General features: G+C 38.4%; 5 protein-coding genes and 2 pseudogenes across 29 annotated transcripts; 4 read left to right on the top strand and 3 right to left on the bottom strand.

Moving 5' to 3' along the window:
* Positions 1–12,981: 12,981 nt before the first annotated feature.
* On the top strand, positions 12,982–33,694 carry calcrlb (calcitonin receptor-like b). The gene is made up of 13 exons (XM_059571495.1): positions 12,982–13,106; positions 17,802–17,900; positions 18,187–18,334; positions 19,149–19,262; positions 19,366–19,478; positions 19,597–19,688; positions 19,782–19,908; positions 20,022–20,175; positions 20,279–20,339; positions 27,504–27,570; positions 28,563–28,775; positions 31,755–31,796; positions 31,907–33,694. The coding sequence occupies exons 2-13, from the start codon at positions 17,850–17,852 to the stop codon at positions 32,123–32,125; spliced, it is 1,401 nt and encodes a 466-aa protein (XP_059427478.1). The 5' UTR covers positions 12,982–13,106; positions 17,802–17,849; the 3' UTR covers positions 32,126–33,694.
* A 15,890-nt stretch (positions 33,695–49,584) lies between these two features.
* LOC132091068 (E3 ubiquitin-protein ligase Zswim2-like) lies at positions 49,585–60,107 on the top strand (annotated as a pseudogene).
* Positions 60,108–62,268: 2,161 nt separating this feature from the next.
* Positions 62,269–71,685, bottom strand: fam171b (family with sequence similarity 171 member B). The gene is made up of 8 exons (XM_059571494.1): positions 71,336–71,685; positions 69,674–69,907; positions 69,179–69,271; positions 68,834–68,989; positions 68,237–68,407; positions 65,169–65,282; positions 64,897–65,020; positions 62,269–64,729 (listed from the first exon to the last, which is right to left on the bottom strand). Exons 1-8 carry the CDS (start codon positions 71,508–71,510, stop codon positions 63,499–63,501), a joined length of 2,298 nt encoding a protein of 765 aa, XP_059427477.1. The 5' UTR covers positions 71,511–71,685; the 3' UTR covers positions 62,269–63,498.
* Positions 71,686–72,615: 930 nt separating this feature from the next.
* LOC132161436 (E3 ubiquitin-protein ligase MARCHF7-like) lies at positions 72,616–95,362 on the bottom strand. 3 transcript variants are annotated; one of them, XM_059571493.1, is made up of 11 exons: positions 95,338–95,362; positions 85,524–85,720; positions 83,544–83,693; positions 83,027–83,183; positions 82,731–82,910; positions 78,119–79,208; positions 76,238–76,407; positions 75,623–75,726; positions 74,037–74,138; positions 73,844–73,892; positions 72,616–73,392 (listed from the first exon to the last, which is right to left on the bottom strand). In XM_059571493.1, exons 2-11 carry the CDS (start codon positions 85,704–85,706, stop codon positions 73,295–73,297), a joined length of 2,283 nt encoding a protein of 760 aa, XP_059427476.1. In that variant the 5' UTR covers positions 85,707–85,720; positions 95,338–95,362; the 3' UTR covers positions 72,616–73,294. The 3 variants fall into 3 exon arrangements, with proteins under 3 accessions (XP_059427476.1, XP_059427475.1, XP_059427474.1); XM_059571492.1 differs by lacking the exon at positions 95,338–95,362 and adding an exon at positions 88,730–88,851; XM_059571491.1 differs by lacking the exon at positions 95,338–95,362 and adding an exon at positions 88,468–88,641.
* Positions 95,363–97,598: 2,236 nt separating this feature from the next.
* Positions 97,599–180,561, top strand: baz2ba (bromodomain adjacent to zinc finger domain, 2Ba). 21 transcript variants are annotated; one of them, XM_059571487.1, is made up of 38 exons: positions 97,599–97,789; positions 111,170–111,212; positions 142,096–142,263; positions 149,242–149,442; positions 150,386–150,541; positions 150,865–151,070; positions 151,214–151,423; positions 152,272–152,871; positions 155,060–155,672; positions 156,806–157,096; positions 159,061–159,121; positions 159,779–159,887; positions 160,153–160,254; positions 160,771–160,987; positions 161,075–161,167; positions 161,252–161,313; positions 161,464–161,529; positions 162,451–162,516; positions 163,879–163,923; positions 164,311–164,337; positions 166,823–166,888; positions 167,160–167,300; positions 168,430–168,681; positions 169,006–169,229; positions 170,097–170,171; positions 170,400–170,628; positions 170,742–170,804; positions 171,539–171,683; positions 171,781–172,547; positions 174,063–174,330; positions 174,502–174,657; positions 175,606–175,766; positions 175,853–176,049; positions 176,621–176,756; positions 176,855–177,001; positions 177,822–178,111; positions 178,202–178,345; positions 179,135–180,561. In XM_059571487.1, the coding sequence occupies exons 3-38, from the start codon at positions 142,098–142,100 to the stop codon at positions 179,289–179,291; spliced, it is 6,909 nt and encodes a 2,302-aa protein (XP_059427470.1). In that variant the 5' UTR covers positions 97,599–97,789; positions 111,170–111,212; positions 142,096–142,097; the 3' UTR covers positions 179,292–180,561. The 21 variants fall into 21 exon arrangements, with proteins under 21 accessions (XP_059427470.1, XP_059427453.1, XP_059427462.1 ...); XM_059571470.1 differs by having other exon boundaries at positions 175,853–176,154; XM_059571479.1 differs by having other exon boundaries at positions 164,311–164,343.
* Positions 180,562–181,295: 734 nt separating this feature from the next.
* LOC132161438 (WD repeat, SAM and U-box domain-containing protein 1-like) lies at positions 181,296–191,114 on the top strand (annotated as a pseudogene).
* A 1,856-nt stretch (positions 191,115–192,970) lies between these two features.
* On the bottom strand, positions 192,971–285,875 carry LOC132161435 (protein TANC1-like). 3 transcript variants are annotated; one of them, XM_059571488.1, is made up of 27 exons: positions 285,726–285,875; positions 269,816–269,914; positions 251,474–251,695; positions 246,730–246,822; positions 233,761–233,882; positions 230,953–231,163; positions 227,268–227,540; positions 221,806–221,931; positions 221,033–221,317; positions 220,642–220,775; positions 218,218–218,449; positions 216,336–216,502; positions 211,684–212,291; positions 208,657–208,765; positions 208,445–208,567; positions 204,327–204,563; positions 203,220–203,384; positions 202,760–202,841; positions 202,254–202,387; positions 202,046–202,169; positions 200,346–200,521; positions 200,121–200,253; positions 198,495–198,524; positions 198,319–198,410; positions 197,897–198,043; positions 197,065–197,165; positions 192,971–194,958 (listed from the first exon to the last, which is right to left on the bottom strand). In XM_059571488.1, the coding sequence occupies exons 2-27, from the start codon at positions 269,877–269,879 to the stop codon at positions 193,761–193,763; spliced, it is 5,388 nt and encodes a 1,795-aa protein (XP_059427471.1). In that variant the 5' UTR covers positions 269,880–269,914; positions 285,726–285,875; the 3' UTR covers positions 192,971–193,760. The 3 variants fall into 3 exon arrangements, with proteins under 3 accessions (XP_059427471.1, XP_059427472.1, XP_059427473.1); XM_059571489.1 differs by lacking the exon at positions 198,495–198,524; XM_059571490.1 differs by lacking the exon at positions 197,065–197,165 and having other exon boundaries at positions 194,785–194,958.
* Positions 285,876–288,358: the final 2,483 nt, after the last annotated feature.

Genomic DNA, 288,358 nt, shown 5'->3' with positions numbered 1-288,358 from the left:
TGGCATAATACATATTTATTTACCTGACTGAAAATAAATTGTTACATTTGACATTTGAGAATAGGGAAGTCCACACCATCAGGGGCGGAGCTACGGGTGGGCCTAGACAGCTTGCCCACCCAGTCAGATCGATAAAAAAAATTTCCTTTAGTTTTTTTTTTTTTAAATAAAATTTTAATGTTTAAGTTCTTTATTAATTACTTTAAATGTGAACTGTGTTGTAATGTTTCAGTTTAACTCTATAATAATAAATGACAATAGCAATATGCTAATTAGTAGCCCATTTTCAGTTCCCTTTCAGTCGGTCACTTTCGACGTCACGTTGGTGATGACTGATGAATTGGGATCTCGCCAGAGAGACCAATCCACTTTGAGTGTAACTAAATGAGCCAATGCACATTGGCATGCAATTAGTGCATCCAGCTGCCGCGGATCACAGCATGAGTATAAGAGGCAGCAGGTGCACAGAATTCATTTATGCTTTTGCTTCGGAGCCGAGTGGTAGTGCATCACTACCCAGGTAGCTCAGGTAGACCTGTTTGCATCTCCAGAAACCACCCACTGCCAGTGGTTCTACTCCCTAACCGAGACAACACTTGGCACGGATGCACTGGCACACAGCTGGCCCTGGGGCCTGTGCAAATAAGTGTTCCCCCCCAGTGAGCCTGGTTGCACAGACACTGTGCAAGATCAGGGAGGATGAGGAGCAGGTCTTGTTAGTGGCTCCATATTGGTCAAAAGGACCTGGTTCCCAGAACTCATGCTCCTCGCAACAGCCCATCCCTGGCCAATTTATCTGAGGAAGGGTCTGCTTTCTCAGAGACGGGGCATCCTTTGGTTACCACGTACAGACATGTGGAAACTCCATGTGTTGTCCTTGGATGGGATGCTGAGGTTATAATTGACCTACCTCAGGACATAGCTCTAACTATCGCTTCAGTGCATGCTCGGTCAACAAGAAAGGCCTATGAGCTGAAGTGAAACCTGTTCATCAAATGGTTGCAAATGGTTGCAGCAAGGGTTGGAGCGTAGGCTGTCCCTTTCCACCCTTAAGGTTTGTGGGTAGTGAATGCATGTGATGTCAGGCCAGAGAGTTGAACAAGGTCTTCCAGACTGCAGAAGCAGCACAGACACCCTCACTTGCTGCATCTGACCATGATCACCCTTGACTCTCACTTCCAGTTCCTGTCTGCATTTTGCAGACTGTTTTGTGATTGTAGCTCGGCTTTTCTGTTGAATCTTACTATCACTCTCTGTTGTCTAATGTGTTAAAATTTAAGCTTAATTCCCTCCATATATCCTACATTATCTATCAGTAATTTGACTAATCTGACCATTCGATTTAATTTTTTTAATTGCGAGTGCAGCATGCCTACAGCGCATTTGCATTCGCATCTATCTATCTATCATCTGACTTTTTCTATCTATCTATCTATCTATCTATCTATCTATCTATCTATCTATCTATCTATCTATCTATCTATCTATCTATCTATCTATCTATCTATCTATCTATCTATCTATCATCTGACTGTTTCTATCTATCTATCTATCTATCTATCTATCTATCTATCTATCTATCAACTGACTATCTATCTATCTATCTATCTATCTATCTATCTATCTATCTATCTATCTATCTATCTATCTATCAACTGACTTTATCTATCTATCTATCTATCTATCTATCTATCATCTGACTTTTTCTATCTATCTATCTATCTATCTATCTATCTATCTATCTATCTATCTATCTATCTATCTATCTATCTATCTATCTATCTATCTATCTATCATCAGACTATTTCTATCTATCTATCTATCTATCTATCTATCTATCTATCTATCTATCTATCTATCTATCTATCATCTGACTTTTTCTATCTATCTATCTATCTATCTATCTATCTATCTATCTATCTATCTATCTATCTATCTATCTATCTATCCTAGCAACATGCTAATAATGTTAGAAACATGCTAGTCACATGCTAATCATGCTATTGACATGCTAGTAACTTGCTAATCATGCTAGCGACATACTAGTCACTTAATGATCAGGCTAGTAACATGCTAATCATGCTAGCGACATGCTAGTAACTTGCTAATCATGCTAGAAACATGCTAGCGACATGCTAGCAACATGCTAATCATGCTAGGATCATGCTAGTAACTTGCATATCATGCTAGAAACATGTTAGCGGCATGCTAGTCACTTGCTAATCATGCTAAGAACATGCTTGTAACATGCTAATCATGCTTGAAACATGCTAGCAACATGCTAGTCACTTGCTAATCATGCTAGCAACATGCTAGCAACTTTGCTGATCATGCTAGCGACATGCTAGTCACTTGCTGATCATGCTAGTAACATGCTTATCATGCTAGCTACATGCTAGTCACTTGCTGATCATGCTAGTAAAATGCTTATCATGCTAGCTACATGCTAGTCACTTGCTGATCATGCTAGTAACATGCTAACCATGCTAGCGACATGCTAGTAACTTTTGCTAATCATGCTAGAAACATGCTAGCGACATGCTAGCAACATGCTAATCACGCTAGGATCATGCTAGTAACTTGCATATCATGCTAGAAACATGTTAGCGCATGCTAGTCACTTGCTAATCATGCTAAGAACATGCTTGTAACATGCTAATCATGCTTGAAACATGCTAGCAACATGCTAGTCACTTGCTAATCATGCTAGCATCATGCTAGCAACTTTGCTGATCATGCTAGCGTAATGCTAGTCACTTGCTGATCATGCTAGTAACATGCTTATCATGCTAGCTACATGCTAGTCACTTGCTGATCATGCTAGTAAAATGCTAACCATGCTAGCGAAATGCTAGTCACTTGCTAATCATGCTTGTAACATGCTAGTAACTTGATAATCATGTTAGCGACATGCTAGCCACTTGCTAATCATGCTCGGAACATGCTAGTCACTTGCTGATCATGCTACAAACATGGTCGCACCATGCCATAGAAACATGCTAGCGACATGTTAGTAACTTGGTAATCATGTTAGCGACATGCTAGTCACTTGCTAATTATACTAATGTCATGCTAGTATCATGTTAGTAATTTGGTAATCATGCTAGCAAAATGCTAGTCACATGCTAATCATATTAGGAACATGCTAGTCACATGCTAATCATTTTAGGAACATGCTAGTCACTTGCTAATCATGCTAGTGACATGCTAGTCACTTGTTGATGATGCTAGTAACATGTTAATCATGCTAGAAACATGCTAGCGACATGCTAGTCATTTGCTAATCATGCTAGATAAATGCTAGTAACATGCTAATCATGCTAGAAACATGCTAGCAACATGCTAGTCACTTGTTAATCATGCTAGAAAAATGCTAGTAACACGCTAATCATGCTAGTGACAATGCTTGTAACTTGCCATCAAACTTAAAACTTTTTAAACTTTTTCAAACTCTCTAATCAGGCAACAACTGCTAAAAACTTTCAGGCTAGGCTTTCTCAAGCCAACCTAAGGTTTGTCTTAACAAACTTTTTTGTCTAGTTTTATTCTGTTCCTTTCTTATTCCGAGGTCACAGTAGCAACCAGATCCAGTCTGTATCCAGGTCAGATGGTCACTGCAGTCACCCGGATCCAGCACTTATCTAGCCCAGATGATGGATCAGCACCAAGAGAGGACCTCTACTGCCCCGAATGTCAGCGGAGACCAGGACAACTAGGTGAGCCCCAGAGACAATTCCACAGTCAAGACCCTGTCTCCTAGATGGCCATCGGGACAACACCACAGAAAGCAGATCTACACAATCTGACTTTGCTGCAGCCTGGAATTGAACTGCTGCTTACATCTGATCAGAGGAGAACTAGCCCCGTCTTTACCTTAAAAATTAAATCTGGCATTCACTACCTAAAATCTATGATCCTATGGTGTGGACACTTATAGTTCTCTATATACTGTAGTTGGTGTTCTTGTTGTAAACTGTCTAAAATATAAGTTGCTCAATATTAACTTCTTGTTTATTGAATTGTTGTGTAAATGTCACTCCCAATTTGTGCTTGTCTGAATTTTAGCACGCTGTTGTTTGCGTGATATTGCGTAACTGTAACAGCTGTAATTTTATTCAGCTTCTTGGCGATTTAGGATGTAGCTGTCACAGTGTCTGGGTTGTGTTCCCTGGGTTCCCACTAGGTGTCCTCAGTTCCCACGGTGTTTATCATATTATCACTTCCTTTCTCCTTATTTGGTCACCTTCCTCCTTGTTTAGTTCATTGATTGTTCCCCACCTGTCTCCTGTTTCCCCATTATCCTTTTGTGTATTTATACCTGGTCTGTCTGAGTCTTAGTCACGGAGTCCTTGTTTAATGTGATGTTAATTCATGTCCGTCAATCTGTCTTGCCCGTGCCTTGTCTTCCTGTTCTGTTTATGTTTGGATGGATGTTTTGGTTTCGACCCCTGCCTGGACTGTTATTCTTTTGGATTAACCCTTTAATAAAGACTTACCTGCAATTGGTTCTATCTCCGTGGTTTCCTGTATCACCGAACGTGGACAGAGACCAAATAAGGAGACAGGAAGTGATAATATGATAAACACCGTGGGAACTGAGGACACCTAGTGGGAACCCAGGGAACACAACCCAGACACTGTGACAGTAGCATCAAATTCTCAAGACACCATAGTGTTTGTGGATCAGGTTTCATTCCCTGTGTGATAAAATCTATGGCACAGTCAATAAATAAGTTCTCTTATCATAATATAGGCCTCTCCTATAAAGTGGGGGAAATATGACGTCACTTTGTAGGTGGATCAGCTGTTAGCATCACACTGGTTCCCTCGACAAAAAGCCAACAGGATTTTTCCATTGGCTTGTGGATTATCGCTAGAAAATAAGCAGTGTGTTCAATCATAGTTCATGAAATTTATAAGTTTTGACTATAATGATATTATTGACAAAATAATATAACTTTTGTTATTTTGAAGCCTAATTAAAAGCGCCAGAACTTAAAAGCTAAACTAAGGCTATAAACCAACTACACCACCACAGTCGCTCACCTTCAAGTCGCCACCACCATGCTCCCGACAACGTTTTCAAACTTATTTTTAATATGTTCAGTGAAAAGGATTTACTCCTGTGGATGAATTTTAACCCATGCTACATTAACCTTTTCATATAAACTGGAATAAATACAAAACTAGAGCCAAACTGAAATTAGACCTTGTAATAAATTGTATAGTGAATAATTGAAATAATCATAACTAAAGAACACATGAAAGCACGTATTTCTGTACATTTCAAAACAGGGTGCATTAAATGTCAATAAATCCTTGATGAGTATTTTAATTAAAAACCTATCTTCACATACTATTCAATAAAATTCTAGTGCATTTATTCTATTAAATAACAGCAGAGTGAGCAAGTTTTTGGACATAGTAAGATTAAACTTATTTTAGTGAATAAGTGCCACATTTCAGCCATCATTTTGTTAGGGTGGGTAACGTTACACAAAATTTTATTTTATCCTTGCTTCTAAAAATCCTCAAACTTTCTGCTTTCTAGCACCTTCCTGTGGCCATAACATTACATTTTAACGTGGCTTTAAGCACTATGCTTCATTAAAGTTTCACTTTCACTGTGACTAAACAGTGAATATTGTGTTTACATGGAATAATCGTAATATGAGTTTACCTTATGGTACGACCCCAGAGTCTCCGTATCAGGAAAGTGATAAAACAAGCATCTTCCATCAGAACACTTGTGTTGCATTTCGGGGCAAAGAAAAAAAACATGAATTGAACAACAATATAAAATGCAGGAAACTATTAATTGGTTGTTCTACAGTTAATTGTACTATAAGTTATACTACGATTGTTAAATACTGTAAATTGATAAACTGTTTAGCGTGATGACTTTTAATGTGTCCGACAGCACCTGTAGTCCCATTGCACAACTTATAAGCAACTGTCTTTTTTAAAGAAACTTCAAGAAAAAAATCATGAGTGGGGTGTAACTGATGTATTTTATGTCACAGAATAAACTGTGAAAGTATCTCAAACTTATTTTAGGGAATTTAACCAAACTCCCATTAAAAAAAAAATTGACACTGGCGTGATGGAACCGCTTCCAGCTAAATCGCTTCTTGGCTTTTGCCAGGTTTTTGGCTACAGAGTGACATCATAGTTCCACCACTCTGTACCAAAATCTTTTTATACCATGTAAATCACAACTCTTTGTCATCACATTCTGGAAGTTATTAAAACGACTCTCTGCTGCTTGACAGATCGGCACTGTTGATTCTGTGTTTGTGGAGGCTTGATATGCTTTATTGATTCCGTTGGTGAGAGACTGACAACAACTGCTGTGTGTCTTTGTTAAGACAGCGATGGAGCATCAATAAGCGACGGGGACACTGGCATATGGTGGGAGGTGGCCTATGTTACTTCAGGCACAAACATGCTCACACAGTTGCACAACACAATATGCAAACACACATAGGGCCTGAGGAAGCAACAGACTTGTGCTTAAATCAAACTGTTCCTTACGTTGTGAAATTATTTATTCATTTTTGTTATCATTTTGAAGAAAAACTGAGAAATTCAAGTGAGTTTTTGTGAGTAATATTTTTGTGTTATCATTGTTATGATTTAGCTATAAATTGTTGTGTTCTGCGTGAACTTTCAGGTTAATGGCCAGCAACAACAAAGCAAGGGTATCTGCTTTTTTAATTGACAGTAATGAGGATAGTCTTGGAGGGAAAGATTAAATTTTAATGGTAGTTAAAGGGATAGTTCTCCCAAATTTCCCCCATGATTTACTCACTGTGGCGAGTGGGGCGGGGCCGAGGGACGTGGGAACAAGGAGTGAGGCCGGCAATGATTGGGCAAATCAGTGACACCTGCGGCCCACCGCCGGTCTCGAGTCACACGTAGGAGATGGAAGGATATAAAACTGGAGTGACGACAGTGAAGGACGAGAGAGGACCGGGCCTGGGCTTTTAGTTGTGTTTTGATTTTTATTTTGTGCACGTCAGTCGCGCTGTTTTGTCTTTATTTTGTATTATTAAAATGTTGTTTGATTGTCCGCCGGTTCCCGCCTCCTTCTTGCCGACGATTACGAAGGTTTAATTCATTACACTCACCTTACTCAAAAGTCATATGACTTTCATCTTTCAGACGAATACAATCAGAGTTATATAAAAAAAATACCCTGGCTCTTCCAAGCTTTATAATGGCAGTGAATGGCTGTTGATATTCAGTTGTCCAATAAAGTGCATCCATCCATAATAAAAAGTGCTCCACATGGCTCCCGTGGGTAATAAAGGTCTTCTGAAGTGAATTCATGCATTTGTGTAAAGAAAATATCCATATTTAAATCTTTATAAATCGTATTCTCTAGCTTTCATTATATGCACATTAATGAGTGGCATTCCAGCGGATGAAATAGGATGTTGGCATAGCGAAGTAAATCATATAAACCTAGGATAGCTTGAGTGTGAGTAAATCATCTGGTAATTTAAATTTGTGGGTGGACTATCCCTTTAATTTCAGTTCAGTCTTTGCATTGATTATTAAACAGTGACAGAACTCTGTTCTGATCAACTGGGACTCTAGGAATAAACATGTTACAAGGAAAGGATTTTTAGACCTATTTCATATATTAAAGCTTTGCTTTGAGATTTTTTGATTGTCATCTCTTAGTGAAACAGAAATATTGTGAGTTGTGATGTTTCCTGCCTGTGATTTTGTTCCATTGCCACAGGAAAGAATTTTGTCTCTTTTAAAGAAAGATGATTGACTTTATGATTGACACAGCTAGCTTCAGTCTCACTCCCTGAATACAAGAAACAAAAACCCCAAAATCAATAGAAAAGAAACGACTCATGAAAATCTCCTCATAAGTGCTATATTAATGAATTCTCATTACTTCAAAGAGAGTCACATGTTCTACTGCTGTTAAAGTCCAATTCAAATTGTTCCAATTTCTGTAATGTGTTACAATCCTATGGAAGAATAGGGTGACACACTCAAGAGGTTTTCAAATAGGTCTGGTACAAAGCCTTTGGAAAGAAAATCTGGAAGCTGATTCACTTGAAAAGTGTTATTATGAGACTACAATGTATTAGAGAAATGGATACAGAATGGAGAGGCAAAACGCATATCACAATAAAAGAACACATTTTTTAATTAATGTGGGGGCTCTCAATAATGGAGACGTTAAAGTTTGGATTCTTGTAAAATATGACTATATTACTTTATTAGAAGACATTACACTGTGTTTTTAATTGAACATGAAGTGGAGAGATAACATGGTGCCGAAATTGTAAATTGCATTATGTAAACAACAAGCAAAAATGTAAATGTATTAATATTACTGTGACTGCCCAACATATGCATTCTTAACATGACACAAGCTGAATAGAACATGACAATTTTGTAAATGCATAAACAACAGAAGTATGATTTATTTGGCTAACACATGCAGCAAATGTTGGGCCAAATACTGCATTAGGCTGCTGAATATGAAAAATCCACAGCCAGATGTTGGCATATGGCCAAAGATGAAGCCATTCAGGATTCAGTGGACTAAATGTAATAATTTAGGAATCTGCATTGAAAACTACATGTCAGTTGAGCTAATTTGAATATTAAGGGGACATATGGTGGTTTCAGTCCTACATCTGCATGCTTTGGCTTGTGTCTACCAAATGACAGATGAATTTTCAAATTACCCTGTGACGTCAACAACAAAAGGAAAGCATGTTCTTCTCCCATTTAAAAGCTGAAAACCCTATTTATTTTTACTGAAGAAGCTAAAAGAGTACTCTTATGTGAGGTGATGTGTACGTACATGCAGGAATGTGTGTGCCAATCTTTTTTTTCCATGTTTGGTAACATTGTGTCTCTGCATGAATGGAAATGATCATTGTTTATCATATATTGTGTCTGATTGAAGATCAGCAGAATCAAGCTGCAACATGTGGAGCACTTGTTATCCTCTCTGACAGATCTGCACGCCATGTTCCTCATATTATCAGATACGAGACTGAAAATATAGTGAAGGATAAGTGCTGTTACAGATTTTGCCCCAGTGAATAACTATAAGAATAGGTTTTATTTATCAGTTTCTGTATAGACACAAAGTATCGGCTTAAAAAAATTAAAAAATAAAAAAGTAATTGAAAATGTCCACTATCAATGCTCAGAGGAAAAAGTTTACTGAACATACACAGATCTTTTTGCAACAAAATAGCAAGCATGTTGACAAAATATATAATGTAAGCTTTCACAATGAAACGTGTCTTTAAAAGGGTATTATGGTCTTTTAATGGTAAAACGTGAAGCAAAATTATTAATGAGACAGCAGTATAACAAAATATTAAATCTTTATTTAGGCCAATGAATTAATAAAACATCTTTAAACATGCAACCATAAGGCATGAAGATATGAAGTTTTTATATATTATATATTGTTATACAAAGCTATCCCCAGTAGTTTGTCAACAACAATACTGCGAGTCTTTGGCTGACTGTTTAGCTCCCTCTAGTGATTTTACACATCAATAACATATATATGTATATGTATGTTGCTTTAAATGAAAAACTGAGATGTGGAATCATTATTTCCCTCTATTCCTCATGCACCATCTTTAGAAGATCCTATATGTGATATCTTATCTGAGATTTGCATATACTGTTTCCATGTACAAGCAGCTGCCTCAGACACTAAACCCGTAAAGAAATGGCTTACTCATTCTCATTAAAGTTTGACATGTGGGACAACAGCCGTGCTTGAATTTATCAGCAGAAGGATGATTTGCATTTCCTGTCCTTTTGGGAAAACAAAGCGGCTGTGGGAGTACCCACCTGTCAGTCAGGATGATTGACATTATCTCAATGAGCATTTTATAACGCTCTGACTGAATAATTTCACATCTTCCCAAAAAGGAAATGGAAAGATCAAGGGTAGACCCAGCGTCTCCCAGCCCCCTCAGTCCTTCCTACTCAAATAAAGCACTGTCACTGAAGAGACAATATTGTATTTTTTACTGTACATAACAAAAAGCATTAGAAAATAGGGAAATCATTCCTGTCAAATTCACTTTTCTTTATGATTCTCGGGAGAGTCACTGTTCATAACACTAACTTTGACAACATGTCTGTTTCCATCAGTATTTTTAGAAATACCTCCCATTTTATCTGTGTGTAATGGTTATCTTATTTTAGTGTTCCAGCCAGAGAAGCCACAGGATATTTATGACTGGGTCCTCATTTTGTGTGCTAATTTCTATAATTGAGGTGTCAATAAATGTTGGAATCCTATAAATGTTAATAGAAAGAACAAGGAATTGAAATGTGTAGTCACACACCTTTAATATCCAGGTTTTAATATTTGATGAATATTTTGCTGAAATAAATGAGAAGTACTTTACGTTTTGTCACTTGTCATTTCCATTCAGTTTCCACAGATGAATTATAATCCTTCAATGTTCTAAAAGCCTTCATTAAAATTCTGACATTGAATTTCTCATCAAGACAGACATAAAGTGCAGATCACAGGGCCAGCAATAGCAAAGGTAGTACAAGGACAGTGAAGGTCTAGATTAGATTAAAACGAGTAGTATCCAAACATTGCCATTTAACAGCAAATTAGCCTATTATTGTGGTAATTTTTTATACTTGTCAATATTTCATTTTGCGTTTCATTTTATGTAGGCCAGGGGCAGATTTAATGAATTGGGGGCCCCAGGCAAAATATATGAGGCCCTATACATTTGCACAAATTTCCTAGATCAACCTTGGGGTTACTTTTTTGTTGTGATGCTTGCTGCTGCACAATGGTGCCCCATAGTTGTGTCCAATGTTTCTACATTTTTCATGTATGTTATAATGGCTTTCTTTTATGTTGTAGACCATGAAATAGCAACTGGTTGAGATACAGGTTTTCACAAAAACTAAATAAATTCCAAAATCTAAAACCTAAATAAATTCTAAACCTCACAAATGAACTTTTAAACCAGGGGTGAGTCAGAAGTATAAATTATCAAATTCATTCAATTTCAAGGGTTATGTGGGGGGATTTTTGCATTGGTCTGAACAAAACCTACAGACTGGATTATTGAAAATGAAAATTCATTCTCTGCCAGTAGGAGGCGCTTTTGGAACATCAAACTTATAGAATGAGAAAAATGTGAAAAAATATAGCCTATATTGATGAGGAAAGTCCACTGATGAGTTACCAGTGCAAGACTGTGTGCAAATTCTGTCTAATTCTAAAAAAAAAAAAAAAAAAAAAAAAAAAAAAAATTTAATATTGAAATGGCATTTATACATTTACACAGGATTATATCAACCAAAAAGTAACTGCGTATGTGTCCTCTACTTGGTTCCTTCTCATAAATGAGTAAGCAGCATTGTTTCTCAATATTTAATTACAGCTTTTGATGCATGATATTTTCATCTCTTTCAAGCAGGATACATAAAAAGCATGTTCAATTCGGATGGTTGTCATGGTAATAAACACCGTAAACAGCAACTATTCGTGTGTCAGCGCTTAATGCACATTTCCTATATGAAAAGAATTTTAGGGGGCCCTTGGATTTTTGGGGCCCAAGGCAGTTGCCTACCTTTGCCTAATGGGTAAGTCTGCCCCTGATGTAGGCTATATGTTGTGAAATTGTGCAGTTACAACTCTGTGACAACACCACATTATACCATTTATCTTTTCTACTGAAGTCTATTGAATGTATGATAATTGTACTGAACTAAGGTAAATGATATTAAAGCACATTTTATTAGAAAGAGAGAGAGAGAGAGCAGGAAATTAATTTGTAGTAATATTTATACATACACACTGTGTGTATATCTGTCAATCTATCTTTTGACCTATCTGGCGAGTATGATTTCAATAAGTACAGCATGTTCCTGGATCAACATCCTTGTTGATCCTGGAACAACATTTCAATCAACCAATCAGAATTGAGATATAACTTTTCGGGAAATATCTGTTTTAGGCATGCAATCAGGGTTAGGTGCTATCTATCTATCTATCTATCTATCTATCTATCTATCTATCTATCTATCTATCTATCTATCTATCTATCTATCTATCTATCTATCTATCTATCTATCTATCTATCTATCTATCTATCTCTCTCTGGGTGTTTGTGTGTAATGAGAAAATTGCATCAGTTTTGGTCTATAAGAATTCCTATGGATCAGGCTGTGTATTGGTGCCTGTTCTCCTTAATTAATGCATCAGGGGACTGATTAACAGAAATTTTTATTAGATTTGATCACATTTTAGTAAGGCATTTCGAGATGTTAAATCATTTAACTAAAACTTTATTTTCATATTGCCTGAGGGGACTGTTGCATAATTTATTCGAATAGATCATATTAGTCACCTAGAGACACTTTTTACACCCTGTGCAGATGAGTTAGAAAGTTTGACCACCAATGGAAGCACTAGACAAAATACAATTAAAGTTTTATAGAGAATTTTGTATTTGCCACATTTTTATGACATTAGACTATTCAGTTTGACTCTATCTCCTTGTCCAGATACTGAGAGCTATTTTTGCATTTGGTTTCTTTCAGCATCCCTACTTAAACACGAGGAGGCGCTATTTCCACAAATCACACGACTAGTTCCATGCTACAAATATTATAACTGCAGTGTATGTAGTCTATTGTTTTTATCATTTAAAATGACTTTTATGTGTTTTCTTTGATTTTATAATATATTCTAAAAGATTTAGTCTAAAAACCTTTGACCTTCGTTTAAATTAAAGTGAACTAAAGCAGATACAGGATTGGATAACTTAATATAATTGCGTGATCTGTTTATTTATGTACGTATTCGTTCATCCTTTCGTTATTTGATTTTACATTAGACTAATCATTTAAATGTGTCAGCGAGGCTGGAGACGGGACAGAACCAGAACGCTTGTTTGCAGTGTAACGGGACACTCGGACGAACTGTGTGTGTGATGTCACAGGAAACCCGTTACACACTCCTTTGCTGCTTCAGGGGCCTCAACTCATCACCGAGCACATCTCCCAGTACACACTACACACTACGTACTGAGAACGGAGAACGGGACCGAGCTAACGAGGTAAGAGCGAGAATTTATGAATCTATGTCAACATGTAGATGTATTCTTGCGACGCGTATTTCTTGATCTTGGTTTCTAAATAAACTCACCGCGCACTTAAGTAAACTTTACTATAGGCATCCTGCTGTGTCATATTGCTCAGAAGAACTGAGATAGAAAACTTATTTCAGTCCATTTTCTTTTCTCAAATAATGAAATTCTATGAATTTTATTATTATGATGAAGTCGCTCTAAATTTGATGATTTATTAATTTTGCTTGTTATTCAAGAACCTTTAAAACTCGCAAGGTTCCTTTACCAACTTAGACTAAATCACTTTTTGTAGTAAAGACTGACAGTTATTGATCTCAGTTTGACTTAAATGTTTAAGCACAATCATCCGTGTTCAGAATGGTAACATTTGCAATAACATTGAAACATTACACAAAAATAAAATGGTGAGCGATAAAGTGATGTTATTGCTTAATATGTCATATATCTGCCAGTATTTGGCCACTTTAAGGTTAGAAGCATTAACTTGCAGAGTGAAGTGGTTGTTCTGCCCAGACAGACTTGTCAATGCATATTTTCTTTCTTTCTTTCTTAAACTATCATTAGCTTTAAAAAATTTGGAAAATATGTGTTTATTTACATATGGCAATAATTTGCTGCAATTAAATTATAATTGCCAGTATTACAGTCTGGTGACACCCTAGATGCCACTAAAAAGAAAAACCCTTATCAGCTGACCACTAATTAACAGTGATGTCTTTTAGTTGAACATTGAGGCTTGTAGCTGTGTTCTGGATAATGGAGTTGAACACTTAACACATTAAATAGTTTTAAAGAAGACGTGTTTTAAGAAAAGTCATGAAAGTCATTTAGATGGTTTGGAGGGTTCTCACCAATCATATTATTTTGAGTTGTATTAAAACTTGACATAGATTACAACTGTTACTTAAATACAAATGTCAACCGCTTACAGATTTCACATTACATTTTAAAGACTTGTTATTACTGTGTTAATATGAAAGACGTACACACAACCAAGACCTTTTTTTAAAAAAAGGCATGAGATTTCAGCTTTTGAAATTTCTGTAGTATGATTTCAGTATGATTTTCTCTGTGAGTTTGCATATTATTTGTGCTGGAAAGGAGGGAGGAAAAGAAAGGATGTGATGTGTGGCCAAGTAGACCCATGCTTGGATTTTGTGCTCCGCATTTCACCCATCCAAGTGCATACACACAGCAGTGAGAAGTGAACAAACACACACACACACACACACACTGTGAACACACACCCGGAGCAGCCGTGGAGCAGTTGAGGGTTAGGTGCCTTGCTCAAAGGTCTCACTTCAGTCGTGGTATTGAGGGTGCTATATAACCAGCTACGACTGCCTCCCTGCATACAACTTTATGCTGTGTCACTTTAAGTGAAGAGGGGAAAAATTTGGTGTTATATCCATGGGTGTTTCCTAAACGGACATGAGTTAAACTAACTGTCAGTGGGCTTCCTGATTTAATATCTGAAAAGTCGCTTTTTGCGACCAGACCCAGTAGAGAGAGAGTGACAGGAGAGAAAGGGAGGGAGGGAGGGTTTGGGTTTGAGAGAGAATTGTTTCTGGGAAAGTCACATCTATAAACAACTCCTTTAGCTTCACAGGAAGGGCAAAAAGCTATCATGTTTTAGCCCTCTGTTTCTCCACCAAATGCTGGGGTCATCCAATCATCCAAAACATCCAGGAAAACACTTTATTTTCACATTCCTATTAGAATGACGTCTAAGTGATTTATGCTCACCGCCAACACCTGAATGGCCAGATTTATAGCTGTTTTTCCTCTCTTTAAGTAGTTTTATGGAATGTTTTTGTATTTCTTTTATCACATCTCTTTTTAATGTAGATTTATTGTAAACGCAATCATCAAGAAAATGTTCAGCCGATTATGAAATGTCATTCATCAAAGCATACTTAGTACAGTACATTCATGCTGATAAATCATAGTTTCACATTGCCTTTCTTTTTTTTTTTAACATATCTTGAGTTACCCTTACTATAACTTCTGCATTTCTGTCTGAACTTTAGTTCTCAAAGTATTCAATATACAAAGACAGTATTGCTATCTTGGTATATCTTGGGCACCTGATCAATTACCGGTATGTGGATATGGTAGATACAAATTCATCTGTTCTGTGAAGTGGCATTCATTTTGCATAATGGATCATGCAATACAAACATTTTATTATGTAGTATCTCAGTAAATGGCTGTCTGTTGATCTCAAATGAGGTACTGAGAGTGGATTTGTCAGGGGTTGGAGCTTACAGGACTGGGTTCTTGTATTCATTTAAATGCTGATGTCCCAGAGACACGGTGATTTACATTGCTTAGAGGAATATGTTTTGCCAACTGGAACAGAATTGGCTGAACTACAAAACTATTGTAGACGTACTGGAGGAATGGTGACGGTAATGTAAAGGTTACAGCCAGAGCAGTTGATTCATTTTCAAACAGGTTTCCAGAACACTGTCTGACGGGACAAAGATCTGGCCCCAAACTCTTGTCATTGTTTGCACAAATGTTGCTGTGTTGAGTTGGCTGGGATGTTCAAATCAAGCAGTGTACCACAATGTTTACACTCTTCAGTAATGCATTCTTACAATGTCTCAGAGTTATCCCTATGTATTAGGAGAGAGTAACAAGGAAATTTACACAGATGTGTTGTATAAGAGCTGTTTTCAGTGGTCCTGGGGGCCAATGGCACAGCACAATTTGTATGTCTTTTATTTTTTTATTTTTTTTTACAGAATCTGACACTGGATACTGTAGAAAGACATTTATGGCATTCACTGAGCCTGCAACTACAACAGTTCTGGCTAGTGCAATATTCAGCGTTAGATAAACTTATATCTATTCATTCAGACAGAATAGTTTATGAAGTCTCTATGTCATTTTGCAGTGAAACTTCTGGAGGTGTTATTTGTAGCTTTTGTCAGAGATCTCATTCTGGACAGAAAATTAGGCATACAGTGACCCACCAAAATACTTCAGCAACATTAAAAATGTATGAAATCATTGCGTTTAGATTAGATTACATCAAATCAAGTGACATTTTAAACAAAATAGGTCAGAAAAAGAATGTTTGCTTTCAATGAAAAACTGATATACAGCTCAAAATTATTTCTTTATGTTTGGCTATCAAACTTAATGGAAACAGTTTATGAGGTTACTCTGCTTGGACACCAACTGCTCCATTTGAGGAGAATATACATTTTGATCAGTTGATAATAAAAATTGCTAAAATGGCTCAGACAAAGTGAAGTTAAAAGGAAGCTCTAGAATGAAGCTCATCATTTGTTTGCATGCGCCAAATGCTTTGATATTTAGTTTTTTAGTCCATGTGTAATCAATGAACAATTCATGCCATTGTGGTTTAATTCAGTGGGTGCCCAAATGTATTTATTTATTTATTTTTATGAGATCATAGGGTGGCTTCCATACCTACAGTACCTACTCTATCCCTATTAACCGTCTTTTTTCTCTTAAATATTCTGCATTATTTGAACTCTAATATCTGAAATAACAAAGAGAAATGAAAAAAGAAAATTATATTTTATGTAATTAGTCCCTGTTACCAAACAGAACATGCCTAATGCACTCATTCCTTCTCATGTGATTGAGTTTCATGTTTTTAAATGAGTTAGAGCAATGTGTACTGTATATGTAATACATTTATCATTATTTATAAAGCAAAATACTGGTATTATTACAGTAGTGCAAGATAAAAAAAAATCTTATACAGAAATTTATTCAAAAGTTGCCATTATTGCCATTTTGCATCGAGAAATATTTCCTGTCCAAATGGAAGTTATTAAAAAAAAAACACACGCTCGCTAATTCACTTTGTCTGGACTTCTGGTAAGCATGTTCATTTTTGAGACTAAAGACAAATCCAAATGGATAATTTTCCACATATGAGTCTAGTCATGTGGTTTCGTGTCCCCATCCAAGCAGGAAATGTTTGGAGGCTGAACAAAAGAATCACATGACGTTTCAGCCCCTCGGCCATGGCCATACCGACAGGTATTAATTTAAAAAGGAAATAACAACAGAATCAAGGCAGATGTTAAAGATGTTTTGGAATGCTCTGATAGTTCCACATGGAACACCATAAAAAGAATAAATCGGGGTTGTGTATAATCAAACTGTAGTCCAGGATGCCATAAATAATTAGCATGTTACAAGCAACTTTATTGTGTCTAAAACAGATCTTCCTATGCTTTGAAACTGATTTATGTTGTTATCTATCAAGCGAGCCAAAACAGCCACGGTGAACCGTGTAATGCATGTTTAATGGTGCCTTCTTGCCTTTTGTGGCGATTATCGGCGTCCTGATGGACTGAACTTTTGTGTAAAGCAGGCTTTGATTCTGCCCTCTTTTCCAACTTAACAACAGCTCTGTTACCGCACTCCTGGGAGCGACAGTAGGTCGACAGTTCACCTGGCTCCAATGACTTGTTTTCTTGGAACTGGGAATTTACTGTCAGTTTGACAAAAATAACCATTAGAAATCCTTTAGGGAAATCCCTAATTTCATGTTTTCATTGTAGCTCACCTAAATCCGTTTTTAGCTTAACAATGAACCTAAATCTATTAGCAAAGTGTCTGGTCATCGCTCAGTACTTTTGATGTAAAACAGATTACTCTGTTTGCTTTCAGCGGAAACATTCAGATCATTTGGAGACACAAAAACCGAACACTGGAACCATGTTTGGATGCTGGATTACCTCATTTCTCTTTCTGTCAGCAACCTCTGAGGTATTTGTTTGCCATAAACAATTTTAGACAAAAGTTCTACACAGATTTATATCATTTTATTGGGTTAACTTTTCTAGCTACTGTAGCTATTTATTGTAAAATAATTCATCATCAACTCAAGTGTAACTGATCCATGAAAAGTTTTGAAGTACTCAACAGTGTGCAATTATGCAATTCAGAGGTCCTGGACCGACAAATAAAGATTTGTTTTCTAAAGTTTGTGTATCTGCCATTTTTGACGTTCGTTATCTAATGTCAATCTTTTGTTTTTCATATTTTGGAATAGTTTTTTGTGGTGGCCCTCTCAGAGAACAACACTGGAGGTGTTGCACAAAAGAAAGACCATGAAATGGGCTTCGATCGTCACAATATTTTGACCGCCCAGTTTGAATGTTACCAGAAGATTATGAAAGACACTAATCACAACAGAACAGGTGAGAGAGGTTCATATTTCACTTGACTCTGAGTAATTGCAATAAACTACAACTCAGTTCATCTTTAACTTGGATGCTCTAACGAATATTAGGGGGCATAGACCGAATCGGATGATGTTTTGTCACATCTTCCTGGAACTTACAGGAAGGCTCTTAAGTAAACAGATGATTAATTGGAAACATTTTGTTGGGTGTGTCCTACAACATGCATTTATTCATCTACAGAAGCTCAATATCAGCTGTTTGGTCTGTGTTAACACACGTTACAAATGAAGGATGGTGATTAAAGATTGACAAGGGGAGACGGATGTTCTGTAACGGCTGTTAAAAGCTGCTTGGCAAAGACCCCCAAAACTGAGGATCCATTTGCAACTCACTAGAATGATACAACATTTATAGAGTGCACATTTTCTGGATATGGTTTCCATTCATTTTTGCCATAGGGAAAGAAAAAAAAAAAACACACAAACCAATGCAGCTAGCTATAAGGTGAATCACAGAATGAAGCAAAAAAGACTTGTGAGTGTGACGTGTGAGTGTGTGAATAAACATTACAGTTTACATTTATCGCAAAATATGTACAGTATATACTTTACCTATGGAGAAAATGAATGGAATATTTACTTCCGGAATCCAACTGCTGCATCTATATGCAGATTTATTGTTATTATTGATAAAAAATATCTTTACTGTCTGTTCAGCAGTCTTGTCCGAGTAGCCGTGTAGACACCAAATACTGAGACCTGTTTTACATGCACAGTTTAAAAAAGACTCAAGTTTTTATGTTATTAATAACTGCAAATAACTATTGCAGATGGCTCTAAGTGTAAACAGACCTGGGATGGATGGATGTGCTGGGATGATTTGGATGCAGGAGTCACTTCATTTCAGCACTGTCCAGGCTACTTTAATGATTTTGACACCTCAGGTGAGTGTCAGATTGTTAAATTTTATTTTTTTCTTGCTCATTGAATGAAGGTTGCTTAATACTTCATATAAAAGCCTGACTAATCCAAATTGTGTTTTATCAGAAATGGTAACGAAGATTTGTACTGATTCAGGCCACTGGTTCGTTCACCCAGAGAGTAACAGAACATGGACAAATTACACAGGCTGTAAGCATAAGTCTAATGATCACAAAAGGGTGAGATCTTATTTAGGACTAGTGGTCCATTCTATCTACACTTTGCATCACATAACTTTTGCATTTGTTCAAATGGTAAGTTTTGTATATCTATCCTCTTGTTTTCTTTCCTTGTCAGGCAGCATTTAATCTCTACTACTTGGCTTTGATTGGTCATGGATTGTCGCTGATATCTTTGTTTATTTCTCTGGGGATTTTTTTCTATTTTAAGTAAGTAATGTGGAAAAACCTTGTCACCATATCATATAAACGTACCTCCCTTTCCACCCAGTCTAATATAGTTTGCTGTTTTCTTCCACTCAGGAGCTTAAGTTGTCAAAGGATAACTCTGCACAAGAATCTGTTCTTCTCTTTTGTGCTGAACTCGGTTATAACCATCATCTTTTTCACTTGTGTTGCAAACAACCAAGAAGTAACACAAGCCAACCCAGTAAGTGCACAAAAAGAATAGTGGGCTCTCATGTCACGCACAATATGAATGGAATTTGTATTAAGAATGTGAACAGGGTCGTTTTGATTTGACATTGATGTTTTTTCTCCTAGGTGAGCTGTAAAGTATCCGTGTTCATCCACCATTATCTTCTGGGCTGTAACTACTTCTGGATGTTGTGTGAGGGCATCTACCTGCACACACTCATTGTGGTGGCAGTGTTTGCTGAGAAACAGCACCTCATGTGGTATTACCTCCTAGGATGGGGTATGTTTTTAATAGTGTCTTGCTAAAATGCACCATAATAAAGCAGCTTTCTGTTTTCTGCTCACAATTAATGATTTCATTCTTCTTTTCAAATGTTTTCTAGGCTTCCCGTTAATACCTGCATTCATCCATGCAATATCCCGAAGTTATTACTACAATGACAAGTGAGTTAAAACGAATAGGAATTTAAGAATTCTAAACCTGCTTAATGAATCGTACTCGGTTACTAAACGTAACCTCGGTTCTCTCTAGAAGAGCGAACGAGTACTGCGTCTTAGCTAAGACGCTACGGGAAAAGTCTCTTTTCACGAAATACTGAAGCAAAAAATTATCCTTAATTTTGTATTTTTGTAAAGCGCATTTGCAGCAGTACACAGCCATAGGCGAGACGGCTCGTTCGCTCATTGGCTTGTTCTGCGGCAACTGCACAGCCTATCGAGCGTGGGCTGATGCAACATCAGACCAATAAGGGCGCTTCGCGCCCTTCTTGCCACTTCCCGCCGAAACGGGTGTGGCCCAACCTATAAAAGGAGCTCGAAAAGGCTGACTCACCTGATTTATTTCATCGCCGAAGCGAACCAGAGTGAATCGTACGCACGGCAGAGAACGCAGTACTCGTTCGCTCTTCTAGAGAGAACCGAGGTTACGTTTAGTAACCGAGTACGTTCTCTTACGAGAGCTCTCTCGTACTGCGTCTTAGCTAAGACGCTACGGGAACCCGATGTAAAACGCCGTGCGCGCAGGGATCACACACCGATAAACCTGAAGCAACGCCCAGGATTTACAGTGCACAGTCACCTGAGGGACTCACAGAGAGTCCGGGACAGAAAAAAGGGGGAAAAACCCTCCGTCCCATATCTAGCAGCATCCGTAGATGCGGCAATATGACATCACACAGCCGAGGCAAGGCCTGACCAATGTGGCAATGCGGGTCTTACGCAATACTGCCCATATAACAGTCGGCAGCGCCTAGCGCTCATGAATTCAGAATTCCCCTCAGGGCCCTGATTCTTCTATACCGACAGCAGCCTTGCTTGCAAGGCGGGAACCTCCAGGTTATAGAACCTGATAAATGTAGACGGCGAGGCCCAACCCGCCGCCATACATATATCCTGCAAGGAGATCCCAGTAGACCACGCCCACGACGAGGCGACGCCTCTTGTGGAGTGTGCTCTGACGCCCAACGGGCACTGAAGGCCCCTGGAAGCGTAAGCTAACGCTATGGCGTCAACTATCCATCTGGATAGAGTCTGTCTCGAAACAGCCATTCCTTTGGAACGTCCACCGAACGAGACAAATAGCTGCTCCGTCTGCCGAGAGGCAGCAGAGCGAGACACATAAGCTCTTAAAACCCTGACAGGGCAAAGAAGACTCGAGTCTCCATCCTCCCCTGACACCGGCAGGGCAGACAGGGCAATAACCTGAGCCCGAAACGGTGTGTTGAGGGATTTCGGCACATAACCGTGCCTAGGTTTGAGTATGACCCTTGAGTCATTGGGCCCAAACTCCAAGCATGACTGGCTCACCGAGAGCGCGTGCAAATCACCCACACGCTTCACAGAAGCGAGAGCCAACAAGAATACTGTCTTGAACGACAGATGCTGAAGGCTAACCGATTGGATAGGCTCAAAAGGGGGACCCTTCAAGGCCTCCAAAACCGCCGCGAGGTCCCACATAGGGACTGACGGATGTCTGGGAGGATTCAGCCTCCTAGCTCCTCTGAGGAACCGGATGACTAAATCGTTCCTTCCTATTGACTGACCGGACGCCGTTTCAGAAAACGCCGCGATGGCCGCCACATAAACTTTGAGCGTGGATGGGGCTCTGCCCTTATCCAACAGCTCCTGTAGGAAGGAGAGGACCTCCGTCACCTCACAACTAAGGGGTGAATAACCTCGAGCTGTGCACCAGCTGGAGTACACCGACCACTTCGAGGCATACAGACGTCGTGTCGACGGAGCTCTAGCCTGAGTGATGGTATTTAGCACTCCCCCTGCGAGATCAGCGGGTAACCGTTGAGTGCCCATACATGGAGGGACCACAACTCCGGTCGAGGGTGCCAAATCGAGCCCCTGGCCTGCGAGAGGAGATCTCTCCTCAACGGTACCGGCCATGGGGCGACATCTGCTAATTGCATCAAATCTGGGAACCATGGATGGTTCTTCCAAAGAGGTGCCACAAGCAGTATTGAACATCTCGTTTCTCTCACCCGTTCTATCACCTGCGGAAGGAGGGAGACGGGAGGGAACGCATAAAGCGGGCAGCACGGCCATTTCCGTGACAGCGCGCTTTCGTTCCTGGAAAAGAATGTGGGGCAGTGAACGTTTCCGTGGGACGCAAAGAGGTCCACCTCCGCCATGCCAAATCTCTCCCACAACAGCCGAACTGTTTGCGGGTGTAGAGACCATTCTCCCGTAGGGACATTGCCTCTGGACAGCCTGTCTGGACCCAGATTCTGCAGTCCAGGCACATGCACCGCTCTCAGCGAGCGCACGTTGCGTTGAGCCCAAATCAGGAGGCGTTCCGTCAGCCTGTACAGGTTTCGGGACCCGAGACCGCCCTGGCGATTTATGTAGGACACCACGGACATGTTGTCCGAACGGACTACGACGTGGTGATCCTTGATATGGGGACAAAAGCGCGTCAGCGCATTCTCCACTGCCAGCATTTCCAGGCAGTTGATATGATGGAGCTTTTCCCATTCTGACCATAGGCCAAAGGACGGTCTGCCTTCGAGCAGCGCTCCCCATCCCGAAGTGGAGGCGTCCGTCGACACCATTTTCACACTCGGGGAAGTCCCCAGGCTTACACCTGATCGGTACCAGCCGTTCGCTGTCCAAGGTGCTAGAGCCGCAACACAGCTCTGATCGACCTTGAAATGCAGCCGGCCAGACGCCCACGCTCTGCGCGGCACCCGAGCCTTCAGCCAGAACTGCAGGGGGCGCATGCGGAGCAGGCCCAGCCGCAGAACCGGAGATGCTGAGGCCATGAAACCCAGCATCTTTTGACAGTGTTTGAGCGACACAGTCGCGCCACAGCGGAAAGAACTCGCTGCACGCTGAATGCCCATCGCGCGCTGTGGTGACAGCCGCGCCGTCATGGAACACGAGTTCAGAACTATACCCAGAAACAGGATCGTCTGACTGGGGTTCAGCGAACTCTTCACCCAATTGACACTGAGGCCGAGCTTCTCGAGGTGATCGAGTAAAACGGCTCTGTGGTCCATGAGCTCCGCTCATGATCGGGCCAGAACCAGCCAGTCGTCCAAATAATTCAGCACTCGTGTGCCTCTGAGTCTAAGAGGAGCGAGCGCTGCATCCATGCACCTCGTAAGCGTACGAGGAGCTACGGACAAGCCGAATGGCAGGACTGCAAACTGGTATGCCTGGCCCTCGAAGGCGAATCTCAAACATCGCCTGTGGTTTGACGCTATCTGTATTTGAAAATACGCGTCCTTCAGATCTATTGACATGAACCAGTCCCCTCTGCGAATCTGCGCGAGGAGCTTCCTGGTCGTGAACATTTTGAAACTGTGTTTCATCAATGCCCGTTCAGCTGTCTTAGATCCAGTATGGGCCGGAGACCCCCGTCTCTCTTGGGCACCAGAAAGTATCTGCTGTACAGCCCCCCCTCGCTTTGAGACACAGGCTCTACAGCCCCTTTGCTCAACAGTTTTGATATTTCGGCCCGAAGTATGTGTGCTACTTCTGTTTTGACCGTAGTTTCGACGCGCGCTGAAAAGCACGGTGGGCGTCGAGAAAACTGTAGCGAGTAGCCTCTCTTTATAATGCCTAGCACCCAATCCGAAACCCCTGGAAGCACTGACCATGCATCTGCATGAATGGCTAAGGGCTGGATGCGAAACGCGCTCTGTTGACTGGGCAACGGCGGCACTCGAGTGTGCTGCGCATCTGAGGCGGGGAGCGCGCTGATCACAGCGGGCAGATCGCTCTTCCTCGACCCCGTTCCGGCGCTTAACCGACTGGAGGGAGGCTGAGCGGGTCCCGTGGGACTCGATATATCTGCGAGTAACCGTGGGCTGCATGTGTGCACTTTTACCACTTTCAACTCGCTGTCTGCCTGTGCAGAATGTACGTGCACGGGTCTCATTTTTACAGAAGCCCCGCGCCGTATGTGACATAGTGTATGTGGGCACTGGGAAGTGGGCACGTTTACTATGCGGCGCGCTCGACCGATCTGTGTCGATCTTATGTGCGCTAGCCCTGTGTGCAGGGCTGTGCTTACATGTGGAGATGGGCACTGGGTATTTCGGGAAATATCTGGGTAGCCGTGATAACGGTTTTCGTGTGCAGGCAAGCGGGCAACCGTACAGGCTTGCGCATTGCAAACAACGCTGAAACAGTCACAATCTCTGGAAACTGAAACAGCGGCGCGCTTCGGTGACAGCCCGGCCGCAGCGGAACTCGTACACCGGCGCTTCGATGAAGCAGCCATCGTGTGTAGTGCCGACGCAGCGTCATGCAGCATGCGTAGATGGCTTTCCCAGGATGGCTTCGGGGCTCCCGGCCTCACCGTAATCCTCTGCCGCGGTCCCCGCGGCGCGGGGCGACGGCCAGTAGAGCGAGAACGGGGGTCTCGAGCTGCGTTGCTGAAGCTGTTGTGATAACGGCTTTTGTGTGCAGGCAAGCGGGCAACTGTGCAGGCTTGCGCATTGCAGAAAACGCTGAGACAGTCACAATTCCTGGAACTGAAACAGCGGCGCGCTTGGGTGAGAGCTCGGCCACAGCGGAACTCGTACACCTGCGCTTCGATGAAGCAGCCATCGTTAGTAGTGCCGACGCAGCGTCACACAGGAGGCTTTAGATGGCAACACCGCTTTTGCCGCCGTCCAGCAGAGGGCGGACAAAGGTGCGTCGCTATCGCCTGTTCCACCGGCGGAAGTGAGTGGTAGTTCCTGTTTTTAGCATCATCAGTGTGGAGAATGCTAGTGAGACAGACGAACGAGTTCGTGCTGAATATGGAGCGTTCCAAGCCTTCGCCACCTCTTCGTGAAGCTCAGGAAGAAATGAGGCGGGCTTTGAGAAGTACGCTCATCCGAAAGGGAAATACCATCCAGCCGGGAACGAGAGGGGGGGGCGCTGGTGCAAAGCACTCGCGGCCGAGACACATCGCGGCCAACACGAGCATTCGCCCCGGCTCCTTCTCGATGTCAGCTCGTCTGCTGGGCTTCTGAGCAGAAGGCGCGAGATCCTCGGAGCTCGCCCAGCCATCACTGCCCGAAGCCAGCAGAGAGCGCGTGTCCTCTTCCCCCGACGCGGCCCTGAGATCGACTTCCTCGGACGACGCGCCGGCAAACAGCGGGCGCTGCCCACCGGGAAGCGATGCAGGGGGGGGGGGCGGTGAAGCAGGGCGAACCGGCGAGCTCGGTTGAGCTGAAGACGGTTCCGGAATCCGCTGGAAGCGATGCTTTTACGGCGCCTCAGCGCAGCGGAGAATGCAGGCTCAGAGAAAAAGGCCAGGCGAGTCCTCAGAGTCACCATGGCAACAGCTCGCAGTGGGGGCATCCGCCGTCAGCGAGCGAGCGCTGCATGATCTTCACCCAGGCAGGAGACACAGATGACGTACCGGTCTCCCTCGCTGAGTGGGGCTCTGACGAGCCGCAGGAAGGCATCTTAAAAAAGACGCGAGCTCTTTTACGAGTGTGTGTCGCATGGCGAACACACACACACACATAAAGAACAGCTTGTATATAACAGGATTGAAAGGATATAGGCGCCGGATAGCGCAGCAGGAACGGCAATGGAAGGCGGCGATGCCAGCAGCTTCAGAATGGCTCGTCCTGCTGATGTGCTTTCTCAGACGGCGCTTGCTTCCTCCGTGATCCAGCGATGCGTGAGCTTCGCTGAAGAGATGAAAAATCAGGTGAGTCAGCCTTTTCGAGCTCCTTTTATAGGTTGGGCCACACCCGTTTCGGCGGGAAGTGGCAAGAAGGGCGCGAAGCGCCCTTATTGGTCTGATGTTGCATCAGCCCGCGCTCGATAGGCTGTGCAGTTGCCGCAGAACAAGCCAATGAGCGAACGAGCCGTCTCGCCTATGGCTGTGTACTGCTGCAAATGCGCTTTACAAAAATACAAAATTAAGGATAATTTTTTGCTTCAGTATTTCGTGAAAAGAGACTTTTCCCGTAGCGTCTTAGCTAAGACGCAGTACGAGAGAGCTCTCGTAAGAGAACTGGCTCTATAATGATTCCAGTAACATTTCTTTTGAGGAAGCTTCCCTTCTCTTCATAAGTGATCATACAGTAGTTATATACTGAGCAACAGTGCTGTTTTTATATTATTGTTAAAAAATGCTTATTTTTACAGTTTTAACCTTATGATTTTGAGAGGATATTTTAATGTTATATATTAATGTTAAATATATAGTGTGTATATGTACACTACAAACATTTTTGAATTATTAAGAAGTATTTTGGAAGGCATCTCTTCCTTTCATAAGGGCTGCATGTATTTGGTGAAAACAGTAAAAAAAAAAACTGTAATATTGTTCAGTATTATTATAATTTAAGTTAACAGTTTTCTATTTTAATATTTAAAAATGTAATTTATTTATATGATGGCAAAGCTGAAATTTCAGTAACCATTCATTCAGTCTTGATTTTAATATGCTGATTTAATGCTCAGGATTTATTGTTATTAATATTTTACTGCGATACACTACCATTCAAAGGTCTTTGGTAATTAAATGGATATTTTTTAAATTATATTTAAAAAAGAGAAATGCATTTTTGTTTCATCAAAGAAGCATTTAAGTTGATAAAAAAAGACAGTAAATACTTTTATAACGTTATTATACTCTTTTCAACATTGATAATGACTGTTTTTACTGTATTTTTTAATAAAGAAAGGCAGCCCTGGTGAGCATTAGAGATTTCTTTCATTCAACATTAAAAATGATGAATTATTCCAAACTTTTTACCCTTAGTGTATATTTCTTTATTTTTTTGTAAATTCTTTCTCTCGTGTTAAATTTAATTCCGACTGCACACACACACACACACATAAAAAAAAATCAAATTTCCTACGCTGTAGATTGTAGCTAATAAACACTGTTAGAGCATTGTAGTACCATGGAACCAATTTAAAAAACTGAATTAGTTCTCAATTTCGAAATTCAGTGTCAACCAAATTATGTTCAGTTCATCCCAGCTTCTGTCAGGACACTGGAATACAGTGACCAGGCAGAGTCTCTGCAGAACATCTTGTGAAATCATAGCAGTGATGTCACCCAACATTTAACAAAGTGTTCATGTGTGCATTGGTTCGGCTTTCCCTAAATCGAAACTTTTCTTACGCTTTTTTCCACAGCTGTTGGATAAGCTCAAACACTTCTCTGCTCTACATTATTCATGGTCCCATCTGTGCAGCCCTGTTGGTAAGTCTGTTTTTCTTTTTCTAGTTTTATTTTCTTCATTTTCTCAGACTTTATCTCTCTTGGATATGTTCTACCCACCTTTGGAAATGTATTTGTATGATCTTGATTTTAAAAAATCATCTTAAACTCTGGCAGTATTAATCAAAGTGCCGGGTTCTCTTTGTTGTTTGTGCTGAGGTCAGTTCTGATTAGGAATGAATTTCAATGCAGCCCATAAAAGCATGTAATGAACACATGTTCAGTATCAAATGAACCTTGGACTGTATTCTGCAGTGCTGCAATTGCCAGTTTAAAGCTGATTTTGTGTCATTATAAAAAGTAATTGCTGTTTACAAGAATAATAATACTTTCAGAATTGGTTGATGACAGATATCCAACCAGTACTCACAGGAAAACATAACCGTTTTACGAGGTGGCGATTTACTTTGTATGATGTGAATCATACAAAAATGTGTGATTTTTAGAAAAAATGTAAGGTCCCTAAAAAAAAAAAAATTAGGGTCCACCCCTACTGGGATCTAAGCCGATTGTAGGAAAATGTATGGATGAAATCATACAAATTCATATGAATTAGCCAAAAGCACCAAAATATGAAAAGGCCATGAGAATGTGTTGGAATATCCCAATCGCAATCTATTAACCGATTCTTAAACTATTTGGTCCACCACCAGTCTTGAATATATGGTTATATCCGTGGCTGTTTATATGACGATTTACAGGTATCTTGATAGCTTTGTACTGTATATCTGAATATGTATTTCCAGGTAACATAACATAGTCCAAATTTTAGAATTTACCATTAATCCATATTTGAATGTGCAGTGGGGTCCAAAATAATTTTTTTATGAAAACCTGAAAATAAAAAGAAAGTTTAACATTTCAAAAAATGTAGAAATAAATATGTGATGTAACAGTGTGTCTTTACTAGTTTTGGTTTAGAAGTAATGCAGTGCATTCCTTTCTTTTTTTCTTTCTCTGCTTGGTTTCCACAGGTTAACCTCTTCTTCCTTTTAAACATTGTGAGAGTGTTGATCACTAAGCTGAAGGTGACCCACCAGGCAGAATCCAGTCTGTACATGAGGGCCGTCAGGGCCACCTTAATCCTGGTACCTCTGCTGGGCATTCAGTACTTACTGCTGCCCTACAAACCCGACGGACAGTCCGAGATATTTATGCACACAATGAACATACTTATGCATTACCAGGTAAGTGTTGTTGACAACAGGAAAATAATAAAAGTGCAAATAAATAAATCAACTTGGACTATAAATATACATATTTGAAGCTTTAAACGTATAGTATGGAATTTTTGGCCACCAGGGGTCACTCAATCAAAATAATAACATAAGACGTACTTTGATGACGTCGGGAAAGAGCGTAGGCTCATGGGAGTTGTTGTTCATTGGAACACGCGCTCTGTCGCTCCCCACATTTTAACTGAGGCCGGCGACACACTGGATGCGTGGCGCAAGCGTCTCAGTTTTTAATTCGGCTCCCATGTTAATAGGTTAGAGCTTGCAGACTGCCTGCGTGAGACTCGCGTCTCAGGCGCGGCTCGAGCCGCACGGAAACCACGTGCATGCTAGAAATAGAACCGACGCCTATTTTTCACGCGACACGCAAGCGTGTTGGAAGCGTTTCCAGGCAAAATATAATAGGAAAATATGTTTATATGTAATTTTGTACACAAATACATATTAATTCATGACATTTTGATGTTTGAAAGTCAATAGGTAAGACATAAATTCAGATATAAATGTAATTTAAAAAATAAATAATTATCGATTTTCAAATATTGCACCTGTCAAACATAGTCTATTTTGCCGTCAATACTGTTGACGGTGTCCTTTATCAGTAGGCTTTATATTTATGTTCAACGTGAAGTATAGATATTGTTGTCATGAAGACAAGAGCCTGGTCTGTCAGCGGTCTCCCTCTATGTCACCTACAGCAGCAGCAGCGCGCCACGCTTCTGGCACGCAGTAGAGACGCCACGCAGCCAGTGTGTCACCGGCCTTAGTATTTTGACAATCACGTATATTTACGAACGGAGAGATATATGAATTATCAGACCCCTATCAAATTAATATTCCATCTAGCTAGTAGTAATATATGTTAAAAAAACACGGTTGCCTTTCGTTAATAATTATAATTATGTTTATACTATGATATCGAACAAGATGGTGAACTGCAATTGAAGCTACTTTATCCAGCTAGATATAGAACACATGTAGATTTACATTATACTCTACATGAGAGCTAGTCCGTCTGCGTTTTACACAAGACATCATCGTTTCACAAAATATACGGATAGATATAGTTAGCTGAATGGATGCATACCTGTTTATTAGAATGCAAGCATCTCTCTGTAGTTTCAGCTTGTCACGAAGCTCTCTCTATCTTGGAAATGCAACTCCTATATTTACCCGTGTCTCGTTTCTTCTCTTGTCCCAAAACCTTCTCAGGTAATTTTTTTCACCCGTACGTTTTCGCTTCACAGAACGTGCAGGCAAAGCATAATAATGATCCATAACTAAGTTATTGATTGAGGTATAAATACTAATATAAACAATATAAATATAAAATATAATAGTCAAGGCTAGCTACTACTTTTTCTTCTTCGTCTCGTCTTTGCTTCTGTTCACCTTTGTATTTGGCGGCTCCGCCGGGTTCCGCAGGAAGTAAGATAAACTAGAGGGGTCAAAGTTTATATGACGTCATAGACGGGCGACAAAGCGGAAATAAAGAAACGTGCCGTGTCTTCTAATTAAACTATAATTTTCTCCGGATTTGAAAGTTCGTGGAAACTGTCGGGATAATGTAAGTACACAACTAAAAAATATATATAACATAGATATAGTGATATCTGCTATTTTTAAAGCATAAAAATTACATATTGCGCCTTTAATTAATTAATGTTGAAATATGTAGTTAAATGTAACAATACAATAAGTTATTAAAACCTCATTTTTATATGCATCTTGTATTAAATTGCAAAGCTCAAAGACCTATTTTATCAACATTAAATGAAACCAACGGCTTTTTAATCACTTGGTGAATGAAAAAAGAGATACAATTTGTAAATATATTTTATAAAACAGATAGTTCCGGTCCTTGATTCTGATTGGTTGAGCCACATTCAAAGCTGTTGTAAACTACACTACAAACATACACCTTTGTTTACTTCTGTGTGTTGCTCAGTAACCACTTTGTTGGAACCAAAACTGTTTCTGAGGGACTACATTGTTTGGTGGAAGAATACTGTTTTTATTTACTCCGCTTGGCGTCGTGCCTAACAACCCCCCTTAGCTGTTATCCACCTTTTTCTTCAATGCAGAAGTAAACCTATGGGTGAGACTTCTGTTTCATTAGCCACTATAAGTAGAATAACAATGTGCAGTAAATGGTAAAACTGTTTGCACTACAAACCAGTGTATTCATAATTAAGATAATACATTAAAATAACATGATAAGACACACCAACTTTCAAAAATAGCTGGAAGAAGTGGACGCAGATGAGACCGGAAGCCAGACCCATAGAATTTACAAATGGCCGTGCCCATTTTTACAACAAGATAAAGATGGATAAATTCACTGTAAACCACGGTTTCTTGAGGCTTATTGCTTCAAAAAAAAAAAATTTAATTTATACATTTAAATTATAATAAAAAATATTTAAACATTGCAAATTATGTATTAATGATATATTAGTTACTATTAACAGAATTTTAAATGATTAATTAAACATCTCAGTTAAGTTTATTAAATTGTATTTAAATATTTAAATCTTATTGTATTTAAATGAGTGTTGTTAAATCAAATAATCATGATTAATTGCATCAAAATATATAAATAGCCACACACATAAATGTATATATTTGTGAAATATTTACATGTATATATGTATTCATAATTATATATGATTTATGTTATACATAAATATAAATTACATATATTCATTAATATATTATGTACACACATATATTATGTAAACACATACTTTTATTTTGGATGTGATTAATCGTGATAAATTGTGATTAATCACAATTAATCGATTTGACGGCACTCATTTAAATCTATTGTCTACATTTTTTGTTTATGTGAAAAGTGATTTATTTTTATTTTTTAACTAACACTTTCTTTCAGTAACTTTGAAGCTTATAAAGTAATCTTTTTTTACACAGGGCCTTTTGGTTGCCACTATATTTTGCTTTTTCAATAGCGAGGTAAGCAATTTCAATGCATTCATAATTGTTAATGTTTTCCTTTCGTGTAGATCAAAACATAAGGATATCTGTCATTATACTTACTATCTGTCTGTATTTTGTTTGTTTAGGTGCAAGGTGTATTACGAAGGCACTGGAACCAGTACCGCATCCAGTTTGGCAGCACAATTGCGAACACTGAGGCCCTGCGTTCTGCATCCTACACGGCCTCCTCCATGACGGAGGTCCATCGATGTTACAGCATCGACAGCCACATGGAGACTCTAAACGGAAAGAGTTTTCACAATCTGGAGACCACCATTCTCCGATCAGACAACCTGTACATGTGAGAGACTCTTCTCTTTGACCCTTGGGAGAACAGCCCCATGGAGAGGACCACTAACTGAGATGTGTATGAGAAGAGGCCTACTGGACATTCATCTGGTTACTTTGGACTACAGACACCCAGAAGACCTTCCTGTTCCGTAGAGCCCTTAGTTATCTCATGTTATCTGAATGGGAACTGGAGAAAATACTGTATTTTATATGGAATATTAAAGCCACCTGAATCTTTTCCATAATGATCCAGTGGAACACTTTGGAGAACGTCACACATTGTCAGTCTTTCATATTTCTTAATTGAAATGGAGGTGTTCAATGGGTGAAACAATGAACTGAGGATCATACCCTAATGAAACTTTTTCTTAATGGCACTGTGTTATTTTAGAGAATGTTGAGCCCCGCTGATGCATTGGATGATGGATTCCACATCTATGGATCTATGGAATATTCTGGCTCAAAGAACCTGTAGTGGAATAAACAATGAAAGAGGTGAAATCACTACAACGTGATTCCAGAAGATACTGATGACCTTGTCCTGCTCTTTTTGTTCATCCTGAACTCTATCTTGTTATCAGTTATGTGATTCGTAAGTGACCCTGGACCACAACACCAGTCTTAAGTCGCTGGTGTATATTTGTAGCAATAGCCAAAAGTACATTGTATGGGTCAAAATTATTGATTTTTCTTTTATGCCAAAAATCATTAGTATATTAAATAAAGATCATGTTCCATGAAGATATTTTGTAAATTTCCTACCATAAATATATCAAAACTTCATTTCTGATTAGTAATATGCATTGCTAAGAACTTCATTGGACAACTTCAAATGTGATTTTTGCAATATTTCGATTTTCTTGCACCCTCAGATTCCAGATATTCAAATAGCTGTATCTCGGCCGAATATTGTCCCATCCTAACAAACCATTTATTCAGCTTTCAGATTATGTATGAATCTCAATTTTCCAAAAATGTACACTTAAGATTGGTTTTGTGGTCCAATGTCACATTTTATGTGAAATTTTTATCCACATACAGGGCAATATTGACAATATATTCTATGTATGCGAAATGTTTTATTGTCTCTTAGGAGTACTGAGTTTTTATATATAAGTGTATATATATACTTTGATTAAAGAAACCAAAACAGAATACAGTTACTGTCTTCAGAAACTAGAGTCACTGTCAACATACATTCCCCTGCTATTCCCCAAAAAACTAGCAGATCATGGATAAATCAGATGAACCAGTCTGGACTAGCATGTTAATTCTTGCTAGTCTTTTCAGCAGGATTACCTTATTTACTTTTGAGTCATCGAAATGTCTGACTTAAACTAATTTATCTGTAGTTCATATAAATCTCAGTATAAGTGAATCTTGTTCCAAGGCAAGTTACATTAGTACACGGGGGTTTACAGTTTTTTGAGATCTACAGATCTACAAATAGAGATGAGATCTCTATCTGTGTCTCTATGTCTGGAACATACAGATGCGTTTGGCGCTTTTTTCATTGTTGTGTTTCTTAAAACATTTTATGTGCACATGCTGGATAAATAAACATTCATATTTTGAGATGTAAATGCATTTCTATGTTTGTGTCTTATGCATGTTTTCATTTGTATTAAGGAATGAATGTCGTTATTGGAATCAGTCTTTCCATGAACAACTTTTAACCTTTTAACCTTTAGATTATTATAATATTCTTCACAGCTAGAAAAACATGCTCCTTTTAAAGGTATAGCTTGCACAGATATCAAAATTCTGTCGTTGTTTACTCACCCTCAAGTCATTTTCAAACCTGCAAAAGTTTCTTTCTTCACAAACACAAAGGAAGATATTTCAAAGAATGTGGTATAAACAGAACAAACAGTTGGCCACAGTTATTGACGTTTTTTGGTTTTCAGCAGAAAAAAGAAACTCCTACAAGTTTTGAAACAACTTGAGGGTGAGTAAATGCTGAACTATCCCTTTAAGAACAGGTCATGGAAAGATTATTTAGGGAACTCAAAATGGTTCTTTGAAATAAATGTGAAAACACTATTTTTATATATCAAATTTTTTACGTTTAAAAAACTGACATTACAGATTAGTCATAATAACACCTTGTACAATTCAGACATACCACCAATTCATTTTGAAAAAAAAAAGACTTCTTTGCATGTGGTTTGGAAAAATACATTGGAAACATTGTCACAGTTTTCAGATTGATGTATAAGCACTTCAATAGCAAATACGAGTTTAAACGTGAAATTATTTGAAAAAAGTGAACAAGACGAGCATGATTATTCACGTGTTGCTGTAGTCAGTTACTATAACTGGAGAGATTTAGTCTCAAATTATTTCCTGTTTATCTGACAGTTAGCTCTGTTCCTGTTTATTCTCCAACTTCATATAATCATATTCACATTCATTTATAAGAGCCTATTCTTTGTGATAAAGCTGCATGTTAGTCATAAGGAACATATGCATTCAGTGTCACTGCAATGTGATCAAGTTATTATTAAAGTAACAAAGATGTGTTCCTGCAGTGAGAACATTTCCCACTGGAATACTGATGTTTTTAAATGTGTTCTGTTGAAGGCAGCAGATTACTAAAGATACTGTTGGAGGTCACTTCACAAAGGGATATGTTACGTGCTCCAGCAGGATGTGTAACTTCCTCACTAATACGCACATACAAGCATGCACACACACACTGTGGAAAAAAACTTGCAGAAGTAAACAGCGTGCAGCTGACATGTGTCTCTGCCTCTGGGAAAATACAGGAAGAAGACTCGGGATTTGGTGCTGCCACACACAATAAGGTCTGACTTTCTCTCTAAATGGGTGCGTGGCAAAAACGCATTATTATGTAAAATCTGCAGTTATCAACGTTCGCAGAGATTGATGTTCTGTGATTGTTTGCATTGGTTCCATATGTGGTGTTAGGGGCCCAAAGGGAAAAAACCTCCCTTGTCATCAGCTCTACTCCCAGCAGATGAATTGCATGCACAAGGACCTGCAGGAAATGCAGGCAATTGGCCTCAAGCAATTTTTCAACCCTCAAAAAAAAGTTAATATGTAAATGAATAATTTTAATTGAATTGTTGAAATCAAAGATAATCTTGGTTTGCATGCCCTAATGAAAAAAAAACATCCTAAGATGGTTTTCTGGTTTAAAAAGATCTCATACCCTGGCCAACCTGATCTGTATTGGTAGCCAATGAGCTCGCTGCTCAAAATTCATAAATACTTGGATAGTGCCTGTTGGAGCAGTAGCAGCGCACTTCAGAAACCCTCCACCTTCCCCAGCTCCACCTGTAAAGCCAATACCAAACACATTTACATTGTCATGTACATTACAATGCCAATCCCTCAGAGAGTTGTAACAGAAATTAGCATGTTGCTAGGCTAATATCACACACAAATGTTGGGTGACATTATTAAAGGAAACATTTTTTAACAGTACAGTCTCATCTACTATTGTTCAACACATTTTTGCAGGCAAAATCCAGTCATTTCAATAGGAAATCATGCAATTGGAAATTTCATGTGAAAGATTTACATAAGCAGAATTCCCAAAGGGCTCAGGTTGTTCACTCAGATTCACTGTTTTCACCAAAAGGAAGCTGCTTGGTTTGAAAGTGACTTCTGTGTGTGCTCCGCTTCATAAAACACTACATTATTGACAACAGACACTGAATCTTTTTGATCATGAATGGGATCACACCTTAGAATCTGCAACAACCTTTCTTTCAAGCATGACTAAATTGTTTCCTACAGTAGTTAAGTAGCTCTGGTGCAACAAGTCTCTTTCTTGTCTCATGTGCAAAATAATAACGTCATAATCCAAATAAAGATAGAAATAAACTAGCTGTTTGTAATCTAGTCCCTATCAGTACAGAGAAGCTGTTCTTTTCCATTCTTTAATCTAATATTTGGCAGAGAACATCACTTCCCTTTTCTATAATTGTACTGTGTGAACTTCTGCACTCATCCCACATTCACAGACGTCTCTGACTCTTTGAGAACACTCTGGTTTTACTGGGCCAACAGTCATAGACTTACAAGCCAACAGAAAACAAAGCGATTTCAATGATCTAAATTAATTTGTGAATTTGCTGTATACCAAGAGTCTACTTAGATTAAAAACAACAGTGAACAGCTCATATTCAAGTTGGCCAGTGGCTGAAATATTATTTGTGTTTATTGCTTGTTTGGCTAATGCTGACGTTATATTGTATCTGTTTACTAAGAGCTCATAAAAAATTATTTATTGATTTATTTTAATGTTCTTATTCTGTGAGACTTCCAGACATTATCATCCAAATACTAGAAAATATCTTTTTTATAGACAATCATTTTTTTTAGATTTTTTAAATTTTTTTATAGACAATCAAAACCACAGACAATCATTGTCATAGCAATCCAGCACGGTCTGGTTTTCCTATTTCCATTCAGTTTACTTGTTTCCTTCAATATGTGAGATGTTTTTTTTTATATATATATATAGTTTCACTGGAATTGTTCAAATATTTGTGGTATCATTTTTTCAGACCAACACTGTGAGTCCATTCTTCGTGGTCTGAGTAGGATCATACTGCATTCATAAAGAGTAGAATTAGTGACATATTCTGAAATTCCCTTTGTGCTTTTATTACTCATTATTTATGAAGGATTGAGTAATTGTGATTATAAAAGTGATATGACAAAAATAAACCACAGACTGGTAAGTTATTAAGCCAAAAGTTGCTGAAGATAGCAATCTTCCTCTGATTGTGTGTGCTTACTGGCAGTCTGCTCTGTTTTCAAAGAACACTGATTTCTAAGCACCCACTTCATTGTTTGCTCAGAGGATTTAAAAGTGGTCAAGTTTCCTGCTCTTCCTCAGTATTAATTAATTAATTTGTGGTCCGTGTGCTGAAGCGCATAGTGCATTTTCCATGAACCTTGAACAAGGTACATTACAGGCTTTCTTTTAGAACCTTGCTCATGTAAAGCAGCACATTCTGTTCAAGAAAAAAAAAAATACAAAGTCGCACCTGAAAATTTATTTTAGCCTATACTCAATAACAACATAAAGACTGCAGCATTGCGGGTTAAAAAGAGGATTTTAATTTCATTTACTAGATTGACAAAGTCAATATTTGATTTTATATGTATGATATATTGGAAACCGGGGCAATTTGTCACAAGGGCTTTATCCCAGTGAGTGAACAACCAAATAATACAAATGTATATATATGATTGAAAACCATCTTAAATTGGGACAAAATATGTGTTTGTCAAAGTTGTAATTTTGTAAAATGTTATATAGGCTATATTGTATAATGTTTTATATATATATATATATATATATATATATATATATATATATATATATATATATATATATGTTATAGACTTAATATATTTTAGCCAAATGAGTTCATACAATTATTTATTTATAAATACATAATTATTTCCAAAATTTTTTTTTTTTTTATATATATATGTATATATAAGACCAATTACACAAGCAGTTTTCAATGTTGTGTTTATAATTGTTGCATTAATTGTTTTGTGCTTTATTGATTAAATTAAATTGAAAAGCCTTTCATTGTGTCAATTTACCCCAGAGTGCGTGGAAATTTTTTTTGGGCATTAACAGTGGAAAAGTTCAATTGGCTTTTTTTCTTTTTCTTTTGACCCAGTCTCTTTATATAACAAAATCTGTGAACATCACGAACACCAATCGCAAACAACATACATTGATGCCAATGGACTGTACCAAACAACCACACATCTGGAAAACCCACTGCAGGAAAGGAATGGGATTCCAGCACTAAAGAACAATGAACTGAATTCCAAGACCAGGGACAGGCCACATCTGGCTCACGGATGAGGACAGCTCAAAGACTCCTGCTGGACTTGTCAGTTCCTGATGGACATTTCTAATTTCTTTCTTTCCAGGAATATTACTCCATTTACTGCAGGAGAATCCCTGAACAGATTCTACAGTTGGCTTCACATGCTGCTTGCAAAAAATGATGCCTTGGAACAGAGAAGAGTCTTACATAATGCCCAAAAATGGCTAAAAGTGGCTTCACAGTGATGTAAAATACATAAATTAATTAATTAAAATAGATTAATAAATCCATATTTCTAGACCATAAAACACAATGACCTAATTAACAAATTAATGAACTAAATCAGGAACAGTAAAAATGTACAATACATTTCTGAGAACAAAAACTTTTGAAAAAAACACAAAAAGGGACTGCATGCATGTTCTGCTCTTCAGCAGCACAGGAAATGGAATCTTCAGAGCAGGAAGTCCTTGTCCCAGTGAGCGAACGGGCCAGTTTAGGCACATGCTGTCAGAAGCCCATGATGCACCTCCCTTCAGCTCTGATGAAAGTGTCTTTTTCCTCTCCTTTAGTTCTCATTTTCTGCACTCACCCCTTTTTCTGTACTAGTCTCTCTCTCTTTGCTCTCTCATATGTATGCCCGTAGTGTCTTCTAGAGAGAGCACGTTTTCATCATTTGCAGTTTCCTGTGATTGTTCTCTACTGGGCTAGCAGAGCCCCACCAGGGCCATGGCGTTATCTGGGAAAAGGTGGAATGTTAAATCACAGCCTTTCCTGTCTGTCAGCGGGAACCCCAGCCAAACACCACAGCCATAGACAGGGCCGCCCATGAACTCTGACCTTCAAAATGAAGCCCAGGGGAAGAGGCTGGTGCGTTTGCATCGCAGACCGCAATAATCCACAGCTCTTAATAATTCTTCAACCAGGACAGAAGATGTAGAAAAGAGCCAATGGAATCATTTCTTGAGGGATTCGCAGATGCGCAATGGACCGCGCATCCTTTTTAGGTCAAACTGGTTGCGTTGTTCGCGGCAAACGCTGCGGTCATAAATAATATTAATTGTCTTCTTTTTTTTCTTTTTTTTTCAATTGGACATACAAACGCCATCTGGTGAGAGAGGAATTCTCTAGCGTTGTGTGCGGGCAGTTTACAAACAGCTGCAGCAATGGAAAGCGGCTGTAATACATTTACATGGGATTCTTTCGCGCACACACATTTATGATTGGTTAATATCAAGAACAACCACACCATCCAGTTTTTTTTTCCTGCAATTAACTGAAGCTTTACTCACTGTCTGAGAATTCCCCACACTGCCTTTGGAGGAGAGTAACATGCACAACCATCCTCCCATAACAGTTTGGTTTTTTCATACAAGTACAGTTAACATAATGCTGTCTGCTCTTTGTCTTTAGCACCGTTGTTCTTTCAAGACACTGGGTGGTAATAAGTCACCAAATTATGTAAGATTCAACAACCCTGACGCATTATTTGTTTTCGTCGGTTAAGAGAAGACAGATGTTTAGAACTGGCTTGCGTTCAGGACTCTTACAACACAACATATTCAATGTTTTGAGCTCTGCCAGCATCAAAACACACACAGCGCAAGGTAAACTCCTTGAAAGGGTGGGAATAAATCCTTCCCAGAGTCCTTCAGGGCATTCAGAGTCAGGAAGGATAAGGAGGGTAGCTGGGAAAGGTTGAGAAGCTACAGACACACACACTTGCACGCATACACTACACAAGCACACCGTAACATGATGAAGGAGCCTCCTGGCAGCATGTTGCCGTCACTGTGGGCGAGGCATGAGGAAGGTCACAGGCCTGGTGGGGTGGATTAGCCCGCACTGGAAGGCCTGTAAAGTCTACCCTGGGAATCAGGCGGAGATTGAACAGATTTAGCCGAGGCTATATTCACTTCCCCGGGAAACGAGAAATATTTACCTCCCTGTAGGGCAGTTGGGGGTGGGGTAGAGAGGGGTCTGGGTGGGGTTTTCACTGGAGACAGACTCCCTGACCCACAGACTAGCGTGTATGCTGAAGTCGCCGCTATCTCGAGCAGGTCGTCATTCTCCCAGATCCTTCAGGAATAATTATCTCCATCTCTCACTGCGCTTACCATATGTCGCTTCATGCTGCGCTTTTATGGTATCCCAGCAGTCATTGTTATTTGCAGGCCTTTTCAATGGACTACTTTGATTTATTTAACGAGAAACACTGGTTGAGCCGTATTGGACAAAAAAAGTGGAAAGTTCAGTCTCCCACGTTGCTGGGATTTTTCATTTCTGCACTGCACAATGATCTAAACTGTCCACATTACACAGAACACGAACCACTAATTTATTATTTAGCTTGGGCTTTATTCCACTGCAGTTTACAGTGCAGCATTTTACTAACCAACCTGAAACAAAGAAACACCCACCCACCTCTTTCTTCCAACACACAATCTCAAAAAAAAAAGTACAAAAGCTGTCACTGGGGCGGTACCTTTTCAAAAGGCACACCTTTGTACCTAAAGAGTCCATATTAGTACCTAAAGTGTACATATTAGTACCTAAAAGGTACCGCCCCAATGACAGCTTTTGTACCTTTTTTTCTGAGAGTGTAATTAAAGAGTTAGTTCCCAAAAACGGAAAATCACCCTTGTGTCATTTCAAATCCATAAGACTTTCGTTCATCTTCAAAACGCACATGAAGATATTTTAATGAAACCTGATTTCCATGCATCTCCCAAAACATTTGTGCTTCAAAAAAGTTAATAATGAGATTGTAAATTGCTCAGTTCTTATGGATTTATTTCACAATGTCTTTCAGAGTTTTCATTTGTATTTCAGAGTTGAACAACTAATAGATTTTGAACAGCATGAGGGGGTGAGTATTTTTTGGTGAATTATCTCTTTAAGAATTGAAGAGGGTGATAGAAAAACAGCTGCTTTTAACATTGATATTGTCATGTATTGAAATCCTATATTCTAATAAGTGTAATGCTTGTTGATTACATGAACATAAACAGTGCAATTGTCCGTCCAAAAGACTGAATTTAGACAATGCAACGGAATGAAAAAGTAACTGTAATTAAGCTGCATTTCATGCAGTAACTTTATTTTCCTTGTTGAAAAAAACAGCATATGATGGTCTGTGATGTATATTTTTCCCTTCAACCATTTTAGGTTTCTTTCTTTTTTTTCTTCTTTTTTTTGATGTACATAAAAAAACAGTGGTTTTTCCTTACATTTTTCATACATATCACAGAACTGTGGCACACTGTTCCCAACATTTTGTGTTTATGCATGAAGAGCCAAACTTGAGCTTGCCCTGGGTCGTGTCATTTACATTCCTGCCAAATTTAACTGCATTCAAGGTACACTTCTCTTCATGCATTCCTTGGAATCAAACCCATGATCTTGGCATAGCTAGCGCCATGCTGTATTGTTTGAGCTACAGGGTCCTGTTCCCCTTCTCTGTCCCTGCACCCAGCTAACAGGGAACATTCTTATTTGGTCTTTAATAATGTTTCAAAACATTACCACAAAAACATTATTGATTCAGTGTTCATTTGTTCATGGAACATTTTAATGAAAAACTTTTATTTGGACATGAATCTAATGTTTTCTTTTAAATGTTACTACGTGTTTCAGAATATTCAGAGTACAATCAAAAGTAATGTTTTCATATTTTTTGCAAAATGATAAAATGTATAAAAACATTTAAAAAATTAATGTTTTTAAAAGAATAAAAAAAAATGTTTTGAATGTTCAGACAACATTCAGAAATAATGTATTCATAATTTAATGGGAAATTTAGCTCTTTTTTTATCATATCTTTGTTAACTATGTACTCGATTCTTTTAGTTCTACATTTTTCTAAATAATAAAGGCAAAAAGCCAATAAACAAATAATACAAAAATTAAGATAAATTTTTTAATGGCAAAAATTTGATTCCATTGCAAGGGAACCCCGTCCTAAAATAAAAGACAGTTATATATATTTTCATGTATTTCATCCCTTTGCAATGTGTCAAAATATTAATGTTTTAAATTGTCATTTGTACTGATATTGTTTTTTTTTATTTTCTGCCCACAACCCACCCAAACATTTTCATTTCAAATTTATTTGTATGGCACTCAAATATATTAAAATTATATATAAAGCATTCAAAACTACACTTTTTTTCACAAAATTATAATGCATATTATTCTTTTTACTGACTTGCATAATATGTCTGACCATACTTTAAAGTAAAAAACATTTATTCGTTTTACATTTTTAAATAAGAAATGTGTATATGAATTGTGTATATGAATTAAAAAATAATTTTAATTAAAACAGTATCTTAACACATGAAATTTGTCAGACCTAATACAGACCAAAAAAATATTTGTTTGTTTTTTTAATTCTGTAAAGGTTTTTATTTTCTCCCAAGTTTTCTACAGACCCCCAAGCACTCCCTTGTTCCCCTCTAAACACCTGCCGCAGGCTATATCATATCAGTGTCTTGTGACAGAAGCCACAGGCAGCAGTGCCTCGGGCTGAAGGCTGGCTCGCGAGCCGTCTGTGTCACTGTGTGGTTGAGTGGGTGTGCGGCTGCTGAGTTTACGTGACCTGAGCAGCGCCTGTGCTCTGCTCCGGGACTGGGAGGATGGAAGCGGGCCAGATGACTTGGAGTGTCTGAGCCAGATGTCCAGATGTTCCCGCTTGTCTCTGGTCCTCCTCTCTCACCTCTTCAGATAAGACCAACCATCTGAAGTCAAGACATTGTAAGAAATGTTGCTCTGTGAATGGAGAGTTGATTCTGAATCAAAGGGATGATATGATTAAATGAAAACAATAAATTGAAGGATTAGTTGCCAAGCCTTTCTTAATGTACCATTTATTCAAGTCATTTTGACAAAGATGGACATCCAAAAAACTTTTTTTTTGTGAAGCATAAACTGGGGAAGTTCATTCTTGCGGAAATATTGTGGCCAGGAAACAATAGGAGCAGAAGAATAAAAAGATGAGCTGATAATTCACTCGCTGGCCTGTTCAGGGATGAAGAAGGTTCAAGACAAGTTCAGTTCAGTGGAAATTTCCACCTTGATTTAGTCCATATGGAGAATTCTCTTTCAAAGCTCAAGTGTAACAGGTATATTGATACAGCTGCTCTCTGTGATTCTATGGGCACGTATCTGCATTAGATCTTAGCTTCATTTGAAAGAGGCCAAAGAAAACAAAAACAGGCGATGAAAACTCTGAGCAGCGCTGTAGGGCAGAGCTGCTTCCTTTGATTCAATGATACTATCCTCTTGTGTTTGCTCTGGGCGAAATGGCACCTTGCAGCAGGCGTTTGTTCAAAAGCTTGTTCACACACTCCCCTGCTCTTGAGGGAGCACTCAGGAAGTATAAGCATTCCAGAAGGAAACCCACGACACACAAGCACTTGACGATCCATCAGCGTGCATCAAACATTAACACAAACAGCCATTTCTTTAGATCCCAGATAAAAATCTTGCACCATTGGTATTTTACCCAATTTTTTATTTATTTTTTGCCGCGAACTTGTAAAACATTAAAGAGCTTGTTTTTAATCACTTTTAACATTTTCTTACCATATTTTCTAAAACGGCTTAAAGTTTTGTTTTTTTTAAAGCAAGCTTTAAAGCAAGCTTTTAGATTACATTTTTATAAAAAGAATCAAGGCATGTGATCTACAACTGCTTTTCACTGAATTATCATAAATATCAGAATATTTATGCATTTTTTATTTATATGCACCAATATAATTGTAATAATTCAATAATTTTTTTGTATACCATTAGTCGTAATCCAAAGTAACCAATTTTTTTTTTTATGAAATATTTTTGTATCCCTGGAATACGTTTTCAAGCTCTAAAGCTTGTCTGCACCTCAGTCAACACGCTATCAACAAAACAAAGCATTATTGTGCACAGCGATCTCTGTGTTACTGGAGATATTCCAAAGATCGCTACACTGATCTGTTTTCATGTCCCTAATGTTAATGGTGCACTTTGCCAACATTTTTAAATAGACCAGGATTCTAAAAATGTGTGTGTGCCTGTACCAGAGCCCAGGAGAAAGCAAAGCAGAAACTGAGGTTTCTGTTGGTGCTAAATGGGGTGGTGACCCTGTAACATGTGCTGAATGAACCCTTACCCCTTTCTCTTCCTGTGCTGGTCCTTCCTCTAAAAAAACAGAGATCACACCATATAAGAAATGAAAGGTGAGGAGAAGAAAAATAAATAAACATAAAGCCCCAAAAGGTCACTTTTCTGGGTGTAACTGCCAGGGAGTCTATATACTGCTGTTTTATAGGATGAGCTGTATCCCCTTTCGTGTTGGTTTTGCCAGAACCGACTTATAAGAAATATTATCAGTATTCCACTTGACTGAGTATATCAAAAAGTGCAGGGAGCAGGGAGCTTCTCAGTCACACACATTTTCCATTTCCATCCTGTATTTTAAACACTTCTGTATAAAAATCGCGGCGAGCTCAGTGTTTGTGATCGGAGGGGGTGATATGGCTGTGCTGGGAGGGAAGCTCCATTATGACCCGCATGATTAAGAGGCATTGATTTACTGTTCACTTACAGCATGGCTGACACAAACAGGAATCAGTGATCACAGCTCTCTTCCTGACCCTCCTCTCTTAACTCTTTCAGTACTTTCTCTCATTATCAGTACGCTCTCTCTCTCTCTCTCTCTCTCTCTTGCTCTGTTGCTCTTGTCCTCTCTTTCCTGCTCACAACCTCCCACCATTCTAATAGTGGCATGATGAAGCTGCAGGCTTTAAATATGAAAACCCATTATAAAAAATATTCAGTTACAGTACATTTTTCAAAAATATGATTAAGCACACCATTAGTATTAAGCACAAGTGAAATAAGTGATCCATTTTAATAAATATTAAATGGAAATTATTTACATCAGTTTTGAAACAAACTGGCCTTCAGTTCTATCATGACCAAAATGTCCCTCTAAACAATTGTATCAAAGGTTAGTGTAAGTTTTTTTTTACAGTGTGAAGATGCTTCAGATGTAATATGATATACATATATGATATATAACAAACAGAAATCAAGGTAAACAGAAAATGTGAACATCATAATCTTATTAAATCATTTCCATAGTTTTAGCATATTATGCTAAATAAATAAAGGATTCTTAAAATCTTAGCTATGATATTAGCCATAGCAGGGTGAAGGAGTAATCCATTTTTAAATTTGAAATGTTTAAATGTAATTTCCACCGTAGAATGCTATTAAACACCATATATAGTGTGAGATGTTGTGGAAATGATTTGAAATGTTCATGAGTTTCAGAAAAGATAATTTCCGGGAAAAAAAAAGAAAAAAGATTTCCACTGTTATAAACCAGTAGTGATGTATGATGCAAGGCCAAAAAAAGTGATAATAACAGTGCTTTAATGATAGGTAACCAAAGGGTTGTTAGATGTCATGATATATGTAAGTTTCTAAGGCCTCTAAGATAACAACATAATAAAAAAATTGCTGAAATATCTACACAATCGGATTGATATTTGCTTGATATTTCTAAACAAGAACTTTTAATATCATTAAGTAAACTGAGGAATTACTTTTTGATATTGTTTGTAATATTTCAAGACAAACACTTGCTCGACTTACGTAGAGGGTTTAGGTTTACCTGATTGTCCATACATCAATATGTCAATGCACGGTTGGAGATTATTAGTACTGTATGTAGACAAATAAACTACTCTAGAAAGTGTGCTTTAAAGGGAGTATATTTTCTAAAACCCACCAGGGCCAAGAGTGTCCACAGTTTTAACACTTTTTACTCTGGGTTAGCAATACCACCCCCAATGATCAAATCATCCACTGTTACACCCAAGTCTCCAAGTAGACCCAGAAAGCTCTCAGATGCAGTCCATTTCAATATCATTTCAAATTTCCCAAGGGTGTCAGCAAGTTAAATATTCCAACTAATATTTAAACAAGTCATCTAACCACAAAGTGTCGATGTGCTTGTGTAAACCAGTGTTGGGAAAGTTTATTGAAATCATCCCGTGTCTGGCTCCTCAGAGGAAATAATGTGATGTCAACACTTTTTATGTATGCAAGCTACGTCAGAGGTGATGAAAAGACTGTACTTACAGTTTGGTAACAGGCAACTGATTCAGGGTTTGGCTGGTCTGCAGACAAATATCTTTCTCCAAAGACAGACATTGAAAAGCATGCTTTGTTTTATTGTAGTAAATGTTTCACGATAGATTATTTGGGGGTGGAGGGGGGGGATTATATATTTTTCCCTTTCTGCTGCTCTTCATGTCACAGCTCAGGAGAGTAAAGGGTTTAGACAGGTTTGCAAAGTCTGTGTAACAAAACCAGCCCAATTGCTACTCAATATAAATTGCTAATATCAAAATTGCTCCAAAACGGTGTTCTGTTGGTTAAAACCTCCTTCTCAGGGGTTTTACCTTGGTTGAAATCACGTTCTGTGGGGAAAGCTGTTTCATTTCAACCTGCAGATTAAAAACCAGTGTGTGGCAACAGTATCAAAACAGTATAAAATCATGGAGTTGGCAACAATGGGTTTAGGACTGTGTGTATTCTTGAGGTGCCATCAACCAATTAGAATTGTCATGATGTCAGAGTAATCACATGGCATTTGTGGTTCAGGTGATTGATTCAAAATGTCACCAAAATATCTTTGCCAGTGAGCAAAGATGTTTATGTACTTTACATTATCATGCTTACAAAAAATGTTTACATTCTGTAATTAGATTGATTACTATACATGACCAACCCATTTGAGATGATAATTCTTGGCATAGCAAAGAATTTTTCTGACAGGCTCTACAAAAACAGCATGTTTTTCAACTGGCTTTGCCATGCAAAAGACCAAAGGAGATCGACTGGTACATGCCAAAAACACTCTGTCCTGTAGCCATTGGGTATTTACAGCACAAATACCAAATGTAGGCGCCTCAATTTTCTGTTGTGCACACAAATTTAAGCTTCCCACGTCACGTTTAATTTACTATACAATAAATTCCATGTCACATAAATGAAAACACATGAAATCAGTGGACAGATGAAAGGACAAAGGGGTACATTGATTGAAATGGATGGGAATCTCACGGGCAATAAAAACAGGCGTTGTCACACTGAAATGCCTGAAGTGATATGTGCATTATGAAGCATACATGGGCCAACAGATGTTTTGATGATGTAATCCATTACAAACTACTTCACGTAGGGGTGGAATCTGCAGAGTGATTGGAGAGCAGTTTGTCATGCTCCAGAACAATGATGCATCAGCACTGTGCAGTTTGTTTTGTAAGATTTACTTTATGATTGTATACAGGCACTGCAAAATATATCACCCTGGAAATACAGTATGTTCATACGTGTTTGCAGTCCTAACAAAATTGCATGCAATATCTGTTTTTGTATACAATTACTGATAAACAAGGTTTTATTAACATAAATTATTAACTTATATTATAAGTTCGGGAGGAGCACGTGCAGATAATTAACACAGGTGGAGAGCACTCAGCAATCAATGGTAAGAGGTATTTATACAGCAGTCTCATCGCAATTCATTTGACAGTCTCACAGCATCCCCCCACCACCCCTTCTCCACACTTCTAGTCCTAAACCACTTACATAGGGGGGAGTACTCTGGGTTCGGGCCGAACTCTGAGCTCGGATCCCTCCCTCCGGACAGCACGCCAAATACGCATTAAACTTTACCCCCTCAATTGTATGTAAGTGTGAAATCGTGAAATGGGAGGATAATACATGGTTTGCTAGTATGTGTGTGGATGCAGCTTTAGTCTTACGTGTCACGTGAACGTGTCACGTGAATTGTCTTATGATTTATGATTGTGCAACAGAGCAGCAGCTTTTGTGCAATATCAGATCTTTTGTACCATATCAACACATATTGCACATGCAGAAGCTCACATAATAGACTGAATGTTCTGCACACAAATCATGACCTCCCACTGCAAGAGTCTAATCTGAACCAGTGGTGATGTGGGATGCAAGTCCAAGGAAGGCCATAGTGCTTCAAAAATGTGCAAGGCATCACTCTCACTATGAGCACTCAAAGGGTCTTTAGATGACAGTATAGTGTTCAGACAGTCACATAATTTAATGAGCATCATCTGTGTCTGGAACTGAAATTGAAATAGAAATAATCTGTTTGCTGTTTAAAAAGGGAGTTCACTGCATGATACTAATGATAAGAGTCATGTATTGAGGCCAGTTCCCACAGATCAAAACTTGACCAAAATACAGAGAGTGATTACTGTTATTATTACACAGATGTCTTGAATACTTGATTATCTCAACATTCTGCTGTCACAAGCAGTCAACTGGTATTTGTGACAAATAATACATTTTTATTAAGGCTCGAGTTTAGATTTTTTTGCAAAAAGGTCTATATTTTTTAAAGTTTTATTTTCATATGTTGTCACACCGAAATTGTAATTGGATATTTTATAAAACAAAACACTGTGGGAAATAAAACTAGTAAATGTTTTTTATAAATGTATTTTCATTTGTGACCCTGCAGCATCAAAGCTGAATATTTATTTATTAAAAATTCCCAATGATGTATGGTTTGTTGGGCTAGGACAATATTTGACTGAGAGACAACTATTTTAATATCTGGAATCTGAGGATATCAAAAAAAAAAAAATCTAAATATTTAGAAGATCACCTTTAAATTTGTCCAAATTAAGTTCTTAGCTATGTGTATTAATCAGAAATTAAGTTTTGTTATATTAACGGTAGGAAATTTAAAAAGTTTCTTCATGGAATATGATCTTCACTTAATATCCTAATAAATATCTAGAAAATCTCTTATTTTAACTCATAAAATTTATTTTTGGCTATTGTTACAAATATACCCATGCTAATTATGACTGGTTTTGTGGTCCAGGGTCAAGAAGCAGCTTTGAAGCGTGCACATTGTAACCGATCCACTTCTGCAGGTGAAAACCGTTTATATCCAGATATTCATAACAGTATCAAAAAAGAGCATCAAAATATGAGGACACTTTTTATGAGATTGACTACTGATGAATGGCAAGAAATGCCCCTGCAGTTATTGTATTAATCTGCAATTAACACCTTTACCTTTTCTATAGACTAGAATGATACTGAACATATTTAGCAACAGTTTAACATGTTTTTAATAATTTTTCAACATGACATCAATAGTTGTTATAAATTGCCTAAATAGTGTCCAGGAAAGGCCAGCCTTTTAACAATAAGCTTAGGAATAAGTTCTTTAATAGGCCTATGTACGTTTAACTCTCTCAACTGTCAAATGTTGATTAAACATCGTATTATTCTTTAAAATGTTTACTGAAAAAGAACACACGATGTTACGTGCAGTTAGGCGCAGGAGACAACAGAGACCCAATGCCGCCATCTAGCGGTGAGACGCATCTACTGTTTTTAAGCGTAGCTTGTTTATTATAGAAACACCAGATACAAAAGCAACACCTGATTCGAGACAGAATGTTTCAGAGCGACATCCAACGTGTTCATATAACAACAAACAGTTTTTATGAAACGTCTGGAGACGTACATAATTAACTAAAAAGTTTACAAAAAATATATGCGTATTTTTAAACGAAATTGGGTTTAAAATGTTCCGATAAACAACGTGGAGGAAAGCAGGTGAGTGATACGGTCAGCTCACATTACCATCGATCCCTGAATACCACCATTTTTATTCTCAAAAGAGTTTGCCCTACGTTTCACAAAGAGAAGGATCTTTGTAGTACACACATCTGCTGGTAAATAAATGCTTTGGGTTAAACTCTGGTTGGGTGTTTCTTCAACAATGGGCACAGTTTTTACCTTTTTTTTTACCTAGTTATTTTTAAATAAAAGTGTGGGTCTTGCCGTCTGGGGTAAGTTGAGAGTAGAACAATAAAATCAGTGACAGACATTTGAAAAGTGCATAAATAAATGATCTAGGCATTGTATAACAATTCAAAGTTTTAATGTTACCTTACCTGTTTTAATAAATAACCCCTGGGACAGGCAAGTGCACATAGTTAAAGAAACATATATACAGTTTGCATGTTGACATATCATTTATCTCATACCTTACTTCCCCACTATATTCTAGGATTTTAATCTAATGCATACATTTCGACTGCCTTGAGATCCTCAATGTAAGTACACAAACTTTTCTTTCTAAGGTGTAGGCATCATCAAACAATCCATTCCACTGTTACCTTGCAAGCAGATGCACATAAAGGCACATACCACCTATACATTAATGTTTGAGCGACAAGTGTCTTTCTGTTCATCTGTTCTGCTTCAGACTGTTTTCAGTACAGGCTTGTGGAGAGACAGACCCTACAGCTGTTACAAAGGCTTCATGTGACCAAAACTACGTCTCCTAATGACAGAAGGAGCTCAGAGCCATCATGTCCTGAGCCTAGTGAAGAAGACGGAAGCATCAGACAGAAAGACATTGAAAAAGATGTTATATGTCCAATCTGTTAAGAAGAACTTTTGCTGAAAAAATGGCCTGTAACCTATTGCAAGTAAGAAAACTTATTCAGAATTAATCTTATTCAGGAAATTAAATGAAAACTCTCTAATATATGTCTATAATATGTAAATATATGCAGAACTTAAAGATCACGTTTTTCGTGTTTTTTTGAAGCTTTGATTGTGTTTACAGTGTGCAGTATAACGTGTGTTCATGTTTCGCGTATTTTTCACACAATTCACTCATCTGTATACCGCTTTTTTCACTGTCATAAAAACGGGCTGATGACTTCCTTGTTCTATAAAGTCCCTCCTTCAGAAATATGTAACGAGTTCTGATTGTGCCAGCGGTTCCTGTGTTGTGATTCGACAGAAGCTTACCGCACATTGCCCTCCTGGAAACGCGATTGGGCTAGATTTGTCCTATTTTTGAGAAGCACGTGGGCAGGATTTGTTTTGAAAACATGGCAATACTGATCTGAACGCACGTGCTGGAGATGCAGCAAAATGTGCTGCACATAGTTTTACATGTGGATTATAATTTTCGGGAACCGAGTTAAACATAAATTGTAACCATTGATCTCTAAGTAGCTACAGCGTCCCTGGGAAGCCCAAACAAAGGTGATTGGACTCCGAGATGAAAATAACAGCGTTTCGACGACATGGCGACAAACACAAACGCAACTCTTCCTCTTCTCCGTCAGAGCGCAACAAGACCACGCCCCCTTTTTTATGTATTCATGTGGGCGGAGGTTAGTCAAAAAACTGTTTTAGTGACGTCATTACTGCAGGAAGCAGAGGGATGTAGTCCAAACTGGTCGTTTGTGGTAGGCGAATTCTGTTAAATAAAATATCTCGCTTGGCATTGAACTTTGAGCTTTAGAATTTTACAGATATTATTTATACTCTAATAAACAACATTACACACTAACTAAAGTTTAAAACATGGGATCACGAAGAATGGGACCTTTAATGATAAATATTGTATTAAAAAGCAATTGAATGTGTTCCATAGCTGAAACATTTGAAATCAATACATTTTTAAACATAGAAATGTATTAATTATGCCTTTTCTCCTTCTTTGAAATAATATGCATCATACTCACTCACCCAAGTTTCCAATTAAATTCAAAAAGCTATTATTGATACTCAGTGACATGAAATTGGTTGCATTGTAATTATGCATCATTTATCAGGTTCAGTTATGGAAACAACATCCACATTTCCTGCATGAAGGTATGGGCTGATCATCAGACAAAGAGGGACCCACGTGGCCTGCTTAAGTGTCCACTCTGTAGGGAGGACTTTTAAGCAGCTGATTGGACAGGTACGTCATTTCAAGGCATATTTAGTTCATTTTTCTTTCCTAACCTTTGTTTAAACTTAAAGGGGTCCTATTATTCTCTTGATTTTGTTTTGGTGGTGTACTAGAACAGGCTCCCATACTAGGTTTGAAAACATTATTACAACCATTTACAAGTGTATAAGTGCAAATAGCAGCATTTTTTAGTGATATGCTATTTACACTAAGTGCAAATAGCTATAGATTATATTTACACTATGTTAAAATTTTACTACTTATTGCAAATGGAGGCAATTATCTGCACCTCACTATTGTAGTACATTGTAAAACAGTATACAATATTAACTTATGTAAGTGTAAATTGAGTGTAAATTTTAAAGTGAAAAAGCATAATAGGACCCCTTTAAATCATCTCGGGTTTAAATGTGTTATCTTTGACAGGTGAAAAATTCAGGTGAACTGGTAACCTGCTATGAGAAGGACTGTCTCGACAAACATCTGGGTGTTATGTGCAACAGTTGCAGGGTTTGTCCAATTATTTTTTTATGTTTTATTTGATCAAAAATACAGTAAAAGCAGTTGTATTGTGGAATATTATTGCATTTTTTAATGATTTTCTACTTAATATATTTAAAACTGCACATTATTTCTGTCATGACAAAGCTGAATTTACAGTAGCCAGTACACCAGTGTCACAGGATCCTTCAGAAATCACTGCAAAATGCAGAAATTTATTTTGAAAACAGTTGAAAACAGTTAAAAAAATAAGCACTGCTTATTAGTCCTGTGAAAACTGTGATGCATTTTTACTGAATTCTTTGATGAATAGAATGTTCAAAATAATATAATTTATTTTAAACATAATTTGATATTTGTAACAAATTTGTAATTGTAAAACTCTTTGTTTTGGTCAGTTCTTCTTTGCTGAATAAAAGTATTTTTTAGATTAGATTAGATTCAACTTTATTGTCATTATGCAGAGTACTGTATAAGTACAGAGCTAATGAAATGCAGTTAGCATCTACATTTACATTTAATCATTAAGCAGATGCTTTTATCCAAAGCGACTTACAAATGAGAACAATAGAAGCAGTCAGGTCAACAAGAGAACAACTACAGTATACAAGTGCCATGACAAGTCTCAATTAGTCTAGTATAGAACACATAGCCAGGTTTTTTTTTTTTTATATATATAGATATATAAATGAAAAGACAAGAAAAGGAAAAGTGCTAGTGTTAGTTGGTTAAGTGCAGGCGAAAAAGATGAGTCTTTAAATGTTTCTTGAAAATGAGTAAAGACTCAGCTGTACGAATTGAGATTGGGAGGTCATTCCACCAGCTGGGTACAGTCCAGGAAAAGGTCAGTGAGAGTGATTTTGAACTTCTTTGGGATGGCACCACAAGGCGTCGTTCACTTGCAGAGCGCAAACTTCTGGAGGGTACATAAGATTTAACCAGTGAGTTTAGGTAAGTTGTTGCCGTGCCAGTGGTCGTCTTGTAGGCAAGCATCAGTACCTTGAATTTGATGCGAGCGGCTACTGGTAGCCAGTGTAACCTGATGAGGAGAGGAGTAACGTGAGCTTTTTTCGGCTCATTGAAGACAACCCTAGCTGCTGCATTCTGGATCAACTGCAGAGGCTTGACAGTACATGCAGGAAGGCCCGCCAGGAGAGCATTACAATAGTCCAGTCTGGAGAGAACAAGAGCTTGGACAAGAAGTTGGTTTGCATGGAGGAGGTGGTGGCGGCGGATTAAGAAGACAAGAGAAAGTCTTGAAGAGTGCCCGAGCGTCACAACAGTTGTTAATTTTGTTGTGGTAGTAGGATGTTTTAGCCATGAAGACATTTGCAGAGAAGGAAGAGAAGAGAGACTGATACACACTGAGGTCGGTAGAGTTTCTTGATTTCTCCCATTTCCTCTCTGCAGCCCTGAGTTTAGAGCGATGTTCACGGAGAACCTCGGACAGCCAGGGGGCAGATGGGGCGGTGCGTACTGGTCTAGACAACAGTGGGCAAAAGTTGTCCAAGCAAGATGTTAAAGTGGAGCAAAGAGTGTCCGTAGCGCTGTTCGTGTCCAGAGCAGAAAACTAAGAGAGTGCAGGAAGTGAGGATGAAGCCACAGAAGATAGGAAAGATGGAGAGAGTGAGCGTAGGTTCCGTCGAAAGGTGACCTGCGTTGGAGTGTGAGGAACTTCAGGAGTAAGTGCTAGGTTAGCAGTAATGAGGAAGTGGTCTGAGGTGTGCAGTGGAGCAACTGAAGAGTTGTCCACAGAGCAACAGCGCGTGTAGATGAGGTCCAGTTGGTTGCCTGATTTGTGAATCGCTGTAGTAGACACTAGCTTAAGATCAAATGAGGTGAGCAGAGTTTTGAAGTCAGTAGCCTGGGGCTTATCTAGGTGGATGTTGAAGTCACCAAGCAGTACCAGAGGAGTACCATCTTCAGGAAAGTTTGATAGCAGCACATCCAACTCCTCCAAGAAGTTTCCCAATTGACCTGGGGGACGACAAAATGACCACAAAGTGGATTTTAACAGGGTGGGTTACAGTAATGGCATGTGATTCAAATGAACCAGTACCTGTAGGTGATGGCTGAAGATCAAATTTCCATTCTTTTGATATAAGGAGACCCGTACCTCCACCCCTCCCAGTGGTACGAGGAGTGTGGGAACAAGTGAAATTAGTGGAGAGGGCTGCAGGGGTGGCAGTATCTTCAGGTTTGATCCAAGTCTCTGTCAGTGCCATGAGGTTGAGACCGGAATGAGTAGCAATAGAAGAAATGAAGTCTACTTTGTTAACTGCAGACTGGCAGTTCCAGAGACCAACTGGAATAGAGAGTGTAGTAGTAGAGGTCAGAGGCACAGGCCGTAGGTTTGTCAGACAGGCCTTCCTGCGACGTACATAGCGTGCTCTCCGAGTGTTAGTAGTGATAGTAGAGATCTGAAAGCACATAGTGATTACAAGTGTAAGAGATATTTGAGAACAAGGTATACAAAAAGTAAAGAAAGAGGAGAAAAGCAATACTCAAGTGCCCTGCCGGTGTCCTTGCATCTAATCAGAAGTGCAAGAATATAGTTTTATATACATATAAGTGCAGAGTAAGTGTAGCTATGATTTACAGAATGTACAATGAACAGCAGCAATGTAGGGTTATATCATATGTACATTATGAACAGCAGCAACTTAAGAACAGTGGTAATAAATAGAGTTGGATGAGTGTGCAATAGTATTGTTAAACAATGTATTCTATGCAAGTAATCAGTAGTGCAATAATATATTAGCCGCCTGCCGGATGGAAGGAAGGTAGTCCATGATTAGGGTGAGAGGCATCCTTGATGATGGTTTTTGCCCTGCCCAGGCAGTGCTTGTGATAAATGTTCTCAGTGGTTGTTAACTGTGTGCCGTTGATCCGTTGAGCAGTTTTTACTACCCACTGGAGTGCTTTTTGGTCAGACGCGGAGCAATTGCTGTATCATACTGAGATGCAGTTTGTGAGTATGCTCTCAATGGTACAGCGGTAGAATTCCACAAGGATCCTGGGACTCAGGTGAACTTTCTTAAGGCTTCGTAAGAAGTAAAGGCGCCAGTACTGCGCCTTTTAGACCAGGGTGGATTTGTTTAGGGACCAGGTGAGGTCATCAGAGATGTGGATGCCAGGGAATTTGAAACTCTACACATGCTCCACTACAGCACCGTTGATGTAGATGGGTGTGTGTGCATGACTCCTAGTCCACCTGAAGTCCACAAAGATCTCCTTTGTCTTCTGGGTGTTTAGTTCCAGAGTAGAGAAGAGGGCTCAGTACACAGCCCTGTGGAACACCGGTGTTCAGGGTGATGATGGAGGTTATATAACTTAACAGACTGAGGTCTGTTAGTAAGAATATCTAGAATCCAGTTGCAGATGGATGTGCTAATTCCAAAATGGCTGAACTTGGAGATCAGCTTGGAGGGGATCACAGTATTAGACTGAAATCAATGAACCGCTTTCTCATGTCTATTTTGACTGTCCAGGTGGGTGAGGGCAGAGTGAAGTGCCGTAGAGATGGCCTATTGCGGCAAAAGGCAAATTGGAATGGGTCTAGTGTAGCAGGGAGACAGGATTTTAAATGGGATGCAGTATTAGTATTGACTGCGCCCAAATGTTTGAACAGTAATCCATATATTCTGATTCTGACTAATGCTGTATTGGAGGGTCATATTCTATGTCTTAAATCTGGTGTTCAAAGGAAGCACAGACCGCAGTTTTTCCATCTGTGGGAAGACTGCTTTAGGAGAAGAGTCCACAACATTGCTTCATGGTTCGATTGGTGAGTTTTTAAGATTCACATGTGAGCAGGATACATGCTGTTCATAACTGCAAAATGTAGTTATTTATAGCATAAAATGTGGCACTATCAAACAATATAATTAACATTTGTTTCAGGGGGGTGGGGGCTGTTATTGGGACATATTACTCTATTTTATTCTACATTACAGCTCCAGCAGCTTGTCTGGTGTGACGTGTGATATCATCTCGAATTGTGTAATGAAGAGTTTGCTGATGGTGAGAGTTCGAAAAGAGTCCAGACCGCTTTATTCAGGTGTTCAGTGTACAATCTGCCTCTCAAGATTTCAACTGGGTCAGCATGTCAGAACCCTTCCCCGCAAACACAAGGTAACCTCAAGTTCAGCTCATTCAAGGGGTGTTGAATACTGATAATTCATATCTTTAATATCTTTTTTTAATCATTCATTTTCTTTCTTTCCTGAACCTGACCCAGTTCCATACTGGCTGTATTGATCCATTGCTCTGCAAGTCTAACTGTTGCCCACTGGACTGGTTATCTACAATCCTCTTATGTGGAATCCCAAAAGGGGCAGAAAAGACAGATCTCTGGACCATCTAGTGATGTTCTTAGCAAGCATACTGATGACCAGATCTCTGAATTCTTTCTACCAGGCATTGGTTTGTACGTAAAAAGAGGTGCTCCATATCGGTTGAGAATAAAGACATCTGAACCAGGTTATTCCAGTCCTTCCTCTGTGTATTCACTCAGTCAGGGTTTTCGGGATCTCTGCATCAGTAGTTCCCACATAGAACAATATACAACCCGAATTCCGGAAAAGTTGGGACGTTTTTTAAATTCTAATAAAATGAAAACTAAAAGACTTTCAAATCACATGAGCCAATATTTTATTCACAATAGAACATAGATAACATAGCAAATATTTAAACTGAGAAAGTTTACAATTTTATGCACAAAATGAGCTCATTTCAATTTTGATTTCTGCTACAGGTATCAAAATAGTTGGGACGGGGCATGTTTACCATGGTGTAGCATCTCCTTTTCTTTTCAAAACAGTTTGAAGACGTCTGGGCATTGAGGCTATGAGTTGCTGGAGTTTTGCTGTTGGAATTTGGTCCCATTCTTGCCTTATATAGATTTCCAGCTGCTGAAGAGTTCGGTGTCGTCTTTGACGTATTTTTCGTTTAATGATGCGCCAAATGTTCTCTATAGGTGAAAGATCTGGACTGCAGGCAGGCCAGGTTAGCACCCGGACTCTTCTACGACGAAGCCATGCTGCTGTTATAGCTGCAGTATGTGGTTTTGCATTGTCCTGCTGAAATAAACAAGGTCTTCCCTGAAATAGACGTTGTTTGGAGGGAAGCATATGTTGCTCTAAAACCTTTATATACCTTTCAGCATTCACAGAGCCTTCCAAAACATGCAAGCTGCCCATACCATATGCACTTATGCACCCCCATACCATCAGAGATGCTGGCTTTTGAACTGAACGCTGATAACATGCTGGAAGGTCTCCCTCCTCTTTAGCCCGGAGGACACGGCGTCCGTGATTTCCAACAAGAATGTCAAATTTGGACTCGTCTGACCATAAAACACTATTCCACTTTGAAATAGTTCATTTTAAATGAGCCTTGGCCCACAGGACACGACGGCGCTTCTGGACCATGTTCACATATGGCTTCCTCTTTGCATGATAGAGCTTTAGTTGGCATCTGCTGATGGCACGGCGGATTGTGTTTACCGACAGTGGTTTCTGAAAGTATTCCTGGGCCCATTTAGTAATGTCATTGACACAATCATGCCGATGAGTGATGCAGTGTCGTCTGAGAGCCCGAAGACCACGGGCATCCAATAAAGGTCTCCGGCCTTGTCCCTTATGCACAGAGATTTCTCCAGTTTCTCTGAATCTTTTGATGATGTTATGCACTGTAGATGATGAGATTTGCAAAGCCTTTGCAATTTGACGTTGAGGAACATTGTTTATAAAGTTTTCCACAATTTTTTTACGCAGTCTTTCACAGATTGGAGAGCCTCTGCCCATCTTTACTTCTGAGAGACTCTGCTTCTCTAAGACAAAGCTTTTATAGCTAATCATGTTACAGACCTGGTATCAATTAACCTAATTAATCACTAGATGTTCTCCCAGCTGAATCTTTTCAAAACTGCTTGCTTTTTTAGCCATTTATTGCCCCCGTGCCAACTTTTTTGAGACCTGTAGCAGGCATTAAATTTTAAATGAGCTAATTAAGTGGATAAAAGTGTAAAATTTCTCAGTTTAAACATTTGCTACATTATCTATGTTCTATTGTGAATAAAATATTGGCTCATGTGATTTGAAATTCCTTTAGTTTTCATTTTATTAAAATTAAAAAAACGTCCCAACTTTTCCGGAATTCGGGTTGTACCATAATGTCCAACATAAAGCAAAATTATACAAGAGCTTATCAATTGGGAAGGCAAAAGTTGCACAGAGGAGAGAGTCCTTCCCAAATAGGCCCTCAAAAGTTAGTCTAACTAGTTTGAACGTCCAGTCTAGGGATGCAACGATACCATTTTTTCAGAAACTATCCGATACTGAAAATTCTCAGTATCTGCCAATACCGATCAAATCTGATACCAGCACAGGTTTTTTTTTTTTTTAAAAAGCTCCGCTCTTGTTTGTCTCTCTTTTCGAGGAAAGTGGGACACCCATAAGCTTCCCATGGTTCAGGACCCTGTGCTGCTGAGGCACGGAGGAAAATGAGCTTGTGGGGATTGCAGATGGCTGATGAGTTGAAAAAGGGTCTTTCTCTTTCGTGCTCATTTGTCACAGGCGAGAGTGAGCTGCTGGACGACAATGCTATTTCTTTTACATCGTCTGATCCTGCGGCTAGTGCTCTGCTGGCTCAAAGCCAGATGAGCAGGAGATGTCAGATGAGGATTAAGAAGTCGAGACTGAGTCCTCCCAATCCTCCTGGCCTACGTATGATGAGCTGCTTGAGGTTATGGATCACGCCACGCCAAAGCTTGACTTGCCGTTGAAGCGAGCCAAGAAAGGGATGCCTTGAGGCCGCCTGGACAAGCAATTTCTTTAAAGCCTGGCCTTCCAGCTCAGGTGAGCCTTTCATTTCTTCCCGATCTCCATGTGGAGATTGAGAAGGCTTGGAAAATCCATTCTCATTTCGAATCAATAGATTCCAGCATACTAGTTATGCCAACATTGAGAGGATGTGTGAGAATGGTTATGAGAAGATTCCCCATTGAAGATGCCCTCCCTGCCGTCCAAACCTCTTCAGGATACATCTCGTTTGAATGGTAGGGCATATGCTGTCTGAGCCCGAACAACAAAGGGGTCTTGGCCCGTCTCAATCTAAGGATCAAAGGCGGGGTTTGAAGACTAGTGTCGCAACTCGTTGCCCCTCCCCGCCTGCGGGTAGGACTCAAAAGGGGACTGAGTCTAAGGGTGACAGGCAAGATTTGAGGGAGGTGATCCAGACTATGCGTTCTCAGCGGTCTCGTCTGGACCAGAGTAAAACCTGAGCCATCTACCTCCATATGAGAGTATTACATCTGCTCACATTTTCCTCCCCTTAATTCCCCTAAAAAGCTTAACTGAGGTTAGGTAGGAGCCCCCTGCACTTGCATTGCAGTCTCTTATGCTGGACCTATGAAGTTTTGGCTAGTTTCTATGTCTCATAGAACTACCTACTGATGGTCCGGACCCCAGTGCTCTTCGGACTTCACTTCCAGCCTATATCCATGAGCCTGAGTCATGTGCGGGAGCCATTATTGGTGAGTACAGTCCATTTCATCTACTCTACTGCTAGTTTTTGTGTATTCAGTATTAGCCCTTTTCTGCAGTGCTTCTCGGACCTGTTCTATTTTCTGACTTTTTAGGTTTGACCCCCCTGCTAAGTCAGGGCCTTCTGCTGTTGAACGATTATAGTGATGGTTTCACTCATTGGTTCTGCATCCAGGCTGGTGATAGCCCTCATCTTCGCCTTGGGCACGCAGCCTGGGCTTCTGGGGAAGACTCACAGCATCAGGTCCCCAGTATAACACTGCAACCTCAGGACCTGTGTGTCCTTCTCGCGGGCTAGTACTCTTCCAAGAACATGCATCTTGACATGCTCCCTATCCTCTGGCCAGGGTGCACTACTCATCTCTCACCCTGAGAGGTCTCCTAAAATTTGAGTCTTTCCTTAACCATCATGCACATTCTCTGAACTACAGCTCCTCTTGCTGAGGCATTGAGAAGAATAACACTCCATAGACGGTCAGGCCTGCAGGTCCTCCCTGTCACACTGCCCTTAAGGTCGAGCCAGTAATAGCCCCTCTGCGGAGTGGGCTTTGGTTACACAGTGTTCCCTGAGGTACGAGGGATTTTTGTTTCTGCGGAAACCCATCTTGTATGCTTCTGCTCTGAGGAGCAGTAACCTCTGTGCACATGAATGGTTATTGGGTCCTGATATTTCTTCAAATACTATCGGGTCTGATTATATAGGACCCACACTCTCTATCAAGATAGAGAGCATGAAACTGTGTCCAGTTGCACCAGTGGACTGTCTCTTATCGGGCCCTGCTGAGCTGAGAAGTGTTCCCCTCAATGTGAGGCTTAGCTATGAGTCTTTACCAGTATGTGCTGTAAGGGCCCGCCTCAAACCCGCATTTGCAACAGACTGAGTGTTAGGCCCATCTCTGTCACCTTCTTGGTCAGTTGCATTTCTTTTGGGACCCTGTTGTTTCCTGTTGAAATTTGTGATCCACTTCTAGCAGGATCCCATTTTTGATGTCCCATTTGCAATCTATCTGCTCCTCGGACATGGCTGTGTTTCCTTCACTGCATGATGGCCCCTTTTTAGCTCACTGGTCCTGGGCAGACTGGGTGAGTCCTCCTCTCGACCTGAAAGTTAGGTCCTCTGACCCTGGGCTGTTGAACGCTTCAACAAAGGGGTCTTGGCCCGTCTCAATCTAAGGATCAAAGGCGGGGTTTGAAGACTAGTGTCACAACTCGTTGCCCCTCCCCCGCCTGCGGGTAGGACTCAAAAGGGGACTGAGTCTAAGGGTGACAGGCAAGATTTGAGGGAGGTGATCCAGACTATGCGTTCTCAGCGGTCTCGTCTGGACCAGAGTAAAACCTGAGCCATCTACCTCCATATGAGAGTATTTCATCTGCTCACATTTTCCTCCCCTTAATTCCCCTAAAAAGCTTAACTGAGGTTAGGTAGGAGCCCCCTGCACTTGCATTGCAGTCTCTTATGCTGGACCTATGAAGTTTTGGCTAGTTTCTATGTCTCATAGAACAACCTACTGATGGTCCGGACCCCAGTGCTCTTCGGACTTCACTTCCAGCCTATATGCATGAGCCTGAGTCATGTGCTGGAGCCATTATTGGTGAGTACAGTCCATTTCATCTACTCTACTGCTAGTTTTTGTGTATTCAGTATTAGCCCTTTTCTGCAGTGCTTCTCGGACCTGTTCTATTATCTGCTCCTCGGACATGGCTGTGCTTCCTTCACTGCAGGATGGCCCCTTTTGAGCTCCCTGGTCCTGGGCAGACTGGGTGAGTCCTCCTCTCGACCTGAAAGTTAGGTCCTCTGACCCTGGGCTTTTGAACGCTTCGGTCGAGCTGGGTACCTCTCTCTCCTCGCTATGGGTTGAACACTCTACTCTTGTGCTCTGGGCAGTTACATCAGGTAGTTGGACTGCTTGCTGCTTTCCTGATAAGCTACCTCTATTTGGTTCAAGACAGGCAGTGCTCTCCTCACCTCTGAGGGTTGTCTTTGAGCCTGCCACTCCCAATTGAGCGTCTGTGGACTTCTCTCATCTAGTCCTCCACTCGTTTGAGCTCCATTGAGTAGCATGTGTTATGTGCTGTCAGCCTCGTTCCATTTCTCTGAGTTGGTTTAGGCCCTGGTGCTTGTCTTGGGCTCCACTCAACTTATGTATCTCTGTTGATACATTTCTGAGCACAGTGTTGCTACCAAAGATCTGTCAAGTCAGTTTTTTGAGCAGGTTAATTCGGAACTGGCGGTAGCCCATCTGGTTTAGTTTGGTTTTTAGACACCTGACCTGAGAAGGGAACGAGACTTCAGACGTAAGCTTCAGATGAAAAAGAGTATAATGTGTTTTCCTGGTGACGGGTGATGGTATAAGAGACTACTTTTATTATTGTCTTTTACATTTAAGTATTTAATATTTATTTAAATGGTTAAAAAGAATATGCTTTCATTAATTCTAAGTACATAAAACTCATGAGCATTTTTGTTTTTGGTCAAGTACCTTTATTAAATGTGCACAAAAAGGCAGATTACAAGCTGTACTTTAAAGCATCCAGGAATGGCTCGTGAGCCGTTTAAAACTGTGTTGAGAAATCATTCAAATATATTACAATTAATTAAATAATAAATGCTACAATATAACATAAATTATGTTAAAAACATTCAGCTGACACAGTGCAATCTCTCCTCTGTCATACTTCATTTAAAATGTCAAACTCAGTTAGCCATCTTAGTTCAAATTTGCTGCCTGACAACAAGAAGCGAGTGTTTTATTGTAACTGTCAATTAATTGTTACAATTAATTGTCCAAAATAATAAAGCTAAAAAAGCTCCAACACATTAAAAACACAAGTTGATAATGATTTGTTGTCAATTTGTGAAGAAATATTTTACACACAAAACACATTAGCGCAATAAACATCTTAATATGCTAGGTTTATGACCTGTACAGCTGTGCTTCCAGCACTGGCCTTGGTAAGGTAAACCATAACCTGAAGCATATCGTAGATGTTTTTGGGTACTACATTCTTACACATGAAAACATTGAATGATAAAAGCATCACAATGGACGGCATGCAAATGTGACTAGCAATAATACATTAAATAAGTACAGTGCATTAAAATGGCATATGACCTCAAAGGCCTTAGTTGCTCCCTCAGAAAACTCTTTGCAACACACTGGTGCTCTTTCTGAATGGGAGAATATATAGTGCTTAGCTTAACAGTGCTAATTTTTTTCCACAATTTATTTTAGAATTGTTTATAGCACTGTGTGGCAGTTCCTTGCGTTACATTTAAATGTTTGTAGAACTGAACTGACGAACAAAAACTGATTCCAAGCAAGTCAAGAGATCCAAATTGATAGCATTTTAACAGTTTTTAAGACTCACTAGAAGAGCATTGTGGGTACAAGCATTGTGCTCACAGGGCAACAAATGTTTAAAAATACTTCTATATATATACTTTTACAATGTACTTTTGAAGGTAAACAAATATGTTCTTTCAAAGAAAACATTGTACAGTGTAGTTGGGAAATTATGTACAAATTAACTGCTGACAAGACGCTGGATACAGCAAAGCCACATTTTGACTTTGAGCTACGGCAGGTAAGACAGGCATTTTTGTTTTCTTCATTCTTCCTGATGTTTATAAGGCAATTTGATCAAAACCATTTTCACCAAAAAGCTACGGCTCCACGCAGGTTATTCAATTAGTGTTTTGTTTGGGGTCTCTCCTCCCTTATGTGTCGAGATGTTTTTTTGTCAGGCTTCTTGTCTCGAACCTTTCGCAGTCTCCGTGGTGGAGGGGTAGATTTGGACTCACTAGAGGTGTCCCCCGCATCCCTGTCCTCCGGGATGTTGGGAATGGCAGCACTACTGCCTTCCAGGGTGTTCCTCAGGGATGTGTCTTCGGGACTCCCAATTTCACTGCTGCTCAGGTCCTGCTCTTGATTTCCACTTATTTTAGCCATGCTAGAGCTTGAAGGTTCCTCGCTTTTCCGCAGAGGCTGCTGCAGCTCGTTCATGTCCACACCAGAGTCCAAGCTTGTATCATTGCTGCTGCCTGGACGATGTCTTCCCTGAAGCTCAATCACAGAGTGACGAACCTGGGCTGCTGGTTTACCATCAAGAGACACAAACCAGGCCCGGGGTGGGTGAATGGACGGCTTACCCTTGGAGAGCTCCAGCAAGGTTTGCTCTGATATTCCCTGGAGTTCCCCCCGGAAAGGCCCCATTCCAGCTGCTTCGTTCAAAGTTCCTGGCACAGATACAGATTCCAGGAGATGACTGTAGCGGCCCCATAACCCTGGGTTTGTAGCAGGGCCTTGCACTCCTTCCAGAGCCTGCTGCTCATCGCTGTCCTGCTGGGGAACTTTAGGTAATGTCTGAGTGAAACTGTCTTTTAAGTTACGCTCCGTCTGAGCTCCATGCTCCATGCCATTCCGTGGGAAAGTGGCAGATCTACTTCCAGATGGGTCAGCTTGTCCCTGGGAAGTGAACAACTCTGGGGCTGGTACAATTGCCACTGACTGGTTATAGATGTGGAACAGCTTGTCTCTGAAAACAACATTCTCCGCACCATTCTGGCATGAGCCATTCTGTTCAGATTTTTCCTGTAGCTTTGCAACTTCTTCACTATTAACATATAGATTAGACACTGTGGCTCTGAAGCTTTCTAATCCCACAGCTCCAATATTCTCATACAGATTGCCCGCTGGCCGGCCAACATTTTCCACATAAATGTTGTAGTTGGCTTGGTGTCGTGGAGAGTCTGATGCATCATGGCCAATGCCTCTTGCAGCCAAAGAGAAGGACCGATCCCCATTATGAAAGAAAAGTCCTTGAGCCTCATCAGAGCTGGTGGAAGTGGTCTGGTTTTTCTTCAGAACAGTGAGCCTGGTGGAATTCCATCGCTTTCTTCCAGCCTCATAATTTAAATCTCTGTAAAACAAGATAGGAAAGGACATATTTTTTGCTACATATTTTTATAATTGCCATTGACATGAAAATAAGGTTAAGATTAAATATTCAAGTCATGCAATTCAGTCTTACTTATTGTTGTTAAGAAAGTCATACAATGATGTTTGTATGGCTGGATAAGCTCTTACCTGCAGTGAAATACAATAACAGATAAAAATCCAATGGCCATCACAAGAGTTCCTCCTAAGATACCCACAAGAAGGTATGTGTGATAGGAAATGAAATCCATTGAGCTTGCAAACACCATATAACCTAGATTTACACAAACATAAATCTGGTTAGAATGCTGCACATGACCATAAGAAGATATGGATTTCAGTGTTAAACTAAGTGAAATGCTTTTGGATTGATAAATAGTATGATGGGCGGATGAGTGATCTTAAATACAACTGATTCCTACCTGACGATGGTGGTGGTGCAGCAATCCAGTTACCAAGTTTAGGTGCTATGTAATTCCAGACTAGACCGTTTGTCTCCATCTGAACAGTGCCTATACCTTTATTTACCCAGGTACCTGTGATAAAATATATCATTAAGTGCTTCTTTTGGACACAATCACAAAGATCTCCTAAACTTGATATCCAGACAAGGCCAAAAGTTTTGGCAGTGACATAAATTTTGTGTATTGGAGTTGTGGTGTTCATTCACATTGTTTCTAGATTATTTTGTAGAGTGATCAGATGCATTTTAAATAATTGCTAAAAGTTTAATTGGCCAAAAAAATGAACTTTACACACACACAAAAATGTTTTCACTGTTTTTAGATCCTGACACCAAATTAACAGCTAACATTAATTGACTAATCAAATCAGCAGCACATGTGAAAGTGTGAATGAGTACTAGTCAGATAAAATCACTATCATACTAATTTGACAGTAAGAGCAGACTGACTGCTATAAAAGGAGGGAAGAAGTGCTTCCAGTCATTGTGTTCCTTGTTAGCAACTGTTAACTCCAAAGAAACACGTCATCACTTTGCATCAAAATGGCCTCACATGCAAGGAAATTGCTACAAAGTATATTGCACCTGAAAGAAAAATTTACCAGATCATTAAGAACTTCAAGGAGAGAGGTTTGACTGCAGTGGAGAAGTCTTCAGGACATCCCAGAGTTTCCAGCAAGCAGCAGGACCGTCTCCTCCGGAGGAGTCAGTTACGGAATCGTGTCACTCCCAGTGCAGAGCTTGCTAATGAAGGGCAGCAGATTGGTGTGAGAGCATCTGCACGCACTGTGAGGCCAAGGCTTTTGGACAACGGCCTGGTGTCAAGAAGGGCAGCAAAAAAGACACTTCTCTCCAAGATAAACGTGAAGGACAGACTGAAATTCTGGACAAGGATTGGACAGCAGAAGACTGGTGCAGTTATTTTCTCTGATGAAGCTCCCATCCGACTGTTTGGAACATCTGGAAAATTGATTGTTCAGAGAAGAAAAGGTGAACGCTACCATGAGTCCGGTGTTGTGCCAGCAGTGAAGCATCCTGAGACCTACCATGTATGGGGTTGCTTTTTAACCAAGGGTGTGGGCTCTCTCATAATTCTGCCCCAAAACACTGCCATGAATAAAGAATGGTATCAAAAATGTCCTGCAAGAGTGACTTCTTCCAACAATCCATGAGCAATTTGGTGATGATCTGTGCATTTTCCAGCATGATGGAGCACCATGTCACAAAGCAAGAGTGATGAAATAGTGTTAATTTCGTTTACAAGGACTATTCCCGAAAAATGTTTGTTGACGCTGTCACCGATGATCTGAATACACCAACAAACAAGCTGGAGTTTAGCAATCTAAATGAAAGTGTCACTTAGCCGGTCAGTGTTCTGTCATGAGATCTCTGCTAAATTGTTTGAGATTGTGATCGCTAAATAAATGCTCAATCACTAAATAAAAAACTCAATCGCTGTTGTTTTAATAGAGAAATTGACTACTGCAATTTGGAATTACTAGGAATTTTACTGTTATAACATTTTTCGTTTGTTTTAGCTGTTTTATATTATGTGGCAGAGAGATTGCATAAATCTTTGGTATTGATTCATATAATAACAAAACCTATAATAAATCAGTACACTAGATTAGGTAAAATACACGTGTGTCCACATTCTATTGACTTGTGCTTACTGGAGAAAGTGCAATACCTGAAATGCAAAAATTAATTTTTCAAATGACAACAATCATTACGATAATAGTTCAGAGAATTTTTTTTTTAATCAGCTTAACCATTATACAGAATGATGAAAATGTGACTAAGATTTAATTGACAAAAACCTGATTAAAATGCTCATACATTTAATTGAATAAACAAAAACAGGACAAGTTTTTCTAAATATAAAACTAAAATGTACATTTGAGAAAGACTAAAACTAAAATAAAAATGGCTGCCAAAATGAATACTGCTGTACGGTTAATTAATAATAATCTTATTGCTAAAATGTTAAGTTATCATTGAATAAAACTAGACTAAAATACTTTAAATTTTTTTGGACTAAATCTAGACTAAAATGTTGAAACTTTTAGTTGACTAAAACTTGACAAACTAAATAGGATAAGGTTGACTACATATGATAAAAACTTAACAGGGACATTTTAACACAGGACTAAGACTAAGTCTAAAAAATTAACACTATAAAGAAGTGGCTTATAGATCATTAAATTGAAATTTTGGATCCGAGGCCAGGCAACTCCCCAGATAGAGAACCTGTGGTCAGTCCTCAAAAGAAGAATGGACAAGCAGAAGCCCACAAATTGTGATCAACTCTGGGAACTAATAAAGAAAGAATGGATCGCCATCAGTCAGGATTTGGCCCAGAAGCTAATATTCAGCATGCCAGAGTGAATTGCAGCGGAAGAACAAGGGTCAGCACTGTAAATATTGACTTTTTATTTTTTTATTATTATTTTTTATTTTTTGCCAATCAAAGCCTTTAAAACTCATGATATGCTTAGCTTTTTTTCAGTATACCATTGAAACATTTGGAAAAATAATCTACATATACTGAAGCAGCAAACTTTGCAAGACACAAAATTTATGTCACTGCCAAAGCTTTTGGCCATGACCGTACATGGTATTGTGTAAAGCAGGAAGCTTCTACCTAAAGGTTTTTTTTTTTTGTTTTTTTTTCAATCGCTAGGACCCATTTCTCAATATTTAGGTCACTTTTTCAAAGCTCTTCACACTGTTCTTTAAGCTCGGCATAACAGTTAATTTTACATTCAGTATACACTAAAACTTCATTGATGTCTCAGATCAAGTAATTTTCCCTAACACTAAGATTGTCACCCAACAAACACACTTCCATTCAATGTCATTTATATGCCACTAACCCCCATTAGGGTCTATAAATTGTTTGTTAAGTTTTGCTTAAGGACTGTAATGATGTTAGTTCATACTTCAAGAAAAAAGTGGAAGAGCTGACAAGCTTCTACTGAATGGGTAAGTTTGTGGTCTTTAAATGCTGAAATTCTTTTCAATCACCTATGGTCATGTCGAAGGTCCACGCAGTCAGCGAGTCAGACGGTCGAATGTGGGTGTTGTAGGGAAGGGGTATTTTGAGCTGAATGGGTCCTTTGATGTCAACCTCTTTTCCATTAGACACTAACTGGGCACTGATCATAGCCAATGGGTTTAACTTGACATTCCTATAACCTGTAATTGGGGATACAATGATAACTGAGATTCATTTTACAATCTGCAGAAAAATACATTAGAAAACTGTGTGAAGGGATTTGGTCTAGAGGATCAATATTACGTGTACAATGTGCCATCATGTTAGCTCTTGTTTAAATATGCTTATCCTAGCAGCCTGATATTGCATAATCAATAACAAGTAATCTATAACATTAACCAGTCAATGCAGTATTGATTCTAAACAGTAATGGAGTTTGTAGCTTTCATTGACTAAAACTGCCCTACAATATACTCCCCTCACTTACAGATCATTCAGTGAAACACACAGGGTCAGCATTCACTCAACGATAAGATGTGAAAATGAATGACAGGACAACTGTTTAAATTTGCCTGCACCACCATGTATGCAAAAGATAATTTATCCTTTTTTTTAATTCATCTTACCTCCTTTACCACTCAGGTTTAGAGTAAAGAAATGTGAGTCTTTTTCTGTAGGCAGGGTTGGAACTGTCAGATAGGCTGACAACATGGAGATGGTAGTGTTCTCAGACAGTTTGAGGAGACTTTTGGGAAACTGTACACTTGGTTGAAATGACAGATCTGTAATGTGAAAATATATAGATAATACAACAGTAGTATTACATTCAGAGTAGGGCTCCATGCAACAGATGTATATAGGTACTGCATTAAATTATAGATTATAACATTTTTAAAACTGCTCAATTTAAAAATAGCAGTATGGATAATTGGATAAAATAATAAGTAATAGGGATGTTTTATCTGACATACCAGATGCTTTTCGAGTTATCAGCACAGTATCATCAAACAGCCAGATGTTCCCTTGAGTTTGAGGGCGCAGGGACATTGTAATAACAGAAAAAACTAGGAAATAGCATAAAAAGAAAAACACTCAGACCTCATTTCAGCAGCCAAGTTTCTCACAATAAATTGACATTAATTGATAATTTCTTTAGAGCTCTAGCTGGGTGTTATAAAACAAGCAAGGGCCAGGGTGAGGTCACATGGTTCACAGCTTTCTTGCTGCTTAGTCATCTTTTTCTCACTATTTATTTATTAATTTCACTGAGGTTTTTATTGAGCATAATTTGCTCAAATATGCAGATATTAAGAGGAAACTTAAAAATACAATAAAATAATACATATAATTATTACATGCCTATAAAATACATCATAACAAAAATCATAGCCTGATGTCATCAAATCATATAAAATACACAATATCCTAATAACATAACAAATAATAAACTGAGGTTATGAACTTACTGGGTATCTTGGTGGTTTTCCAAGGCAGCTGGGTGAGTACGTAACCCTCCATGCTGGCCACTAGAGTGAGGGTCAGGCCAAGGTGGTATGGGACAGTGACCGTGACCTCTCCATTCTCCAGAGTCTGGCTGGAGTGAATCTGGGATCCATTCAAAAACACACCCACCAGAGCTCCTTTCAGGAACCTCTGGCTAGATGCATCTTTAACCCAAATCTTCAGGGTCAGGAGCGACTCTGGAGACAGAGCTAATGTCAGGTTTTTGTGGAAATTAATAAATAAAAAAATATTCAGAAAAATGTATATTGTGCATAAAAATGAGCATAGGATATTCTGATTGCTTGAATTCTTAATTTTGCCTCGAGGCCTTGTACTATGATTCAAAGATAAGATTTTGTTTTTAATGAAACAAATTAAATGGAGTTTAAGGTTAACCACATGCACCAATGTTTATAAGTTCATTTAAGTAACTGAACTATAATTGCTCAACACATTAAAAACCAATGCAGCCAACACTGAAAAAAAAAAATTGGTTGGTGATGGTGACAGTAAAATCTTTGCCTTGAAATAGTAATGACCATTGGACCCACGGCTCAGGCAGAGCGACTTAAAAATAGATCAAAGTGCCATATGTCGGATGAGCACATCAGTGAAAAGCTGAGGCTTGAGAAACCTTCAAAATCATCTTAGAAATGTCTCTCAATACAAAAAAAAAAGCAAATCCCTCATTCTTTTCTCATGTGCAGATCCTCAAAACAACAATATAACCAGGATGACACAATGACAGACACTAGAAGTTATTTAAATAAAACAACGCAGCTAGTAGATTACTATTACATATAACCAGATTACTACAATACAACCATGGCCTGGCACTTAAAATGTGTAACAGGAAATTTGCTACTATAGCACACAGTAATACTGATGTTATGAAATTAGGTGTTACTTAGTGCTGTTCTAGACCCATCTGTGAATGGCAATGGAAGGTGCTTTCAAGCTGATTGCCCAGGGGTCGGCAGGAAATTTAGAGGGGGAAAAAAGTATAAAAATAATCTGAATTACTAACATTTATTTTGAATTAATCTATAATTTATTTTGATCTAGGTGTGCAATGTAAATGTAAACTGTATATATTTTTAAACGTTGTATTTGCATTATCACATCCTATTTTATTAATTGTTTTTTTCAAATGCATATATATAGGGTGTCCCCACATTTTAGTAATTTTGGGGTAATTGGCATCAAAAAGTTGGAAACCCCTGACATTAAAGACCTTCTCAGAGAGGTCTCGGATGATTGTAGCTCTAAATTAATCCCACCTTAAATGCATAATGACTCTGCACATTCAAGATAAACATCGTAATGTTGTTAAACCATATCACCTATTCACCTTTAAATAATGTAGGCATGGCTGTCTTAAATAAAGCCTGAAATAGGTGACTTCACTACAAATGGGCCTGTAGAAGCGCTCCGCAGGCTCCAAAAATAATAGACTCATAATGAACGCTATAGACCTATGTTATGAGACAGCAAGCACAGCGGTCAACAGCGCACCCCTGTCCTTTGTTGTCATGTTCCCCATCATTAAAAATCCGTGTTATTCGCAAGCACGCCGCATGCGGAGCTGATGCTGAGGATGAACCCAGTAGATGCTGGGTCGTTACCTGATGGCGGCACCGTCCTATCCCCCCGTCCCTTGAGCGGGGTCGTCTGTGTGATTCTGGCATTGTCCTCCTCCGACAGCGAGGCGAGCACCCCACCCTCAGCTCTCCTCACGTACCCATCCTCGCAGAAAATCAGTAGCGCGGCGAGGAGCACACAGCCCAAAAGATCTGACATGGCGTCTCAGACATAACTGCATTCAGTGACACGGAGAAGGAGAATGTTGTTGCCTTTCTGTCTTTAGGTGGCTGTGTATGTCACGGTCACATCATGCTTCTCGGGTGGACCGATGGATATCTGAGGTAGCTGTTGGGAGTCTGACGGGTGCGCGTGTTGCGTCATAGCTCACGCGATGGCAGCGATGCCATCTGCTGGCGCAAGGTTTTTTTCTCTTTGTTTAAGCGCACGCAATTACGCAGTGCTCTTTTCAGGCCTCTTTTCCAGAGTATCTTAGTTGGTTTATATAATATATTTTAAAATAGGAGCAAAATATAGGTCTCGAAAAAATAGTTGTCGTTAATACATAGCCTACACTCATGTTTGTTTTGCACACACACATTGGTGTGGACACTGCATAGACTTAAACTAATTTATCAGTTTAATGTTTTTGGTCACCTTAACTAACTCCTACTCTTAAACTTACCCATCACAGAAACTCGTGCTGAACATTAGATTAACAAAAACATCTTTTAACTGATTTATAAGCCTTTTTAACTAGTGAGGTAAAATGACCAGTAAAAATGTCCTGTGGGTTGTCAAAGTGAGGACATTTGTGACACTGGACCACAAAACCAGACACGTTTTTTTTTTTTTTTTTTTTTTTGAAAATCTGAGTAAACAAGCTTTCTATATGTATGGTTTGTTAGGATAGGACAACATTCGGCTGAGATACAACCATTTTAAAATCTGGAATCTGAGGGTGCAAACAAACAAAAAATGTTTTTGGATAAAACGATAATTTTGACCTATACAATGTATTGTTGGCCTATACAATGTATTGCTACAAATATACCCGTGCTACTCAAGACTGGTTTTGTGGTCCAGTCCAAAGTCACATTTGGTCCTCACAAGTGTAGTCAAAACAATTACTGCATGCACACACACCTCTAAAGCCACCAAACTGAAGAAATACCACAAATGGAAGTTAAGGAATTACGTAATGACAAAAATGAACAACATTTACTGTAAAAAAAAATATATATATATATAAAAGTCATTTCATAGCCACTTTCATGAATAGAATCATTGTTAGCTTTAACGAGACATCTGAAGGACAAAATAGATTTTTTTGAGGTACTGAAATACCTCCATTTTATTGTAATAATTCAAGCGAATTACACTTATAACGTACAACATACAAACAGACTGTGGAAAAGGTCTTCTGTAAAGAGAGTCTTGAAAGAAAAGTGACCACATTTTCTCACTCACCCATTCTCCAAAATAAAAAAAAAACAACAACAAGTGGATTAATAACATAAAACCAGGAAATTAAGGATCTTTTTTTTTAAATCATAATGATATTGAAAACAGACATCATCTCCTGTTTAAGCAGCTCTATAAATGAGTGGATGAACCTTCCTCAACTGCACCATGTTAGATTATGAATCTTCCAAGATCCTCTCTATCCCCAAACCAGCTTCAAGCATAGTTGAAGCACTCATGGTGGTCATCAGTTCACCAGATTTTTTTAACTGAATAAAGCTTTAGAGTGTTCACCAACCTGATGCAAAAAAAAAAAAAAAAAAAAAAAAAAAAAAAAAAAAAATCATAACAGGAACCAAACAGCTCCCATAAACTTTGTAATTATCTGCATATTGTGAAAGCCTTGTGATAGGCTAAGAACAGTGGTTACACTGCCAATCAGACATTGGCTAGTCACTTCAAGCAGGAGGATGCAGGTCAAGAACAGCAAGTGGGAGCAGACTGAGAAAGACTGTGCCCCCTTCATCCCTGCCAACACATTAAACCTCCTCCTCTTCATCATCATCCTCCAAGTCACAGAAGTCGATGGATGGTCTGCTGTTCTCCACCTCATCTTCATCAGATTCTGCGTATGAACCTTTGAGTCCAAACATAAAGATATGCAGAAACGTTAAAAACCAGAAGGGGAACAGGGAGAAAAAAAAAAAAAAAACCCAGATGTCACCTTATGGTGAAGAAATAAACATAAGCAAGCATTTTTAACACCAAGGAGACACTTTCTATGCATTCCACAGCCAATTATGACTCACTATGTTAGTCCAAGAAATAAAAAGATGTAAGAAATGTCATGCAAATAAATCTTAACATTTGCTTATACTTAACCTTTTTTTAAAAACTTTTTTTTAAACAAATGCAAATTTTTGCTCAAGTAATTCAAGCACCAGAACAAACATTAGGTTATCATCTATACTTACCTGTGCATTTAAAATAAGTTGATATCAAATCACATCAAGATTAATATACATTAACTGACAAGATTTAGGGGTTTTAATGATGCAGTACCAAAATAAATAGAATTCATAACATACTTTCAAGATTGTCCATGTGCTCGTGTAGAGTTCTCGCCAAGTTGAAAAACTGAGCGAGAGAGGGGAGAATGTTTTGAACGGTTTATAATGAACACTTTCATATTGAGTGACACCACACGAGTCAATGCACTGAACTTGGACATGAACTAAAGGACAATGAACCAAGCAAGAGGAAAGGATGTAGAAGTCTTACCCCAGCATCATTTACTGCACCCAGGACATCAGAAAACCTCTGCTCACACAGGTGCAGGAGCACCACCAGATACAGCCCACAGCTGATGAACTCATACTCTGACTGAGGAATCAAACACAAATATGAAACTAAAGATAACATTTAAAATATAAATTCATGTGACTGATAGATGTGACCTTAGTTGCTTAAAGTCTTTGAAAATGTTCCTTATTCTTCAGATTCAGTGTTGAGTCTGATCAACAGTGATGGGATTTTAAGCAAATACTAGTTCTGATGCATTGTTTTTCTATATGAATGTGCTAGACAGATGTGGAGCTCAAGTAAAAAAAAAAAAAAAAAAGTTTTAAAAAGAAAAAAAGAAAAACCTTTCTAGAATAGCAATTTCTCTCATTCCATGCCCCCGTGTCTCACATTTTTTTTTAATGCAAGAATGCGTTCTGTCAATGACTCTTAGTAAGTCCATTTACACCAAGACAAACGCTCAGGGTAACATAATTGAGAGTTTATATCATGCGATTATGAGAAGAAAAACAAAGCGCAAGATAAAAAGTCGCAATTAAAACTATGGTGACTTGTTGGTTTATAGTCTCAGCCTCAGATGTCACGTTGGCTAAACGTCTGATGCATATGGGACACAAAAGTGGAAACACTTCAGGAGTGTCGAAGTCATCAGATTGGTTGAACTCTACAGGATTTCCGTGAGACATGCGTGTTGCTTCCACCTGGAAACAAAGATACGGTGGAGCCAAACCCCCTCACGAAAGAAAGCCATTGTGTTTACAACTGGGATGATGAGCACTCATCAGGATCAACTAAACGCTGGATTTCCAAAAGAATGTGAAATATTGAAAGTTCGCGGCATAGAATCTTTAAAATATGTCCTGAGAGTTTTACACTGTCTGTTATTGTGGCAACATTTCCACAATGATGAACGAAACTAACTGTGATTGGCTGTTTGACATGTCGGCCAAACGGCCTCATAGGTGGGCCTTGGCCAATGAAAGCTACAATGGATTCCAGACCTTCAGTTACAGCTACTCGAGACTAGGTGGTTTATAAAAAGAGCATTTTGCCAAGCGACAGTACATAGCAGAGGAAGAATCCAACACGGATTCTTGTGCCTCTGAACTGCTGTAAACAGCATTGTTTGATAAAAGCCATAGCAAATACAAAAAGGTCTATTTGACTTCTTTTCTTTGTGAAAAGTGAGGGTAAGTGTCAGAAGTGCTGCTTTTTGGTGTGAACGGTCCTTAATTCCATGTAATAATTACATAATACAATACACACACACATAGTTAGATTATATATATCCTGTATAGGTGTTCCTGTAGCTCAATTGGGGGTTCGATTCCCCGGGAACACATGATAGGTAAAAACTGATAGCCTGAATGCACTGTAAGTTGCTTTGGATAAAAGAGTCTGCAAAATGCATAAATTTAATTTAAAATTTAATTATTTTTCTTCTGAGATTCTTTAAAAACCATAACCACACAAATTTGTGTGCAAGCAAGTATGTTCTGACCTTAAAAATAAAAGGGAAATCTAAACAATGTGCTTTATTGTATACATATTGGGTTGACACTTACCCTTTCATGAGATCTGTAGAGCTCATTGATGTCAAAGTTCTCAATGTTCAAGTGCAGTTTTTCCTTACAAAGTTCACAGGTAGTGATTGCTTCCAAGTTAGAACCTGTGTATGAAAGTGCACATGTACTCAATATGAATGAAAAATAGCTGCATTTATCTCATTAGCAAATGTAGCCCTCAAGTTATTCAACTCCAGTTTATCTGTACCTTTGTAATACCATGTTGCTCTTGGGAAATGGTAGAACTATAGTATTCTCAAAGTAAATACTTTGGTACATAATTATGCTAGTCATTCTGAGCTCTACAATGCACTGCCACAGCAGTATTCCATAATGGCCTGTAGCCTCCTTCCTCAATGTCAAAAGTTCTTCAGAAAAGTTCATAAGACAGTTAAGAAATGAGATTCTTCACAACTAGACATTTCTAAGTGCTTTTTAGCAGTCTGTTTTCACACTGTGTTATGCGTCAGTAGTCCTGAATTGCAGGAAATGAACCCCAAATCCTCCTTGTCAGATTGAAACTGAAAGCGGTTCCTTTCTCAGTGCACATCAAACAAATGAACATAATATATAAACACCTAATTTACTCCTGCCCTAAGGAAAAGACATCCATACCAGAGCTGATTTTGGAGTGGAGCCATTTCTTAATGCAGTCCTGGTGCACATATTGCAGGCTGCCGGTGCACTTGCAGGGTTCGATCAGAGGGTTGGAACTTGACTGCTCCCCCATCTGACAGATTCGGCACAGATCACCTTCCTCCTCATCAGAGTCCTCCAACAGCAGACTAAAAATAGAAAAAAGGTGTAGTTACAATCAGCAAATTAAAGTTATGAACATCGGTTCCTACTACACTAGGGGGTGCCCAATAATTCAGAATTTGGACCCATTTCTACTTGACCACAACTGAAGCAGCTAGCTCAGGATCTTTAGGATTACTAGAAACTTTCAAGCAGGTATGTAGGAGCAGGATGAAGCTAAACTTTAAACAGTTTTGGGTGAAATTTTAGTTTCAGTTCAAAGACCGTCAAACAGTTAGGATCCTCGAGTAGAGTTTCTTTTATATATTTGCACATAGCATTGCACATTTTTGGGCTTCAAAAAGTATTAATCCTATGAATTAAAAAAAAAAGATGACTGGGAACAAATGTATGAATAACTCTTTCGATCACGTTTAGATTTTTGTAACTCGCTGTATGAGGGCATCTCTGTTGCAGCCTTGCCTCAATTACAATCCGTTCCGAATGCGGAGGCGAGGCTCCTAAAAAGGGTAAAGAAATAGGATTTTATTTCGCCGGTAGTTGCAAACTTGCGCTGGCTCCATTTGTTTTAGAATTAATAAGATTTAAACTTTTGTATAGAAAATTATTAAACAACCAGGCACCCTTGTACCTCACAAACCTCTTGATACCTTTTAACCCCCCTAGAGCCATGCGCTCAGAAAACTAAACTTCTGGTAGTGCCAAGGACAATTAGTCATCAAAAAGGCGATAGGGCTTTTGCAGTAATGGCCCAGAGATAGTGGAAAATCTTTTTCAGTGTTTAAGAAACTGCTGACAGCTCACTTTGGGGTGGCAGCTTATGTTACTTAAATTATACAGTAGGTTATTTGTTATTGTTAGATTGGTCAATGTGTGTGTGATGTAGGGCTGTCACTTTTTATTCGATATTCAAATATGCATTCGAACATGACGTGAAATATCCGTAATCGAACTAGAAATAAAATATCAGTTTTTTAAAATACCATGTGCAGTGCATTTTTACCGTCTATGATTAGACCGTTTGTTTTTTTATTTTATTCTTTGCCATCTTATCCAGTAGAGGGCGCACTAGACGTATTGTAGCGTAGGCCCATAACCAAATCAAGCGAATAATAGCTAGTAGCCAGGCACGTCTGTGCGCTCCGAAAAGGTCTTCTCCACCGCGGGTAACATTGGATTAAGTGCGGCTCTCTTTTTATTTACAGATCAAGTTGATAGACTGGTGTTTCTTGCAAACAATATTAAGAACTGAATGAGGCTAGGCTATATGCCTTATCCCTGCTGCTGTTTAAGTTGTCACGGTATTGTGTGTGCCTGTTCTGAATCATTTTTTTTTTCGTTTTTCATTTAGCCTAATGTTGTGGGATATGCATAGTGGCACTTCATATAAGTTGATATTCTAAGTTGATAACTTGCGGTTTCAAACATTAAGTAAAAAAAATAATCCAGATAGTCATGTTTATGACTCACTGTTAATACATTTGTGATTGAATCTCCATTAGGCTTCGGTGATTTTTTATTTATTTTTTTATGCGCGGGGGTGGGGGATTGGACACGTAGATATTAGAATATATTGCATGATATTCAATATCCGTTCGAATTAGATTTTTTTTCAAAAGCGACAGCCCTAGTGTGATGGTGTTTTGGTTGTTTGCTTTTATGTAAAGCACTGTGGGTAACCCTTGGGGTTCTTTGAGTAATGCTATATAAAAAAATAAATAAACATAACCCTCTGACCTCTCCTGAATCTTTCGCAGTCTCTCTGGGTCTCTGGAGGGGGCAGGCTTGTCTTTCACCTGCTCATCAGTTTGACTCCTCCCATCTGCTCCCACTCCCACACCAATTATCATATTCTCAGGCATACGGAAGAGTGGGCTGGTCATCACCCTGCCCATGCCTTCGCTCCATCCTGCCAGACGGGCTCCGTCCTGCAGTAGCGACACAGAGAGACCCGAGGCTCCAGCAGAGGGTGCTGCTGTGGCACCCTCTGAGGACTCATCATCATTTTCATCATCATCTTCACAATCCGTTCCCTGGTCAGGTGTTTTATGACCATCACGGTCACCAAGAGGGAATTGGGGTGAACGATGAGGGTCCATGCGGGCGCTTTCATCACGCCCTTGCCTCCTGCGACGAGAGAACAGTGGGGTACAGCGGTTCCAGTTCAGCCAGGACAGGCCTGTCGGAGATCTGAGTGGTTCTTGTTCATGCTCTACTACATGAGCTCTTTCTTGGACGGGAGCGAGAGATGGTCCACGTCTGCGCAAGAATGAAAACGACTGAACAGGGTCAGAGTTCCTCAACTCTGCTTCCAAATTTCCTCTGCTGACTAAAGGAGGGACTTCAGAGGGTGGGGCTTCATCTGGACTGGAGTCATATGACCGAGAATCAGAGGCAGAGCTGACGGTAGAGTTTGACTCCTGACTGGAGCGTCGGGAGAAAAGCCGGGATAGTAGACGCCTGGTTGTTCGCCTGCCATCCGAGTCACCGCCATTCTGAGCAGGAAGTGGAGTGGGGGTGGGGCTAGAGGACGGTGGGCTGGAGTTACAGCCAGTAAGGGGCGTGTAAGGGGTGGAGGTCCAGGATGAGAGCTGGGATGAATCCGAGGCGGAGGTTCTGGTGGAACTAGAGCTGGAACGTGGTGTTTCAAGAGAGAACGGACCAGACTGGTAATCTGAGGTCAGCCTGTAGGAGCTGCGCTCCAGTGAAGGAAGGTAATCGGCTGAGATACGGTGACTAGATGAACCATTGTCTCTGTGGGATGAATACTGACCCTCTTTGGGTCGAGCACCTTGTGCATAGCTGGAGGTAACACGCTCCGAATGGTCTGCAGCACAAAAAGAAAGATAGCGTTACCATGATGGCCTACAATAATGCATTAGACCAGTGGTTTTGGACCAGAGACCATTACACCACAGTCTCTACTAATGAGCTGATCCGGTGTTAGATTAAAGGGATAATTCACCCAAAAATGAAAACTTAATGCTTATCTGCTTACCCCCAAGGCATCCAAGATGTAGGTAACTTTGTTTCTTCAGTACAACACAAACTGAGATTGCAGTGTATCACTCTTATAATGTACCATATTTTCCGGACTATAAGTCACACTTTTTTCATAGTTTGGCTGGTCCTACGACTTATAGTCAGGTGCGACCATAGACTGTATAAAAAAATGGACGTAGTGTCCGTGACGTCACCCGTAGACTACTGAAGAGAGTTTTTGGAAGCCTAAAGTGTGTAGAGCGGGCCTTCGCCATCTTGGCAGCGCGTCACTGCGCGACTCTCCCGGACAATCAAAAATGGGCAAAAAGGCGGGAGCTAGTTGCTGTAGCCACGCACACCTAGCGCGACGGCAGTGTCAGCAGCGGCAATCTCCCTTTCACTCAAGTGTCACGCCCTTAATTATGCAGAACTTTAAGTCTTAATATAATTTAAACGGATGAGTTATAAAAAAAAATTCACCCCCCTCACAGTTGTCATGAAGGGCAAAATGAGCTATTTAGACCAAAATCATTTTTTGAACCAGGCTGTAAACATGTTTTTTTCCTGCTGTAAAGTTGGCCTTTTAACATGGGGAGTCTATGGGACTGACTCCCTTTTGCAGCCAGCCTCAAGCGGCCAGTCGATGAATTGCAGTTTTAGTCACTTCCTTATTGGCCTCACGAGAGAGAGCGGGAGGTTGGCGCTCGGGTGCGACTCAAAATTAATTTGACATGAACCAAGAGAAAACATTACCGTCTACAGCCGCGAGAGGGCGCTCTATACTGCTCAGTGCAATTGTAGCCTACACTGAAAACATGGAGCACCCTCTCGCGGCTGTAGATGGTAATGTTTTCTCTTGGTTCTTGGTTCTAAATAAATGCGACTGATAGTCCAGTGTGACTTGTTTTTTTTCCTCGTCATGACGTATTTTTGGACTGATGCGACTTCTACTTGGGTGCGACTTATAGTCCGAAAAATACAGTAAAGTGGATAGGAATCACGGCTAAAACATACAATAAAAAAAAAAAAAAAAAAAAAAAAAAAACACATGCACAAAACCAAAAACCCTGCAGATCATGACAAAACATTGATGAGTAAAAGACAAAACAATCAATGTATCATTTTTTGTTGTCGTTTTCTTGTGTCTGTTTTAGCCATGATTCCAATCCACTTACTTTATAAGACTGATAGACTGCAATGGTTTCAGTTCTGCTGAAGAAACGGTCACCTACATCTTGGATGTCGTGGGGGTAAGCAGATAAACATCAACTTTTCTTTTTTGGGTGAACTATCCCTTTAAGGAGATTTTTAACTCCTCTCCAGGTACAGGGCTGAAAGCCACCGTAATAGGCTGAGTCCACATTAATTTGGATACATCCCAAAAAAAAAAAAAAAAAAAAAAAAAACACCATTTGTTTCAAGACGCCTCATATCACACTAGCATTTCTAAACAATTTCCAAAAAGTTGCTCGTTATAACAATGTACTATAATAATGTTAGAAGTGCCAAGATATCAGAAAAAAAAAAAAAAAGTGAATTCTGCAATAAGTTTGCAATAAAGCATTAACTTCACTTCATGTGTTCACTTCACTTTTTTTTTGTTTTACATAACGTAATATTACAATATGAACAAATTAATAAACTATAAAGTTCAAGCAAGCATTTTATTAAAGGGATAGTTCACCCAAAAATGAAAATTATGCCATTAATAACTCACCCTCATGTTGTTCCAAACCCGTAAGACCTCCATTTATCTTTGGAACACAGTTTAAGATATTTTAGATTTAGTCTGAGAGCTCTCAGTCCCTCCATTGAAACTGTGTTTACGGTACACTGTCCATGTCCAGAAAGGTAAGAAAAACATCAAAGTAGTCCTTGTGACATCAGAGGGTCAATTATAATTTTTGAAGCATCGAAAATACATTTTGGTCCAAAAATAGCAAAAACTACGACTTTATTCAGCATTGTCTTCTCTTCAGTGTCTGTTGTAAGAGAGCATTCAAAACGAAGCAGTTTGTCATATCCGGTTCACGAATGAATCATTCGATGTAACCGGATCTTTTTGAAACGGTTAGCATCTCCAATAAGCATTAATCCACAAATTACTTAAACTGTTAACTTTTTAATGTGGCTGACACTCCCTCTGAGTTAAAACAAACCAATATCTCGGAGTAATTCATGTACTCAAACAGTACACGGACTGAACTGATGTGAAGAGAGAACTGAAGATGAACACCGAGCCGAGCCAGATAATGACTCGTTCACGAGTCAAGAACCGGTTGCATCGGTTTTCGGATCACTAGTAGTTCTTTCTGACAGTTCGATTCAATAAACCGGATGAAGAAAACGGTTCACCGGTTCTGTTGCGCTCGATGTAATGGTTTCATTGGCGATGATTTCCCTTGGTTCAAGCCTTCGGTTTACCCGCGCTCATAACACTAGCACAGTATCAGTTCAGAATCAATCACCAAAAGAATCAGTTCGGTTCAGATGCTCTGTGTGTTGGTTTGCTTCAATCGGACACGTCTGAAAGAAACGGTTCTTGACTCATGAACGAGTCAGTCTATTGTTCGTTATCTGCCTCGGCTCGGTGTTCATCTTCAGTTCTCTGTTCACAGCAGTTCAGTCAGTGTACTGTTTGAGTACATGAATTACTCAGGGATATTGGTTTGTTTTAACTCCGAGGGAGTGTCAGCCACATTAAAAAAAAAAAGTTAACAGCTTAAGTCATTTGTGGATTAATGTGTATTGGAGACGCGAACCGTTTCAAACGATTCAGTTCGATTTGGTGAACTGGTTCAAAAAGATCCGGTTACATCGAATGATTCGTGCGCGAACCGGATATGACAAACTGCTTTGTTCTGAACTCTCTCACAACAGACACGAAAGAGAAGACAATGCTGAATAAAGTCATAGTTTTTGCTATTTTTGGACCAAAATGTATTTTCGATGCTTCAAAAAAAATCATAAATGACCCTCTGATGTCACATGGACTACTTTGATGTTTTTCTTACCTTTCTGGACATGGACAGTATACCGTACACACAGCTTCAATGGAGGGACTGAGAGCTCTCAGACTAAATCTAAAATATATTAAACGGTGTTCCAAAAATAAACGGAGGTCTCACGGGTTAGGAACAACATGAAGGTAAGTAATTATTGACAATTTTGCAAAATGGGGCGAACTAACCCTTTAACTTTTAATGCAATTCTTAGGCAATATACCAACATTTTTATAAAAATACTTTGAAAAAGTGTGTTGAAGATGTACAGTCATGCCTAGAACCAGTACAGAAAACGGACTACAACAGCAGGACTAGACTGGTAGTGGATGATTGTCTAAATGTGAATATGTGTGCGCACATACACCGTGAAGAGGTCAGCCCACTAGGCCGGTAACTAGAGTCCCCCAGTGAGGTCCGGCCTGAATCCCCTCTCTTCTCCAAATCTCTGCGGGCCCAAAGACCCTCTGATGGAGTTGTCAAAGATGAAGAGGATGAAGAGGATGATCTAGATAAGGGATTGATGGAGGATTTCCATGAAGAATCTAAACAAGATCAATGCGTTATTCCACCATATATCTATACAGGCACCCAATATTAACTATAGCAACAGCATTTTTACAATTAAATATTTTTGCCACTACTTGTTACTGTGACATACTTCCTAAAGTCGAGTAAGAGCTGGCAGGTTTAGATGTGGAAGGGGATGGAGAATACGCTGCTCTATTTGTGTAGGAAAGTTTTGCTCGTTTAGACTCGCTGTCTTGGGATGTGCCAAGAAGTCCACAGTAGGTTCCCGGTCTTCTCTCAGAGTCCATCTAAAATGCAAACACAGGCAGTCAGAGGTCATGCAGGTCTGTGTTGGATACTAAACGGACTCCAAGATTCATGGACTTCGTCCACGTTGCAAAGGGCCTCCAAATCAGATTTTTTGATAGTTACAGAAATATGAACGCATGTAAACATCACAACAAATGTCATCCTTAAAACACAATTATGTTGTGCTACTTTATAAAACTAGAAGAGAACTAGACATCCAATCTTATATCAATGCCGTAGCATTAGACATTTTCTCATGGTTTAAAAAATATGTTAAGCAATTAATGTAATAATTATTATTATTAATAAAACCCCATTATATAACTTGCATACACATAAAATTTATACACAATATTTACAAGTTTGACTCGATCCCCACTGGCAGATTCTGTACATTTTCGATCAAAGGAAGATGATGAAGACAGAGAGACAGGAGTAGAGTGCTTCCAGTTGGAGTGACGACTTTCAGTTGAATTGTAACCTCTTTGTGAGCTCAGCAGACGGGAGCTCTAGAACAGACAGGAAACATGAGAAATGAATAAAACCTCTGAACTTTAAAACACGTAACAGGAAGAGATGCAAGAATTATGGAGTCTTTCAACAGTTTGTTCTACATCATTAAAGAGAAACATGGGAAAATATTCAGACTTTAACAGCCAAGCACAAAGCCTCTGCAAATAGTTTTCTTCCTAAAGCATATGGGTGGTTTGCTTTGTTATCTTGAGAAATCCCCCATGGAAAACTATATACGGATGAGCTGATGGCGGCTAATGCGGTTTAATGTGCACTTCAACAATGACTAATGTAGTGATCTAGCAAAGTTCTTAGATGTGATCTTCAAAACACACTATGGGAGTCAAAAACAACTCTGGAAGTTTCAGTCATTTTATCTAGTGAGGCAGACCTTGATATGTTGACGGGATAAACTAGGGCCAGGACTCTAGTGTGCACTATAAAAAGCCCAGTGAACCAAAGCAGTGTAACATGAAGACCTTTCCAGAGCCCCAGCAGTGCTGTGGAATATGAGGTGCTAATTGAGACCGAACACTGATCTCCATAGTGCCAATCTCGTGCTTCGAGAATCTTCATGAAGTTTTACTGAATGAAGGGGTGGAGAAAACAAAATCAACTTACACAGTAATGAGAGGAAGAGAAAGAGAGAGGAAAGAAAAAAAAAAAACGTTTGTAAATATTTTGCTATATATTGGAGAGAGCCAAAAAAAAAAAACCTTAGAAACTATTAAATATATATTATTATATATTATCAATATTATTGATAAACCCCAGAGACCCAGTATAACAGAACTGCAAGGATTGCATAAAGCAATCAAACACCTAATTTTCACTAAATATGGGTAAAAACCACAAGCAAAAAATAAATAAATCAGCATCTTTTAAAAATGTTACCTTACTAAAGTCACACAGAATCTAATTCTTCTATTATATCATATACATGTCTATAAACAAAAAAACTAGCCAAATAGTAAATCTCAATCTGGGGGAAAAAAACAAAACAACAACCTTTTGGTGTGGGTTAAACGTTTTAAATATTACAAAAATGATATAACCTTTATAAAAACCGACAAATGTATAAAAACAGAAACAATAATACATAAGTGACTGTAAAATATGCATTTGAGTGCAAGAGCAGCATTCTGAGATTTGCTACTAGCTACTTTTTTGCTTGACCATCTGGCAATCCTGATATTGGGCAAAAAGCCAGCCTACACAATAATTGGTACAAAAATAATCAGAATTTTTTTCCAGGTGTTTTCTGACCATTTTGTCAAGCTCTCATTAATATTTTTTCATTCAAAACCACATTATAATTAATATATTCTTGTAATAAAAATTACAGTATTTGATTAAGCTCAAATAACAAATCTTTTATTATTTTTCATGATTGTATCATTACTGGCTGAAATTACATTTTTCTAATATATGCGTGTTTTAAATTATTGTGAGTAGACAACCCTATCTGCACATTATTGTATTTTGCAATGTTTTTCAAACTGTGTATCCAAATTTTGCCTTAAGTTTCTTTTAGAACTAATGGCTTCATACAGACACATAATCGATCCTTGGTTCTTAGGGATACACATCATTGCCCCACATGCTTTCATTTCTAAAAGAAAGAGTAAAAAAAAAGTTATTTTCTGCGGTAATCAATATTAAACCACAGATGTTGTCGACAGAACTACAAAACCTGTACTGAACCCGAAACACTCCTTTAACTGAAGATGCTGAAGATTTACTGATGGTAGTCCTCTACCGAGAGAGACTTAAGCTGCACTAGCTGTGGAGTGTGGACTACAGAAATTAATGCGTCACTGTAATACCTGATAGTCTGAGTCTAATTTGACAGACGCTTCTCTGCTAAAGCAATCTCTTCCCAAGACGCTCCCTCTGCCATAGAGCCGACTAGCACTGAGCGCTGAAGATGAGGAGGAGAGGGAGGATGGCGATGACAGTGAGGAAGAGCTGGAGACAGCAAACGGAAACCGCCGAGACTTCGAATCCATCTCTAAACTGCACCCTGAGAGACAGAAAGACACACGTTACATTCGCACACCCATGACAGCAGTCACAGCAAAATTCCATTTAAAAACAGGACTGCTAATGAGATGTTTCAGGCGTGTCTTTAGTCAAGCATTACAAGTTGCCTCCAGCAGTATGATGTTTTAGAGACACTGTTCACCAAAAGAATGAAAGATTGTCTCATGTACTCACCATCGCATTGTTCCAATTTATGACTTACTTCCTTACTGCTTCAGACGCCATTCATCATAATAACATGTTAAAGAACTATTAGCATATTATTAAAGGTTTATTTCATGCAGCAATGAACATTCGTTCATCATTTACTCACACGAATTATGCTCCCAAAGCCTGTAAGCCTTCTGTTCACCTTTGATATATTATTAAAATATATTTTTAATATTCTCTCAGCAGTTTTTGCCCAAACCTCTCAAAGTCCATGCAACCAAAATTTGTATGCTTCAAAAAAAGTAAACCATACAAATAGCTTACAGCACTTTAATATCTTTATTTGAGGAACAGATTTTAATTTAGGCTTTTATTTACATATATACACATTGATCAACACTTTGAGCACACGTCAGATATGGTAAACAATAAACAAGCTCAAACATTTTTGGTTTTCAAATGTGAAAACCAATCAAATTTGTTCTTGTGCATCACACAAGCAAGCTACTGTGGTTGAGCTTCAGTTTACTGTATTTGATGTGCATGAAGCAATGTCTAGAAGTAAAAAAAACTAAATTCTGTCTGTTCTTCAAAATGTTTGGGTCTTTTCATAAGACTTCCACCGCTCAATTAATTTGGATTAGTTCTACAATCTCTATGTACTTTATTAAGTGAGCATATTTTGGTTGCAGGCTTTAAAATGGATGGATAACAATTATGTATCCATTATAAATAATTTAATCATTTATATTCCAAAGTCTTATGGGTTTAATGACATGGTGGTGAGTAAATGACGGCATTTAAATTTTGGGGTGAATGATCCCATTTAAAGAAGCTTTATCCTCCTGCGTTTCGTAGAAGAAAAAGTCATGGGTCCACATCATGAGGGTGAGTAAAGGTCTACTTTTTTCAATGACTTAACCTTCAAAATACTACAAGTATAAATGAAATGGCAAAAATGTGAATCTGAACTTTTTTTAATGCCATCAAGAGTAGAGATACACTGAAGAAACACAAAAACAAAACAGGTTATCAGTCTACTGGCCTAGCGTCTTAAATGCCTGACATTACCAATAATAGGTAAACCTTGGCAAACAAAAGCCACTGGCACCGACACACAGACAATATGGACAACCTCAACCTGTCGGTTTTATATCATAACACACTTTCCTCCACTCAGTAAACATCTTCCTACAGCACCCTTCATCAAGCCCTCTAGAAATACCCACCCCTCTACAGCGGAGTATCAAAATAGCACCTTCCTGCAATGAAAGCTCTCTGCTGTATGTCAAGCTTTTTCCAAATCACATTTGCCAATGAGAACACTGCTAAACTTAACCTGAAGGCACCAAAGCACTGCTTCAGTCACGTGTCAAGACAGAAAAAGTGCAAGTGAGAGAGGGGCTATTGCCTGTACTTGAAATACATGCTAGTCTAGATACAGAATGTTGTTGAGAACACATACATACATATATACATATATATATATATATATAGCAGGCCTTAAAGTTTTTAGACACTTAAAGCAACAATTTTATTGCATCATAACATATATGAAGTGGCTTGCTCCATCTCTTGCACCATTTTAAACTTTCTTCTGAATATCTGTGCTGCTCTTTTCCATACAAGTGAGAAAAAAAAAAGCAGCACAAACTAACAACTTCTGCATTATTGCTCCAAAATATATGACAGCTTTGTTTGAGGATGAAACCAAAATATGCCATGGCCACTATTCACATGCATTTTATGAAAATGAAAGGTGAAGACAGGCTAGTGAACGGTTTGACACAAGAAAGAAACAAGGGTTTCGAAAGACGTGACTGAGGAAATAAGAGTGCCTTTTCTTTCAGGGTATTTTTCATAGCTAAACATTTGCAAAGGTACAAAAGGTGAATGACAAGCAAGCAGAATGCGAAATACATTAACATCAGGGCGTGTATGTAACAAGAAGCAGAACAAAAACACCTGTGTGAAACCCTGTGGCTTTGTTTGCCGATTATGCAACCAGTGCTGGAACATTTTGTTAAACCCAGGCTTGTAGACTCAACAAAAATCACACAAAACAGCACACTGATAAAATGAGACATTTTAAATTAATGCCTCTATGTAGCTTCCTAATCTTAAATGGGTTTAGCACATGTGCTCTTCCTTGATCCATGTGCATCTGTTAGTACTTCAAATATTTTAAGTGTAAAATGGTGCAAATTTTGACTATTTTGAAGTAGATTCGAGATTACATTTATGGTCCAAATTTTTGATAATAACAAATGACCTAATAAATGTCTCTCTGGCCTCCAGGCCACAACGTCGTTCAAGTCCTCCTTGTTGAACTTGACAGGACACAAACAGCAAAATTTCGATTGTAAACCACAGCTGATGCACGAGACGGGTGAAATGTCAGTGATTTGCATTAGCTCAGCATAGCTCTCGGGTTACAAGCACATTCAAAAACAAATGGCTCACAGAGGAAGTAAACACGCAGTATTTATCCTGTACAAAAGCTTTTGCTATAATAAATCAGACGGATTTAACTCAATGCATTCAAAAAAGGCCATGTTCATGACACGCGCCACTGACCCGTTAAACTAGACGCTCTAGGTTGCATGTGATCCCAGGAGTCAGTCGCATTAATAAACCAGCACTCTGCCAGATGTCTAGGCCTTGTTTTTTTTTTAACCAGGACACTTCGTTTCTACAACAAGAATAAAGTTCGCTGGGTAACAGAATGCAATTAAATCGTAAGCGTTTATATTAACACTTAGCAAATGCTACCCGTTAAAACGCAACCATTTCGGCGTGTTAAAATGCTCCGATCGGCATCACTTCCGTGCGAACTCACCTCTGATTTTCCGTCTCTCTGCTTTTAATATTAATGGCGTCCGTGTGTTGATATAGGGAGGATCACGTGGTACAAAGTGTAATCGGACACCCGCATGAAACGTGTGCGTTGCTCACGGCGGCTGATTGTCAGCTGCTCCAGCCAATGAATGACAGTGTTGCGAGATACGCCCCGCCCTCTTTTGGCTTTAACATTTACTATGCTGCAGGTAAAATACATAGATACTGTCCATGGTAAATTATAGGTTGATAAAATTAGGTGCCTCTCGAACATCTCCACTGGTTCTATCCAGCAAGTTAGCATTTACAGATGATGGCAAATATTGAAAGACTGACTAGCCTGAAACCGTTTACATTTATTTTTACGTTTTAGTTAACTCTTATCACGTTTTGGTTAATAAGGTGTATTCTTTTTATAATTTTTTAAATTACATCTAAACTTACATCAAAACGGATACTACATATATATATATATATATATATATATATATATATATATATGGGTCATTCCTGTTATACAGTGACTTTTATGTCCCAATGATTTAACCATATTTTTTCTAAAATGAGTCACATATTTATAAGATATGGCTTAAATTGTATATTTAGGTCTTCTTTATCACTTAAACAGGGATAATATAAATTATAAATACTATTTTTTTATTTTACACACCTTTTCATTGACATATGCATTCAATTTTATTATGTCCTCAGTGCAAAGTAATCAACTTTCACAAGAAATATAAACCATAAAATGATAAAATGCATAATAAAATGCAGGTGGCATACAAAGTCAGTAATGTGAAATAAGTTCTTGTAGTCTTGTAGCATTCAAATGTAAGTAAAAGTGAAATATCAACCCAGTAAATAAAACACTAAACTGAACAATTTGAACAAAATGGCATTGGTGATTTATTGTGGTTTTCATAGCTGCTTTTACGGCTATTTGTTTAATTCTCCAGTAGAGGGCGGCATAATGCATCTGATACAGTAATAACCGCACTGTCTCACTTGTGTTTGCTCACAGCCACATGGCATTTGTTCTATCACTGTGGTAATTAAAATATTGCGAAGTGTGATTATAAGACATTAATTTGAACAGCGCAAACAAAAAACGTTGCTTTACGAGTTACAATGTCTTAAAATACACTAACTATATTCATAAAGCTATTTGATTAACAACGGCAAACACTTTGTCATTATGCACACAAGCTTAGAAAGAAGAAAAAATCAATTTCTGAGTCTGGGAAGACTGATAGCTGATACAAAATGCGTTTTCAATAGCATCCATTTTTGGATTGAACAGTTAAATTAATTAAACAGCAGGCTTTTTCACTTTATTTCTTGGGAATATTCAATTAATTCTTTATAATTGGGTCATTGATCATAGCCAGAGATAAGCTACTTAAGAACTACTTTATTTAATAACTGGTTTACTTTACAGAAGTCCACCACTGTGTACTCAAATCCAGTTTTAAAAGAGCAGGATGAGAGGAAAGATCTTTAAAACAAATATAAAAGATCACTGCCACATGACCTGATGTACACATATGGAAGAGGGTTTTATTAGAGACAGATTTTACCCTGGCCTAACAGAGGAAGCGCTCTCGTTCACTCTTAATCCTTACATGGTGACAAAGGCCCTATAATGAAGAGGTCACCATAAGAACAAAGACGGAACACAAGCCCCACCCCCACCAGTGTTTGCCTTGTCTGTCTGCTGTCATGTTCCGCCTCCCACCAGTGGATGACTGGATTAAGGAAGGGTTCTGAGGTTTATGTTTGCAAAAGAGGAAGGGAGCACTGTACATTGGAGCCCGGCATTGAAATCTCATATTTTTTTCAGAGCAAGGACACAAGTTTCAACTCCCTGCTTGAGTTTTTGGTACTTTTAATCATAGCACAAAAGTTGAAAGGGGCTGATTCAGACTGCGTCATGCTTCTATATTAGGAAACGGAGTCTGCAGTCACCAAATAAAACGTTCACAGCTGAGTTTCTTTTTTTACTGATAAGAAAAAAACAACAGTGAAGCGATCGAAGTCAGCAGCTTCAGACAAGGCTGAAAGAATGTCTGGCCTCTTTCTCCACAGACATGTAATCACAAAGGAATGCCTGCAGACCGCTCTGCTTTTCCACCAGCCTCCGTTCGATCGTCTCTAGTCGCTTTCCCACGCCTTCCCCTGGTCTCCAACCTCTTGCTTTTTCTCCCTGGCCAAGGTTCACAGCACATGAACGCACCTCAGAGGGTCATGCTTTAACAAAAAACACAATGTCACTTCAGTCAGCAAAGCAATGCACAGACCCCAAAATAGAATCGGTCGTGAGAATAAGTTTGTCTGCCCTCCCATTCATGTGATTGTCGTTACTCACACACACTTCCCCAAACATCTGACAAGAGAGTCACTCTCTTCTGAGCATCTGTTTAGTGCATTTTCCATCTGAAATGTCAGTCTGTGAAATTAGCATGAGGTTTCAGCTACTTTTGTTTGCTTTACGTGATTGCAATTGGGATAATCAAGAAGTGTCGCAATCCAAAACGAGCAAAAACACATGGTGTAGTTTACTTTCGTTTTGAAGATCATGGACGTTAATCCAGCACAAGTGCATAATGTGGTGTGTTCCAGCTAATTGTCTCTTGATTAATGCAACATTTCTGCGTAAACATTCCTCCTTTTCCTTTTTTCTCTCTTTGTCGAGTGCCTGGGAGAGTATAGAGAGCGGACAGGAAAAAACTACCTGGTAGATGTTTATTATTTTCCAGTCCTCCAGGTGTATAGTGACTGCTGTGATTATCCGTGCTCCACCCAAAACCACCCTGTTGAGTGGGGATGGATGGCTCATGGGGGATAAAAACACACTCGAACACACACTCTTGCATGTTGCTGGGGTGTTGAGACGTAGCTATTATCATGGTGTTGCTGATGGCCTAGTTTCGATCAAACAAAAAGGAGGTTCCTCTGAATGTCTGACCCTGCTTGCCGCCTAGAGCACAGACAGCAGTGAGGCGGAATGACTAATTAAAGCAGACGCTGTTTTTGCATAAATCAAGGTTTGATTCGGACTGACAGTTGGCTTGAAAATTTAAATAGATTTCCTGAGAAGGGAAAGGGAGAACAAATGCAAGCGTTCAGTTGGCATTATGCAATTTGGCGTTAGACAGACAGGAAAGGGGAGGTCCGCAGGAAGGTGTTTTGAAATTAGATCATTAAAGAGTTTGTAGAAGGTGAAGAAGACTGGGGAATGCTTACAGCTTTGTCCCTTCGTTTGGGATTTTCAGATGTCTGTCTTTAAGGCGCACAACAAAAGCCAAGCTATCGTTTTTCAAGTGATCTATCGCCGCACTGCTCCTTTGCACATTCTGAATTGATTCAATAACATCCCTGTTTTCTATGCCCTTGGTACCGATGCTCGTGGCCATAAATAGCTTCCATATGACATTCATAACAGTGCATATATATATGCGCGATAAAGCACCATGCTAGCATCGTTCCATTGTTCCAGTTGAGCAGAATGTAATTGAGAACAGCGAGTCAAGGCCAGGGAGAATCATTTATGCACACTCCTTTAATTTCAGAATAATTCTTACAACTGTTGTTTAAGGCATCATTTTTTAAAGGGAATTTATGTAAAATATTTCCATTAGCGCCTTGCACTGAAGGCAGTATGATCATTTAAATAGTCACCCAAAAGGGTTATTAAATAATATTATCTTTACAAATGGAAGCGGGCACAGTCGCTGAAAGCTAATCTAGGGAAATTGATCAGCCGCACATGGTGTCCTCTGTTTTTCCTTCCTTCCATCCATGAAAATGTACCTCTGTCTTTTTTTTTTCCTCAGGATGGATGTTGCAGGGTTGCTTGACAGATCCTATTTTACCGATCTTGGTGAATGCTCAATCTTCCCCCCACCCTTTATTAATCCTCCTAATGTTTTCTCTCCTCCTCCGGCGGCTGATGCACTCTTTGATATATCATTTCTGAAGGGAGCGAGGGAAAATGTCAATTACGACTGTTAAATGTGAACATTTAACTACTGTATGGATGTTGGAACCGCTGCTGTAGTTTTATCAGAGGGCTGATGCGTAGAAGAGAACGAAAAGCGGATAATTTTCTCGGTTTATTGGTCGGGTTAAGTTGAACCCTGCTTCCAAAAAAGGGAGCTACTCTCAAATAAAATCTAAAAAGTACCATTTTCCCCTCCAAACAGTGCTTTAATGATAAAATGATGTATTTTCTCTCCTAAACGGAGGAATTAAAAGCTTCTTTGTGCTGTTCTCTCCAGCCTGACTCAGACCTGTTAGGAATGATTGCATCTCTATGAGAAGATACTCCATTTTAAAGCCATGACTGGATTCGTTTTTTTCCCTCACATTAATGACCCCTTACTGGAAATGAGTGTGTGTGGGGAAGAGAGAGATGGAGAGAGCGAGCGAGAGAACAAGGGCTGATGTCAGTGGTCTGTCACCCCTCATGTGGTTATCCCCCGTGGGTCTGCCACTCCATCACTTCCTATCTGTTTACCTCATCGCCGCCATATTAAGACTTTCCCCACATAGAAATGATGCACCTACAGTAAACAACGAAAAAAATTAGGTTAGCATCTGTTCGCATTCCTTTGCAGAAACATTACATCCATAGGTCAAAGGTCAGCGCATGTGCAGACATTATGATAATGATGCTATACGCACTAATAATCATGACTGGTGTGCAAAAGTAATAGAAAATATTTTTTGGCTGACACTGAAACTGCATTTTGCATTATTTATTTATTTTTTCATGATAAAAATATGTGGCTTCTTGTTTCCCTTTACAATGCAGGTTATTCTGTTGCAGCTGTCAACTGCACCTGTCACAAAAGTGATTATCTTGACATATTCGTTGTTCTGAGCGACTAATGCAGGGAATATTCCACATGGGATAGAGACAGGAAAAACCTTCTTCAATCCTAAATAAATTTTCCACCAATATATAGACTCTTGAGTTATTTTCTTAAGGAGATTGAAGCGTTTCATTTGAATCACACACTTACATCAGCAAGGTCAGACTAACATTCAACCAGTCAATTTAAACCACGTAATGTTGCAGTTTCTGATAAATTTACCAGCTAACTACAGAGTAATTTGTTTTCATTTTATATCCTAGTAATGAATGATGTAATAATCTGTAACCTGCTAAGCTCCACTGTAACATTAATGTTCATTTCAAAAGCTAAGATTACAGTTTTTATGTCTTCTAAATATAACTAAACACTTTCCCCGTGTTAAAACTGCTCTCTCTCTATATATATGCTTAATCATTGAGTAGGTAGAAGAGACAGCCTCTTCCCTTAGTTAAATATAAAAATGGTTTTCATTGCTGACTCACATACAGGTGTGTGTGTATATATCACACCAGACAGCCTGTATTTTAACTCGACTATGAACCATAATCAAGCAGCCCGCTCTCTCATTTGGAGTCGGATATATTAAGAATTTATGGCTGTATAAATTATGTAAACATTTAAAGGTCATCTTTTATTTATGGATACAAACAGCGGCGCTGACAGAGGAACAAACAGCTTGAATACCTAACAGAAACATTTCTGGTCGCATCGGTGTTCGAAGCGATTCTAGTCTAATTATCAGATTCTGACGTGAGCGTCAGTTCCTGCAAAGTCAGTCGGGAAAAAAATGCTCTTTACTCTTTTAAAACGGGCTAATAAGGCAAAGTGAATAAACTATTGTCTCTTTTGCACCGATTTGCTCTTTGCCTTGCGATTTTATGCAAGACTAAATGAGAGGATCGCAATTCAATTATTCCAGAAAGCAAAACCTTAAGGCCACCAAATTGCGTAAAGACACTATTTGAGTCTCTTGGAGAAAAATTTGTGTCATTGGGAATTAAACGCTTTTGTGGCGCAGGAAGGTTAGTGTTGTTAATGTTATTAGGGAATGTGGTGTTTGTTGATGATAGAGAGAAAGAGAGAGGGGTGTGAGAAAGAAAAGAGGAGGGAAAAAAATCAATAGCTGCAAGCACAGCTCCAACTCTAGATGGACATCTCCTCTGTCTTTATGCACCCTAATAGAAAAATAACAATTAAATCCAAATCACCACATTAATTTGGTATCCATCAGTCTTGGGGGAGATCATCTTTACCAGTTATTATTCGCTAGGTTATTATATCTTCCAATCAACCCTCTTAAGAAAAAAAAAAAAAAAAAACAGTCCAATGGAAGAGACAGGCTGTGTTCCCTCCACTTCCCCCCTCCCCCTGCAGGCTTGCATTGCACTCATTGTACTTGTGCTTATTATGTTTCAAATGACCGAGGTACGGCTGACATTCTGGCTGCATGCAGAGAGGCCCAGCCTTCGTTAATGACGCAGTTCATAGTCCTAAGAGCTTCAGCTCCTCAACCACCCACCCACGCCCCAACCCCCAACACACACACACACACACGAACACACTTGAACACACAGGCTCTAATGAAGAACCACCAACACAATTAGAAACCCCGGTGTGCCTCTGCTGGAAGAGGGGAGGAGGTTATACACATAGTCACTCAAAGGGAGGAATATTGCCATCATGTGTGCACACACACACACAAATATACACACAATTACGGTTTTCTTACTGTGGCCGGGGTGGTCTGATGATCACAGATAAACATGTACCATATGCACACATGTTCAGATGCACGTCTTGCACACCATCGTCTCATCTTGTCCTCCCACTCTCCGGAGCGCTGATCCCTGGAGGTCTGCCTGCCTGTCCGTGTCCCTCCATAAGCATCCCTTTTCACCAGGCTTCATCTCTACAGGTGAGGAGGGGGTCAGAAAGGATCAATGAACGCATGCATAAATTGGTAAATGAATGTGTGTGTCCTCTGTACACTCTGATGTTTCCAAAAAGACCAGTAGAGTGGTTCTCCTTTGAACAATTTCAAATTTAGTTTCATTACATGCACATTAAAATGACAGCAGCGGTATTCAGCAGTAAAGTCACAAACGGTCTGCAATTATAATCAGGATTAGCTCATCAGTTGTAGTTACATGACTATAACACTAGTACTTTCTGACAACAGTGAGATTTAATTATTAAAATGTAAATAATTTAAATAAATAAGTAATTTAAATAAATGTTAAACTGAAATAAGATAAAATCTTTTTTTTCGGGTAGTTGTCAAAAAAAACATTTCTCATTTTATTTTTTAGTTTAACTATGTACTTTAACAACTACAACTGAAATAAAAATGAATAAAAGCTAAATAAATGCATATAAAAAAACTAAACCTACAAAAAAAATCTCAGATGAATCTAAAAGGAAAATGTAAAACATAATTTAATCTAAATATTATAGTAAAAACAGGTTCTATTAAACCAAAATTACTCTACTTTTATTGTAGTGAAACTTACTAGGAGAAACCAAAACTAGCCACAAAAAAAACGTATATAGCAAATATATATTTAAATAAAACAATTATTATATTAAACATTTTTATTAAAATATTTTAATGAAAATTAAGCACGCACAAAAACATACATATTATATATTAGCATACATATCTTGTCTCAGTGAGAAAAGCAGCTTTCCACATCACACAAAGTAAAACCTCAACACACACAAGTCTCACATAATCTGAAGCGTGAAGCTAAACTCTGAAGAGTTGCCCCACTCTTGCTCCTCTCTCTCCCTCGTTCTACCCCCCTCTCCCACTAAGGAGTGGCAGTGTGTCCCTCCTCGCCCCCCTTGTTGTTGTTTTCTTGCTCAATGAAATAATCTCCCACCCCCTTCATCCCTCACCCCCCCGGCCCAGTCTAGGTCAGAGGGCCCCCCTCAGCCTGTTGCTGATTGTGAGTGCAGCGGCAGGGAGAAAAAGCACACAATTAGGCACAGATGGCTGTCTGCCTCGTGGTGCTCAACTCGGCTCCTGCTGCAAAGGGCCATTCTGCCGCCTCTCACTTTGCCCGCAAGTGTAATTTAAATGAGAGATCAATGAGCGTCATACTAAAAGTAACAGTTCCAATTATTCTGCCTTTTATTTTCTGTTCCTCCTGAGCGTCGCGGGGGCAGATCCTCTTTTTCTCTTTTCACCGTGAAACGACATCATGGCTCAAATGATGCCACTATCTTTTGGATTACGGAAATTTTGTTGTCAAATCGGAATGTTATCACCTTGTCTCACTCCCCTGATGATCTGAGGGGAAATAGGGTCAGATTAGCCGGGTTAATCCATAATCCCTGAATTTAGCTATTGAGGTAATTTGAGACAAATGCAATCAAGTTTGATCAACCAATCTTAGAATTAAATTTCCATTTCACTGGATGCCATATTATCAGATTTCCACTGCTATTGTACAGCATAATAAGTCTTCACATTCATTTGCAAGCACAATCTCATTAACACGTGCAGCCTTGTAACTTTTATACAGTACGTGTCAATTTTGATAACTGATCACAACTTGATAAAAAAAAAAGTTTTCAGGTGATTTAAAAACCATGCTCAGCCATGATGCAAATATGTCTTAATAATATTAATAAAGAACTGATTTAACTTCTTAAGTAGTCTTTAAGAGAGAGAGAGAGATGACATAAAATACAACCTAAAGGGTTAAAAACAACAACAACAGCCTTACAGCGTTTTCGGCTCTCCGTCATTGACAGATGTTTTGTAAACAGTAAACGACACTTTACGAAAAAAAAAAAAGAATACAGCGTGCAATGTGCATAATTCGGCCACCTACACACGTTTGCCTTTTCACGGCGAATAAAAGTTTTATCGTATTAGTATTGTCCGCTAACGTCTCTTTGATTCCTTGAAGTGAGGCAGAATAAACCTTGAAAGGACGCTCCTTCAATCTGCTATTCGTAACTAACACACACACACAAACACACGTAGTCACTCACTCACTCACTCACTCACACACACCGAGACTCAATTACTGCCCAATTCCCTTCTTCATCATCTCCTGCTACACCGGCCTCTTCCAAAAGCAAATCGAAAAAGGAAAACAAAGAGCAACGTTACCTGAAGTGATACTTCGAACCCAATCGAGGCGGAATTACGCGAAGTGTCAAAACTAAGGGGTAAGTTTTGAATTTATTGAGAGCTGGATCAGTTATTTCATTGGCGAATCAATGTTGTGTCGCGGGTTGGCTTGATTTCTTAGCGAGGGCAGCTAACTTGATAGTTTCTTTAGGTTGGCTACGCGTGTCCCTCGAGCGTAAAAAGAAACTTGTCGAAAGCATTTCAACGGCGTTGTCGGGAAAAGCCGATCGAGAGAAATATTCCGATGCGACCGCGAATGGCGCAAAAGTTTACGAGTGGACACAATGTTGCGCGCGGGGGTTGTGACTTCATAATAGGAATCTGCCTTTGTGCCCTCTCGCGTGCGCTTTAACTGCTACGTTTTTAAATGTAAACTGTCGGTAAACACTCGTTAATGTTTCCAAACATGTTTCAAAAGAGCAAGCGGTTCCCCGTCGTTCGTTTGGGTACGTAAAAATGTAATATTTGATCTTATAGGGCTTATTTGAAGAGGGCGATGCGGGAGAGTCACTTGGAGGAGCTGACGCTACCTTTGGTCTGTTTAATGTCCGTCTCTCAGATGATGGCAAAGGCTAACAGTTTTTCATTGAGACAACATGATAAAAGCATTTACTTTACAAATCCTTTTGATAAAAGCTGTTAAAAGCACACGGTTTGGTATTTTCGATGGGGAAATCGGCTGCTCGGTCGGAGCGGGTCGCTGGTGTAGAGTTGGAGCTTCGCGTTGCTCTTATCTTTGTTGCTTCCTTAAAGAGCAGCAGCTGCCGCCTGGCCGAGTTGTTGAAATTTATCCCTTTGTGTATATTACAATATCCTCCATTTTTTCTGCTCTCTAAACAACAAGCCTCACGCCATCTTGGTTAATTTGAACTGGCGGATCCGTGTGTTCTTAGGACTCGACCTGCACATGTCGTTCGTTACAGGCAGAAAGTTTAGAAATGTCTTATGTTGTGTCGGTGACGTCATGTGAAGTTTAAGTAAAATGTGATGTTTTGCCAAGAAAGCGTCGAATTTGTTATCTCGCTCGACTTTGGTGGAAAACTCTGCTTTTCGGTTAGTTTTGCTGTAGGAATGTCTCCGGATGAATAAATACAAACATTTTGATGTAGCCTACTCTTAAGAATCGTACGCGCTGTTTAATGATTCGGTGTTTACAGGTGGAATGAATGACATCAGCGTGTAATGATGTCATTTAGTGAGGTGAACTGTTTGTCTTTTCTTTGTCTAAAATTAAGATATTTTTTTTTTACATTTCATAATTCCCATGAAGCATTTCTTAAGAATGTGCTGTGATGATGAATCCGTGAACTATGGTTTCACATCCATTTAAGAGATTTTTTTTTCTCCCTCGAAAGACCAGAATCGGATTTTGATCCTTTCAGGCATAGGATATTTGAGTTTGTCACATGAATTTATGGCTCACAAGGTTATTAATTATGGTCTTACTTTACAGTCATTTCCTCATTTAAAAGACTTCAGATGTTTTAGTTATTATTATATTATTATAAGTCATTATGATATGCACGTTTTTATAGAGCCTTTGTGTTTTATTTGTGCATGTACACACACAGTGTGTAGCTAAAGATAGTTTTTCCTCAGTAAATTTGTAGTGGTTTGTGAATAAACAGTCCTCTCAACCTTCAAAAAAAAAGCAAATGTTACATATTTGAAAGTTTCTGTTGTGCAAGTCATGAACTTTTTACAATTAGTGGTCAGTCAAGCAAAACCCGCAGGCTCGCCATAGGCTGGTTAAATGGCTGGACTGTGTCTGCTTTGTATCAGTAGGGCTCTTTCTCATCTAGCCCAGTGCCCTAGTCATTATGCATGGAGCAGGCTGTTGTTTTTACAGAAAGCCTCAGATGGAGAAGTCAGTGTTTCCACCTCCCATCTCTTTGTCTGAGTATGTGCTTCTGCTAAAACCATGAGAGCAGGGGAGCAGATGTTTAGCCAAACATCCTGACGCGATGCTTTTCTCTTGTGGGAATGCCGCCTCTTCCTCCCTGTTCCCGATGCATCGCCTTGACAGCTGCTTGATTTCATGGAACCTCTAAGAAGCCATTAGCGGTATCAGTGAATTGAAATGGAGCAGTCTCACCCACTCTTTTCTTCCATTAGAAATGACTATTGTTGGATGTTTTTCCCCTTTCTTTGTGAGCATGTGTGTTTGTTTTTATTATAAGCACACAGAAGAGCTCTTATATACTTGTGCTGTTTTTCTCACCACGAATTAGGGAGAGCAAATCTGTCAGGACCTGTTTGTGCTGTTGGGGTTTAAAGGGATCTCACACTGTGCTCTCTCAAGCACACCCAGACCGCTGGATGTCTGTAGCTGCGAAGACAAAAAAAAAAAAGAACTTTGCTCGGGGTTAGAGTGTCAGCCACACGTTTCTGTCCATGATGTTTGTTGTTTTCCCTACAGGATATGGGTTAGGCTTGTGAGAAGATGTTCGTATGTAAGAATTAGTTTAATTTGGGATCTTTAGAAGGATCTTGTTTAAGCTCTGTTTGCATGTCTTTGTTGTGCGTACAACAACAAATGATTGCGGTGTAATGAGCTGATTACGAGAAAATGTGGGCTGTAAGAAATGGGTCTCGAGTGCAGAAGCTGTCGAATGCAAGTTTAGCTCAGGCAATCCCCAAATGTGCATGAATTTGGGTTTATAATCACACTTCCTCCAAAAACGGGCACTGATCAGTGTGGTTCATTTAAAGATGATTTGAATTTATTGGATGTTCCACTCACGCTGTTACATATGAATGACTGTAGAGCAGTTAACACGGACAGCCCTGCCTGTGTCTCATAGTCTAAATGGCTCTATGGGGTTTCATTCTACATCTTATTGGATTAGATGATATTATAGTCAGCTGCAGTGTATAACATTGTGCTTTCACTTTAACAACTTACTTGACACCCTTTCTAGAAGATTTCTTATGCCTCGGTTACGTTTGGTAAATGAACCCTCTATTTTTAGCATTGTAAACCCAATTCAGATTATTTAAAACCTTGAATATGATTTAAATTATAATGTATATATATATATATATACACACAGTCATGGCCAAAAGTTTTGAGAATTACATAAATATTAGTTTTCAAAAAGTTTGCTGCTAAACTGCTTTTAGATCTTTGTTTCAGTTGTTTCTGTGATGTACTGAAATATAATTACAAGCACTTCATACGTTTCAAAGGCTTTTATCGACAATTACATGACATTTATGCAAAGAGTCAGTATTTGCAGTGTTGGTCCTTCTTTTTCAGGACCTCTGCAATTCGACTGGGCATGCTCTCAATCAACTTCTGGGCCAAATCCTGACTGATAGCAACCCATTCTTTCATAATCACTTCTTGGAGTTTGTCAGAATTAGTGGGTTTTTGTTTGTCCACCCACCTCTTGAGGATTGACCATAAATTCTTAATGGGATTAAGATCTGGGGAGTTTCCAGGCCATGGACCCAAAATTTCAACATTCTAGTCCCCGAGCCACTTAGTTATCACTTTTGCCTGATGGCACGGTGCTCCATCGTGCTGGAAAATGCATTGTTCTTCACCAAACTGTTGTTGGATTGTTGGAAGAAGTTGCTGTTGGAGGGTGTTTTGGTACCATTCTTTATTCATGGCTGTGTTTTTGGGCAGAATTGTGAGTGAGCCCACTCCCTTGGATGAGAAGCAACCCCACACATGAATGGTGTCAGGATGCTTTACTGTTGGCATGACACAGGACTGATGGTAGCGCTCACCTTTTCTTCTCCGGACAAGCCTTTTTCCAGGTGCCCCAAACAATCGGAAAGGGGCTTCATCGGAGAATATGACTTTGTCCCAGTCCTCAGCAGTCCATTCACTATACTTTCTGCAGAAGATCAATCTGTCCCTGATGTTTTTTTTTGGAGAGAAGTGGCTTCTTTGCTGCCCTTCTTGACACCAGGCCATCTTCCAAAAGTCTTGGCCTCACTGTGCGTGCAGATGAGCTCACACCTGCCTGCTGCCATTCCTGAGCAAGCTCTGCACTGGTGGCAATCCGATCCCGCAGCTGAATCCTCTTTAGGAGACGATCCTGGCGCTTGCTGGACTTTCTTGGACGCCCTGAAGCCTTCTTTACAAGGATTGAACTGCTTTCCTTGAAGTTCTTGATGATCCTATAAATTGTTGATTTAGGTGCAATCTTAGTAGCCACAATATCCTTGCCTGTGAAGCCATTTTTATGCAATGCAATGATGGCTGCACGCGTTTCTTTGCAGGTCACCATGGTTAACAATGGAAGAACAATGATTTCAAGCATCACCCTCCTTTTAACATGTCAAGTCTGCCATTCTAACCCAATCAGCCTGACATAATGATCTCCAGCCTTGTGCTCGTCAACATTCTCACCTGAGTTAACAAGACGATTACTGAAATGATCTCAGCAGGTCCTTTAATGACAGCAATGAAATGCAGTGGAAAGGTTTGTTTGGGGATAAGTTAATTTTAATGGCAAAGAACGACTATGATCTATAGTCTATGGACTATGACTATCATCTGATCACTCTTCATAACATTCTGGAGTATATGCAAATTGCTATTATAAAAACTTAAGCAGCAACTTTTCCAATTTCCAATATTTATGTAATTCTCAAAAATTTTGGCTACGACTGTATATATATATATATATATTAAATATATTTTGTAATTTAAATATGTGTGTGTGTGTGTGTGTGTGTGTATATATATATATATATATATATATATATATATATATATATATATATATATATATATTAAATATATATTTATATTTTTGCACTGGCACAAAAACCACAGCAAGGTTGACCATTGAAAAACCTAGTTCTTTGTATCGTCATTCTGGATACAGAGACGTTATTTGCAGCATCTTCAGTGACAACCCATTGATTTAGGTTTTTAAACATGCATCAATCAGTGTCGTTAATTGCAAAATTGATCTCAATGAACTTCGGAAAGCTCAGCCTAGAGTTTGCGGACTGTCGTTTGATTTAACCGTTCTATAAAAGTCAGAGGCAGCGAGAAGTTCTCACCTGATCATAACACCTGTCATTTAAAGAGCTAGAATGCAAGCGCTGGCTTGATTATACAAGCTGTGGTGTGCCACGTGTGTGGCCAGTAACTGCCAAATGAATCAGCCCCGAATACTCAATGCTTGAAGGTCAGCGGTGAATTTGTTTTCCGAGCAGGTTGTGTCCTTGCACTCATAACAACTTGGCAAATCATCTTGTAAATACTGACAGATACACTTCCCTGTGCTGCTTTGTGAGAAGACAGTTGGCATGATGCTAATCGGTATCATGGATAAGTGCATCTCTATCTTGACTTACTTGGCTAATGATTTATTTTGTCGTTAGCAAACAGCTTTGATTGTAGAATTTCCTCTCAACAGTTGGCTCTTACATAATAGTAGGTTATGTGGGTTGCTGTTTAGCGTGAACATTAGCGCTCGGAAGACAACTGTTTGTGTCAGCAGAAATGCAAGTCGGTCGCAGCAGACTTGATAATTGTGTCGCAAACATGATCTTCTTTACCTTTGGCCTGCCGGTCTGTGGTAACGAGGCCGAGGAGCTGGAGATTTGTGTTTCTGGAGACAGTTAAATGAATGAGCTTTTCTACCAGCAGCTGAAGCGGGTCACACCAAACTGACTCTGTTTTCAGATAAACATAGGGGCCGAATTTCAGAGGCATGCAATTAGCTGCTTTTTGGTTCAGCGTCCCTCGGGCCTCTGTTTATCATTCAATGTGAGAATATCCCTGATGAAACTCAAGGTTATTTTTGTTGGGCTGTCTGAGCGCTTGTTTTTCACAGACAAGGTGAAAAGGTTGATTTTTCCCTCAAGAAAGGCTTCATACTGAGACTTGAGAAAGAAAAATCTCCTTTGCTGTAACTTCACAGTATAGAATTAAGCTTCGGGAAGTGCACGTTCAGAATACGTGTGTATCTTTCCGCCAGCCTCTGCTGTTAATCAACGAGGCCGATCTTGTGCTAGACACCTGAAGGTCGTCATTCTGAAACCTTTCTGTGCGCCTGTTGTTCTGCTTTCCATCTGCCCCCCTCTCTCTTTCTATCTATCTCTCTCAGCTCGTCAATGAGGGTTTGAGTGCATTAGTGTTTCCGGGCAGAGGAGTATTCTGGAGAGATGAGGGCTGTTTTTTTCAACCTGCACCGCTTGTGTCTCCGGTGTTGTTTGCCCTCCAGGAGACTGTCATGTTGCCTGTGCCGTGGGTTGCCACTGCGGTGCTCCATTCCCCCCGCTGAGATAATGGAGCCCATGTTTGAAATGCCAGTAGTTTGGCCTATTTGTTCTAGTGCTTATCGCTATATTTGAATCCAGAGTAGAAATAGCCATGATTTCAGGAATGGCTGGAACGATGCTCCTCTTGTGGGAGAGGGCAGAAGGACGGCTTGGTGGGATTTGGCGAGAGCTGTGGGATGGGAGAGAATCTACTGCACTCTGACAGCTGACTACAGGACATGCAGTATTTGACCCTCGCACACATATGCACACATACGCACTCAAAGACATTCAGAGATTGTGCTCAAGCAGCCCCCTCTTATTTATTGATCTCGCTGCATTTAAAATCTGGTCACTGCCACCACAAAGCCTTTTCATTTTAGCTGCGCTGGCAAAGAGCACCTTGGTGCAGCAAGAATTTCGAAATTTTTAATTTGCGCAGAAAGGCCCACGAAATGATAAGGATGAGATGGAGACAGAGAGACAGCAAAAGGATTGAAAATAGAATCGTTTCAGCTGACACTGTAATGTGCTTTAGAAACCGAAGCCTTTATGTTTTGCGTAAATTAGCTTGCTCTCAAAAAAAAAGCTCTTTTTATTTTAGCTCTTTAGACATTAACATGGTTAGTAGGGCAGGTTTGTTGGAGGACACCAGCATTGAACCCTGACATGACACATGAAGAAGTAAGGTTCTTGTTTTTTAGTAAAATAATCTAGCCTGGTTTCAACTAGGTCTTGAACAGTAAACAAACCACTGTTGGATTAGCTGTGAGGTTTTATAAAAAGATCTCCAGATTGAGAGAGCTGGATTAAGGATTCTAATCTGCTATCGCATGAAGGTGGATCATGGTGTGTTCCTGGAGTCTACAGACGCTGGATTAGGCGCTTCAGCAGGCCTCATGCTCACCGATCCGCAACAAATGTGTGTGCGTGTGTGTTTTGAGGGGGGCGTCTGTCTCAGTCATTAGAAATTAGGGTGAGGCTGCTTTGTTTAAGGTTGGAATGGACGGGTGATTCTTTGTTTAAATAATGCAATCAGTTGAAGAGATAAGGTTAAAGACTGCAGGTTATTTAGGTAGCAAAAGAGTGTTTATGTCATCAGATTGTTCAGTGAAACAGTCTGTGGTGTGGTTGTTTCACATGACACTCAAAATGAGAGGAAAAACACTGCATCTGCTTTCTCTTTCTCTCAGTTTCTATCTCTCTGTATTATCTCTGTTAGATGGGTAGAAAGCTGTGAAACCCGTCTGTAATATGAGCAGTCAGTAAACTTGGCAATAGCAATAGAAGAAGCCTGATCCGAAGGCCATGAAGAGCCTCTTGTTGAGTCCTTTCAAGTGGTAGTGTGTGTATGATTGCATGGAAGTGCACTTGTATGTTTGTTCTGATGGCAAAGCATCATATGGACGCATTCTAGGGCGAAGTATGAAATGAATGGTTGAGTGAGCAGTGCATCCTTATTTGACCACAGTGTTTGTGTGCGAGTACCTCTGTAACCGAAAGCCTTGTTTTGTGCTCTTAGGGTTTTATCTGAGTGTGTGTTTGTGTGTGTGCACAAGCATACGGGTGACTGTGCATCTATGTGTGTTGTGTGTGTGTGTGTGTAGAGATGGAAATATCCTTTGCTCCTGCAGGCTAGAATAAATCCTGTGTGAGAGCTCCCTGGTGTAATCCAAACACTGCCAGCTAATTTAAGCGTGCAGTAGGAGCAACAGAATCTTTCATGACAATAATGCATTTAGTCTAGAGCTCATCTTCACTTCCTTCAGTCATCTATCCAGAAATCACCTTGACTTCAATGTTACAGCTCAAAACAGAACCCAACACAACCGCTCGAAACACCACCACACCCCAAAAGTGCAGCTCATCACCCCACTTTATTGAACATTCCAATAACGTAGCTCAAGAAACCACCACACAACTTAATGCTACCTCTCAACATACTATCACAACCCAACATTACAGGCCCAACACTACAACTCATCATTCCACTTTGACTGAACATCCCAACACAATGCTCAGTTCACCACCGTAGCCACATACAATTTAGCGCATTGCAGGCCCAACTGGTGGGTCATCTGGTGGTGACCAGATGATCCAACCCAACACTTCAACATGGCACTTGACAGAACATCCCAACACAATGCTCACAGCAGCATCGTAACCCAAAACAGCTACAAACCACCACACAACAATATACTTTAGCTTAGGTCACTACAACCCAACACTACAGCTAAATATGCCACCGGATGACCTGAAATAACAGCTCAATATACCACTTAACTGAATGTCCCAACAACAAACTGAACACACCATCAGAACTCAACACTGCATCCCAGCACCCAACAGACACATCAGCTTAACAAACCACACAATCTTATACTATAGCCTAACTCGCCACCATTGCCCAACTTGCCACCAGAGGCCAGTTGCATAAACTTAGCCACCATGTTAAGACTGTGTCTAAAGAAGTAGTTTGACAAACAAGCAGTTACTAAGGGGTAATCAGTCCTTAGTAGTTTCAGTCCTAAAGTCTTACTTTTTCAATACAAATAAGACCAATCTACCTTTTCATAACGGAATAAAAAAAAAGTTATGACCGGTCTTTAAGAAAAATAATTAGTTGACTAACTTTTTAAGACTAATCTAAATGTTTTATGCAACCGACCCCTGATGATCCAACACCTCAACATGGCACTTGACTGAACATTCCAACACAATGCTTAACACACCACCATAACCTAACACTGCACACCCAGTAGACACTGCATGATGACCTTATACTGCAGCTCAACACACTTCCCCCCACCTAAACACTTAAGTCCAACACACCCACAGGTAACCCAAAATAACAGCTCAATTCACCACTTGACTGAACATCCCAACAACATGCTCAACACACCACCACAACTCAATTCAACACTATCTTTCACACAGTCTCAGAACAACAAATCAACACCAGCAGATTACTCAACTCAACACAATGCTTAAATAAACATCCAAGCACCATAGCTCAACACAACACCATAACTTAACAATAGGTCTGAACTCCACACCCGATTACCCTCCGCAACAGCTCAATTCACTACTTTTTTGGACATCCCAAAACCATGCTCAGCACACCCACTACAAGCCAACACTATACGCTTAACAAAGCAGCATGACTTAAAGCAACAGTTTAAGCCACTTCCACAACCCACATTACAGCTCAACACGCGGCTTTACTGAACATCCCAACTCCACCCTAACCCAACACTACACATCCAACAAACCACCACATGACCTAGCACAACAGCTCAACATGCCATTTGTTACATCTCAACACCATAGCTCAACACACTACCATAACCCAACACAAAAACTCAACCTCAACCTTTCAGAAGTACATTGGGAACGAAACAATATTGGTGCCCACTGGCATCAGCTACACTCATTTCTCAGAATATGGCTCCACAGAAGAATATAAGTCACAGTTTTGAAGTATCATGAGGGTGAGTAAATGATGACAGAAGATTTACATGAACAACAACAGCATTCATCTTCCTCAGCATACTTCAGACCATCATGTCTTTAATATATTGTAATATTTGTTGGAATCATATGCTCTATATTTGTTTTAAAAGGCAGGCATTTTTTGTCATTGTTGCTGCTTCACAGGATTGATGTCAGGTTGATGGCGGGAGCTTTCCCGTTGGGTGTGTTGAGCTTAGGGATGATAGATGATCTGGTTGGTTTGTGTGTGTCAGTGTGTTTGTTCGTATGTGTGTGTGTGTTTGAGAGGAAAACGTGACAGCTGCATAGGCAGTGGGATTGACCTTCATGCAGAGAAATCTCAAGGCCTGTTTGATTACACGGTATTCTGCTGCTTTGCGTTCTTTAGCGCTTAACTTAATTCACGGACAGCGTTAAATATGTGATTGGCTTCTTTTGACTGCCAGTGTTATTGTTCAGGGCCCTCAATTAGGGTACATGTTGTTCAAATAATATGGTCACATGTAAGGCTGTTATCTTTGTTTTTTGAAACGGTGGTATTGTGCCAGTACATACTTCGGTTGATATAAAGTGGCCTTAAAGAGTTTAAAATGATATTTGGACACTGTTAAAATCACAAGGCCTCACTTTTTCTTTGTGGTTTACTAAAATGTAAAGTGTTAGATTTGGTATTGTACAATTCTGCTCATGTTTACATGCCACTTAAATGTGCAAGATGCGATTTGTAAGTTTATTTTTCATAAAACAAATAAGAGTAAAAATGCATTTACAGATAGGTTCCACAAAACAAAATAATAACAGAATTTACTCAAATAATTAAATTGTTTCATAATACCATATGTTGCCTCCACAAGCATCAGTGACTCTATGTATGCTTTTAATAGTTGTACATAAGTCTGGTTTGTTCTGGGAGGTGAGAACTACCCACTGTTCTTAGCAAGTTCTTGGGTTTCTCAGCATGGATTGCACATTTGGCTATATGATGCTTGAGGAGTCAACAACAGATGATATTAAGAGCAGGATGAAACACCTTACATTACCCATTTTTCTCACATTTTCCTTTAAAATTGTGCACTTATAATTTTGTAATATCATCAGAGACCATTAAAAGTCTGTGTGTGTGTGTGTGTGTGTGTGTGTGTGAGAGAGAGAGAATTCTCAACTAATTGAAATGTTTTAAATTATGACATGCACAAGATTCCTTGGACTGACTAGTGAACAAACATTTGACATGTTCTCAAAAGCTCTTGTAAGGATTTGCATTTCACATGCATTTTACAGGATTTCACTTGACACTTTAGGCTGACCTAAAGTAAAGCTTCTGATCATTTTCCCATTAGTTTGTTTGTTTTCGTGAGTGCCTTAAACATGTTTTCTGTTCCTGCCGTGTCTGGCGATGACTGTAGAGCTTCAGAAACTTTCCCACATGTTCTACCTTTGTTTAAAAAGTGCTCTATTTCATGTGGAGACACATGAGTGTTTTCTCTCTCTCTCAATCTTTCGCTCACTCTTGTTCTTCCTTTTGCTTCCATCTGGTCTTCATTTCCACCAGACTTCAAAGGTGAAGGAAATCGAGGATAGGAAATGGGTTGAATATTAATTTGGCTTTATTGTCACAAGTTCTGTTCTGCACAGATGAACTTTTACAACAAATGTAAAGCCAAATTACAGCAGTGTTTAGCAATCCGTTCAAAGACGACTGCTATGTCCTTGTGTTAGAGAGAGCAACTCTTTATGTATGTGTGCGTGTGTCGCACGGTTTTTCCATTTAGCGTGTGAGTGATGACCTCCAGTGTGGGCAGTTTAAGTTATAGCGCACCCCCTTCTCTCTCTCAGATGGAGCTAATTGTCTGGTGGCCATTTTTGAGGAAGTGTTTCCAGGTATGAGGGTTTTTTTGCCCTCTGTAAGGCCATGTCCTTTTCTTCCCTCTGTATTTATCTTTTCCCCCATCTCTTCTTTTCTACTGGATAAACTGCAATCGGCCTAATGATGAAAGAATACGATTATCAACAAGAGAGGAAGAGATCTGGTCCAAGGCTTTTTTTTTCCAGTCACAGAACTCACACACAGATTCCATTTTGTCAGCTTTCAGCTGGGCATAATACAGCGATAAAAGACTCTGCCCTGCAGCCACACTGAATCATGCAGAGCAAAGAGAGGGAGGGAGAGCAAGAAAGAGTCGAGAAAGCAAGAGAAAAGGAAAGAGAAGTCTCTTTGTGATGTGTGTGCTCATATTGTATGAAAAAAGATGAATCACTTCTATTTAGGGATCAGTTTCCTGAAACTGGACGGGTGAGACGATTCCACGGGAGATAGATTGTCGGGACTTGCCTGTGTTTCTCTGAAGGGTTGGAGCTAAACGTCTGCAGTCGTGGCAAGGTGCTCCCGAAAGGACTGGCTCCGCAGACAGGAAGTATCAACCTGGAGCAGAAAGAACAAAAAGGAAAAAACCCTCCCCTCCCGTCGTTTCTCCTTGCACACCATCCTCACAGCTGCACACAGTTTGCAATCTATCCGAAGGGGGTGCGTTATCATTTCATCTAAATTCCTCCCCCTAGGCAAGTCAATAAAAAAAATGTAGCGTCAAGACGTTTTTGATTAGCTGGTCCTCAGGATGGATGAAGATGTTTGGGGAGAGCTCAGGCTTTGTGCTACTACGCACAAATTCCGGCCTTCTTTAGCAGTAGCGCCATGTTATTGTGGTAATGATCAGGCTGAATGTATCGTGTGGTAAATGATCAACCCCACCAGTGCGCTTGCCATTATCTCAGACTTCGTCTCCCGGAGCTGTCATTAGGGCTGAACTCCCCCCAACATGTCCTTGGCCAATGCGGCGATGGAGCGCCTCCACCGTAGACGGATGAGTCGGATTTTGATTGACGTGTGGATGCTGTCAGTCACAGCCTGGCCCATTGTGTAGCAAACAGTGGTAAACTGTTCCAGACATCTAACTCTGCCCATATGGAAAGAACTAAAAAGAGGAACTAACTGCCCAGCCACAGATTACTCTGAGTGCGTCTGCTGTTCGTTTGTGGTGGTAATTTGTTTGTTTTTTTTCCTCATTGTGCATGTGGTTTTTTTTTCTGAGCAGTGTGTGTATGTGCAACTTGTTATCTGTGCAGATTGAGGAGATTGGAAACCGAATCTGATTTGTGTGTCTGTTTCACCTTTGTGTCTCACTGCTGTGATGTTCCTGATAATACTTAAGCACACACACACAAATGCTGCGAGAAAACTGGAGCAGGCTGGTTTTCTGCACAAGACAGCATGTGTGCTTGGAAAAACGTCCCACACACCCTGGGTTTTAAAGCCTTACTGAAATTCCAACAGGTCTAGCAGGAAAAAAAAGATGGAACCGGGTGCGTGTATGAGCATTCACACATTCATGTGTTTTTGCTTTACTTGTGTGGGCATGTGAAAAGTGGTTGTTAGTGTCTTTGTATATGTATGTGAGTGTTTTTCTTACTGTAAAACCATTGGCAGCCACTGGTTGGGTGTAAACACACTAAACACACTGTATTACTCCAGCCGCAGCGCTGAAACCCGTTCCCGTTGACTTTTCCCCTTGAGGCCGAAGCTTTTTATTAAATGTAATTTAGGACAGTTTACCTCAGTTTTGCTTCTTTTTAGTGACCAAATGTGCCATTAAAACACTTCCCCTTCTGTTTCTTTTTCCCGGTCTCCTACAGGTGGACAAGCAGTGATGTCACACAGCTGAGGACATTCCCACTCAGTGAGTATTTGTTCCATAATTCTTAGCAACCAGTCATCACTTTTTTTTCTTTCTTTCTTTTTTTTTTTTTTAAACCTTTGACTTTGCATTTTTTGCAAGACCAGTTTTCCAGTTTTGAAGTCATTTGTCACGGTTATGCACCTCTGTGTTTGTTTCGGGTAATTGGATGCTGTAACCGAAAAGGGTGAACACAGATTCAGCCGATTTAAACCTAATTTAATTTCATTCTTAGGATGTGAGCTCTTCTCACCCCTATCCCTCCCAATTAGCTGAAACAAAGCTCTCCAAAGGCAATTGTTAGGGTGACATTTCTTAAGCGTGCTTTGTTTTAGTTTTTTTTGTTGTTGTATTTGTAAAGATCTTTCATTTGGCAATTCATTTTCACAGCCGAGTCTCTTGAACAACCCGCAGCCGTGGAGAGAGTTTGTGCTTTGGAACAAACAAATCAGCCGGTTTCTCTCTCTCCCTGTGTGGGCTCAGGCTAATTGGTAGCGCGGATGCTGGTCGCGGTGTTAGCGGTGATGCTAGGCGGGCAGCAGCCTCTCAGGGCTCTCTGCTCGGCTGCATTGTTTCATTCCCCAGCTCCCTGGTGGTTTCAGAGAGTGACAGAAATACAAGGACGTTTCTTTCCACTCTCTCGCTGTCTCCTTCTCCCTCTCATTCTCTCTGTCTATACCACTAACAAGTGACAATGTAGAGTTTGAGTTCTGGAGTGCTTAAAGACTGAGAAAGGGACTGCAGCTGCCTCAGGTGAACATGCAGCTGTGTGTAGACCTCAGATGTGCGTGTGTGAGAGACAGAGAGAGAGTGGGTGTGTGTCTGTGTGGTGGCTTACAGATGACTTTTATTAGAAAAGCGCTCCATTCACACTCCAGAGGAAGTGATATATTTGGAAAGAAATACAAGGATGGCAAGAAAGAGAGAATGGGGTAGGGAAAAACAGAGAGAAAATACAGAGACAGACAAAGACGGGCTCTCAGCTCCTCAGCTACACATCACTGCGGCCTCTCGAATTGGCAGCAGTCACTGCCACCGCCTCAGCCATCAATAATGGTAATGGAAGCTCCATCCGAGTATTGATTTCTTGGAATTGTAGGAAGGCGTGAAGGGTCATCCGTGCTCAACGGCTCTGCTCGTTTAGTGAAGGCGAGACGGGTCAGGATTTTAGCATAAATCACACTAACATTGCTGTATGTCTGACTTACAAGGCAATCATGCTTTGAAGCAGCACTGTGCATGTCCTTTTAATGCCAGACAATGCCCTAGAATTTTTTTTTTTTTTTTTTACTTGTTTTTGGGGCTGTCAGTTTAACACCTTCATTTACTACAATTAATTACTAAAAATAAGGTGTTAAAAGAATCAGCACATTTAATCATGCCCTCTGACTTAAAGGCAGCGTGCTTCATCAAACTGCATTAGCAGGTGGCAAAGAACAACAACTACTGTATGAAACCGAGATACGGCTATAGTAGTGTTGTTACTATAGTAGTACTATAGTAGTTACTAATAAAGTATAGCGTAAAATTGTTTAAAATAAATCCTAAATAAAAAAACAACACTGAAAAACTTAAATAAAAAATAAGTACAATTTGAAGTACTTACATTTATAAAATTAAAACTAACAATAAATTAAAGCTAAACAATTGAAATAACAATAAACTAAAACTAATAATAATGACAAAGAACTTTGCAAAATTACTAAAATTTGAATGACACCTAAAAATAAATACTGTACAATTAGAGAAATAATAAAATAACACTGTTCTTTAAAAGTCCTTAAGTCTAGCGCAGACATATTGGTGACTTAATTACAGAATCCACTTTTTTTGTCTATCCAGTGGTTTACTTATCTACCACAATTGATTTATTTTAATTTTGTAACTTTTCTCAGCAAATATTGATATATGCAGTTAATTGTGACTTATTTAGAACATGTGATAGATTTATAACCTCCATAACATGCAGTCAGAGTGTTGCATTGCAAATTAAGAATATACAGGTTCGAAATTTAAGATTCAAGAAAATGTAAAATAAGTTGCTTGGCAAAAATCTCTGCCAAGTTCTTAAAAGTAAATATAGTGTTAACTGATAGTAGAAACCTAAACAAAAGCATACTGAAGCCTCACAAGAGTATCGGTTATAGGGATGAACTTTCCTTTCTCATGAAAAAAAGAAAGGAAGGAACAAAGCAAAACACTGCTTGGACACCCAGAGGGAATTACAAAAGTTTATGGATGGAGAGAATATCAACCAGTCTCTTTGGAGAGTTGAAATTGTAAAGTAAAATCAGATCTGTCAGGACATATCGAGGAAAAACACACTCCTCTATCCTTTTCATTCTGAAATGGAGGTTATAAGTTGTAGTCACTGAAAATGCTGGAGACTATATAGAAGAGAGAGAACTGAGCTCTTGCAATCTTGCCCAGGGGCAAACTAGCTATTTATTAGCGCACATGTTAAACCCTCTCTCTTCAAAGCAAACTTTCCTCCCAGCCTCCCACAGAGGGGCAAAGAGAATAATAAAGCAGAGGAAATGGCATTTCTCTGCACAAAGTGGATATGTGTTTAGTGTAACCGACTACTCTTAATGTTGAGAAAGAAACAGGAAATAAAAGCAAAGGAAGACAAAAGAGGGTGGTGAGAAGGAAAAAAGAGACAAGAGAATGTGTTTGAGCATAGATCTTGGCCAGGCAGTGTCAGGCTCCTGGCCTCTCTCTTTCTCTTTCCTGCATCCCTGGGGACGGCTCATAGCTCATACTTCCTGCTGGAGAGTTCTTGAGCAGGAATCATGGTGGAGGGGTCTGTTTTCATTGCTGGTGCTGTGCAGTAGGAGTGTGTCTGTACTTGTGCGTCAGAGGCAAAACATACCGGTTGTTTGATACAAATGATGCAGGCCTGCTGGATTCTGTGAACGCGCATGTGTATGAAAGGTGTAATGGACCCCTGCCTGAACTCTGCTGGCCTCTCCAGATCCCCGGTGAGAGTTATTACCTCAGTACAAAATTCTGGACACACACACACACACACACACACACACACACATGCACACACACACACACACAGTGAAGGAGAGAGTTTGAAATGGGGTGCCTCAAGTGTCTGTCATTGGCCCTTTTTGTTTCTCTCTCTCTCTCTCTCTCTCTCTCTCTCTTTCTCTCTCTCTCTCTCTCTCTCTGTCCCTCTGCTTGCCACTTTCAATTTTACTTTTCCTTCTTGCCTTAAATATTTATGCTCGGTCAGGGTACGAGGCCATGCTGATTCGGACTGTTCTGGAGGATACAGCAATAAATACTGAATCTTCCATAGAGAGAAAGAATGAGTCAGTTATGAGGCAGTTAATATTCAAAGTACATCATAAACATAATCTCCTATTATCTTGCCTTACCCACTTGCATAAGTTTTGTCATCTATGGCTTTATACACATACACACACAGTACACATATGCAGGTTCTACGAAGTGGATAGACGCTATTCATTTGCTGTTGTCATTGTATTTTAAAGTGGCAGTATAGGAACATGTAGGCACTGCTGTATCCATCACAACTAGAAAGATAGATAAATGAATACAGAAAATAGAAGATGGGTTGAGAGAGCGGGAGGGAGAGAGAGAGAAAAGGAGAAGGGGAAAAACATCCAGAAGGTCAGGATCAGCGGGTGGCCATCTAAGGGAACGACATGGAGAGACTCCGATTGAGTTTCACCCGCCCCGTTACCGTGGAGATCCATCCAATAATACCACCCTATCAACAGCAGAATCACTATAATACACTACACCTACAACAGACTGACAAATAGTGCACTGGCTAAACTGAGACAGCCACAGCAGGCAGTGATCAAATCTGAAGCAATATCTCGCTAATGCTCAATATGAATCCACATATTTTGCTTCAGCAGCACAAATGTTTTAACTCGGCCCAACCCTAAGGCAGATGTCCTTTTGAAATAATGAAAACTACCTATTTGTTGATTGTGGTCTAGCTAAACACGGTGGAACCATGTGAGAGTGTCAATGTGGTTACCATTTTTTTGGACTGCAGATAAGTCAAAACCAAACCGTTCCAGATTTGCAGGTACCTGATGTTCCGTAACACCTTCTGCTTAAAAACAGACACAAGAAATGAATCTAAGAATCATAACAGACACTAAGCCTTGAGGCCTTTCAGAGCAACTCAGCATAAAAGGAAAAATGCTTTATCGGCACTGCTCTTACAAACATACTGAAATGGCTCGAAATTAACCACCAGTCACCTTCAGGCTTTCTCCACGAGGCCACTTATGCCATTAAGCAAGCAACAGTTGAGTGAAAAAAACATTTTGAATCATTTTCTGCTTCCTGAGTGGGTAAATGACCATTTGCTGCCACCACTGTGTCTCTTGAAACAGCTTTTCCTTAGATGAAGATAACTCATGAAATGTCATTTTTAAAAGTTATTTCCAAGTCATTTACTCGAAAAACTACAAGTTGAAATGGCAGATACTCATATAATTTAGATGCTTCTTACACCACTTTGTAAGTTTTTTCATGCCTCTTCCAAATTTTTATTAATTTTATTTTAAATAAATCTTCTCATGAACAATACACAATGAAAGTCATTAGACAATAATACAAATATTATGCCTAGTCAACACTAGACCCTCAGAGACCTAAAGAGAGCCAGATCAAAACCAGTTCCAGTTTAAACCCTCTAAGAACAGATTTAAAAAAAAGGGCCCATGAGGCCTAGTTTCTGTCAAAGACAATATAATCAATGAATCATCAAAAAAAAAAAAAAAATGCTGAACTCTGTACAGCTTAGGTAATGTCTGGGAATTTCCAAAAATAGGTTTTCTTTCAGTAAATGGTGCTGGAGGTTATCTTCAGAAAGTGAATGTAAACTTTAGGAGGTCTAACTAATCATTATGTGAGTTGTTCGTTTTCTTTTCATTTTGTATGAGGTTTGCAATTTTTGTACCCATGATATCATCAGTGCAGTGATAATTAAAACCTCCATTATTATAAGTTTTATTTTTAGCAATAACATTAAAAAAACAAAATTATGTAGTCAAAATGTATCAAAGTAAAAATTATAACATACAAATATCCAGTAGTAGTAACAGTGCTTACTAGTAATTTGTGCCTCTCTTTAATGTGTTTTTTTTCATGGGTCCAGTCTACTGCATTTGTTAAAAGCACAATAGAGTTCATGCAACTTCTTTGCAATAGTGAAAACCTTAAGAACACTGCAGACAGACTTCTGTCTTTTTTGAAACTTGAAACTGAGATCATGGGCTCAAGACCAAGTGCATACAAGGCCCCAACTCTAATATCTTTTCATTTAAGTGATTCTACAAATGAGCATTCCTCAGAACGTCTTGACTTTAGCATGTTACCTCATGTAATTAGTCTAGGCGAACTTATTTCAGCAAGTAGGGTTTATTGTGTCATTTGTAAAGACAAGAGGTTGAGATGATGGTAGATGGGCGAAACACATCGAACACTTTCTTTCTAATGCTGGTGTACGTGTTTGTCTGTATGTGTGTTTTCCCGTGCTGACGCTAAAAGCGGCATGAGGATGGATCTGAAGGAGTGAGCGCTTGAATACTAATGAACAAACAGGAGAAGAGGCTGTGTGCTCCCATCTACCTCTCTGCAGTGGGCTCAATCGCTCCTCTCTCTCGCTCTCTCCCTTCATCTGCACCTCTCGCTCACACAGAGGATAAACTGTGTACATGATGACATTTACACCGCAGTTGCACGCAGAGGGAGTGTGTGTGTGTGTGTGTGTGAGCCCTCTCATTCCTCTCCCCATCTCTGTTTTTTTCCCTGCTCTTCCTTCATTTTGCTCTGTCCTCATCTTCTCTCCACCTCTCCTTCTCTCATTGTGTGTGTTCAGCACAGGATGCGCACCTCAAGGGAGCACACACACACAGAGGCCATTATTTATCTTTTTTGAAGGGCAAATAAAAAAAGGAGTGGCTTTGCTTTACTGCCACAAATTTGACACGCTGGCTGTGGTTCCAAACACACACTTACGACTCTTACTGAACAGAAGCCATAAACTGTGTGTGTGCAAGGGAAAGCAGCATCACAGCTTACATGGTTTACTGTGTAGGGTTTATGTTCCATTTACAGTGTAAAAACATGCGTGTATGAGGTGCGATGAGGGGGTGTGTGTTTTTGAGGTCGACCGGCGGGCATCTCTCCCTTCTCTCAGAGGAATTGGGCGGTTAAGGGCAGTTAGAGGGGCTCTTGGGGAGGTTGGGGGCCCTCAAAGAAGGTTAAAGAGATTCTATTGAATCTAACCCCCCCACCCTTTCACACACCAAGATTTGATCCCTCATAAACACACCTTTCACACCAATCACACACTTTCTCATACCTATCTCATTCACACTAGACATAAACACACACAAACCCCAGCCCTAGAATAGCAAGCCACCCAGGGGTCACTCCCCCTTGACCCAGGGTATTTAGAGAGAACCTGTGGCAGGCCCTGAGCTCAGAACAGGTGTTGGGACGATCTGGATCCAAGGTGGTCCGGGGAGATTCTCAGAGCATATCAGGGGATTTTTATATTCTGGGTGTCCAGGGAGAGCTCATTACGCTGGTTGTGCGTTCGCAGAACCTCCCTCACCTCTTGGAAAGGGAGAAAGAGCTGTGATACTGGACCTCAGGGAGGTCATTACAGAAAGAGAGGCTGAGATAGAGAAAAAAAAAACAGGGTGAGAGGTGGGTATGGAGTCTTAGAAACAGAAGCAATGAAGTTTGCTGAATCGTGTCTAGGGTGGAGGTCTCGGAGTGCAATTTTGGGCATTTGCAGCAGCTTTTGTTTATAGCGAAAGTGGAGAAAGGATGCACAGAAGAAAGAAACAGGATTGGCAAATGATGCCAGGCAGACTCAAACCTGCATCATCCAAACGAGCATTGAAGCTCAATAGCTACATGCACCCAAATAGTAGTCAGAATGATGGCTCAATTTTCATGTAAACACCTCAAGTCAATCCAATTGATCTCAACCTGAATGAAAGGGGTGATGTAGACCTGAAATAATCAGATCAATTGGGGAAAAAAATCTGTCTGACTTCTCAATTGGATTTAAAAAGACCATGTCACGTTTCTTTTTAGATATGTAAGGTAAAAATGACAAGGATGAGGTTTCAGAGCAACTTACATATTTGACCACTGGATGACGAGTCATAGCATTTCAAACAGTACGATAGCGATAATTTAATGATAGTAAGCGATACACATATTAGCTGATTTATTTCACACAACATAAAAAAGTGCTATTTAGTCAAACTGTCAACAGTTTTTAGAAGTGACACAAGGTAGAACACCAACATGATTATCATTAAGAAATGGGCAAATATCGTCTGATTTATCTGTCTGTCATTTATCAGGGTGGTGGTTTAGAGCGGTTGATACAACAAGAGCATTTCTCTGTCATATCTGGCTATTGTTTACAGCTCACAAGGGTCTTGAGTGTCAGGGGTGGTGGGGGGGGGCAGACGGTTTGGCGTGCAGATGGTCTAGGCAAGAGGGGGGCATTGTGTTTGTTTGTGGGTGATGTGCAGGGAGATATTTTAGTATTTTATTGGTCTGTTCCAGAGGACCCAGCTGCTAGGTCATTCCCTGTTGGCACACTCGAAGAGGGAGAGAGATGGCGAACGAAAATACAGAGAAAGAGGGGGCATTAGTGTAAATGTCGATGTGAGCAGAGAGGATTTAAAGCACAGAGAAGAGAAGAAAAGTGAAAAATCAAAGCTAGGGCGAGAGAGAGCGAGACGGAGAGGAAAAAAGGGAGGGAAGGAGCTTGAGAGAAAGGAAAAGAGAGAGGGGAGAAAAAAATGAGGGAGGGAAAGAGAGATAAGCAGCGAGCGAGTGAAATGTGTCCGCCGTGATCCATCAGCCCTGCAGCCACACTAATCACAGGTGGAATTCAGCGAGCTCTTTAAAACGCTGCCTCTCATTTCAAACCCTGCCCTCAGGCTCTCTGTGTGTGTTTAGAAGTGTGTCAAAATCTCTCTGCTTGCCCTATTTTGTGTCTGTTTGTGTGTGTATTCCACAGCATGTGTGTGTGTGTGCACGTTTTAAGAGAAAGACAGGGATCTCACGAGACGGCGCGTGTAGGTTTGTGTGTATGCCTGCATATTTCTGCATGTGTGTGCACCTGTTTGTGTGTGTAAATCTCCAGAGACGATATCTGGCTCAAACAGCTCCAGTGATCACAGATTGTGCCATTACTCTGTGCGTGTGTGAGCGAGCAGAAAAGAGATAGAGCACAGAGAAGAGAGGTGTGAGTGTGTGTGTGTGTGCGGGAGAGAGGGCAGAGCGTCTTTGTGTCTCTACCTATCCCATCATCCCGTTCAGCTCAGCAGAGGTGACACCAAGGTGAGCGTGAGCGCTCTCTCTCCTTCTCCATCACACCAGCACTGCCTCTTGCCCTCCCTCCCTCCTCTTCTTCACCTTCTCTCTCTCTCTCTCTCCCTCTCTCTCGCACTGTGCCTCTCTGCACGGCTCAGTGACAGATGGAGGCTGTGTCAGCAGGGAGAAATGGCCATTCACACACTCCTTACACACTCTCCCTCTCTCTCTTTCTCTTGATCTATCGGGATAATTTTTTTGGACGATACGGATAGCTGACAATAAACTGATACTGAAAAAAGAAAAAACTTACATTGGCAGATATTGATATTATCTGTGTGTTTGTCCATCTATCCGTCTCTCTACCTCCATTTATTTGTCTGTCTGTTAATCCATCCGTTTAACCGTCTGTCTATATATCTCCACCTCTATCTATCTATCTATCTATCTATCTATCTATCTATCTATTAGGGGTTGAACGACTTCTGATTTTTTTTATGATGAAAGACTTTTATGTGATGAAAGTCGAGTCGAAGTTGACTAGTCGCTGATGACATCATTAATGAACAAATAAGTCCGGAGCTGTGACATCTATGGCATGTGACACAATACTGCCCACATGGCTATTGCTCCTATAACAGCTCATTTTTATCAGTTCTTTTGTCTTTGAGTCGTTATATTTCTCACAGATTTTTGCTCCTTTTAAATCAGATACAGATAAAGTAGCACAGTAAAGATTACATTCATATTATGAATGCATTAGTGAGAGCGATTGCGTGTATGAATTAATTGTACCTGACAGCATCTCCCTAGTACTGAAGCTGTGGGATTTAGTTGTTAAGAAATGTGCTTGAACTTTTCCGTTTCTAAGCTATTTTACTGCGAAATCACAGAACAGTGTTTTAGTAAATACATTTCCACACTGAATGATCCGCGCGTGATGTATGTGCTACTTTCTGAATGTGTTACAATGCAGCAGCACATTATTAGAACGGCGATTAACTTACCTGTACAATAAGCTGTTTAAAACGTGCATTCCCCTGTTCGATTTCCAGCATCCAGTAAAATAATCAAACTTGTCTTGTGGAGCACTTTCAGAGTATGCATTTATTTGACATTTTAACTGTTTGGAAACGGAGTGTAAATGTGGAAATCCTTCAAAGATTTCTTATCCTGTTGCGCCCTCTATAGGATCACCGGCTACTCCGTCAAACTTAAAGCGTCTTTGGCAGAGCACTGAAGTCGATTTGTCAGTGCAACCCCTACTATCTTTATATCTACATCTGTCTGTCTGTCTTTCTTTCTGTCTGTCCGTCTCTATCTATATATTTATCTATCTATCTGTCTGTCTGTAATTAATAAAATTACTTAGAGAATAAAGATAATTAATTAAATGTTGTGACAGAGAAGGAATCAACCATTGGATGGATATCTGTTTATGTCCTTCTGAAACCTATAAACAAAGATTATACTGTTTAAAAAAAAAAATACCTGACATCATCTGCTTTCAAGTTTCAACGTCCAGTCAGACCAGTGCATTATATATGTGGCTAATATCAATATGTTAACCATTACATATCGGTATCTGTCTTTCTGTTGCCTGCTTATAATTTGTTGCTCCTTGTACTAGCGTTTGGCTTCATTTGGTTCAGCAAACATTAGTAGATAGATACTGTCACATCTTCTTCTGTTACGTCACTGCAGTCACAGTGTATCTGGGTCTGACCTCTTTGCACAGATGTGCGAGTGTGTCGCGCAGGTCAAAGAAGGGGAAATGTGCGATCATCATTTTGTGTTAATACAGCTATTAAAACTCAAGGTGAGAGCGAGATAGAAAGGTTGGAAAGAGTGGGGGAGAGGGAGACTGAGGAGACGGCAGGAGGAACAAACGATGCACAAAGTGGGTGACAGCGCAAGCTGCTTTAATATGTATGTATTGCAGGTTGATGGTTGATTTCATTAGCAAATCTCATTGTTATGCATGAATTGTTCTCCTGCAGCAAAATGAATATTGCATTCATGCAGCCCGTAGGTTTGGACAAAAACGTTTGGATTTTTAACTCCAGCCTTAAGGAAAAAAACAAAACATGTTTTATGAGGTTTTCCCTCCGCTTCTCTCTTGATCCAATTGATGGCAATTAAAAGCATTTAGTGTGTTGTCATTCACTATAGATGAGGCCATGCGTAGAGAAAGAGGGTTTAATGTGTTTGCCCCTGGTTTTGTGTCTCTGACATGTTTAATTTTAACTAAATGCCCATCTTTGTCTTTCATTGTGTGTGCGTGTGTGTATGTGTGTGTGCTTTGCTCTTTCAGCTGGGTGAAAGAGGTAGTGTATGGTGTATGCGAGTTTGAGATTGTGTGAAATAAGGGGTTGATGTTAGTGCGTGTGAAAATGTGTGATATTAGAGTGTGTTTTGTGTTAATAAAAAGCCTGTATTGCCAATCTCAGGTTGTATAACAGAACGTTTGAGCTGAGCTCGGTCTCTGGGGAATATAGAGGTCTGTCTGTGTGTGTCTCAGAGGTATTAATAGCCTGACCAGGCACAGGAAAAAATACTCATGTTTTTCCATCTGTTTTCACAGGAAACAGTCAGAACGGATTATCTCTTACACACACACACACACACACACACACACACACACACACACACACACACACACACACACACACACACACAAACTCTCTTTCTCTCTCTTTTTCTCTTTGAGCTAATGATCTGATGGCTATTGCAGTACATCTCTGTTTTTGTATGTGGATTATGGAATTAAATCAAATATGCACGTTACACTTTCCATTCGGATATTCTGGTTCCTCTGTCAAATTCATCAGAGTGATTCAGGGAAAAATAAAATCATTTCTGGACTGATATTTTCTGCAAATCTCAGTGAAGTTGATCAAACTGATGGAGGTCTGGAGTTTGTGGATCAAAAGCACATAACGTCCACACACTCTCAGAACCACCATGTTATTTGCTTTCAGGCAAAACACACATTTTTATTTGAGAAATAGGAGAGAGCTCAGACTCTCTGCCACTCTGACTAAAGGTTAGTCACACACTCGAACAAATTCACAGGTGGGAATACAGAAAGGTGTGTGGTGATTTCACTGGGTGAAAAGCTCTGAGTAAGAAAATCTAAACAGACACATGAACAATGTGTGCACGGGAACACACACACGTGCACACACGCACACACACACACACACACACACACACACACACACACACACACACACACACAGAGTGGGCTTCAAAGTCTAAGACCACAAGTAAAATGTTTCTATTTTGCATCCACTTTTTGAATTGAGTGAAAATGTTACTGAAATCACAGTTAATCACATATATCAATATTTAATGAGAACATATTGATGCAGATTAATGCATTGAAAAGACATTACAAAAATTGGCTTCAAAATTCATAATATAATTTATGTTTACATAAGTCATTCTGTATTCTGTCTTTCATTTTAATTGTTGGTTTTGTACTTACTGACGGACACCTTTTGCCATTGCATCACATCCTGTTGGTTTTAGGGTCTTGTGCAATGATTGACACATTTCAGATATCCTTTTTTTAAGATTTAAAAATTGTATCATCATTCTAATAACAATAAGAGTGAAAATTTAAGTTGTGAGAAAATTAACATTTTATGAGAGCAGCACTAGAGCCAATGATCAAGATTTGAGAATGATCCAAAGAGCATCTTGAACTTCAGCGGAATCAAGAACTTTTTTTTTTAAATATCTAGAAATAGCCTACATCTTCATATGTTGAAAAAAAAAAAGAATATATATATATATATAAATTCTTTTTATATATATATATATATATATATATATACATATATGTATAGTTATTTATAATATATATAATTTAGTTATTTATACACTAAATTATATATATTATATAGTGTTATATATATATATATATATATATATATATATATATATACGTATATATATATATATATATACGTATATATATATATATATATATATATATATATATATATATACGTATATATATATATATATACGTATATATAATTTTTTTTATTTTATTTTTTTATTTAGAGGTTTAAAAAAAACTAAAATCCTATATTTTCAGTGTGGATTCTCAGACTTTTGGACTTACACAGACTCTCACTGGTCTGTTGATATCTTTTGCAGAAAAGGCGCAGATTGTGTTCAGCCATCTGCTTTTGAAAGAGCACATGCTACAGTGTCTGTCAGTGCATGTGTTTTAGAGCTGAAGGGAGAGAGAGAGAGAGAGAGAGAGAGAGAGAGAGAGACCTGTCACATGCAGCCACATTCAACCAACCCAAAAACATTTGCTTCATATCATTAGAACAGTTTAGGAGATTTTTTTTTATTATTTTTTTAAAGTGATCGTCTGTTGCTTCATAGGACTCCAGCACCAGTATGTGTGTGTGTGTGTGTGTGTGTGTGTGTGTGTGTATATAAAGGTCTGTGCCACTAGTGTCTCTGTGTGAACAAATACACACATTCTAAGTTTTTCTCAGTTTCTTAGTGATTTGCAGCATTGTAGCAATATACAGGAAGTGCAGAATTGACTTGTGGTCAATAGTGAAAGTAAATGTGTATCTGTGTGTGTGGCAGGGGGTTGCTTTGCTGTACTTGGGGTTAAAAAAAAGAAGCCAAATCAAACATAACCATACCTTGGGGTAAGATTAAAGTGACTGATTAGTATGGTTACACTTTAGTTTGGGGGCCAATTCTTACTATTAACTACTTTTAATGCCTTTGCCTCAATAAACTCCTAATTTCTTGTTTATTAATAGTTTGTAAGTTAGTCAAGTTTAGGTATGGGGATCTAAAATATGGTCATGCAGGATAAGGTATTATGTGCTTTAAATATGTGCTTAGTACTAATAAACAGCCAATAGTAATATGCATGTTAATAAGCAACTAGTTAATAGTGAGAATTGGTATATGTATAACCCGTTTAAAATATAAAAGACCTTGTTTAGGTAGATAGACATTTATCTGTGTGTAGCTACTTAACCATATTTTGGGGACTAAACCTGACAAACCTCTTTTTGGTCTTCATGTGTAAAAACTGTGTAAAAAGACATTTTTGTTGTTGTTTTTAAGTTGTTAAAATACAGAACGTTTTCTGTTAGGGTTTGGGTAATGCATAGGTTACAGTATTTTTAACTAGCTGTGTATAAAAACAATAGGTGTCTTTTACAATGTCCCCATTTAGATAAGAAAAGGTGTGTGTGTGTGTAGCATTTCAAAGCCATTTCGTCAAATGTACAGAGACTAAACACATTGTCACAATCAAAGCAGGAGACATGAATACCGTTGTAAGCTGTGTGTGTGTGTGTGTGTGTTTTTTTGTGAGATAGTCGTGTGTCATGTTCTCTGATAACGTCTTGAAAGGATCAGCACGAACAGAATGTTTAAACAGCAAGAGAATATTTACAGGTGCATCTGTAAGACACACAGCTGTAATGTGATGGAGATGTGACTGTTTGGCTGTCATGTGATTTAGGAGACCATTAAGGTTGTAAACCATCAACTAATTTAACCAGCTCAGTCTATTATTTTCATTAAACTACATCAGGATGATTCAATCAAATGCATCAAACAGGTCCATCTGTGGAGAGGAGTGTGTGTGTTTTCTCTTCCCTCCCGCTGCTGTGGTTTTTCGCGAGGGTATCGGGTAATAGTATACTCTAAACTAACAGCGACCTGCGCTCTTCCCCTGATCTGATCATCTGTAATGGCAGACACACACTCACAGCTCTCAAAGATGGCCGCCTCCACGAGGATGACAGTGCGTTTGTTGTTCTCGCTCCGAGGAGATTGGAATGTCAGGATACGTGAGCCAAGCGAGAGAGAGAGAGAGAGAGCGCTGTGTTTTCTCTCGCTCTGTATCTCTGCAGGCTGTCTTCCTGGTTGGGAGTGAGGCGTGAAGGATGTGTGCTGCCCCTCCCCTCCTCTTCCTCCCGCTCCGCACTCGTCTGATTGGCTAAAGGGACAGAAATGGAAACATTATTCGATTCCGTCTCCTCAGAGGTCAGCGACCTCTCTGAACGCTCTAAAGACTGAGCTCAGCATTTGGCTGTGGAACAGCTCAATGTTAATGGATGTTTAAAGAATAGCTAAAGAGCTCAGAGAGAGAGAGAGCTAGAGGGAGACAACAGAGTCCATGTTAAGTAAAGTGCAAAGAACCCTGGCTGTGTACGGAATGGAACGCAACCCTGCTGCTTACTAGATAATGCACAGCATACACTGTGTACTGTCTAAGAACATTTAAAAAAAATATACAAAACAGTAGTATTGTAATATTTATGTGAATTTCAGTTTTTCCTGATTTAAAAAAAATAATACAAAATAAAAAAAACTTTTTTAAAGCTCCAGTTTTGCTGTGCTTTTGTGTAAGGCTACACAATTTTGCAAAGTAAATAATAGTTGCTAAATAAAAATACTAAACAAAGACATTGAGCACATTGCATTGTAGGAAACAATACTCATTGTGCTTTCCTGTATATTAAACATTTTGCCATATCCTGCAGAACTAGTAATGCTGTTCTGAACATGTCGATGTATCCTGTGAGCTTTGCGGGAGTCATGTTTAGTAACAGCTGATTGGAAAAGTACATTGCCTGGTTTAACCCCAGACATGATGTTGCATGTGTTACATCTTCTAAAAGCAGAATAGAAACAAGCTTAATCCATAGTACATAACACAGGAGTCCTGCTCTGTGGCCGTTTTACCCTTCAGCAAGGATCTTAACCCCAGGTTTCTCCAGTGGGACTGTGGCTGTAATTAGTGTTCTGTAAGTCACTTTGGATAAAATAAGTCTGCTAAATACAACAATATGGTATTTTATGCTTTCCATTCAGGTTTGCTTCCATACCTCATTGGGGTGATGTGGAGTATAGGTTAAAGATCTGGGCTAGTAATCGAAAGGTCATAGGTTTGAACTCCTCAAGATGCGATCCATGAGATATTTCCAGTGTAGCACTGGCGCTTAACCTCAAGTTTCTCCAGCGGGACTGTCCTTGTAATATGACTCACATCAACATTACCAACTCTGCACTCTTTTAAGATTCTTTATTGACATCTGTGGTTTAATGCAGAACCTGTAACCTCCATGGAACCTTTCCACAAAACGTTCTTTATAGTAGAAAAAAAGGTTGTTTAGATTTTTTAAATGTTCATCACACTAAGAAAAATTGTTGTTAAGGAACTGTTCTTTGGTGAACCAAAAATCTTCTGTGGCATCACTTGGAAACCCGTCTTTTGGAACATTATTTTTCAGAATGTATCGGGTGGTGCCAGTGCAAAATCAAAGAAAAATGATGAGCTGCTTTCCATATAAATAGCAAGATGTGTCATTTGACTACCATTTTGTCATCCACTGAGCATGTCTTTAAGCTATCGGAAAAAACAATTATAGCCTAAATAAAGAGTTTCACTTATATTCTCACGTCTTTTTTTATTGTGTGTGACAATCAGAAATATTTACCCATTCATAATTCTTTGTTGTGAACTAGATTGACTCACATGGTGAACTAATCAAACGTCAATCAGTCAGTCAACAGATCCTCGTTCACAAAAGAAATGACCCAGTTCATTCAGTCTCGATCAGTGCTGCTCCGAGACAGAATCAAAACAGTGAAGTGGGCATATTTGTTAGCTTGAACCAATAAAACATGCCTTCTAGACATGTGCCGGTATTCGGTAATATCACAGTAATGAATATGCACGATATTGTTATCATGGGCCCTTCTAAATACCGTGAATAATTATACATTACAAATTATTCAGAATTTGGGATGCATTAAAAGAATACTTTTCCCATCAACTGGTCAAAATGCACAACACCGTTGTATGCTGCTTGAAAGATGTGTGTGCTCTGATGTACACAATCACGCATTAGAAGCACATGAAAAAACATGTGAGAGACACGCTGAATGAAAGCACATTCGCTAAATTGCAGAAAATGCAGCCGTTACTCTGGAAACCCTGTAAATAAAGCAGCTGCGCTACTCTCCAAAACATATTTAACTAGATTTAATAGCCATTCAGATTTGTGGATTTGCTATGGTGATCTTCACAGCCCCAAATACTTCAATATTTAGACTTCATAGGCTATTTATTTTCAAACTTTTTTTTACATTTTAATCGGGACTACAACATTGTTTGAAAATGTTTTGATTCTCTATTGATCGTTCACACACTAGATTAGGGCTTCATTAGTTAACATTAGTTAATTCATTAGTTAACATAAACTGCCAATGAAAAATTCTTCTGAACATTCATTAATCTTAGGTATTCCAATATTTAATTAACACGTCGTTAAAATTGAAAGTTGTAACTGTGTTATTTAATGAGCTAACATGTTTTTTTTTTTAAACAAAGATTAATAACTTCTGTAGCAAATGTAGCTATTGCTCATTGTGAATGTTAATGCATTAACTAAGGTTAACTAATGAGGTCTTACAACAATGTGTCATATTCTGAGCATATAGGAAAGCATTTCTCAATATGGCTGGCCGTTTTTTTTTTTTTTTATAAAAATATGGCCAGGGTTTAGAGCTCCTTATAGTCACCTCACATCACCAAGGATTGATTGTGAGCAGGATTTGTTTGGGGAAGGATTCGGTTCAGATTGGATTCATTCATTTGGAAACAGATAAAACAGGCCAATAGTAAGTGCTTGAGGTGCAGTCCACAGCAGAAACTTCTGTTATTCCTCAAACTGAATTCTAAGTGTCTTGCTATCTCACAGAGAGGAGCTTATCAAAACTGTGTAGATGGACACAATGTATGAACACAGTGTGTGTGTGTGTGTGTGTGTGTGTGTGTGTGTGTGTGTGTGTGTGAGGGACAACAATGTGTGTTTTAAAGAGTGTGTGAGCATTTTAGCTATCGGTTGTTTGTTTCCATTGTTACATGCAGCTGCTTCAAGGTTTATTCTCTCATTTTCTCTCTCTCTCAAGCTTGAATTGGGTTCAGCGTCCACATCTGTGTGTGGCAGCTGTGAGGGACCTTGATTGGATGAAATGATCAGATGAGAGGGGGATGACAGGGAAAGAGTATATAGAAGGAGGGATGAGGAGTAATCAGAGGGAACTCTGTCCGTTTCTTTTGATTTGTCTTGTCTCTCCCTTCAGATGAAGCTCAGTGTAAAATAATTTTTTGATTATACTGACCTCAGCCTGATTTCCCCCGCTGGTTTATATTTGGCTCTGAAGGCCATTTAAGTTATTTTTCAAAAGAGAGAAACATTGTCAGAGCCATGGCCTGGCACATTGTCAGAGCCATGGCCTGGCAGTTAGCACACACAGACATTTATCGGCTTGCATTTCCTGGATCTGTTGCACCTTTAGAGGCCATTTACCCATTTTCAGCACCAAAATTCATAATGTGAGCAGTAGAATAAAAAAAAAACAGGAAAAAATTTGTGGTCAAATTTGATTTTTCTGTGGTCACATTCGCCATCTACTGAAATAATAGAAAAGTAATGCAGTGGAATACGTGTTCTGTGTAAATAGCCCTTTATTCACCTTAGGGATATCAGAAGTATCAGTATTTCTGTATTTTCTCCCAGGTCATGCGATGAGTGGCTTAAAGGGCCAGGAAAGAGGAGGCTGACCCTTAATAGCTTTTTCAATGTATGTTAGTAACGGCTATAACAGATAAACTCAATAAACATGACAAAACTATATTAACAAGCAAAAGAAAAGAGTGTTCCTATAATTCAGAAGTGGCTGAGTCTGATTTGACGAATGCTTGTAGGTTAAAGGTTACCAGTTCAAGTGTCACTCCCACTGTTGGTTGTTTTGTAACGAAATAAACTCGATAAACTTCACAACCGAGTCACACAGTCCGCTGTTTGAGCAAGAGTTCCCCGAGGACAGTCTCTCTCCCAAGAGATAGATAGACGGTCGGATTTCCGCTCGAGTTTGTTCAGATGCAGACCTTCACTTGTTAACTCTCTCGTATTTGAGCAGAAACAGCTTTCATGTCATCCCGCGCAGTGGTTTTAAGTTCTCGCAGGAGAACGTGGTGGATGCGGGCAGTGTGTTGCGCGGCCTAGATTTAGCGTGTTTGTGTGTTTACCTCGTCTGTGTGTGTTGTCTTACCTCTCCGTGTTATTGTTGGGGGCTGTGAGTCACTGGATGTTAATCATTTCCCACACGGGCAAAGTACACACACACACACACACACACATGATCACAAACACACACGCTCACACGAGCAAACTGGTAGGATCAGCCGTGATTACTCCCTGCTACACAGGGCTAGTTTTATTAAGAGCGTGTTTACAGCCTGACTTTTAGTCATTAGTCTCTGCCTGTAAACACTTCAAAATCTCATAAACAAACAAAGAGTGATTGAACGGCTGTAAATTGTGTTAAAGTAAAAAATCTTTTTTGGAGGAAGATTTGTAATCGGTCCAGGCTTATTTTTAGCTACCATTAAACCAATGAAACAGTGTAATGCTAATGCTATGGTGTTAACATTTGGTTAACAAACATGTATAGGCAAAGAGCAGGTGCCAATGAACCGGCGAGGGGCGCCTGAAGATCTCTCTCCTCCACGGCCCTCTGAGGGTTTCACACCGGAGGAGCTCCTGGTAATTAAAAGACAATTTTGTGAAATTGATTAGATTATGCTAATCAGGGAAGATGATATCTAGAGAAGACTGTGAGTGTGTTAGTGTGTGTATGAGTGGGTGGATAAGTGTGTGTCTGGATTTGAGTGATTATGAAGAGATGGCAGTCCGGTCGCCATTTCAAACCCCTGAGTCCACACTTGTGTGTGTGTGTGTGTGTGTGTGTATGTGTGTGTCTAGAGATCACGCTCACGCCGCCATTTCACATCTCTGCTCGGCTGTCTCTGCCGCTCCTGAAATGTCAGAGCGATGTTCCCTGGACTAGGCGTGAGGATATGACAGCTGGCTGCTCACCTGCTGCGTGTGTGTCTGCATGCTGGGTGCTTTCAACTGATCCGGTGCCTTTAATGCATTCCATCACTGATAGATAATCTGTGTCTTGAATAAAAAATAAACTGAATCTGTGTCCAGGACAAATTGTTTGAGATAAGGCAGGTAACTTTTACAGACTGACAATGGAATGGCCAATCAGATTCAAGCTCCCCAAGTTGACTGTCAGTGACCTTTGACCTACTGGATTCAGAAAAGGAACAGGCATTTTTCACAGCAGCAGTCTTGATCAAAAAGTATTCATAGTTTTAGAGTTATGTATAAGTAAACAACAAATAAATAAGCAAAATTAATCTCATTAGATGCACCATGGGTGTCTTTATTACTTCACACACTCATTCACTCACACACACACACACACACACACACACAGAGAGATTATGACTCATGCATGTTATCATAATGGCCTTGTCTATATTTGGCTGGCAAAGCCACATAAACTTCACATAATTGGCTTTCTGTTGGGAAGGAACGAGCCGTGCGGAAGGCACTCGGAGAGAATGCATGAAGCTAAATGAAGATCTCTTTAAACGAATGCCTAATTATGCCATTACGTTAACTTATGAAAGAAGCTCTATTCTAAAAAGAACAGCGAAAAACAAAGACAGCATTTTAGGTGGAGAGAGCGGTGGATGGAAAAGTCAGAGAGAGTGAGAAAGATGGTGCCTTCAGGCTTTATTTAGCTGGGACAACAGAACATGAGCTCATTACACACAAATACACTGCAGCTACTACACCTCCAGTTCCCAACTACACATTTAATATGATCTCTCTGTCTAGGCTTTTTGACCCTCTCCTTTAGTGTGATCTCTCCATCCAGATCAGCACATCTTCGATGAAGCTTTGCAGTAAATGATCACCGTAGCTCAGTTTTAAAACCTTTTCAGCCTTGCTATCTAATGTCTAAATACGCAGCTGCATTCTAACCTAAATGGAACATCATAAGTGGCTGATTTGGACAAGTCTGTTCTCTTGGCTGCCTTACACTCTCAGGGAAAGTGTGTAAAAATTGTACCTTAAGAGCATTGCAGCTTGTCACCTAGTCAGTATTGTCTAAAGAACATCTTTGTACCATATTGTCCCAGCACCATGTTCATTATCATTAATACATATGCATCTTTTAGGCATAGATAAGGTACAAATTTGTCCCTTTAAGTGTACTGCATCAGCTATAAGCTGCTGTACCACAAAAGAAGAATTTCTTTTTCTGACAGTGTAAATGGATAGCGCACCTCGGCACACAAATACAGCTAATATCTTCTGGAATAGGTTAAGACTGAAATCTCCAAAACTATTTGTCAAATTACTAATCAGTAATAAAATCATTTAACTGAATCACAAATTAAAATTCTCCAGTTCCAAAAAATTAATTAATTAAAAGAACTGTATGTATTTCAGACTAGTCATACTAGTTAATGCACATGCACAGTCTCTATGCTTGTATGTCTGGATTGTATTTATAACACACCTTGGAATACTTATAGAACATATACTTTTTAACAGTTCTTTATAATATGCACTACAAACAAATTAGTATTTAGTGTTAACAGGGTGCTAAGCACATATAAACATTGGGTAAAAAGTCATGAAATGATTATCTATAATCAAAATATCTGTTGACTTATCTGCCATCTTTTTAGTGAGCTTGTCAGAATTCATCAGATACACACTTCGGTATCTCTGCGGATATAGTAGGTTATCAGGTTAGGGTTTCCTTTTCACCTCCTTTCTTTTGAATACTATGTATTTAAAAATACTACTAATTTCACATAGCATTTTTCACCTACTATATGGAAGTAGAAATATTTGCACGCAAGTCTGTCAAGGATGCACCTTTGATGCCTTAACATTCTGTCTAGGTAGGCAGCTTACTAGGTTTTGGAACAAAGCCTGTGTGTGTGTGTGTGTGTGTGTGTGTCAGTGTTTAGGATTGAAGGATTTGGGCCAGTCCAGTCTGCTTTACCTCAACTCACTCCTACTGTCCCACTCAAACACCCTGCCCACAGAAAAATCAAGCAAGGAGCTATTCTCATCTTCTCCCGCTACGTTCTGTCCTTTCCGCCCCTTCTTGCTTCTCTTTCCACTTTCTTTCCTGTCAGCTTCTCTTTCTTTCTCTGGAGAGAGGCTGATGCAAACTGGTGGGTTGTGGTGTAATCCAGGGCTTGGGAAGGTCTGCGGATCAAAAACCATGTTCCATATCCTCCGCGTGTCCCTCGGCCTTGATGCCCCCCCGACCCGCCTGTTCGCCTGCAGTCCTTGACGATGCCATCATACCCTCATAAATTCCGACCACATCCTCCCTGACCCCGCGGCTGACTCCTCCCACACACCCAATGATTGACAGCTCGCGCCCACTGATTCCATTTAGTCCTCCCAGATTAATCGCACGTTCGCCTTGTGTGTACACGTTTTGTACATGCGTGTGGGATTCCTCACAGTTTCCACAGCTTAGCCCACCTTTGTTTTAAAGATCAGGCACAGTAACGGCATAATCCAACGCCTGATTGTCGCCAGAGCTCTTGGTAATCATAATCGCATTGAAATATTGTTGCCGTTGTCGCCATGTGTTCATCCTGGCACTTGGAGAATTCTCTGGAAGGCTGCCGGTACAGTCGATGATGGGCGGCAGGGAGCGTGTTTGGGTGCGCAGATGTGGGCCGTTTTTTAGACTGGTCTGTCTGAGGAGGTCACAGCTGAATAAAGGGATCATATGACAGGGGTGTGATGCACAGAGCGGAGGAGGAAACTTCAGTGTGCGTTTTAAGCTAAAATTAGGCAGATGGTTAGACAGCTCTGGATTAAGTCTGGAGGCCGGAGAGAGAGAAAGAGAGAGACAGGGTGTGAAAGAGAGAATGACAATATTTAAAACAAAAATTGCTCAAGCAGCCATAGTTCTTGTTTAATTTGCAACTCTGTCTGCCTGTCTCTGGGACTATATTTCTCACTTCACACACACACACACACACACACACACTCTGGAACAACACAAATGACTTGAGTAAATTGAACTTGACTGGTATTCAATTACAGGAAGTGTCACTGTTTGTTTGTGTGTGTGTGTGTGTGTTTTGATTTATAGACTAGGGGTTGTACTGAAAGAATCCAGGTTCACCTCTAGTTGAAGCTTTGAGCATGTGTTAACTAGTCAGGGCCACATGACCTCAGTGTCAGTTGTTTTATATGGTGACAGCAAGAAAATTCCTGTCTGCAAACTTCGTCCCCGTGTTTTTGTGTTTTTATCTTTGTATGGTTACCTGTCCAAAGGTCTGGGACCATATTGAAAATCTAGAAGAAAATAAAAATTCCCTTGCAAACAAAAACTGTTCTCTGTCCGAGAACTGCTCCGAGATCCCTAACATAAACAAAAATTTCATGCAAAGAAACAGATTTTAGCAATTTCTGCATTAATTGTACAATAACTTTTCTGGATGACTATTGGACTAGTAAAGTCCCACCTCAATTTTCTCTTTTTATAGTGCATATTTTATTTTGTTAATAATACAAAAAAAAAAAACTGTAAAAACCTACGGCATCCTAGATCCTCTTCATGGGCCCACAGCAAACTTTAAGGGCCTGCAGAACGACTTAAATTTTAAATATAATATTAGTTGTAGTAGTTGTAGTATTAATATTATTATTTGTTTTATATTAAAACTTAGTCAAACTTAATTAAACTAAAAAAATAAAAAATAAATAAATAAAGAGGAACTATAAAATGAACTAATATTGCAACCCTCCCAGCTTGTTAATAAGATATAGTTAATTATATTCTTTCCTAGATAGATAAACTTGATGCTAGGAGATGTGAGTGATTTGAATTGCTCACATCACTCAATCTTTAAAAAGGTTTTTTTTTTTACTTGCTTTTGGCACTTGGGGTTTGTTAATGTAAGACCCTGAGTGTGTGTATAGTTTGCAAGGGCTGGAAACGTTTGGTGTAGTAGGAATGGCGTCTCAATGCAGCACCTCATACTCTCTCTCTCCTCTGTCTTTCTCTCTCTTTAGCTGAAAATGAATCTCTAATTTCACAGTTATCATCATAACCCCACAATGAATAATGCAAAGTTATTCAAAGAACCAATCTATAACTTATTAATTGCTGCCTTTTCTCATTCAATCTTCTCTCATCCCACACACTCTCTCTCTTTTTACTCCTCTCTCTCTTCTTTTGCACACTTTTATTTGAGATGCCACTTCCATCACCCATTCCATGTAGAAATATGATGACTCTTGTGTTAAAGCACTGACACGCTGATTTTACTCCCTTTTGAATGTTTAAATCATCCTTAAAGCTAGACACAATCACACACACACAAACACACACACACACACACACACACATACACACACACACACACACACACATATATAACAGTCTACTGGGAGAGTGGTGTGGAACTACACGCCTGTCTCGCCAATCATGGCTGTTTTCTTAGCTGATGGTTGTTTTGCAGTAATCAATAGAAGATATCTCTTCTCTGTCCGATCTGAAACAGGAGATGGATTTTCTCATCAGGTTTATGCTTTTGTCAATGTAAACACACACACACATACACATGTACAAACACAGGACACGAGGGGAGGGCAGAATGTGTGTTCCTCTTTTGCGGTGCTGTAAATCATGTTTATGATGGTAATACAGGTATAGATCAGTGTGTTGATGGAGAGAAGAATTGAAGTGATGAAGCTGTACATGGTGTAATTATGTTTCTGTCTGTTTGTGTGCGTATGTGTGCTATAATGTGAACGCGAATACATATATGAATGCGTTTTTGTTTGTGAAGACTCTTTGGATGGAACATGTGTAACTTGCTGTGTGTCTATGAATGTGTTTGTGTGGATGTTAATGGAGACGATACAGGGACATTGAGCATGTCACACACACACACACACACACACACACACAGCTCTCTCTGTAATGGAGTATCTAAATATATCCGGTTTTTGCCAGATCCGCTGCCTCCGGAGTGAATAAGAAATGGGCTTTAGGAAAGGACAGAATATCTCTCTCACTCACACACACACACACACACATTCACACACTTTCTTGTCTTTTCTCTATAACTGTGTCGTCGGCGTATCGCAGCTCACTTGCAGTGTGTGACAAACCTAGATCAGTAGTTTTTGTGAAAACTAGAACGATCTAGTTTTGTTGGTTCGCTTGCTTGTAGATGGGATGTAAGACACCTGCGCACACATTTATATTACAGCACAAACATATACACACACACATTGAACGTGCTTTGGCAAGCTAAACATCTAATGATCCTCAATGGTCCCATTGGGATCTTGCAGAGGTCAAAGAATGCCGCTGAATCCTGTGAGACCCTTTTGTGCTCCTCTGAACTGACCAATCAGCATGTACGTCTCATTGGTGGTCAGCCAGCTGATTATCTGTGCGTCAGACTCATGTTTTGTAACAAGAGGTCATGCAGTCATGTAGACAGGAATGGAGCTCATAAATTAACATTGATCTTTTAGTTCATCGCAGACTGTAAATACTTTTTTTGTGTGGTTCTTAAACTTTGACGATTGTCAAATGACTTGGTATGGAGAGAACAGGAAATGATGGGGTGAAGAAGGGCAGATGTCATAGCCAGCTTTTTCAGTGCATTCATGCAAGTAAGAAAGCGATTATGTACAAGTTCCAGAAATTTGATAAAGCTTTTATCAAGTAGCTGCAAGAGGAAATCGATTGCCTGAAACATTTATTTACACACAAATTTAAATGGACATATTTTCTCAAAGCGTTTGCATAGATTATTCTAAAAATACATAATATATTATAAAATAAATGTATACATTTATTAGAAAAGTATACATTTATTTTCAAAAATTAACTTGTATATTGAAAGATAATGTATATAATTTTTCATAAAAATATAATTGTTTAAATAGTACAAAAATTAACATGTAAAGATTATATATTTTTTGAAACCTTGCATATTAATATTAGTAGTAGTTTATTAGTATATGTGCAGCATATTTTATATATATATATATTAGAGGTGGGCATAGATAAAAAAATGTAATCTAGATTAATCTCATTGTAATCTTGAAATTAATCTAGATTAATCTAGATTAAAATGGCTCATTTGAATTCTGCCAAAGGCTTTCAGAATATGTGTGCTAGTCAAATAAAATAATGACTAAAAGTAAGTCTTTTAGAACGGGTTTCTCAAGCCAGGTGGTGCATTAGCAGGGACTCATCTCTTGTTTCCAAAATGCATCACAAACTGCTTGAGAAAGCTGTAAATTAATTCCATTTTGCACAAGGTGCAAACAACCTTATGCCTTTTTCACACATAATCCATCTGCAGTGCGTATGCGTTTCGTATTTTTTTACGCACCCATATTAACGGATTCCAGCGTTCACACGGTGCAACGATTGTTCACGTACCGAGTAGTGGACTGCAAACGCGTCCTGTGTGAAAGCACAATAAGTATGACTCCGTGCTGCTTCTGCACCACATACGAAACGCACACGGACTGCATACGCACTGCAGACGGAGTAACGTTATGTGTGAAACTGAAACAGGTTTCCATTGGGAACCTTCTTAAAAAAAATCCCTGAAGCAAACTCGGCGGCTTCAGCTGCATCCATGTTAGCACGCTCAGTGATGTGGTAATTTCACAGTAGGCATACACACAGGTTTAAAGACTCGTTCTCGCCCCCTACAGATTCGGCTAGGTATACATCCGCGATAAAATATCAAGGTGAAAGTCATCATAGCTTGCATAGTATAGATCCAGCTCCCAACTCAACTTTGAGAATAGATTAATGGCAATATTTTTTTTATCGCCCGATAAGAGTCTCAGGTTAACGCAGCACGTTAACGCCGATAACGGCCCACCACTAAAATATATATACATATATATATATATATATATATATATATATATAATAAAACCAATTTCATTGTAAATTGTATTTATTTTAGTTTAATTAATTTAATTAAAAAATGTATGTAATGATTTCTAATTTAAAATTTTCGTAATTACATTTTGTTGATTATATTTTTCAAAGCTTTTGTTTACATAGCTGAAGTGGCATAGAAGTAAACTGAATTCAAACTTTAATCATTCTTATGCGTACCACAGTTCAATGTGACAGCCCATATGTGCCACAACAAAACAGAACCTGTATATTTGATAGATTTATTAGTTCTTAAACTTATAAAGTCTTCAAGGCAGAGGTCAGTTCTGTTATAATAGTTCAGTGTGTGTGTTTGTGAACATTTTTTGAGAGATTGTGTGTGTGATTGGATCCGTCCCTGGCTTAGGGCTAAATGTAGCTGCTTTATATGCACTACAACAACCTCAAGTGTGGGAGTGACCAGCAGTTGTGTTTTGTGTGTATGTATTGTCAGCACCAGCCGGCCTAAAGGAATGTTTGTGATGCTTTCCAGTTGACTGAGAGAGAAGACTGAGAGATCATGAGATCAGAACAAAGCATCCGCCATTTCACTGCATGACCGCTATGCTTATGAAGACGAGTTAAATCTTCCTTTAACATACACTTTTTTCAATTTTAGGAGATGTTTGCTTGTAGGACAGCGGTGGTCATGTGTGTGTGTGTGGACATCAGGTCTCATTTTGCATTGTTTGGGCAGATGATCTGCTCGGTATATCTGCTGATCTGTGTTGCTGTGGAAGCGGATCTGGTAACTCCTCATTGGACCACAGAACAGCTCACGGATGAAAGGCCGAAGTATCCCAGCATGCAGCTTTCCACCATCTGTCACGGGCCCTTTGTTTGGGTGTGGGTTGAGCTGCTGGTCTCTGGTTACTCATAACACGCAAAGACACACACACACACACACACACACACATATACAAATATTACAGCTTTGAATCACCTTCCCATCCTTTGAATTTCAACTCTCTTATACTGTGTAGCCCAAGAGTGATGTTTGTTACTGTGGAAAGGCCAGTGATCAGTGGCATCTGTCTCCTTGCATTAGGATGAACCGGAGGGTTTGGCTCACGAGCAGAGTTGTAGAATTTCCCATTTTGCACGAACGGACACGGATGCACGGAACTTGCAGCTTTTAGCACTTGGAAATCAATTTTATCAGTCTGACCCTGCCGTCCTGCTTTGCTTAAAGACTTAGATTATTCATCGATTTGGCAGGACACACACACACACACACATAAAATCTAATACCCTCTCAATCACAACTGAGATGGCAGAAGAAAGAAAGGTGAATCCCACACCTCTTTGTACAGGCCACCGCCCACATATCATCCGCCCTCCCCTCCTTGATTTAGAGACTGGTGTTTTTAACACGACGCCACACATTCTCTCTTTCTCTCTCTGTGCATCCTGGGACTTTGACGGTGGTGTGACTGCCAGTGTCACCAAGCAACCGTGTCTTGCAACAGGCGAAGCCATCTCACGATTCAGGAAAGCTGCTCCAGCCAATGGCGAAGCAGCGCTGCGACCAATCAATGAGTCATAAGGGCCGGGGGAGATGGATGCATTTGGACAGTCGTTAACCACAATCTCACGCACTTGTGAAAATGGCATGCGTTCCACGTGCTGTGTACTTACTGGTTGTAGGAATGAGCATTTATGCTGCTGCAGCTGGGAATTATCAGCGATATGAGGTCAAAGGTCACTGTCCCCCTGGCGCAGGTCAATGGGAAGGTGACGGGCCTGTGCTGAGCGTGCTCTGGTTGAGGAAAATGTTGTCTTTGTGTCGGTGTGGTTGCTGGCGCGCTCTGATTAGCACTGATCCATGCTGACGACTCTGTTGGCAGATTAGCGTGGCTAGCATTGGCCATCTGTTACCACGGGCCATAACAAGTGAGAAGCGTGGGTCACGTGCGTGTTTGGAGATAGATACGAGGCATTGTGAGTAACACACACACACACACAGTCTCCCAAACACAGCGACCTCAGCAGTATATTTCACTGCCTCGGGAGTGTATGATTGATTTTCAGGTTAAATTAAATAACACACAGCTTTATGTAGTGTCTCTCTCTGGAAGCACGTTCATGGGAATCGAGTTTGCATTTCTCCCGGCTGCCTCGAGAACCGAAGGTGTTGTCCATATTGCACGAACTAAACGTATCCCGCAAAGCACCCGGATCGTGATTAGCATATGATTCACTCATTCGCAGGATCCGGGACCTTCTGTTTTTTCCAACAATCTCATTGGCCACATGCACCAAGTCAAATTAATTACGCAGCTCATGGAGATTATGATGCCTGCCTTCCAGTGCCACAGTGGAAGATGGCTAATTAGCTATAAAATCAGACTAATTCTGATGCTTAAGCTGTTTTAATTTCTGATAATTAAGTCAGGATTGGATCCTTAAATACCCTGGCATACCATTATTGCAGTAATCATGGTTGTTGTTATGAATTATTTTGAGACCCTCGGCTGTTAACGTTGATGTTTAAGGTAATCACACTAAGTGAATAGCTGTAGAGAGGTAGATGATATAACCTATATACAGTACCATTCAAAAGTTTGAGGTCTGTAAGAATTTTTTTAAATAAATGTATGCATTTATTCAGCAAGGATACGCTGAATTGATCAAAAGTGACAGTAAAGACATTTATAATGCTACAAAAGATTAATATTTTTAAAATGGCTGTTTTCTACAAATTCTTTATTGATCAAAGAATCCTGAAAAAAATTAATCATGGTTTCCATAAAGATATCACAACTGTTTGCAACAATGAAAATAATTAGAAATGCTTCAGCAGCAAATCAGGATATTAGAATATTTCTGAAGAATCATAAGATGCTGAAGACTGAAGTAATGTCTGCTCAAAATTCAACTTTGCATCACAAGAGTAAATTCAATTTTTTTTTTAATTATTATAAATAAATAATAACATTATTTAATTAAAATATATATGAAAAAATATTTGAAATTGCAGTGATGTTATTGCACTATATTATTGTTTTACTGTATTTTTGATAAAATAAATGCTGCCTTTATTAGCATAGGAGACTAACATTCCAAACTTTTAAACTGTAGCGTGCATAATCTATAAATGTAACATTATTTGATTTAGACATATTACACTCTCTTGAATGATACGATTTACTTTAAACATTTAATTCAAAATGTATTTATGTTTTATATCTTATGTGTGAGACATGGTTGTGCATTGTAGAAAACTTCCCCTTAGTCTTTTTCTCATTTTCTGTATGTGTTTCTGTAAATGGATTGACTCGCAGTATCTCGCTTCAAGTTTTTATTATGGTGTCTGTATTAGAATGTTTTATCTAATTGAATGTTCATTTGTGATTTACTTCTCAGCAATTTCACCAAGATATATCCAAGCACTTTGTATAATTCAATCATTGTTTTCCACTGAGCAGTGTTTGGGCGGTTATTTACGGCTGAATTTCAAGCTAGCATTCATTTAGAGTAACCTGCCATGAACTTGAATTGGCAGGGTCATGACCTGGGGACCTTGGACCTATGAGTGAGGGGAAAATGGTTAGAAAGAGGAGATAGAGGGATGATCCAAAACACAAGGAAGCGAAGGACAGGTAGAGCGAAAGAAGGGGGATAAAAATCCGCAGTAGCAGATTGTGGCCTCTGCTGCTGTTTACGCCAATATTCAGACACTTTCGTTATGTGTGTGTGTGTGTTAGTTTCGGCATTGCTCTCGGACGAAGGTTGTTAGTTAATATTCTGTGGACGCTTCCATCTCTGAGATCTAATCGTTGTGTGTATGCATGTTCGTGTGTGTGTGTGTGTGTAGCAGAGGCATACAAGAAGGAGAACCACTCAGGGGACAGGCCACGAGTGTTTATATATAATGACAGCCATGTTTGCTACACTGTGGCGCTCTCTGCCGCTCCCCCCATCGAAATCTCCTCATGACATTAGCATCCTTGCAGACATGCAGCCAAAAGCTCAAGATTTCCAAACACATAAAACGTTTATATTGTCTTCAGCAGTCAGGTATTTTCAGGTTGAATCACTGCTAACGGCTGCAAATTGTATTTTCATGCGTTTAAAGTATGTGCAGATATGGTATGTTTTGAGGAGGCAAAAATAAATCTGAGAAGGCTTGTGGGGTTAGCTGTGTGTGTGTGTATATATATATATATATATATATATGTATATGTATATGTATATGTTGGCTGCGTATGACTGTCTTTAACATGCCTCTCTCCAAACTGTGAAATCTCCACAGAAACAGTTAAAGGCATAATTTGCCTGTTAAGCACATCATGTGTGAGAACGCTTGTTTTACGCTGTGTAAAAATGGCTGTGAAAAGTCTTGTAAATCTCTTCTATCCTATTGAAGGGGGTCTCGACAGTGAATGAATGGTTAACTTGACAAGCCGAACAAACCCTCTGCCCAAACGGGACGTTAATGTGTGGTCCTGTAGAAATATGCTTGTGGGGTTGGTTCGTCTTGCGAGCAGATGTGTGTGTGTGTGTGTGAAGGAGACTGACTGGTGTTAAATAGAAATATTGTTCATGGCAAGTGAAATGTGAAAGGAAGAGTGGCAGGCCGTGTGTGCGTGCAAGAGCTTGCTCTAATTATCGATTGGATTGTGCTTGACAGATATGGAGTCTGGAGAACGGCTGGCCTCGCCTTCCACCGCCCCGGCCTCCGTCCACACCGCCACCTCTGCGTCAACATCTTCCTCCTCTTCCTCTTCCTCATCCACAGCAGCCTCCAATGCCAAGAGCAGCCTGAACCATGGAGCCACGGCCTTGCTCGGCACATGCGGTAAGAACTTGTGCACGCACACACACACGCTCTTTCATTCCCTGACGCAAGGGTTGCTTATTGTTACAGTGTGAAAAGTGCTCAATCAAAACTCACGCACAATCACACGCCAGCACATTTCCACACACACACACCGCAGAGTGTCGCACAGGCACGCTTTGAGCCCGTCTCCAAGTTTAGACTGCGTGGTTGGCGGCAGATTGGAGACTGATGTCATCAGGGACCTCTCTTCCTGTCTGATGAAGCATCTTTTTTTTTCAATCTCTGAGTGACATGTGATAAAGCGCAAATCTTCTCTGCTGATTGAGTCTTGTCTGATAAGGCACAAGTGTTCACTTTCTCAGATTCTGTTCTGTTAAAGGGATAGTTCTGCCAAAAAAGAAAGTTCTGTCACCATTTACTGTTCCTCATCTCTTTCCAAACTTAAATTTATTTATTTTTTTCTGGGGGAACACAAAAGGAGATTTTTACAGAGACTCCAGATTGATTTTTTTTTTATAATTAGTACTGGGGCTGTCAAGAGCCAAACAATAAATAAATAAAAACATAAAAGCACCATAAAGGTAGTACTTGTGTCTCTGTATTTGCTTGGTATGTAATCTCAAGCAAGTACAGTTGAGCTGACATTCACCATATGTGATGTTATAAATATGCTCTGTGTATTATTATATGAATAAAATCCTAAATTAATTTAGTCAATTATTAAACCACTTCATTCATATAAATTGAGTGAAAGTTATAGCTGTGTGAAATTTAAAGGGATGGACAAAAATGATGAGAAAATATCAAAAATATTGTTCAAAGATGAACTAAAGCCTCATAGGTTTTGGTTGACATGAGAGTGAGTAAATGACAGAATTAAATTTTTTAGTGCGCTATCCCTTTAAGTAATTTAAAGCCATACAATAGCTTTATGTGAGCAAGATGTGTGTTGATTTGACATCAGTGATATATTTGATGTAATTATGTAATCATATTTAAATTTGATGTAATCATGAATAAGATCTAAAAGTTATAATGGTGGAGAAGATTTTCAGCAGTTAATAACTTAAAAATGTGCAGATTATCAGCAGTTAGTCATTTTTTCTTGCATTAAGTTAGCGCTAAAGCTGCATGAACATTCTTCAGAACTTTTCCTTTTGTGTTCCAGAGTGGAATGAAAGTTGTACAGATTTTGGAAATACAGTGTGAGTAAATGAGGACAGAATTTACATTTTTGCATGAACTACAAAGTTAGTGTTACACATAAGCGTCACTGCAAATAGCGGAGCTATTAGTTGAACAACATTTCCTAGTAACAAAGTGATAGGCTACTACTTTTACAATAATTTTGCCTTTCGTTAGAGTTTTGCATGGTTCAGCTCACTCACCCACTGAAAGGTTTCTCACTAAATAAATCAGTAATAGGATATAAAAAAACAACAAAAGTGCTTATGTAAAATTAAATGTTTACCCAAAATCAGTTAAAACCCCCTTTTTTGGGGTTGGAAATCACAGGTTGAAAATGATATTAGGGTAGGTAAATAAAGGATGACATAATTTTCATTTTTGGATGAACTTGTATATTAATCGCTTTTCCAGCTGTCCATAGCCTTTCTATCTGATAAAGCATCTCTTCTCTCTCTTGTGTTTTGTTCATTCTGTGGCAGTCAGGGCTGAAGAAAGCCACCGACTTGCTCCTGTCGTAATTACCGACTTATTGTTCAGGATGTGAAAACACAGTCCAGGATTTAGCACTCACAGTTTTGGCTGCAAATTGAAAAGCTGCTGCATTAATGAATCTCAACCAATTAACTAGGCCTTTGTTAATACTGCTGTCATCTCACTCTCCAACCCCCTTCACATAAACACATGCACACACGTGAACGCACAGGCACAATAACACTTTCCCTCCATCCTTCCTGACACTCTTAAATATCCTCCTCTCCTCCATTAACTGTGAAGTTTGTAAGGCTTCACTGACTCTTTCCTGTTTGTAATTCGCTCTGTCTGTTCTGGTTTCGTTTTTGGCCTGGTGTTGTTTTCTGACGAGACTCTCATTAACAGTTGATATTCCACACGGCTTTCCGCTCTTCTACTTCCTCACCAGCCCGACAAGAGGAGTCGCGGTGAAGGGAGACCCTTTGTTTTTGCTATTTTTCCCTTTTTTTGAATATGTAATTGCGGCTCCGGCTCGTCTCTCTTGGAACTCAAGTGCCCAGCAAAATTCAGGTTCAAGTACTCACCAACTCTTTGTTGTTCTGTTTTCACAGAAATAAAATATAAAGCTCCAGTTTTAGTCAGAGCTGTGGCTTAATGGTTACTGCAGATACTTCTGACAAGTTGAGCCATGGTGCTTATGTGGATAATGCAGGTTAAATTCTGGCTTCTAACATGTACCAAATCCATTCCAGTTTTCACTATATCTCTTTATTGTACAGTAGTTAGCTTCAGTCAACTGATTTGATAAGAAAATTGGCATTCCATGTAGGGATGGGTCATGATGGAGAATCTGTTCATCATTCGTTAAGTAGAAAAATTAAAAAAGGAATATGCACCACAAGATGGATAGGATTATTTTATGACAGATGTGAACCGGCTTCAAAATAAAATTAGAAAAACGAAACTGACAATTCTCTGCCTTTCAATTGGCAAGTACAAGCAGGAGATTTTTTGTGTGTATTAAAAAAAAAAACACCTTTGGAGCAACATTAAGGTTGAATTGAGTCATTTTCGAATTGAGTTGTTACTCTAGCTCACACAGTTCCAATAAATTGCGATGGGCTAAATTAACTCAATAAGCAGACAGACGCAACTAGAGTCAGGTGCAGACTAGTGCACAGGAAATAAGCAGCAGTCATAATTAAAGCAGTTTAAGGACTTTGTCCACACAAAAAAAGGTTATTTTTAAAGCCACAGCTTTTTAACGCGGTTTGGCGGTTCATCCACAAGCAAGCACAGCGGCAGGTCACTGAAACCGAACATTTCTGAAAACACCTGCTAGGGTGAAAATTTTCAAAAACTCTGGTTGCAGTGTTATCATGTAGACGGCGAAACCAGCATTTTTGGCTTGTAACGTCAGAGCCAGCGCCGTTATCTCCGCCTACTGGAAACTTTTTCAGGCTTCTGATTGGCCAACATGGCTCTAATAGTTGTGATTATATCACCTTATTAGGCACTGCTACAGCCAATCCATATGGATTCAAATATTTCTGTTGCTATTTTTGATTATTGTGCGGTGACAGTGTGTCTAGACAAAAAAAAAAAGTTTTTTTTCTTTTCTTCTTTCTGTTTCACTGATGAACCTGAAACCGTTATGATTATTCTGGGCATTCTGAAGACCAGTTAGCCAGCTAGTTTGTCCAGTAACCCACTAAATAGTTATACATAAACATAAAGTTTTCAGTTCCAAGAGTGCTGAGTTTCATAAAATAGGACTGGGGGCAGTTTGCATCACTCCACTTGTCTGTGATTGCTAAATAGAATTCCAACACGTGATCCTGTTGTGTCCTCTATTTTTGTTGGCTGTGCTAAAATAAAACAGCTGGCCATATTGTGTCTGGTATTTTTTGTTTATTGAAAGGTTTATATAAAACAATATTTAATAAATAAGATTGCTGTATTACTGAATATCACTGTGGCAGTGATTATCTGTAATATTATGTGCAATAAGCATTCCTGCTCATGTTATATAAAACTGGAAGAAATCCAAAAACAAATAATGATCCATTTTTTTAAAAAAAAGTTTGATTTACTTGGATTAAACAGACAAAAGGGACCCCGGTAATTCAGTCCTAGTTGAGCTGATTAACGTTCAGAATGAGTCCATCCCTCGACAGGTTCTCACAGCGCTATCATTGCCGCTTTAAACGCAATTAGCACTTTGTCCAACTAAATCACCGGCCCACAAGCGTGCCAGAGCGATAGATGATGCTCAGGTCGAGAACGAGGTGCATCTGGGCTTAAACACCGAATATTTAACCTCTCACAGAACAAATGGCGGCCACATGTTTGCACTTTTTCTCGCCGTCCCCCACAGACACACAGACAATTAAGTCGGCTGTCAGATCTGTCTGTAGAAATGTGATTGATGCAAACGGAGGGCACATTAATCGGCTTCCGCCGCATCCCACATGAGAGAGTGAACGGGGAGACAGGTGGGGGAGGACAGTGCCGCTTTTCAAGATGGCTCGGTTTGTCAGAAGATGGAGAACATGGGAAGGTGTGTTGGTGGTGGGGTGGGGGGCAAGCAAAGAAAGAGAGAGACGGTGAGAGAGAACGAAGGAGAAAGATAAAATAAGAAGGATATCAGGTAATCCGGTAATTCTGCTCTGCTCCTCTCAGAGGCTGATTTAATTATTGCCGGCTGAAAGCGCATTAATATGAAACTGGCGTTTCTGTCACTGTGTGTGTTTGTGTGTGTGTGTGTGTGTGTGTGTGTGTGTGCCAGCAGGAGCGGATGATGGTCTTTGGGGGAATATTTCCTCTCATTTATCTTCACATCCGCCTCTCTCCTTCTCAAGCTCGTTCTTTTCGTCCTTTTTTCCTTCTTTCGTCGCCACCGTCTATATCAGGACAAACCCACGAAACATACAGACTGTACGGGATTTGAGTTTGTGAGAATTAAAAAGGACAGGCCTTAAGCTGGGGAACTGAAAGCTGTCTGTCATAATCTTTCTTCTATTTTCTTTTCTAGAGCCTAATTAAAGACATGTGACTTGCTTAAATATTATCAGCGAAATGTAACATACTGTCTGTTAATGTTTGTACCTTTCTTCAAAATCTATAAAATACCGTAACTACGTTTTTTTTTTTTTTGGCAACGCTACTGCGCAGCTGGCTAACCCAAACTGTCATCGTTTACTCACTCTCTTGTATTTTATATTTTGTGGAAGATAAATGGAGAAGACCAGCACTGTGTCAAGATGAAATGATGACTATTAATCATAAATGCAGTTGATATGGGTGCACTATATTCCAAGTCTTAAGGTGCCATTACAAAATGATGCGGATATGAAAAGGTTCATTTGTCTGTTGGCAATATTGTCATATGAAGCACAGCTCACACAAAAGTTACTTTCCAAACAAGCAGCTTTCTGTTGGTCACGCAAAATTCCCAATTGCGTGAATACCTAATGAAATGACTGGATTTTGTTCTTGGATATTTGCAGAACAACAGTAAATGCGACTGAAGGAACAGACTGAAATTTATATCAAATGGAGAATATGGGTTTTGACAGACAAGGAAGTAATTTTTGTAAAAGGTACAGTAACAAAAACAGCTCGTTTTCAAGGGTCAAAGAGAGAGGAAAAAAGGCCATGTAAGAGTAAGTTATAACTGTTTTCATGGACTTTTCAAATGGACAAAAATTCTAAAGTGGACTCCAGGGAAAAATGCTGCAAAACATCTGCATGCAGCAGACAGTTCCTACAGTCTTCAAACATAAACAAGAGCAAAGGGAAGTCAAGGCCCTCTCCTCCTCTCTGTCTCTCCTGGAGTTATAGCTATCTGCAAAAATCCTGCATTTCCCATCATCACTTTTCTCTCTGTGTGTGTGTGTGTGTGTGTGTGTGTGTGTGTGTGTGTGTGTGTGTGTGTGTGTGTGTGTGTGTGCGCGAGAGAGAGCTGGCGCGGTGCTGCGCTGGCGGAACGGTGCGCTCAAGCCTTTCTTCTCTGTGCTCCCTAATGGAAATTGAATTTGCATGAAATATGCGGCTTAGAAATTACATGTGACTCCTGAAGGAGACAATGGGCAGCATCAGCGCTGCCAGAGGAGATCGATCCCAGAAAGGATGCAATCTGGATGATGATGACGACGACAATGATTAATATAAAGAGCTCTGTGTTTACATGTATACCGAGAGCCTATACAATGTCAAACAAGAGATTGAAGTGATTTATCGAACTCAGAGAGGGTGTTGTGATATCTTATAGAATTTTGTGGAGATGCAAGAGCGCTTTGGGCGTCTTCTCTCCCACTTCTTCCTTGTTCTATCAAGCGGAGACTTTCATTTGGTCTGATCATAGTTATTAATCAAATACTGTCAGAAAGCCTGTGATTACATTAGCATTAACAGCCATCAAACTGTCTCTCGTTGAGTCTCTCACTCACATTTACTTAGCAGCCTAAATAAAGACACAACAGACTTTTTTTTGTAAATAATTATATAATTTTCATTTATTTTTTAATTATAAATACAATAGACTCTCCCTACCCCTAAAAGAAAACTTTAAGCATTGTAGCTTTAAAAAAAAAAAGAGTGACAGATTTTTTTTAAGATGTCCCCAAATAACCTGAGGGGAGGTTTCGTTATGTTTAGCTAACTTTTGGGGACATGCAGGGAAACCCCTCCGTGTCTGCTCTCATGTAAATTACAGACAAACAATGCACAACAGAAATTGCTTATGCTGTCTTCTTTTTTGGACGTGCAAGCATAAACGTCTCAGGCCTTTGTGGCTGAAAATGCAGCTTCATGAACATTGCTTGTAGTCATTTCCAGATATGTGGCTTCAGGGGTTTATATAGGTGCGCACACACAGAAAGCCATACAACATCCTGAACCTCTCTTTGATACACACACACACACACACACAAGTCCACACACCTTGACAAAACACTCAGAACACATAGAAGCTCTCACTGAACTCTGAATCACTCAGCACTCACTCTCATTCTCATACAAATAACTTTCCCTTTCTATTCCTAAAGTGTCACTAGAGGCAGAGAGATTTATATTCTTACTACATTCAGTGCAAAAAATTCAAATCTTAACCAGTATTTTTTACCTGTTTATTTTAGAAGCAAACCTTTGAATGATATTTATACTTACCGTAGGTTATATAGAATAGAAGTAATTTTTAGGTTTTTCTTCCCCTCGACAGTGTGCCAAATCATTTATTTATTTATTTTTAAATATTAACTTTTAAAAATGTTCTGGTTTTTGTATGATTACCTAATGCTAAATGGGTCATGGTTTTGTGTGTGTTTGATGGGGCAGGTCCTCTGTTTGGGATGATGGGCAATGACCAGCCCTTCAGTGTCAGCTCAGTGACCTCTGTGCCCAGCGCGTATCCGCTCATGGCCCACCCAGCCTTTGGTCTGCTATCCCCGGCGACGGCCCGCCCAGAGTTTGGGGGTCTAGGAGGACTGGGGGTCTCTGCTGCCCTCGCAGCTCACCCGCAACTAGGAGCCTTCACAGGTATGTGTGTGAATGAAGCCTGATGACACAATGTCCTATGTAACCAAATGAAACAAAAAAACTTAAAAACAATAAAAAAAAAAACGTTTTTAAATCATATAATATAATATAATAACAGTGTATGACCATAATTCTGTAATAGCAATAACAACAATAAACCGTACGTATAACCATAATTCATAATTGCATTATTATTATTATTTATAATAATAACAATGTTTGTGGCCGTTTATTCATGACTGAAGCCCTGATGATGCCTAGTCCTTGTACCTTAATGACATAAAAGAATAATATTCATCAACAAATATAAAGTAAAAATATTATATTCTAATAGTGTATGTAACAGTATAACAATAATTCTAATAATAGTATAATCTAATAAAAGTAATAATAGTAAATATAATAATAAGGAAATAAATAAAAATAAGAATAATGCTAATAATGACCAAAGGCATGTTAACACCAAGTCCTATATAACTAAATGACACAAAAGTATAATATACATACATCAGTATTCAATTCTGTCATTTACTTACCCTCGTGTTGTTCTAAACTGTTATGTGTGTTATGCAGCACATTTGAGCCTCTGTGGTTCTCGCGTGCCAAGAAAGTAAGGTTGAGCTTCTGTTTATGTTCACTGATCAGTGTAAATATGTGAATACAAGCCTAAATGAAATCATTTTATCATAGAAAGGAAGTCTCTTATTTAACTAAACTGCTCAAATCATATGGATTCATTTATAGTCTGTTTATCAACTTTTTGTTGCGTCAAAGTTGTAGTTGCATACACTTACACTACACTATTTTACACTATTTTATTATAATACTATATAACAGTATAATCATAATTCTATAATGAGAAGAATATAAACAACTATTTATTTCAGTCCTATTCCTTTAGATTGTCTAAAATTATGAGATGATTTACTCTTTCCTTTCTCAGAATGGTGGAGAGCAGCAGAAGCACATGGGCGGAGTCATCCAGCCTTCTTCCCGCCTTTTCTAGGTCTGCCGCCTATGTTTGCCCCACCGCTGCACAACCACGAGGCCAATCCTTACACATCCAAAACACCCAGCAAGAGCAGTCAGGCCTCCAAAGGTATTAATCTGTAAAACCCTAGTCTATATCTGCCTCCGGGAAATGTATGCTATCCCTTGGAGGCAGACTTAAAGTTAAACAAAAGTAATGCAGCAGTAATGTAGCCTTCAGGCTGGTGTACTCACAGTAATCATCGCCTTTAGCAGTCACCTCCAGTGCTGAATTCATAAGGAGATCTTCTGCAGCTTAAACTCCAGAAATCCATGACATAGGCAATTTGACATAGTATATATGTTGATGGAAATCTTTATTTGTTTCTGTAACTTGTAGCAAGAATTTGCATCGTTTAAAAGCATCTGATTGGTTCACTATTTTATGCATAGGTGTGAACGGAGCTGTGAATGGTCGTTCACTGTCTCCATCTGCGGCTAAAGGAACAGTTTCGGCTTCTGCCTCCCCCTCCCCCGCGCTCCGGCCCCCTGAACACAGCCGGACACTCAACGCCAAAGCCCGCGACCGCAAGGCCAGTCACCATAGCAACAGCACTGGGGAGCTTCAGGAGAAACCCTCACAGAAACCTAGAGAGAAGGTACAATATCATGACATCCGAGGGACAGATATGCAGTTTGCGGTCTAAACACACAAACACTTCTTATACATTTGCAAATATTTAACTGTTTGTTGAATTCAGTAAAATTGACTCATGATTGATGTCTGTGCCAACCCATGCAGAAAGCCCGAAAGAAGCAGGTAGAGGGGTCTGGCGTAAGCGGGAGTGAATCTGGATCATCGCTGGATACTGACACCGACGGCGTGAGCAGCAGCGATATCGATGATCTTGGAGAGGAAGAAGATGATGATGATGAAGACGAAGATGAGCAGAGTAAAGACAGTGAAGAGTCGGACTCAGAAAAGGAGCGGCAGAAAAAAAAGAAAATGAAAGTAAGATGCTGTTCATATTCTTTTTCTGGGCAGGAAACCAAAAGGCTGCAGGTTCAAACCTTACCATTGCACCACTGAGTAAACCACTTAACCCCAGATTGGTCCAGTGCATTGGAGGTCACTTTCAATAAAAGAAACATAACAGAAGTCACTCAAAAATATTTAGGCCTAACTTAAAGGTTTGTGGATTCCAATTGAATGTAAAATTGAATCAAAAATGAATGTAATGCATATTGGTCAGTCATGCATAAATAAAATGGTTAAAAAACATTTTAACATTTCTGTAATAGTACTAACAAACAGAATGAGTTTTACATAATAACCAGGTTTATGTATTTGTCATCAATAAATCAAATTTGTTTCAATTCCAAGCATTTTAACTAAATGAATATTGCTTGTCCCACAGATGGACATATTTTAACCATGTTAATAATTTAACCACAGTTAAGAATTATTATAATAATTTGACTAAATATATGTAATTGTTTTCCCAGTGGACATGTTTATGCTTGCTTATTCTAAGCAAATTGAGTAAATGCATTTAAAAATATATGATTATTTTAATAAATATATTTGAATTGTCATGATTTTATCTGAGTGCAGAAATCTGACAGATATGCATCACGTTATGTTTAAATTCTTTTTAGAATTTCAGTGGAATTAAAATGCATGAATCTTAAAATAAGGCCTAAATATTTTTTGAGAGTGTCTTACAGTTAGAGTACCAAAAACAAATCTGTTTAATGCTGAGGGTCAGTGAGAGTGACTGTTGACTGTTTTTAGTGTAAAAAAACAAAACAAAAAAACCTTAATCAATAAATGGACTTCTCTCTGTCTTGTTTGCCCAGATTGTGACACCAAACTCTGGGCTCAGTAAGAAGGAAAAGACCAGGCTCTTGGCAGCCAAAGACTTCCACAGAGGCCTGCCGGGCAGTGCATCTTTAGAGCCCTCTCCTCCAGTGCACCTGCATCGCTCTCCGCCTCCTCTAGGCCTGTCTCAGCCCCCTCTGCTGTCTCTATCGGGCAGAGCCAGACCCCGGGAAAGACCCCTCCACACCAGCGTCATCCAGTCCACAGGCCTGGCTGCAAGCGCTAAACCATTATCGCTAATCTCACAGTCGCGTCGAGACCTTTCTCCTAAACATTCTCCACAGCATCGCACCTCCTCTCCAAAAACCACATCAGCCACTACCAAGCCCCTCACTTCCTCACCTCAGCCCCTCCCACTATCGTTATGCTCCTCCCCCAAACCGCTCTCAGTCCCCTCTCCTCCAAATCCCCTCCCCCTGTCTTCTTCCCCCAAACCTCCCCCTCTCACCCCTTCCCTCAAAGCCCAGTCTCAAGCTTCCTCCCAGAAGCCCCAATCTCCAGCACTGGACGCTCTGACCAGCAGGAAGTTTCTGGAAAGTTCTCTGGCACAAGTCACTGCTGACTACAGACTGAAACAGGTGAGTAAGACAGTCTGACACGGTCTGGCGGGAGAAATGTGAGACTTGTTCATCCTTCAAGTCCATACATTAATCTCGCTTTTCCCTGAAGGCCGGTGTCCACGTTTTCGTTTTCCAGAAAAGCAAACCAGCTAAAGCAAATTCTCCACAGTTTGTGTCCGTATCTTTTATGCCAATTTAGGATTATCGCTTTTAGGGTGCTGTTGGTATTCAGGACGTGTCTCTCCTTATTGACCAGCCTATTTGAAAAGGTCAGAGTAACGGAGAGAGAGAATGTGAGGGGGAGAGAAAATTATTTGTGTGTGTGTGTTTGTGCGTGTGTTGAAGGCAGAAATACAGAGCGAAGGACAGAAAGGACAGCTCCATTCTCTTATCAGTAGGACTGGCTTCCCTACTGTGTGGCTTTAGTTGGTAAATGAAAGTGACAATGTGCATCGCTTTTATTAGAATTACTGAAGCAAAACCAAAAGGCAATTAACTCCGTGACTTCTTAAGGGTCCAGATTTCAGCAAATGAGTGTAATAAATGTGCCTGTTCCTCACCTCTTCTGTTGTTGCCTTGAAATGACTGTTAAGCAGGGTTAATATAGTTTTTTCATCTACTTGTAATTAACCAGAGTGGTTTTATTATTATGTTATGGTGAGGAACAGGTCCATAATATTTTGATTTTATTAGTGGTGCTTCCTGAGGCAACTAACGATCTTACTCTTGCTCATGCATGAGGATCTGGTGTGTGTGTGCTTCCTGAAAACATGTGGATTGTTTAGGGTGCTTTTACTTTTCTACGTTTTTAGTGACTATCATGGTAGTATGAAGATTTCAAGTGTTTGTGCTGAGCGGTTGAAGGCAGGCAGATTTCGAGCATTCCTTCTTTCTTAATGAATGTTGTGGAGCTGATAGAGTCATGGCCGTGCAGTCTGTTTCAGCGAGTCAGAGCAGCATTATGCTTACTCACACTCTTCCTCCACCAGCACTTAAGCCACATGACAACCAGCGCAATTACCACATCCCCACCTCTCTCTCTCTGCTGTTTTTCCCCTTTCTCTGTTTATCAGTCAGTTTGTTGTTTCTTGCTCCTCTGGTCTTTGCTCTCAGTATACATATCTCACTTTCTCTGAATATATGCTTTGTTCAAGGAAATCAAGTCCTGTTTCACTTGGTTTCAAAAACACAGCAGTACTGTGCAGTACAGATATAAAATTATGTTTGTTTTATTCACTTATATATAAGACGTACGCATACTCATACAAATACAAAAACAACTATTAAAAATGAATCCTCAAGTGTTGTTATTATAGCTGAGGTGTGTAGTTCACTCTTCTCATTAAATTATGTGCTAAAACTTTATATTTATTGCTATCATTAAAGTTATCATCTGTGCTGTGAATGGCACTTTATATTAAAATAAAGTTATTTCAGCATCATTACTCCAGTCTTCAGTGTCACTTGATTAGTCAGAAATCATTCTAATATGCTGATTTGGTGCTTAAGAAGCATTTCTTCTTATTATTGGTGTTGAAATTTGTGCAAAGTTGTACTTCTTAATATTTTTGTGGAAACTGTGATGCTCTACTGTTCTGAAGTCTACGGTAACAGATAAAAAAAAGATGATGAAAAAAAAGAAATTATTTTTTATCAGCAAGAATGCAATAATTTGATCAAAAGGGACAGCAAAGACATTCATAATATCACAAAAGATTTCAATTCAAAATAAATGTTGTTGTTTTTTTTACTTTTCATCAAAACAACTAAAATATTATCCAGCAAAAACTTTTTCAGCTTTGATAATAATAACCATTATTAATGAATTGCGCAGTAATAATAACTACATACAATAAATCTGTATATTTGAAGCATTTCTGTGACACTGAAGATTAAGTAACGGCTGCTAAATATTCAGCTTTGCCATCACAGGCATGATTTACAGTTAAACATTTTATATAATTTAAATTAAAATAAAAAGTTATTTTAAACTGTAATATTTACTTTTTTCACTTTCTTAGTATTTTTTATCATATAACTGAACAATAAAGAAACTAATATATGTTCAGATTCACCTGTTGCCTAGTGAAAATATTGAATGTAATTTAGAAACTTGTGCGCAGCTTTTTAGTAAACCAGACTGGATGTGATATAGTCTTGTTTTAGTTTCTTTCCATCATCATACTCTATGTTTCTCCTTCTGCAGTCTTTCCTGTCCCAGGACCAGACGTTTCCTCTCCAGTTTAAAAAACAGCAGAATCCATCTAAGATAAACAAGAAGGCGGAGGCACTCACGCCCTCTTCTTCATCTTCATCCTCCTCCTCCTCCTCCTCCTCCTCTGCACTCCCTCTTAAGCTCAGCTCTAAAGCGTCAGGTAGGACTAAGCCCCCCGCAGGGCAAGGTGTGTCCTCCTCCAGTCTGCCTTTCTCTCATGGCCTGCTGGGTCTAGGTCAGCCTAACGGAGTCATCCAGAGCACCCAGGATGTTCCACTGGCCCTCACCACCAAACCTTGCTCAGACGTGCCCGTCAATCTCAGTACGGGAGGCCGTAAGAGCCCCGCCTCCGCATCTCCCAATCCGAACCGCACCCGTGAGCCCCGGAAGAGCAAGACTCCCAAAGCGTTAGAAGCCTGGAGGGGTTTATCCCAGAGCCACCTGGTGCAGTCTCTGGTGGACCTGTTTCAACACAGCGGAGCTGAACAAAAGCTGCCCAGCAGCAAAGACTCAGATGACTCTGCTGAGGACGAAGACGATGAGGATGATGATGTGGAGGATGAAGAGGATGACGATGAAGAGGATTCAGATGACAGTCTCTCAGGTGAGATGCCTAAGGAGAGGGGTTTTTCTTTAATTACATTAAAGAAATAGAGTGTTCAGAAATGAAAATTGGTTAATTATTTTCTCCCTCCAAACACATAGACATCCATGGAACACAAAAGAGAATTGTTTTAAGAATATCCTGGCTGCTCTTTTCCATATGATTAAAATAAATTATTATGATTATTTGTATCATTATTCTAAAGAATAGTTTAAAAAATAGTTCATGATGTATATTCATGATATATTCATGATGGTGGATGACAAGAATTTCTGTGAATGATCCTGACTGATTCACTATCAAGTAAGAAAAAAAAATATTTTATTTTATGTAATCTGAAATCCTGATTCAGTTTAACATGCCTTACATTATTTCATACTGAATATTATTGCGGTTTCACTAGGAAATGCTTCAAGTTATGGAAGGATTGTTTTAAAGAATATCCTGCCACTCTTTTTAATATGATTAAATAGAATGAAAATGTATCGAAAATGACAAAAACAATTTAATAAAAATAAACCTTACCATGAAGTTCTGTGGAAATCATTCACTGTTTATAGTGGTGGATAAATAAGAATAGTTAATAATCCTCAAAGTCAGTATGAAGTCAGAGAAATTTTCTTTTCTTTTATTGAGGTGGATTATAAGAATTTTATCTTCATAGTCAGTATAAAGTTTAATTTTATTTAATGTTATCCTTAAATTATTTCTTACTGAATAACAATAACTTTATCAAAATACACCACATTATGAAAATTAAATATGTTGCTATTGTGGTATTTCAGTTTCTCTTTAAAGGAATAGTCCACCTAAAAATGAAAATTCTGTCACCATTTACTAAACTTCCAAACCTGTATGACTTTCTTTTGTCTGCGAAACACAGAAGAAGATATCGTGAAGAATGTTTGTAACCAAACATTTTGGTTCCCGTTGACTGCCATTGTATTTTTGTCCTTACAATGTCAAGTCAACACGTACCACTGAAGTTGAGTAAATGATGACAGAATTTTCATTGTTGCGTAAACTATTCCTTTTATTTGGTTCATTGGTGCAACGAATGACACAAGACATGTCCTAATGATCAAATCCATAAACACAGTCTCATGTCCTCCCCGTCGCCTTTTATTTCTCAGAGTCAGACAGCAATTCAGACAGCGAGATGTACGGCTCAGAGGGTGGTAAAAAGAAGCGCAAGGATGGAGTCATGGATATGGACAGCGATGAAGAGAAGACTCCTCAGAAACTCAGCAAGGGGTTTTCCCATCTGAACTCCTCCACCAATCACGGCCTGTCTGACTGTCTGCCACTAAACCTCCAAGTCATTAAGCCTTCCAGTGTGGCCACGCCCACCGTTGTGAGCAGCTCCGGTGGCTTGACCTATCACAGCTCTCCCTCCTCATCGTACTCTGTTGGAACCTCTCCAGGTAACCACAGGCAGCGTCATTACTAAACTAAAACTGGATATGCTCGACACCTTCCTTTGGAGCTCTGTCAGTGTCAAAGTGTGCATGGAGTTGAATATGTGTCGTGTGTTTGCATATGCCCTTTTGTCTGTGTGTCTGTCTGTGTGCAAGCTGTCACACTCAGATGACGGAGTGTCTATTTTTAGAAAGATAAATGGCGTCTGGCATCCCTCGGCTCCCTTTGTGCCCGTCTATTTGGGTGTGTGTCCTTGGACCTACCTAGCTGTTGTGTCTGAGCTCTGTTTGGCCTGTATTCCAGGAAAAAACCTAAACCAAATTAATATTAAACTCTTTCCACTAATTGTGTGTTTGATTTATACAGGATCAGGTTTAGGGTTAGGTAAATGTAGCTGGTAACAAGAGCTCTTTGTGTGGTGCCTGGGTTAACCCTGGTACCTTGTTTTTGCCTTAACCTGTTAGCTGAGGAACATCAACCACCTCTGTTTGGCTGACTTAATCTGTTTTTTTCCTTCTGAAGCTAACAGAGACATTTGTTAAACAAAACACTCAAAAATCCAGCAAACATGGCACACAAGTGCATCCGCTCTTGGACGGCGTTCAGCATCCCTCACCGCGATGGAATGAAAGACTTTTTCTAATGAAGCTGAAGTGTGTCCATTGAAAAGCGTGAGGAATCTGTAATACGCTGAGAGGAGTTATTGTGATGATCTGTTTTTGGAGAATTAGTTGAGCTGCTGAGAGATTCGTTTAACTCCCGTTTTGTTTGCAGACTTCACTTCTCAAAAGGAGAGAGATGAGGGTGATAATTCTGTTAGCTTCTTCCTGTGGTTTTTGTTAGTGTCACTATTGCTATTACTCATGTTTTGAACAACACCTTATTCCTAAGTGTTCAGTTTGAGCATGTACAGTAGCTTGCCTTGCATCTTTTGTGCTACAGACATAAATGATACCTCAAATCACGATAATAGTTTGCTCTTATTAGATAAGATGCATACCTGCCTAAAAATCAGGCTAAATCCCCCATAAATTTACTCTATGAGAAGTTCCCAAGTCAAATCTAAGTACCAAAATACCATAATTGAGAATTGGAAGTGGGTTGTTTTGGCACATAAACTAGGTATACATAAAATGCAGGTTCCATGTCAATTATTGGATGTTATCTCTCTCTTTTTTTATTTTTTATTAATGGTTCTGGTTTTGCATGCACTACTGTCCAAACGTTTGTGATTGGTAAGATTTTTATTAAATGTTTTTGTCTCTTATGCTTACCAAGGTTGCATTTATTTAATCAAAATACAGAAACATAATATCGTGAAGTATTGTAACAAATTAAAATAACTATTTAATGACAGCTGATCTTTAAAAAAAAAAATCCATTCCTAAAGTTGTTCTAGCCCAAACTTTTGAGCAGAAGTTTATGTAATATCAGTCAATAATGTATATTTATTTGTTGATGCTCATTTGTCTTATTTTTAAATGCAATTTCTTTTACTTTATTTATTTTTATTTATTTTTACTCACTTAGAATTATTATCCATTTTTCATACTGTACATTAGAATGATGCCTAAATTTAATTGGATTTTAGTTTTTAGGTGTTTAATTTTTCATTTATTTGAAAATAAATTTAAATCATTACCTTTTTTTTTTAAATCTTCCATTAGCATATGAAAATAATGAGCCTTTTCAGTATCGGCCAGAATTTTAATATCACTGAACCCCTAGTAACCAGAATTCAGGATGCCTTAGCTACCGAATTGAAATGCCCTGGTATTTTAGAGGCCAGATTCATGCATGCAGGCACCATCAAAAGCAGAACAATTAAAAGTCGAGGTTTAATTTGATGTTGTTTGCTCATTATGTGAGTTGTAATTTGTAAGAGATGATGAAACAGTTTGCTTAAAGTGTGTGTGTGTGTGTGTGTGTGTGTTATAATGCGTTTTGTCTGGCTATTGTCTTGTCTTAGGCTCTGTGAAGAGGAAGCGAGTGATGAATGAAGATGATTTACGGATTCCGCTGGAAATGGGGTACGTTTAAATATGACACGCTGGTGGCAGCATGACTCAACACCTGTTAACCGCAGCTCTGCATTCTGTGCTTCTAAAGCAGCAGAGCACACAGTCTCATGCAAACATCGCATTAAAACTGCAGATGTTTAAATACTCTACTCAAATCACAATTCTTTGCTCTATTATTGCAAACCCATTCAAAAAAGCTAAGTAGCGGCAGCATTGCACTGCGATGCAAAATATTTGCATGATATCATGGTGTTATCATTGCCACAGCAAAAAGTTACATTAAATAAATTCTAGAAAAAAGGTTTTTAGTCTTTTCAAATCTAGGTAGGTGCTGTTTATGTCACTTAATATTTACACTTTATTGAAACTTGAAGAACCAGCATCATGCCTTCCTATGACTTTTAAACATATTTTACTTTTTTTTATTATTCAGTTTGTTCTAGCCTGGAAAATAGGCTTCCTGCCTACATGCCTTAAATAATCAACCAAAGTACATGTATTACCATGCCCACTATCATACAAAATCAAATTAGTATTAAAAATGGCATAAAAATGAAATTATATTGCATAAATATGAATGTTTTAATTTATCAAGCAGTTTTTGAAAGTTTGTGCGAGTGTGTTGTATTATGCACTTCTTCTTCAATGTGTTTGTTGTTATTTTAGCTGGCAAAGAGAGACCAGGATGAAAACAGTGGGCGGTCGGCTGCAGGGAGATGTTGCGTATTACGCCCCGTGTGGCAAGCGACTGCGACAGTACCCAGATGTCGTAAAGGTAACCTTTACCCATCTTTCCCGCTGCCCCACGCTAAGATACCCCATAACGCTCAGGAAGCCTCACTCCCCACCCCTTTCCTCTCCCAGTGCACCATTAGCAGTTATTGGATCCAGCAGTTTATTTAGGTGATCTGGTCACTTTTAGCTAGCTGTGCACTGTTATGGCAAGTGTGCTAGGCTGCTTTCAGTTTGGTACCATTATAGTGCTAATGGCTCTCTGGATGTCCTGTCTGACAAAATCACTATTATTCTCTCTTCTGTAGTATCTGTCCAGATACGGAATAACTGACATCACACGTGATAATTTTAGCTTCAGTGCAAAAATAAGGGTTGGTGACTTCTATGAAGCCAGAGAAGGACCCCAGGTGAATGCCTTTCATCTCCTCTTTATCTTTAGTTTTTTTTTCTCTCTGTCTCTCTCGCTCGTATTCTTTTACTCTCCCTGTATCTCTCTTTCATCTTGAACAAGGCAGGGAATATGATTGAACCCCGATAGTCTGAACTTCCCCTTTTAAACTGTAGGGAGTCTGTGCAATAATCAGCGCTCGTTGTTTTCCACAGGTTGTTACTTCATGTTTTGTCTGTCATGTGTGTTGAAAGAGATTCTTTAGATTAAAGATACAGTGGAGCAAACGTTGGGACATTTTACTGATTAAAATTTAAAATTGACTCTCTTGTTTTTTTAATTTACTTCATTTCCTGCTTTTTAATTCATTACTTAAATTGGATCTACATTGAGAATAACATTTCAGAATATTACAAAAGTTATAGTGATTATAGAGTTACATGATCATTAGTGATGTTAGGAAACCAGACTAAACTTTGTGTTTCTATCGTCATCTTTATAAGTCTGACTCTCCTCTATCCCCTGCTTCCCTCAGGGTCTGCAGTGGACTCTTCTGAAAGAGGAAGAGGTCATCCCCCATATCTTGGCCATGGAAGGCCGGCGAGGTCGTCCACCCAACTCTGAGCGGCCGTCGAGGGACGGCAGTGAGGTTTCGGGCAGCCGGCGGCGAAAGGGCCGCCCCCCGAATCTAGGAGAGAGCGAATTCCCAAGTCTCTCCGAGGCCAAACTGCTGCGCAAGCTGGAGGCTCAGGGTAAAGTGCTTCTTTTTGAATCGTTCACCTCATTCATTGATAATAACGTGTGAATTGATGGAAAAGATGTGTCTGATTTCATTGCAGAAATCGCCCGACAAGCAGCTCAGATGAAGCTCATGAGGAAACTAGAAAAACAGGCACTCGCACGGGCTGCCAAGGAGGCCCGCAAACAGCAAGGTACTCCAGGCTTATGAATATCACTCTGTTACTCACAATGGCATTCAAACATCTCGCTTAAGCTTCGCTCTATCTTTCATTCAGCTATTATGGCTGCAGAGGAGAGGAGGAAACAAAAGGAACAGTTGAAGATTCTCAAGCAGCAGGTGAGTTTGTGGAGGAAACCAGTTTTCGGTCAGTCTGAGGGTCACTGGGTATGAGATTGTAAGCGTTAATTCAGAATGGAGACGGCCGGTGCTTTTTTAAATGCACAGCAGCGCATTCAATTAACAGACTTCCTTCTCCTCTCCTACCAGGAAAAGATAAAGCGCATTCAGCAAATCCGTATGGAGAAGGAACTCCGCGCACAGCAGATTCTCGAGGTACGGAGTGACTGCGGAATGAAAATAATAAATTAAAAGGGTTGAAATAGGCTTAACATTCTTAAAATACACCCCAACCCCTTCAGTTCCTGTTTAACATGGAGCCGGGACCACAGCAGAATCACTCACCAGCATTTTGGGGCTCAGAGTTCTGCATAATTTTCGTCAGGACTAATGCTAAATTGGTTTTGGTGGACAGTTTTTGAATATTAAATTTGCTGCCTCCTGTGTTTCAAACCAGAGGTAAATTAGACATAAAAGATTTTTTTTCCCATCAGACAATGGCAGTTCTTGCATAAGTAGCAGGAGGAAGACACTGTTTACTTTACTCACCCAATTATAGAGGCTTCAAAAGTGTTTTAGCCGGGCAAAATCAAATTGGAGCTGACACGCTTGGCAAGCCATTCTGAACAGGATTTCTTGCTGTTTGTAATTACCTATTTAAATTTTCAGCTAATTCGCCTTTGCTTTCTTTTTATATTGCCGTTGTCAGAGCCCAAGGAATATTCAATAGTTTTGAAGATCTAGGCCTGATTCTGACACGGACTTGAGGAGAAAACATTCTCAATCCCTGACTCAGTGATCTGTAGCTAGAGAAAGAGCAACAATGGCAAGATGTGAGACAGAAGGGATTTCCTGTTTGTGTGTGTGTGTGTGTGTGTGTGTGTGTGTGTGTGTGTGTGTGTGTGTGTGTGTGTGTGTGTGTGTGTGTGTGTGTGTGTGTGTGTGTGTGTGTGTGTTTGTGTGTGTGTGTGTGTGTGTGTGTTTCAATGCCAGCTCTCGCTTTTCCTCTCACAGACACATCAATCAGAGTGTTAGTAAAAGTTATAAATAAAACAGATGTTGGTTTAGCGTGTTTAATTTAGGTTTATACCCAGCACGGCAGCACTGGTCTGACCCAGACCTGTTTTGCATTGGCAGGCAAAGCGGAAAAAGAGACAGGAGGCTGCCAATGCCAAAATGTTGGAGGCGGAAAAGCGAATAAAGGTCAGTTTTGTGAGTGAGAAGAGATGCTACACACCTACTCTTGCACACTATGAATCATCGGCGTGGAAACCCCCCCCACCACCACCACCCAAAGAAACTTTCCTTGCTCTCACCTACCCCGGCAAACCATTAACATTCCTCGGCCACAACAAAGGCGCAGAGACTGTTTGACTGATGTCTGCCGGCCTGTGGGGGAATATTAGCTTTGACATCTGGATTTTTGCTGTTGTTGTTTAAAATTAAAAATGCACCGTGCGTCTTTTTATGTCTTGTACACATGGGGCCCACACTAGAATACACAACCTGCTTTAAATAGCCTCCCTTATTTAAATGATTTTTTTTTTTTGGCTTTTAGTCACGTCGGTTAACTTTGCAGCCATCTTGTATCAAACGTAGGCTTTTGAAATGCACAGACTTTCTTAGGGCAGTATGATGAAAGTGTATAACAGTATACCACGATCTAGTTATTTTGTGGAAAATTGCATGAAAAAATTGTCATTGAATGGGGTTATTTATTTATTTATTTATTAAGAAATAAATAACTTTTAAATTCCTTTACATTCTTTAAAAAGTAAATAAAAATGATACAAAAAGTGACAGTACAGACTTTTACATTTATACAAGAAATTCAAATAAATCCTGTTTTTTTTTAACTTTCGATTTATAAAAGTGAATCCTTTTTCTACAAAATATTAAGCTCATAATGATTTTAAATTGTTTCATTATGTTTTAAAAAAAAAAAGAGCATATGAGACTTTCAGAACTTTTTCACCTGCGATCTATTAATGAAATGTCTTTCATTTGAAATTTATTTTGTCTTCTCTTTGGTAAAATAACAAGGTTTCCTTAATAAAGTAAAAATATAATTTTGTTATATAAAATTATCATATTATAATTATTATATTTTTAATAATTAAATCGTATAAAAAATATATTTTTTTTTATATAAACTATCATATTTAGGGATCCATGGCATAAAAAAAAATGTGTCTCTTTTTGGATCAATTGTATGTAGTATTGTAGAGTTCTATATATGCCACCATACCACTCAGCACTAGACTTTGTCTTAAGGGAAAATGAAACCAAAGTTAATGACTCATCTTATTTGCAGGGACATGTAGGATTGTGTAGATAGTTGACTTGTTCTTTAAAACTCTTCATTTGCTGATAGCATGTTTAGGTAAAATATCACATATACCTCGAATGACTTGAATTACCATTTATATACAGATTACTGCATTCTTAGGCCTCATGGTTAGGACAGAAGGCCTAGACCGGGTTCTGATTGATGGTTTCATTTTAGACAATCGTAATGAGTGTTTTGATGTAGCATTGAATCGTTGTTATGTTTTGTGTTTGTAGGAGAAGGAGATGAGACGCCAACAGGCTGTTATTCTCAAGCACCAGGTCAGTCACCACTCTCATAAATAATAGGTCTCATAATGGCCATTTATATAGTAGTAGTGATTTTTGCTACAAAATGCAGGAGAAGGGGAGACAAAGAGCATGTTTTTCTTGTAGAGTTCACAGTAGCCATGTGAAATGCAGTGCATTAAGGGTTAAAAGTGTCCATAAATAGATTTGTTCAGTCTATGCCCATGTAAGAAGTGGCGAGTCTCATGTGGTTCTGTCTTTAACTTTCTGCTGTTTCTCTCTGGTTAATTTCCATGCTTTTTGGGAGTGGGGTCTGTCTCTTTGGGGTTACAGGCTGAAGTTTTGAGTTTTTTTTTTTTTTTTTAATGACGCTGTGATTTTTTTTCTGTCTTATAATACTCTGCCAACTCTCTCTCTCAGGAGATGGAGAGGCATAGACTAGATATGGTATGGGTATGTTTCATCTTCTGTACATCTAACACTCGCATCGTGAATCCTGGTTGTGATATGATGTCATAGCAGCACATTTTTAAATGTAGCACTGGCTGCTGTCAAAACTACATTTTCCTTCTGCATGGCTTTTCAAGCAAAAAAAGAGAACAAAAGAAAAAAACTGCATCGCCTACATCTGCTATGCGTGTCAATGAGAGAAAACCGGCTTTGATGCAGCAGGCCTGTGCCTGTGTGTGTGTGTGTGTGTGTGTGTCTATGGAGCCTGTTGAGTACATACTCTCATTGGTGGAAAGTGCCACACACCCTCATTCCACGTGTAAATTCACCCCAATATTGTGTAATATTAAAATGTGAAAATGTGAGTGTTTGTGTGTATGTGTGTGCGTGTATGTATGTTGTGACTCTTTGTCAAGATGTTGCATTTGCACTGTGCTTATTGTCCTGCCTGTGAGGTCATCAGTACAGGTCAAAGGTCATTGTGCCTGACCAATGAGAGAATTTGAGGAAACTCACCTTTCTCTCTGTTGTACATTCCATGCCATCTATGGGTCAGATATGAAGATTTCACACTAATTGGCTTTGTCCTTAAAGTCAACATGAGAGCATTCACAGCCCATTTTGCTTCCTTAATGTGATATTTAACAAATTTGTGCAGAACTTAATTTTCCATTTCATTCCGTTAGGAATTGATTGGATTGTAAAAATACGTTCCATACCAGAATGGAGCCAAACCTGAACACAAGTTTGCTAAATCAAATTATGAATCAATATTTTGGCTTTTAGTTAGAGGTGCCCTCTGTAATTTTTAGCATTTACAGATAAAGAAATAAATAAAAAAAACCTTTACATGATTTGTAGATATATATTTATCAAGTACAATCACATAAGATAAAGATTCTAGTCTTATCAGTAATGCAATAAAACTGAACCAAATACAGCTCACTTCATCTTGGTTAAAGGGATAGTGAAAAAGTGAAAGTGAAGTAACGTGTGGAATCTGTGCTCTGTATTTAAACCATCCAAGTGCACACACACAGTAGTGAACACACATGCACACACTCACCATGGACACACCCGGAGGTGGTAGGTGGAAGAGAGTGCTGGTTATTCACTCCCCCCACCTACAATTCCTGCCTGACCTGAGACTCGACCCCACAACCTTTGAGTTACAAGTCAGACTCTCTAACCATTAGGCCCGGACTGCCCCCACACTAAAATGAAAACTCTGTCATTAGTCACCCTCATGTTGTTCCAAACTCCTAAGGTCTTTGTTCATCTTCGGAACACAAATTAAGATATTTTTTATGAAATCCGAGAGCTTTCTGACCCTGCATAAACAACAATGCAAATGACATAATCAAGGCCCAGAAAGGTAGTAAGGACATTGTTAAAATAGTCCATGTGACATCAGTGGTTCAAGATTAATTTAATGAAGTTATGAGAATACTTTTTTTTTTTGCGCAAAGAAAACTGAAATAACTACTTGATTCAACAATTTCTTCTCTTCCTCGTCGGTTGAAATTACAGTTGAACTACTGATGTCACATGGACTATTTTAACAATGTCCTTACTACCTTTCTTGGGCCAAATGCATTGTTGTATATGCAGGGTCAGAAAGCTCATCAAAAACATCTTAATTTGTGTTCCAAAGAAGTGAAGAAATGAAGTTCTTACGAGTTTGAAACGGCACCAGGGTGAGTAATTAATGACAGAATTTTCTTTTTTGGGTGAACTATCCCTTTAGCACCCTTGTTTCTAAATAATTTAATTTGTAAATCTTTTAAGTTTGACTGCAAAGTGGGTATCGGTAACTGAAACTCGCGTGATTCCACATCCACACCACTATGTCAGTATGACTCCAAGACATTGGTAGTGCAGCATAAACATCAAATTACTGAGTGCACATTTAACATTATCCAACAGTCAGTGAGTTCTTGGTAATCTCAGCCATAAATTAGGAATTTGCCAGTGTTACATTTTAAAGAAAGATACTAAGTAAGACCTGAAAAGTATATTAAGAAAGTAAATAGGGTCAATTATGATTTCATGTTGACTTTATATTCATAATAACAGTGATATAGCAACATGCTTCACTGTAAGGACAGGACATTGAGGCTGAGGGAAATCTGATTATTTTCCCTTGTTAGCTTGTAACCGTAGCTACGCTAATCTAACTCAAGATACACCGACAGCTTTCCTCCTCTGACCTGCCCATTACATCTGTGGCTTTTCTTTTCGCTCTTTTGTTCCCGTCTGATCAGTTGTAACACACGTTTTTGTGGCTGCCTCATCCTGGCCATAGCAATATGTCCGTTTTACACCTACTTTTCTCTCTCTCTCTCTTTCTGTGCAACATGCTAAACCACGCTGATCAGTTTTATCGTCTGTCTCTGGCTTTCATATTTTGTTTGTTTTCTCTGTGTGGATCTGTAAGCTCTGCTTTCCTCCACTGAACGATGGAATCATTCTGTCTTTTCAGGAGAGGGAGAGGAGGAGACAGCACGTTATGCTAATGAAAGCCGTGGAGGCTCGGAAAAAAGCTGAGGTGTGCAGAACGAAATAAATAAATAAAGGAACACTGTCCTTCACCACTCCGCTCTCCTTTCTGCACCTCAAAGCTTTCTCACATCACGTCTACCTGCTCTGCTACATTTCCTGAATGTTTTTCACCAAATAATTTTGATGTAGTTTGATAAAGCACCCTACACTTTCCTCATTCTCCAATACAAAGTTTTCTTTACAACATAATACCCTGATGTCAAACACGCCTGATGTAGCATCCAACTGGTTAGTAAAGTCTTTCTTCCACCCTGCAGGAGCGCGAACGCCTCAGGCAAGAGAAACGTGATGAGAAACGCCTCAACAAGGAGCGAAAAATGGAGCTCCGGAGGCTGGAGCTGGAGATGATCCGTGAGATGAAGAAACCCAATGAAGACATGTGTTTGACAGATCACAAGGTAAGGGAACTGAATATCGTACAAGTTTTGCATCATTTAAAAGTCAACTTTAACAATCATTTATGAACCCTTTATATAGAATACTTGTTGTAAAATTATCTTTTAATTGATAAGCCATTAACATAAAGACTCATCCAATCAGAACTCTCAGAGGTATGATGTCATACATATCCTAATCTTACAAAAGCCCTTCACAGTGAATTCACCTGAGACAGAATAATGCCGCCTAGTGGTAATAAACATAGCATTTTAAAGAAAGTTAGTAGCTTATGAACTTACATTTTGTGAAAGACCTCATTCTTAAAATATAATGGCTGCTGCATAATTTCATGTATAAAGACCCATTTTTACAGTTTGAAAAAATTATTATTGTCATAGTTTACATACAACATTTCATAATTAAGTGGCTTTTATATTGTAACTGTACTAAAGACAAAACAAATCATTATATCATTATCTAAAACAGAGGTCTGTGATGAAACTGCAGAGGGTTTATGAGTTGATGAAAAGCTTAATGATATCTTATGTAAAATTAAAATAAATATATGGGGCTGCGCAATAATTGCGATATAACTTAGTGTGATTATGAAGTCAAAGGCTGCGGTGTTTTTAAATAACTGATTGTAATAATCTGATGTGCTGCGTGTTTCAGAGTAAAGCATGCAGTGCTGTTCATTTTTTATTTTACAGTGCAATTGTAATTTACTGCAGATATATATATATATATATATATATTACATCATTTTTTTATATTTAGAGTTATTATTGCTACTATGAATTATTATTATTATTAAAACACCTAAAATGTTTTTTACTTAAGTAAATAGTTTTTATATAAATTTTTTATTCATTATGTATTTATTGATCGGAATTAGAAAGACCACAAACAAACTCATATATGAATAAATAAATAAATATTAACATGTTTAGTATGGTGGCTGTATTGGCATTAGAAGGAAATGTTGAATCACATGAACAAAATCAGTTTGAAAGACATTTATATTGCAAGATTTGTGCAAAAGAAGCAGACTTTATTCTATTCTTATCAGATTTCACTGCTCAATTGAAACATGATGTTTACAAACATTTTGTCTCACTTGTTTCTTTATATTTCTCTCTCCCTCTATAGCCCCTTCCTGAGATTCCTCGTATCCATGGTCTGGTTCTTCCCGGGAGTGTGTTTGCGGACTGCCTGATGGTGGTGCAGTTCCTGCGGAGCTTTGGGAAGGTCCTGGGCATGGATCCCTCAGAATTGCCCACTCTGGGTATACTGCAGGAGGGACTGCTCAACCTGGGCAACAGCATGGGGCAAGTGCAGGATCTGTTGGTACGCCTACTCTCGTCTGCTGTGTCCGACCCAGGATTGCCTCAAGGACACAGGGTGAGGAGGAAATGCCTGGAGGCTACTTCAGTGTGATTGTCACTAGCAATAAGTGTACTTTCAGGCCTGTTTACACCTGCTATTAGCATCTGTCTCAAGTGACCCGCTCACAAGTGCTCAGCAGAGACACATTTCTGTTTACATCTGGTATTAACATGTGTCCCCAGTGAGTGCTTGTGATCAAACTTAATCGAGGAAAGGGTCTCTGGTTTAATGAACACATAAATCACTTACTTGGTGTGCCCCTGCATACAGTATGAATGATCTGTCTATTTTCAGTTAAAAGTGTTAGCAGAATTGCAACTGTTCCCTCTTCTCCATCAGGCTAAGTCTATCTTGGGTGACCACCTGACCAATGTGGGTCTGAATCGGGACAATGTGTCTGAGGTTTTGCAGCTGTACATGGAAGCTCACTGCTCTCAGACTGAGCTAGCTGATCTTACTCTGAGTCTGAGGACCAAAGCCTTTCAGGCCCACACGCCTGCTCAGAAAGCCGCTGTCCTGGCCTTCCTGGTACATGAGCTGTCCTGCAGTAAAAGTGTGATCAGGTAAGAAAGAAGAAATTCCACTTATGTTTTCAGAGTTCAGCTGCAGTGATTCTTGATGAAATGATTGATGTTTACATTGGTACAGAGATGCCATTTTTTAAGTTATCATAATATACTGTATACACTACAGCACAATTTTTCAACCTTGATGCAATAATACATAAAGTACAGTTAACCGATTTTTACATCAAAAATTCTAAGTTGTTTTATATATATGAATAGACTATTAACTGAATAACATGTTAACAAGACCTTTTAAAATAAGGCAAATAAATATTTTGTTTACTTCAAACAATGCATTTTTGGAGAAATATGTTGCATCCCTTTTAACATTAATTCACAATAAACTAATAGCAACTATGCAAGACATTCTCAAACTCAAATGATATATGTTTGGACTAGAGATTCAATTATAAAAGTGATACATGCTTATTATCTATCAGAGCTGCCTGGGCAATATGAAATATGCATCTTGAAGTAATAGGGCATAAAGAGGCAGTGGAGAGGTCACAGAGTTTTTAAGATTTAATGCATGTGAACACAGGAACCTCAACTGCTTGGGTTCATCATGTGACATTATTACACGTATTATCTGGAATCTACTTAAATTGGAAATAAAGTTAAAGCACTAAAATTCCTAACTGGGAATAAAAACAAAACTGAAAAAAATAAATAAAACCTTAATACTAATATATTTTTAATATATAGTTTTTGTGGCATAAAAAAATGAAAAAGCACATAAACCTAATAAAAATTCTAATAAATTTAAACAATGATTAATTACACTAAATAATTAAATTATTAGTTATAATACTAAAATAATACTGGTATCTACAGCAGTATAAAACTGTTTGTGTGTTTTTGCAGTGAGATCGACAAAAGCCTGGAGCACATGAACGTGCTGAGGAAGGACGAGTGTATTGTGGAGGGCAAATTGAAGAAGTGAGTACCAATATTTATGCCTGATTTATGCAAACATGATGGCTGTATTTCAGGACTTCTCTTCCTAGAGACAGCATTTTCAGCTATAATAGATGTCAGACATTTTAATATTACTAGGCATTAAACACAACCAATGTTTCCCTTACTGACTGTAATAGCTGTGCATTGAATGCACATACTGTATCTTAGTTTTGTCACTAATCAGAATTTCTGCATATGTTCATGCAGAATGAAAACAATCTACGCTAAACGGACAGGGAAACGTGAAGCAATCACTGGAGGGGAGGAGCCTCAGGCTGCGGGTGGCTCCGCCATTGGTCACAAGCGCAAGAGGAAGCCAGGGGATAGTGATGACGATGATGATGAAGATGAGGACAGTGAGGATGCAGGGGATGAAGATGAAGATGAGGAGGAGGAAGAGGCTAAAAAGGGGAAAAAGGTGGAGACGTGTGATGAGGTAAAAGGCCTTATTTTTAAATGCAGTTTCATACTTAACATTTCATACATTTCATTACTTTATTTTTATATTGATCGAGCCTGAATATGTGTGTGTGTGTGTGTGTGTGTCAGGATGAGGGAGACCCAGCCACAAGTGTTGAAGAGCTGGAAAAACAGATTGAGAAGTTATCAAAGGTAAATTCAGATGTCATAATTTATAATTTATAGCATAATTTATTTATTATTATTTTTTCTGATAAAATTTGTGATTGCAATTAAATTTTTTTAAAGGATAAGATTTACTGTGCTTGTTTTTAGGGCCATGCAATTTTGTAATTATATATCAGTATAACTATAAAATCGAAATAATGAAAATTGTATTTTAATTATTATATTTTTTTATTATTATTATATTATTAATAATAGTACTAAATAAGAATATGAAACAAAATAAGAAATATTACTATTGTGTTATTTTATTTAAAAAAAAAAAGTATATAAGAAAAATAGTGGTACTACTACTAATAATGATAATAAATACAAGTAGAAAAGTATAACTTATATTAAAAGTATATACTTATATAACATTAAAGCATCAAGTTTTTATTTTTATTTAACTCATATAGCTTCTCATTTGCTGAAAATAGTTTATAAGTTTATAATATGGTTGGTGTATGTGTCTTACATTTGCATTATAAATGACCAAACTGAGAGCAGATATGGAAATGCCAGATCATGAGCTGCTCACGTGTAAATGAACACAGTGCCACACTTCACTCTGAAACACACAACGCATATATTTATTTAAATAAATAGCCTTTGTGATTTTATAATTGCACAAATCCATATTGCAATTTCAATTAATTGTGCTGCCCTATTATAATTACATATACCATCCCACAAAAATGTGCATTTCTGTGTGAGTACAGCAGCAAAACCTGATCCGTCGGAAGCTGTTTGAGTCGTCTCACGCCCTGCGGTCCATGTCGTACGGGCAGGACCGGTACCGCCGCAGATACTGGGTCCTCCCTCAGTGTGGAGGAGTTTACATAGAGGGGTTAGAGAGTGGAGAAGGTGAGTCCGTCTGCCCATCACTCCATCCATAAATGCATTTGCATACAGCCACAACATTAATTTTACACTAATTATGTTTTCCTTCTGTCTCATGTAGGGGTCGAGGAGTTGGAGAAAGAACATGAGAGGCTGAGAAACTTTCCAGTGCGGGTCAAAGAGGAGCCTAAGGAGGAAGTTCTGCAGCATCATCAGCATGACGAGATACAGGGGGCTGTGAAGGAGGAGGTGAAACAGGAGGAGGAGAAGCACATCGATCCTAATCACGAGGCAAATAAAGAAATGCGCTCCTCCCCATTAAAAGACCAGCAGGAAACAGAGGTTGTGACCACGCCCCCTCAACCTCCAGAGCTCCACCCCTCACAAAGCCCTCAGTGTCAGGAACTGCCTCACACACCTGTTGGGGCCAAGGGGCTCTGCCACACCCACAACGGCTGCCCAGCAACAGTCGCTATGGAAACTACATCAGCATCATCTCCAGCTCACTCTCCAACTACCTCCAAGCTGACAGAGGCCAGCAGCCCGAGCGCAGAGCACACAGTCCCTCCTCCTCTGCAGCTGGGCATCCCTGCGCACATCCTGCAGCCGCAGACTCAGCTCCTGGCCAACGACCAGCTGCTCAAGGTCCTCAGCGAGCGCAGCGGGCACTGGTTTAGCCTGCTGCCTCGCTCGCCCTGCGACGACACCTCCCTCATCCAGCCGTCGGCACACCCACAGTCCTCACCCAGCAGCAACACCCCCAGCACACGGCCCAAAACGCCACCTCCACCATCTACCTCCTCTTCACACCATCACCTGCTTCCCCTTTCTGCATCTGCAAGCCCTCTGAACCCCTCACCTGGTGGGATCAGCAACCTCAGTTTGCAGGTAATTACCCATCCTTCTTGAAATATATATTTCATATTTACAGTGTCCAACATGATAAAGTGACAAGTCCTAAATCTCTTTCAAGGTTATTAGCACTTTTGTCCTAACCAAGATATTGTGTAGTTGTTTGCATTCTTTTTCTTTCACATTACTTTAGGTTGCTCCACACACAGTGATATCTCAATGGTCCAAAGTCTTGCTTCACATGGCTATTTGAGATATGCAGTATAAGTGTGATGATGATGATGTGAATGCTCGAACTTGTTCTGATTGGTTGTGATTTGTTTAATGTTGCATCAAATTGAAAATCTAAAACCAAACATTCTGAAACTAAAATAAAATATATTTAAAATAGCTATCAAATTGATGTTATAATAACACAGAGTTACCTGATTGATGTTCTTTCTTTATGTGAGTTTCTATAACAAACAGAAATTAAATTAATGACTGTATTATAAAAAGTTATGCTTGTGTCACTCTTCAAAGTAATGTAGTTTTAAACAAACTCAAGTCAGAATTAAATATCATGTCGTTTTACTATTTCATTCATTTACACAACTTTTCCTTTATCTAGAAATCACACATTTAAAATTAGGCTTCTTTATATATTTGACCCTGGACCACAAAACCAGTCATAAGGGTCAGTTTTTCAAAATTGAAATTTATACATAATCTGAAAGCTGAATAAATATGCTTTCCAATAATGTATGGTTTGTTAGGATAGGATACAACTATTTGAATATCTGGAATCTGAGGGTGCAAAAAAATCTAAATACTGAGAAAATCAAATGTTTTCTAAATGAAGTTCTTAGCAATGCAAATTACTAAACACAAATTAAGTTTTGATGTATTTAAGGTAGGAAATTTACAAAATATCTTCATGGAACATGTTCTTTACTTAATATCCTAATGATTTTTGGCATTTTTGGCATTTTTTTGACCCCTACAATGTATTTTTGGCTACTGCTACAAATATACCTGTGCTACTTAAGACTTAGTACTCCTGGGTCACATATACAGGTTTTTCCAAACAGTTGTACATTAGGTCAATTAAAATTAAAGTAAATAAAATTAGGAAATATCTTATTTTAATGTTTGCTTTCTCTTATTTTAAGATTATAGACCCCTAGTTGAGAAGCACTGATCTAGGGATGTAATGGTATGAAAATTTCTTATCACGATTATAGTAACCAAAATCATTTGAATAATTCCCTTAGCACTCTTTTAGTACCTCCCAGCTTTTCCACCCTTTTCCACCCTGTTTTGACTCAAAACTGTTTTGACTGTTACTGAAAACTGTGCTTTAAGCTGGACAGTATTCATTTATCGCCAGTTGTTCAAATCGCGGTAATCTAATACGGTTTTAATGATAATAAAAAGATGAAACGGTAATACTAACCAAGGGGAATTTTATCATGATTTATCGTCAAACCGGTAATCGATACATCCCTACACTGATCTAAATAATATGGATGCTCATCATGTATCTCATGCATTCTCATTATCTCCTCCTAGGTAAAGCCAGGTGGAGCTCTGATTGGTTTGCCTTTGGGCAACTGGTCCGGTGGGGTCATCAGCCCCAATCTCCCCCTGTGCAACAGCCCCCTGCACATGTACCCATCAGTGGAGGGCAGCGCCAGCCCCCTGCTGGCACCCAGCGTCTCAACCAGCAAAAGTGGTTCTCCTGTTCCCACTGGGGAGAAGCTTACATCTGCTTCTTCTCCAATGGCACTGGACCATCCTAGAAATCACGACCACCCTGAACCCCTGCCCATACCAGAGGGTGAGTGCAGTACCATCAACTAAATCACTCAGAAATAACACAAACAAATGCTACTCCACCTAGCTGTTAAACAATAATGTTGCACTTTCAGATTTTACTTTTCTCAACAACGAGTCATTAGTCAAGTTTTGTTTGCAGTTGTTGATGGAAATGTTGTTGTCTGATTGGCAGACATGCTGCTGGGCTGGTGGAAGGTGACAGACATGGAGGAGCTGAAAGCGTTAGTGAACGCTCTTCACAACAGAGGCATCCGAGAGAGAGCCCTGCAGAAACAGCTGCAGAAATCCATGGAGCTCATCGCGCAGACCTGTAACAAGAACCGGGAGGGTGAGTGGAATCACTATGAAATATCACAGTGTGCTTTTGTGTGTGTTTTATCTGACAGATTTAGCCATGAAAACAGTTCAAGCATACAGAGGCTGCCAGATATTGTTAATTTATCGCTAACCCATTTTAACATATTAACACAGTTACCTAATTTGTCATAAAATGATTGAAAAAGACCTTCATAATGTTTCTTTTTAGATGACATCCAAGGAAAACTTATCACGAAACTAAATTTCTTTTTTTTGTTGTTGTTGATTACTTCCATAAAAGAGAATGTGTAAAACCTGAAGTATATGGTAACACTTAATTTAAAGGGATCGTTCACTCAAAAATGAAAATTGTTGTAATTTGCTCACCCTTTACTTGTTCCAAACCTGAATGAGTTCTTATATTAAACATGAAAGAAGATATTTTGAAAAATGTTGGCAACCAAACAGTTGACGGTAGCCATTGACTTCCATAGTATGGAAAAACATACTATGGAAGTCAATGGTTACTGTCAACTGTTTGGTTAATAATTTTAGTAAATGATGACAGAACATGCAGTGTTACAGTGTAATTATACATTAAGTACTGAGTAATATTAATTAACAACATATACTTGGTTTAGGGTTAGTTGCATGTAATTATGCATAAATTACTGGTATAACTGATGTAAGAAAAAGTAACAAGCTTACTGTAAAAAAAAAAGTGTTTCCCAGTATATTTTTTAAAGAAATGAAATGTGAGCACATTTCTCCAAATTCCGATTTAAGGTTAACTGATTAATAAAGCAAATCAAATAAATCAGAATAACCACAATTTACTACCAGACTTGTTTCCAGTCATAAAAAATATTCATAAAAACACTGTCTAGCAGTTGTCAGAATGAGCTGAAATGTACTGTGATGTGCTTTAGGGCGGTGATCTCTCCTGGGGTCTTATGGCTGTCTTATTTTTTGTTTGCAGTGGCAGTTATGGAGGTCTCAGAGCTCGACGAGGGCCAGGTTTCCGTGGAGACGCTGCAGGACTGGTGTGTGGAGGAGCAGGCCATGGAGACTGACATCGCTCTGCTGCAACAGGTGGAGGAGCTGGAGCGAAAAGTCACGTCCGCCAGCCTGCAGGTCAAAGTGAGCGTTTGTACAGCTTCCAGAAACGCATCAAATCGTTGTCATTTCTTCTACTAACCTATACCCCACAATCCTTTGCTTTTCAGGGCTGGACATATCCTGAACCACAGTCTGAAAGAGAGGACCTGGTCTATTATGAGCACAAGGCCCTCCCCAAGCCCCGCCCTGGGGCGGAGTCTCAGGAGGAGCGAAGCTCGGAGAAAGGCCTGATCCGTCGACCCAGCAATCCGCTGGACATCGCAGTGACGCGATTGGCAGAGCTGGAGCGTCACATCGAGAGAAGGTACCTGCGGAGCCCCTTAGGGACCACCATCCAGATCAAACTGGATAATGTGGGTACAGTCACTGTCCCCGCACCTGCTCCATCCACTAGCGCTGGAGGGGAAGGGTAGGTCATCCAGAATGCCAGCCTTCGTCTCTACTCCTCCTCATCCTCCCCCTCCCCCTCTCTCTGCTGGCTGGGACTTCTCTGCTCGTCCGTCCATCCGTTCTCACCCTGGCTCCGGTTTCGGATTTTGGTTCTTGTGCTGTGTTTCATTTTTTTTTCTTCCTCTCGCCCCCTTGCCTGCACCTTTCCTGTTTTTGGATGCATGGTTTTAATCAGCAGTGCACAGACGGAGTTCAGACACATCAAAACTTGATTTGTTTTCTAATACTTCTAAGTGCATGGTACACACAGCTCTCCGTCCTCATGTATGGCTATGCCACTGAATTGTATCACACTATATAATCTGTGTGTGTGTGTGTGTTGTTAAAAGCTCAGGGTCTCAGCCAATCAATTTTACTATAGACAAATTACAGGCTTGAAATAAACCCCCTCTCTGATATATGTGTTGTGTTTTTGTGTGTCGCAGGGGAGAGGAAGAGATTGCTCCGGGGATGAAGCTGTGGCGAAAGGTGCTGAGTGAGGTACGCAGCTCTTCTCAGCTGGCTATGTGTCTACAGCAGCTCCAGAAATCCATCGCCTGGGAGAGGTCCATCATGAAAGTGGTAAGTCATGTCTTGCACAAACCAAAGGGTTCACTGTTTTTATGCATCTACAATATATGTTGCAGTTGCCATACTTGTATGCCTGTTTGTGAGTGCAGTACTGTCAGATGTGCCGAAAGGGGGATAATGAAGACCTGCTTTTGCTGTGTGATGGCTGTGATAAGGGGTGTCACACCTATTGCCACAAACCCAAGATAACAAACATCCCAGAGGGAGACTGGTACTGCCCTGCTTGCATCTCCAAGGTAACGGCCTCCAGTTCACATCACCATGAGTACAAGTCCTTATTTGCTGAGGGGCATGTCTCTGAGATGATGAGCTTATGTCTATATGTGTGCATGTTATATATATATATATATATATATATATATATATATATATATATATATATATATATATATATATATAAATATTTTTAGAATTTAAAACAACACTTTTCTATTTTAATATCTTAGCATTTTATTGATTCCTGTGATGCAAATCTGAATTTTCAGCATCATTACTCTAGACTTTAGCGCCACATGATCCTTCAGAAATTATTCTAAAATGCTGATTTGGTACCAGAGAAGTATTTCTTATTATCAGTGCTGAATACAGTGGAGCTGCTTATAATAAACTTGTGTTACATTTTTTCATTGTTCTTAATGAATAGAAAGTTCAAAAGAATAGCATTTATTTAATATTAAATTAAATTTATGCATTTAGCAGATGCTTTTATCCAAACTGACTTGCATTCTGACTGACAATGCATTCAAGCTAACAATTTTCCCCTGGGATTCGAACCCCCAACCTTGCGCTTGCTAACACAGTGCTCTACCGCTTGAGCTACAGGAACACATATAATAATAATAATAATAATATTTTTTTTTGGGGGGGGGGGGGGGGGGGGGAGGTGTCCTAACTTTATTAAAACACTGGTCTATTAAAAGGATTTGTATCACATACCCCTTTTTTGCATTAATAATAATGATGCCGATGAGTAATAATTATGTACTCTTTATGTGAACTGTGTTCATGTTACATTATGAACCTGTAAATCTGAACTAGTCCTGAACACTCTTTCAGGCAAGCGGTCAGTCACCTAAATCTAAGAAGACTCCGAATCGTGCACCACCAGCCACTGGAGGAAAAAAAGCAACAGAAGCAGCCAAGAAAAGCAAGAAGCAGACTGAGACGTGTGAAGAAGAAGAAACCGCCACCAGCAGCAACAACAGCACCCCAAAGAAAGCAGCCACCAGCTCCACCCAGGCCAAGAAGAACACCTCCACCACCCCAGCACCCAAACCAGACAGCCCTGCTTGTGTAAAAAGAGCCAAAACAGCCAGAGACAACAACCGGGACTTGGGCCTCTGCAGGTATCACCCGCATTCTGTTACTCTCTGTGTGTATTCCTGGATTTCAGCGTTTGTTTTAATGCAGCTCTCATGTATGTTTGTATTTCTCAGGATTCTGTTGGCTGAACTGGAACGTCATCAGGACGCCTGGCCCTTCCTCACACCGGTTAACCTCAAATCTGTCCCAGGGTACCGCAAAGTCATTAAAAAACCCATGGACTTCTCCACTATCCGTGAGAAACTCGTCAGCAGCCAGTAAGTGTCTCTCACACGTTTCGAAAAATGTGAAAACGTAAAAAGCTGGGAAGGTGGCATGAAATACTAGAAGATGAAAATTAACCAAAATTGAATTTGAATAATATATATTTTTTTAATTATTATTACAATAAATGCTTTTATAAAGTGTATAAAACAAATATGTATAGTTAAAAGCTTTTTATTCTGAAAATTATTTTATGTATTAAGATTTTTATTAATGCTCTGGAATAAAATAAATATTGATAAGCATAAATATGAATGTATGAACAAATACACACACAATAAATAAATACACAAAAATATACACTATACAATTGAACATATGTCCACATCAAGAAAATAACAGCAAATAAGAATTATCTCCATGTATCCTCAAATAAAATACTTGTTAAATGTTAAAAAAAAAAAATTGTAATGCCTAAATTAAAAAAATATATATTTTGAGGCCTTTACACCAAAATAAATGACTGAGATATACATACAATATTAATAAAAAATAATAAAGCAAATAAATAAATGTTACACAAAAATATAACCTTTATAAATGAACATAACATCCATGTCAATAAAATAACAATAAATATAATTTATTTATAAAATATAAAAATTCCATTCATAAACATGCAATTCTCTAAATAAACTTTTTTCCTCTTAACAATAAAAATAAAATATATTTAGCACCGTCTTCCATTATGTGTAGCATATACTTGTGTTTTATGTTTCTTAAATAATAACATGCAGATGTAGTAACTGATTTTTTTTCTTTCTTTTTTTCCTGTTCATTAGGTATCAGAATTTAGAAACGTTTATCATCGATGTCAACCTGGTGTTCGACAACTGCGAGAAGTTCAACGAGGACAACTCTGACATCGGCCGGGCCGGGCACAACATGAGGAAGTTCTTTGAGAAGCGGTGGACTGAGCTGCTGAAGCAGACTAACTGAGGTGGTCTCGGACCACCACGGGCTATCATTTCAATGCTGCGACCGGGGCTCAAAAGCAGAGGAGTCGCAGCTCTCTCTTCGACACAGAGCCTTCAGGACCAACCAATCCCACATCAACACCCAAAGAGACACAAGACAGCGGGTGTCTTTGTGCAATACAATTTCCTTCTAGAAAAGAGAAATCGCACTGAAATCTCAACCATCAGAGCTGTACTAAGGAGAAAAATCCCTTTCCACTACTTGTAAATATCTTTTTATTTTGGTTTTGTATTTTTACTTTATCGTTAATATTATAGTGAATGTATTTAATTTTTTTTTTATGATTATTTATGACTAAATAAAAGAAAGGTCCACTCTTCATTTTCTATGAAAAGGAAGAAACAGCGAAACTGCTTTAAATCTAATGGAATGTTTATTTGTTTGTGTTTTTCCTTTCCAAATATGAAACAAAGCCAAGAAAAAAAAATCTGTTTACACTGTTCTGTGCCATGTGGCATCAGAGTATTCAACCCTCTGAACGTGAACTAACGGCATCACTGTACACACACACACACACACACACATGCAGACAAGCAGGAGGCACCCATGTGTACATACTGTCTATTAATGTCAATATACTGAGTCTTGTTTGGAATGATGTGTACATATTAAGACATTGGATATTGTTTATGCCTTAGAGCGTTTGTAGCAATTAATTTTAGTCTTAAAGTGATTAATAATATACATTTATTGTTTGTACAGTATATACATATCCTCTACAAAACACTGTGGTCTCCTTAATCTTAGTAGTGCCTGCCCTTCAGAACAGGGTATAGGGAAAATAATTAGTTTTTTTTTTTTGGTTTTGTTTTGTTTTTTCCCTTTTTTGTAATATTATAGTTCTCATGTATACAACACATCAAGGCCTCCACTCAAAGGCATACTGTACGAAACTCATGTCTGAATCCATATGAAAGCTGTCGGAGTATTCTTCAGTATCGCTGGCCCCAGAGACGGACAGCAGGCGTTCTGTAAGCACCCGCGTGCGTCGTGGCCCACTGGAGCCAGCTAGAACAGAGTTTTTTTGTACCTGCGTCAGAGTACTTGAAGTTATTTTATTTAAAGATATTGTGGGAAACAAATGGTAGCGTTCATTTTGTAGGAACATTATTTTTCACTAGTGTGTGTGTGTGTGTGTGTGTGTGTGTGTGTATGTGAGAGTGCGAGCGTGTGTTTGTGCGAGTGTGTGGATGTTTGGCACGGACTTATTAAAAGGATGTTTTTAAATCCAGACAGTGTCTAATGTGTTACTTTATTTCTTTTCCCATGGGCAGTGCTCTCATTTTCTTTCATTTCATGGGTCATGTTATTAGTGAAAAATGCATTTTAAATTATTATTTTACTAAATGAATGCCTTTATTCACCATTTTTATTCAAGTGTTTAACCCATATATAGGCAGCAAGAATTTTACAAAAAGGTTGAAAACAAACTGCCATTTTCCAACACATTAGGACTTAAATATTTAAGATTAATATTCCTATAAATATTTATTTCTTTGATTGTTTTTCCTTTTTTTAATTTTACCGTGTGTATCTTTTCATTTTATATATATATATATATATATATATATATATATATATATATATATATATATATATATATTCTTTTTTTTTTAAGAAGGAAAATACAAGAAACAGAACTGCATTGAAATACAATAACATAAAGGAAAGGGAAAAAACAGTAAGGAAAGTATCATCATAAGCCTTAAGAAACTTATTCTTATTGTTATAAGCGAGTTTAAAAGATTTAACAGTAAGCAAAATCTCAGCAAGAATGACATCAAATCTAGGAAACATCTTAAGAAATGTGATTGGATTCATAATGATTAAATTAAAATGTTAATTTGTACATAAAAATGAATATGGTTGCACGTAATGTATAAGTGCAAACACATTTATGGCAGTCTAATAAAGTGGCAAAACAAATACAGCTTAGTAAACAAAAACCACGTGGACAATCTGGAAGTCACCTGACAGAACCAGGAAGTGTTCGCGAAAGGTAGGTCACGTCTTCGAACACTGCTTACATTTGATATAAACAATAGAAACACAACTATATTGAAATGTAACACTAGATTTTTTAAACATGATACTGGATAATTTCGTAATGCTGTCTAGGAGTGACCAAATGTATTACAACACGTTTTTTGTCAGTTTAAACAACTTGCGAAGCACATTGTAATATCAGGTGTTTTGAAAAATGTCTCAAACTCCAGGTTTTAGCGTTAGACTAAACGTGAATTATGTTGTTTTGTCCGTTATGTAAGACATTTCCTCTTCCTGTGAATTTAAAGGGACCAGTCAGGCTAAAAGACATAAACACAGACATGGTGTCTCTTATCTGCACCTTACAAAGTCATCGAGATGATGTGAACTGCTGCGCGTTCTCGGGCTCTCTGCTGGCCACCTGCTCCGCTGATAAGAGCATCTGTGTTTACTCCGCACGAGACTTCAGCGAGCTGTCCTTCTCCCCGCTGTCCGGACACAGCTACGGGGTGCACTGCTGCTGCTTCAGCGCCTGCGGCAGGTACCTGGCCTCCTGCTCCACCGATGCTACCACCGTGGTGTGGTCCATGGACACCGGAGAGACCGAGTCCGTCCTGGAGCATCCGGGCCGGAGTCCGGTGAGGGTGTGCGCCTTCTCTCCAGACTCATCTTTGCTGGTGTCTGGAGGCTCTGATGGGACCATCGCACTGTGGGACTTTACCTCCAGGACCCTGTGCAGGTACATCAGCTTCCCATTACTGATCTACATATTCAATGAGATGAATAAATAAAAATGTTGCAGTAAATAAATGACAAGTCAGGTAGGCATATTAAGTGCTATTAACAATATACACTGCTTCAAAACAGCTTCATAATAATTAGACAGGGAAATCAATGATCCAAACTCAAATTCAAGTTCTGCTCTTAAGCGGGTCTTTAAAATAAAACAATAGTGTCATTCAGCTCAAGTCAGTTCAGTGTCAACTTCATGAATTTTGAATCCAGTTCAATTCAGCAGCTGAATTACAAGAAAGCAACAACAACAAAATAATCATTATTCAGCTCAAGTCAGTTTAGTGTTGATTTAGTTCAGTTCAGTAACAATATTAATGTTGCAAAATTAAACAATTATTAAACAAATTTGATTCAGCTATCAAGCAATTCTACAAAAGACAACATAATCAGATTCATTAGTGTTGGGAGTAACGCATTGCAAAAGTGAAAGTAACTAAAAGTTACGCAAAAGTAGTGTAACATTACAATTCAGAGACAATAATATTGTAATATAAATAATTACTTTCAATTACAGTAACTAATAACATATAATGTATTACATATAACATATATAATGCAACTTGCCCAACACTTGATCATCAGTGTCATCATCCAGCTCAGTTCAGTACTTTTTTTCCCCAATGATATCAGTGGTCAAATAAGTAATTAAATATGGAAATAAATGCATGTGTGTATAAATAAAATAAATAAAAACTTAAATAAATCTAAGTAAATACAGAAAATAAATAAATGAAGGGGAAAATACTATAAAAATACAATCAGAGTGGAATTGAATTCAAAATGAATTGGTAATTACCATGTTAATAATTATTGTTTCATCAATATCTTTCTTTCTTTCTTTTCTCTAATTTCTGCAGGCTTGGGCCATTGAATGTTGTTGAAAATGTTGTTTAATACACAGTGAATCAAGCCATTCTTTTTGTATGATAGTGTTAGATTTAAGTCAGATTTATTTTGCACTGCAGCAGATCAAACTGTTTGATTGACACTTGTGTATGTTGTCGTTTAGGACGGGCGCAGTGACTGACACCAGTATAGTGGCCTGCTCTTTCACTCCCTGCGGTCAGCTCTTCATCACCGGCTCCACATATGGTGACCTGCGGCTGTGGGACCTGAGTATGAACCATCTCCATGCGGAGAAGAACGCCCATGACCTCGGGGTCTCCTGCTGTCAGTTTGCTCCCCAGATAATGAAGGGTACGATTCCTGGATTTCAGTTATTATAACAAATTACAAAACACTACCTCACTGTATTGGAGTAAGCTTAAAGGGATAGTTCACCCAAATAGCAAAATTATGTCATTAATAACTCACCCTCATGTCTATCCAAACCAGTGAGACCTCCGTTCATCTTCGTCAACACAGTTTAAGATATTTTAGATTTAGTCCGAGAGCTCTCAGTCCCTCCATTGAAGCTGTGTGTACGGTATACTGTCCATGTCCAGAAAGGTAAGAAAAACATCATCCAAGTAGTCCATGTGAAATCAGAGGGTCAGTTAGAATTTTTTGAAGCATCGAAAATACATTTTGGTCCAAAAATAGCAGAAACTACGACTTTATTCAGCATTGTCTTCTCTTACGTGTCTGTTGTGAGAGAGTTCAAAACAAAGTTTAATTTCCGGTTCGTGAACGAATCATTTGCAGCTCACAAATGATTCATTTGCTATTTTCGGACCAAAATGTGTTTTCGATGCTTCAAAAAATTCTAACTGACCCTCTGATGTCACATGGACTACTTTGATGATGTTTTTCTTACCTTTCTGGACATGGACAGTAGACCGTATACACAGCTTCAATGGAGGGACTGAGAGCTCTCAGACTAAATCTAAAATATCTTAAACTGTGTTTCGAAGATAAACGGAGGTCTCACTGGTTTGGATAGACATGAGGGTGAGTTATTAATGACATAATTTTGCTATTTGGGTGAACTAACCCTTTAAGTATTATTTAGACACACTCTCCTAAATGTAAAGTCATGTAAAGTCAGATACATTTTAGTGAACTGATTTGTTTTCACAGTTCATTAAAAAAGAGATTCACTAATCAAAAATGTCTTTATTTTAGCAAAATATTCAGATGTTCATCATTTGTTTTTGACTGAACAATATTAATTATCATGTTTTTAGTTTAATTTATTATAAATTGTATATTTATATTTGGTTTAATGCTGTCACCCTAATTTAGATACATTTAATTTAGGTATTGTAAAAATAAATATCATCTTATGGTTATACATGGTTACAAATGGTTAAATGTACACTATCAAAAAAGTTATTCTTAATGACTAATTTGAATTAACAAGGACACATTGAATTGACCAAAAGTGACAGTAAAGACATTTATAATGTTACAAAGATTTGATAAATTATAAAATAAATGGCCAGTACGTTTTGCTGAAAATTAAATTTTGCCATCACGTGAATAAATAATATTTTAAAATATAAACGAAGAAAACCGTTATTTAAAAGTGTAGTAAAATTTCACAATATTACAGTTTTTACAATATTTTTGATCTGATAAATAAAGCCTTGCTTGGCATAAGAAGCTTAATTTTAAAACATCAATCAATCAATAAAACCTCACTAACCGCAAACTTTTGAATGGTGTAGCTACTTCAGAAGTGTGGCTTGACTACTTCAAAATATGATCTTGTAGCTTTAACAACCTGCAAAATAGTTTCAGAATAGCTTTTGTAACATTTCCTATAATGTCTTCTTAGGATGAATCGCTTGATAAATGAACAAAATAAACTCTCTTTGTCTCTCTTTCTCAGGCACAGATGGCTGCTTTCAGTTTCGGCTGGCCTCGTGTGGACAGGACAGTCTTGTGAAGATATGGATCGTTTCTCTTTTGTCACCTGCAGGTGGCTCTATCTGATACCTTCCTACCTGTGTCCTCTGTGGTTTTAGCGAGTGTGTTTGTGATTAATGATGTTTGTTGATCCACAGGCATTAAGATGCAGCTCGCTCACACACTGACGGGTCAGTCTGCTCCAGTTCTGTCCTGTGCTTTCTCTGCTGATGGACAGATGTTGGTGTCAGGGTCAGTAATGCTCACACATACCTGCATTCCTTGCAGTTCCACTATTATCCACTGAGTGGCGCTGTGTAATCACAGACATCAGCAGTGTGAACTGAAAACCTCATGATGGATGAGAGCTGGTTCTGAAGTCTGTTGGCTCATAATCTGCTGAAACTGATTCTTAAAGGCCAAAGAGGCTCGTCTGACTCATGTCTTTTAAATGTCACTCTCTCTTATCCCACAGATCGGTGGATAAGACCGTGACTGTGTATCAAGCTGTGAGTCTCATTCATATTAATCATATATTTCTGTCTATCCAATAAAAATAAGAGATGATCGACACTTTAGATGTCATTAGCATAATGTTTGCATTTATAATAACTAGTTGTTCTTTGCAGAATGAAGGTGTCTTACTCTACACACTTAACCAGCATGACAGGTGAGCTGCAAATCATGATTTCTGAGGAAGGAACTCTCCGTGTAAGGCACTGAACCCTGTTGATTGGTCTCTTCCTGTTGGGCAGGTATGTGACGGCCTGTGCCTTTTCCCCCACGGCCCCCCTAATCGCCACTGGCTCCATGGACAAAACTGTCAATATCTGGAGGGTAGAGGATGGCAGCGGTGCTCAGGGTGGGTTCCTGAGCTCTGAAAACCTATGCAAACTGCTTTACAATGAATGTGTGTCATTCCTGCTATATAATACCTTTTAAACTCTGTAACTCTCTCAAAACATTTTTTTTTTTTTTTTTTTTCTAAAAGGGCAATTCATTTTTTTATTTTTTATTTTTTTTTTTTAGAAAACTATACTCTGGTCAAGCTCAGGCACATAAGGGTGTCAGCTGAATTATCACAGTTTACAAAACTGTTTAGATAGATTTCTATAATTATATGAAACAGAATGAAATGTTGCTAATGCTTTCTTCAAAATGAAGTCACTTCCTGGAGGGTGATGTCATTAAGGATCTGTCTTTTGTTAAAGGGACAATTTTGGACAAAGAGGAAACTTCTAAAATCATTGCCTATTAAAATAAGTATTTTTGAATATAGAATAAAATAAAGAAAAACCTGGAATATTTCTTAATAAATTGCTAGTGTATTATGTTAAAAGGGATGTGGCAAAAACGGCAACATCTACTCAAAACAAAATAGTAAAATACTTTCAAATTAATTCCATGCTCAGTTTATTGCAATTGATGATTTTAATAAAAACTAATTAATTATTGCCAATGTTTAAAGGGATAGTTCACCCTAAAATCTAAATTCTGTCATTATATACTCACCCTCACTTTGTTCCAAACCTGTATGCATTTATTTCTTGTTCTCAAAAAAATAAAAAAATAAAAACAATATATCAACGGGAACTGAAGCTATTTAGAAACCAACATTCTTCTAAATATCTTCTTTTATGTTCTTATGTTCCTGTTAGTAAATGATGAGAAGCTTTATTTTGGGGTGGACTGTCCATTTAATGATCATGATCATGTATGATGGGGGTAAAAAAAAAAACCCGTACTGCAGAGAAGGAATGACTCACACACATACACACACACACACACACACACACATTCAGGAAGTGGAAATTCCTTTTTGCTTTGGAAAATAATTTTTCTGTTTTTGTTCTAAGAAGGATAACAATGGTTGTTTGTTCAACAAAATGATTGTTTGCATTTCTTCTTTTGTCATTTTCTCCTGTTTGATTCCTGAAACTGAAGGCAAATCTCTTCCTGGTGAGTGTGTATTACACATTTTTATCATTTGTTTTGGCTGTAACTAACAAACAGTATGCAAAAACTGGCGCCTGGGGCATACAAAATAAACCCTCAACAAACAAACACTTGACAACGAAAATACAAACTGAGCAGTGTTTGCATGGTTCTGTGACACTGCTAAAGCTCCTGTTTACTGCTGTTACAGAGCTCAAGAGATACAAATAATATAATATATTAGAAACAAACCATAACCTAACTATGATGTCTACTTGTAACCTGAAAACTGTCCCTGAATTCACGTTTAATTATGCTTGTTCCCATCTTTCTCTTTTCAGATGAAGCTGCTTCGGTTTCAAGCAGTGGAGGTGAGAGAAATCCAGACCATACAGTACATTGGTACATTAAAAACAAATGTTATTTATGAATTATTTTTACACCTGCAAGCTCAAGTGGGTAAAGAATTGCACAACACCACCAAGGTCATGGATTTGATTCAAAGGGAACATATGTACTGATAAAAATACATACCTTGAATAGTAGCTTTAAATAAAAGTGTCTGCAAAATGAATAAATGAAACTTCTGGGGGCCTTTTGTTAAGTAAACTATGAGCTCTTGTTATCAGTATGTAATACTGCTGACCATGTTCAGTATTTACTCACCGTTATTCAAAGAGAGGTGTAGCATCCAACCGAATACACAAAGAAGCAGAAGAATGAGATGTATACTTCTCACGGCCTTCAGAAGTTTCTCTGGGGTGATGGATCACTGCTGCAGCCTTCAGTCCAAACACAGTGAGCTCTAGTGGGCTTTACATACTCGCACTGCTGTGGAGGAAGGCTGATGAGATCTGTATTATGAATAACAAAATAACAGCTCTCACACGCGAGGAAGTCAAAGTACTGCAAATGATCTGACTGCATCCTGCGCGGATACATGCTGTAGAACATTCCAGCTCATGATTTATTCATTAGATGCAGTGTGAGAAGTGTTGACCTGCAGTCTCATTAAGAATTCACTCTTCGTCTTCAACTTAATTCATATTTTGCTGATACATTTCACAAGAAATGTTAGACTGTTGATTGCTATTACGTGTATATATATGTAACTGTTTAGCCCGTATATATATATATATATATATATATATATATATATATATATATATATATATATATATATATATATATATATACGGGCTAAACAGTTACAATTTTAGAATTTTTTTTCTTCACCAAATCAAAAACATGTAATAGCAATTACATAACAGAGAGGACCCCTGGTGATTCAGTGCAATTTTATCTGAAAATACCAGATAATGCTACCTTTTCATGTTTTGACACTCCTGATAAATCTTTGAATTAAACAGTTATCTCCCAAACATCAATACACCAAATAATAAAAAAAAGTAATTTTAGTTCAAAACTTAAGAACATGTTCATCACAGAATAGGTTTTTTCCCATCATTATATGTATGAATTGGATTTTTTTAAGTGATCTTTTTGGGCCTTTTATGCCTCTGTTAGATAGGACAGTCTAGATGAGACAGGAAACAAATTTGGCTTTCCTGAGGTGCAGCGGCATTATACTATATGTCGAAGGCTATTGCTACAGCTCAGATTACATTTTATTAATGTATTTTTGATTAAAATAATAGATGGGACAAAAAAAAAGTGCACGTCATTGACCATATCCAGCTATCATACGTCCTGTTGCTGTCTGTCAGGCAGGAAGTGGAGTGGACACTCCAGACTGATGGTGAGCGAGTGGTCTGAGGAGGATGTGTTGGCATGGTTACGTGAGGAGGGTCTAGAGGCTGTGATTGACTCTCTCTCACCAAGGAAACCCTCAGCTCTGAGCTGCACATTGGTAAAATTACAGCACACATTACTCCAGATCTGTATTCATCTCTCATAACATGCTGTAGACTCTGAATGTACTCTGCATATAAATTGGTTGTCTCTTTTTATGAGTGTGTGTGTACATGTGTATATATATATATATATATATATATATATATATACATATACACACATACAAACACAAAATTTTGTGTGGGACTTGGTGGAAATCACCTCATAATAGTGTAGGAATGACCTTAACCTCTAAATGTAACCTCTTCTGATGTCGTGTCATGTCATGAGGAGTTATATAAAAGTAACATGGATTTTCACATTACCTAACTACACATAATGTGTAATCCTAGAGCATGTAGGGAATGTAAACATCAGATTGTTGAGTTATGTAAAGCTCTTGCCTGTGTGGCATCCAGAGAAGTTTGTGTGCATTAAAGCTGATTATATCCGCTTTAGCCCTAAAACCAGCAGCTATTTACATAAGAAATCCAGTCCTAAATATGCACTTCAAACAAAATTAAGTGAAAGAAATCCCTGCCCAATGCACAATGACAGTAGAATCGCCTCATTTCATTTGAACAGACTTCACTTCATTTGATTTCTCTGCTGCCCACTGTGACATCAGGCCATTGTGTCTGCTTTTCTCAGTGCAGTCAGATGCCGATAAAGCAGTGGCATGTGGTGGGCTGCAATAATGAGAAGGCAAAGTCCACACTCCGAGTTTGAGTTTGATATTTAGTCCTCTAGAAGTTCTTGTGCATGCACCCAAAAGTAAATGTAGCTGAGCACCCAGTACTGTAAATAGGTCATTTACTGGTTTACAGGTCATCAGTGATTTAGAAGTACTTATAAATTTTCATAGCCTTCTTTGATAATATATACCAAGGGTGGCGATATTTTTGGCCATGACTGTATTATAAGTGTCGCAGACAAAAAAGCTGCATGTTTAATGTAATTGAGCTGTTAAATTTAAGTGTTTGAACACAGATTTGCATTTAAAATGATACATTATAAATTACACATCATTTTGATTTTAAATTTGATTCATATTGTATGTGACAGAATTGTGTAATGTCCCAGTGGTATAGCTATAGTCTATTTTCACCAGTTATGTCCATTCAGGTTGATTAGCGCAGTGCTTGGCTGTTACCGTAGTCCTTAGAGGACACTTGCTCTTCACCTTTATTTTGCCGTTACCCAAGCAAGCTTGTTCCTGCCACAGGATAAAAACTAAAGAAGGTAACTGTGTCTGTCACAATTCAGAATTTTTTTTTTAAACTTAGAATTGCAAAAGAACATATCTGAAAAATGTAAACCTTCAATTCCTAAAAAAAAAAAAAAAGGTCAAACTTGCAAGATGTATACTTGGAATTCAGCGAAATTGCATATTTAGTTTTTATGTTTAAACTTTTTTTAAACATTGTGTGGTGCTAAAGTGTTCTTGTGCTCTCTCAGAGTCTCTGGGCCTGCGGAGTAAAGTCATGAAGAAGATTGAGGAGTTAAAAATGGCCCCTGTCTCTAATGGCACTCCTGACGAGTACCTCTGTCCAATCACACGCGAGGTCATGAAGGACCCCGTGATCGCCGCCGGTGAGTGTGTGAGAGTCTGTTCACCTGCTTGACTGGGGATTTTGTTTTGAGTTGAAACATTTTCTTCTTGTTTTCTACCTGCAGACGGCTACTCTTATGAACGGGAGGCCATTGAGAGCTGGATCAACACGAAGAACCGCACCAGCCCTATGACCAACCTACCCCTGCAGACCACTTTTCTGACACCCAACCGTACACTCAAAATGGCCATTTTACGATGGACCACTTGTCAGTGATTTCAGATAATAATGAGCCCAGAACAGAAGTCTTTCTAGGACTGGATCACATTAGCACGCTGTACATTTTAGCGCTTTAGCTTTTAACAGACTATAATGATGTCTCAGCTCTTGACTTGAGCTCAGGTTCAGCCTTAATCCTGAAAGTGAGAGAGGTTTTCCATTAGATGTGATGGGAGCTTCGTGCGATCTTCCATCCACAACGTGACGATCGTTATGTCACAGGAAGACTGAAGAGCAGGTTGTCCATAATCAGGCTAAAACTACTAAATGAATCTCCAGCATAGTACAGCAAAGTGTTGAGTGGCCTTAAACATCATAATAAATGTTTATCATCCCCTTTCTGCTCTAAAGCGGACAGTTTGCTGGCATGATTATACGGTTTCTAGCACATAATTATGATTCCTCCTGCATCCCTCATCGTGACTCACAGGTCTGACTATAGGTGAAATTCCTCAAGCGATTTACTCTTATTTTATGAAATGATTTTAAGGATGAGCTATCAATCATCTAAAGGGGTTATGTGTGTATAATGATGTTGCTCATATGAAGTAGTTTACATGCTTAAAATCAGGTATACGTTTATTAGTGGATGATCATTGTGGATTTAAAGGGGTCATATGATGCGATTTCAAGATTTGCTTTCTCTTTGTAGTGTTACAAGCTGTTTGTGCATAGATAAGATCTCTTAAGTTGCAAAGACTAAAGTCTCAAGCCCAAAGAGATATTCTTTATAAAAGTTAAGACTCGTCCATTCTCCTAAACACCTCATTTAAACACGCCCCCACGTCTACATCATTGTGTGGGAAGATTTGCATAACACCGCCCAAATGCTCTTTTTTGTTGTTTTTGATTGCTTCCACTGTCCTCATCTGTAAGTCATGATTGTAAGTCGCTTTAGATAAAAGCGTCTGCTAAATGAATAAATGTAAATGTTAATGTTCACCCACTGAAGGAGTAAGTTTGATTCTCGCTGTATCATTGTTGCTGCTGCCGGTGCCATGTCATGGAAACGCTGTGTTTCATTGCGAAAGTGAGATTACTTTGATTGGCCTTACCAAAAAGTGCACAACTAGAAATCAGTGGTTAAGTTGTATTTACAACACTGCTCCAGAACAGTTCAAACCAAATATATTTAAGTGCGCGCAACACATTTAAGGCAGGACTGTTTCATGAACCTACAGTGCTGGCTGTACTGACTCACAGCCTGTAAGTACGTTTTCATATTTAAATTGAGCAGTGAAGAGTAGCGCTTGTTGTTTGTCATTTCTCCGATCACAAATGCAGACAAATCGTTTTTTGTTTGCATGATATGCAACACGTAAAAAGACCATATAAGTCATTATAATCTGTAATTATGTCCTCACTGGATGCAACAAATGTTATGGGTTTTTATAGTTTTTTTCTTGTTGCACTGGGACATGGCATCACAGTATGCTAAGGGGCTTAACATTTCAATCACATGCTTGAGGTATTCAGCCAATCACAATGCACTGGATAGCTGGCCAATCAGAGCACACCTCGCTTTTCAGAACGATGAGCTTTGTAAATATCAAGGCGTTTCAGAAAGGAGGGACATAAAGGAGCAACAATAATGTACAGTATGTGGAAAATAATGTTTTTTTTTTTTTTTTTTTACCTTAAACCACAAACACATTGCATTACACCAAATACACAAAATAATCTTCTTTTAAGCAACATATGACCCATTTAAAGTTTCACTATGTATCCAAGCAACCATATAAGTAGAAGTGCATAATTAAGAATTTATTATAAGAAATTAATATATATTATAGAAATTACATTATAATATTAACCATAGGCCTTGGCTACCAGGCTGTATTACATGCTATCGTCAGCATTCAAATGAAGTTTATCATAAATGTTACATAAAGTGCATAATATAAAAGCATAAAAACATTTTTATACATCCTACAGTCTTGTAAGTCCATAAACTGATCGTCTTTCCTGTAATATTTTTATATTAGGCTATTATTATTATTATCCTATCATTATTGGTTATATTTTTATATTAGTTTATATAAATGTTTCTTTCATTTCATCTCATTACTTCACGTTCTGAATACTTTTGTAAATATAGCCTACTGTATATGCTGCACATGGCAATAAAGCTTTTATTATGCTGACTGGAATTTTTGCTGGAATGTAACATATAATTAATTTTATTTAGGCTAATTAATAGACCATAATTATAAATACTGTAGTGTTTCATTGAGGAATTAATCATTCACGTTGTTTCAATGGTTAATGAAAACACAACAGGCTCATTTATCATCACACATGGGCATAAATACAATCATAAAGTCAAAACTTTATTGGTATATTTGTCAGATAAGTAATAAATGAGCGTGTTGTGTTTTCATTAAGTAACAGTCACTTTATGACTTTATAAAAATAAAACAGAGAAATGTAATAAAACTAATAACTAAATGGAAGTCTTAAACTGGGGTTTATTGTATATGTTGCTGAAATATTCAAATACAATACGTAACAGCCCTATACATGAAATTAACTGCAAATAATGTACATACGAAATAACATCTATGTCCTCATAGACACCTGAAAATGGTTCACTAAAACATGCATGTAAACCTGGTCTCCTTTATACAGTTCATATCAATCTCACAATCATAGTGGTATTTCATAATATATAGCTGTGCAAAAATAACTAATATATAAAATATAATATTGTTTTAATCAAGACAACCAAGCCATAAATAAATTAGTCCAAACAGTGAGTAGTTCATGAAGAAAAACAACACGCTTCTCCTCAAACACACACACACACACACACACACACACATAAACACGGACTCGCCACCATTCAAACAGGAAATGCTTTTGAATACACACAGGACCGGTCCACAATCTTACTGTAAGAGACTGTTTAATCTTGGTAGACGTGCTATGTCCATACTGAAGTCTAAAGTCAGGTATCTTAATACACTGTTAATAAATCATCTGTATCATATCTCAGCTCTCTTTTAATGTGCAGATGCAGCGGTGTGCATTTAAAATGTGCTTAAATACCTCGGAAGCTGTAGTTGTAAACAGAAATGCAAGGCAATCTTTTACTCGTGTGCGCTTTCCAGGAGCACACACACAAAATGCTTTAAACTTAGTCTTCAAAACGACTCAAATGACATTGGGTTGTTGATGAAAACCACAGCTCCTATATTAACGACTGTAAATAACTGGTGCTTAAAGTATGAGTTCGTTGCTACACGTTGGACTCAATAAAGGAGCGTTTAGGTTTGATGGAACTGATCAGGATGGGGTTGTCCCGGGCCAGGCTGGCCTGCTTGTGCTTCGTGTCGTTGTAGTGCTGCTGGATAGGGTTACTGTCCTTGTATGCAGATCCAGGGTGAAACTTGTCTGGGAGAAACTCAGGTGTATGTGTGCTGTTATGGATGGGCTCCTGATAAGTGCTTGTTTTAGCGTATTGGAGGTCACTGCTCAGTCCCTGTGAGTGCGTGTTCATGACAGCACTTACATTGTGACCTACGAGCCCTTCTGGCACAAGTCCTTGCCAGCCGTAACTGGACACCAGGTTGCCATGATGGCCTTGCTGCTGCTGGAAACGTGCAGTCTTGTCAATGATGCCCATAAATGGGCGTGGCTTATGCTCCGATTGCCTAGTGCAACTATCGGCACTCGCCACAGAGTTGCGCATGCGGCTGGTTTCCGCCAGGTTTTTGCTGGAGGAGCTGGACACTCTCACGCTACTGCTCCTGCAGAACTCCCCCCTTGGCTCAACGCTGCCTTCGGCCTTCTCAGCATGACCAAACTGAGTGCTGCCCTCTCTTGTACCACCGAGTGGACCCCTCTCAACACTGTCAATGTCAATGCAGGGCCCTGCTCGGAGTGAGGCGGGCCGGTGACGGCTGGGCATGGGGCTGGACCCGGCGCTCTGCGGTGTCCTGCCCTCGGCGTGAAGCGAGCTGCTGTACTCTCGGTTTTTCATGCTTTGAGCCTGTCTGGACGGAAGACGCCTGTGGGCCGCCCGTCCGGGGGCAGCTGTGGAGATGGCAGACTGGGCATCCGATATCGCCAGGCCTAGAGAATCAGGCAAGGTATGGCTTTGATGCCAGCTCTCCTTCCTCTTCTCCTGCCTAGAGGATTCTTGCTCACACCGCTCCTCCTCCTCATCTGCCTGCAACATGTTTATGCTGAGGCTGTCTGGGCTTTTCTCCAAACTCTCAATGTTCTGGTCATCATCATCGTCGTCATCATCTTCTTCCTCATCGTTGTCTTCCTCATGGTGTGAGGGGTTGGTGTGAGAGGAGGGGTGTTTAGAACCCTGTCGCTGCAGGTGTTGGCACTCTTCCTCCACACGTGCCAGCAGACGTCTGATCTCTCGGTTACTGGGGCACAGACGCGCCGCTTCATAAAGATCAGCCAGTGCGGCTGCAAACTGCCTAAGAGTTGAAAGCACAGGAACTGGTAAATAATTAATCATCATTATAAACTATATGCAGTAGATGGTATAGATATATGCTCTCTCTCTCTCTCTTGAACCTAAAGAGAGGTAAGCTGCCTCACTGTCTACTTCCTACACAGGAAGCAGCCTACATAAACAGGATCTGGAACCACAATGGAACTTTATAAATGACTAATGTAAGATTCTCTTCACAAGCAGCAGCTTTAAAACTGGTTAACATCTGATTCACATCTGATTGACAATTATACATTGGCACGTGGAGAGGTTAACACTGGCCTGTGAGCAACTGTTTAATGGTCTGTTAACACACATCAAGTAAACTTTTTAAATGGTTATAAATCCTAACAAAGGATAAAAAAAAGAAGTGTTCAACAGAACAACATAGATAGAGCTCTCTTTATTAATTCACTTAATGTTGAGAAGGTAGACTTTGTGGAGGACTGTAATTAAATAATTTAGAAAGATGTTACAGAAGTAGGTGTTCAGTGCAACTGGCTTAGTTAGCCAATACTACATGAAGACTACATGATAATTCAATTCTGAGTGATGAGAAGATACTGTATAGCCTGGGGACATGTCATGGGTTCCTTATGTGCCATATAAATATTGTAGGACCCTGGGAACATTGGAATCACTCTATCATACAGGCTGTTTAATACGAGCTATAAATAATATAAAAGTGGGATTGACTGTGCTAGTCAACAAAAAAGCACACGGCTCAGATAAACCATCTGCATGACCGCTGAGCATTACAAAGCAGATTTAAGGCAGTAGTTCTGTACTTGAGTGAATTGTATAAGTCTGTTCCGCTGTGCATCCAAGTACATGATGGTTTCTGGTGTATTTGTTGCTTCTAGCTTTCAGAAAAGTGTTACAGCTTTTTTCGATGTCTGCAAAATATGCAAAGATTTGTAAAGTGATTAACTGGAAAAAAAAAAAAACTTTATAACGAATAGGTTATAACCCTGGTACTATAATAAAGCTCAAAAATACTTCACAAAAAACTTTTTATAATGTAAATGCAATAAATTACTTTAATACACTGAAATATAATGTTATGCATCTTAAACATGGCTTATGAATGATCAGATAACTGGTCCAGCCTAAAGGGATAGTTTACCCAAAAATGATTCACCCAAATGCGTTAAGGCCTTTGTTCATCTTCGGAACACTAATTAAGATATTTTGATGCAATTAGAGAGCTTTCTGACCCTGCATAGACAACAATGCAACGGACACATTCGAGGCCCAGAAAAGTAGTGAGGACATAGTTAAAATAGTCCATATGATATCAGTGGTTAAACCACATTGTTATAAAGCTACAGAAATATTTTTATTTTTTTTTGTGTACAAACAAAACAAAAATAATGACTTTATTCAACAATTTCTTCTCTTCCGTGTCAGTCTTCCATGGGCGGGCGTTCATGACAATGCATGCGTGGGATGCTCCTGATGCAAGAGCCAGCATTCAGCAGCATCGCATGCATGCATGCATTATGGTACTCTTGTTAACGCATTTCAAAAATTGACACTGAAGAGAAGAAATTACTTAATACATTTAATATATTAATGATGTACTTAAGACCTTTCCGGGCCTTGAATGTGGTAGTTGTGTGGCTGTCTATGGAGGGTCAGAAAGCTCTCGGATTTTATCAAAAATATCTTAATTTGTGTTCTGAAGATGAATGAAGGTCTTAGGGGTTTGGAATGAAACGAGTAATTAATGGCAGAATTTTAATTTTTGGGTAAACTATCCCTTTAATTTTAGACTAACCTACTGTATAAACTAGCTTTATAAAGTTCAAAAAACAAAAATGCATATTAGCAGTCCATGACACATTTCAAGTTTGATTACTTGGTAATCAGAGATGTCTAAATTCAGCAAATGAATAAGACCAGTGACTGGATTGCATTTTGTCCAATTTGCCAATTGGGTCAATCTGATTGATTAAAAAGATCTACACAAATTGAGAATTTTGTTGAGCTGTATGTTTGGTTGCCAAGAGACAGCACAAACAACCAAAGTAATTCTCTTTCATCAGGAACAATTCACATGTTCCAAGTCAGCATGATGGTTATATACCTGCTGCTCCTTTTGGCTCGGGCACGTGCATAAAATGCCTCATAGGACTTAGGCTTGAGCTCGAGAGCCTTGGTGGCAAACTCCTCAGCCATGCCAAAATCCTGTCAAGAACAATTGTGAAAGGAAGAAGAGAGAGAATCTGAGTGACAGGAAGAACGAACAGAGGGATAAAAATAAAGACCAAATATCAATCACGCAAGTTTTAACACTTTGTCTTAATAGACCCATGAGAGTGGTTAGTGCACTCATGGCAGCACTGCTGCATTCTGGTAGTGATGTGTGCATACCAAGGGACTGAATTTACTTGCTCACATTCTACCTCAGTCCTTCATTCTGCTCAGGTGCATGAATCTGAAATCTGAGACTCTCGTTTAAATTATGTCCTTGAGTCTGAGGTCAGAGTTTCAATGAAGAGCCATAACTGTCAGCCCTAATGATGCACTTGTGGCAGATCCTATTAAAATAACCATTAGAACTTTAGGTTGCCTGTGTAATTAGGAAACAAGTAGAAGGACACATGGTGACTCTCTCTTTATCTCTCTCTCTCTCTCTTTCTCACATTCACGTAATCTGCTGCCTAATTGCACTCAAAACACTTCTACGAACAGCCTGTGAGGCTCATCTCCTGAACCTAGGCAGACCATTACAATTATCCTGGAGGAGAAAATGAGTGTGCATGTGATCAGTATAAAATGCCTATAGCCATTTAATATACTTAATTCTGTTTGTTAAGGCTCATAGACATGTACTGTTATCCAACAGTCGTTATAGATGTTATTGAAGCATTTAACATCTATCCACTGATGTTACACATATACTTTGTCTGACATACATTGGTTTTGCGGCGGCAGCGGGACAGGTTGAGATACAGGGAAACCCGGAGCTCCCTGAATGCCTTCAGGTCTTCCCCGAAACCTTCCCTCGGAAACTTCCTCAGTGCATACTGATACCTCTGAGCGGCTTCCTTCATCTTCCCTTTCTGAGAAAGAAGGAGAGAAGGAATACATGAAAAAAAATAAAATAAATAAAAGAATGCTTCAGAAAGTCCCAGAGAACCTTCATTGAAATTTACTGATCATAGTTTTAATGTGGTATTTCCAAGAACACACTGAAGTAAGCTCTTCAATACCATGGTTAAGATTAATGCAACTGTGGTTTATGTAAAGTAAATCTAGAATTCGTTATTAAAAACGGTAGCCTAAACACTTCACAGACATTTTAAAAATGATATATGTCCATTTTCAAAAAACAGACCTTATAAAGCAGGTTTCCCTCCTCCATGAGTCTCTGCAGAAGTATGATGAGGATGTCGGGTTTGGAGGTGGCCATGGCCCACGCAGCATTACCTTCAAGAAAGAAAAAGAGACATCAGTCCTGACAGTCAATAACACACAGACCGACTCAGAGAAAGACTTTCCTAATGCTTGTACCTGATCGTTCATAAGGAGATGTTCTGTAGCCTTTAGCAGTGACAGTGACAGCAGAACAGAAAAAAAGAAAAAGAAAAAAAAGAGAAATAAAGCATAAAGAACAAATGCAAGGAAAACTCAAGAAGAATAGATGTGCATTGGAATTTGGAAGAAATATAAACTACCATTCAACATTTGGGGTTGTTTGTTAAGAAGTCTGTTATGCTATTATAACTGTTTTATATTTTAATATAATTTTATATATATGAATTCCTTTGATGGCAAAGCTGAATTTTCAGCAGACATTACTCTAGTCTTCGGTGTCACATAATACTTCAGAAATCATTCTTATGCTGATTTGGTTCACAGTAAACATTACTTATTATCAGTACTAAAAGACTCTTTAATGTTTTTTATTTTACTAACCCCAAACCTTTTAACGGTAGTGTATATACTGTTAAGCGATAAGGTATGAGAAACTGTGAATATACAGTAGCACAGTTATAAAACAATTACTACATAAAATCCGTTTTTAAAAAACTGTATAAAGCAGTTTCATAAAGCAGATCCATCATGTGCAACCCTTCCATGTAACTATAGAATTCATAACGTGTAATCTATGGCTAATAGTTACACAGCTACTAGGCAAATTGGTGTTTGCATATCGCTTCTGACTATATCAGGTATTTTAGAACAGCTGAAATGTTGCATCAACCAATCAGCATCCAGGACTGGAATTGAAAATGTATAATAATGAAATAAAATGTTAAAACTGCATAAGTGCCACATCAGGCTTACTTTAGGACAACTACAGTAACTTAAGTATAAAAGTATTCTTTGGCAGACTTTCTAAAACAAAACCTGTTGAGATGGTTTGGATGAGAGTTTGACATAAAAAATGGAAACTAGATCTTTTTGCTTGTTCTGCAGTATTATCTGTATAGCAAAGGGAAATGAGCAAGCAAAAATTGCTAACCTCTACATTGCTCCTTTCTAGTGGCTAACTGGAAATATCAGCTAATGCTAATTTAAAACATGGGTCATTTTTCAGTGGTTATGGAGCTTGCTCACAAAAGTGGGAGATTTTTCTTTTCCCCAATCCACAAAGGAGCTTTTCTGAACCATGTCTAGTATGTAGACAAGACAAATCGCACCACAACGTCATTAAAATGCGTCTGGCAAAGTCATTGCCATCATCAACCCCAGACTGGCAGAGACAGTCTCCGTTGCAGATGTAATTAGACGTTTTTTAAACTGGAGTGGGAATATGCTCTCCTAAGATTTGCACTCTGTGACTTTGAGTAGAAAGCTGAGTGGACTTCGCTATAAAAGTCTTTGCCCTGACGCAGAGTGTGAATGACAGTCCCATACATCACCAGCGGCCTACTTAACTGTGGGCTAACAGTCCTGCATGACTCTTCTGCGAATATGGCCTGGTTTCAATTGCATTTAGGACTCAGCAAAGGAACGCTGTGCTTTTACTCTCAGAGAAAGAGGGAGAACAAATGGAACTCGCTACATTCTAGATTTAGAATGGACAAGCCCCTCCTGAGAACCTGACAGTGGCGATCTAGATTCTAGAGGACGGCACATGCACCCAGGAGACATAAAAGAATGTGTGTCATGATGTTCTGAGGAGAGACTCACCCAGTTTAGCCCCTTTCTTCAACAGAGTGACCACGACTGAGGTGTTTCTGCTACCGATGGCCCGGTCCAGAGGTCTCATGCCGCTGTAGTCCATGTGTTCAATCGCCGCTCCGCACTCGACCAGGTAATGCACCTGAAAACAGATCGCCCAGATATGGACCTGGTATAATACTGTGATAAATGTGTGTTTGTGTATCCACACAGAGAAAGGTTATCTCGGCTTACTATTTCGGCGTCTCCGTAGAAAGCAGCCAGGTCGAGCGGGGTGCGCCCGTGTTTATCTGTGTGGTCAATCTGAGCTCCCCTCTCCACCAGAAACTCAACCACTTTCTTCTGCCCTTTCAAACACGCCCACCCGAGCGGGGTCAGACCTTCTTTATCCACTGCTGTCATACATGCTCCTACAAAGAAACACCATCCATATAGACTTCATTTGATAAAAAAAACTTGCGACACACACACAGTGGATTGGGGGAAAAAAAGGCTCAAGATGCATTTTTTTTTAAGTTGCATTTTTTTTTACTTGCCCCACTTTTTACGCCCTCATAGGTGAGATGCTGCAAAAGATGCAAGATGCAAGTGCAACGGTCAAAGATGTCCATCTAGCATGCATTTACATAGAAAAACATTGGAAATGTAGTGTAGTAGAATGAAAAAACACGTGAATTTACAAAAAAAATAAGAAAAGATTTCACAGCAAAAACAGATCATGTACCATGACTTAAAGGTGGATATTTGACAGTTATACTAAAATGAAATTAGATGACAAGGCATATAGTAGATTCTGCACAATATTTTCAGCAAAGTTTTGATAATGTTGATAATTTAGAAGTCTTAGAAATTACATATTGAATATGATACAGTAGGCTAGGGCTGTCAAAAACAAAAAATTTTTTGAATATTCATGGAGTTTAAAATAAAAATCCTCATTCGAATGCAAAACGTTACATTTTAATTTTAGGTGTGCGTTAAGGAGGCTGCTTTAAGGCCCGCCCCAGGTATACTTCACATTCCACGTTCCGTTCCGTCTTGCAGCCAGCAGCGCCCGCACAGCTTTCAAAAGCCGGACGAGCTCGACACGCAGTACCACTTCTGTCTCATCTTTAACCTTGTGCGTGCGCTGTTGTACGCGCACCTTCTGCGGGGTCTCAAAAACTGCACGCGGGCGGGGTGCGCGGCTGTCCCGAGCCCTCTTGATGACAAAAATGACAATGCAGACGGTGCATGGACGCAGACAGCCTAAGTATATACGCAGTGCTGCTGCGATGTTCTTTCAAAATATTGTGGAGAAAAAGAGAACCTCAATGTGGAGATCTTGTTTACATCAAAACTGAAACCAAGCCGTTCACACAGAACGCATATTTCATGCATTTTCTAGTGGGACATCTTCTATCACTCACGTCTTGCACAAGAGCGCCACATGTTTAGAAAGCCATGTAAAATGAATGCAAGTTCAACATTTTATAAACATATCTCGAAACTTTATGGTGGGTTTTTCCCCATCCCACTGCCTCTCATGTTTTTAAATGAAAAATGTACTCTGTGTGATTGCCTTTCCGCTCTTTGTATTAAACTATGCATGCATACATGATGCTGTTTTGTTTATAGTTGTTCAAGCAACTTGATTATAACTGGTTTATAAACATTATTTTAAATATTATTCACTTCACAGTCATGTATTCTAATGCTTTGGATAAACTTGCATTAGTAATATTTTGCTCGATGCATCCTCTTGTGGCCTCAGGAGAAAAGCCAAAAGCTTTTCTTCATCCTAACTGAAATTATGCATTTAAAATTCATATAAATATGAATTTTGATAATATATAAGTACAAAATGGAATTTAGTTTTTCAGCCATTTTGACAGCCCTACAGTACACTTTATAGGGCCAAGGTAGATAAGGACATCCAAATCACTATTACGGACCCTGTGAGAGCAAGAAGTCTACAGTCTCCAGGTGTCCCTCGCTTGCAGCCACCATCAGTAGAGAGCGACCATGTTTATCACTGCAATTCACATCTGCACCACGCTGTAGAAACAACTCCGCTATCTAAAGAAGAGAGAAGAGAAAAGGAAAGAAAGTAAGAGAGATGTCTATGTAAAATGACTTTTTTCTAAATAAGATGGGTCTTACCTGTGTGTGTCCATGTCGAACTGCATTAAAGATTGGTGACACCCCTCTGCGGTTAGTCTGTGCTACACTGGCACCTTGATCCAGCAGGAAAACACACCCCTCTAGTTTGCCCCGGCCAGCAGCAGCGGTTAGGGCTGGAGAAGATGTGCATGCTCAAAATAATGATCTAAACAGCACAACAGACACTATCGCTAGGAAACTATCGATGTGTCCACATGTGACTACTTCCCTACTATACAGACTGTGAATTGAGTATGTATGCTAAAAAAATGGTAATGGTAATTCATAGTATTTGCTCTTGATGGACACTTTACTATCCCATGAAGCAATGGGAGAGGAGTTGTGAATAGCAACGAAGCATGTCTGTGTTTTCTCAAATCTTTCAATACTGCATTAAATGACAACTTTTACATGTCAAATGTGTAATGGAACAATGACTCATAATTGTTTTACACTAAGACATTAATTGTACTTTAACTGCAGTGTAATGTGGTGTATTTACAAACCTGTTTCACCCCACAAAGTATCATGACCGTCAATCTGCACCAAAAATTCATCAATGTTCAATGCAAGCATCTTTTTTAACACCTGTAAATACAAATTAATATGTGTGATTTAGTAAAATTAATATAGTGATGATTAAAAATAGTATGTATTCAATATCTGGGTGTTGTGTGGGTTTACTACTTGTGCTTCTAACCTAGCTTTACTTAAGGAAAAATACTGAATAATCAGAAAACCTCTAAATCTAACAAAACCCCCACAAAGAAAATCATACATAATTGATCCATTATCATTATTATTTATCTATAGTGGTCTAATTCTAAATAACCTAATATAAAAACAGACAATAGTCTATGGTACATGCCTATTTTGACAGCTAAATGAGGGAATTTGTGTTTGGTGACTGTTGTGTTGTGTATGTGCAGTGTGGGGTATCCTGTGTGTAGAGTGTGTCTTCAATACCTGTGTGTGTCCCATGCTGGAGGCAGCAATCAGTGCCTGCTGCAGTGCCTTGTTTTTGAGGTCTGAACTCCACTCCTGCTCCAGAAGATACTGCACAATCTCAGCATGACCCCGCAGAGCAGCGTGAACCAGTGCACACTGACCGCTCTTATCAGCATGATCCACCTAATGCATATAACCAACGTATACTGTATGTACACAGTTTTACTTATAAACCTGCGCTAAACACATTCATGATAATAAAAAATAAATGTAATTCCTAATTACGTTCAGCTTTTTGAGCAGCAATCATCTAGTTTGTCATGTTGCATTGTTAAAGCGCTCTTCTTATTGAAAAGCTTCTATTAATAAGTAAGTAGTAAAGTTCCTGCAGTGCATCTGTAATATTTGCAGATGGTAAAACTGAAGAGGAACACCTTGTACACTATACAGTACACTGTGTACAAAAATAATTAAAAAATGAAAAAATATAAACTTTCCACAGTTTGAAAATAGCAGAATTGTTTATGTAACCAAAGTTACCAAGCCAGAAAATAACTGCACTCTCTTTTCATTGAGTTCAGTTTGATTGACATTTACATGCACACTCTATGAAGTATTTAAAGTTAATGAGGACAGCAGGATTTAATGACTGTCTTACTGTTAGAACATTTTCCCTCATTATAACAAAACAATAAAATATATATTTTTTTCTCATAAAAATGCATTTCCCATTACTATATGGGGATTTTAACTTTAAAGTTTTTTATGTACACCCAATTGTATATGACATCAGAATTAAGTTCGATTGGATAATGTGAACACTGTTATCTGAGTTTGCACCTGTGCCCAAAAAAGGCTGCTTTATTCTTCCACTTATATGCAGTAGCTATATTGCTGGTTTTATTAAAAGTGTACATAAGGTGTATGTCTATTTTATTCTGTTTCCTTTTCTAGCAAATATAGAGTACTGTGACAAAATTGTGTCAAATTCTGTAATTATGCTTTTTTGCCTCCCAATTTAACCCCTTAATACCTTTTACTGAAAGACAGGTTTAGGTTAGTAATATGTGGTAATATGTTTGAATCACTTATAGCTGGTTTGTGTACAACGGGGGATCAACTGACCTTTGCCCCCTTTTTGCATAGTAAGGTGACAAGTGGCAGATGTCCAGCAGCTGAGGCATAACAGAGGGAGGTCATGCCGTTCTCCGACTGCCCATCCACTGGTGCCCCACACTCCAGGAGCAAAGCAGCCATCTCCAGGTGGCCCAGGTGAGACTGCACACACAGCACTGGTGCACTGTTCAACACCTCAGTACGGTAACACACACTCGCCCCTCCCAGAATCAGCAGCCGGGACACCTGGGGACAAAGGTAAGACTGGTTTTAACACAAGAAATTAGGTAACTGGTTAAATTATTAATTATTTAAACAGTTCAATCATTAACCCTCTGGAGTTGATTAACGCGGATACGCGTTTTCTCCTGATAACCCCGAAAAGAACTTAAATTACACTTTCAGTTTTAATCGTACAGATAAGAGCAATACATCAATCGAATCTGTAAAGGGTCTATTTTTTTTGGATACAGACATAATAACAACAAAACTTTGTGCACTTATAAAATAAAGATAACAAACAAGGTGTGCTGTCTGCAGCCTTTGTCTGCGCTGATCTTCATTTACAAACACGTCATTAAAATGAATTGTAACTCCGTGAATACTCAACAAAGAGACATGAGAGAGATATCTATAGAAAGCTTGACATGTCTACTTTTAAACTAAACAAGTGATAATAAAACAGATATTCTGTGATAAAGTAATCCATATGAAAACAACGCAATGTCCGTTTTTCATGTCTCCCTTCATTATATCTAATGTGACCACGCTCCCGCGCTGAATGCGCTATTCACATTCAAACTGAAGCGCGTGGCTTGAATACGCCCACACAGAAGAAAAAGCAGCGAGACTGTTCTTCAAGTTCTTTTATTTTACTGTTTGCTTCGCGATGAGAGGAATAAGACATAATTCACCCCAAAAATATGTGATGTGGTTGAGGACTGTAGATTTTAGACTGTAGACAATTCTAAATAAATATCAAACAACAGCTTCAATCTACAGCCTCAATCTATATCTTCAATCTACAACCCAAATCTATAATCTACAGCTTCAATTTGCATGTTTAATTTATAGCCTCATTGTATAGCTTCAGTTAACATCTTTAAGACGTTTTCTATAATCTACAGTTAAAATTCAACAGATTAAATCTATAGCTTCAATCTACAGCATTAATCTATATGTGCAATCTACATACTAAAATGTGTATCTTCAGTCCACAGCCTATATCTACAGTTTACAGATGCAAGCAAATAAACAGCCAATCATTGCCTTTATCTACAGTATATTAAATATACAGCTTCAATCTATAATCTACAGCATCAATCTACATATGCACTCTATAGCCTCAATGTATAGCCTCAGTATACAGCCTACTGTATTTGTACAATATACAGTCATGGCCAAAAGTTTTGAGAATTACATAAATATTAGTTTTCAAAAAGTTTGCTGCTAAACTGCTTTTAGATCTTTGTTTCAGTTGTTTCTGTGATGTACTGAAATATGATTACAAGCACTTCATACGTTTCAAAGGCTTTTATCGACAATTACATGACATTTATGCAAAGAGTCAGTATTTGCAGTGTTGGTCCTTCTTTTTCAGGACCTCTGCAATTCGACTGGGCATGCTCTCAATCAACTTCTGGGCCAAATCCTGACTGATAGCAACCCATTCTTTCATAATCACTTCTTGGAGTTCATCAGAATTAGTGGGTTTTTGTTTGTCCACCCACCTCTTGAGGATTGACCACAGGTTCTTAATGGGATTAAGATCTGGGGAGTTTCCAGGCCATGGACCCAAAATTTCAACATTCTGGTCCCCGAGCCACTTAGTTATCACTTTTGCCTTATGGCACGGTGCTCCATCGTGCTGGAAAATGCATTGTTCTTCACCAAACTGTTGTTGGATTGTTGGAAGAAGTTGCTGTTGGAGGGTGTTTTGGTACCATTCTTTATGGCTGTGTTTTTGGGCAGAATTGTGAGTGAGCCCACTCCCTTGGATGAGAAGCAACCCCACACATGAATGGTGTCAGGATGCTTTACTGTTGGCATGACACAGGACTGATGGTAGCGCTCACCTTTTCTTCTCCGGACAAGCCTTTTTCCAGATGCCCCAAACAATCGGAAAGGGGCTTCATCGGAGAATATGACTTTGCCCCAGTCCCCAGTCCATTCACTATACTTTCTATAGAAGATCAATCCGTCCCTGATGTTTTTTTTGGAGAGAAGTGCCTTCTTTGCTGCCCTTCTTGACACCAGGCCATCTTCCAAAAGTCTTCACCTCACTGTGCGTGCAGATGCGCTCACACCTGCCTGCTGCCATTCCTGAGCAAGCTCTGCACTGGTGGCACTCCGATCCCGCAGCTGAATCCTCTTTAGGAGACGATCCTGGCGCATGCTGGACTTTCTTGGACGGCCTGAAGCCTTCTTTACAAGAATTGAACCTCTTTCCTTGAAGTTCTTGATGATCCTATAAATTGTTGATTTAGGTGCAATCTTAGTAGCCACAATATCCTTGCCTGTGAAGCCATTTTTATGCAACGCAATGATGTCTGCATGCGTTTCTTTGCAGGTCACCATGGTTAACAATGGAAGAACAATGATTTCAAGCATCACCCTCCTTTTAACATGTCAAGTCTGCCATTCTAACCCAATCAGCCTGACATAATGATCTCCAGCCTTGTGCTCGTCAACATTCTCACCTGAGTTAACAAGACGATTACTGAAATGATCTCAGCAGGTCCTTTAATGACAGCAATGAAATGCAATGGAAAGGTTTTTTTGGGATTAAGTTAATTTTCATGGCAAAGAAGGACTATGCAATTCATCTGATCACTCTTCATAACATTCTGGAGTATATGCAAATTGCTATTATAAAAACTTAAGCAGCAACTTTTCCAATTTCCAATATTTATGTAATTCTCAAAACTTTTGGCCACGACTGTACAGTTAAATCAATAGCTATCTAGCATAAATAATTTTTTTCAATATATGGACTCAATCCCAATCCCTCTACCACAGTTTCCTGCCCAGGATTTAAATATTCACTTTAATTTGCTCTGTAAGGATTTGTCATTTTTAATTACAAAACTAAACCACAAAATTGGCATATAATACACACATACATCTTCATTTTGTGAATGGGTGGTTGGGGGAATCCATCCAAAATGTTACAAAATAAAAAAATTGAACCTTTTGTGAAAATGACTTTACTCAGTCTCAGTCTACACTAGGTAATGAAGGACGCCAGGTATGAATGATTTCAAAGAACAGCCTCTGATTATCAAAATGCGCTGTCAAAAGCTAAAAAGATTAGATGCAGTTAAGGTCTAATATTCTTAATATTCTGGAATAGCAACAGTAAATGCATTAATAGTGTATGTTCTAACTTCGATAATTCATATCGAGTATATAAAGGGATATAAAGACATTGCAATAATTATTAATTATTCAAAGTTTTATACTTAAAAATAGATATTTTTATTTGAGGGTTGTGTTTTTTTTGTTACTAAGTGCGTTACGCTCCTGCATGAATTCATAGTCACCAGTTGGGGTGAAATGAACGCAACCTGGCAAATTTCTTTTTCGTGGACACGAGCAGTGTGGTAATGCAAACTTGATTAAGATGCTGGATGAAACAAGAACACATTAAAAAGATGCAGAATCACATTTATTTATACAAACAGCAGGAATTAATGAGCAGCTCTCCAGCCAAATGGCTGTCAAGGACGCTGGCATGCACACACGGACTCAGAGTGATGCTCGTTTCATTAAAACTCCGTAGGAGAGGAAATTACAGGGAGAGTGGAGTCTAGACTGCAATTAACATATAACAGATTTAATAAATAAAGGTAGTCATTACGTAAGGCATTTTTCAGTAAGCCTCAGTTCTATGTGACTTATGAAATCTCGTTCATTGTGGATGACTCAGAACTCTGTAAGGCTATAGCTCTTCTTGTGCGGTTGAATGCATCAGCCACGGTAATTGTTGGAGCTGTGTTCTACAATTCAGAAGTGCAACGCAGTTGTTCATTTTTATTCTTTACTCAAGATTGACGCTGCTTTTTTTAAACGATGGTCACATTGAGGACGAGTATGTGTTTGTTTTTTGTGTGTGCATATCCTCAAACCTTGACATTGGGTGTGTAGAGGTTTCTGAGGGAGGAAAGAGCTGCAGAGAGGCTGTCTGTACTGTAGCTGATCCACAAGGGTTGCAGAATACTTGACGAAACCCCAGTTCTCTTACCGTGACCCTGAGGACAGAGAAGGAGAAGCAGGAAGAGTTAAAACACAGGTCCCATCACTCTAACAGAAAAGGATTTTGAGCATCTGAGTTTCCTACCTTGAATATGTGAGCTTTAAGAATGTGGTGGCCAAGCTCCATAGTTTGCTGGCGGTTGAGTTTTCCTTCTTGACGTGAAAGCATGAAGGCCATCAGAGCGTGGCCACTTCTGTACACCACACATCAATAACAATTCATGAGAAATCACCATCATAAGGAACACCATCATCCTGATTCATCATAAAAGCGCCTCTCTTGAAAGGTCTCGAGTAGAGAATGGTTCCTTTTGAAGATGGACATATTTCCCTTTACTCTGATTAACACAGTCTACGTCAATGCAGTAACCATGTCTTGAATATTTAAGGGGAATTTTTAATGGTATTTTTATTTGAAGGAATTATGTGAATAGAGGATTTTACTTCAAGAGAATAAAGAATGAGAAGAACGGTGAAAGAACAAGAATGATTTTTTTCTTTTCGATTTTAATTAATTGCAAATAACATTTTTATTCACTCTTATCTGTAAGGTAATTATGTGAAAATTCAAAACATCAAAATGTTCCGTCTTGTCACATCAATTTAAGAATTACATGAATAGTGTAAATGATTTAGCCAATATTTTCATCAAGAATGTGAAATTAGTAGTTTGGATCACTGGATAATACTGTTGGTTATTTAAAATGTCTATTATATGATCAGCTACTTATGTCGTATCAGCTTGCACTCTTTCACTGTTAAAAACTGAAGCATCACGCTGTAATTCATGTTTGGCATCTGTGAAAATTAAAGCCCACCATCTTTGATTTTATTGGCCATCTCAGTCATTTGGACATTTGTTTGACTGCTGAGGCAGGGCAGTATAAAAATTTTACTTAAAACTTTGTCATAACAAAAGAGCAGCATCAAAAATATCAAATATTGAGGAGGGACTTGTCCCTCTCAAAGCCTCTGATGGTTACAGCCCTGGTCTAAATGGCCCTACAGATGCTTAATGTTGTCCTTATACACAGCAATGTTTTTTTCTCTCTCTGAATCACAGTCCATGAACTTTTATTTTTATGAGTCCATGTTTGATCTGTGTTAAGTGGGTCACTCTTCAGTTTATAACAGTGATAATGCCTTTCTAAATGAGAACACTGAGTAATGTGTGTGTGTTTAGATGGAGAGATAATTGAAGTGTCTACAAAATGAAAGAGAACTACACGAGTAATTTCATGTTCAAAGGCCACACACAAACAAATTCATTTTAGTTACCCCCTTTCTGAACTCAATTAACAAACCCAAGAATTACATATAAAAGATGGCTGACCTGTACAAATACTTGTGATTGCTAAGGTATATCAGCTGTAGCCCATTGGTTATTAACGTTCCAAGATGTTTTGAGAAGTTTTGGTGGCATGAGCCATTACACCATGGTGGGTGTGCATAATTTTTTTATTAATTCAATGGAACGTAGTCAATTATTCTGCTTATACTATGATTACCACACCTCAAGACAAACTGTAGATCAGATGATATATTTCAAGGCATTTGTCCTGTTGTTGTACTTAAAACGGTATTGTGAGTAGGATTAATTTCTTCCACATCTTATTCAACGCCTCCATTGCTAATTCCAAAACATAATTTTAAACCTAGTAACGGAGGCTTGAGCCGTTGATAGCAGCACAATAGGAACTACCATCGATGTAAGCGATTAGCTAAAGGCATGCAATACGAAACAGATACCTGCCATTTTTAAAAAGCCTTATAAACACAGAGTTTAAATATACACAAAGTAACTCCATGAGCATAGAAAAGAGCAACAAGATAGGCTGATGCCAAAGTCCAGGCACGTCTCCATCCTCAATCCACTAGTTGTTGACGTTTTTGAATTCTGCGCTAAGGGACAGGGACACGCCAAGCCAATGCCAAAGAACTAGCACTGAGGAAAGCCAACTGTGCCATTGCCTTGCATTGCCTGTGTTGAGGCAAAAAAAACTTGCACTAGAACAGAGACTACAGCCAATGGCCAATTAGCATGTACTTCACTTGCGGGAGACAACAGAACTGTATTCTGTATTCGGCATTCAAACAGGGAAACTGAAAGAGCGAGAACAGTGGATATACAAAGCAAGTATAGGCACCAGTGGCGGCTTTTCTGTATCGTTGATTAGCTGATCTTCGACATCTTGATTCCATAAAGCCATGGCATTATTATAATAATCCTATGGTCAAAATGAGGTGACAAGAATAACAAGTGTCTGTGCATTTAATCTTTATTCCGTTTGCAGTTCAGTTTTTTCTTGTGCACTCATTTGCTAAACTAAAAAGCCAATCAGAGTTCTTTCTTGCCGACAGACTCCATTGCCTATTCGACATCCAGAATCGGCTGAATAGAAGCGACTAGAGCCAATGGTGTGGAATACACCAAAAAATAAAAATAAACCTGACAAACTCTCAAAAACCACCCGACATTGCCCAATGGCCAACCGTCAGCTTGGTGTGTCCCAGGCCCTAAATGACAATGCTGTCAGATGGTTTATGTCACTTCAAAGTTTCTACTGCCTGTGAAAATGCAACCAGGAAAATTGCCCTAAAGAAAAAATCTTTTAGGTTGCTAGTTCCTATAACTACCCAGTGTGAAAGCCCCTTATTTCTTTCTTCTGATGAACACAAAAGATGACATTTGAAAGAATGTGGGTAACCAAACAGTTGCTGGTCCCCAATGACTTCCATAGTATGAAAAAGACAACTGTGGGTGTCTGCTATGGAAGAATACTATGGAGATGACGACAAAATTTTCATTATTGGGTGAACTAAGGTTGGTCAAGCTAGTTATGACCTTCAAGAACACTTGATAGTTACAAACAGGTACGTTGTAGTAGAGTTGCAACTGAACTCTGGAGAAAGGTAGATTTCCAGAAAAAGGAGTGGGTGTTCCTACTGGAGATCTACTGCATTTCTATGCAATTTCTGGAAACTGGCAATGCGAAGATGGCAATGCGCTACAACTACTGTTAACACCTTAGCAACTTCATCCTTGCTTTAACAAGCACCAACAACTCCAAACTGAACTAATAGTGTCAGACAAAATGTCATCAATGCTTACCTTGGGTCGCAGAAAAAGTCAGTGCTCTCGCCATCTGCCCTCCATACAAGCCACTCCCTAAAGGAGGGGTGGCAGAACATGCGTGTTCTGTCTCGACGGCCAATCAGAAAGCAGGAAAGAGCGTCCATGCGCTGTTGGAAGTCCTCCCATTCCAGCTCTCCTCTCATGGACCCGGCGTTTAGTGCCCGGAAGAGCTGTTCATCCGTTAGAGGGTGCAAAGATGCCAGAGCCACATTTAGCAGTGGCAATACTCTTTCAAATGCTGAGGCCGATGGGAATTTCATGTTGCACTGCAGCAGGTAGAGCTCAGACAGAGACACAGGTATAACCTTATAGCTGGAGCTTTTAATGACCAGGTGACCCTTTTCAAACAGATCGAGGGTTAATTTTAAATAAAGATATGAGCCTTGGCTTCGGGCAACCAGGTGGGCGCTGAGTTTAGAGATGTTTGCCGGGTCAGCTTTGCCACTGATGGCAATGTTGCTGAGGATATCAGGGCTGTGGTCTATACGGTGCTGGATATAGGAGTTGAGGTCAGAGGTTATATCCTTGTTGTCATGGAAGTCATCCATAGAGATGATGGGAAAAGGAAGGAGACTGGTGACTTCCTGTGATGATCAACAAAAAAGCCAATGCAAAGAGTTATAAAAATAAAGTTCTTGAAAATGTACTCTTTGTATTTATGTTGATATGTTCATATGATTTTGATAAACTTTTATACCTTTAAGAAAATTTTAAAACCTTTAAAAGAATATACACTACAAATTTTTACATTTAGAAAGAAGTCTCTTCTACTTGTGTCATTTATTAAGTGTCATTTATTACTCTGATGGCAGAGCTGTTTTCAACAGTCATTACTCCAGTCTTCAGGGTCACATGATTGTTCAGAAATCATTCGAATATGCCGATATGGAGCTCAAGAAACATTTCTTAATATAATCAATATTAAAAACAGTTTTTGCTGCAGCATGGTTTCCACAAAAACATTAAGCAGCAAAAACAGGAATACATTTAATTTTAAAACATAAAATTAGAAAATGTTTTTTCTAAACTCGATTAATCGAAGGAATATTTATTTTAAACAAGGTGATAGTATTCAGTACGAGGCTAACAAACTAGTTAGAAATGAGGTGAAATTAGCAAAATTACGGTACAAGGAAAAGATAGAAACTGTTTACAAATGGGAAGTCTCATGTAGCCTGGGATGGAGTAAAGTCTATAATTGGAATTAAACAGAATAAAGAATAAATGTATTACTTTAGGAGGGAAATCTGATCATGAATTAGCTGATGATTTTAACTCCTTTTACACACGTTTTGATAATAATGACTTTTCAAAAGATTTATCTGATTATTGTGGGAATTCAGTGACTCAGAATACTACTGTTAAATTTCAAATTAATAAGGCTGATGTACGTAGTTGTTTTGGTCAGGTTAAGGTTGGGAAAAGTCCCGGCCCTGATCATATTGGTGGTAGGCTGTTGAGGAATTGTGCAGAGCAGCTTTCAGGGATTTATTCATTTATTTTTAATGAATCATTAAAACTTTCTAAAGTCCCTCGTCTATGGAAAGATGCCATTGTGATGCCAATTGCGAAAAAAAGAAATTCTCCTTGTCTTTAAAGATTATAGGCCTGTTGCATTAACCTCTTTGGTTATGAAATCTTTAGAAAAAATAATAAAGAAGGAGATTTTAGCCTCAACACAGTCAGCACTTGACCCTATGCAGTTTGCATATAGATCTGGTAGGAGTTGATGACGCCACTTGTACCCTACTGAATATGATTTTAAGACATTTGGAAGGAAAAAAGAATCATGTACGTTTGCTATTTATTGATTTTTCTTCTGCTTTTAATTGTGTTCAGCCTTTTATCTTGGCAAAGAAATTGAGAGATAATTTTCATTTAGATTTAAACATTGTGCGTTGGTTGGTGGATTTTTTTAACCAATAGATCACAAAGAGTGCGTGTCAATGGAGTGTTGTCGAATGTATTATTGTCTTCCACAGGTACCCCACAGGGTTGCGTTTTGTCCCCTCTTTTGTTTTCTTTATATACTGACGATTGTCGTAGTATTTTTAATGGGAGACACATTGTTAAATTTGCGGATGACTCCATGATTGTGTCTCTTCTTAATGAGTTTGAATCAGATTCTGGTCCAGTGACAGATCATTTTATCCAATGGTGTGATGCTTCATTTTTAAATATTAATGCTTCGAAAACAAAAGAGATGTTCATTGATTTCCGTAAGAAGAGCTCTGTACCTGTGTTGCCTTTTGCCATAAAGGGACATTAGGTAGAAGTGGTTACCCAGTACAAATATTTAGGGACTGTACTTGATGATAAATTACATTTTGAGGCAAAACTGATATTATTAGAGGAAAAGCTCTTCAGCGTATGTATTTTCTAAGGAAACTTTGATCCTTTAACATGGATGTTTCTTTCATGAAAATGTTTTATACTTGTTTTATTGAAGCGGTTTTAAGTTTTTCTATTATTTGTTGGTACTGTATGGTAATCTTAATGTTAAGAATAGGAGGAAGTTGTCAAGCATAGTTATAATGTGCAGTAAGATAGTGGGGATCGAATTAAGGACTATTACACAAATTTATGAGCATAGGACGACTAGGAAGGGCCAGTTAGTCCTTTCCGATGTCACTCATCCATTGTGTGTTGATCTTCAACTACTTCCTTCAGGACGGAGATTTAAACTCCCCTTGTGTAAATCTAATAGATATAGAAATTCATTTATACCTGCTGCAATTAGGTTTTTAAATGATTTATTGTAATTTCTGTGTTGTATTGTTATATGTATGTGTATACTGCTGTCTACACAAAGAATTGCCCTTGAGGACAATAAAGTTTAATCAAAACTGTAATATTTCACAATAGGGGCTTTAGCACCGTAGTTCTAGGAACGAGCCAGCAGGGTGGTTCCTCGAGAACCAATTTCTCCCTCGGGCCATTTTCCTGGTTGCATTCGGAACAAGCAGCAGGAACTTTGTAGCAGCCGACAGAGTCGTCTTTATGCACGGTTTTTACATACGTCAACAACCGGTGAATGGAGAACAGCATGATCAGAGCTGTTTTTGTTGTGTTTTGGGTTTCGTGATAACAGAGATGGAATGTAAATCCACAATTTATGCAACTGAAAGAGCAAAAAGTTGGGCTAAGAGGCGAAATCTCCTTTATGACAACTTGAAGCGTTACATAGAGGCTGAGAAAAGAAACACTGTTTTCATATGCATTTGGCCAATCAGAGTACACTTACAGTACATCACTGGCAGTTCCTCTAGAACTCTTTTAGACCCTACTCTGAAGTAGGAGCTAATTTAGTTCCTCCAAATGGAGTTCCTAGAACTAAAACGGTTTACAGTTAAACCTAGTTACAGTGGTGCGAGCATGCCAAAAAGCGGGTTCTTCCGCCAATAGTTCTAGGAACTATGAAAGGTTCTTCCGGTGTGAAAGCCCCTAATATTACTGTTTTCACTGTATTTTTGACCAGATAAATACAGCCTTGGTGAGCTTCTTTCAAAAACATTTAGAAAATCTCAATTATTCCAAACTTTTGATCGGTACTGTATTTTTCAAGGGTTTGTTTTAAATATGAACATCACAAATTGTTAATTTAAGTTTTTTGGGAGTCACACCACATGACATTTTACAATCTGAACTAAACTTCCCATGTGATTAAAAAGGTCAAATTATCTGATATGTCTAAAATGGCTTGACACACAATCATGGGGGTCTGCAGGGGTCCTCATGACATCATGATGGTTGCACCACATGACTTTGATCAATAAATTATAAAACAAACAAAACTACACAAAATTGCCATTTTTTTGAAAATGCCTGCATAATTCAGATTCCGGTAATACAGCTTTCTGCCTGCTGCAATGGAAAGACATGCAATTAAATGTGAAAAAATGCTGGGATTTTAAGGGATGAAACTTCACTGGCTGTTCTGCACCACAGCACAAGAGTAACGACCACCACCAAATCTCCTATATTTTGAATAATTATAGTTCCTTTAAGATTACAGTTTTGTGCTGTAACCACTGACAACTGGCTGCCCTTGATGACTGCAAGAGGGAAAATTAATGAATACTAAAGGGCCACAAAAGTCTGTTCATTTTTATCTTACCACACATCCTCATCATCATCTGTATGGGAATCACGGAAAATGTTTTCCAATCAAAACAACTGCAGGATTAATGTTATAGAAACCGGCAGCCTGGTTGTGTGGGTTGTCTGGCACTTTTAGGTCACTGCTCTGAGAAGTTGTGAGTGAGAGCAAAAGAGACCGTGTACGTGTGTAAAGGTGTATAGGGACACGCGCAGCATCTGCTCTGTTGCATCACAGCCCTTATCCCCTCTTATATAAGCTTGGTTCCTGCAGGCCAGAGTCCAGCTCTGATCAGACATGGATTACACACACCCACCCTACAACACTAGCCACTGACCAGCATCCAAAACTCTCCACCGCAACCATTCTGAAAACTCAAATCGCAAAAGGCACATCAGGACACTGAACATTTTAAACCTTCTCAGTAGTCTTACCTACCAGCAACCCCCACCTCCAAAAAACAAAAAAACAGTCCAGTCAAATTAAGGGTGCAGCCTATGAAAAAAAAAAAAAAAAAAAACATCCTTACCACTAGGTTGACCCTGATGGTCACAATCAATTTAAGCCAAATAGGAAATTTAGAGATGATTTTGGTGATGAAAGATGCAATGGTGTCTCCATAGTCTGGTTTGTGGAACTCTGCCTCATTAAGGCCGTCCACTAGGATGACGTAATCTTCTTCTGGAATCTTCCGCTCTGCAAAACACAACAGAAACACCATGGTTAGATGAACTAGAAGTCAAATGAAAGCCCTGAGTTTGTTAAGAGTTGGGCATTACGTGGGTTTGCTCAGGTTTTTCTTTTGTTGAAGTTAACAGGAACAATGTGTACTGCTGAATTCATGTACTAGGTGATTGTAGAACACCCAGCACAATAAAATCCTACATGCTGCTTTCTTTCACCATATGATGAGTAGGAAAAAGTGCTGTCAGTCTGTAGTGAAACTCTCACTCTCATAATTTTTGAATACTTGCCATTTGACAAATAGTTTCAACCTGCAAGGAATAATTCACATAAAAATGAAAAATATTCCACATTTGGAGCTTCACTTTCATTGTATAGAGTAAATTAAACTTTCTACCTAACATCTGCTTTTGCATTCCACAGAAGAAAGTAAATCAGGTTTGGAACAGCATGAGGGTGAATAAATGATGGCACAATATTAATTTTGGGGTGAATTATTCCTTTGAAGTTGCAAACGTAATTACTTCCATAGTGTGGTGCTTTCTGAAGTGAAATAAGATCTTTGACAAGAAAATTAAAAGTAGGGCAGGACCTGGTTTTACTGATCAACAATTGATTGGATCATGAAATGAGTGCATTCAATACCAGAATAGAGGAAACCTGAAGCAATTCGGCATTCAGTTCAGAAGACTGAAATATAGCCAATACCTACTTTTTGAGAAGCTTTTTTTTTGTACTGTAACATGGATGCTGAAGTTAAAGTATCTCCACATATACTAAAGTAATATTTATTTTTGAAATCTATTATTTTTTGTTAATATTGCTGCAATAAAAAAATCTATTACACCCAGGCCATTAATCAGAATTAAATTACTACATTAAATATTGGTATAATTAAAGTAATGCTGCAACAGTACAGCAGTAGCTTAAAACAATGCATAATTAGCCGTTAGGCTATAAATTTATATTAAAATCAACTAATAGCTAGAGCAGCCTACTTTGAAAACAGCCATAACAACCACATTTTGATCAAAGATTACATTAACTTTTTGACAAGTGACACTGAGTTTATCACAGTGAACAATTTAACTGCTTATCTTGTATGTCTAAAGTTTTCCTCTAATTTTCACACATGGAATATTCACCACAATAAGCTACCAAATCAAAACATGACAAAAAAATAGCACATGTGAAAGGTGCAGTTTAATGAGACACAGAAACCGACTAATCTTGTATGATCTGCAATATATAAGAAAGCAACACCTAAATAAACCCATTGTCAAAGACAAAATGTATTAATTTTAATACAAAATCATGCATGTATTATGATCAGAGATATTTGCACCCTGGTCTTTAAGTACAAAATGTTAATTCTACCCAACATAATTAAAATAAAGGCTGTTTTCTCTACTTTTCTCGATGGTCTCTCTAATCTAATGTTACAAACCAGGAACACAGATTTTCTATCAAGAGTTCAAAATGACAGTTTTATGTCTTCATTTCCATACTCGAAATTTGCTCTAGCCTCATTCTCTAAAATTCCTGTTAAGTCCTTCATCTGTCGTTCCTTGTGATCCAAGCCGTTTCTGAGGACCATCTGTTCACATCCGTACTGGGCCAAATTAAATGAGGCAAGAGCGCTCTTCTCCCCCCATTACCCCCGAGTAAACATATTTAGTTTTTATGTGATGGTGTGATTAATGACAGTAGCATGTGATGCGTCTCACCTTTGCGTAGAAGTGTGAGGGGCTCCAGGACTCCCTTACGAAAGGCAGCAGCAGGGTCCTGGACGCAGGAGCGTAAGCTGAGCAGGCTCTGCAGGTGTGTCTCTCTGAGCAAAAGCTCTCGATAAGCATTGAGGCGAGGAGCTCTGCACAGTAAAGCGGACACACTGTGGACAAACTCTGGGACCAGGCATGTGTATGTGTTATCAGCCTGACAATAGTGATAGGCCACCACCTACAACAGAAGAAACAGATTACATTGAAAGTAGGAGATTTGGGCAGGTCCAAAAAAAAATTTGTACAAAGGTATAATTCATCTAAACTCTTTTGGGTTCTATGGAATTAAATGGAGAAAAACTATCCTGACAGCTCTGGGCTATGTTTCCTAAAAGCACTGTAAATAGCAGATAGACACAATTGACAACTTTGGCCTTATGATCTACTTTTGCTTACAATGCTTTTGGAAACACATCATAGACTGTTGTGGTCAAGGCTTCAAGGTAACAAAAGAAAATACCATAAAGTACCATAAAACGGGTCCATGTGACTTGTGTGCTATATTATGAAGTTATGTGATGGCTTTGATGAAGAACAGACTGAAATTGATATTCACTGGAAATCTAAACATCTTTATGGCGCAATCATGAGGGTAGAAGAAATGGCTGTTTTATGAATAAATCACTCTTTTGAATCAAATCTTTTATTAATTTGATGAACCATTCAACAACAATAATCTGAATGATTTTCAATGAATCTGAATGATCCAGTTCAGTTCAGTTCACACAGTGGCTTGATCCAATTGCAGCAGAGGGGAATATTATCAGTGAAGGTACAAGAGTCTATTTTGGAGCTTAGCTGAAATGCTCTTCCACTGGGGAGGAGATTTTAGGTTCTGAAAATTTCTTCAAAAGCACTTTTATCTTTCATCTTGATAGAAGAAAATCTTATTCCTCATGATATAACCTCTTTAAGATTTGTTTGAATATCATGAGTCCCAAATCGTTCTGAAATACTAGAGAATCCAAGCTTTTGAACAGAAGTGAGAATGAAATCATGGCCTGAAACGACTTTCTACTGACAGATGGCTGATTAAAAAGACGTGACTAGAAGACTCAACAGAGAAGGTTCAGGTCCAGATGTAAACGGAAAACGCGCATGTACTGGCACACGGCAAAGTGTTGAATATGCATGTGGGATGCAGTTTGCCTCTGTCATGGAATGACACATCTAAAACATCGCACAATACATCATGTGTATTTATAAATAAACATGAGAGCTGCTCAGTGGAATCTTTATATTTTGCTGCAAAAAAAAAAGGGTCTATTGACTAGAAGTGGGCGTTATTAAAGCTCATGTGTTTTGTATGCATCTCATGAAGCCTATTAAAAACAATACTATATGTAATATAATTAGAACATTATTCACATAATGAAGGGAAGCAATTAATTAAAGTGCAGATCAAATCTAACCAGCAACTACAGGGATCATTCCTATCTGCTTCAGAGATGGAAATCTCTTTATTGATTTAATATTCTTTTTCCACTGAATGAAAAATGGAAAACAACACCATTTATTTGAAATATAAATATTTTGTAACATTATGCATGTCTTAACTGTCACTTTTGATCAGTTAAATGCATCATTTCTTAAAAAAAAAAAAAAAAAAAAAAAAGGCAACGGAGGCAAGGCTGTGAACAGCTGATACGGTCAGCTGTCAAATCGCTCCAATCACCACCTCTCTACTATTAGACACGGGACATATATATATACGTGGCACTACTGCTCGGTAAGTATGCTCAACGGCTCGCAACCCTCCCTCCCTCCCCATTATAAGCATGAGCACATTACTGCGCACCTTTTGGCTGTCGTCTTCTTTGTTTCAGATCACTAAGGCTTCCAAAATCTTAGTTGGTATGGACCTCACTGCTGAGAGATACCCATCTTCATAACCAGGCTACAGGATAGACGTCCCACTGCCACATCCACATAATTATCACTGGTTGCTTTAAAGACTTTATCAAAAGTCTTAATTGTTATGTATTTCTAAATTCATGGTTCCAGGTTCAATTATTCTGGGAGCAAGAACCCCCATAAGGAACCATACCGCCAAAGATAAATTGTGTTCAATAAACTCAAGTAAACTTGCAAAACTTGTCTGAACTATTATATACATCTTACTGACAGAACAGTAGCATTGCAGCAAGTAATTTAACTTCAGTAATGGCATTCAGGGAAGACAATTGCTGTGAAAAAATGTAAATACCAAAAACTACAGATATTCCTAGATATAGACAATATCAGATTTCTTAGAAGAAGGTTGAGTTTGTAAGAGAAAAACACTGCAATTCGCTCTTTATTATTCACATGGTTCTAACTTCACCATCTCAGTGAAAACTAACACTGTCCAAATGGGCGTAAAGTGTGTACCTTGCTAGCCAGGCGTTTGACTGCCCCCTCTCTGTGCCGGTGTATGTCTGGGGTCGGGGGGCAGCTGTTGCTGTGAAGGGGACTCTGTGAGGGGGGGTTCAGCTGATTGGTTTGATGAGCATCAGCCCCTCGATCTACAACACACACACACATAATTCCTCTATTATTTTACATAAATGTAATGAATATAGGTATTGCGGCAATTCTTAAAATCTGACATTTTAAGATCTCAGTCTAAGTTTAAGCATTCAGCTAAAGTCTTAAGTCTATGTGATCCAGCACATGTTTAAATTTCTACTTTACTGAGTTTAAATTTTTTTCATATAGTACTGAATTGACATGAGGGTGTGTAAATACAAAATGTTTAACAATTCCTAAAGGGATATCTTACTCTGGGGTGTAGCTTCAGGGCTGTTGGAAGCAATCTGTCTCATTCGTCCACCATGACAGCTGAGAGCCACCAGCCGTGAGATGACTGCGGTCTTTCCGAAACCGACATTACCTATGATGACAGCCCCTCTACCCTCACCGGCATCTCTTCCCCCCATAAGCACCTCCTCCAGCCGCTGAAAAAGCCAATCACGACCCACAAACACTGCATCCATAGAGACGCTGGGCACCTCAAACAGCAGGGGTTTGAGCATGATGTCCACTGGTTTGTAGGGCGTGAGACGAGCTGCAGGATTCAAACAAAACAGGTGTTAAAGGGATAGTTCACCCAAAAAATACAATTGTTCCTATGAGAGCTGTGTGGAACACTTTTATGATGGATTTATGCACTTTTTACTACATTTTACTTCAATATCTTGACCACTATTCACTGCCATTATAAAGCTTGGAAGAGCCAGAACATTTTTTAATTTAACTGATTGTATTCGTCTTAAAGAAGAAAGTCATATACAGTACACCTACAGTAGGATGACTTGAGGGTGAGTAAATTATGGGGTAATTCACACAGGCAAATCAGTGCATGCCCTGAATTGTTTGAATTGAAAATATAAAATCAAGCTCAAACACCCTATTTGTTCTTTATAAATTTCCCATATATGTGAGGTTAGATGATGCTTCATGAAGTCTTCTCAGGGTAACTGTACAGTATTAATAACATTTACTGTAGTGCTTGCATTTAATTTGGCAACTGTTGTAGAGGTTAGTCAGCAGCACCTTTAGTTTCTTGACTGCGACCCCCTGTATGAGCTCCATGCCACTGTAAACGCATGGAGGAGCGCTGGGGAGCGTTCCTCTGTTCATCCAGATACCGTAGCTCCTCCAGTTTAGTACTGCTAGTGGCTGCAGCAAGAGAGACAGAATGAAAGAAGAAGAGTCATTTAGGGTTGTGTTTGGCTCACAGACAGCAGAGAGATTACATGCCACCTCTGTGATCTCTGCGAAGAACAAACAATCTGCTGCTGTGTGTGGAGGAACACGTGTACCCAACACCCCCACCCATCCCAATACACACACACACACACAGTTTACAGATGGAAAAACACACAAAATAAGTATATGGGGAGAGTGAGGGAAGCTGTTCTACTTATTACTTCCTCTAGGCAAGGAAAAAAAAGGAAAAAAAGGAAAATTAATAGTCTTAAATATGTTTCAGGATGCCTGGTATACACTGCATTAATAAGAAGGCATCCATTATATAAAAATATGACTAAATATACTTGTCCAATGACAACCGGCAAAGAAAAGGTTTGATATTCAGAATATTTGTATCAGAAAATCAATTTTCAACATTTTCAACAGGATAAAGTCTTTTGGTTTGTACACCCTGTCTCTAGGGCGGTACCATATAGGTACTAATATGTAGATTTTGAGTTCTAACATGTACCTCTAAAGTACCAATATGTACCCTTAAGGGTGTACCTTTTGAAAGTTTACCATCCCAGTTGTACCTTTTTTTCTGAGAGTATAATACCCAATCATAATTCTTCCATTTATTCATTCAATCAATGGCTCATTTCATTCATCTTTTTCATTTCCCACCACACTACACCCCTCCTATTCCACTCATCCCTGTACAATCTACTATCCTGTCCCATAATCTAATCTCCCTGAAACCCATAATCTCTGCAGATGGGCATAAACAGAGGGATGATGATTGTCATTTGTCACGTTGCATTCGTTTGTGAAAGCACTCAAATGTGAAATCTTGATCCAGCCCTTTGAAGTTGCACAGATATAAATACATTAGCTTCATTTTTCACTGCTCTTAAGGACAAAGATCATCACAGACAGGCACTTGGCGAGACATTTTACTTTGTTGGAGTCATTCTGTATATCTGACAGCAATTTCCCTATTTAGCTTTACAGCAAGAGGAAATCAAAGCCACCCGCTTGCAGAGCTTTTCACAAGCCGCAGGAGAAGAGGCAGCCAGGCGATATAGTGCACTGAGCTTTTCCCTTCCAGGACATGCTACAGTGTTTAGGAAACAAGAAACAAATATACACAAACACAGACAACCAGCTGCAAACCTTAATACTAGCTAGCTTGAAGACAAAAATATACCATTCAAAATTTGAGGTCAGTAAGGTTTTTCTTAAAATAAATTAACACTTATTCAGCTAGAATGCATTAAACTGATCAAAAGTTACAGTAAAACATTTACATTGTCACAAAAAAAACTATTTCCAAAAAATGCTGTTCATTGATCTTTGTATTCATCAAAGAATACTGAAAAAAAATGGGTGCAACTTTATAATGAGGCTGTATTAATTAACATTATTCAGTGTAACATGAACTAACAATTAACAATGCATATGTTCAGCATTACCTAATCCCTGTTAATGTTAACTTATGCATATACTAATGTGTTAGTTAATGCATTAGTTATGAACTAACAATGAACAATGAACACTGTTCAGGATTACTACTATTTTTTGTTAATGTTAACTTAAAAATATACTAATGCATTTCTTCACATTAAAAGCTTAAATAATTAACGTTGGTTAATGTATTAGTTAACATGAATTAACAATGAACCATGCCTGTAAATAGTTGTATTTAATGTTTTGTAATGCTAATTTATACTACATATATATACACAGGTCCATCTAAAAAAATGTTAATATTGTGAAATGTTTTGTTAACAAAAAGTGAAACTTTCATAAATTCTAGATTCATTACATATAAAAGGAAAACATAAAAAATAAAATTTTGTTTTAATTTTGATGAAAAGCTTACAGCTTACAGCTCATGAAAGTCAAAAATCCTGTATCTCAATATATATAAATTAGTGGTGGGCCATTATCAGCGTTAACGTGCTGCGTTAACGGGAGACTCTTATCGGGTGATGAAAAAAATATCGCCATTAATCTATTCTCAAAGTTGGGTTGAGAGCTGGGTCTATAATAGGCGACATATGATGACTTTCACCTCGATATTTTAGTGCGGATGTATGCCTAACCGAATTGCACTGTAGGGGGCAAGAACAAGTCTTCGAACCTGTGTGTATGCCTACTGTGAAATTACCACATAAAACGTGATGTGCTAACATGTATTCAGCTGAAGCCGCCGGGTTTGCTTCAGGGAATTTTTTTTTTAAGAAGCTTACCAATGGAAATCTCGACAAGACGCACGCCTGTTTCACACATACTCCATCTGCAGTGCGTATGCAGTCCGTGTGCGTTTCGTGTGTGGTGCAGAAGCAGCACGGAGTCATACTCATTGTGCTTTCACACAGGACGTGTTTGCAGTCCGCTACTCGGTACGTGAACGATCGCTGCACTGCTGCAGACGCATCGCTCCTAGAATGCACTGATGGACGGCAACCGCATGAACCCTGGAATCCGTTAACATTGGTGCGTGAAAAAATACGAAACGCATACGCACTGCAGACGGAGTATGTGTGAAACAGGCGTAAGGTTGTTTGCACCTTGTGCAATGTGGAATTAGTTTACAGCTTTCTCAAGCACTTTGTGATGCATTTTGGAAACAGGAGATGAGCCCCTGGTCTAATGCACCACCTGGCTTGAGAAACCCGTTCTAAAAGACTTACTTTTAGTCATTATTTTATTTGGGTAGCACACATATTCTGAATGCCTTTGGCAGAATTCAAATGAGCCATTTTAATCTAGATTAATCTAGATTAATTCTAAGATTACAGTGAGATTAATCTAGATTTAAAAAAATTATCTATGCCCAACCCCTAATTAGAATTCATTAAATGACCATACCTACAGTATAAATTCCAGGTATCTATTGTTCTTTAAAACCACAATAATGGGGAAAACTGCTGACTTGGCAATGATCCAGAAGACAATCATTGACACCCTCCAAAAAGAGGGTAAGTCACAGAATGTCATTACTGAAAGGGGTGACTGTTCACAGAGTGCTGTATCAAAGCATACTTAACGCAAAGTTGACTGGAAGGAAGAAATTATGTAGGAAAAGGTGCACAAGCAACAGGGATGACCACAAGCTTAAGAATAACGTCAAGCAAAGCCGATTCAAACACTTGGGAGAGCTTCACAAAAAAATACAAATAAATTTAGTTCTGTGTGATTTAATTTTGAGTCCTGATAAATTAATTCACTATGATCAATGCATCACTTATTCTATAGTAAAACATCGATGCTTTTGAATTTGAATATTTAACAAAGCATACAAACACACGACCACTTTTATCATGTTTGTTTTTGTGATCGCGCTAGTTCCAGTGACTTATTTCTTAGTTTTCTGATAACTTCTCTTTGTTGGTGAAATGATGGGGTTGCGTGACGTTGTTCCTGAGAGGCGTGTAAAGGGCGTGTTTTAGTGATTAAAACTATTCTGGCCTCGGTGCTACCGGCCTGAGGCTATTAGACCCGCACGGCCCGTTTTAAGCCCTGGCTCGCACTGGCCCGACAGTGGAAATGCGGCTAAGGTCTGGAGTCAGGAGGAAGACTGGAGAGGCACAGTATCCAAGCTGCTTGAAGTCAAGTGTGAAGTTTCTGAAGTCAGTCATGATTTGGGGTGCCGTGACATCTACTGGTGTTGGTCCACTGTGTTTTATCAAGTCCAAAGTCAATGCAGCCATCTACCAGGAGATTTTGGAGCACTTTATGCTTCCATCTGCTGACAAGCTTTATGGAGATGCTGATTTCCTGATTTCCTGAAGGACTGTAGCACCTGCCCACAGTGCCAAAACTACTTCCAAGTGGTTTGCTGACCATGATATTACTGTGCTTGATTGATAAGCCAACATGCCTGACCTAAACCCCATATGGAATCTATGGGATATTTTCAAAAGAAAGATGAGAAACAGTCGATCCAACAATACAGAGGAGCTGAAGTCTCAATAGTGCCTCAGCAGTGCCACAGGATGATCGCTTGCATGCCACACCTCACTGATGCTGGAATTTGAGCTAAAAGAGCCACGACCGAGGGCATAAATGAACATGCTTTTAAGAACTTGAGCATTTCTGTTTTGCAAATACTTTTTTTGATTGATCTTAGGAAATATTCTAATATTGTGAGATACTGGATTTTTGACTTTCATGAGCTGTAAGCTCTAATCATCAAAATTAAAACAAAAAAACTTTGAAATGTTTAACTTTACTTGTAATGAATCTAGAGTATATGAAATTTTCACTTTTTGAAAAAAAAGGAACTATTTCACGATATTCAAATTTTTTTGAGATACACCTGTACGTAAGTTTATGTAGCAGCTAACACACTAAGGATGAACAATACTAACTCACCATTTAGGGACTGATTTTGGGGGCTATTGGTGAACTTAATTGTAAAGTGGAAACAATACATTAATAAACATATATTTAACAAAGATAAAGTAGTAATGAACAGATGCGTTGTTCATTGTTAGCTAATGTTAACTAATGCATTAACTAACTTTAACTAATGCAACCTTAAAATAAAGCGTAACCCAGCTGGTAACACTTTACAATAAGGTGTCCTTGTGACAGTGTAGTTATACATTTAAGTACGGAGTAATATTAATTAATTTACTTAACTGTATAGTTAGAGTTTGGCTTAGGGTTACTTGCATGTAATTATGCATCATTTTTTGTTATTATATTAGTAAGTACATGTAAGGTGTAACGGACACTGTATAATAAAGTAATACAGAGAACTTATTTTATTTTATTTATTGTAATTTTCCCAGTATTACTGCTTTCACTGTGTTTCTGATCAAATGAATCCAGCCTTGGTGATCAAAGGGACTAAAACATTAAACAATTACCCATGCTCAAAGTTTTGAAAAGTTTATAGTATAAAATAATAGTATTTTGCTAACATTTTTAAAAGAATACTTTTTTAGTTAAATGCAGTGACATTTTAGCGGTTCACTGAGTGGCTGATTCAGTCAGTTTATTCAGTGTTTCTGAGTAATTAATTACAAAAAAAAAGACTACTAAGAGTCATTCGTTTATGAATCCAGCAAAGCCAAAGCAGCAGAAAGAAATACTGTCTTCATGTTATTTTGCTGTACACAGCATTTTTATCTAATCTCATTCCATTCAGATTGCAAACTCACATCATGGGTAAAATACAACTTCCTGTAGCATTGTGCCACAGATTCAGCAGGGGTGGCATGATGAACAATGGTGGAAAAAACACTAAGGTACTAAACTCCTCATCCAAATTCTATAATACAGTGATAAATGATATATTCATTACTCACCTGCCACAGAATTTGGCCTTGGCATAACCAGAGAAGTGCTGTGGTATGTGATTGGTCCATCCACAGGTGATGTCACGACGGGTGCTGCCCCTCCTGTGGTGCTTGTCCTCACCTGGCTTTCACCAGATACTGCAGCCTCCTCTAGGGTGTTGGGAGTGCAGGGCAGATGAGTGCTACGCCCGCTCTCGCCTCTTACACCCGCACCGCCATCTTTCGCCCACTCCAGACTAGAGCCACAGCGCTCTTCATTCTCGCTGGAACTGGTGACTGTTGCTGCAGAATGGAGAGAAAGAGATAGATGAAGGTGAATGAGGTATGGGGGGAGGGGCAAGATATTAATGGGAAGGACACAAGAGGAGGGAACGCCCCAGAAGGTCAAGCCAGAACATCATGGAAAAGAAAACAGGAATTAACCATCAAAGGCAGTTTTGGAGAGACGGTCAGCAAACAATGATCTTTGAGTGTAAAGACATAAAATAGAATTCATTCAGGTAATTGTTGTCAGACATTTTGCTTTAATGCAGCTGTCATTGACCTTTCCTTGCTGCAACCAAAAAGTAAAACACTATTTTGGGCTTTAGAAAAACCTACTGGTGTCCTACTTCAAGAAACCTCCGGCAGACCTGAAATAAAGACACAACGCTGTCCCAGTTTTGATAGAGTGTATCTCAGACTCATGAGTATTAAAAGCACAGGCCAACAAAAACACTTCAATACTTCAAGTAAGTTAAACAATAAACAGCTTTGATAATTCGGTCTCAGGAAGGCATTGCTTCCGGTCTTCCTCACGGTCATGGTGCTGTTTTTTGGTGGTGCAGAAAAGCTAGTCGTGCATAAACATACAAACCTCTGTCAGCATCTCCAAATGTACTGTAACATGTTAGAGATGCCCAAAACTCAAAAACAGTACTGAGAAACAGAAGAAAAGCAGAAGGACCATTGGGGAGTGAAACCGACCCCTTATAATTGAAGCAGTCATGGCTTAATGGATAGAGAGTCCCGGTCCCAGGTTTGAGTCTCAGGTCCGGCAGAGATTGTCGGTGAGGGGACCGAATCATCAGCACTCTCTACACCCTCAATACCACAACTGAAGTGAGATCCTTGAGCAAGGCACCGAACCCCCAACTGCTTCCCAGGTGCCACAGCATTGGCTGCCCACTGCTCTGGGTGTGTTTCATACTGTGTGCGTAGGTGTTTGTTCACTATTCACTGCTGCGTGTGTGCACTTGGATGGGTGAAATGCACAAATTCCAAGTATGGGACACCTATGTCCTTTCCTTTTCTTTCCTTATAAAATAAGTAAAGAACTCTGACATTTATTATTAATAAACAGTTAACTCCTCAAGTACTCTACACACTAAACTATTTAAACAAACCAATCACAATTCTGCAGTTTCTTTGGAGTGATTTAGATTGGAGATGAACATTTACTGTACTTGTTCAATGAATTTAAATTAAATATGTTAGCAATGAAAACATACCAAACAATAAGATTTAAAGTTATGGAGTTGCTGCAAATATACATATATAAGAGTTTGGAAATGTTAATGAATTCAAAGTTGTTTTGCTAGCTAAAGGAAACTCCACCTAAAATACTCCACACAAAATAGAAAATTCTCTTACCATTTATTATTGCTCATGCCATCCCAGATGTTTACACTTTATTTTGTCCATTGAACACAGACAAAGACTTTTAGAAAAATATTCAGTTAGGCTTGTATGGATTACTCATTTCCACTTTAGTGGTCTTTCCACTGCACATGAGATTCGGACATGACCATATACTGTATAAAAACATGGACGTAGTGTCGGTGACGTCACCCGTAGACTCCTGAAGTGTATTTTTGAAGCCTAAAGTGTGCAGAGCGGGCCGTCGCCATCTTGGCAGCGCGTCACTGCACGACTCTCCCGGACAATCAAAAATGGGCAAAAGGCGGGAGCTACTTGCTGAAGCCACGCCCACCTAGCGCGACGGCAGTGTCAGCAGCGGCAATCCACCTGTCACCCAAGTGGCCACGCCCTTAATTATGCAGAACTTTAAGTCTTAATATAATTTAAACGGATGAGTTATAAAAAAAAAAAATTCACCCCCCTCACAGTTGTCATGAAGGGCAAAATTAGCTATTTAGACCAAAATAATTTTTTGCACCAGGCTGTAAACATGTTTTTTTCTGCTTTAAAGTTGGGCATTTTAACATGGGGAGTCTATGGGATTGACTCCCTTTTGCAGCCAGCCTCAAGCGGCCGGTCGATGAATTACAGTTTTAGTCACTTCCTTATTGGCCTCACGAGAGAGAGCGGGAGGTTGGCGCTCGGACACGACTGTCGCATTTCTCCCCCTAGTGGCAGTCGCACAGAACTCTCAAACTGGTCGTGCAGCAACCCTTACCTTGGCATAATCACAATGGTAAAAATAATAATTTTAATGAATATAATTAATCTATGAATGCATCGCCACAAATCAAATCAAAATAAAAACATAGTGGGTTTTATGGAGCTAATCAACGTAATGATTTAATAAATAATTATATCTGCCATAATTATACTAAAGCACCATTTTACAGGAATACTGTTTAAAGAATAATGTTAAAGTGAACAAAATGTTGGTAATTCTAACCTTACGCTCATAGTTTTTAATAGAAAACAGTTTCCAGTTGGCCGGTTGCATACGGTCTAGCCGCAGAAGTTCAAATATTTTAACGCATCTAAAGCTCAAATCGGATCCAAATTTTCCACATACGCATATGAATGAAACTTCACGCAGGTCACGCACTACTCTCTATTCGACAAGAATGACCTCCGGTCTGTCGCTTGACATTCGTCAGAGATAGTGGATAGATGGCTTTTGTGTGGTTTTTGAAGTGTCAACTTTGGAGTTCTTGTGCACTTCCATTATAAGGACTAAGGGTTGATTATTTTTCTAAAAAAAGTTTGTATGTGTTTATAAAGTCATATATATCTGGGATTGCATAAGGAGGAGCAAATGATGAAAGTATTAAACATTTTTGGTGAAGTATACCATTAATTGCCAGGTTTAAAACAGGCAAGTGTACTGCTGTCTTTGCACTGAAAAAAAATTGAAAACTACTCTCAATTAAATGTTCGGAGCTCACAAACCTTTTGAATAAATCATAAGGCATGAAGCAGCGAGCAGTTAACAAAACATATTCCACAAAAAACACACTTTTGAAACAAATACCTTTTTATTAAACAAAACATAGTTCCGTCAAATGATTAAAAATACAACAACACATCGACTTTATCTTCACTTTTATGCCAGCATTCTTCCTGCTGAACTTCGATAATTAAATTCTACCAAACAAAAAACACAAATGACTTGAATTGAGTTAAATGTAATTTCTGTAATTTCAGCAATAAAAATTAAAAATGAAACAATGTATTGAACATTTTCTCTTGTGCTTCTGACAGCTGGATGACGGACCAGCTTTTAATTCAGCCCGACAGATATGCTTTCACGCTTGGCTTGAATAGACCATTCATCAGTGAGTTGTTTCTCTTTTTGTATTGTGTTCAGTGTGAAAGAACCTTAACTCTGAAATTATCGTTAAAAAGTTTGTACGGAGCCTGTATGCTATAAGCAACCATTTTAATACCATGGAAAAATCGTACCAAATTTAAATGGACTTTCAGAAAAAGGAGGACTTTGCAGGGAGTTAGATGTTACCTATGATCCCGCTGTCCTTGCTCTCCAGGGTGGAGCTAGGTGTGGTGATGATGGTGGATGTGGCAGTGGAGCAGGTGCTGGAGCAGATGACAGAAGTCCTGCTGTTGGAGTAGGTCTCAGGTAAGGTGGAACAGGGGCTCTCAGCGCTGGGAGACGCTGTACTGCTGGTCAGTGTGGAGCAGGGACTCACGCCTTGAGTGGACACTATACACTACAGAGTGTGTGTGTGTGTGTGTGTGAGAGAGAGAGAGAGAGAGAGAGAGAGAGAGAGAGAGAGAAATGAAGCAAAAGAAGCAAACAGAATAAATAAATAAATAAACACTGCATGAAGGAAAAAAGAGACGGGAGGAAAATCAAAAAGGGAGCGAGGAGATAAAGTGATAGATGCAAACTGTTAAACTCAGCTCTTATGTCCATACAAGGGCAAGGCCAAAAATACTCCAAGCCCTCCAGTCTGCATTTGTTCCAATATAAGCAACCAATAAGATGCTTTTAGAACCAGATTCAACCCTGCAATGGCGACAGTAACCAACACACAGACAAAGATACATCTGCATTTTGCCAGTGTTTACACTGGCAATACTTTAGTTGGGAATAAAGAGTGAATCTGAAAATCTGATAAAACAAGCCAACAAATAAAGATGAAGCGAGAAAAAGAACAAAAAAGGTTTAAGGCTTTGAGACCTAAATGTTTTTTAATGCTACTCTCATTGTAAAAAAATCATCTGTGATTACAACCTTCCACAACTGAATCAAGTCAAGATGGAAAAAAATTAAGTCCAATTCTAACTTTACTTCCAAAATACATCACATTACACAAACAGAATAGGATGCAAACAGTTTCATGTTGACTTTAAAACTGTGGTTCTCAACCTTTTTGAACCACAGGCCCCACCATTCCCCAACACAATATTCAAAAGCCAATATAAGCCAAGATATGTTTGGTATTTCTGCTGTTATATGACAAAGTTGCAGGCTAGGAGTATTTATATCTTAAAAAATAAACCATGATTAAATTTGTGACTTCACAAATTTGTTTCAAGAACTGTATGTTCTTCAATAAAAGCTTTAGCTATTACATTTAATATTTTTGTTTTAGCGCTTCAATTCAGTTATAGAGTTTAATTTTTTATTAATGTATTAATTTAAATACTTTGACATCATCAATTGGGGCCTTGGAAGTTTGCTGAGGACCGGCCCAAGTTGAGAACTAACGCTTTAAAAGATCTGAATGCAGATTAACCCAAAGAACTAGCATAATGTTGGTGTGGGAGAAATTATGGATAATCTACCTGCTGCATATCTGAAAGAAGTGCTTACAGAGCATAAACCAACAGACTTAAGATTTCTGCTTGACTTTTATTTTAATACTGGACAGAGTACATCAAATCCTAGATATTACTCTGTCCTCTCCTCTTACCTCTCTCTGCACTCTATATAGGTCAGGAAGAGTGATGGTGTGCATGTGTGTGTGTGTGTGTGTGAGAGAGAGAGAGAGGAATCAGTGTACCGGAGCCCTGGTCCCCAGAGAACTGTTGCCTGCCAGCCGCTCACCAATAAAAGATTCTCATCTCTCCACACACACACACACACACACACACACACACACACACACACATCAGAGTAAAGCAGAGCTCAAGCTTTCAGGTAGAGCTTCATGCACCTGTTCAATAATTTCTTCAGTGCTGCAATAGTGTTAGATGAGGGTGTGTAAGAGGGACACTGTTGCTTCACCTGCATCATCCGTTTCCCACAGAGAAACTGCATTGCTCACCGATAGCAACATCTCCAGGGTGCTTCTCCACATCAAGATGGTTTCTACCCTTATAAAGTGGCTGTGCACGTACAAGGCAGCAAACGCATAAACCATAATTCATACTTAATGTGTTGCGTTTAAAAAGCCAGAAGGTAAAATAAGACACTGGCAAATCAGAATTCAGCAACTAGTAGCTTTGGGTGCAGCAATCCATAAAAACGCTACGTAAGCCTCTTAAGAGCAACTTTTGTCCCAGATAAACGCCTCAAAAGCTCTGTATGATGTATCTACTTTATGATGATGTGGACAAACCAACACAAATCTCTTTGAACATTAGAAACAAATAGAAAAAGACACTGAATGAAAATCAAAGCCAGAGTTTAGTAATCAGGAACTAGTACATTACAGCTATACACTGACACAACAAAGCACAAATCTAAGCTGTCACACACACAAGTAAATAAATACAAAAATACACTTAGTAAATAATTTTAAATAATTTTAAATAAAGCTTCTTTCATCTGAGAATAACTTACAATGTTATTGTGAACTCTTTTTTCCATGTCACCTGTACTCTAATTCTAGTCACATAAAGCAAAACATGTCATCCAGTGGATTTTGAAAGCTTCCGTGAAAATTATAAATTGTACTACATTTTTGTAGTGCATTATGGATGTTGAAGTTTGCCTACCTGTTTGACAGCCTGTTTTCTCTAGTCATGCAGCACCAATTTAAAAAACCTGTGCTTCTACTGCAAAGTTTTATTAAAAGCCAATCTTGCCAGCAGTGTGTCTGGAGTAGAAGTGTGATTCTGAGGGCAGAACAGCTCCAGCAGTGTAATCGATCTCTCTGATAAATGACCTCTGGTATCTAAAGCTGATTGGGTGTAACCTGACTGAAAAGGAAATTCAGAAGCCGCTTCCTGTTTCTAAGGATTTTATCGTCCTGATATTGCAATCATCAGTGACATGATGCAGCAGGTAGGTTGTTTGTGTATCAGGTTGCATGTCTCTCAGAGTTTGGGTGTTTAGATCTGTAGAGTTCATGCTTACCTGCTTCTCCTCCATGTTTGTTTGTGATGAGGTGGGGATGGCGTCTCCCAGCAGGAAGCCCAACCGTGTCATGAGCTCCTGGACAGCCGGGGAGGAGCCAGACTCAGCCGGCGACAGCAGCTCTGCACACACACACACACACACACACACACAAAGGTTAGAAGAGGATGCACACAAAAAGCCCACACCCAAAAGCAACATGCCTACAGGTACCCAAACCTCGAAGGATAATTTCACATTGGCAATACATCTACCACATTTATATTCAAACCCTACATTCAGTCTAATTACATATTCAACGCTATTCCTCCAGGACGTTTGGCAAATCTGTCCCAACTCACCAAGATCCAAAGGACTGATGTAGCAGTTCCTGTGCTCTCCTTTCCTCTCCTCGCGCTGCCTTTCACAGTCTCCTCTGCTCTCTCGCAATCTGCGTCCCTCCCTCTCACATCTCCCTCTTTTGCAACTGTCCTCTCTCTATCAGTCTCAATCCCTCCCTCTCTCTCCCTCCTCTCTGCTGCCCTGTATCTCTCGCTCTGTAGTACAACACACAGTCTTTACAGTGCTCCGCACAGCTTCAAAAAGCCTAGGTTTGAGATGCGGTTATTATGACAACCAAGTTTCCATCCATTCTTAGGCTGTGTGTGTGTGTGAGACAGAGAGGACAGGGTGTGAATGTGAATGAGCAGAGATCGTGCTCGCTGCAGTCACTGGGCTAGTACAACTGACTAGACACACACACACACACACACACACACACACACACACACACGTTCATTCATTCTCCCCTCCTCACATGCACTGACACCATCCCACAATTCTGCATTGCCAGACATAAAAAGAAACATTCATTCTACATTATACTGACATTTTAGAGACTTAATTCAGTGATGTTTATTGAGTTGTGTTAATCATCGGTTAGATTTGGAAAAAGGACCAATTGACTAAAAGACAAACAAAATTATTGTTTAATAAATCTCCCTGGTTTTGCTGCACATGATTAATCATTGCATGCTATTCTAATGAATATAAAAGTTTTGCTAATGTAACCAAGGCCATGTAGGTGGGGGAAAATATTAACCAATAATATTATAGATTGAGTAATATATATTTAATATAATATTATATATTAAAATAGATTAGTTCAAATCTATTAAAATTTTTACTGACATATAGCTTGAGACTTGCGGATATAAAATGATAATTAAACCATATTTGGAGTAATGCACATTTCTTAATATTAAGCCTAAAATGTGTCTTAATGTCACTCTTAATGGGGATATCTGTCTTTAAATGCAAGATATTTAAAATGTACCTAAAGTATACTTGCAGTAGTCCATTTTTAGCACAATCAAATAGACTTCAGTAAATCTTCAGTTGGACTTCAGCACTACATCCGCACAATTAAAAGTTTTGTACAAAATTAAATATACCACTTTAATATACTGAGGGCCATAAACATGGCAAAGCAGCACAAGAGCGCATTTCCAAAACAGCGCAGATGGGTGTGGAAATATCTGCAGGTGGTTTACTAACAATGCACAAATTAAAGAACACAGATGCATCTCATTTACATATCGACCAACGCAATATACCAAGTGCAGTGCAAATTAGTGTAGTCGCAAATTAAGAATAAAGAAATAAAAATGCCACAGTACATTTAAAAGAACCGGAGGCAAAAAAAAAAAAAATGAAGGGCTGCAAGACGTTTTGATAGACCTGGTATTACATGACTCCTAGGTCAGGGTTCAAAGTCATCTTTTATTTCATGAAGCAAATTAAAAATAACATGGCTTGGCAAATCATATGTTAAGATAATGTGTTCTTCTGGCATTCAGAATAAATTAATATGTGTGGAAAAAATCCTCTCCCTTCTGCCATGTGCTCGCTGTTCTCTGCGGTGCCTCTTCCTAGCAACAACTAATGCAGCCATTTCATGCGTAAAATAGTTTAAGACGTTAAATAATGGTGCAAATACCAGTTTTACCAAAGCGCAAACGTTAGTAAAATGTGTTGCGTGCATCATTTGAATACTCTCCTGCCATAACTTTTGTGTCTGAAAGTGAAACTCTTACAAATGCACATTCAATAAGGTCAGGCGTAAAAATAAAAGTATTTGTTGTATACCTTGCATTAAATAAATGTATTTCAAATACATTTTGGTATATTTATTTTTCACTAGGGAACCCAGATATGCTCATGGCAAAGCTGAATTTTCAGCCGCCATTACTCCAGTCTTCAGTATCATATGATCCTTCAGAAATCATTCTTATATGCTGATTTGGTGCTCAAGAAACATTTTGTATTATTATCAATATTAGAAAGAGCTTCAATGTGGCTGCTAAAGTTTCATAGGTTTCATTGCTGGTAGCACATTACTTTTCACTTGCAAGTAACCACCTTGCAATTGCAAATAGCCCACTTTCAACTCTAATATGCTGTTCTCTTTGTAATTCAAACCATTTTGTTGTCTACTATAGGTTAAGATCTGATCACTTAGAGTAATAGTACCACTCTCCACCACATGCAAAGCCATCTGAGGTATCATTAGCTCAATTTGTGAGCAATAAGTTGTCAACGTTCAATTCTTAGAGGTAAGGGTTTTGCAAGTCAATACAAGCTACAGTAGTGATGGTTGTCTTAGCAAGAATAACAAACTAGATCGGTTTTCATATTTCCTACTGCAAGACATTTCAAAGGGCTGGAATAAGTTCTTGAATGAATCATCCATTGAATACATAATGAGTTTAATAAATAGCCTAACTAATTGACTCAATAGATACATTCAGTTTTAAAAATTTACTTCATTATTATATCATTTTTAAAACATTAAAATCATAGCATCATTGATGCAACTGCAGTGTAAATACATCTAAATGCTGATTTAATGTGCAAAAATGGATTTTGTAGACACTGATTTCATTTGATTGGTAACAGCTTACAACTTTATTCAAATTGAATTTATAGATTAAAATGTAAGAATTTGAAAAAACGCACAAACAAAATGCCACAAAACTGTAATTGACACCAATTAGCCAACTGATACCAATACACAAAAGCACAGTTAAACAAATATGTGGTCAGTTATATTTACACAATAACAACATGTAAATGAGAAAGGCAGTCGTGTGTAGCATCCCTGAGGGGGTGACAGGGCAACAGGCCACAGTTCATTAGCATACTGCACTCCGTCAGCAAACACCCTGTCCTGCTCCCTCCCTCCCTCCCTCCCTTGTTAACATCTCCTGCCATCAATCCTGCTTTACACAAATCACTTCTCAATCGATTGACACTGCTGGTCAGGTAGTGTTGTTTTTGTTTTCGACTGACGGCAGATTTCACAGACAAACCTCAGGCAGAATCCGTATTTAATACATTGTTCATAAAAAATTTATGAACATGCAATGAAAGGCACCATTTGCAAGGCTGTCCTCTGGGTCTACATTCAAAGGCATATAAAAGCATTTTAATCTAGATAAATGTTCCCTAATTAAACAATTTATTCTGCTTTTCTTCACATACAGTACAGACGTTGGACATTGTTTCTAAGCACATTTCCGGTGGTCCACGAGTCTCAGCTGGTCTCCGTGTTGATCTACGTTTGCCAAAGGACACAGACCTCCCAATGAGTTCACACATTTCACTCCCCTTTTGCTTATGAGGACTACATACAGCGAACCATTTCCTTCACACACAGAGTTGGACATGGCTTGTTTTTGCAGAGCACTCAAGCAGTATTGGTGCCTTCTCATTTTGGCAGGCCAGAAGTCTAAAAGTCTAGTAACACTTGTGTGTGCGCGTGTGTTTGTGTGTGTGTGTGGATGTGTGTTTGTGTGTGAGAGAGTGAGTGTGAAAATCACTTCCGAACTGTTGCCAAATTCCCACTTGATTGTTTGAGTGAGCTGTGTAAATCTAAACTCTAAACATGTGATGTATGGCAAACTGAAATAAACCTGTGTAATGAATTTGATGTCATAGAAAGACAAGCAGCAACACCATTTATAGCTTCAGCTGGTACTCATTTAAAAAAAACTGACAAGTACTATGTTTGTTAAAATCAGAACATCCAAGTACCACAAAGTCCACCAAATATGCTCTCTTTATGATTTCAGCACTGATTAAACTGAGATTATAATATTGGATTGGTTTTAAAAACTGCAAGCAAAATACACCATACTGTATATGTTGATTATTATCAGTAATCCTGTAGATAAATCAAGAAAGAGCATCCACAATGTGTTGAATTGGATTTTGCAAATATGTGGAAGGACCTTTAACTCTAAGAACACATATTTAAAACGGTAATAACATTTTAAAAGGATTACAGTTTACTGAATGTGTTGACTTTGCAGTTCAAACATTGATATTAAAAATATCAGCAGTTCAAACATTGATATAAAAAAATATCAACAGTTCAAACATTGATATAAAAAAATATTTTGAATAAAATTGGAATTAGATTTTTTTAATTCTCCCATCTGTCAAAAGAACATGGAAATCCTCAGGAGTGCTGTTAAGTGGGGTGCAGAGTTTATGGGCAATAAGGGCCCACCAGGTCGCAAGGGGGACCCCAAATCACCACCTCTGAATTATATTTAAATTATAGATCAATAGAAAAACAGACAGACAGACAGACATTCACCGGCCACTTTATTAGGTACACCTGTTCAATTACTTGGTAACACACATCTCTGCTGACTTTTACGTGTTATCGGAAACTTCCCATTTCCAACATATAAAGTCATGATTACGGGCTCGTTGCATTCTTTTCTGTTAAAAATAACTTGATCAGGAACATCCCCTCCTGTGACCCATGATTTGTCTGTATGTGAATTCAGAGCCAATGAGCAACAGATATTTTATTTTTATATTACGTTAACACGCGATAAAATAATTGTTGCCGTTAATCAATTAATGCATTAACACGATAACGAGTTAACTTGCCCAGCCCTATAGATTTTGGTAACACTTTAGTATAGGGGCCAATTCTCGCTATTAACTAGTTGCTTATTAGCATGTGTATTACTAGCATACTGGCTTTAGTACTTTAGTACTTATTGGGGGCAGCTGTGGCCTAATGGTTAGAGAGTTGGACTTGTGACCGAAGGTCACAGGTTTGAGTCTCGGTGCTGGCAGGAGTTGTAGGTGAGGGGCGAGTAAATAAACAGCACTCTCTTCCACCCTCAGTACCCATGGCTGAAGTGCCCTTGAGCAAGGCACTGAACCCCCAGTTGCTCCCCGGGTGCTGGATATAGCTGCCCACTGCACCAGGTGTGTGTTCACGGTGTGTTCACTTCTCACTGCTGTGTGTGTGCACTTGGATGGGTTAAATGCAGAGCACCAATTCCGAGTATGGGTTACGATAACTTGGCAAATGTCACGACTTTCGATAAAGCACATATTCTATATGACAATATTCTACATCTTTAATTCTACCCAATACATAGATTTAACAAATACCTTTCTAACTATTAATAAGCAGTAATTGGGAGTTTACTGAGGCAAAAGTTACAGTTAATAGTCAGAACTGGACCTTAAAATAAAGTGTGACCAAAATTTTTTAAGTAGCAATGAAGACGTTGAAAAATTGGAAGTCTCATAACCAGAACATTCTGATAATGAGTTGTTTGTCAATTGATATATCAGTGTATATAAAACTGGTTAAAACTGTGGCTCAGTGATCATAAAATATTCTGCTTGTGTGTTTAGAAGCACATTGAGATGTTTAGTCACGTTAATACGTTTGATATTAAGCTATTTTTAGAGACTTCAGGGTAATTATTTTTAAAAAAGGGCAATTGTTAAGTATCTTTTACTAGTAATGTAGGTAGATTTTACTCTTGAATAAAAGGATAATGAATTATATCAGTGTGTGACATGATGCTGTTTGTATTAACGCATTATGTATAGACATCAGCCATGTCACCAATATTTAAAGTTCACGTAAAGCAATATTTGTATTGCACTGCAGTATTCTATATGTTGTTAGGATAACTGCTTTACTTTAAGTCTGGACTACTTTAGTTGTCTAACAGCATTCATCAACGTAAATATGATGACCAATTAAATAAAAGAAGTCAGGCTTTACCACTGATAGAACCCAACCATGGAATCCAGTGCTGCAAATAGTTCAAAGCATTGAAGTCCTGTAAATATTTATTTCCTTTAAATACCCATTGCGTCTTGCATACCACCCTTAAAACTGCTCATGACGCCCCAAAAAATCTTGTCAGAACCAGTACCTAATGCAGTGTAGTCTTATAGCTTACCTTCATGAAACTGAGCACAATCAGCCAATTTAGGACATTTTTTATAAAAAAAAAAAATATAACTGACTTGAGTGCTTTCCCTTTAAAAATACATGCCCAAGTGATTTGCTGTGCATTTGTCCAAAAGAGTCAAGGACATTTCTTGTAAAAATGCACATCTGCCTTATTAAATGTATGGAGTATAACTCTGAGCTCTTAAATTAGATTAATTTAGATCTCTTTAGATTTTTTAAAACATTCTAACCAGCAACCTAGAGGTCCCTCAAGAAATGTCTATCAAAAATAAATGTTGACATCTATGGTTCCAAGAAGAATCATGGACAAAACTGACAAAATTGTTATTTTTAAGACCCATTCAAAAAAACATTTGAGAATACAGAAATGATTCTTCTATGACAACCTCCTTTTAAAACCTTTATTTTAAAGAAGCGTTATAAGGACTTGTTCTCTTATCGTGTTGTTTCAGTACCAGATTTTAAAAAGGTATAATTATAAATCTTTCATATTATGCATTTGAACAATGTTATGTCTAAATTCTCTATTTTAAGTACATCTGATTTAAAATAAAAATGTTGGCATTAAAATATCTTTATTTTTAGCACTCGATTTCCAGTCACATTGGACTCCTGGATAAATATGGTTTGAGAACCAGGTAATGAATCAGATACTGGGGTAAATCAAACAATTCCTCCAAATTCCAGTCTCCATTTCTGTCCTGTCTCTCATACAATGAATCAACCATAATCTCACTTGTCTCATTCGGCCCGTCGTTTTCATTTTCTAGATGCTGAAATCTATTTGCATGCTAAAAAGCTTGGGAACACAATTCCCCTCCCCCTGTCCACACTTCCATCTCACTCCGTCCCTTTTCATCAGAGGGCCTTGTTCTTCCACATACAGTTTATGAAATAAAGCAAATAGTTTTAGAGTACACAAACTCATGCTTTTATCACAATTTTAATTGGGAGCATGTGCATGTATGTGAGAGAAATACACTCAGACAGTGAGTGATATAAGAGAGGGAGAGATATGCATCTATGTATGGAGGAGTGTGAAAAAAGAGGTGGGGGTAGAGAAGAGGACGATGGACACAGAGCAAGAGAGTGAGAGAGAGAGAGAGAGAGAGAGAGTAAGAGACAGAGTGAAAAAAAATACAGTAGCCATGAAGAGGAGAGCATGTGTCATTGAGAGAGAGAGAGAGAGAGAGAGAGAGAGAGAGAGAGAGAGAGAGAGAGAGAGACAGACAGACAGACAGGGTGGAGGTATGGAGGGATCCAGCAATAGTAAATACACAATTCAGTAAGAACTAAGCTCACTGTTAACCTTAGTTTATGTATTAGGTTCTATATCTTAAATAGAAGGATGAGATTTTATAAAATTGCTTTAGAATGGAATGTTTTTTAATTTTAAGTTTGATGTTATATTCTATACTGTAATAGCCATTTTATACTGTAATACTTAATCTATTGTTTCATAATTCAAACATAAAAATCATATTTTAAAAGTCAGTTTACCCTTCCCGATGAACATCAGCAGTTATGTACTAACTGTAATGCCAAAAAATTAACTGAACATGTGATGACCATTTACTCTGTCCTCGCAGTGTCTAGCAGCCAGCGCTTAGTCATAATCGTTATTTGTCGAAAATAAATGTTTATATGCCACACAAATTTAAGATCCTTTAAGATCAGTTTAGACAATGAGTAGCCTTTTTATCTCCGGCGATAGCACTTATTAATAAAACTCATCAAACTTTGATTACAGGTTTTTCAAAGCAAACCCACACATGGGTAATAACAGGCTATATCTTGTTGCTCTAACTTTGATGTTATCCCAGTGCCAAAATTTATAATTAAACATTTTCTTACAAACACTGACAGCAACTGCACCCACGAATCCTTACAACAACTTTTTGTTGTAAATGCTACATTTAATTTATTAATTACAGAATGTGCATGCCAGAACGTGTGATGTCGTGATACGAAGTAGCAAAAACAAGTGATTCATTCAATAAATCATTGGTGACATTAATCTTATTTGTTAATTTTATACATTTATATAAAGGATGCATGCCCCCATGCTAGCAATCGTTTGAGCCAATGCACACTTGTCATTAAAAGAAGGACCCATTAAACTTCATTGCGTTTGCTTTGGCCAAGCATCTATTTCAGATGGCCATAGCAACTGGCACAAGTCAACCTGGCCGAGTCTGGTATTTTTTTTTTCTTTCGGTCAAACGAGTCAAAGTTTTTCCTGTAAAATGACATCTAAATTACAGCCTTGTCGATCCAAGGTTTATTTTTGCAGCTAATGGCTGAAACACATGTAACAGGGGAGAAAGCACGGATCAGGAAAGCAACGGGCAGCGGTATGGCGTAAATGGCGGGATGCGGTGCGGTATTATCGGCCTGTGATGAGAGATCTGTGCTGGGTAAATCATTAGTGCTCATTAGAATTGAATCATGGAGATTGTGTTCTGAAGAGATCAGTGGAAAATGCTGGTCATGGCTCAAAGAGAACAGACACAATGTTGCCATAGAGATACGACAGCTCAATCAAACGAAACGCTGCAACTTTAATATTCGAGAGCTCAGCATTAGTCCACAGTATGGGCTGTGTGCTTTAGAACGTGTCTAAGGCTAAGACTGAGTAAATTTGAGTATTGCTTCGTGTCTTGTTCAAAATGTGGATGCTGACTGTACTATATTAGCAAACTATACATGGCATTGCACTTGTCACTGGTCTCTGCCTGTTAACCTTGTACCCGTGTTACCTTCTGTTCTTTTAAAAAAGCAATTTCCTAGGCAACTAGGAATAAGAAATGAATAAGCTAAAATATTTCTATGTAACGATTTTTCAAAGGTTTACACCACCTGAATTAAATTTCAAATAATGACGGACAAGATTCTTTCTGACCACTAGCCAATATATATTTTCATGTTATGGTCAATATTCCACATTTTCTATATACCTACACTAATATATTTTTTACAAATAAAATAAAAAAGACATATATATACAGTCACGGCCAAAAGTTTTGGCAGTGACAAATTTTGTGTTTTACAAAGTTTGCTGCTTCAGTATTTAAAGATTATTTTTCCACCTTTCTATGGCATACTGAAAAACAATGATAAGCATATCATAAGTTTTAAAGGATTTTATTGGCAAAAAAATGATAATGAGTCAATATTCACAGTGTAGCCCCTTGTTCTTCATAACCACTGTAATTCGCTCTGGCATGCTGGATATTAGCTTCTGGGCCAAATTCTGACTGATGGCAATCCATTCTTGCTTTATTAGTTCTCTGAGTTGATCACAATTTGTGGGCTTCTGCTTGTCCATTCGACTTTTGAGGACTGACCACAGGTTCTCAATGGGATTGAGATCCGGGGAGTTGCCTGGCCACAGATCCAAAATTTCAATGTACGTAATGATCTTGGAGCTACTACTTTAGCACTCTTGACATGGTGCTCCATCATGCTGGAGAAGTCGCTCTTACAGGAGGTTTTGATACCATTCTTTATTCATGGCAGTGTTTTTGGGCAGAATTATGAGAGAGCCTACTCCCTTGGTTAAAAAGCAACCCCATACATGGACGGTCTCAGGATGCTTCACTGTTGGCACAACACTGGACTCATGGTAGCGTTCACCTTTTCTTCTTAGAGCAATTGATTTTCTAGATGTCCCAATCAGTCGGAAGGGAGCTTCATCAGAGAGAATAACTTTTCACCAGTCAGAATTTCAGTCTGTACATGACGTTTTTCTTGGAGAGAAGTGTCTTTTTTGCTGCCCTTCTTGACACCAGGCCGTTGTCCAAAAGCCTTGGCCTCACAGTGCGTGTAGATGCTCTCACACCAACCTGCTGCCCCTTTCATGAGCAAGCTCTGCACTGGGAGTGACACGATTCCATAACTGACTCCTCAGGAGGAAACAGTCCTGCTGCTTGCTGGACACTTCGGAACGTACTGAAGACTTCTTCACCGCAGTTGAACCTCTCTCCTTGAAGTTCTTGATGATCCGGTAAATGCTTCTTTCAGGTACAATATTCTTCGTAGCAATTTCCTTTTGCTTCTCTGCTCCACCTGGGCTCTTCCACTCCATTCTCAAATCTCACAATTAAAAACCCAAACGTTGGCTGATATATGGAAATAATCCTTTACATTTTTATATATATATAACCTATATGGTATCAATATTGTGCATCCCAAATTACTGTGGGTTCCATGCAAACACAGCTAGTGTGAACGTCCCTTAATGCACAAAACATGTTACTGAAGGCACCAATAACCTCATGGACATATAGCGCCATTGCATTTCATGCATCTCAAGTTTGAGTCCCTGTTTGTGGACCTTTCCCATATTAGCACTTCCAGTTCCACTGTCCTGCAGTCAGGTTTTTTTTTTTTTGGTCAAATGCCAGACTTTTTTTGTTGACAACAGCACTTATTTTCTGCAATAATCCAAAAGCCAATGGAAAAATCATCAGTTGTCACAGTCATGCAAGAATGCATGTTATGTATGAACAACAGGAATGTACACTTGCACATGTCCAACATTTCCATCTGCATTTCTGACCTAAGAGTTTACAAAAGAAGTGGACTAATACCAACAACTCAGTTGATTTCAAATCAACCCAAGTAACCGTACACTCACCCTCTATTTATAGAGAAAGAACAGAGATCAGGAGAAAATGCCAAGCATTTGTGAGAAACACTCCAATCCACTAGATGTAATTACATCACAGGATGAAATCATTCAATCTACACAACACTTTGCCCAATCACAGGTGGATGTGCTGGCAGCTGTAATGACATCACAAAGTTTTTTTTGTTCTTTCAGGAAACGGTAAATGAGCACAGAGAGATGATAATTGCCTTTTACACAGGAAGAGTCAGACTCTAATGCACTTCATAGTCATCTGTTTTGGAGGCAAGCGGTGGGTGTATTTCTAAAGTCCGGTTTATTCATTCTCCCATGATTCTCGGTTATTTGATCTGGAAAGAAAAGCTGTGTGACCCAGAGTCCATTTTGAACTCAGTTTGTAGTCCACACAGGTATGAAGGGAGAGCAGGAAAACATTTATAGAACAGCTGTCAAGTCAATGAACCTTGAGCTGAAAGTCAAAGTCATCCGGGCCGTCACTGACATGATCATTGATTTGCATCTACTTCAGGTTCATCCAGAGTGGGCCACCGCATCTGGTGGATTATCACGATTTGCATTAGAGATCATCAAACGGGTGGAGGTGTGACTGTCCAAAAATAACAAATGACTTTTAATGAGGGGAAATTTGTTAATGTGTCATCTGTGTAATTCTGCATGTGTTTGTGTGTCCACAAATGTGAAAACAACTGCTGTCTAGATGGCAATATTTGTATGTGTGTTTGCATTTACAGTGGGGAGCAAATGTTTAAGACCACACAGAATCTGGGATTTTTTCCTAGTTCAACTTAAAAATAAAAAATAAAAAAATAATAATAATTATTATTATTACATACATACATATACATATATTATTATTTTTTTAAGTTATGTAAACTGCCATTCAAATTCATTATTTTTTTTTCAAAAAGGACTCAAAAAGTTACAGTAAAAAAAAGTTACGTTGATACTAAAAAGTATTTCAAATTCATCAAAGAATCCTGAGAAAAGTCTCATGGTTTCCACAAAAATATTTCGCAGCATGACTGTTTTCAACACTGATAATAAAACATGCTTCTTGAGCATCAAATCAACATATTGGAAATATTTCTGAAGGATCATGCGACACTTGAAGACTGCTGAAAATTCAGCTTTGCCATCACAAAAATAAGTTACATTATAAAATATATTAAAATAGAAAAAATCATTTTAAATTGTAATAATATGTAACAATATTACAGTTACATTTTTGATTATATAAACACAGCCTTTTAGGGAAACAAAACTAAACAAAAGAAATAAATGTTCACTAGTAGTCTCAAACATTTGGAATTCAATTTTATGTGTGAATACATCTAACACAAGCATTTTGTGACCTTTTTTTGTGTGCCCACCTGTAACCCTCCAGATTTCACACATATTCCAATTAAATTTTACCACGCAGAGCTGAAACGTGGCATTCTAACTGGCTTCCACCACATCACATCACCAAAAATGACAGATTGAGTAATTCACTGAGCGCACCAACACATACAAGCACAGGTCAGCATTCTACAGAGAATATAAATTGCAAGTAGGAGAAAAGATTGGCGCTAGAAGACAGAAGTTTACCAAGTAAAAAAAAAAGGGAGGGAGGAATGTGGTTTAATGGACTGCTGGATTTACTGAACTCTCAGCTGTAAATTCATGTAACTCCCCACATCTTAAAAACACCATCCCTCAGCTTACGACAAGGGCAAATTTCACTCAAAGACAGTGGGGACTTTCCATCGACTTCTATGGTTTTTAGATTGAGCTAATGATATTTTATATCCCCTTTACTTAACCCTCAAACAAACGTTTTCATTAATGAAGCATTTAATATTTATTTTTTCATTAAACATAGGTTATGTCTGGTTATCTCTTTACTATCCTAGTGAGGACATCTGATAACCACAATGTAACAAAACCGGACCCACAGATAAAAATCAATAAAACTACAAATGCAAACATTCATAAAAAGAATGCATTTCATAACAGACAGACTGGTCCACACACACACACTCACAGAAGTACTCACCAGTATTGTTTTTCTTCCTGTTCTTCAAAGCACAGGTGACAGGATCTCCAGAAACACAAGGATTCTCCACATTTTTTGGTGTCCTGATTGAACCTGCAAACAGAGCGAAAATGAGAGAAAGACCAGAGCAGAGAGAGTGGGAGAAAGAGAGAGAGAGGGAGGAGAAATAGAATGAGAGAGACGCACATACACACACACACACACACACACACAGAGACAGTTAAGTCTTTCCAGATGGGATTTTGAAGCTGGCGATCTGAATCTCTGGGCAGAGCTGCATGTGGATCTGCTTGTGTGTGTGTCTGTGTGTGTGTGTGTGTGTGTGTGTGTGTGTGTGTAACAGTTGTGATCGGCTGTCCTGTACTCCCAGAGAGATTCCAGTATAAATGAGTCGTTTGTAATGATTTTAATCTCCCTGAGCAGTTCCTCCTGTGTCTGCTGAGTCAGATTCAAGCTTTATTGGCATGATTGTCAACATTTTTGCCAAAGCATAAAAGTACTTAAGAGTAGAGAAATAGACAATAAATAACGAACAATTAAAAAGTTTTGATGCTGGTAAGATTTTTCAATGTTTTTGAAAATAAGTCTCTTATGCTCACCAAGGCTGCATTTATTTGATCAAAAATGCAGTAAAAAGGGCAATAATGTAATGTTTTGTATTTGAATATATTTTAACGAGTAATATATTCCTGTAATTTCAAAGCTGAATTTTCATCATTCATTACTCCAGTCTCTAGTTTCACATAATACTTCAGAAATCAATCAAATTTGGTGCTCAATAAACATTTTTTATTTATCATTAGTGTTTAAAACAGTTTTTGTGGATGTATTTAGTACAAGAGTCTTACATGAATAGAAATTTTAAAACAGCATTTATTTGAAATGGATATTTCTGGAACAACTTAAATGCACTTTGGATAATGTTAATGCATCCATGCTGGAAAAAAGTATTAGTTTCTTCTGACCCCAATCAATCTATAATAATAGTTTATTATTTGGTCTATCCTACTAGACAAATTATATATAAAACAATAAAAATTAAACTGAAAACACAGTCTCAGGGTTTCTTCAGCACACAAACCACTAGCTGAATCAGCTCATTTCAAAGCCCTGACTCGCCTGCAAGAACATTTGTTCCATTTAACATCACAGCGGTTCCTCATACAAAGCCTCAAACATCAGAAAGAAGCCTGAAATGAGAATAAAGACAGACATCTCTACTGGTGCACAGATTTGGGAGTAATATTCGGGGCTGTAGCAACTGACGTGTCTTTCCCACTTTCAGAAATTAAGTTCATCCCTAACCACTTGTCGGGGAAAAATCATTATATTTTAAGAGCTTTGTTTTGATGAGCCAAAAAACTAAAAGTAGGCACCCAACGTGAAATGACGAAAAAGCAGATGCACTTCCAAAAATGAGTTTGGGCAATGTGTCACCTTGACTTTTCTGACTCTTCTTGAACCTCAGGTAATATTACATGACACATTTAATGATTGTTTGAAGGAAAACAATAGCGAAGGATCTGAGAGATTAGGGCTGTAGGAACAAATCAATGTAGGTTTGACTCTGGACTATTAGCGCGGTCACAACTCTATCACTACTACATCCTGGAGTTCGGCAGTTAACAACAGGCTTCCTGATAGGGACGGTCATGTAGTTACATGTAACTTTCAGTACAATGCTTTGGATGAAAAGTGTTTGCTACAAGGTAAGTAACTAAAAAGGTTTGGTCTGTGATGGGCTTTCACTCGGTTTTAAAATCAACCTTACACAGTGTTCGCATAGTAATCTCCAAGTGCAACAATATTTACAGAGAAAAACATGTGACACTGACTTAAATATATGAATGACAATAGAAAACTCAAATGTAATTAAAAAAAAAAAAAAAGAAATTAAAAGAGAAACTTTTTTCCCCCCTTTGGAATAATGTGAATGAATTGTGTAGAACAAGACTAGGAAAGCCAAGTTCATCTTGACTTAGATGAAAAGTGGTGTGTAGTGCCACCTACATGAACACACACAGCACTGCAGGCACAGAAATCCTTCTATCATTACTTAATATGGGAAATGCTTACTGCAGGAGAGAAATAGATGATTTTCGGAAAATGTATTGACAGATAATAAAACAATATTATGAAACAAGATTGAGAATGTTGTTAATTGCTACTCAAATATTAGAATTGAATGGATCAAACAAAAATAATCTAATTCTATCTAGCTCAGCTCATTTCTCAGTTTTTTCCCAAATGTTCTCTAAATCATTCTAATTAAGAACAGCTTTAATTCAGCAGCACATAGGGCTGACATGGTTATGATCACACAACCTGAGGTGCTAGACTGTGGGAAGAACAATCGCCAAACGTTGCCAGAATACTGAGTGAGCTCCTGCCAAGTGTTTCTCTTGCCATGTGATTGGCAGCTCTCAGCTCAGCTAGCAGTGTGAATCAGCACAGAGCAACCAATACCACGATGATAACGTAATGCATTTTACACAGTATATATGATAGTTCATTCATCAGCAGCACTCAAATAATCTAAAGAAGCTACCAAAATATACAGTTTATCTAAATCACACATTTGGAAAAGACTGCATTTTATCTAAGATTTTACATCAGAAACATTTCAGTCTATGAACCCTTAAGTTCACCTTGACCTACACTCATCCTGAAGTCTGACAAATCAATTGAACCTACACTTTGACCCCTGATTTTTGTTGCATGATGGGATTCCTTCCTAGGGCCCAGTTTCATAAACAAAGCAACTATGTCTTATAAACTAGTAGTTAGTCAATCATTTAATCTAACGTAATTAAAATGATTTAAATAAATACACATACATAAAATCAACCAAAATGTTTTTATATTTAATACATATAATATTTAATATTTAATACATATAATACAGTGAAACTCAGTTTCTTCTAATAAAATTTTGAAAACAAGCAGCAGTGTTACAGGAGGAAATATAAAGCAGGGCCTTTGAATGGCTTTTGAGTCAAAAAAAGTTGAGAAACTCTGGTCTACACTGTGAAGTGAGCACCAATAGATGGCACAGTTTGTACATTAGATAAATCACAGCTGCGCAACTTCTTAAAGAGGACAAACCATAGCACTGTTAACATGACTTATGTGTCTATTGTATATGATATACAGCATATTACTTGCACCAGAAATACTATTTGGATAGTACCCAAAGAGCCAGATGTACCCATTAGAATAGATATTAAATCACTACTCCAACTGACTAGGATTAACTGACAACTGACAATTTCTTATAACCTATATTAAATATTTGGAATATATATTTTCATATTTTATTAGGTTCTTTGATAAGGTTACAATACGAAGGTCTAAGTAGCAACGTATCTTCCGTGATGTCCCCGATGCGTGGGTCGGGGTGGGTAAAGATATTTTACTTTATTTGCGGGCTGGGGCGGGCCAAATCATTTCATAAAAGCGGGACCCGCGGGTTGGAAAAAAAACGGACCAGCGCATCACTAGGCTAAGTGATACTGTGGCCGCCGGTCCACAACTGGCAGAAAAAGATGACGCTCACTAAAGCTCACTGGCTGAGCTTTCTCCTCTCAAAGAAAAGGTTGCACAACTGACAGAATAAGTTACAATATCTGAGATATAGCTGCTAAATTTTATTTGCTTTTTTTTTTTACTTGAGCATTCAAGTAATTGAATTAAGCATTCATTGCTTAAATTGATATTTATGTTTTAACATTTAATCTTCTGAGCTCAGAAACATTGTTTAATATACTCGCTGTTCATATTTTTATTCAAAGTTCAGAATCAAGATAAATTTATAACTTGTTCTTTATGATAACGGACTGTCTTTACCTTGAATGTCATTGCTTTAATTTATTTTTAATATTTTGATATTTCATATTTTGTTCAAATGTTTAACATATATGCTGTTCATATGTTCATTTATTAGTGTGTTATATGATTAGATTGTTTTCCCTGTTTTAAAATAAAGCATAGCAATGGTATTTGATAGTGTATTTTCCCCTTTCAGGAAAAGTATCGAAATCGCAATTCTTGACTAGGTATCGGTATCGAAACGATAATTTTGGTATCGTGACAATATTAGTATTTAGTATTTTTCACAAATAAATAAATATTTAATAAAAATATAATTAAAAAGGAAGTAAACCCTGTAACCAACAGTGCACTTAGTATTCTCAGAAGTTTGTGTGGGAATCATATTTTTCAAATAAAGCCAAGGTAACACTCATTTTACATACAGCAGACAGAGAAAATGATATGAATATGACAGTAGGCTGTCATATCACTAGTTTATTAAAGTTTAAAGCATTCAATTCACACGGACAGACCATCACGGAGAGAACACGAGATCATGCTGGATAAAAATGCACACTTCACAAGATCTCACAGCTCGATTCGACTAAGTTTGCAAGGTTTGTGATATTAAATGTTCATTAGTCTTTTAAAGATTTGTTTAAATTATATAAATGTGTATTTGCTTAATGCTGACGGCAAACGAGAAAGTATTATGTTTGCCTTTCTATTATAATAAAAAAGCAATCGTTATGATACTTTCTGTATACATTAATTCCTTTGTTTAACCGTTCTATCTGATTATTAGACAGACTTCTATCTGAATTGTGTGCTCAGGCGCTGCCTTTCTCTGCACCATCAAAATAAAAGTCGAAGCCAAGCAGAAAAACTTATCGCCCGACCTAGTAAGTACATTTCAAAAGTGACTGTTATGTACCTGGTGACTTGTTGGACCGGACTGGAGAAAGATAGGGTTGGCGTGGAGGGAGCAGCGGGGAGGAAGGGAGGGAGACGGACACTCCTCTGGTCAATCTCGGCCTCAGCATCTCCTCTGCAGGGTACGGCTGTACTGGCAGCGGCCCACTCCCATGATTCTGAACAACCACAATCTCCTCTTCCTGAACTCTGTGATGGAAACTGGGGCTGAGGGATTGATTTCCTAAGCAAAAATAAGAAAGACAAGAAAAAAAAAAAAGAATATATATATATATATATATATATATATATATATATATATATATATATATATATATATTAGTGCTGTCAACGTTAACGCATGCGATTAATTTTTGTCTGGTTTAACGTGTCAAAATATTTAACGCAATTAACGCAGCATCCGTATTTTCTGCCATCCGTTGGCTAGCTTTACATTATATGATCACGCACTTATTCATTTAAATGCTTTTAAACATTTCAAGCGCGGCAAGACAAAAGAGAATGCGCTGTCTGTGAATGCCCTTATGTGACACATACACACGTACACACACACACACACACAATGCATAGACAGGGCGCCAGAATCCAGTTCTCTTAAGCGCTTGAACTAACAATAAACATCCCAAAGTGCCAGTTTTGTCGATTATCCTGATAAGAGCAATCTTAAATGATTTATATAGTCTAAAATATTTATAAAGTCTAAAATGAACAAAAAGAGTTGTGAGAGAATGTAGCGAGATCCATATATAAACGATGAGATCCGCGTGTCTGTCTGCTCTTAAAGGGACAGCAGCCAATAAAGCTTCCTGTCAGTAAAGTTAAAGAACAAAGGGAACAGAGAAAATGACTCGCTGCCCTTGACTAAATAACTTTTGTAGCTTTAATAAGGATTAACTATTTAATTTATAGTTTATGCAGTGCAGACTGCATTTAACTTTGATAACTTTATTAAATTTCTGTATATTTCCGAACTGTTAAGACAGGAAGGGCAGGAGTAAACATGACATTTATTATGGGTTTATGTTAGCATTGTTTTAAGTTTACTTAAATTAAAAACTGTTATATTTTTGAAGCCTAATAATAAATGTAAAAAAAAATAAAAATCAGTAGCTGTATTAATATCATTAATACTGGCCTTCATTCATAAAAAGATGCCATTTAAACAAGTATTTAAATTTAACTGTGAAATTATTACATTAAAAAATATATTACAAATGTACAAAAACATTTCTTTTTTTATTGCGATTAATCACAGAAAAAATGTGTGATTAATCTAGTAAAAGTTTTTAATCGATTGACATCACTAATATATATATATATAGGTTTTGGCCTCTCTTTTGAACACTTGATTATAATTATATATGCATGCAAATAATTTAGCACTTTTTAAACAAAGCAGCACATGAGAGTTCAGAATCCTGTGTCAGTGATCCATTCAACATGAGTCACTTATACAGCCACAATAACAAACACTGAAAATTTAGAACGCTTTGAGTCTCTTAAACTCTCTCAAACTCTTAAATTTGATTCATTGAGAGGTCTGTTTGCTTTCCAGTTGGACGTCAGAAATCCAATTAGCTAGGTATCATTACCAATGGCTTTCTGTATCCAAGCCTTCAAAACCACTATAAAAACATACAGACGAACTACTAAGGCTGTCTCTTGACCAACGGTAATATTATACATCTTTCTCCTCCTATAATAAGCCCTTTCGAAGAAAGCAGAGAATAAATTTAAGCTCTTTTAACATTCCAAACTAAACATACAAGACCTAAAGTTCCTCTCACCGCAACAGGGTTTACTGCTGATCTTAACTGCCAAAACGAAGCTGGTTTTAAACAAAAAGCCAACAGAATGCAGATTTTCACAGGACAACCCACCATATATTGTGTAGAGGACATCCCTGCGGTCATTTTGGAGAAAGACTGATTAAAGAGACCAAAATATAAAACTACTCTTGTGTGTAAATGAAAAAAATAAATAAAAATAAACAGGCTGACACTAAATCACAGCTTTACTGAAAACTTTAGAGCTGAAACAACTAATCGATTTAATCGATTAAAATCGATTATTAAAATAGTTGTCAACTAATTTAGTCATCGATTAGTTGCCAAACAACTTTTATTTGCCGTAAGCAGCTCATTTTGTGCATATTTTAAATCTGTGATGACCAAAGTGTGGCAGTAATGAGCCACCGCAGGTTTTATTCAACCAGTACAGCAGGAGAAGTAGCGAATAGCCAATAGGCTAGTTGCATATCTCCGCCATCTTGGATTTCCGGTCTTGCGAGTGTGTGCGTAGATATTTCCGGTTGTGCTAAATGTCAGTGCAGAGAACCGGATAAGTCCAAATATTACCTTCTATATGTTTACAGGATTTATAATATTACTTCAAATGCAAATATACACTGCTATTATTACTAGAGCCCGACCGATATGGATTTTTGGGGGCCGATGCCGATATTAAAGGCAGGGTAGGTAATACATGTATAAACAACTTTCTTCCAAATTTGTTTAAACTTTCTATATATATCAATGCATAATTAAAATGTAAGTTCTCTGATAAAAAGAGTATAAAAACCGAGTGACTCTAGACCGTTTAATCTGTATAAACACAGCTCATTATTTCCATTTCGGGACGAAACATAGGATTGGCTTAGGCGACTGTCACTCTCTCGCAACCATGGCAACCACCCTTTTGCCACACATGACCTGCCCACTTGCGCGCGCACGTTTGATTTGAGGAATTCAACAGGCACGGATCCTAGGAATACCAAAACAATGGCAGAGAAACAGCAAGCAAAATTCACAGTACCAGCCTATGCAGTTAGTGAAGGCAAACCAGGCAAAAAAAGGAAGACAGTAACAGTACAAGAAAAGGCAATGAAATAAAGAAATAAAACGCGAGTTTATATCGGCGTGGCTTTCCAGCGATGGCGAGAACTGAGGGAACTCAAGGGGCTGAAAAGTGACTCCTTGATGGCTTTATTTCTGCTGGACAGGTAAATCTTTCTTTTTGTATTTTGATCATACATATTTTTTTCATGAAGCATGTGTCATTAGCACACGTAGCTGCGTAATATAGCTAACATAACATTACTTAGCGAGCCGTAGTAGAGGCTTTGGAAGGAGCCCAGAAGGGAGGGGGTGGAGTGAATGGAAATAATGAGCTGTCTTTAAAACAGTCGTGAGAGGTATACAGACACTCGATTTTTATACTTTCTTTTTCAGAGTACTTACATTTTAATTATGTATTGATATATAAATAAAGTTTAAACAAATTTGCAAAAAAAGTTTTTTATACATTTTTTTTACCTAACCTGCCTTTAACTCGAAAAGAGCCGATTTATAAGCCGATATTTTGATTTTAAAAATAATCTGGATATTAGACCCATTTCCTATAAACTGCACTTACACAACATTCAATAGCAAAATATCTGCCTGTTCTATGTATGTGGGCTGTATAAACCATTTTCCAGAATGGATTATGTAAAAAAAAAAGCCTTAGATTACAGTCTCAATGACTAAACAATTGCACATTAAAAGTATATATTTTTTAATGATCAAAAAACAGTCTGGTTTTAAACATTTAACACTTTTACTTTCTTCCAGTTGAAGCTGGTTTTAACAGTCTGTGTGTGTACTGTAAATAAATTATAATACTAAAGTTAAAGTATTTGCAGAAGTAGTCCCACACTTTGCTGCTACAGCATTCACCTTTTTCAGCCATCTGTAGGCAGAAAGAGAGACAGAGAAAGAATAAGCATGTGTATTAATAATATCACCATGTATCATTACTCATGTCATCATTAGAATTATAATAATAATAAACTGGGATCTCCTACATAGGCAAAAATGAGAAATATATATATTTTTTTATTTGTCAAGCAATAGGTATTACCTACTTAGATTTAACAATATTATTTCAACATTTTCCTGTTATGTCTGTAAAGCTGCTTTGAAACAATATGTAAAAAAAAAAAAAAAAGCGCTAGTTCAGCTCACATTTATTTACATGTCCCCTCTGGTTTAATCATTTCTGACGCACCTACTGTAGTTACTGTAACTACACTATATTTGCTCTCACAGAACATCGTCTTGCCTACTATTTCCGGAAGATTACGGAATCAATTCGAAGTTGAATGGTTAACGTTAGTGTCATGAACACACCGCTGTCAATTTTGAGAAGAACCACCTTCAAACAAGTTAATAGCAAACATTTAAGGGGCCTGCTAAAAAGGAAGCTATTAGCGTTAGGGTAACGTAACCAGCCTGAATTCACCAAATTGTTCTCTGGACCTGAGGGTAGCCTCTTCTTCCTTGCTTCTCTCTTAATTCTCAACAGCAGGACTAGCGCTACCGCTCGCTTCTTACAACGGGACAGATACATGTTTGCTTCTGACCGAAAGGAGGAACAACAGACTATGAAAGAGCTCCCGCTAAATGTTTTTAAAACTCCGCCTACGCCATAGCGCAGCGCAAATCGCGTTGTATCTGAAGGGCAACGCTGAACCCAGCAGCAAGCGCCGTGCATACCGCGTCCTGTGTGAAAGGCCCATTACGCGGTCATTATGTGGGAAACACACCGCAATAGAATAAGAATAAGTTAAACGCTAACGTTATAGTTTGACCTCCTATTAACGTTCGCGCTCTTCCACTGATAAACATGGTATTAGCTTTGTGGCTAATCTAATATAGCAATGCATTAGCGGCTGTAAGTGATGTTACAGAATATTTAGAAGTGATAATGATAGGACCGTTAGCTAGAACTACCACACAGTTTTTATATACAGGGTATGAACTAAATCTACAATCATTTCACATGACGAACGACAGACTCACCATCAAAACAGTAAGTTACATCTCCTTCATCTCCTTGGCTGATCGCTTTCTTCTGTAGTGGACTTCTGGCGCTGTTGTTAACTCTGGAGCTGCAGAGCTCCCTCTGGTGGGCACACTATGCAACACTCATAACATGAGTGAAGCATGAGACTCTGTTTCTCATGTTTCATCGGCCGTTATAAATGCTGATGCAATAAATGCCGATTTAAATGCAATTAGCTTATATCGGCCGATAATATCGGCCGGCCGATATATCGGTCGGGCTCTAATTATTACTATACTATAAATGTTAACTGAGCCAGTGGATTTGAAACTTGTGTATGTTTGAGTCTGGTAAATGAATTAAATACACTAATGTTCACTACTGTTCACGAGATGAAAGTTGAACTCATGGTGTGTATACACAGCTATATAATGTATTTTTATCTTACCAAATATGTAAATGTACAAATTACTTATTTCTCGAAAATGTTTGCATTAATTTTTTAATGTTTCATCCGACACTTTGGTTTCTAGCTGACAAATAATTTGCAAACCAATCTACCGAATGCTTAGACAAACCAATGCTCACTAGAATGTTCACAAGAATGCCGTGATCAACTGTATCAAAAGCCTTTGAAAGATCTATAAACAACGCAGCACATATTTTCCTATTATCCAATGCCCCAGCAATATCATTTATCACCTTCAATGCTGCAGATATGGCACTATGTTGTTTCTTAAACCCTGATTGAAAAGGTGATAAGATATCATTTATATTTAAAAATTCCTTTAGTTGCTCACCAACCAGGCACTCAAGGAGCTTAGCTAAAATACACAGCTTAGAAATAGGCCTATAGTTATTCAAAATAGATGGATCGCCCCCTTTTAGTAATGGTGTTAACATGGGCTTACTTCCATACTTTAGGGATGTCATTTTCAACAATTGTTAAGTTAAAAATATAACATAAAGGCTCCGCAATGAAGTCAGCTGCTAGCTTAAGGAAGAAGGGATCTAAATTATCAGGACCAGCAGACTTTTTTGTGTCTAATTCCTGAAGGGCTTTATGGACTTTGATAATTGATAAAGGAGAAATATAAAATTGTTTTTCTAAAGGTAAACATGGGTCAGAGGGGTTCTCCTGTACAAAGGAACCAGAAGAATCAGGACATAAGGATTCAAATAGGGATCCTGAAGAAATAAAGTGCTCATTAAAGCAAGCTAACATTGTTTGTTTATCAGTCACCTTGCCTGAATCAGCCATAACATGAGGGGGTAGTTCACTACAGCTAATATTTCCAAAATAGGCTTTAATAGTTTTTCATAACTTGCTTGGATCATTTAAGTTTTTTGTAGTTTCATTCACGAAATACTCTGATTTTGACTTTTTAATAAGAGATGTAAGTCTATTTCTCAATTGCCAAAAATAAACCCAGTCCGTATCGCGCTTTGATTTCCTGGCCCTTGACCAGGCAGCATTCCTATCCTTGAGAAGGCATGAAATCTCAGGAGAAAACCAGGGATTATTTCAGCCTTTAACTCTGAGTAAGGGGCATGCTTATCTATGATCCTAAGAAAACCATCATAAAAATAGTTCCGGGCCAATTCTACTTGATCTAGGCCTATAAGGTAGATTTTGTTCCAATCAAAATGAAACAGATCATGTAGAAAGGCTTGTTCACAGAAATGCTTCATATCCCTTTTAAAAATAATCCCTGGTCTCTGTTTCATGATTTGTATTTCAATTATATATCTCAATTGTACAATGATCACTCAGGTCATTTGCAAACACACCTATATCTGAGAATTTGTGTGGAGCATTTGTTAAAAACAAGTCAAGTAAAGAGGACTTTTCAGGGCACTTGAGCTTTGGACGAGTTGGACTATCAATCAACTGTGTAAGATTAAAAGAGTCACAGACAGATTTAAAACTAGCTGAAATAGAGGTTAACCAATCCAAGTTAAAATCCCCAGCTAAAGGACCTCTCCAATTTAAAGATTTACAAACATATTCTGTGATCAGTTTGTCATTTACCAGTTCATAATTCAGTCTTGCAGCCTAATTATGACTGAATGATAGAGGTAAATGTTTAAATGTATTTGAAAATCACTTCTTTTTTTTTTTCCAAAAAAATTCACTTTTTCTTTTTCACACAGCAGGTTTTTTTGTGTGTGTCAAATTTTTGTTTTCTGGACAGCCTTCTGATGGATTTTACTTTAAAATGTGAGTTCCATTCAGGTTTCATGCCACTGGCACTTTATTCGAAGGATTGTTTACAATTTCACAGCATAAGCTATAAAGCTGTTTCCCAGGTATGAGTTGTGTGTTTACAGGAAAAAAATAATAAAATGCAATGTACTGCAAATTTATTCTGTTTTATTCTTATTCTTTGTGAAAGTATTTTCTGAAAGATTCCTTAAGCTTTGTTCGGGATGTTAAACTACTTTAGGAGCCCTAAGGACTGCCATGGTGAAAAAATTATTTGAAATCTCCTTGTGAAATTTGCTAGAGTATGGGTCAGTGTTTTGATTGCAGAAAAGTTTGACAAAGGATTACTAACACATAATAAAACACAACTCCAGGTATATTTTTGATGAGGATATGACAATGCAAAATGGTAAAAATCTCTAAAAGTCTATGTTGAATGACAAAGACCCTTTGTTAAGAATTTAATTGGAAAAAAATGGGCAAAACTAAAATATAAGTACATAAAGATTAATCGATTAATCGTAAAAATAATCAACAGATTAATCGATTATCAAAATAATCATTAGTTGCAGCCCTAGAAAAATTGCATTATTTTTTTAATTAATGAACAGAATATGCATAAAATCAATATACTACTCCTGTTCAACTAGTCAATTTTCCACAATCATATTGCTTACCTGTCTGTGACTGCACCATTCCTAAATTCTCATTTGATGCCTTTTAAAAGATCAGTATTTTAGTGTATTTGGTGTAACAGAACATGTTGACATGCTTTTATATACAAAAAAACATTATTTTTCAAATACTGTACATTATCGTAGGTCCTCTATGCCCCGTCTCTCTCAAATGAGCCATTTTCTACAAAGTCCCTCCTTCTGACAAGCGCAGTCTGCTCTGATTGGCTAAATGACCCAGTGCATTGTGATTGGCCCAACACCACAAGCACTCATCAGAAATGTAACGCCCCTTTCCATAATCGCAAGCTTCATCTTTCAAAATAAAGGTAAAAGACCGTTAATAATGTCCTTAGTTTTACCATCAGTTCATGCCCAAAAGGGGAACAGAGTGGTGTGACAGACACAGTGATGAAGCTTGTATGTGTTTGCAGAACACAATCCAATCCAATCCACTTTATTTATATAGCACAATTTAAACAAACAGCAAGATCAAAATATAAAACAAGTAACAGCAGTAACAGCGACAACGAAGACCACAACAGCTCCCATGGTGAGTCAAAAGCCAGGGAATAAAATTATGTTTTTAATAAAAATTAATACACAAGCCACAGACGGTAAAGACAGCTGACTCCACTGTGTGACCCTCTCTCGCTCTCTCTCTCTCTCATGCGCGCACACACACACACACACACACACACACACACACACACACACGGATGCACAAAACTCTGCATTTGAACAGTCAATAGCAAATACTAATAACAAAACATACTTACAGTAGCTGATTCGGAAACACCAGATTGTCTTAGTAAAGTCAGAATGACCTCCTCTCCTAGGTTCACGAAACAGTCATCCATAAAATGTGTAAGCTTAAAGATTCCTAAATGCATCTACTTTCAGAAGGCCAAATAAAATGCTTCTGCTTTCGCCTAGAAACACAGAGCATTTCCCTGACATGACTGCTTCAACACTAACTGCGGTTACTGAAACCACGCCTTCATCTTTGCGTGAACGTTTGGGCAGTATTACGCAATAATTTCCACACAGTGAGGTTGACATGTGGGGGCATGTTTGAATGATCCGTTTTGGGGGGGTTGGGGTGGCAGAGTCTTAACTTTTTTTTCTTCAGGTCTTCTTTATACACCAAGAGCTTGTAACACTCCAAAGAGAAAGGAAAAACTGAAATCGCATCATATGATCCCTTTAAAGACTTTAAAGTAAAAATAAAGACTATTTTAATGTTGTGGCTAAAAACACACAAACAAACAAAAACTAATAGATGTACAAAACCTAATACTTTTACTAAAAGAAAAATTTTTTTTTATATGGATATAGATAATTACAACATAAAGGTAAGTGATTAGATGTTTTATTTTTGGATAAACAATTTTATTCACAATATACACATACCAGTCAAACATTTTTGAACATTAACATTGCTTTTAAAGAATATCTTCTGCTCATCAAGCCTGCATGTATTTGATCCAAAGTACAGCAAAAACAGTAACATTTTGAAAGATTTTTTACTATTTAAAATAACTTTTTTTATTTGAATATATTTTACAATTTAATTTATTCCTGTGATTAAGGCTGAATTTTTAGCATCATTTCTCCAGTCACATGCTCCTTCAGAAATCATTCTAATATACTGATTTGCTGCTCCAAAAAAACTATTATTATTATTATTATTATTATGTTGTTGTTGTTGAAAACAGCTAAATATAATTTTTTCAGGTTTCTTTGATGAATAGAAAGTTCAGAAGATCAGCATTTATCTGAAATAGAAATCTTTTGTAACATTATAAATTTATCTGTCAATTTAAAGCATCCTTGCTAAATAGAAGTATTAATTTCTACAATAACCCCCCACCCCACCACCACCCCAATAAAAAAAATAATAAAAAAAATATATATATATATTGACTCCAAGCTTTTGAATGGTATTGCGTATAATGTTACAAAAGCTTTTTATTTCAGATAAATTCGGATCTCTGGATCTTTATATTCATCAAAGAATCCTGAATGAAAATGTACTCAACTGTTTTAAATATTGATAATAATAATAATAATAATAATAATAATAATAATAATAATAATAATAATAATAATAATAAATGTTTCTTGAGCAGTAAATCAGCATATTAGAATGATTTCTGAAGCATCATGTGACACTGACGACTGGAGAAAATTCACCTTTGATCACAAGAATAAATTAAATTTTTAAATATATTAAAATAGAAAGCAGTTATTTTAAATCGTAAAAATATTGCACAATTTTACTGCTTTTGCTGTATTTTGGATCAAATAAATGCAGGCTTGGTGAGCAGAAGAGACTTCTTAAAAAAAAAAAACGTTAAAAATCTATATGTTACCATTCAAAAACTTTTGACTGTAGAGTAATCTCTCTTAAAATACCTTACTGGGTTATGATAATCAAAACGGTCCTGAGCAAGATTAAGCTTTGATCTCAGCAAACAAAACTATCACTTTAATCAAATATTTAATAATGTTTAATACTGTAAAGCTGCTTGATTTAAGGTATTGCATAAAATACTATAAAAGTGACGTGAATGCTTTACTGAGCTCGTGCAAACATCCACATCGGTGTAATAAGATGCATTTTTAACTGCTGCTTTCACACTGCTGTGATTTTTGTTGTTGTTGTTTATTTCGTTATTCAGAGGAAAGCGCGTGTCATATATTTTCATATCCAAACGCCATCCAAACGCGGCTCAGGTGCGCTTCTCTCACAGTAAAAGGTTTCTCTGAACAGTGCTGAGCACTGTATCTCTTCTTCTCTTGAATTGCATCGAGGAGGGCTGAATTACAGTCTTGCGCCACAGCGCCACACTGGTTAAACTGCATTATTGCAGGCTCTAAATTAGGTCAAATTAAATGAAATGACTACTCGACAAAAATATTTGTCAATAATGTCGACTAATCGTTTCAGCCCTAGCGTAGAAGCAAAGTAAAACAAATTCTATTAAAAAGTAACAAATTGAATTAAACCTCAATTTTGAAGCAGAAAGTCTAAAAATACTATTTTTGTAAGACATACTTTTAGTATCTTTGTTAAAATATTTTAATATATTTAAATATTTTACATTTTATAATATTTTTATATTTTTAAAGTGTTTTTCAAGCATAGCTTTGCTAATAACTCATACTACAGAAAAGGTTTCAGTTGTAGCAATTTTGTTTGCATTTTTGTTTTAAAAAGGAAATTATTTTCAGGATTCAAATGATACTTGACCACAGGGTAAGGTTTCACTCCAGTAAGGCTATATGTGACATTGGCCATAGGGTGGAAAATGTGCTGACATGGCTTTCTTCCCTTTTATTGCAGATTTGTGGTCAGTTGCCTCTTAACACAGCCAAGCAAATCAAGTCTGACTAATGACAGTCTACTCCAGAGAGCTCTGATATAATTACAGCCCTGCATTCATAACACTGAGGCCTGACCAAATTACCAACCAGAGGCTCCATTCATCAGACATCAAATATTTATCAGAATATAAATTCAGTCAAAATGAGGGTTTGGAGCTGGACAGAGGATTTGCTGAATCCTATATTTAGTCAAATGTGGACAGACCAAACCAGACAGAAAAAAACATTCATACTGCTGTAAATGGAGTCTTAATGTACATGTGGAGTAAATCAGGTATGCTGGTGTTTTGGGATTATCATAAGAATGTGGCATAAATCAGGTACACTGGAGTTCAGCAACACCATCAGAGAAAGCCAATGACTGAAGTAACGACTGCTCAACTTTTGAAGGAAATTAAGTGAAAGAACACATGTATAGGGATAGAAACGCACAGCAGAGGAAAACAAAGACAATAAACCTTAACCTCAGAGGGTACCAACTATTCTTCACACAAACAGGAAGTAAAAAAAACACCACAGGCAAGGACAGATGTAGGTTGACAACAACGAGGAAGGAAGGGAAACAAATCCCATTTCAAATAAATGCAGTTCTCATTCGTAAAGGTTTCCTCACACATATTAAGCAGCTGTTTTCAACATTGATATTAATAAGAAATGTTTCTTGAGCACCAAATTAACATAGGATGATTCCTCTGATGTGACACTGAATAACGGCTGCTGAGAATTAAAATGGCAAATGATGTTTTACACTTTTTTACTGCATTTTGAAATAAATGTATACCGTATTTTTCGGACTATAAGTCGCACCTGAGTATAAGTCACATCAGCCCAAAAATACGTCATGACGAGGAAAAAAACATATATAAGTTGCACTGGACTATAAGTCGCATTTATTTAGAACCAACACCAAGAGAAAACATTACCGTGTACAGCCGCGAGAGGGCGCTCTATGTCTTCAGTGTAGATTACAGGAGCACTGAGCAGCATAGAGCGCCCTCTCACGGCTGTAGACGGTAATGTTTTCTCTTGGTTCATTTCTCTCGGTTCATGTCAAATAAATTTTGTTAAATAATTCGCACTTGACTAAGTCGCAGGAACAGCCAAACTATGAAAAAAAGTGCGACTTATAGTCCGGAAAATACGGTAGGTGAGCATAAGACAATGTGCAATAGTGTTTTTAAGTCTTCAGTTTCCATATCGAAAATTAAGGATTTAAAAAGTTTAAACCTGAGGATAAACAATTTGTTTTTTTTTTTGGAAAAATTTAAGAAATTACAAAAATAAGAAATCTTGAAGAATTTGGTCTAATTAGGTCACTAATTAAAATAAAAAATGAAAAACATTTCACTGATATTGTTACCCATATTTTAGCACAAAAAGCACAACTTTTAAACAGTACTGTATACAGCAAGAACAGATTGGGTGATGACTAATATAATGCACTCTTAAGAAGAAAGAAACGGTTGACAAGCGTATTTGTTTGTAATCAAAACATGCAAAACCACAGATGGACGACATCATCTTGGAGTTATTAGCCAGATAAAATCAATCATCCCTGACCTACAGCAACTTTAACTGTAACATGACTCTGCATCCTTTTGTAATTTAGCCTCACTTTTATCTCTTGCTCCCAAATTTTCTACATTTCCTATATCCTGATTCTCTTCCTATGGTAGAATTCTAAAGGTTGCTGACTCCAGAACTCTGACACTGTAGCACATGCCTGTTGTGTTACCTGACATGCAGGCCATGGTATATCTGTCAGATTAGTACATAAGCTGACTGATCACCGCTGGAACTTCTTAGGCATTTCAAAGAATGTGATCCATGATTAGCTCACTCATCTGAGAGTGTGGCCAGCTGTGTTTCAGGTCATGACATTAGGCCTTGTGTTAATCACAGAGAAGATCATTACCAAGTATTATGCTCCAGGAGCAGTTTTTAATTAGTTAACATTTCTCAAATTTACTTAAAAAAAAGGGCAAATTATATTTTGACTGGCCTATTTTTATGGTTTAATATCTGGGGAAATGACCAAAAGTCAAGACTTTGGAGTAAAAAAAGAGTTTGAATAATTTTATTCAAAAAGCACACAATAATATGATTTAAAGTGACAAACACATTTATAATGATTTCCATTTCAAATAAATGCAGTTAAAGAAACATGAAAAAGTAAGAAAAGAAAAAAAAGTTTCCCCAAGCAGTAAATCAGCATATTAGAATGATTTCTGAAGGATCATGTGACACTGAAGACTGGAATTATGTATATGAATAAAAATCTTACTGACCCCAAATGTTTGAAAGGTAATGCATGACTGCACAAAACTTATAGAACACAGAAGTCATATGGACTGTTTTTATGGAGATTGTGTGTCCATTTCAGAGCTTTACATCATACATTCCTGTTCACTTTCCTTGTATGGAAAAGAGCAGCCTGGACGATCTGGAAATTAACTCCTTTCAAGTTCCACAAAAGGAAGCAAGTCATACACATTTTGAATACAGGAGAGAAAATACCACGATTAAAATTTTTGGGTTTGCAATAATTGAGAGAGTATTTACTGAACAAATTTTGCTATATAAAACTACTTCATTTAAATTCACAATAAAAATTGCAAGTGTGTTTTTAATAGATGGACAGACAATAATCTTGTGTGTCTTTAGAAACAATCTGACTCTGCAAAATAACATGAGGAGCTCCTGCTGAGTAAGGAGAAACTGGACACCAGAGCAGCTGAGATAACACAAGAGAACCCTTCAGAAACATGTGTGCACACACACACACACACACAACTGGCCTCGAAACATAAACCTTACTCTGACACACACAATGCAGATGGATCATCTTTCTGAATGTCACTCTACTCCTAGAGATTTATACCTGAGGAAAGTAAAAACACACACGTTGTAAACTCAACATCTCAGGCCAGAGTCATGCTGCATCACTCTGCACAGTAACCCAGCATCAAACAGACCCTGTTTTTAAAGCTAAATCCTTTGTGATCCAACCTTTAAAATGCCTCAGTTCAAAGGCAGGAGAATAGCTACTTCAATCTGACATTCCACATGAAAAATGGTCAATCCATGAAAGCAGAAATCCCCACCAAAGTATGTTTCTTAGGGATTAAAGAGTACAAATCCACAAAATACGGAGTGAGAGAGAAAAAAAAGACATTTTTTATTTCCACAAAACACTACACATAATGTCAATGTGCAAAATTGTTCTTACACCAGTCAAAATCATGGGACAAATTCATTATCTTGGAATACAAACAATGGAAAAAAGTGCTTAAATTAGAGGAAAATTACAAGGACAAAAATGGAGGAGGAGGAAGAGGAGGGGGACGTAGGCCAATGATATTGTTGGTTTCTGATGAGATCTATCCACTGATCTATATATATATATATATAACTGGATCGCTCATCGCGTTCTAAACTGCCAACAGACAGTGAAGCCATCGGAAGTGTTCGATCCGCCATTTTACTAATCCCTACCAGCAGAGAGCACCATTGAGTCACATTCAAACCGCTGTCCTAAAATAACTAAATTTGAAGCAAATCAGTCAAAGGGCACTCGTTTTTATGTTATGTGTATTTAAATTAATGTTTACTTCAGATGTTATCTGCAGTGTTTACGGTCTTTCGCGGCAGGATAAGCGATACATTTAAACCGTTTAGGTGGGTGTGTCTGCTGCGCACTAACGACAGAGGTAACTGATCGAACACAAAAAATGGCTAATTTCTTTAAGAACATAATTATTCAGGAATTATTAAACATGAACGTATTAGTATCAGAAATGGATTTGAATATATTACAATGGATAATACAATTATGTTGTTAATATTGCTCTATAAATGAAAAGCTTAACTTACTATCTGGGAAATAAAGCTTTATGTCTTTAAATCCGTACTGTATATAGTCAGTTATTTCTCTGAATAAATTCAGATTTCAGAATGAGCAGTTTGTAGTTTGTTATATATGTTGAGGTCGTGTCCGTCTGATGTTTATCGTGTTCATGATGTTCGCTACTGTAATGAAGGTAGCTTTTTAATAAGTAGGGGAAATTCGCGACCTTTAAAATAATAACCATTTATATGCCTAGGGTGTTTGCATTGTAATAATGTACAGAAATACTTCAGATTTATAAACGCTGACTTGTTAGGTGATGTTTTCTAATTAAAATCATAAAACTTCCTATTAATTCAATAGAACGTTTATGCACACTAGGGATTGCCAATATGGCGGTGCGGCGGCTTTACTTTCATGACGTCATGAGCAATCCAGTTCTATATTATAGGTCAGTGGATCTATCCCACTTTAGTTGACCATGAAAGGTATACATAAAAACATCAGTATGAGCCGAAAAATGTTTCTCGTCATGGTAGGATGTTTTTGAGAACATTAGACACAGTGGCTTTTCAATATTTCATAAGCACTGAATTAGCATATCAGAATGATTTCTAATGACTTGGTTTGATCAAATAAATTAATATTTCCAATCAAATAAATGCTGCATAAGAGACTTCTTTTAAAAACAATTATATATTTTTCTTTTTAAGTAAAAAACATTCCCAAACTTTTGCATGGTACAGTAGTACACAAGTTGCTGGTACCCATGTCATTTGAAGGCAAAGTTTAATTTATATTAAAGATAAATTAGTTTCAAGCAGCGTTTGATTTTGTCTTAAAAGTTTGTAAAATCGAGATGTTGTATTTAAAAATATATGTTAAACAGTAGCTTTTTGGAAATGTGTCTTTTGAGAAAAACTGTACATAATCACATGTATGCACATTTCTGAAATCCAGTTTCCTCAATCACTAATGGCAAAAGATCTGACTGAACAAAAATGGTCATATTTGACACCAGAAAGGTTTCTCATGACCTCACTACATGTGTATCTGGAGCTCTTTATTACTTTCGCAACTGAGAACAAAGCTTTCAGGCAGATTATCAGCCACAAAAAGTAGCACTGTAGAGTGTAAGAGTGGCGTCTGATCTGTCATGTGTGCTGGATAACTCTCTCCATCTCCCTGCAGCTAACATAAGGTGTCGTAAATACTTCATGAGCAATATGTCTCTTAGAGGACACACAAGTGTTGTCTCTAACCAACAGAGACTTCGTCGGCTGTCAGCATGAAAACCGCAGGGAGTTCACCGATGTTAGTAGAGCAGATTTGCACATCAGAGAATGAACAAAGTGACATTTAAGAGAGGAGGATATACAAGGGAAATTATTTATTTGCAGTCTTTTGACTTAGGAAGAAGACATTGAGTTACATTAGCAGATGAAAAGTTTTTTGTATGAGGGTCAGGTAGTGTTTGTTTGGCAGTTCTCAAACTTGTCTTGACATACTTAAGTGAGTGAGTGAGTGGAGCAGAGATGAATGAGGTTAATTGGAACACAGCTCCATTGAGAGGCTCCTTTGGGAGAGAGGTATCGGGCCAGCGATGGTGCTGAATTCAGCAAGAAGCTGAGCTGAGCGGATACAAGGGTGATCTTGTGGAACTGGGTGTCATGGTAACGTGACATCATTAATGAAGTTAATTACAGTATTTGTTGCAGTGGTTGCCGTTTCAAGAGAGTGACATAAGTGAGAAAGCGCAGAGACTTTCAAAGGCATATTCACACAAATTTGAAAAGTCAGTTATTTACTCTCATGTCTTTCTATAGCTCATTTTTGGAAGATAATTAAATTTTTGAAGAATATGCTGGTCTCTTGTCTTAATATAATGAAAGTGAATGGAGAACTGGCTCATTATTTAATAAAATAATATTAATAATAATAAACTGAGTTATTCCCTTATCTATCCTGGATGCATTAACAAGAAAAGTAAAGTTTGTGATTCCTGACATCCAAGTATGGAAAGAATAACTTTTTAGAGTATTTTGTTCTTCAGTAAATTGATTGCTTCATAATTCATTTATGAATCTGAATCCTCACAACAGCCCACCAGAAAGTATAATTTTCAGTGAAAAGACAAAAGTTTGGAATATTTATCAAGCAAGTATTATAAGGCTTTAGAAGATATGTAATATAGCATACTAGTCATATGGACTACTTGTTTATTTTCATAATGAATCTGCATGCTTTTTTAGAGTTTCAATTAGGGCTGGGCAATATATATCTAATGATATGATCATGCGCATCTAGTCAGTAAATCTGGTTCCGTGATTACCGCTAAATCACCATCACCTGCTTTCAAATGGAGTGGCATTTAATAGACAGAGCCGTAGATCACTGACAAGCAAAGCAATATCGCATTCATTATCGCCTGAATACACAATATGAATGCCCAGCCCTAGTTTCAATCTCCATTCATTATTCAACATTCCTTCTTTTGTGTTCCATAAAAAAATATTACACAAACACACACATAAATTAAATATAAATAAATGAAACATTTTTGTGAGTGTGTGTATTAGGGATGGTAAGATTCACCGATTTGCATCGGTGCATCGGCATAAAAGCTTACGATGCGATGCATCGATTTAAATAAGCGTGCATCAGATACAGTTGGCATTTGTATCGCGATGCATCGTTTCTAACATATCTGCATAGGTAAAAACTGATTTATTCATATATAATTATTAGTAGATGCGCTATTCTTTTACTATTTATAAAGCGACCAACATTTTGTAATGTAACTTTTAGATTGTTTTTTCCTTTCTGAACTGTTGCGAAAGTGCGTTCTCTCATCAACACTGCAGCTGCTACGTGACAGAACGTAGACAGAAAGGTGTCCTCCTGAGAGTTATCACCTAGAACGGATTAACATGGCAGACTCGGAACTCTTTCTTCCACCAAGTCATTTTAAATCCAGTGTTTGGAAACACTTATATATATCATTTTTATTTAGATATATATTTTGAAAATGTATTAGTTTCTAAAACTTTCACTTTGGAACAAAAATCTGGCTTTTACCTTTAAAGAAATAAACTTATTTTAATAAGAAAATAATTTAATTTAATTTAAAGTAATAAAATAATTTGACATTTATTGTGATAATTAATTAATTAAAATTATTTAATACGATTGTGAAATTATCATTTCAGATAAAAGTCACAGCCTGAGCTGGAATAAAGAAAACATAAAATCCCAGCCAGCTCTATAAATCTCTTTGAAGGCCATAAGCCCCCAATTAAATTAAGCATACACACAATAGCTAATAGCAAAGTACAGTTCAAAAGGTTTCAGCAACAGTTTATTAATATAATTTTCCTTCCTTCTGGGAATAAAGCAGCTTACCTGCGTCTCTTTTGCCAGTTCTTCCTCCTCCCTCTCGCCCTTTCTTCAGCACTCCCTTAAACATGGTAAAGTTCCCACTTTTACCGCAGTCCTTTGTTCCTGCAGAGACACACATTTATTGAAGAAGAGCACACTGTTACCAACTGATCAAGAAAAAAGATCTGGTCAATAATACCTCAATGCTTTGGACAAGTAATTTAAACAAGTCACCAACAACTTGACAACACAATGAAAAACAAAACTCCCTATTCATTTTATGTATGTGTGAGTTGCCACCTCATGACGGGAGGAATTGTTTGATGAAATTCCCACATTCCACATCTAATTAATGCTCTGCTGCCTGGTCTTAGGCATATAAACAAATAAAGAAAGAAACAGGGATTGCCAGCGGTACCCACACACTGTAAACTGTTGCACGCCACTCACATAATCCATTAAATGTGAAATAAAAATACATTTAACAGCTTAAACTGAAGAAAAACTGAAATACCTTAGTAGGCAAGGACAGACCAGTTGTTATAAACCACTCAAAATAAGGGGGAAACTAGTGTGCCACTGTCCTTCATGAGTCCAATGCATGTGTTCAACCACCCGGACACGTCTTTCAGACAATAGCAGGAAATACCAATCCATCTACCAAACCTCCACTTCGTTCAAAAATAGCGCAATGGACCTGTCTGCTTATCTGGGTATCCAGGCCTGCAGGCTGGTCTCACAGTGACAGACAGATCAGAGCTGGATATTTGCTCACAAGAGATACAAAAAGAGTGTTCATTTCAGGGTTCTGTTGGAATCCAGCTGTAGATGTTTAACTATCAAAACTAAACTACTACTCCGTGTATCAAGGCATTGCACACTACACTGAACTTCCAAAAAGTAGCATAGAATTGGAAGTTGACAGATATTTTCCATATTGGTGTACACATCCAAGTGAAACAGAAAAAAGTAGGGTGAGGACTTGGCTCTGTGCATTAGTTTTTCATTGGATTTCGAGGCGTGGCACTCAAAATTAGAGGCACATGAATGAGAGTTTGCAGGGGCGAGGTGATGAGATGCGCATGAAAATCGTATTCGATTTTTTGCACAGCCCTATTGGTGGGCTATGGAATGATATTCCGGACTTTATTCAAAAGCAATCGCAAATTGTATTTGCGAGTGCGTTTTCAATTTGTGGACGCATATAATGTGACAATCCAAACGCAAATGCAAATCGCGCATTACCGTTTGCATTTTTGTTTAAGCGAACGCACAGTGTCTGCCAAATTTAAAATGGAAATGCAAAGTCCGTTTGCAATTGTGTTTCCCATATCTTACGAGCTATGAGCCTGTCATATTTAAATAGCAATATTAATTACCAAATTTGCCTTTTCACTCTCTCTGCACTGTGCATGTAAACTGCCAAAACTCAAATGGAATCGCAATTCTTTTTGCATTTGAATTTCCAACGTCTACACTGAAACCTGTCAATCAAGTGACAGGGGTGGGGCAATTTTTTTGGGCGTGTTTGCATTGGGAAGTGACGTCACTCACAGTCAACGGTAATAAAAAAGGCAATTGATATAATATTTAGTTTAATTTGTAATGACTGTATATATACACATTTCCCTGAACTAAGTACATTTTTGCTGCCATTATTATGTTTAAATGAAAAATGGAAGGAGGCAGTGGCATTTCATATGCTTTTTCATTTTATTGTAAATATACAGTGAGGAAAATTGCAGTAGTAAAGGCGAGCTGACATGTTATCAAGTACGCTGCTGTTTGCAGAATTACTGGACCTGCGTCCTCGCAGACATCACACTCCCGAGTCGAATGCACAAAGTCTGAACTACTGAGGATGCAAGTCCGAAATCAGCGTACAATCTTCCTGGTGTAACGGTTTAACTGGTTACCGTGTTATCTGGTGACCAACTTCCTGGTTCAGGTCTCCACTGCAGATGTGCTGGAACGACGGCAGCAGATTCGGCGATTCTGAAAGCACAAACTGAGGCGATATTAAGTGTTTAATAAACGCAGACTTGCTCATTGCATGATTCAGATATTCTTTTAAAGATGACAAGTTATCAGTATGATCGCCCGTTTACCGGCTGAAGTAGGATAAACAAAAAAATAAAGTACGTCTGTGTTGGCGCGGGTTTCGAACACAAGTGCTGTAAGACAATAGACACTAACCACAGAGCTACCGATCTACACCGAATCAGCACCAGATCTCTAGATTCAAGACAGGACTCTCGGCTTCACATCGTGCAGCTGCTGAATCAAGGAAATGTAACCATGTTAACTTGTGACCTGTGTTTACCTATTATGAAAATAAACCATAGCAGAACTCTGACTACATTTTATTGTTCATGATGTTAAAGAACATTTCATAAGGTCTCAGACAACTGTACATTTGTGGCTACTGTGGTTTAATTATAAACACTATCATTAACTCATTTACCATAGTAAAAACATGGTACATTTTAGTATGATCAAAGATACAAAAATTCTACTAGAACAGACTTGTATATGTGCATTCCCAGAAGAGATGAGAAATGGATTCGTGTTCAGCACCACAAAAAGAACATAAAGTGTCAATATCAGTAAACATTTTTTTAAATAAAGCTGCATAGGATAGAAAAGATGAAGTAATTTGTAAATCCTTAACCTTACTGGTTATTAAGTATTTAGATGACAAAGTCCACACTAATTAATTAATAATTATTTATTACCGTCGACTGTGAGTGATGTCACTTCCCAATGCAAACACGCACAATAAGAGGGCCCCACCAGTGTTGCCAGACGTACGATAATTATCGTATTTGTACGATAATTTTAACCTCTGTACGATGTACAATCAATAATGATCGTGGAGTTAACTGCACCACGCAGCAACAGCTAAATTCCTTCTTCACTGGACGAGACAAAGCAAGTGTTAAAAATCATTTTAATATGCGCCGCGACGCAGACAGTCACTGAAAATAATGGGATAGTATTTTGTCACACTGCTTCCGTCCAACCATACGGCTAGTTATTTATTGTGGAAATATGCAGGTCGTGTCAAAATGCTGTTGGTTTAGAATAGATAAATAACTCTTGACTCGTGTACGATAATTCTTTCCCAAATACGATAATTTTGAACTTCTGGTACGATACTTGGGCATTTATAATCTGGCAACAACTGGGCCCCACCCCTGTCACTTGATTGACAGGTTTCCGTGTAGACGTTGGAAATTCAAATGCAAAAGGAATTGCGATTCCATTTGAGTTTTGGCAGTTTACATGCACAGTGCAGAGAGAGAGTGAAAAGGCAAATGTGGTAATTAATATTGCTATTTAAATATGACAGGCTGATAGCTCGTAAGATATGGGAAACACAATTGCAAACGGACTTTGCATTTCCATTTTAAATTTGGCAGACACTGTGCGTTCGCCTAAACGAAAATGCAAACGGTAATGCGCGATTTGCATTTGCGTTTGGATTATGTCACATTTTATGCATCCACAAATTGAAAACACAATTGCAAATACAATTTGCAATTCCTTTTAAATAAAGTCCGGAATATTGTTCCATAGTGGGCATCACCTGTTCTGGAGAAGACGTTATGCACTTGAGCACTTGATAGTTTCACTACTCTCTATGGAATACAAACACACAAACACTACCTAAAGGTCGATTCTAGGGCTGAAACGATTCCTCGAGTAACTCGATTACAAAAAATGATCGAGGCAAATTCCTCTGCCTCGAAGCCTCTTTTAATTTATTTTAAATCTCACGTCAGGTTCTTTCGCAATTATTTTTTTTAATGTGACAACGCGTTTACGTCATCCACAAAGCGGAAGGAGACTCAAGCGCTGCGTCCGATGTCGCAAACTGCAATGAGTCAGCAGTGTTTTGATTTGAGGGCGCGGGCAAACGTAAAGAGAACGTCGTGGCGTGTGTCCATTGTAGGGCTGTAGCTATCGAATATTTTAGTAATCGAGTATTCTACCAAAAATTCCATCGATTAATCGAGTAATCGGATTAAAATTTGTTTTTACTTAATTAAAGTGTAATATTAATTATGCAAGAGAAAATAAGACTCCTGGGTCTCTTAAAATGAACAGCTAACTTTCCTTTTTTAGAAAAAAAATATTTTTATTTTTGTGCATAGAATGCAATGCATACATCAAAAATAAACATTTAATTATTACCCATTGTTTCTCTGTCTGTATTTGTACTGTGAACAATGACAAGAAAGTTGACAGATGAATTAAGTGCATTTAAGTGCCATTCAGTTGGGGTTTTAAATAAAGCATTTTCTGAGATGCACATTAAACACATAAAATATTAATTTATCTTTTAATTATTGAAAATTAACTTAACTTTTTGGTAAACAAAGGGGATTTACTATTAAAAATAAAATATGGAAGAAATGTTGTGAGATTAAACCTTAAAAAAAAATAATGATTGATTTTTTTTTTTTTGTAGTAGGCTATGTACATTCTGCTGAACAATAGTCTTTAATCAGACTTTTATTTTGACGGGTTTATGTACCTTTACAGTTCTGTGTATGTGATGTGACACTAGTTTTACTCAAATCAAACGGTCAAATGCTCATGAAGAGACTGTCAGAGCAGTTCTGGAGATGTTGTTCATGTGTTCACGTCCTTATTTGGTGAGACAGCAGACGCTGAAATTACCGCGAGCATCACGCGCGCTTCAGTGTGTGTGATAAAGGAAGACGCGCTTCTGCTCCATTCATTAACAGAGACATGCAGAACATGTAGGATTCATATTTAAATAGTCTGTTCCGGCTTAATATTTACAAATATTAGTCCATATCGTGATTTGATGTAAGTGCAATGACCTATTCTTGATTAATTCATTCAAAATTTAGCAAATTCCGTGCCATTAAACTGTAAATTCCGTTTTTATGACTGGATTCCACGATTCCCTCAGCGTTTTCTGCATCACGGAAATCATAGGGCCCTAGTTGTGGTATGCCAGCTCTATCTTGCAATGGACACACACCACGACGTTCTCTTTACGTTTGCCCTCAAATCAAAACACTGCTGACTCCTTGCAGTATGAGATCTCGGACGCAGCGCTTGTGTCTCCTTCCGCTTTGTGGGTGACGTAAACGTGTTGTCACATTAAAAAAAATCATTGCGAAAGAACCTGACGTGAGATTTAAAATAAATTAAAAGAGGCTTCGAGGCAGAGGAATTTGCCTCGATCATTTTTTGTAATCGAGTTACTCGAGTTACTCGAGGAATCGTTTCAGCCCTAGTCCATTGCAAGATAGAGCTGGCATACCACAACTAGGGCCCTGTGATTTCCGCGATGCAGAAAACGTGGATGGAATTGCGGAATCCAGTCATAAAAACGGATTTTACAGTTTAACGCGGAATGGCATGGAATTTGCCACATTTTGAATGAATTAATAAAAATAGGTCATTGCACTTACATCAAATCACGATGTGGACTAATATCTGTAAATATTAAGCTGGAACAGTCTATTTAAATATGAATCCTGCATGTTCTGTGTGTCTCTGTTAATGAATGGAGCATAAGCGCGTCTTCCTTTTTATCACGCACACTGAAGCACTGAAATACACTCCAGTAATTTCAGCATCTTCTGTCTCACTAAATAAGACGTGAACACATGAACAACATTTCCATAACTGCTCTGACACTAACTTCATGAGCATTTGACCGTTTGATTTGAGTAAAACTAGCATCACATAACATACACAGAACTGTAAAGGTACGTCAACCCGTCAAAATAAAAGTCCTGTATTACTATTGTTCAGCAGAATGTACATTGCCTACTACAACATTAACAAAAACATTTTTTTTAAAGGGTTTAAATCGCACAACATTTCTTCCATGTTTTATTTTTAATAGTAAATCCCCTTTGTTTACCAAAAAGTTAAGTTTGCTTAATTTTCAATAATTAAAAGATAAATTAAATTAATGTTTTGTGTGTTTAATGTTTAATGTGCATCTCAGAAAGTGCTTTATTTAAAACCCCAACTGAATGGCAGTTAAATGCACTTAATTCATCTGTCAACTTTATTGTCATTATTCACAGTACAAGTACAGACAGAGAAACAATGGGTAATAATTAAATTTGTGTTTTTGATGTATGCATTGCATTCTATGCATTTAAAAAGTAAAAATATTTTTTTTTCTAAAAAAGGAAACTTAGTTGTTCATTTTAAGAGACCCAGGAGTCTTATTTTCTCTTGCATAATTAATATTGCACTTTAATTAAGCAAAAACACATTTTATCCGATTACTAGATTAATCGATGGAATTTTTGGTAGAATACTCGATTACTAAAATATTCGATAGCTACAGCCCTAGTCGATTCTATTGCCAAAGTGTGTTTAGAGTAGGGCTGTGCGATATGGACAAAAAAAACCTATCACGATTTTTTGATCAATTTTGCGATTTCGATTTTAATCACGATTTTGACACACACAGACATGCTTTACAGTCATAAATGCATTCAGTATAAATTTTAAACATATTTCCAAAAGAAAACCAATGAGAGCTTTATCAAATGTCTCTAGAACAGACATAAGTCTAAATAATAAATAAGTAAAGATGTCAAACAAAATGTCTAGACATATGAAAAAAAATAAATAAAAAAAAAATAAAACCGTGTTCAGGGATTTTTTCTTCTTTTTTTTTTTTCTACTTTTTTTTTGCCATGCATTGGTCATAAAGCTCACTGTAGCCGTGCCTCAGGTGTTATATGTTTTGCCCAAAATAGTTATTGCCCAAGGGTCACACGTACTCAATCTGCAGTGCGTATACAGTAAGTTATGTGTACGCGGTTCAGAAGCAGCAACGAGATTGCATTATTGTAACGCGAAAGCACATTAAAATAATGCGCAAGCGTGAATCTATCCACTCACACCAGTGATGCGCGGGTCAATGTATCAATAACCTGCACCCGACGTTTTCAACTAACCCGCCCGCAACTCGGACCACATCTTTAAAAAAAACAGTAAATGCTCATCAAAACGTCATTGGGCAATAGGAACGTAGGCAAAACTAACTAGGCAAAAAAAAAAACAAAAAAAACGTAATATATTATAATTTTGTCAAGAATTATAAAAAATCGTCAGTAAGCTCATAATTTGTACTAAAATAGTCTAGTCTGGCTATGTCTATTTGTATGTTTCTGCAAGGTCAGCAGACATTGAGGCCACCCGCTTCGAATGTTATCACTCGAGTGAATGGGCGTTATCAGCGGTGAACATTCAAAGCAGGTGCTGAGGCTCGGGTTTGTTCCCATCAGAGCTTGTGAGCGGAGAGCTTATTTCTGAATATCCCGAACCGCTCGCTCATTCCATGGGGTCTCACTCAACCCAGAATGGCCTGCTGGTTCCAAAATATGCAAAGAGTCATTTTATTGTTTAGTAATAAACTGGTGTTTTCTGTGTCACTGCAAAGATGAAGTTGACAATGCAGACTCGCCATGAACGCCAGTGAGAAATGTACATTTCATATCGATTAGATCATCAGAGAGTAGCCCATATATTTTGGTTTGAATATTTTCGTTAAGAAGACATCTCAAGCTTTCTGTAATGTATAGCCTATATTTCTCAAATCTGTGAGGCACACGCTGAGTTTAGTTCACATGCAATGCAAGTGATCGTGCCGGCGCCTTATTACATTGTCTGCTAGGCTATATATTTGCTTCTTATTTATTATATACGGGCAACTGATTGATAAAACATTGATCAAAATTAAGATACAATTTACACAAAACAAAAATCTTTTAAAAAGAGTTTTCTATAAAACAAAACTTAATGAAGTCGTCAAAATCATGTTTTACCAAAAACAGTGACGTTGCTCCCCATGCAGTCTTCTTTGCCACCTCCATCTCTATGTGCAGACTGAGCTCGTGCGTCATCTTCATGCCAGTTATTCAGCCAATAAAGCGTAGGCCTATGTATTTAAAAAAATGTGTCTAGTACTATATAAATGACAAAGGTTTAATTGGCATTTTTATTTCAAAGGACCCGACCGACTGCGACCCGAATATCATAAAAAATATTTTGGATGACTCGTAACGACTGCAGGCACCCGCTCATTTTGGATCAACCCGCGCATCACTGACTCGCATGCAGATTTCCTTTGCTCTGTTAACAAAACCAGATGCTCGTGCTCAGATCATAGACTGTATAAGGATCAGTTAAATGCTGCCTTACAACGTGTCTCCTCTCACTCAACCTGTGTCCTGTGCACTCACAACTCTCTCTGTGCTCACGCGCAAGATATTAAATCTTTTCGCACCTTTCTATTTATAACCTTTTCTGTTCTCATCTTTTTACTGCGTGCAGTGTGAACGTTTTGTTCCATTAACATGGGCTTGAAAAAAAAAAGGCTATGCATTACAGACAGAGTGTGTGAACCTGGAGTTAGGCATATGCCCAGTCTGCTCTGTTCTTGCGCTCCACTTAGGTGCACTGCATCCTGATTGGTTCAGATAACATACTGCGGGAGGTCGGGGCTGCGGAAAATCATGCTATAAAGCGATTTAGAAATCGCGCACACTCAAATCGCGATTTTATTTCGATTTCGATTAATCACACAGCCCTAGTAGAGAGTTGCGACCTAATAAATATTCAAATAATACATTTATTTTCAAACTGAAACAGTGATACAGTGTGTCAAAACCTGAGATTAATTTATAACTTATGATTTAAATAATAACCCAGGGTAAAGTATGAACAGAATGAGACATTAACCCAGGGTCATTTTTAAGCTTTTGAACCATGTTGTTGAAAAGCCCAAATGAGTGATGGATTCACTAATACTTTGTTTTCTGCCTAAACAATCCTTTTCTTGGAACACCACAGAAAATCTGAAAAAAAAAGGAAACTGAGTAGCTTTAGGCAGCATGCAATATATTTGTGTGTAAAATTGACTTGGGAGTTATTAAGACATGGGTCTGACTGTTGGTTTGGGCTTAAAAACGGTCACCATCAGCTCTTTTATACAGCGCAACCAATATAGCTGATTCAGCTACAGGACTGCTGGCCACAGCCAACCAGTAGCAATCAAATAAAAAAGAACAACAAATGAGAGGAAATAAAACCATACAAGGGTATTAAAGAAGCACATAATGCCTTATTAGTGATGTATCTCAGTTGTACTATAATTTGTAACAGTTTTGGAGACAAACTCTGGGATTGATTAGTTTGTGTTCTGTTAAATGTTAAAATTAATTTTCGCCAAGCCTAAAAGGCAGCACTGGTTCAATGGATTTGATACTAATTGCCTGGATTTGAAAGGAGCCACATCCTGTCATTCAGAGACATGGTTTTGAAACAAGCCTAAATGACATCATGGAAAACACATCACAGAAATTGCGCCCATCCACTATCTCATTTTCTCATCAGCCATAATTCCATTTCATATACACTGGCACATGTGCACCCAAGGAACATGAAGCAGGGTCACACACATATGTGCAAAATGGAATTCATAACGCCTGGCTTGTCAAGCCACATACTGTACAGATTTGCAGAGACAATGATGTCACAGAGGTGATGTCACATAACTAACTCCATCTGGATGGTGCTGGATATAGGGATAACAGGCCTTTGCCTTACAGAGACAAAGCACATACAGGCAGAACTCTATAAAACAAGTTAACTTCACTAAGAAACATTTTTATCTTCTTAAGTCGGTTTTCTTTTCCCTTAATACAAAAAAGATTACAAAAAAACTCTAATTTTGTACTAATGATAGCGTTTTTATAGATATTGCATATTGGTTAGTCAATTCACCGTCACAAGTGATATCAATAATGGTCGTTCTACTTTTAAAGTCACTGATTTCTGTTTGAGAGGCTAAAAAAGACCAGAGCAAATCATCCATGCACGTGACTGAAAATCAAATTACAGACTCCAGAAAAGTGCATTAGAGCTTCACCGTAGTAGTTTGCCAGAGTTGGAACCAAGCCACTGGAAAGCTCTGGTTTGACCACCGCTGGCCCTCCACCGTGAATAACGTTTTAAGTTGTACTTTCTAGTAATAGGCAGGTTTCTGTGGGCCGTGTCTGCAGCCTAAATGGGAGTTTAAATGGATGAAAGCTGAGATTTATCAGAGGATGGAGGGGAAAATTAAGAACGACAAGAAAAAAGGTGGCGACTGGAGTGAATGCTGAGGGATGCAAGCAAAACATGACTAAAAAAAGTATAGAAAAAAAAAACCCAATGTATTCAGAAAAACGCTGCAGTACATTTAGTCTCAAAACGCTGTAGAGTTTAAGTGCTATAGTATATGAAAATATAAAACAGCTGAATGGGAATTTTTCATTCAAATGACACATTCAGAAAACAATCGCAGCACAAATGAACGACTCGTCTTAGGGAATTCAGAATTGCCGGTGCTCGTTCAGTGAGCGGGAAATGAGGACATCTTTTCTAAATAGGTTTTATGGATGAAACCTAAGGGAAAATGGCCTTGTTTCCTTTTATGGACAATCTGGCCTAAATCTCCTCCCCACTTAACCATTTGAATAAGACATATGACACATGGGGGGTCTTATACAAATGTGCAGCCCTCACGTCAAAAGCTGTCAAGCTTTTCAGGCCTAACAAGAGCAGATTTTTAGACAGAAGGTTACTGGTTTTGTGAGCAGTTATGCAAGAACTAGTTTCTGTGATCTTCCAGAAGTAGAGTTCTAGCACACACGTGTCAGAGTGTGCAGGTCATAATTTACTCCAAAATCAAACAAAAACAAATAAATGAGAAATATTATGACATTTAAATCATATCAGTCATCAGCTGACACCTGCATTTTTTATATATTTTACTTTTTATATGATAATATTATTACATCTATTTATTTATTATTGAATATATGACAGCAGATAGATATTTCCGTCTATTTTAAGATTTATTCAGCGCCAATTTAAAGACATAACAATAGCTTATGGCAAATATATAACACTTTAAGAATACTTTTCCTTTAAAAGTGCACATCAAATACATTAGGTTTTAGTGCTTTGCCATTTTTCTTTTTAAACCAAGTATAATAGAATTATAATAACAGTCATTTATCAGTATCCTAAAAGCTTCTTTCATGTGACATTATTATTTTTATCATTATTATTAATTTATCTATGTTTGGTATATTTTATATACATTGGTAGCATTTGTTGTACTTCAATCTATCTATAAAACATTTATTATTTTTCAAATGAAATCATTTTATTGATTAATAACTGCAAAAAGACAATACCAGAGGTATTACTATAATTGCAAGGGGGGAAATGTGCTTAGTTGTCCTTAAAAGTGACAAGGCATATCATTCAAAGGTTCTTAATAAATAATTGTACCGTATACAATCTCTTTATGTAAAATATGATTTCTAGTTTTTTATTTGGGTTTGGGGTCAAATGTGATATTAACATTTCTTTAAAGATTTCACAAGATTAACCTGGAAACTTTCAGATGAAATGTACAAGAAGAGTGACCATCATTTCAAGGCTAAAGTGACCACAGAGGTGTGTATATAACATAAATGAGGAGACAATCTATTCCCTGAACTACCATGACATCTGTTTTTTCCATTCTACCCAATATGACATCATGGTGCATCATCCTGATGAAATGCGTAGACCAATGAAACTTATAGAGTAGATCTGATGATCTATAACTGATTCTCTGGTAATTTCAACATCTGAAGTACATTAAACACTGTGAGGCAGTTTTTCCCTATTTCAGAACCCACTTCAATACAGCCACAAACCAAAGTTAAATCTTGCCATCGACATACTGCGTGTTGATGAAAAAGAGAATAATATTCAAAAGTGTCTCTTTGAATCTTTCTGGATGGCAGTGAGTGTAACAATCCACACTTCATTTCACTAACCTATAGACACCCTGCGGACATTAACCAGCTTTCACTCCAGCTCTTTTCAGGTCAAACATTAGCTCATTCTCTCCCGCTAAGTTAAACACAGCCAATTAAACCATTAGTCTGCCATAAAAACACTAGAGTGACTCAAGGAACGGCAGGACCATGCAAGCCTGTACTTTCATTAATGAGTAAACATGGGAAATGCTCTAAAAGTGTTGACAGGGAGATGGAAAGCTAGTGTTCACGACGTCCAACAAATACTATAACACGAAGAGCGTGTATCACTTACTCAATAGCTTCTGGAACTCACAGAGGGAATAATTACGCTGATTAAATTAGGATTTTATGAATTTTCCAGTCAGAACTACTTCTGTGGTACTCTCTCTTCAGCTTCCAGAATTCTCAAAACAAACATTCCTTTTTTTTTTATTACGACTTTGTAAGTCACAGGCTTCTGAGGAACTGTGGAAGACATCCAGTGATGCATGTTCACCACAGTTCAGCAATGATGTTATGTTCTTATCAGTGCTAATTTCGTTAGCGAAGACGACGACGAAAAATAAACGAACATTTTTCTGTAACTAAGACGTTGACGAGCTAAAAATAATATCTGATGACAAAATTGATTAAATTTATGCCGTGTCTTCGTTACATTTTTTTACAAATATTAACTCAAATTGTACAGCCTTCTTATTTTAAAACCGTAATATTGTTGTATTGTTGAATTGCCTTTAAAATTAAGTTTACATTTATGTATGATAAATTTAGCTTATATAGCTTTTTTTTATGTAACTTTCCATTTGCATATCTTTTATTTCTGTCTTAAGATTTGATTTTTTTTGTGTGTGTGTGTGGTTTGGTATATCCTTATTTACCCTCTGTAAAGACCTTGTCTCAGAGGAGCACCAGGACAAGACCACAGGAAACAGATGATTCTTCTGCACAATCTAACTTTGCTGCAGCCTGGAATTGAACTACTGGTTTCGTCTGGTCAGAGGAGAACTGGCCCCCCAACTGAGCCTGGTTTCTCCCAAGGTTTTTTTCTCCATTCTGTCACCGATGGAGTTTCGGTTCCTTGCCGCTGTCACCTCTGGCTTGCTTAGTTGGGGACACTTCATCTACAGCGATATCGTTGACTTGATTGCAAATAAATGCACAGACACTATTTAACTGAACAGAGATGACATCACTGAATCCAATGATGAACTGCCTTTAACAATCATTTTTGCATTATTGACACTGTTTTCCTAATGAATGTTGTTCAGTTGCTTTGACGCAATGTATTTTGTTTAAAGCGCTATATAAATAAAGGTGACTTTGACTTTGACTCTGGCTACTAGGGTAAATGTACCTATTAAGCTCTCAAAAAAATTTAGACATTTTTATTGCACAAGATATTGGTTTCAGTACAAAAAGTTATATTCCAAAAAAAATATTAATCTCTCACATAAAAATATTTAATTTTATTTTAAATGGCAAAAGCATTTCAATTAAGGTATACATTATTAAATAAAAAAGTCTGGCTATTCAAAAAGTCTTCATGGCACACCCCTGTTCCCATTAAGCTCACATCATGTTTTATTAAAAATTCTTATATATATTTCTTTTTTTGAAGTTACAAAGTCAATTACAAAAAAAAAAAAAAAACTTAAACAGAACACTAAAATCAAACAACAAGGCATGTCGATCAGATATATATTCATAATAAAGTGTCATTTAAGCACATTTCAACATCTAGACTAGTTCATGTTCAGCTCAAGTAACAAATATTCAAAAATCAAATAAAACATTGCATTCATGGGGATGAACACAAATCTAGCTTCATTATTAAGCCTCTTATCAAATGGATGTCAACGTATCTATAGTCTCTTAAGGGTGGAATACACTATAGGATTTTTGCCCCGATTTACCACAGATTTAAAGTCTGGGGAAGTTGATGCTAGTTGCCAAAGGTCAGAGCCAGTCTGTAGATTTGAGACGACTGATTCCATAGAAAATCAATTAACTCAACTTAAAGTGACAAGCATCAATTCATGTTGTATAGCTAATGCAAAAACGGAAGTTTAAAGACAAATTTCTAAAGGTAGTTGCGCATTTCCTGTACAGCATCATGGGTAATGTAGTTTTCACCACAAATTTAAACTGTTAAACAATTATTAAATATATATATATATATTTTAAATAACGCAAACAGATAGCATCAGCAAAAACATACCATCGATTAAGATCATCTGGGTTCACAGCAGGTCTGTAATTCATTGTTAAAAATCTGTTTCCCTATAGAGGAAACAAAAAAACTAAAAATTCTTACTTAATAATAATTAATAATAATAATTCATTACATTTATATAGCGCTTTTCTAGGCACTCAAAGCGCTTACATTGTCAGGGGGTATCTCCTCATCCACCACCAGTGTGCAGCATCCACCTGGATGATGCGACGGCAGCCATATTGCGCCAGAACGCCCACCACATACCAGCTTACTGGTGGAGAGGAGACAGAGTGATGAAGCCAATCAGCAGATATGGGGATTGTTAGGAGGCCATGATGGTCAGAGGCCAATGGGCGAATTTAGGCAGGAAAGAATTTACTCTTTTCGAAATAAAATCCTGGGATTTTTACTGACCACAGAGAGTCAGGACCTCGGTTTAACATCTCATCCGAAGGACGGTGCTTGTTGACAGTATAGTGCCCCTTCACTACACTGGGGCACTAGGACCCACACAGACCACAGGGTGAGCACCCCCTGCTGGCCTCAGTAGCACCTCTTCCAGCAGCAACCTTGTTTTCCCAGGAACCTTGGTTTCCCGACAAAGCAGATATGCTTCCGGAAAACTGACCGTTGCAATCTATTGTGAAGCAATGGCTTCATAACCTGAAGTTCAGTCATATGCTTCATCAAGCAACAGTTATGTTGTCCGAACTGAAGATGGCACAAATTATCTCAAGTATTGCGACCCCTCCACTGTTATGGAAACTTGGAATGTTCACAGTGGAAGTACAAGACACTATAGAAACCATAAGGATTAAGCAGCAGGATAAGGACAATATCTTCTTTCACGAAAACCCACAAAGCATGTAGTCCATGCTCTTGCATTTGCAAAATTCAATATAATTCGATAGGGTTCAACAGACAAACGCAACAACAGATTCACTGATCAGAACAATAGCAGTAAGCTTTAAAAATGAAATCCTTTTCTGCTTACCGCAAGTGATCTGATTACTTTCTGGCTGAGGGCAGCAATAACAGATGTCTACTGAATTGAAAACATTAACTAAATGAATCGAGAGGCTTCAGGGTAGGCAGACAAGAAATGCAAGAGTTTAATGACAAGCAGGCATGGAGGAATGGCCACAGTCTTGGTTCAGCTGACCTTTACAAATGCAAGAACAAACACATTCCATTACTTTGTCAAATCTAGTGTAACATGTGTGCATGGTGTTTGTGTGTACACCTGTTCAGTGTCAGTTGGCTCATGACCCTGGTTGGAAAGTCTTGGTTACCTCACATTTTTTCCTAAAATGTGCATGTGTGTAAAGAGGAAAAAAACTCTCAGGCATTAGGTGTTGAGTTAAAGGTCCAAAGTTCCTGACTGTAAGTATTTGCAGCACAAAATCCTCATGTGATGCCTAACTCAAGTCTATTGAAGTATTGTGGCTAAATAAAATTCAAGCAGCTGTTACATACTTTGTGTGCAAAACAGAAAATAGTACTGGCTTGGTTGACTAATAATAGAAAGGCAAACAAATATGAATCAGGATTGCAAATTACTGATTTTGTGTACATATTTTGATCAGTGTTGCACGTGACAACTGAAAAATCACAGTATGACAGAGCACTCAATCACTAATGTTGAGTCTGAAAAGATAAATATATGTCCTAAGGACGCTAATAAAACAACTGTGAACTGGTAACATACTCTGAAACACGCATGTTTTGATCAGTCACACGAACGCGCCTCTGTGTAGCAACTACAAAAGACCAAAACTCGGAAAGGTTATTACGTTGTTTCATGTACAAACAATGTCAGAATTAAAGTTTGTAGAAAACTTACCTATTTTAAGAGAGATACCGCTCAGTCTCTGCCTGACACACGCGTCTCCCGTCCAGTAGTAGTTTAGAACTGTAGTGAGGGAGCGAGTGATAGAGAGAGGGCGCGCGCTCCATCAGCTCCTCCCTCTCGCGATTCCCTCAGAAAGACTGAAAAAAAACAGCGCGGTAAACTGATACACTCCCACCGCTTTGACTGAGAGAAGTCTGTTCACATGGACAGTAAAATACTTTCTTTCCTTAAAGCATATTAGTATTTTAAATAAATAAAACATAAAGTCAAAAACTGTAAATTAAACATAAAATCAGTCTTAAAAGTCTCAAAACTTTATTTTTTTTTAATATTGGGATCTGAACAGTTGTTAAGCATCATTGACTTCCATAGTATTTTTTTTCCTACTATGGAAGTCAATGGCGCTCATCAACTGTTCGGATCCCAACATTTTTTCATCTTCTTTTGTGTTCAACCAAAGTCCTTTTAGGCAAGTCGTGCCACCATGCGTGCCACTCGGCCGCCATCTTGGCAACGCCTCCGGGCAGCTATTTCAGACAAGACCAGGCTCCGAAATGAATGGGCATAGAATCAGAACTGCACTTTCACTGGTCACCGGGACATAAAAACCACATGTAAAGAAACAGCAGTAAAATATGATAAAAATCGCTGAAAAATGTTGATGACTTTGCCCCAAAATAAGGTTTAAAACGCCTTTTTTCCCCACAGGTTGTACTATAATATTTAAGCAAAAAATATCTTAATTTGTATTCCGGAGTTGTATTTTTTTGGAAATGTATATATATATTTTTTTTTCATAAATCCTCAATTTCCTATTCCATTAAAAAAATTTTTTTATTATTTATAAATATTCATTTTTAATTAACAATCAGGCTACATCATCCTCAAGGAAGTGACATCATTTTTGGTGGGGAAAAACAAAATGATAAAAAGAATATTACATAAAAAAAAAAAAAGAATACTTAAATGTGTTCATTATTTGCTTTTTTTATTTGATTCATCAAATAAATCTAAAGATTTAATCTAAAAATTTAAGTAAAAAAATAAAAAACTACAGCAAACATTTTATCATGTTAGATAAAAATTAAGAAAAACAAATTAACTTTAAGTTAATTTAATTTATCTCCTCATTCAAGATTCAAGATTTTTATTTGTCACATACAAAATTATATATAGCATATATAACCAGCAGTGAAATGTGAGTCAGGTCCGCTCCATGGACAGTGCAATTATTAAAGAAAAACAACACAGATGAAAATATACATAAATATAGCTATGTAAAAATTAAATAAAAGTAAACAATAAAAATAATAAAATATAAAACGATGTATATTGTAGAATTAAATATAGAATGCAAAATAATGTGCATGAAAGTAAACTGTAGTCTTAAATATTAAGATACACAGGGATGTACAAGAGGCAAATGTGCAAACAGGTTGACACTGTCAGTGTGTCAATGTGAGGTAGTGAATGATGAATATCTTACTGATAAAGTGAACATTAAGTGGAGACGGAAGATGTTAAGAGGATGGTTTTGAGTTTAGGAGCTTGATGGCCTGGGGGAAGAAACTCCTCCTGAGTCTCTCGGTTTTTGCCATCAGGCTACGGAAGTGCTTACCAGATGGCAGCAAAGTGAAAAGATGGTTACTGGGGTGGGTGGAGTCTTTGATGATTTTAGCAGCTCTGCTTCTGCAGCGTTTGAGGTAGATGTCCTGCAGAGAGGGCAAAGCAGACCCGGAGATTCGCTCAGCTAAGCGCACAACTCTCTGCAGGGCTTTGCAGTCATGACTGGAGCTGTTCCCATACCACACTGAGATACACTGAGTCAATACACTTTCTATAGCCCCGAATAGAAAGTTTTCAGGATTGCTGGTGAGACCCTGATTTTCCTCAGCTGTCGCAGATGGTACAGTCTTTGCCTGGCTTTATTAACCTGTGTTTGAATGTGTGTAGACCAAGTCAGGTCCTCTGAGATGTTTACACCAAGGTACTTGAAGCTGCTCACCCTCTCCACAGGGGTCCCGCTGATCATAAGAGGTGTATAGGGCTGCTGCTGTCTCTTCCTGAAGTCCACAATCAGTTCTTTAGCTTTGCTCACATTCAGAAAGAGACAGTTGTCCTGGCACCATGATGTTAATTTCTCTACCTCATGGAGTAATGACTAAATTTAACTTGTTAGGATAATGGGACTAACTTACTGTTAAGCAAGTTATAATAAAAAGTGTATGAACTTGACCAGAGCACATTTCTGAAAATACCCGCATTACACCACAAGCATGTTCTTTCTTTTTCTTTCTTTCTTTTTTGTAGTTGAGAATGACCCTTTTGTTCATCTGATTCAGTGGAGCAGGAACTGACCGCTTATAAATCTGTGCTGACAGAACATGGTATAGAAGTAATAACTCACCAGGAAGAAGAAAATAAACATACTGATATGTATCAGGGGCTTCACTCCCTCAAACCACTAGTGCGTCATATCTGTCCTCATACAGCTGCTGAAATAGTGTGGTGCTGCTCCATATATGTCAAGTTTAATCGCCTCTTCAGCGTCCCCGTGTGGCTATCGATGGAACATCTTACCCATTAACATTGCAAGGACTTCACTTGTGAAAAGCTTAGGGCCA

This window comes from Carassius carassius, chromosome 17 (genome assembly GCF_963082965.1).
Source record: "Carassius carassius chromosome 17, fCarCar2.1, whole genome shotgun sequence".
NCBI lineage: Eukaryota > Metazoa > Chordata > Actinopteri > Cypriniformes > Cyprinidae > Carassius > Carassius carassius.
Note: the sequence above shows the minus strand (reverse complement) of the source record. Positions and strands in the feature narration are given on the sequence as shown.

Excerpts from the sequence above, each read along its gene's own strand:
- calcrlb (XM_059571495.1), top strand. The coding sequence starts at position 17,850 with ATGTTTGGATGCTGGATTACCTCATTTCTCTTTCTGTCAGCAACCTCT. Across the intron at positions 28,776-31,754 it reads ACATACTTATGCATTACCAG|GGCCTTTTGGTTGCCACTAT; the intron begins GTAAGTGTTGTT and ends TTTTTTACACAG. Across the intron at positions 31,797-31,906 it reads TTTGCTTTTTCAATAGCGAG|GTGCAAGGTGTATTACGAAG; the intron begins GTAAGCAATTTC and ends TTGTTTGTTTAG.
- fam171b (XM_059571494.1), bottom strand. The coding sequence starts at position 71,510 with ATGTCAGATCTTTTGGGCTGTGTGCTCCTCGCCGCGCTACTGATTTTC. Across the intron at positions 69,908-71,335 it reads TAGGACGGTGCCGCCATCAG|AGTCGCTCCTGACCCTGAAG; the intron begins GTAACGACCCAG and ends CTCTGTCTCCAG. Across the intron at positions 68,990-69,178 it reads GATAACTCGAAAAGCATCTG|ATCTGTCATTTCAACCAAGT; the intron begins GTATGTCAGATA and ends TTCACATTACAG.
- LOC132161436 (XM_059571491.1), bottom strand. The coding sequence starts at position 88,495 with ATGCAACCTAGAGCGTCTAGTTTAACGG. Across the intron at positions 83,694-85,523 it reads AATTAGACTCAGACTATCAG|AGCTCCCGTCTGCTGAGCTC; the intron begins GTATTACAGTGA and ends TGTCTGTTCTAG. Across the intron at positions 76,408-78,118 it reads CTGCGAAAGATTCAGGAGAG|TCTGCTGTTGGAGGACTCTG; the intron begins GTCAGAGGGTTA and ends TTCTATTTTTAG.
- baz2ba (XM_059571467.1), top strand. The coding sequence starts at position 142,098 with ATGGAGTCTGGAGAACGGCTGGCCTCGCCTTCCACCGCCCCGGCCTCC. Across the intron at positions 162,517-163,878 it reads AGGCGGAAAAGCGAATAAAG|GAGAAGGAGATGAGACGCCA; the intron begins GTCAGTTTTGTG and ends TTGTGTTTGTAG. Across the intron at positions 170,629-170,741 it reads AGGTGGAGACGTGTGATGAG|GATGAGGGAGACCCAGCCAC; the intron begins GTAAAAGGCCTT and ends TGTGTGTGTCAG.
- LOC132161435 (XM_059571488.1), bottom strand. The coding sequence starts at position 269,879 with ATGTTTAAGGGAGTGCTGAAGAAAGGGCGAGAGGGAGGAGGAAGAACT. Across the intron at positions 221,318-221,805 it reads TCGCAGTCAAGAAACTAAAG|CTCGTCTCACGCCCTACAAA; the intron begins GTGCTGCTGACT and ends TGAATCCTGCAG. Across the intron at positions 208,568-208,656 it reads TTAAAGCTCACATATTCAAG|GGTCACGGTAAGAGAACTGG; the intron begins GTAGGAAACTCA and ends CTCTGTCCTCAG.